Here is a 288,358-nt window from a genome sequence, read left to right as displayed (position 1 = left end):
GTACTGTATTTTAGATGCACCCAGTGCTGTTTTGAATAGTTTGTTATAGACTTTTAAAAACATTTAGCACACTACTGCATAAACACTAGTTAAATTTAGCTGATATAAGTATGACCAGACGAGGTTTGTTTTAAATCAACACAATCAAGATCAAGCTGATATAACGTCTTAGCTGGCAGACTGGGGTGTTCAGTTGACAGTTCATTTGGTGAATGTGACCCGTGTTTAGACATATGCATGTAAAACAGGGTCCCTCCCTCTCTAAATACTAAGTAATGATACTGAACGAGATCCATGGTTCACTAAGTTATCCATATTAATCAGAGGCAACAAATGAGGTTCTGTGAAGCACCTTGCATCCACCTCCTCATTTCCATGCCATAGGTTTTTGGTTACAAGGGATAAAAAAGAAAGAAAAGGGAAAAAAGAGCCAAGACAGAAGTGTAAGCGATAAGATCAAATGAGGAGGAGTCTTCTGATCCCTCATTACCAGGCTAGGCGCTGCTTTCTCTTCAGGCACATTATAGCAATGAGATTTAGGCCTGAGTGTCCTCCCTGACAAAAACCCACAAAGGGAATAAACCCCACAAGCAGACCCAGTCAGCTCATCTCCACTCAAATTAATTAGACCCTTCTGTGAAGCCGTACATTCTGGAGAGCAGGAGCCTGATGTCTGTCTGATGGCTGTACCTGACACAAGCACTGCGATGGCTGGACAGAGCATCTACACAGACACTGACGAGAGTACATTAGGAACAGTGTATTGAAAATACTTGTGTGACATTGGATCGACACTTTTAATTCTCTTTTATTCACTGTTTGTATCTAAATCATGATGTTGTTTATGAGCCTTGTTTAGCCTTGTTTTTCAGTGTTCAGAATACAGTAGGAGTTGAATGTATTTGTTGTTTTATACATATTATCAAAATTTCTTTAATATATACATATATATGCGTGTATATGTATATATTATCGCAAATTATCGGAAAATGTAATAAACTGATATCACTGTATCACATTAAATACAACTACAATTACAACTACAACTAACTGCATGAAGATATTAAGACATTATAAACATTAACATCGTGATTTTCTATAAAGCTGCTTTGAAACAATGTGTATTATGAAGAACACTATAAAAAATAAATTTGACTCAACATGAAACGTATTCTGAGATTATTTATTTATTTTTACAAATCAACATTAATTCAATCACATCTTCTGCAGAGTTTAAAGAGTTCACCCACAATTACTCATGCAACAGAGATTGTGAAAATATGGCAATGAAGGCTAAAATTTGGATTAGCTAAACTTCAGCAACATGAGGCACACAGTAAGAATTTGTGAAAAACTACTCGATTAAATAAGTCATTTTCTCTGTGAAGAAAAACAAAAAGCTAATTTAGCCTGCTGCAAGGATACTTTTCAAGAAAATACATAAATTCCACAAAAAACTAAAACAATGCTGCATCAGTTTAATATCATTTCATTTTTTATTTATTTAATTTAAATTACTGATTGATTGATTGAATGCTGTGATATGTATGTGAAACCCACCTGAACACATCAGCCTAACTGTATAAGCTCATTTGTTCAGGAAAACACACACAGCATGCACAACAATTAATTAATTAATTAGACTAATGGACTTCACTGGATCAGCTGATAGTGTTGGATTAGATGTAGCTCTTCAATGTGTATTCATAGATGAGGGTTAGAATTAGGAATTGGGTTAAGGTAAGAAAGTAGGGTGGCAATGGTTCCAGATCTGTTGCCACATACTGTAGTGTAATTATGAGCTCTGAGGACCACCAGTTTTCTTAAAACTGGACATGCAGAATTTAAATTCATGTATACAGATGGAATAACTTTAACCAGCAAATTATGCTTACTTGGTTCTTCAGAGATTATAATTACCTTAAAGGCATGCTCAACCTTTCAAACCTTCTTCTGACAGAAATTTTAATAATTTCAAGACAACCAATCAGCACAATGAAAAGTAATGTCTCAATATGGAAATATATTTTATATATTCATTAATTTTACAGATGCATGGATTCAATTACAAGTGCGATTTATAAACAAAGATGACAAATGATAACAAGTGAATCCACTTTTTATTAGGTCTTATTCCCCCACATACAGTAAATGGCTAATGGAGCAGGATTACTAAGAAAGTGGAATTTTCACTTGGGAATGGCAAATACAATCAGGTGCTGTGAAAACAAGAAAAGGAGAATTCAATCGAGTTTGTTGTCACAGCATTCCTCTTGAGTTCATTTCGATAAGTGAATGTTTTCGGAGCGGTGCCTCGACTTTCAATGCAAGGATTTTCAAGAAGAAAACACTGCCTCATTTGTTGAAGGGGGGCGAGGGGGCGCTGGCTTGAATTTCATGGTTAGAAAACAGTTACTCTCAGAGCTATTTAGATCTGCGATTACTGCCTACAAAGTAGTTGTAATGAAAATGCAACAAATCACCATGGACTATCCCCCTCCTTTTGTCTGCATTTGTATCGTGAAAGACCTCCTCTGACATTCAGCATCCAAGCGCAGAATAAAGGCAGTTTGTAATGTGTGCAGAATTGCCTTTTCTCTTTCCTTGTAGTAGTACTTAAGTGTCATGTTAAGCCCAAGGCAAGGGAGACTCTCAATGACCTGCGCTGGCTGGATTGTTGTGTTTACTGTATTCTCCTCAATAAGCGCTGCCCAATCCCATCTCTTATCAGTGCATAAAGTCTAACAGATTGCTGACTCAAATTTCCCCTGCCAGCCATGCTGGTTTTTGTCTATTGTTTAGCCTGACAATAGATTCCACATACCCTACAGCTTGAGTTTCTGTCTTCTTTATTTGTGGGGTATCACCCTCTATGCAAGTAACAGCTATTTGCACAACGCAGGCTCAGCCCAGAAGAGGCTCTTTATAGGGGAGAGGGTGCAGAGATGCCAAAATTCGCAGATGCTTTTAGCCGTTTGCCACGAGAGTTGTCATAATAGAGCCGTTCAGGTAATCTTTTTGGGTTAAGAGATGGAGGAGACACAAGTAGATGTGTCTACTGGGAAGCACAGCCCCATCCTTGAGAAAAAAGGGAGGAAAATGTGTGCCCTGTCTTTTGTGCAAAGCAAAAGCCCTGACGGCTCGTAAAAGCAGCTAGTATAATTTGGTACATAGTGTGTTTCTGTTTAGTACTTTAAAGGACACATGCATAACAAAAAAAAAAACAGAACAAACCGTTCCGAAGGCAAATATTTGTAATTTACTGTAGATAATGAATAACGGAATTGGACAATGTCAAGCTTTTTATGAAGTCTTCCATTTTAGCAAATAGTTTCTGCTACAAGATTCTATCTAAACTGTTGCCCGTACTCCATTTAAACATAAGAAAAGGCTTCTCTGTGGAGATCTCACAGAAGCAAGGCAAGTCATCAGAGTCATCCGTAATGCTGCCGGCGAGCAGAGTGAGGCGCTGCGATGTTGCATTGCTGTTAAAATGCACCAGGGTGATATTTGAAAGTGCGTCCACGACCTTAAGGACAGTCGTTACTCGTCAGATAGCAAACTCTAAATGGATTTTATAGTCTGGATGAGCATACAAATGTGCTGACGTCACAGAATGACAGGACGCACGTCTTTATTCGCCAAAGTTCCATTATGTATATTCCTGTTATAAAGGGAATAATCAAAAGAATTCCCATTTTAAAGCTGTCTTGAAATGATAGCAGATTGTTTACTATGTTAAGGTAATTCTGAGTCGCTAAAGAACCAGAACTTGAGCTTCATTATTGTTAAGAGTAGACACAATTTGCTGGGTAAAGTTATTCCATTTTTGTATTCATGAAGAGCAAAGCTTGAATCCTTAACCTAAACAAAAGCAGTTGTAAAATGTTGCAATTTTCACCTGAAAGCACCAGCATGTTCAGCCTGGAGAACAAATCACAAATCAGATTGGGGGGTTAAAGCTTTGTGTTAAATGCAGTGTAATGCATCCTTTTATTTGAATAGCTGAATATATTTCTAGTGCTGTATGAATAGTTTCGCTTAGAAGTTTTATTTTCAAGAGAATCTGACTAAATTATTATGTTTCATCTAACTCTCAGGGTGAGATGCTCATGCTTACTATGATAAGGAAATTGGTCAAATGTCACAGAAGCATATCCTTTCTCAAAGGTGCCAACAAGAACTTCAAGATGACCTCGGGCTAGTTCTGATCTCTTGTCTGAGGTCAAAGAGTCAAAGTGAGCTATTCTAAGAGTTAAAAGACCCCAGAAAAAGACACAGCTTTTGAGAGAGCAGAAGAGGATGTCTTTAACCACAAAAAGAACCACTAGCAAACTATTTTTAAAAGATACAGGTCGGAATGCACCAGTATAAAATTTCTGTCCGATACAGTTAAGCAAATTATTATCAGGCCAATAAGTCATAAATTTCCAATATTACAATTAAAAGTAAAACCATAAAAAATTTAATATTTTAAAAAAGGCGAATCAAATAAACGATATGGTTATATCATGCATTGCAGGGCATCAAATCATGAAAAAAACTGTAGTTAGAGGACAGTTGTCGTAGAGAAAAATAAATAAATAAATAAATAAATGCTGCACACATATCAGTCAAGTTTGTCATGCAATTTACAGTGTTTCTTACACGTTTAAAGTGCACAAGCATTCTCAATGTCTATACTATACTGTATAACACTATAGTATAAGAATTTGTTAAAAGCCTTGATAATTAAAATAATATTAATGAGTAGCGGCACAGCCATCTGGTGCTGTCATGTCTTCAATGAAACTGCTATTTTCTCCTGCACTGTATTTTCTAAACTGTGGTTTAGAAAATACAGAACAAAACAGATGAATTCTCAAGTGTGGTATCAGGAAGGAACAAAGAAATTGATAATTGGCACCACAGGGGTGTTCATATGTGAGCAGCTTGGCGTGGGAATTTTGAGATTTGCTCAGACAATATAGTACAGGTCTAATGACCATATCTAAGAAAAGTTGTTCTAAATTCAGTGCAACCTTTGCAGAATTGAACATGTCAAATATCGGACACAATTTAAACAGTTACCTTCTTATCACAGTCAGAACATTACCTTATAAAGGTAATTACCTGGAAGTATCAGTCATCTAGATCATTACAAACTGAGGAAGTCAAGTCTTGCCATTGAAAATATGGGGCCGAGTTTTTCCACGGTGGAAGGCGAAAACATGGTGGTCATGCATTCAAAGCTGTTCATGCCATCCACGTAAAAAGCAAAATATCTCTGTAAAATAACAAGCAATTCCACTTGATTAAATCAGTTAAGTTTGCTTATGGTAAACAGAATCCAACATAATGCATTGTGTTTTTATTGGTTTAATTTATCATTTCTGGATTGAAAGGATGCACAGTTTAAGTGAATTTAACTGTGCATATCAAACTTAGTGCAAGCTAATGTTTAACGCAGAAAGAAGAAGGAAAACAGATTGAGCTCCAAGTGGATGAGCAAACTCCATCCCTGGAGTTAATTGCATTGGCCCAGGTACCTCTTGTTCACAAGTCTTTAAGCTCAGCTGCACACCAACAATTGAGTATGGAGGAGCTGCAATCAAAACAAAGACATCCATCATGTTGTTCAAACCTCCTGTGCGATTCATCCCAACATCTCACTGAGATAATGAGGACCCTGTATTTTCCTTTTGAGCTTAATAAATCACACACTAGTTAATCCTATGGTACTTCTGAACACCTTAAGATACAAAGGTATTAAATACGTGCATTTATTAAATTAAGTAATTATATATAAGGATAATTAAGGTAATATATAATCTTAAATATGATAATTACATTTATACATATCGCTATGATAGCTATTCCTGTGTTTTTGGCCATTATTCTTTATTTGTAATAAAATCGTATCTCTATCTGGGATATTTGGTTCTTCATTTCGGTCTCTGGGGTATTTTAAATGTCTGTTTGCATCTCTGGCATCCAAACGTGAGATATTATTTGCTTGGAACGAGAGCAAATCAATGAAAAGTCAAATACAAAGAGGAAGTTAAAGCCTCTTTTGAGATTGGAGATGCTTGTCTAACTCCATGGGCACCAGTTTTAAAAAAATTGATCAGGTATCAAAAATCTTGAAGTTGTATTGAAAATCCAAGGCTAATAGTGGTTGCAATTCTACAACATTTACAAGATTTCTTTATAGTTTTTGTTTATAGATGCAAAAAGAAAAAAGAAAATTGTCAATTATCCATTGAAATGATCACACAGATATCTGTAGTAGAGTATCAGCTGTTCCCTTTCTTATTCTTATTGTAATCGTTCTACATATAACATATGAAACATAATGATTTAAGTTTTAGAAAACCAAATTCAGCAGCTAAAAAAAAAAGCAGCTATATTACTTTAGACAACAGCACATATTAATATTTGACATCTAAAATCCATATTTTTTCTTTGTCCACATACAGTACACACCACTAATGCAGAGTGTTAACATTTAGCACAAATATTTTGATACATTTGTACATTTTTATACTATATTATCAACTTGTGCCAGACTTCACTGGGTAATTTGTTTCCTGTGTTTTGTCTTAATCTGAAAAATAATACAGAGGGAAATAAGCAGTGATGTTATGAGCTAAGGCTGGACGTCTATGCCTCCATGTCATTGTGAAAGACAATGCGAATTTTGCCTTTAATCACCTTAGTGTTAAAACAACTAATTAGCTTCTGTGGTTCACTAACGATGTGTTGACAAACACATAGGATAAGGCATTGGAGTAAATTGAAGGCGGGAGTTAACTGTTTCTCCTCTCCCTTCTCTCGTATCAAAGGACAAAGAGTAATTTGAAACTGTTGTGTGTGTTAAACAATATCTTGTAAAAAGGAAAACATGCCTTGACAGAGGGATTTGTCTCAGAAAATATTCCTTTTCAGCAGTTTGGGGTTCTTGACATTCTTCAGATAATTGATGAACCAGTTCAGGTTTTCATTAATCTATTGACCTGCATTATTCTAACAACAGTAAAATACAAATTAAAATTTAAAAGCAACAGATAGACATAATGAAATATTTGTCCATACTGTTCCTTAAAAGTATCCAGCAAACAATTATTTGGCATCAATAGTCATGCAATACATTTCACTGTTAGTTTACATCGTCAGATTATTTTAAAACAAATATAAACAGTCAAATTGCAGCATGAACTGATAAATAATGTATATTATAATATGACAACGTAATATAATTATTTTAATATTATTATTGCTATTTAACAACATCACAGTCACAACAAAAAAGCATTTGACTATACATGTACTGGACATGTAGCTTGTTGACTAAAACAATAAATTGTAACAATGATATGAAATAGAAAATTGTAAAATAGTATAATTTATAGGACTTTGCTCCCATTAAATAGGATTCAAATGTGCTTTGTCATTTCAGCCAAATGCATCACAAAGGACTTACATGCGCAGAATATGCACCTGGAGTCAAGTCATGTCATCAAGACAAGGTTATTCTTTAAGGAAACAACTAATTTACATAGGAAGTTCTTAAAACTGAACAATCATGTCATTGATATCCCCTTGATAAAACAGGAAGCTGAACCATTTTCAGGAAAATCGGCATGAAAATGCAGGCTTCCTGTAGCATCAATATAGGTCATAGGTCATCTTTGTGCATTGTCTGCGATCTTCATCCACCAAGCTGCATTGCAAAAATGACTTGTGGTGAATGGCAAAGATATAGCAAAATGGAAAATGACTGTAATTTGCTCAGAAGCCCCACAGGCTGAGAAATGAAGTGAAAGAGGCATGGAAAGCTGCTTGCACTAGAAGAATTATACGTCCTGGTGATCCTAGTTCAATTATGATGATTTTTTTGAGAGTGTTTGCACAGTGGAGGGATCAGCAGAGAGAAATGCATAAGAACTCAAAGGTTGGCCTATATAGCTCCAGTCTACCTTTGACTCAAAGTGACATGCACTAATTCTTGGTGCTTATCTATCAGTGGCTAAATAACTGTTTCCCTTCCCTGCCTTGGTCACACCAACCAGAACTCGCCCTCAAAGGTATGGGAAGTGCTTTATCCCACTGGAGGCACCATTAAGACTTAAGTGGAGCTCCCTACATTTTATTGGCTTTTTAGCCTTTTACAGAGAAGCCTCCATTAACACTGATGGCACTCCAGAGTCTGTCTCCAAACTCCCTGGTAAGAGTATGGCACAGCGTCATCAACCTATTGGGTTTAAAATGAGTCCTGAGCAATATCAAGCACAGTACACAAGCTATAGGAAATGTGCAGAGGAAGGAAACACAGTCACACAAAGTGGAAGCTCTAGGTTGGAGTTAATGTCTTCCATTGTACTTTTTGCCAATACACTGAAGTCAATGGGAACCAAAACTGTTTAGCTACCAGCATTCTTCTTCATTTTTCTTTCCCTTTAAGGTTACTGCTATCCAACTAAACAAGGAAAAGGGATTCGGATATTTAAAACGTGTTTCCTGAATTAGACAGCATTGCATAAAATGACACACTGAAACACCTGGTTTGAGAAAGGCTCCCAAAATGAAACATTACTGCAACTGGCAATGCCAGGCCATGACAGAAGGAAACAAGAAAACTCACTTCTGCCTTTCTGAATTGTCAGTTGGCTACTGGTGTTGATTTATACAATCAATAATTCAAAAAGTTGCTTATTCATTCTTGCGTTGGCCAGCAGCCTCATCGGCTCCTGCCAGAGAATGTCAGCTGCAGACTGGGTCTGACATGTCGCACATGCAGAAATGTGACACAAATATTTCAGAAATATCTAGCACTAGCCAATGGCACCTTGGAAAATGGGCCACCGCTGGACAAGCCATTGCTTTTATTGGCCATCTTCTTGCCTATTATGGAGAGGAAGGCATATATCCCAAGCTCCCTGATTGTTATCTGCTAATAAGCATGGCCGACTGAAATCTTTTCAGAGCAAATTGTTGAGGACATCTGGAAACGCTTTCTCTGTGATGCACAGACCGCTGAATGTCCCTCTCGAAAAGGTTGGCATGGCAACATCTGACTGCTATTCAACAGCAGTACAGTTTGAAAGGTTTAGGGCCTAGTTGAAAATCCATTTGGGCCACTACCTGAGTATTTTCCCCCAGCATTCTCATGTTGAAAGTGTAGTAAATCTTACCTTCCCAAAACCCCTTGATATGAATCAATGACAGCTTTGTTCATTCAAACTCAATAATTATTTTTCCCTCTGCTTCCCAAATTGCATGACCTTTGGGCTTTCCATGGACTATTTTAAGGCCCATTTTACTGGCCCGCCTGTACCAAATGTTTTAAAACACGATTTCAAATCAACACCATGAAAAGATGAGCAGTAAATCAATAAACGTCCAAAAATGTAGCAGCTGGTGGACACACGACACAATAGTGCCCAAAGCAAAGCCAAGGACAGAGCTACTGTGAGGTCTGAATCTACATAATAGGGTACAATGAAAAATAACAACACACACAAGAAAATTAAGTGAAAAAGGATATTCATTTTTTGTTAATCTTATTTTTATAATATTTCCATTTCTAATCACCAGCTTAGGTCCATGAGTCAAAATCACTTGAAAAGGTAGTAGTAGTTCATGTGAATGTATCTGACAAATACTTGACAAATATATATATTGGTGGTATTAAAAACAATTTTTTTATCCAATACTTACATGAGCACACAGCCCAGTAAATGCGGTTTCTTGAGTTGCAAAAAAAATAAAATAAATAACGAGGCATTAATTGATGCTACAGTGTTTCAATATTTAAACACTGAATTTGTTTTCACTAATTTGAGGCTATTTTATCATTCCAATAACGTGAGAAGGGCTGATTTATTTGAGAGACAGCATCGCCTCAGTGCTCAGGTCAGCACTACACATGTAAATGACCCCTGACACTTCAAATGGGAAATGAGACACTCCACTTACAGAATTATCTGAAGTGCAATGCATTTCAAGATATCATCTCTACACTAGCCGGAAGGCACCTAGAGCTCACACCCTACACAAAGCTTTGATCACACATATCAAAGGTTCACCAATACTGTATAGACAGTATATAATTCTGTACAAAGATGAGGCAGAACTGATCACTGGCATTTTGTTTGCTTTTTACACCATGTATCTCATATAAATACATAAGCTATACATTTTAAAAATGTATTGCACACTTTATACTTTCAGTGGGTTTACCTGATCATGCACTTCAATGAATTAGAATCCATATGACTTTTCTTCACTTTCTTGTTCTTCCTGATTTTACTCTGGAGATTCTGACCCTCTGAACCACTAATTTACTCTGATGTTGCCACTTCAGAGCCATAATGATCCTATAATGCTCAGATCAATATGAGAGAAGCACTACCTTTTTCATCCGGTCTAAAACAGAAAGTGTAAAGCAGTCTCAATTCTTGCTTTGGCTCATCATTTCTCCCCACTCATCATCTCCTCTCAGGCATTTCTCAGATCTCGAAAGCATGGAGTATTTAGCATGTTAGCAGGGATGACAGAAAATTTGCTGTTAATTTATGTTAAGTTAAATGACCTCTAGTACATTTATTTGAAAATCAGAAGCAAATTACTGTTGAAATCAGTTTCAAAATAAAAACTAAAACAAATATTGGTTAACCTACTTCTCTCGGCTATCTCTTATAATGTTCTAAACCTTGTGTCTTCATGTTGCATTCTTCCACTCTGAATCCCATCACGATCCATTAGTCCATTCAAAATTACCGCAATTAATACTTCTGCATTAAACCCTGACAGGAATTATTCTCCTCTAATGAGTTACCAATGTGCAAAGTGTCTCACCATATTATGTGAGTAGCAATTATATTTTCAAGACCCCAATTGCCGTCAATGAAAAGATATTCTGACTTTTTCTGACAAATGATGTTCAGACTGAAACACGCAACTCTGACTTGAAATGCCACAGGATGAATCTTAATGCACACTTTAAAATATTAAAAACAAGGAGCAAGCATGTATATGTACTATGAGATTTTAAACACTGATACATTCTAATGTCACATTTAGTCTGATTTATGTAAATAAATGTTACTATCAATGTTACCAAAATGTCTTTCAATCCCCCCAAGCTCTTTTTTCAGTTCAGTTGCCATGGTAACCTCCATTCAGCCTGTTTATTAAGGAGGAGTCATGTTTAATTGATCCACTAATGCACTGCCGCGCAGTCACTGGCTTGCAATGTTTTGTTTCCAGGTCATATTCTAGGTCCAGACATTTACATAAAAGCATTACATTTGCTGAAACCAGTCATTATTAGTAATTTTCCTCCTTATCCGCTGGTGATGACTGCAGTATAAACACAGATTTATGAACAGTAAATATTATGTTGTTGAGGAAATATTATATTGTTTTGAGCTTCTTTTTTTCTCTCAGTATGTTTAGTCACAGTGGAAACTGAAATCACAACACTGACTGGGAAGTTTGTATGACAGCCAGATCTCTGCTAGTCAGTTCTTTTGGAACGTGCCTTTGTGCATCAAACACTATGTAGGATACAAATTACCAGATACATTTCAGTTTCACCAAATCCCCAGGCATGAGTAGACTAAACAATATCACAGCATCATTATGCTAATTATGCAGTTCTCAACATGTGAAATGTTCTGTGAGAGTTGTTTGGAACATGAAATGCTGTTTACACACAGCACTGAAATCCTTTTAATAATAATACACCAATTACTTTCTGAGTTTACTGGCAATATTCTCAAATTTCACTTCTACCTGATTCTGTTCTTACAATAATAATTCAGAGATTTGTTATCAGAAAACAATTTTTTAAAGCTTGAATTTAGTACATGTGCTACAGTAAACAAATAATACAAATATTGATTTCAATAGTGTCATGCTCTGCCTTACCAAATACTGGAAGTGTTTGCAATATTGATATTCTTGGTATGAATTCTTTTCTAGCCAAATAATCTGGCCTCATGAGATAAATAAAGAAAAAAATGTAACAAGTAAAAACTGTCAAAAATAAATAAATAAATTGCATTTGGTAAATGTGAATTAGTGTTCCAGGCAACATCAATTCAGCACGAATCGTTGAGGAATCAAACTAAATCATCCTTGCTGCTGGCAGGTGGTGGTGCATTTAATTCAAGAAGCAAGAAGTTCAAGAAGTTAGAATGTGATTAGACAATGTGTCTGAATTATATATCAAACTCAAGCTTCGAATATCTGATCTGCATAAATCCAGTAATGTAATTTCACATATCAGAGAATCAGAAATGATGGCAGGTGAAGTGTCAGTGTTTATCAATTTCACTTCAGCCCTCCAGCGCAGGACAGTTGTTTATGGCCACACTGGACCAAAGCAACAGATGTGCTTTACACACTGCCAGTCCACATAAGATTCCACTGCTTGAGCCCAGGTGTGCAAATACACAGCAGCTGGGGACAAGACAATCTGTCTCCAAAGTTAGTGGGCACTGGTTAAGCAAGCTTGTTTCGTGATAAGAGTAATTCAAATTGCTGTCACTGCTATATCTTCTTTGGAAGTGTAATAGCGCTTCCAAAGTCAGTTCTGACACATCTGGATATTTTTTTTTTCCCCCTAAAGAATGAAATAGGAACTTAAAATAAGTTCAAGCTTATGCTTTAGTTTCAACATAATACAAAATGCAAACATGTCAACATCCTAAATTTCAAACTTTCTAATTGGTTTCCTCTTCTGTAGACTGACATAATCAAGAGGATTTGCAGCCTAATTCGCCTGAAAAGAAGTGACACTGACATAAACTTCCATGCCTGCCTGCAACAGCCCATATTCATGCAAAGCATTACAGACAATCATAAAATTGTGTCTTGAAGAGCATGATCCCGGCTGAATTATTAATAACAGAACTCAGGGGTACGTGAGTGGCTAATTATAGTTGACAGATTGTAATAAATGTCTTGTAAGTAAATGTTAGGTTTAATGTCGTCATTTCCAGAAACCACAATTACACGCGGTTAATTTACATCTGTGCATAATAACCACGCAAAAGATGAAACAATATTAACATTATTAGTGTTTCATTATATATTTATACAATGCATTATATATTTATACAATGTCTACACAGAAGAACGCACGATATACAGGTTTAGAACAAATTTTCATTTTTGGGTAGACTATCCCCCACAAAATTTTAAATCGCAATAAAAATCAAAAACAAATTAAAACTGAAAATAATTTTTCATATTTAGAAACATTTTGCACAATGAAGGTAACACTATGTTTGAAGTCTGAAATTGTCAGGTGCGGATGAAGGGATGAGAGCGAGGACTCAACTGCAGGACATTAAGGGCTTTTTATTAACAGTAAAACAAAACAAAAACAAACAAACAAAACTACCCCCGTACAGAAAACAGACTGGCAAGGCAGGGCAGGACACAAGGCACACACAACATTCGACAATGAACTGGCACAGGACTGCAAATACAAGGAGAATAAATAGGGAGCAAATGAGAAAGGTAACAAGGGAAGACAGGTGGGGCAAATGAACCAATAATCAGGTAACAAGATGGGTGGGGTCAAGACAATAGACATGAGAGCACATGGCACATAAAACAAGACAAGCCCTGTGCTCACTCAAAACAAAAACAAGCACATGGCCAGCAAAACAAAACACAAGCCATGTGCAAAACAGGACATGAACACGCAGCTAATGAGGAGACTTTTAAACCAATTGTTCACACGAGGACTCGTTCACACAAAACATGACAAACATGAAAGAATGAAGCCAGTGAAAAAAATAAAAACACAAGCTGCGTGCAACACAGCACTGGACAAAAACATAGCGCGCAGCCGATAAAAAGGAGCTGTGTGCAACAAAACAAGACCAAGAAAAAGCATGCGGCGAACACTAACCGTGTGCAAAACAAAACGCAAAGCACGCAGACAGAGGAGCACGCAGGCCGAGCGAACTCGAGACCGCACGCTCCCACACCAAGACCGAACATGGAGCGTGAGTGTCCGAACCCCAACCTGGAACCAAAACTTGAACAAGACATGAGTGGCGGTGTTGTGCCAAATTCTGACCCCCGCCAGATTATTACCCACCTAGCATTGGTAGGTTTAGGGTTAGGTGTGGGGGAGGGTTAGGGGTGGGGTTAAGATTAGGCAGTCTGGTAGCGATTTCAACGAGGGGGGTAATAATTTGGCAGGGAGTCGAAAATGGGCACAACAGCAGGATCCGAACACTACGCTCCAACATAAAACAAAGCACGCAGACGAGAGATGGCACGGCTCGAGCACACTCGAAGCTACGTGCTCACAAAAAAACAAGACAAAAGGGGAGTGTCAGGGCTCTGTCACAAAACCACAAATAAACTAGACCGAAGTGACAGAACCCTGACAGAAATATTTGTAACAATAAATAAATTTTTCTTTGTGACTAAAATAATCTGTTTTTAAAAAACATCTGATCACAAAGTCTACACATATTTTCCACCGACATTTTTGGTGTTCTCTCTTTCCCGAATAATCAGTAATTGTCTATTGTCTCAATAGTTCTTTTTTCTTTCTGTAAATTATATTAATATATTATATATAAATTAAAATTGTATTAATTATCACCAAAAAAATTTTAAAAACTGTGTTATTTTAACTGTTTGTTGCTGTCAGATGGCACTTGAGCTGAAGGCTTTTCTTCGTTGATTTTGTCTTCCTTATACCCTTCTTTCCAGCCCAGCGCTGTTAGTGAAGCTCTATACAGGTACATGATTACTTTTGTGTCTATGGAGGTTTGAGTGACAGAAAGATAAAAGCCATATAGATGTTGCTTTTTAAATCTTTAAAAACAAACTATTGGACTCAGAGTCCAGACATCTCACAGGCCTTTAATAGGTGCAATTATTGCTTAACAGCCCATGGTTATACCCATCATATGTCCTCCTATGTTGAAATGTCAGCACTTTATGACAATCTATTGCCAAGCTAAGCAATCAATAAAAAATGGTACATTTAGAGAACAGGGGTATCAGCTGTAAAATCTATACATTTCAGCGTTTATGGAATGAATCCGAGTCATTTATATTCTAGAAGCTTAACTTTTAGCAAAGTCCCACAAGTATTTCAAAGACAATCGCCAGAACAAAGTCCTGATTAAAACGGAAAGACCGAACCATTTAACACGCTTCAAATGGACCATTGATTGTACTTTGGTGAGAAAGTGATAGATGAGAGTGAAAGATGTGAACGGCACATTTCTGATAACTGGACATGACTGTTTTTTGAGGCCGTTTGAACAATAGGTTAGTCTCAGAGACGCTGATTTACAGAGGATGGTGAATTGAAGAGGGACCCATGGGGACACTGGATGTCCCAAAAAAGAATCTCGGGCTGATTGCAAGAAAGACTGGCCTGATTGTACGAGATTTTTGGGGCCTATGCAGCACTTGTCCATGATGCTTCTACAATAGGCAGTAAATACATGGGATAAGGTGGAGATCCTTGACCTAATGTGATGACATTTTCTGCACTGTCCTTCAGGACACTGGCTAAAAGCAACAAGGCATCTCTTCAGACTGAGGGCAATCATTTTGCTCCACTAAGTTCTTTGTAATCATATTTCCGTAAAACTATACCGTATATCCTACAAATTAAATTGAAAGACAATTTCTCAATTTGTAATTCAGTATATGTATTTTATGCTCATGATGTACTTAAAATCTGTAGAGAACACTCCCTTGTGAAAAAGAAGTGCACTAAAGTATACTTTTATAAAGTGTACTTATTGCAGAAATAATATACTTTAAAAGAACACACATAAGTGCAAACTAAATGTTATTTTCAAAGCTTAAATACATTGTAATTGTAATTAACTTCAAATGTATCACATTTTAAAGTGATATTAATTGCAATAAGTTGAAGTTTTGAGTGATTTTTTTAAACCACTTAAGTGGTACTTTTTAGTACATATTTATATGTACTTTCATAATTGTTTCCAGTGTCTTTAAAATATGGTTAAAGTGTACTACTAATATAGTAACAAGCAATTAATGTTAACTAAAATATACTTTAATGTCAGTTAACAATACACTTAAGCATGAATTAAATGTAATATTTTCAACCACCTAAATGCATGTTATTTGTAATTGATTGCAAATATATTAGTTTAAAATTACATTAAATGCAATTAGTTGAACTTTTGAGTGATATTTTTGAACCAAGTAGGACTTTAGTATATTTTATATGTACTTTGAAATATGATAAATATGTACTTCTCAATACTCAATTAATGTGAACTAAAATATACTTAAATGTCATTTCAATGTACTTCAATGTTATATACCTCTGGCAATGAAGTTGAAATTTAGTATAGGCTATTTGAAATTTTGGTAACAATTTAATTTACAGATACATCTATTAGTTGCCTATTAGCATGCATATTATTAGAATATTAGCCATGTATTAGTGCTAATTAAGCACATATTAATGCCTTATTCAACATGACTTTATTCTTATCCCTAAACACCTAGACTTAACAACTACCATACTAACTATTAATAAGCAGCAAAGTAGAAATTTATTGAGGGAAAAGTCGTAATTAATAGTTAACAAGTGTTACAATCAAAAACACAAAATGAAAACCCACAACATTTGATAAAATAATCTCTAAAACAAACAAAAAAATGATTTTTGCTTATGCACCAGAAAAACCCAACACTTTATCACTTTAACTCACTTATTAGAAAGAGTCTGGAGAACAATGCAAAATCACTTGCATACAAAAGTACCTAATCTCGCCATCATAGAAAACATCATTCTGTATGATGTATAAGCCCGTTTCCTCATTGGGGACCTAAAAATGTCCACAAGGTCAAAATTTGCTGTTATTACTATCCTTGTGGAGTCATTTGGTCTCCATAACGTATAGGATTACTAACACACAACTTAATACACACAAAAAAAAAAATTCAAGAAAATTATCATTCGTACAACAAATGAACAAATGAGACCTTATTGTAAAACATTACCAAACTGTGTTAATGGTACCCTCAGTTTCACAGACAAGGCTTAAGACCAGCCCCAGACTAAAATGTAATTCTGAGCTGTTTCAACTGAAAGAAACTTGCACTGACTGATCTTTAAAAATATCAGTGCCTTTGTTTTGTCTCAAGATGCACACCAGTAATGTTTTTTCTAAGGCATGTTAATGAAAATGAAATGTCATGAAGTTGCACAATATCTCTCCACAGTCTCTGTGAACGGAAATGTTCCAAAGAGGCAGGAAAATCAGAAAAAAATTCCTTGAGGTAAGAAAGAAGAACAATTGTTATAAAACATAACCAGTCATTATAAATGGTTCATTTGAGTGAAAGCAATAGACACAGTTGCAGTCCAAAGTTCATATACACCTTGCAGTATCTGCAAAATGTTAATAATTTAAGCAGTAAGAAGGTAGAGTAAATGCACAGGTGGGAATATATAACTTGCAAATGGAAAAGATTCAAAGCATTTAAAATCCATAGGGATAGTGACTTAATATAGCACTTTTAGCTTGACATGCGTGATCTGTATGTCACTGTATGTCCTGTAACAAATCTGTACTGATCCTGTAAAATGAATAACTCCAGATTAGTACAAAAATATTACATATTACAAACGCAACCAGTAATGGAACATATCACTCTTCAAAATGCAAAAAACCCCCCCAAAAAATCCCCAACATTATTTCTAGAGGTGGCTGATATACTGAATATTACTGGTGGTTATAATATCAATTATATACATTAAATATTGCAATATCGGATCTTTGAATTTTGTTTAGTGAAGTTACATTGAATTTTAAATCATTTAGTTTAAAATACCATATTGTATTTTCAGCAGTCAAATTTCTTGGTCCACACAAGCGATAACATTTCAATATCACAATGCATTCATAGACAAATTATAGGACATGATTAATTCACCTCAGTACAAAAAGTCTCATCTGTAATCATCCAAACGCGCTGCTCCTCTGTTCTTGTTTGATCAGCGAAGCTCCTTCACGTGTCGCGATTACAGGAACATGGCGCTCAGCGCATTTTTCAAACTCTGCTGAAGTAGCGCGCTATCATGACGTAGTATTTTGGCGCATGCAAACAAAAGAGATACTTCGTGCATGGTTACATGTTATCTCAGGCTTTTCATTTTTGTTCAAGTTGTCCTAATTCATTGTGTAGTTAGACCAAAGACGATGGTTAGAAAACCATAATGTCGAAAATTAAACTTCATAAAGTTAATAGCGCAAGAGCTGGTGATGAAAATTTCAACAACACGTTTTATTGGAGTATACTGTATAGGAAAGTGTATTTAAGATTAGAAGAAAAATACATTTCAAGTGAATTAATGCACATAGTATATATTATGGACTAAATGCATTTAAAATACATTAACAAATGTATTTTGAAGAACACAAAGTTGAAATTAAAATCAATTATTTTACATGTGCAATATTGATAAATATATCAAAATAAGTGTACTTACATTACACTTAGACATTATTATAAAGTGCATTTTTAAAAAGTGCACTTAAGTATGTTAAGACCTATTGTCATTAAAGTGAATTCTTTAAGTACATTTAAGATGGCCTTTAATTTAGATAGTATTATCTGCAAGTGCATTTTAAAAAAAGTATACTTTCAATAATAGAAGTACACAAAAAGTACACTTTTACTGCAATTAAGCACACTTCTTATTCACAAGGGCTTTCTTAAACCAATGCTGAATTAACTTATTAGACAAACGCTTCAGTCTTCTGAATTCAGATCAAAGTATTGAGAAAAAAGGTGATTAACAAGAGATTTAGTTATAAAGAATATCTTAAAGGTGGACTCCCTAAAGTAATGAATAGCACATCTGAAAATATGTTTTAAATTATATACACTCACTCCAATTTATAGCAAAAAAACAAAGCAAAAAAACAAAAACAAAACACAACAACAAAAAAATTGTACACGGAGCAGGTCTCCTCACAGAAGCCAGCATGTTGAAATCACAATGACCAGCTGAATACTACTTATTTAATCTCAGTGACCACAACTGGACACAACCTTAATTAGGGTTGGGCATCGAGAACCGGTTCCAACTTGGAACCGTTAAAAAAATAACGATGCCATTGGAATTGTTTCTAAAATTTGTTTTCGATTCCGATCATCGGTTCCAAACGCGCAAGTTTTGGTTTCCATTGTGGCCACCGTATTTCCGGAAGTGCTTGCCGCGCGCTTGTTCAGTTGCAGCTATGGAGCACGGTAAGCGGCGCTCAAAAGTGTGGCTTTATTTCACACTAAAAAAGCCTGGGTCGGCACAGTGCAACACATGTGACAAAATGATATCTTGCACGGGAGGATGCACTACGAATATGACGAAACACCTACGCCTGCATGATGTACAAATTAAGGAGTGTAGCGTGTTTGACGTGCTGCGCAGGTCCACTGTCTCGTCCTCCTTGGGCAACCTTGCGCTAACCAACGTTAGTAACGTTACCTCGTCACAACAATCAGGTAAGTGACAACAATAAAGCGCTTGACCAAATTTGGTGAACAACAACGTTACTGAAATATTTTTTTTTCCCTCGTAGATGAATGTAGCGTTATGCAAATTGCCCACGCTAGTAGCAGTCCTAATATTACTGCTGCTAATGCTAAACCGGTGGAGACTCGTTGTGAAACTCCATTCACATTGGCAGCAAAGCAGGGGAAAATGCCAGCGGAGAAAGTGGAAGAGTGCCACAGAAAAGTTACCGCATATGTGGTAATTTTCTCCTACATGGGCTGCAGCTCCTAAAACTAAAACTCATATTGAATCAAAATAAAATTATCCTCTGTGAAATCAAATGAGCCTGTGACATGTTTTGACTCCAGCCCACAAAGAATCGGAATTGAGAATCGAAAAGAACCGAAATCGAAAGGAAGAATCGGAATCGGAATCAGAATCGTTCAAATCAAAACGATGCCCAACCCTAACCTTAATGGAATAAATTAATCATGGCTGACAACAGCACTTCTTTCAAATTAATCATGGCTGACAAGAGCATATTTCTACAATGGCATCAGTAGCCAAACACTTGCATCCACACTGCTATTGTGTCAGTCATTTTTTTATTTTTCCCCATTTACTCAACCTCGTCAGTTCAAACCTGTAAGACCTTTTTCTTTTTTGTGTCCATTCAAAGCTCTCTGGCTTCCAACATTAGCCAAAATATTTTATTTTTTTCTGCAGAAGAAATCCATTTTCACATAATTACACAACAAACCTGAAACTAAGTAACCTAAACTCATAGTCAAAGTCATGTTGCTACCTAAGCCAGTACGTAGGAGAACGTCTCGGTTACGTATGTAACCCTCGTTCCCTGAAGGAGGGAACGGGGACGTCACGTCGGTTGACCGAAGAAATTGGGATCTCGCCAGAGAGACCAATCCACTTAGAGTGTAACTAAACGAGCCAATGGACATTGGCATGCGAACATTGCATCCAGCTGCCGCTGATTACAGCGTGAGTATAAGAGGCAGCAGGTGCACCGCATTAATTCATGCTTTCGCTGAGGAGCCGAGCCGGTGACCCGGCAGCTCAGCGGTGGTACAGCGACGGGACATGACGTCTCCGTTCCCTCCTTCAGGGAACAAGGGTTACATACGTAACCGAGACATTCCCATTCAGTTGGTCACTCCGAGTCACGTCGGATGACCGACGAAATTGGGATCCCTACCAAAGCGCCACAGGAGCTGCCCCTTCCAGTGCCCTGTGTAGGCCTCCTGATCCTTAGACGATAGGACCGGGCTCTACACAGAGGAGGTCAACTACTGTTGTTCCTTGAGCAACCCAAACAGTAGGACTTGAATAACACAGGGAAGCGTGCCCTTCCGCTTGGAAGAGGCACATTGCGGAGTCACCTTCTCCCAGAGGGGGTTACGTGACATGTAGACATGTGAAATAACCCTGTAGGGCCCTATTTCACATGGAAGTCTCTGAGATGGCTTAGGCTGCATCATTAGAGATGGCAGAACGTGGTCTGCCAGGGGAAACTCGGCTCTAATAAGCATACCGTAGAAGACACCTATGGGATCCCGATAGGGTCTCTCATATGGGCACTAGCCTCACACCAGATTTCAAGAATTCATTGGCTGAAAGGCCTGGTGCCGGACGCTCCACCACGTCCGGACGCCGGAGTGCTGGAGGACTCGACAGGTTTTGCCTGGTTAAGGAACTCTCTGGAGAATAAGGCGTAAGGACGCCGCAAGCCGATACACCCATAGTGGAGTGAGCACGCAACCTGAGCGGGCAGGGCACACCTTGTGCTTCATAGGCCAAGGTGATGGCATCCACTATCCAGTGGGCCATCCTCTGCTTGGAGACAGCCTTCCCCTTCTGCTGTCCTCCGTAACAGACAAAGAGCTGTTCTGAGGTCCTGAAGCTCTGAGTTCTATCCACGTATTGTCACAGTGCACGTACAGGACAGAGCAAAGCTAGTGCTGGGTCTGCCTCCTCCAGGGGCAGCGCTTGCAAGTTCACTACTTGGTCCCTGAAGGGAGTGGTAGGAACCTTGGCCACATAGCCGGGCCGGGGCCTCAGTGTTGCACTGGAGTCAGCCGGCCCAAACTCAAGGCACGATTCGTCGACCAAAAATACATGCAGGTCCCCCACCCTCTTGATCGAGGCCAACGCAGTCAGGAGTAGGGTTTTCATAGAGAAAAACTTCAACTCGATTGACTGCAAATGCACAAAAGGGGCAGTTTGTAGGGCTCTTAGCACCAATGCCAAATCCCAAGAGGGTAGGGAGGGAGGCCTAGGAGGATTTAACCTCCTGGCCCCCCTAAGAAACCTGACAACCAGATCGTGCTTCCCCACCGACCTCCCCTCTACGGGGTCGTGGTGAGCGGAAATAGCAGCAACATAAACCTTAAGGGTGGAGGGGGACAGCCTACGCTCCAACCCTTGCTGCAAAAAGGAAAGCACGGCTCTGATTGAACATCTCCGGGGGTCCTCATGGTGAGAGGAACACCATTCAATGAACAGGTTCCACTTCAGAGCATAGGCCCGTCTTGTGGACGGTGCACGTGCTGAAGCGATAGTGAGTGCTACCTCCTGGGGTAGGTCGCCTAGAACCTCCGCGTCCCATCCAGGGACAGCACGTGGAGTTTCCACAGGTCCGGACGCAGGTGCCAGAGGGTGCCCCGTCTCTGAGAAAGCAGATTCTTCCTCAGAGGAATCGGTCAGGGAGGGGCTGTCGCGAGGAGCATGAGTTCCGGGAACCAGGTCCTGTTGGGCCAATATGGAGCCACTAAGAAGACCTGCTCCTCGTCCTCCCTGATCTTGCACCAGTGTCTGTGCTAGTAGGCTCACTGGGGGGAACGCATATTTGCGCAGGCCCTGGGGCCAGCTGTGTGCCAGTGCATCCGTGCCGAGCATTGCCTCGGTTAGGGAGTAGAACCACTGGCAGTGGGTGGTTTCCGGAGATGCAAACAGGTCTACCTAAGCAACTCCGAACAGACTCCAAATCAGCTGGACCGCCTGGGGATGGAGTCTCCACTCCCCTGGAAGTGCTGCTCGAGACAGCTTGTCGGCTGCCCGATTGAACACTCCTGGGATGTGGACGGCACGAAGGGACCTCAAATGCTTCTGACTCCAGAGGAGGTGGTGGCGGGCGAGTTGCGACATGCGACGGGAGCGTAACTCGCCTTGCCGGTTGATATACGCAACGGTCGCAGTATTGTCCGTACGGACCAGAACGTCCTTTCCCTGGAGGCACCCTCTGAGGCAGATCAAGGCAAGGCGTACTGCCAGCAGCTCGAGGCAATTGATATGCCAACGCAGTTGGGGACCCATCCATACCCCTGACACTGCGTGCCCATTGTACGTGGCTCCCCAGCTGGTGGCCGAGGCATCTGTGAATACCACAGCATGCCTGGATACCTGCTGCAGGGGCACTCCTGCCCAAAGGAACGAGGGATTTGACCACGGGCTGAAGGTTTTGCGGCAGGCTGGTGTAATCTGAACCCGGTGAGTACTAGGGCTGGGTGATATGACGATATTATCGTATATCGACGATGTCTTGTAAGTATCGCGATGTCGATGTCAACAGTCAGGTAAAAGGCGATTATCGAGAAAAAAAAAAAGACGAATGATAAACCTAGTAAATTGCAAACACAAAAAATTATAATTTTACATGACCCCATTGTCACCATACAGGTCTTTTTGCATGCAAGAATTAAATAATTTAGTAGGAGGGTTGGGAATCGAAAAGCTATTCCAATTTATGAAATCAGATCAGATGGAAGGTCAGGAACCGAATTACCTGTTATAAAATTAAATTTCGATTCTGCTTCTCGATTTCTGTATGCGCATTTATTGTGATTTCAAAAGATTCAACTACAAGAAGACAAAGAAATAGAACTCGCTTCTGCACTCGGGCGCTGTTTTCCGTGCTGCACGCACGCGCACACACACACACACATACACATACACATACACACACACACACACACACGCCGCCTCTTATATACAGGAACACTGGACTCAGCTCTCTTTCGCGCATTCATGACGTTATAATTAAAATACGCAAATTCCTTCACAACGCACATTTTTACAGATTTTTTTAAACGGTGTATACAGTATAATTAAGCTGAGATATAGCACTTTAAATTCTTAATTCATTTGCAACAAAACTATAAAGTTTTGTTGCAAACAGATTAAGGCATTATAGTTCTAGCCTAGGCCTATCTCAGCATGCAGGCGTTCAGAGTTTCGGCAGCCCAACACTGAAAATTATATTGTGGGCATTGTATTTTGAATAATAAAACAAAAATTATAAAAATTAAAATACAAAAATGAAATTTAAAAATTATCCCGCTTCTAAATAAAAAGTAGTTATTTTTATTTCGTTAAAAACGGGCCAAAAGAGACCTCTGAACTAGGCTACCGGAAAAGAAAAAAAACCCTCAACGTTTTTGCTCAGAATTCGTTTTTAATCCCTGCATGATTTTAGTCATACATGATAAATATCAAACAGCCTACGTTATAGCTTGACTACAAGTTTGAAAACAACGCAACAATTGTTGTATTAAAGGACATTATACTTACCATCATGAAATGTCTACACAGTGCCAAAAAGAAAGAGAGACATCGGAAAATAGGCATATTTTATTCAAGATATTAAATTAATGAATGAATGGAGGCATTTATTAATGACATCAACATATCATGTCCAACTTCACCATGATGAACTTAAAATTGGGTTCTATTATTTTTCCTCAACAGTTCTCCTCAAAAAACAAAATTCTTTTCAAACTTGATAAGAACAGAATGGAAATTATTAGCAACACCAATATAACAGTAAAGCTAATGTTTTCTGTTAGTTTAAACACAAACTATGAAAAAGTAAAAACGAAACTTTAATGTGGCAATAATTAAGACCAAACTGAACTGAACTGTGTTTATGGTGCATGTCGGCAATGTTGTCTTGGCTGGGGCGGGGCGTGGTGGAGGTGGAGCTTGGGTAGACGATATTATCGGATATCACAATATTTTTTACGGCGATTATGGATAATATATTTTTGACATATCGCCCAGCCCTAGTGAGTACCGCATTTCCACGCCCACCTCGGGATTCGGCCATGGAGCCAGTGCTGAAGTGGTCTCATATGGAGCAGAAAAAGCGGAACTATGGCCGCAGCTGCAGCCATATGCCCCAGGAGCCTCTGAAAGAGTTTCAGTGGGCCTGCCGTCCTGCCTGATAAAGTCTTGAGGCAGTTCAGCACCGACTGAGCACGTTCCTGGGTGAGGCGTGCTGTCTGGTTGACCGAATCCAAATCCATGTGCTGCGTTGGCACGAGTTTGCTCTTTACCCAGTTGACCCGAAGGCCCAACTGGCTGAGGTGCCTGAGCACCAGGTCCCTGTGTGCGCACAACTGCTCTCGAGACTGTGCAAGTATGAGCCAGTCGTCGAGATAGTTGAGGATGCCCACACCCCGTTCTCTCAGGGGAACAAGGGCCGCCTCTGCGACTTTGGTGAAGACACAAGGAGAAAGGGACAGTAACCAAGATCGGTCGTAACCCATATTCTATATTCTATATGGGTGTGTAGTGTAACACTCACCTGATTCCTCCTCGTGTGAGAGGAAACACAGGAACCTGGCTTGAGGCTTGTGACAGCCCGCCAGCGGGGACTCGAGTGCTACCGCCCTTACCTGGTTCCACGAATGGGCAGGAGGGGTGCTCTTGGGAAACCACCCGCTGCCTGTTGAGAGAGGAGGGAAGTGATCCTGTGATGCACGGTTCACCTCTCTCCTCCTCTTGAGACCCAGAGATTGAGGAAACCACTCTTTTATTGATGTTTTGGGTACCCTCGAAGGATCGGGACGCGGTGGAGGATTCCACATGAGCCCGACATTCTCGGCGGCCCGGGAAAGCATAGCCGTCATCTCTGGGTCTGGCTCGGTCAAAGCTACCACACCCGAAGGGGGCAACTCAGCCGAGTCGTCATCCCCGGAGAGAGAGCGCTCACCCTCCGATGCAGCGATCGATATCTGGTCGTCAGAGGGGACACCGAAGGAAATGCCTGGTGCACCCCGTCCAGCAGAGAGCCCAGAATGCTCCTTCGGCAGCTCCACTGGCTGCGGAGTGCTTGAGGGGTGAGGAGCTCCACTTGGGGAAGCCCTCACCGTGATCCTCAAATCACCTCTGACTCCACCGGATGTAGCGCCACCCCGGGTGCCGGGACGAACGCTGGATCGCGGCAGAGGCAGAGGGACTCCACCATGTTTGACATAACGGCGTCTATTACGCAACTCCGAGATGGTCATGTCCCCACAAGAAGAACATGAATCATCCACGAAAGCTTCCTCAGCGTGCTGAATGCCCAGACACGTGAGGCAGCAATCATGACCATCCTGAGGGGCCAGGAAACGACCACACCCAGAAACGCACGGGTGATAAGACATCTTTAAAATGACGCGATCACCTGTGTTACTCATTGCTCTTTCAGAGAAATGCTCTTTTAGTGCTGAAGCACGCAGGGGAGCTGGCCACCGCACACTCCTAGTGTGGCTGTCAGCCAGAAGACGATCTTTCTCTCCCGTTCGACGTGACCACCGCTGCTGCGCCGTAACGCCCGCACTCGCTCGCAGAAACACTCTCTGGAAGGGGAGAGCAGTAGCTTCACCACTACCGCTCGGCTCCGAAGCGAAGCGATGAATTAATGCGGTGCACCTGCTACCTCTTATACACACGCTGTGATCAGCGGCAGCTGGATGCAATGTTCGCATGCCAATGTCCATTGGCTTGTTTAGTTACACTCAAAGTGGATTGGTCTCTCTGGTGAGATCCCAATTTCGTCGGTCATCCGACGTGACTCGGAGTGACCGACTGAATGGGAACAACATAATTTCATGATTCCTGTTGCTTTTCTCAGCTCTGAAAGAAACACTTTTCACAGTTGATTGTGGTTACAGGATGGGCTGCATATTAAGACAGTTTGAACAGATTTCAGTTTGTGCACCAGTGTCCAGTAATTAAACATTTAAACAATGATACCATTTAAAACACTAATATAAAAGTAAATACAAGAAAAAATTAGCTTCTGTTTTCAGTTCACTGATTCCCCTCAAAACAAATGCAAGCTGCATGTGACATGTTTTACACAGAGTCTATTTCTGAGCAAACCACAATTTAGAGCGCTAGGCCAAATTACTGTTATTGAAATGACCCGAGATGAATGATAGCTGCCTCCCTGCTTTCCAAAACACAAGTTAATTAATTTGTCCAGAAGACTCTGTGGCATCTGTACAATTGCTCGGGCCTGATTTCCTCTAGTGCAGCGTCCTGGCTTTGAGAGCACTATTAAACATTCTCATATGGAGAGAAGGGAGGAGAATATAATTACAACCAATGTGTTAGTATCAAGTGGGACCTGAGGAATGTCATTTAGGTCAGACAGCCATTCCTTAATCAGATTTGCTCTTTTCTTTTTTAATCAAGGCATACAATCATTGGCCAACGTGTTGGGTTATAATGCAGAACTGTGGTCTAATCTTTCACACTCACATTTTACTGCCTTTTGTGTGTTTAATCTTCAGTGCTGTCAATCACAGCCAGGGTTGATTACTGCAGTATTCGACAGTGTGTTCCTGAGGAATTAAATAGGGACATGACGTGAGAGTGACATTGGAGGTCTGGCAACCGATATGCAGATTTGCGTAGATACAGTGTTTCCGGACCCACCCACAGGTTCAAATCATAATTTCATGCTAAGCCGTGAACTTGTTACCGTGCAACCTACAAGCATCCTTGGTTATCCGACGACACTTGATCTAACTGTTAAATGACAAAGACAAGGGCATTGTGAGAACGCATCAAACATCACAATCAAAATCTTTGATTTCTTATATTCTTAGGTAGCGCTTCTGATTACACGTATGTTTTGGAAAATATAAAGATAGTGTCAGCTATATACATTTTCATTGGTTCTTCAAATGCAAAATTACCTAAAAAGCAACTAAAATGGTCAAAATGAGAAAAATAATACAAACATCTTAGTTCTTATCAATTAAATTGCCATGGACTCTATACAAAAGCATCCCTTCATCATAGCAGTGACTGTTGTTTAAAAGCCAAAGAAAGACGCTATCAAGCACTTCAGAAAAATGTCTTCTCTAGCGATTGAGGAGTTTATCAACTAAAAAAAAGTTACATAGCTCCTAAATGCTTCATTTTAGAAGTACTGTAGTAATGTTTACCAATTTCAAGAAAACATGTTTTTTTCCATTTAATGAGCAGTAATCAGATAATATGGTGAATCTCTGTAACATACTGATTATCATGCTATGCTCCATTTGCTATACAGTAATTGATTTACCATTCGCTATGATCTGTATATACACTTCGCAGCCCTGTGTATGCGTATCCAGGAAATATATATTGGATGAAAGAAACAGTGATACATTTATCTAATTGTCCCCAGAACACCCCATCATGCTGTGTAATCAATAAACTTGTTTTAGGCAAAGCACCTTTTCTAGTGACTCAGACATTAACCCTCCATTAACTATTTCAGAGGCTGTTAAATGCACCTCAGTCAATAATGCTAATTTGAAAAGCTATTGTATAAGCTGTTAAGAAATGTGTATTCATATTATGGTAAAGTGGCAATCTTTATTATGGGCTATAACAAATTGCAAAAAAGTCAATATGGTGAGGGGAGATATTTCACACCGGGTGAATTATGGTGGCGGAGTGGAGTTCTAAGCGCTAATTTTAGTGGAAGGACAGCTTTTCTCCTCCTGGTCAATGCATTTTAGGACACTGATATTGAAGTGATGGGGAGACCCTCTGCCAGGCTTTAACCTCAGCCTGTAATTAAGCCAGATGGAAGATAATAAATGTTCTGCATAATTGAACATTACTTTACTGATGGTTTCAAGCACTCATAAGGGGAACCTGCACAGGTCAACATTAATTTCCATCATGTACAAAGTGTAATCCGTTTTACACATTGATATTCTATAAGGCAAAGGGGGGAAATGAAATACATTTTTTTTTACAGTACACTGTAAAACATACATGTTCCAATTAGAATTAAAAGAATATTATTACGCATATTTACAGTTCTGCTCATGGTCAATAGTGTTCCAATTATGCTAAAGAAAAACACAATATAACATTGATGACGCAAAACACCAGTTTACCGAAACTTCAGAGGAACCTTTTTTATTAATTAATTTATTTATTTTGTAGTGGTGCTTTCCCTAGTGAAACATATATATACTTAAATGTATTTGAAATACATTTCATACTAAGTATACTACAAATACATGTTCATATTTATGTACTTCAAAAAATGCCGTGCAATTGTACTTTTAGTATACTAAACTGGTATACTGAAAGTCTGCTAAATTGGAACAACAAATTTTGTATTTAATGCACTTTAATTGTGCGCAAGTAGTGCTGAAGTCCAACTAAAGATATACTTAGTATATTTGTTTATGCTAAAGTGGAGCTATTGCCAGTATACTTTAGGTACACATTTTCTTAAAGACCGATCTTATTCAAAGATCCTACAATCCTCATCAAAATTGACATTAAAACACTTTTTAATTTAATAAATATATTTTAAAAATGTAATATTAAGAAATAAACTAAGTAGCACGCCAAATAAAGTTTAATTATAATTTTTATATCAGTCTCGAGTTATCTGTCAGTAAATATGTTAATAGATTTTAACTATACTTAGTATGAAATAATTGTATTTTAAATATATTACTTTTTTACCAGGGTTATACAACCCAGAAATACACTACAGAGCCTATAAGCCCTTTCTCAATCTCCTAAAACCATACAGCAAGCTCAAAAACCTTACTGAGGGAAAAATTATTCTGTGAAGGTGCTTTAAAAAACATTGAAAAAAGATTATGTTTAAAATGACACAATAGGTCACCTAGCTTGGATGTTGTAACAACTACACATGTCTGAGATGATCACAAATACAGAATCTATGGAGTATTCCATATACAGAAATGAGAAAACAATATGCCCTCCATTGGTGTATTCATAATTCTGCAGGTTGATCTCTGTACCATGAAAAATCTAGAACTTCTAGAACCATAAACATAATATTATCCACAAAATAGCATTTTATAATGTGAGAATGACTTGAAGGGAGGGAAAGTCTTTTGCGTGAACAGGCATGACAACATTTTGAGGTAACAACAAGCCAATGTTACGATATCACAGAACAATTTTAAAGTGCGTTTTAGAAAAGCTGTTTGAAAAGTCTTCAAAAAGTCTTCAAATAAGTTTTTCAATGGGCCATTTTGTGTCACAAAAACTGCTACATTCCCAAAAGACATGATTAGTTCATCAAAACTACTACTGTCCATGTCTCTGTACCAATGCAGCTTTAAAATGTTCTCAGTTTTACAAGCAGTGAAGTTTTAATTAAGATAAAATAGCTCATTTTAGCCTGTCTGCTGCTCATTGTAAGTTTGAGATTTTCATTACGGTTCAAAGAAGTGCTTGTAAAATGGTCACTAAAAAATTCAAGCCCAATTACAGTGTCAGTCTGTGGGACAAATTGCCCTCACTGAAGGCTCTGTGACAGGTGCATTGTGGAAGAATTGATTCTCACCGAGGGATAAGTGAATTGTCATTACGTGTCTGTTTCTTATGACATCTAGCTGGATGTCCTCTGATTCGTACCAATAGATTTGAATCACTGAACTGTGCGAATGAAAACTCACGCTAGCGCCGGCATTAGCGAAGGGAGAGATAAAAGGCATCCACTTCACAGGTCAAGAGCTAAAGCCTTTGAAAGGTTACAGATCAGAAGAGAGGGTTAAAAGATTTGTAAAGTAGACCACAAAGGGAAATCAGAAGGAGTGGAGGAAAGAAACAAACACACCGAAAAGGCAAATCTCAGTGATCGCAGTAGTAGGGGGAGGCGACCCTAAACCCCGACTCCTGACCTGTTCGAAATCCGGCCATCGGAAGCCACATGTCGAGGGAGATCAATAGAATACCTGCAGGCTCCATTAGCTTGATTAGAGAGAGGGCTGAGCTCCAGCACAGGCTCCTCTGAATGCAGACAACTTTATTCTCTGGATTATATGGGATAAAGCTGCTTGGCTTTCTAGACGGAGGAGAGAAAAGGAGCAGGTGGCAGTAAAGAGAGACTTGGGCCACTGCTGCAGTGGAGAGAGGTAATCCGGGGGACTCTTGGCCAGCAGCTCTTTCAGCATAAGGTGTCTCTAACTGAGGTATCAGCAACACGGGTCTTGGCAGAGACCACTAATCAAAGACCACAGATTGAAGCATTTGCTGGCAACTACTACAGAGGAGAGGAGAGACAATATGACAAATGAAAGATGCAGAAAGAGAAATTAAAGCTCAAACTTTCTGTAAAGGATTTAATAGTTAGTCTCCCTGTGAAAAAAGGTTTAAAAAATACTGTTGGATTGCCGAGTCGCTGAAAGGTTCACTATGAGGCTGAGTTATGTCAGTCTGATTAAAAATTATGAGATGAAAACAAAAATTTAAAAAAGAAACAAATGCATGGATGAATTGGAATTGGTCAAGTCGAATAACATGCATTTAGAAAACAGACAGGATGAATTTTCATTTCATGCCAACTCTAACTCATAGCCAGAAGACTACTGGCATGATGTAGTTTTTTTCTCAGAATTCCCCGCCGGTAGTGACTGCGGGCCTGAAAAACTCGCCTCAGTTGCCAGAGACCGCGTCTCCCTCCGAAGCTCCGCAGCGAGACAGCGGTCTGGCCATTTCTCTGACACCAGAGGTCAGTTTCGAGAGCCTGATTCCCTTAGTAGATCATTGGGCAGTGAGCTGCCGAATGCGTCTCTTTGGGCCCTGCCTGGCAGGGTCTGGTTCGTTCAGAGGTCCTGACGGGCGAGCCCCAGGACTGCGGAGGACGACCCCTACTGGGGTGGAGCGGCTTACACCGCGGCACACGGTGACCGTCTCCCCTCGGTGTCCTCCGGGGATCTGTCTGTCAACCCTGCAGTTCCAGGGCACAGTAGGTCCCAGTGAGTGCTGTTCTCAGAGTCCCCCGCCGGTTGTGACTGCGGGTCTGAGAAACTCGCCTCAAGTGCCAGAGACCGCGTCTTCCTCCGGAGAGCCGCAGCAAGACAGTGGTCTGGCCATATCTCTGACACCAGAGGTTCTGGAGTTCCTGCAGGCCCGTTTCTCCGCAGGGTTAACCCACTCCACTGTTAAGGTCTACGTGGCAGCTATCTCTTCGTACCACGTCCTTATCGGTGGCCAGCCAGTGGGCAGACACCCCCTAGTTACACGTTTCCTCCGGTGCGCTGAGGCTGAGGCCTCCTGTACGATCACGTCCCCACGTGGGACCTGGCTGCGGTTCTGAGGTTCGGTGCAGAGCACCTTGAGCCTATCGAGGAGATAACCGATGGACTCCTCACCATCAAGATCGTCTTCTTGCTGGCCATCACTTCTCTGAGGAGGGTGTGTGGCCTTCAGGCCCTGTCTGCGGCCCCTTCGATGTTGACTGTGCGCCTGGTTTGGCGAAAGTCTTTCTCTACCCCTGTGCGGGGTACGTTCCGAAGGTTCCAACGGTCATACCACAGCCGGTCGTACTCCAGGCCTCTGTCCTCCTCCCTTCGGGGAGCCCGGCCAGGAGAGGCACAACTGTATGTGTCCAGTGTGAGCACTGGACACGTACATCCACAGGGCTGCCCTGTGGTAGGTGGATGATGGATGCTGTCAATCTTGCCTACGAGGCCTCTGGGCTTGCCCATCCGTTGGGAGTCAGAGAACACTCAACCAGAGGTATGGCGGCCTTCAAGGCCTTTTTGGACCGATGTACCGATCAGGGCATCTGCGAAGCTGCTGGGTAGTCCACGCCCCTGACTTCGCCAGGTTACGACCTCGACATCCGAGCCACTACAGGCTCTTCTGTCCTCTTGGCCTGACATCAGGCAGGGACTTGGCGTTGGTATAGCGTTCCCATAGCGTCTTCCGACGCAGTTCGACGTTCCTGGAAGGGAACGACCCAGGTTACGTATGTAACCCAGGTTCCCTGAAGGGAAGGAGAGCTGCGTCTCGCAGCCATACTTCCGGCATCCCTGCCAGCGCTTGCTTCATGACATGAAGCTGACGCGGGCTCTGCCTCACGTGCTTATATGCCTCCTGGTCGTGACCTCACCCCGCCCGTGACGCCTCGCCCTTCTATCGGACTAGGTGTAGACGATATTCAGAGCGTCGGTTACGCTGATGGCGTTCCCATAGCATCTTCCGACGCAGCTCTCGTTCCCTTCAGGGAACCTGGGTTACATACGTAACCTGGGTCGATTTCACTCAATGCCACTGGAAAAACACCTACCTGTCTTCATCTTATAATGAAATTTTTTCAATTACATTACAATTAAATACATGGGTACTTTTAACTGGCTGTCAATAATGGAGAATGATTTTTGTGTAGTTACGGCATCTACCAGCAGGATCTAAATGGAGCCACGCTGGCAAGACCTGGTCTAGGGGAAACAAAAATATGTTGTTCAAGGCTGCTTCATTGATTTTATGTGAGTATGAGACAATCAATGAATTCGCAGGTTTGTAACCCTGCAGGAGTTTAACAATAGAGAAAAAAAGAAATGAAAAAAAAAAAGCAAACATGTACTTTGGATAATGATTCACAAAAGGCATTTAATGATTTATGAGCAGATAAACCTAATTCATGGATTGAATTCAAATGTAAAAGAATCTTGTTCTGCTCATGATAACCTTCCATCAAAAACACTGAGATGTTGTGAATTGCCTAGAGCTTACATCAGGCAGAAACTCAAGACATTCAAGTCAAATTACATATTATTTGTAGAAGGGTGAAGGACATTAAACCATTATCTGAGGGAATGAACAATGAACAAACAGCTACACTGCGTCTCTGTCCAAACAAAAGCAAAAGATGCTACTTTATCTATTTTATGCATTTAACACCACAGTGGTTCTGATTTTGAGTGGTTCTCAGAATTTCTACATTTATCTTTGAAGAAATGATCAGAAAACACTCAGCTAGGATTTTTTTTCTTCTGTTTATCCAGGTTAATCACGTATCCCTAACTTAAGTCTCTCGTAAAGAGAATTTACACCTCAACATGTAAATTCTGTCATCATTTGCTCACTCTCTTTGCAAACCTGTATGACTTTCTTTTGTAAAATGGGTAGAAATGGGGAGAAGTGTCTCAGAGTTTTAGTTCATATAATGAATGTCAGTTTGGTTACCAACATTCTTCAAAATAACTTGTTTTGTGTTCCACAGAAGAAAGAGAATCATACAGGTTTGGAACAACCAAAGAATTTTCTATTTTGGGTGAACTATCCCAACTGTCAGGATTTTCAAAGTAAAAGAAAAATCCAATCATGGTTTATGCTATTACTCTTCTTTCCACTGCACCAAGACTAATAATGTGTCATTGGAGCTGTTGAAACATGTCATCAGTATACTTACCTTGTATTGAAAAATGGATTTTCGCAATGAATATAACAAGCCATAAGTGAGCAGGTTTCTCTACACCTATTTCGAATAGACTTATTTAGCATCCTGTACCAGCATAGTTGATTAAGTGAGCAAACCATTCATTTAGTTTATCAGTAGTATTTTTAATATAATGCTTCCGAAGAACGCATGTCAGTTTTTCCCAAAGCAGCATCGTATTTTATGTGTCACATGTTACATGATGACATTACGGTTTTACCTCAGACAAACAATTACCAGCATAAGTGAGTAATCTGAGGCTATGAAATCATAGCTTTTCTTCCTGGGGGGATATGTTAAGGGGAACCTTCAATGTTTTACACTGGCCCTCTGCTAAAACTCTGCATCGGATCACTTTTTTGACGTCGCAGAAGGATAAGAACTGGTGTGTGCTATCACTCAGCAAATGTTACAATATTAAGAATCATCCAGCCTGCTATTCTGTATACAAAAGACAAAGCTGATTTGATGTTATTTGTTTTAAGTTTGCAGATTTAAAGTATAAGAAATAGAGTGCTACTGTAAATTAAAAGGGCAAGCAAAAACATTTAAAAATATAAGTCCAAAAACATATGCTCTAAATGTAAAGTGCACTTGAACTGTTTTAACATAATTTGCATCATTGTGATAATTTTAAAAGCCTGTATCCCAACCGAGGCCCCTGATGCTCAGGAGCACTCAGGCTCTTTGCCGGCCAAACATTTAGACATCAATTGTTACATCATTTAAATAGGTCAGAAGTAGCACCGGCCCTCTGCCACATAATAAGCCGAAGAGAGATGTGGTTCTTTCAGTCCCTCCACAAAAGTGTTCTGGCTCTTTATTCTGCCCTGAAACCCGATCGGACAGAGGACAGAAGACTCGTACAATCAAGGATGGTACTGAAGGAAATGCACCTCTGAATACAGACAGTAACTCACAATTAATGAAGAACAGCACATGTGTCAACTAGTAAGAGCCACTATATTCTTTAATCATACGCATTAGCTTGTCATAGATCATTTCACACCAATAATAGTATACATCTACTGATATTTAGAGATTTTATTTCAGAATCCCTTACGGTATCTAATACTAAACAACTTTGTATTTATCCCTCAAAATGTACTTGATTCGTAAATAATGAAATTTGAGCAGAAATATTATTCTATGAAAAAAAGACTTAATTTTCATTATTTGTAGCATGTCCTCAATCATTTTAATTAAGCTGTGACAGCTTTGTTATAGACCTTGTTCAGAGGAAATGAATAAATAAATAAATTATAGATCAAATGTGAATGAGTTCAAAAATGAAAGGCTACGAGAATCACTTGAAATTAAAATAATCAATTGCTTTTTTTCCAGATAATATCTGACACCTAATAAACGTCAGTTACACCAGAGCCGCATGGCTACATGGCTAACCTAAGCAACGGAAATGAGGTCCACTTCATTAGAAATACAATAACCTGCCAGTGACAAAAGTCCAAGGTCTCCTGCCAAGGGGGTTTAGAGCAGGTGATGATGGGGAAAGAGTTGATCCACGTTGGTTGGAGACGCTAGCGATGACCATGAGGCCAAGGCAATCTCATGGGTAATGCCAGTGCTCAAAGGAAGCCAACTGTTCAGTGAGCTTGAGAGTGTGTTACTTGTTTCTTAATTAACCATCTTGCGTCATGTACTGCCAAAGTCTTGTCAAGTGACAGACACAATGCAGCTCTTTTCAACCAAGCCCCAGGGATTCCCTCTCAGTGTTTATGAACTTCAGGCGTCAGGGTTATTTTATCCAAACGGCATGACAAATCCAAGCCGGGATGTCTTTTATGGTTGGGAACCGGCAGTGAGAGACTGCTTAACTTAAAAAAAATATCTTCTGACAGCAAAGACAACAATGACAGCACACAGATCACTACAAGATGTGTTTTGTGACTTTCTCCAATGCAGGACACTAGCCGTCTTTCATATCTGAGATGAACGGGGTAAGTGGCCCTGTTCAGCTGCTCTGACGGAAACAAACAGATGAAGAAATGAAAGCATAAATTCATCTCATTTTCAGTGCGATTCCAGGTGGCTAAAAAGACACAATGAGCTCCAGAGCCCTCACAGGAGGCACCACTAAATAGTCTGCTGACACAAAAGACCAGCACTTCACGAATAAACCCAAGAAAGCTGCTGCAAAACAAAAACAATCTACAAAGTGCTGATGAACAGGTGGAAATATACTTGGGGTTAAATAAAACGTCTATGGAGCCCAGTGTATAAAAGCAACGGAAAAGAAGGGGTACAATTGCAAACACATAATCGTAACGTGCCATCCTGATCTAATTTCACCTCGGACAAGACTGATGAAAAGTACTAATCAGCAAGCACAATGTGGCACCCTTTGACCGAATACATCTGCACTTTTGAAAAAGGCTTTAAACAGGGGCAGAAACAAAGAGCTATTGCTGACCTGTGCTTATAGGCCACTCTTCATCGTGTCCTTTGACTATGTGTTCTGTTTAAGATTTTAATAATAAGTAATGTGCTACTGTAGTTTAAACATGATACTAATAACACCACAGGTTTGATTTGCTGACTGAACGCTTGTTATTCAGGGTTGTATATATTTAATTTTTAATATTTTGCACATTTCTAAAATCTGCTTTTTTATCTCCCTTCTAAAAATAGTACAGCTGATATCCCCTGCATAACACCATAACCACATAGCACATGCTTTTTAATGAAGCTTGAAAGACTCAAAAAACAATATAGTTTCTTGTTTATTGACACTGAGGGTGGAGATTTGATCAGAAAATATGCAAATTACTTTCCCCCCTACATTTAATCTGCTACTAATTTATGATCTACTTATTGGTTGGGAGAACAGGAAAAGGTACTAATTTTCTTTAGGGCAGTATGTCTTAATCAGGGGGGCTGGGCTCTCAGCAAACTTCTAGGGCTCAAGAAGAATTCAAATGATTCAAAGTACGAGAAAAGTATTAAAACAACAAAAATCTAAATATTACTTATTTTAACCAATTCATCCCCTTTTTTTCCATTTGAAGAACCAGCGTTCCACAAGTCTTGGAAAACCTGGATATATGAGAAAATATATAAATATATATTATATATAATTAAAATATAGAAATTGTGAGTGACACATTTAAAAAAAAACCTCATCCTTAATTCTTATTCATTAATTAACGAATGACTGGAAAAATCAAGGACCTTCAAATATTGTTGGAGCCAAAAAGGCTGAGAACGTTATGGGTGTATTAGGCTCAAAGGTGCACCTCTCAGTGACAAGTTAGAGGTACAATTTTTGCATTTTTTTGTTCTAAAAGTTTATAAACTGATAATATACTTTGGTATACTTTGAATACAATGTAAGTTGATTTGGATAAAAGTGTCTTAACAACAAACAGTAACAAAAGAGTGTGGCGTTGATGTGTTTAGAGGCCATGACACATTATACCTTGCCAAAAATAAAAACTCCAGTGAAAAGATGAGCTTCTATATCAGCGTGCTTAAAGACAGAACAACCAGTAATCATCGCTCAATGTGAGGCATGACTCTGCGTTTGTCCTATGCAACAAAAGCCAATCTCCTCATGAGGACCGTCCATTGACGCTAAATAGTCAACCTACTTAATTCTCTCCTCTCCCAGCCAAACAGTGTGGCAACGGCAACAGACAGCACTCATTTAAACAACAAAGCACATAGACTTCCATTCAGACTAAAGCTGTCCTCTTTCAAGCGTGTATTCTAAAGCCACTTTCTGTTGCCCCCATCTCAGTTACCCCCTCAGTGGACAGAAACTGAGTCCACACAAAGTTGAGCAGTTCGTGTGAGGGAGTGAATGGGGTGGCCTCTCTTCCAGTAAAAAAAAAAAAAAAAAAAAAAAAAGGAAGAAGCAATCATTGAGCCCAGCACACCTGAGGGGTGCACCTTTCGTATTGTCTATGGTGGGCTGGGTGGAAAAATAGTCAGGCGAAGGAGGAGAAACATCAAACAGGTGCGAAATGGGCATTGTGGTGTTTATGAAAGATTCTTTGATAAGGATAAAGGTGCCGCTTGAACTAAAGTGATTTCAGATGAGCTCATTGTTACAACTCTTCTAAGGTTCACTTTTAGCACCTTGCGGGCAAAGACTTGTGTTTCTTGAGCTGCTCCATTGACAAAACCGTACATGTGTTTGTTGTTAAAGGTAAGCCAAGCTGATTTACTTCTCTGGCTCGAGTGGTGTGCTTGACTTTGCCGTAGGATGATGTGACAGACGCGTTGGGCTAGTCACAGACGATATCGCGTTAGGCAGATTTCTTGACGTGATTTCTATAGTAGAGGATGCCAGTTTGATTATGACAGCTTGGACACATGAGAGACAGATCAAACATAAGCTAATTTATCCACTAGAATGTGTTATGTTCTAGATTGTGTCTAAATCTAAAATAGGGTTGTCAAGTTGGGCTAGAAGTCACTTACCAAATGTCTCAGGGAATCATGACATGCTTCTTCTATAATCTTGCTTCACATGCAGTTTTAAAGATGCAGCATTTTTTTATTTTATATATTACTAATTCAAAAATAAATGTGGATTGTGCATGGTGGTTATTAAGGAACAATGTGCACAAAGCTTTGAGGTAAGACAGTGATTCTGTCAGGCACAGATATTGATATCTGAAATCCAAAATTTGAAAATACAGATCACCTATGAATGCATTGTACATGCCCTCTGATGTTGCTGGTTTTGGCGGAAGAGCCAAACACCAAACCAAAGCAATCTTCTGTTTTAAACCTTTTAGGAGGTTTTCATGGAAACCGTAAGGGATATATGCATTTACTATGTAAATTTAAATAAATATTTTCATCATTTTTAATAGATCAATGTTGAAACAGGCCCAATGAATGATTACAATACACAAACTAGCAGACATAAACATTGATCATCAGCTTCAGTCTGAAACATTTACAAAAAACCTTCTTGAATGCTGTCATACTTGTACATCAGTATACATGGAAATCATCTGTTTTCTTTCCACTTTCAAAAATTCCTTTTTCCAGTTGATGCTTACATTTGTATTTAAATAATTAAATGCAGCAAATAGGTGGAAAGAAACTGATTCTGGAGAAAGGGTTTGCCTGACTGAGTCAGTTCTTTTATTGAACATTTAGCAAATGAATATGCTGGTATTGTAATTTAAGGATGCCTTAATGTTTATATCACATTTAGGCACTTTAACTTAATTATACTTTGATTATTCACACAGTGGAAAGAAAATGATCAATATCAAAATGAAAAGCTAAATGTCCCATTGCTCATTGAAGGACTGGAAGTTAGCTTACAGCATATGACAGTATTTTTAAAAATGTATCATTTTAGAGACAAGCCAAACAATTTCACAAAATTTTTCATAAAAGACTTGCTCATGTTTATGCTGTTGTTGTCCCATCAAAAACGATGTCACTTCCTAGAGGATGCTGCCATTATTGAACCAGCTTTTATTTGATAAAACAATCCACAGAAAACATGTTTAACTTACATTGCGGTTATAGAAATGAAAAAAAAAAGCATCTTGGCAATATCTGGTTAGGATTAGGGTTAGGGATAACTGATTTTGTAATAAACACAAACTAATATACTTGTGAGTTTAATATTGTATTCAATATATTACGAAAACATGTAATAAAATACATAATAAAAATGTCAAAATCAAGACCATAAAAATGATTCAGATTTAAACACCTTAAATTATTTAGATGCAAACAACACTGTATATATTTGTATTTTTTAACATATCCCATCTTAGTAAAGACAGAGTCAGAGACAGAGATGATTATTTTTTATCTATTACAATCCTAATGAGAAATTTACAGACATATAAACTGATCGGCTACTGGATGCCAACTGTAATATACTGTATATATTCAGTTTACTGTATTTCAAACCTCCTTAAACTATACTCTTTATTTAGGACCTCTCTGTTATATCATGGATAGCTATATCACTGTCCTGGAATATTCACTCTTGATTCCACCCTCTACAGTATCCAGCATCTACAGATGCTCTATTTTCTACTACTGTCCTTCATTCCCAGACTGGGCAGTAGTCAGTTTTATCACCTGTTTGGAGATAGAGGTGGAGTGATAACCAGTGAGTGGCAGATGATCAGCAGAAGCAGACATTAACCAGATGGCCATAGGTCAACTGGCCACTATGGGAAAACAGCAAAGGTGATACCGCTCAGACAATACATGTGGGTCTGATTAAGAAAGGTGAAAGTCGCTGGAGGCGAAACATTTTTCATTCTCACATTGGGGCTATTCTCCTTCTTTCCGCAGTGTATCAGAATACAGGATGTTCCATGGATTGCGTTATTCTCACAACTGTCTCATCCCCAATTCAAACCTCCTGTGGGTTATGAGGCCGATATACGGTTTCTCCCTCAGCCACCTGACCATGAAAAGAGTGTCTGACTATGGAGAGGAGGAGGAGGAGGAGGGGGGGGGGGGGGGGTCACTGACACCAGCCAGGGGCACTAGCTAACAAACTTTTACCAGTGAACCAAAGGCAGGGGGGGGGGGGCATTAGGAAACAGTGGAAGACAAGAAAAATGACAGCAGGGGATGGACTTTTACCTGTAAAACCTTCTCCTGTTGACTTTAACAGATTACAAGGATATCGTTTCTTGTAGGCTAATAGCTTTTTGTGCGGCCTGTCTGTGCAAAAATACTTGAATTGGTGTACAGTACAATGGAATGATGAATGGTAACTCAGTGTATTTCGCAACATTTATCAAACACAGTCCATGTCAAGGCTGTATTATTGGCTCAGAGGAATTCTCTGTATCCAGTTACATTCACCATTGTTATGACTTTATGAGCCAGGTTTTACAGATGGGCACAAAGGGAATCTCATTGGAAATTATTGTCTATTTACCACAAACAGTAATTTGCGCAACAATGTAATGCCATTCATGCTATGACTAGCCCAGTATTGTGTATCCATGCTCATAATTAGCACTACAATTGTCAAATTGTCGTAGTGGGAACCTTTTGTGCAGTTTTTAGTCATTCTATACCTTGATATTTTAATATTGCTAAATAAATTTCATTAAACTACCAAATGTCTTCCAAATAATAATTATATTTTAATTTTACTGTTGTAAAATTTTCTTTGAAGGAACTTAATTTTAGCCATTCTGAAGTATATTTCTTGAAAATTAATATAAAAAAATATAATATCCACATTATATTTGATAAATATTACCACAAGTCCAAAATTACCTACCTTGAATTAATGGGTACTCAAATTTATCTTATTGAAATATATATATATATATATATATATATATATATATATATACACACATATACACATATACACACATACATACATATATATATATATATATTAGTGCTGTCAAACGATTAATTGTGATTAATCACATCCAAAATACAAGTTTTTGTTTACATAATGTGTACTGTGTGTATTTATTATGTATATATAAATACACATACATACAGTATATATTTAGAAAATATTTACATGTATATATTTATATTCCTATAATTTATATTACACAAATATATTTAATATATAAACAGAACATATTTTTCTTAAATATATACATGCATGTGTGTCTATTTATATATGGAATAAATGTAGACAGTACACACCCATATATTATGTAAATAAAAACTTTTATTTTTGGATGCGATTAATCGCGATTAATCTTTTGACAGCACTAAATTATATATATTTTAAATGATCAAAGCGTATTAAAGTCAATAGAAATCAATCTGCTCTTTTTTCCCACACATCAAGGCTTTCCGGTGTTATTTGAGGGGTATTTAAAGATGCGCATCTGCCTGAATCATGAGATAAATGGAAATGATTTAATACACTGCAAGTCTAAGCCTTGTAAGCTAATATGCTTGTAGTATTAAAGCGATATGACGATCATTACACTATGAATTCATCACTCAAGCTCTTCTTTCCCACAGAAAAAAAAAAACCTTTGTGCTCCACCCAACCCTATACTGTACATTGCTTTAAACTTGATATGTTGGAGGTGAACAGAGAGAAATGCACCCATAAGAACAGATATCTAACAAAAGGCCAGGTCCTCTGAGGCTGATACTCCAATGCAAGACAAAGAGTCCTGCATCGAATGCTTTTTTTAAGAAAGGGCCTCTAAAAAAATTAGTACAGCTTGGCCCATATACAGTAAAGTCGGCTTCTGAAGCACATCAATATAGGTTGCAGAGGACACTGGCACTGAAATTTTATTTCACCTCTCCGTGCTGTCATTAATTGCTTGAGGAGACACACAGAGGTTTCCCTTACAAATTGGTTACAGATCTTATACTTCTATCCTCTCCATTTTTTATGATGAAGTTTAAGCAGGGTAAACTGCTGGACACTTCTCTTTTTTCTTTTGAATTATTTGCCCCATTCTGTGTACTCCATTATATTGATTTACTGTATATGTCTAAAGGCACTTACGCACCTCTCTTGTACAGCTGCATTTAGATTTCAGTATGAAGACAGTCTGTATTTCCTAAACAGAATAAACCACAAAATATACAGTGTTGAAATACTCAAGAATTATATTTATTGCAGTTAAGGTCATCATGTAACATTTTCTGGTATCTGTATTTCAAATGACAAATTTTTAGATACAAATAATATTTTTTTTCTTTTGATGTTTGTGATAGAGATTAGAGAAATTACAATAAACCATCAGAAACTCAAACTGTGGCGCAAGCTAGTGATTAATCTAGATTTTGCCTTTTTTAATTTCTGTAAGCGGTTTATGTGAACATTAATCATGTTTCACACATTCATCTGTTTGATCTGTTGGCAGCGGGTACTATTCCTCACTGTGATTAACCTGAGTAAAAAAAAAAAAAAAAAACACTGGCCTAGATTTCCTTATGACCTGAAATCTACTACTGGGCGACTCATAAATTAAGAGATATATTTCTGTAGCTGATAAGGTCAGTCTACATTACATACAGCTGAGTACTCATTATTTTTCAAAAATATCTTATTTTGTGTTATGCAGAAAAAAAGAATGTAAATTTGGTTTGGAAAAGCATAAAGATGAACTATCCCTGTAAAGAAGGTTTTACTTGACAAGGAAAGGCAAAGTTGGCATAGGATCCCCAAAATTATAACTGTTATTGACTGTATAGTGAATTTATTTGATCAGCGTAAATGTGCTGAATTAAAATATTTTACATAATTTTTTTCACATTTCTTCCCAATTTTTTGTCAATAACTTTATCATCTAAATAAGTATAAAATGGAATAAAAAAAAATCTAATCTCAATACATTTGAATCAACTTCAACAACTGTAAAATAATGCAAAAATGTTAATGTCAACATTGATGACATAACAGTCTTATTAGCAATAAGATCCCAGTAATTTTGACTATTTGACACACATGCACACGCACATGCTACTGCCCTCATGTGCATGGAACAACATGAGCTTACCTTTACAAACACTGCACAAAAAACTAAGACATTATAGTGTTTTATACTTTTGACTACAGTCATATAAAGCAAATGCAGATTGGAAAACACAAAACTCTTAAGAAAATACTTAAAGTAGAAAATCATCACCTTTTGTAAAGACTATTATATAAATTACTTCTGTATCACGTTACATCACTCAAATTAAAGAATCAATATGCCAACACTATGCGTTTCCATAAGGTATGATCACTAAAGGCAGATCACATCACACTGGATCTGGTTTAAAGTGCCCAGTCCCTCTCCGACCTCAGTGACGCCCAGACCCCATCTAAGGGGCGAACAACTGCTGTCATGCATGGTCACTATTAACCAAGATTATCCTAAGAAGATTCTTCATATAGACTGATTCCCTATGCACATCAAGAATTTTGCAAGAAAATGTTTCTTATAAAATATACATATACAGCACACCTAACCCTGTCATAAAGTAATTGACCTGCAACTTCTGCAAAGTACATGTGCTTTACATTAGCGGCTACACTTGGTGCCTGTGGGGTATAAATCCCATTCAATTTTAATTGTTTGTTGATTAAACACGATGCTGTCAATGAGATGAGATAGCATTCTCTCCCCTGCCATTGTATGCAGATGTGTGACAGGGTTTCATCTGCCTAGAAGTCGATCCCATGCCCCCGGCTTATGTGTCTCATCACGGCTGCGAGTATCTCTTTCTTTTATCTGTCACTTTGAGTTGAAGAACGACTGATATCATTGAGCACTGTGGCTATACTTGCTTCCTTGCGGTCTTGACACACTTTCTCTGGCTTTACAGCATCAGTGAAATCAGTGTGTGGCATCTTCTGGTGGTAGACTGCATAAAACACATTTAAAGCCTTTTTTCACATTGCCATACGTAGAATTATACAAAATTTAAGAACCAAATGCAGAACTTTTTTCAGTTTACCCCAAAGTAAACTGACTGAAGTTCACGGAAGATCCCAGTTCTCGTTACATTTTTACTGTACGTTTTATTGACATAAATTGACTAGCATTAAATTTCGTCAAAAAGTCAACAAGACAGTTTCATGCTTTTAGCACTATGCTCTGTAAATAGAAAAAAAATGTCAGGGGGGTGGTTGGCACTCTTTGTTTTGAATGTTCGGCATTGCTGAGATCAAGTTTACTGACATGTCTTAGGAGGATGAAAAGAAATGTGTGGCTTAAGTAGATATAACGGCGGTCTAATTCAAGTGCAGTGTGTGTGGAAAAGTTTATCAAAATAGGTCAAGGGCATATTGCAATTTCTGTTTGAATCTGATTAAATGTGTCCTATATGCATTCACATATGTGCAATTAAATATGGACATTAATCTGTAATAGTGTGATTGAAGTTTCTAAAAAATGCATAAAGGAATATGTAAACTTGTAAGATGTAAAAGTGTGCCCATTTCATCCTACAACTTACAAACAAACTAATTAATAAACAAACAAACTTCTTCTGATCCCCCTTAATAAACAATCCAGCATGTCAACCCATTACTACGACTAAAAGTTCCTAATATTCCTCTCTACCAGCTGCACAGAAAACTATTTGTAAACCAGTGCTTGAGTCTGGTAATATTTCATATACCATTTTCAACAGACATGTTTCAAGTGTCGTCAGAATATATTAGATTAACTTTTTGTGCTTCGCTGAACTCACTCTCTATTCATACAATAAATTGTTGCTTCAATAAAAGCTCCTATCTATTTCCATTAAAAAGTAGGCAGTCAAATTTCAGGCAATACACAGTGTAATTGACAGCTATAATAACAAGAATTATTTCAGACCCAAGGGCACGGTGTTGAGGCTGTCTAAGTGAATGCCTACAGTATATGTTAAAAATACAAGTAGCTTAATTTTGTGGCGAGCAGAGGTAAGCGGAGTGGCCACCTGTAAATGCGCCTGGAACAAAGCATTTTGTTCAAGGAGAGATGCAATAAACATGGGGAACACATTGAGTATGTGCATGATTTTTATCACTGCAGGTACACTTTATAAAAACGATGTCATGACAATTTTCTCTGGAAAACACTGGTGCACCTATAGGATTTTTTAAATTCGCCTTCTAAACCCTATGTCGAGTTTTTACGAACTGTCATTTATTGCAGTTCTTCACCCTTAAATACTATGGAGCTATTTTAGTTTTTTTCCACTTGTTACATGAATTAAGTACAGTGTGTGCTTTATACATATACATATACATATATAAACTTTCAAGAAATTTAGCTTTGTAAATAGATGTAATGTAAATGTACAAAATAAATATAGTTTTTAGCATAATTATTTTACATAGGAATTACATATTTGCACTATACACACATAAGTGATGTTTTACACACGTTCATGCTACTCATCTGATTCAATGATAATGTCATTCACATTCAAAAGAGGGGTTTCATCTTATATGACCAGGGACAATGGGAATGGGAAAGCGTCATTCTTTCTTACAGACTTACAGGTCATGTGCACCCTTGGGTCCACACTTAGGCATCAAACCTAAAGATTTTTATCAACACCCTGGCTGTGCTGAAAGACATGGCTTTTGTGCGCTGTTGTCTATTCAAATGTGTCCCTCCCTTCCTGCATAAAACTGTTGAGAGTTTCATGAAAGCAAATAACGAAAAAAAGAGAGAGAAAGAAAGAAAGAAAATGCCGCTTGTGCTAAAATCTGCCAGAAGGTTAATGAGAATATGTGAATAAATGTCTTGGTGAACTTTTTGAATAGTAAAAATGTTGTTTACGGTAGCATTTGAACTATTATGATGCAGAGTATTTATTAGTGTTAAACTGATAAAGTCCTCAACCGGTCATATAGACAGTCAAGATGCATTGGATTCAATAGAAAGGGCCTGGGCCTGGCCCGAGCTCGCTGCATCAATAGAGGAATACAAAAAGAGAAAGAAAGGATTACCTCAAGAAGAGACAGACGCGAACAAACACAGGATTTTCTGTGGTCTTCTAACAAGAATGCCACAGTGAAAAAGCAGAGGCTGAAAATAGCATGTTAACAGCTCATGTCAGTCAGTTGTTGACAAGAGGCCTGTAATCTCTCAGTGTAGTGCCTATCAATATTCTAAACACAGCTCCTTCAGTAGAGCAGCTCAAGACAAGACCCTAACATATGTACCCTCTCCACAGTAAGTAGACCACCGGCTGTCTACTTCTGAGTGCATGACCTTTAAAACTTTGACAAAGTTAAGGGGATAGTTCACCCAAAAATGAAAATCACCCCATTATTTACTCAACCTCAAGCTATCATAAAAGTACTCTGCACGGCTCCCGGGGGTTAATAAAGCCCCACTGAAGCAAAGCGATGTCTTTGTGTAAGAAAAATATCCATATTTAAAACTTCACAATCCATAATCTATAGCTTCCACTAACTGTGTGGGTGTGGATGACGTAGGACGGAGGCGTAGCGTTAGCTCTGGTGAGAATATGCTGGTCTCGTGAGAATCAAGTTTTGTTTACAGCAAAGGAAAAGAAATATCCTCTTGACTTATGACAAAAACCTTTTTCTTTACAAATCCTCATTTTGGACTTCTAATTGATGACCAGTGTTTTGTTTTGCGCTCTCTTCTGTGCTTCTGCGTTTTTCCTTCTCATCAGAGAAGTGAGAAGGCCTCTTCAGAATGCCTTTATTAACCCCCGGAGCTGTGTGGAGTACTATGGATGCACTTTTTTGGGCTCCAAAATCTCAACCCCCATTCAGTGCCATTATAAAGCTTGGAAGAGCCAGGACATTTTTAAATATAACTCTGGTTGTATTCACCTGAAAGAAGAATCATTAAAAAAAAAAGTCATATACAACTAGGATGCCTGGAGGGTGAGTAAACCATGGGGTAATTTTAATTTTTGAGTAAACTTTCCCTTTAACAGACTTCAGTCTACTAGTTGAGATGCAAAAAGTCAATACTCTGACAAAAACACAACAAAATGATGAAACTTGCTTGCTTGCAAAACCAACCCAGATTATGTTTTTTTTTTTAAGTTGCAATCATAATAATCAAACAAACTCTAAATCTTCTTATCCATAAGCATGCTCTCAAATCCAATGCTTTGTTTTTAGCTTTAGACATTTTTAATGAAAACTGTAGTTGTGTGCTGGCAATTACTGACTGCATCTTTAAATACAGTCTACACATTTTATGACCAGAGAGAGCCATGGTATCCAATTTTACCTCAATTTGAGTCACTGTGCTCCTTAATGTCAGACCAATGAAGGACGGCATTTATGTCTCAGCAGGCCAGTCTTTATCTCTATTAACACCGCTGCAATTTTTGTCCATTTTGACAGAGCACCGAGAATGTCTGTTGTTGCCCAGTGTCTTGGTAGCCAGTTTACTTTTTGACATTTAGCCTAAATGAAAATCTGCCTCAAATGTTACAGCCGTTTCCCTGGTTACACATGAGGCATTTAGATGTTATTGCTTCAAAATAATCATGCCAAAATAAGATTCGTTGAATGTCATGTTGACAGTGACTGACGTAAGCACAATATGTAAATGAGGAGTCTGATCAGGATTTACCAGTTGTCGTCAATCAGAATAGAGCATGTGTCTTTAAAATGACAGTGCTCATTACCTTGTTCAAACAAAGCCTAAGTTGTTGGGTTTTCTATTACGAACTTGTTATTTAGTGCCGGTTCTCTGTCTTTTTAGCTTTGAGTGATGAGAAACTCTTCAACATTTCATTATCTCTGACAAGGTACATCCAATATCTACCTATTTAGGTGATATCATCTCTACTACTGTCTCCTCAACACCATAATTATCTCAAAGAAGATGGAGGGCTGTCTTCAGTGAAAACTGAGTCTAATTGTAAACGCACATGTACTTTCATGTCAAAAACCTTCGCTCGTAAAATTCCATCTCAAATCATTTCTACTAACAATGACAAGAGGCACACCATTTTATTGAAATCACTTCATATTTATCGCAAGCAAAGTTCAGGAACAAGCTCATCTGAATTGCTCTGACAATGCATGTGATACCCAGGAAAAAACTGAACTCTTATCTGCTGAGTACAGTTTATATAGTTTAAGTAAACTACTTGAAAATGCAAATGAACAGGTCACAGAATATTTTAAGCTATTCACAAACAATAATGAGCAAAGGTGACTAGGTGAGTGACTGAATAACACTTAACTAACACTATGTGACACTGAGCCTAATGCAAAAAGTGGGACACCTTCAAATGTAGTACTGCCATGTCATATTTCATCAAAAATCTAATAGCTAATAAATAAATGTTTCTTGTAGACCATTATTTATGCCAGTAAGATAACTGTAGACCATATTGTGACTTTTTATAGAAAGTGAGTCAAGCACAAATCTTTAGTTAAAACAGTGAGTTTGTATCATTTATATTCAAAATTTATAACCATATGCCATCTTAGGCTATGACTGTGACTGACTGTAAATGATATTTGCATGCTCACACTAGTATGTTATTAAAACATTATTAGGCTATAGTATAACACTATTAAAAAAAAAAAACCCCGCATCCTAACCTGCCCAAACACTGCAGCATTTTCTTCACCGAAATGAGATGGGGGAGTGTGGGAAACCAGTTTGAAAAAGTTATACACCATATCATTATACACCATCAGAATCTCACAGCCTATAATATAATATAATATAATATATGACTCATCCTGCACCACACAGATTTGTATACAATCAAATGCTCCCCAGAGTGAGAATGTCCTGTCCCTAATGCAACTGACTAAAAATACGTTTTGACTTTGCTGACTAGCAAGTCATGGCCGATCAAGCAAAAACTTTATATTACATGTAGGCTATTATTTAATAACACTCCATATATTCAATGTCTTAATAAAATATCTCATGATTAAATAATTCTACATGGCACCACAACAACCAAAACAAAACATTGACCTATCCTAGCAAACTTTCTTTTTTGCTTAATGCATAAGGCAGATTATAAACACATTGTTAAATACATTCATCATAGCTAACCAGTTAAGAAAGGTAGGCCTACAACATCCAAAAATGTTATATAGCCTAAATGTTTATATCAAATATATACAGTAAAGCTGTCTTTGTAACAACTCGACTAGGAGAAACCAAAAATAATTATAACTCCTTGCTTTTTCGTACTCTTACCTTTTTATCAAGAGATATCACCATGAAGCTCTTCACTCGACGCGAAAAAAATGGCGGCTGCGCGGTTACGTAGTGACGCTGCTTCTGCGTAGTTTGATGCGACTGTTGTTAAATCTCTGTATTCGGAAAATGTTCATTTCTGTTGTGTTGCTCACGTAGTGCGATATCTTTCTTCAGTTCGTGATACAAGTTTATTAAAAATCATTAATCCCTAATGCAGCGCAAACACAACAGTTTAACAGTGAACATGCGTCATGCCGCAAAGGCATCTATCTGTTCCAGGACTACAAGTATTAGATAACGATAACAATCATCGATTTTTAAATACATCTTACTGTATTTCTGTGTTTTATCATAAACAAAATATGTAGCTGCTACAGTAAACCTACAACTGATGATGGTGCGTTAATGTAATTATAAGTTTCTTCCATTAAATAAGAAAAACAAGTCATTGAAAAAGTAATAAAACCTGGACCTTATTGGAATAATCACACAAACACAGGCATATATGTTCATGCTTGCATGGTGCAGCATTTTTGTGAATCTGTATGGTGTGGATAGTTTAAAAAAGTAATAAAACAATAATGTAAGAATATATTTGCTGGAATTACCCCAAAATTGGGGCGTAATGAAATGTAAACAATTAAGCACATTTTTTCTTAATTATCCTTCACATTGTGTCATATTGGATGACCTGACCTTTATTTTTATTTTATTTTATTTTTTTAGCATGAAGTGTGGTACACATTGCAGATTCTGTCCAAGATCCACTAGAGTTCTACTTGTTGATACCTTACTACTTAATGGATCAAGCATTTGACCACTACTCTGCAGTGTTTAGTTTTTCCAAGCAATTGCTTTATCAGCACAGTTTCTTGTAAACACATCTTCGTTTCCAGGTGCACTGGTCACTTGAGAACCCTTGCTGCCGGAAATTGCTTTATAGCCAGCCAATCAGAATGAGATGGCCAATTTTTGGAGGTTGTGAGACTAGTTACAACATACTAAAGAGCTAAAAGGTTTGAAACATATCCACAGTCATTCTATTATTTTGTTAAGCAAAATGTCAAGTCAAGTCACCTTTATTTATATAACGCTTTTAACAATACAGATTGTGTCAAAGCACTTAACAATATCAAATTGAAGGATAGAGTGTCAGTAATGTATAATAATAAGATTAAACACTCAATTTTCAGTTAAAGGCATTTCATTATTGAATTCAGATATGTCATTGTCCAGCTCAGTTTAGTATAAATAGTATCTGTGAAATCAAATTGATGATAAACGCCCCAAAAACTCACCAAATTTTCTATAAAGTCTATGTTATTCTGCGGGCACTACTTAGACATCCAGCCATTGAGTGACGACAGTCTGCTATGTATCTCATCACCCCGGTAAGCAGGGAGCGGGCCAGAGCATATAACAGTGTCTGACATCATACTTGCAAGTTCACACACCTCTTTAACATTATTTTTAGTGATCTCTGACTGGCAAAGTCGAACATCATTAGTGCCGACGTGGATAACAATCTTACTGAATTTACGTTTAGCATTAGCCAGCACTTTTAAATTTGCCAAGATGTCAGGCGCTCTGGCTCCCGGTAAACATTGGACTATGGTGGCTGTTGTCTCTATTTTCACATTCCGTACAATAGAATCGCCAATAACTAGAGCACTTACATCAGGTTTCCCAGTGGGTGCGTCACTGAGTGGGGAGAACCTGTTTGATGTTCTGATCGGAACAGAAGAACGGTGTTTTGACCCGCGACTAGGCCGCCTCACAGTCACCCAGTTGCCCTGCTGCATGGGCTCTAATGCCGGACAATGTACAGGACTCCCTGAGTTAGTCGCATCCAAGGCCATATCTACAGCCCTCACATTCTTACTATCCTCAACTAAAGTTTGGATGCGTGTCTCTAGTTCTAAAGTCTTCTCTGTCAACTTAACTATTTCCCTGCATTTATCACATGTGAATCCCTCGTCACCGACAGAGATAGATAAACTGTACATGTGGCAAGCAGTGCAAACAACAATAGCAGGAGAAGAAGCCATTACTCACCATGATTGATGAATTATACCAACTTAACTTACCAATTACCACTGTTGTTTGATGAACTCATGAAAAACGGAGCGAGAGAGAAATGAAAACGGAGCGAGAAAAAAGAAAACAATAATAGGCGTGAATAGAAACGCAAATGGAACCGCAAATAACAAGCTAACCGGCTAATGAATGCTAACGCGCTGCACTCGCGGTTTTAAAAGCGAACGATCAAATTAGTTAGATTAGTTTGATAGATAATACCAGAAATATGGTGGGAATTAAGTTATTTATTATCACTTTAAACAACAGAGAGTGAAAGTAAGATAGAGATTCAATGAAAAAGCGGAGCTACAATTGCAAACCTCTCAGCAGCACAACAGACCAAAATGAGAAAATGTTTTGCTACTGTATGTTTTTGTAAGTAAATAATTATATGTAAGAGAAGCCATTTGCATTTATGTGGATAATATATATTTTTTTAAGTTCTATACCACATAAACATAGCATAACATAACCATGTTTGTTGTAGCACAGGAGCTTGGCTTGATTATATGCGTCATACTCTGATTAGTGCTCCAGTACTACGGCTCGGACCGACAGCACTTCAGTATCCCAGGAGAGCCTCACCTAGTTAAGGATGCTTATTAGATTTGTCCTATGAGAGGAACGGAGAGTAGCTGAAGAGAAACACGGCATATGGACATAGACTTGTGTCCCGCCTAATTACAGGCATTATCTCATTTGCTATTGTAAGGTACTGTTGTGCCATCTTCCATTTATTTAATTATGCTTTTCACATATTGGCATAGGGGCCATTTGGACAAAATTTCCACATGGAGGGGGTTTTACACGGTTTTAAAAAAATCTGCCTTTTCAGGAGTGTGCTGCAATTTGTCAAGCAATTAGCCACACTAATTAAATTTCTGTACCTCTAATCAAACGAATATGCTAAAACATTCTTGCTGCTGCCAGTCCGATGTCTGTTCACATTTAACTTGATGGTTTAAAAGAGGCTCCTACTCTGCCTCCCCTCTCCACTTAATCACCTCATTTGCATTTTATATTGGTAAATCAAATTAAGCACCCGTAGCTTTTAACTTGATTGACTGTGGCCAGGTCCACTCAGATGGGACTTTTTGCAGAAAATTAGACCAATTTTAATGTGTGCAGAGCCTAGTTCCCCGCATTCAGCAAATCACATTCACTCAGCTAATTAAAATGATTTTGTCCCCTTTATGTGCGTACCCTCGCATTTGTATTTGCCGGGGGTTTTGATAGATTTGCCCACCTGGTGTTGTCCATATCCTTTTCATGATTTTATAACAGAGAGTTTTCGTTTCATCTCCCAGAGGAGTGGGCCCAGGCATCAAACGCAAAAAGAGAAATAATAAGTCGTGGCACTCCAGCCGCTTGCTTTGACTGCATTTCTGTTTTACTCTTTTAGGAATCAACAGGGAACGATCTGATCACCGTTGGGAATTTTTATTCAGATAGAACATGATGTTGCTTTAGAATATCAATCTATTGAAAGGCACAAAACAGATGATAATGTAGTCCATTTTACATTAAATGAAATTGTATTGAATTAAAAGCTTTTTTTATGCATATAATAATGCATATCGTTTCTTTAAAAACATAACATTAAGTAAAAAAAAAAAACACCACATATATGTGCATGGCCACTACAAAAATCTAGATGAAGGGTGTAATAAAAGAACAGGGAAAGCGAGGAGAAAATGAGAGGGGGTTGGAAAAATGATGTGTTGAGGGAATAATCCTGGGCAGGCGCAATGGATGCAGCTCTCGAGGACAAGGCCTTGTGCTGCTGCCCGCGTGCTCCCCGGGATGTGACAGTCAGCTTAATTGCAGCTTTTAGGATCATTACTGCTAGAATGTGAATGTCAAAATGGACAAGGCTCTCAGCCCCTTTGACAAACAAGTGCCTTCCATTTTGCAGCATGAGCAACCAAAGATATGGAATAAGAAAAACTTAAAAAAAAATCAGAATTCAATAATATTTCTAGGCTGAGCAATCTAAAAATGAATATTTTGTTCAAGCACAAAAACACATTGACCAGACTGATGGAAGTAATCATTTTCATTGGATGGATGGAGACAAAAAAAAAATAGACTGGATGTTTAGGCTAGTCCACAAGCCTTTTGTTTGTGCATTTTTGTTTTATTTTGTTGATGAATGAGATTTTTCTTCATAAATAGGTCAAATAGGAATATTTCACCCATATGCAGTTTTCTACCAAAATCATCTTGAATTGCTTTTTAATAGTTTTTAAAAATATTTATTTAGATTTTATTTTTTTATTGCCAGTATACTATTACAATAACAGAGGAATCATTTGCTCTGATTATTATTGCTTTAGAAGCACAAAACTAGTCCTGTCAAACTAAAACCTCTGAAATCATTTATAGCCCATGTATGCGCAACATTTAGGTTGCAGTGTATATATATATATATATATATATATATATATATATATATATATATATATATATATATATATATATATATATATGCTTGGTTTATTTAAATTCAGATGTTGCAAACAAATATCTCTGAACAAATATGAGTGAGTGATTCTGTGTTTAGTCCATGCTTATCAGAGAACCCACTGCCCTCTACCCATCACATAAACATGAAGAGGACCGGAATCAGTGTCTCTGGGTAATATGCATAATCGCTGAGGTGCCTATTCAGTGGTTTTCAGTCAAGCTTGTTTTTGTTTTTTGCATGTTTGCAGAGTGTTTTGACAGCAACTCTGACCGAAAACTCGCTGATCGCACATGACAAAGGTCAATGTTCTCTAGATTTCTACAAGCAGGAGAGCACCGAGGCCAAGTGTGTTTTTGTATTGTTGTATGAGAGCAACCATGATAGTCATAAACAAATCAAAAACGAATGTGTGGATGAGTTGGCACATTGTTTTGTGTGTGCGTGTGTTTGTATGAAGTTGGACTGTTCAGAAGTAGATATTGCACTCTAAAAAGATACATTATCATCAATAGCTTCTTTTTTATTCAGTTTTTTACTTAACGCTAGAATACACTACATGGCTTTTAAAAAGGGAACAGATTTTAGAACACTATGCATCACACACTTCCCAAAGTTATTCCGAACCCAACAAACTTGCACAGAAATATATGTCTTATTGCTTGGAGACACAACAAAAGATATTTGTTGTAAAATATCAAGCTTATTTTATATCCTCCAAGTTGATGGATTCGTGGTCTGAAGTTAAAATATCAAAGTTTTTGCCCATCATACAGCATGCCATTATCTGTGAAATATGTCAACTCCACATACCCAAAGTCTGCAGACTGGCTCTGACTTTCAGCAACTAGCACTGACAAATCCAGATTGCAAATCGGGGCAAAAATCTGTACAAATGTATAGTGGTGTATTGCAGCCTTTAGAATTGTCAGACTATGTATTGCTATAGAGGCCCTTCAGCCCTTCATATCAAGAGCATTTTCCAACCTTTCACAACACTTTCTTAGTCGGATCACGGAAATATACTACTCCCCAGGAAGTAGCCTTATAAAATGTGGCTAATCTTTTTTAGTGTGCTATCAAGGAACTGAACTGCTCAATTCCCCAAGCAGGGCTTCTGGAGTGCAACGGTGCAATGATTCAGAGGCAATGTGCAGCTGAAGGGGTGCAGGTTAAAAGGAGGTGCCTTACGGTTTTGTCTAAATGGTCCATATGTAAAGCTGTTTGCGATGTTAAGTTGCCCTTTGTGTGGGTGTCTGCAAAGCAAATAAATAACATCCCATAATTTGCAGCATGGCAACACATCGCGCTGGGAATGCGCAGGTGAATCATTTGCATTCTAGATGCCCGTCCAACATAGTCGTTAATCTCTTTCATGTGCACTCGTAAAAGTGTCAGTGTGATGGAGTCAAGGCAAAGCGGCTTATTGGTGGACAGGTTAAATACTAGGACACCCATGACATGCCTGCTTTCCCACATGGGACCTTGAACCAGGCCGTCTTGCAGATTCCCCACATCATTAGAAGGTAGCACATAATCATGTCACAGGGAAAGCGCTTAGTCCCATTAGTGCCTTAATTAGTTGTGGCATCTCTGTTTAGATGTCTGAAATTAGTAGCTCTAAATTAGTTAGTTTCACCCGCAATGGTCTGAGTTTACTGATTAAATTAACCCCCGCTGTGTTAAACAAGCAGGACTGCTATTCATTATGATGGTCCTGTTGACTGGTCAAATCATTTTGTGATTATTGTTATTGGTAAACAATGATGTTTTTTGAAATAATGCCTCTTTTGTGTCTTGACACAGTAACACTTTTTTGGCACATCCTCTGGCATTGTTTAGCCCTAAATGCTTCTCTTGTGACATTGTCCTTGTTGTCTAACAGAAATATTGATGGGATGATTATTTCAGATGATTTATATGGATCCTCCAGGAAGATGAGGGGTTGTATTCTGTTATCGAGTCACATTTTCTGTATCATTGGACAATTATCCTTCACTGAAAAATCTGCCTCTGCACTTTTGCTTGTGGCCTAATATTTTGGTCCTTTTCCTCCTGGGAGAATCAGTATTAGATTCAATATAAACACTCATAATGGGGCTAGGATAGAGACAACCATGCTAGGTGTGATTGTTCTGCCTGCAATCTCCAACATAATGCCGGTGTGCAAGACCCCTCACAATCTGACAGCCTGAGCAGCCTCATGGAAATATTTCTTTTGAAGATAAATTACGGCATAGGTCAAACGCCTCCAGAATATTTCACATCTGAACCACATGGTCTTTACAACCTCATACTTCTCTCATTCTCTTAAAGATATTGGAAAATGTAGTGTATCAGGTCAGTTTGCACACAAAAATTGATTTATAAAATGTTGCTCTATTGTCTTGGGTTTCAATTTCAGTTTTATGGAATAGAGATGTGACACTCATGGGAATCAGATTAGAAGAAACATTCCATATTTAACACAGACACAGCAGAAACCAACTATTCATACCTGAAGGTTTGTAAGTTGATAAAAGCTAACAATTAATTGATTAAAAAGTAAATGTACAAAATGTTAAAAAAGTAAATATCAAGTAAATATTTTGACTGACAAAAAAAGTTTTGGAATCCTTGGAATGGGTGTTGGAATGGGTCTATGAGGTTAGACAAATTTAACCCATGCATCTCTAAAACAATGCTTAAAATGTTGATACATATAGACAGATGATTGATTGATGATTGATGGATTGAGGGTGTACATTATAGTTTGATCTCCCAGATGAGAAATGATGCATCAGTGCTTATGAAAGCAAAAGGCAGCAAATTATATATGCAGTATTTTAATTAGTTGTCTTAAAAGAAAGACAACAATGCTGCTTTTGTAAGGAAGTGAGTCATTAAATATACATTGCGTCTGTATATAAATTATGCTCTCGCTGGAAAGACTGTAAGGTTAGAAGACACGGTTATTTCAGTTTTAAAACGGCACCCTCCAGGCGGCCGCACCGACTGTTCCTCCACGAGACATTGTCGTCCTGAATCATATTCTGATTATTCTCAAGCAAGTGATACAGGATAGCAATTGACGGAACTGATAGTAAAAGAAGGCATCAGACAGCATGTGAAGAGATACTGATTGTGTGTTCAGACATCCTCACCTGTGAGACTCAGGGGCCCCTCTCTTCTATTGAGAGTCACTCATAGACCTCTATCTTCTCTTCGGGCCTCCTGATCTGTATAAGCATAATAATCAGACTCAAATTGGCTGTGAGGGGAAAAAAGGTAGACTATTGAGTCACAAAGCATTAGTGCATGGCTGTCCCAGTCGACTGCTTCCATGAACAAATGATTAAGGTGTACTCTTTATACATTTTTTATAAGTGCTATCTCTGTTGGATATCAGCCAAGCAGGTCCAAGTAGAATTGGGTCTTTCCACTGCTTTTAAAACAGACGTTATATAGTCGACTTATGGGCCTTCAATTACTCATGTGATTTTTTTTCCCGAAAAGCCATCCCATTGGATTTCTAAGGAAGCATAGTGTTTTGTCTCCTGTTAAAGAGACTGACACCGGAGCAACGTGACTCTCGTCATTGTGGGCTTTATCAGTGATCTTTCTCTGGATGTGAAGGGCTTTGCCCTGCCACCTGTTCAGGCCTTCGACTTCTACCGAGATGCATATCATGATTTCTCATCAAAACTGCTTCCAGACGTGAGATTTATAATGACGTGGTATAATTTCACCTTGTGATGAATATGACTTGTATGTAGAATTCAAGTAAAATATTAAGATAGATTAAGTTCCTGTTCCTGTTGTTCTTCCTGTAAGTTTCTGTTTTTTGTGCAGTTTATTGAAAGTTAATGTACTATGTGTCATTTTTTTTTTCTACAAATAATCCCTCTTAATTTTTCTTAGCTTCAGATAAAGTATAAATATTGTCAATAAATTCTGAAAACTACATAGAAACCCATGTTGCTGCCATTCAAGAGGAGCCCCCAGACTGAATTAAAGAGATGGTTCACCCAGAAATGAAAATTCTGTCATCATTTCCTCACCTCATGTTGTTCCAAACCCGTATGACTTTCTTTCTTCTGTGGAACACAAAAGAAGATATTTTGAATATTGTTTTAACCACACAACGTTGGAGCCCGTTGATGTCTAAATTGCACAGTATAAAAAAAAAAATTCTGTTCTGCAGATAAAAGTCAGTCGTACAGTTTTGGAATGGCATGAGAGTGAGTAAATGATGTCAGAATTTTCCTTTTTGGGGGAACTATCCCTTTAATGTTCCAGCACACTAAATGAAAAATAAATGAATGTAAACATAGAATGAGTAATCAGGGTAGTATTTATTGTCACGATTTTGCAATTCTATGCTATTCATTAGTAGCACACGAAACACAGGTCATTTAGTCTGAAAACTGATCTAAATGAGAGGCGGGTGTTTTTTACAGCTATTTGATAATTTAGTTGATGCCTAGAGAGGATTTGTGTGGCCTTGGTTTCCAAGATGGTATCATAGGGTGGCTTGTGGGCTGGTTAATACATGTCGTAAGCTAACCGGTCACCCACCTTAATCAGCATATGAGTTGCCATGACAAGAGTTACATGTACGTAAATTTATACAAGGATTTAAGTCTGTGTAATCTCCTTTCTGATAAGAAGTGTATAATGGTTACTCTGCACTGCAGAAACTAATATGTTGTTTGAATAAAGTCACATTAAGTGTAAAATGATAACTATACATATATAGTTTCATATGAAATTGATTTTGATTTGAGTATATGACACTTGCACATAATGTATCTTACATTAATATATTAATGTAATATATAGACAGTAGTAGTGCATTGCTTTTTAAATATTTGTTCATTCTTTGACTATTCATTATATATTTAGTGATTAAAATATAATCAAACATCAGAACAGCAATGATATATTGTTTTGTCTCTTAACCACTTGTATGACATTTTAAGTTGTTGCTATGCATAAAAGATACCTATCAATCACTGACATAAATGCACACATGAACAAAAAACAATATGAGAATTCACAACAGTAGAATTTTTATTTTCAGTTTGTGATAACAGCAAAAATAAACACTCTGTTTTTATTATTATGTGACCTGGCATAATAATATGCCAGGTCACATAATAATAAAATAATAATATGCCAGGACCCCCCCCCCCCCCCCTCCCCCTCCCCCGTTAGTCACACTGTAAACCCAGCATCGATTAGTTCCCATCCAGGCAAGACAATTACAGTGGTCCTGTAAAGTTGTTATAAGCAGGAACATATAAAACTCTCAAGGTGTCCTTTTAAACTGTAGCTGTGGAGCTTGTAGATCTTTGTCTTTGTAGATTAATCATGTGCTCCTTGACCTATGATAGACAATTCTACTTCCTCTAAGTCTTTTATTATTTTAAATAGTCTTAGTAAAAATCAGGGAACCTGTCTCGCTGATATGTTTGCTACATTGTTTTCCTGTCGTCACTCTTGCCTATGCCTCCAGTACTACTGTAAAAAGCCTACTTCCTAGTGTGTGTCATATCCCTATATAAATTTTGATATACCATGAGCAAATGTAGAGCTGAAAACAGGAGTGGGGAATTTTAATTTATATTTGAGTACAAATTAAAATTTCAGACCTGAAATTCATGTTATTTGTTTACAAAAAAAAACAACCTGTGATGATCGGGGTTACAAATGGACTGAGCTGGATTAATCAGAAGTCATTTAACCCTGTACACTCAGTAAAGCCTGACATATAAAATAATAGTCAAATATTCAGTTTAGTCATTTGATTAGTCATTTGAAGTTGTGTATGCAAGTGTTGTATTTGATGCATCAGGGTTTGTGGCTCATATATTATGTTATAGGAGAATATGGAAAAGGAAAAACACATTGAAACAGACAATTTCGATGCCTTAAAATTTCACTTATCAAATATGATACAGTAGACTTGTAGGGTTAAAGGTTGATAGGATTAAGATTTTCCTAAATTATTCGTTTGTGAGGTTTAGTTTAGTTCATATTGCCAGCTGACTTGCTGTATTGAATGCTCAAAAATGTTAACTATATTAATCAGAAGAATTTTGTTTTGGTTACCAAATACCCTGCATGAACACTGCACCACACTTGGCCTGAAAGCTTTTGCTGTTCTCACAAAACGCAAACCAAGCTTGTCACCCACAAGTCCCCTTCTCTGTATGACCGTGTTAGTTTATGCCATCATACTCCCAATGAGACAGTTTTGATGGCATTGACCCCTGGAAAAGAATGAAGAGTCGGCCCAGGGGGCTGTTGTGAAGAGACCAGGCTTTTCTGGGGCTGAGAAGTTGGAGTGTGCTCTTTTCTTGATTCCCCCGTGGATCCGTTAGGCTCGACTCGCAGGACGCCGTAGCTCTTAGCATTCTTTTTTCACACGTGTTGTGCTGACAACTAACACTTGGAGTGTCCTCTTCATTGACACATTCCAAAGAGGATCAGGCTTGACCAGCACCTCTCTCTCTAGATCTGCTGACAGACTCTGAAAGTCTCCAGAAGAGCCGATGTTGAAAATGTCAGCTTTCCTCAGACATTTTGTCCATCCAAACTCTTTTCACCCAAATATGCAAACTCTCTCATTATTCATTCAACATTATTTTGTTCCAAAACTACTGGCCGACTTTCTTCTATGAAACATAAAGCTGTTTTAAGTCTCATGGTTATGTTTCTTTGTTTTTTTCTTCAATACAATGGAAGTCAATGTTAACTAAAACTGTTTGGCTATCGACATTCTTCAAAATGTTTTCTTATGTGTTTGTACAGGCTGAGGGTGAGTAAACAATGACAGAATTTGCATTTTGGGGTGGACTATCAATTTAAACACAAACTCAAGTCGATGGTGCAGCTCTTCAAAAAACTGATTAATGGTTTGTTCATAGATAATTTTCCAATCTGTTGTTTCAGGTTAGGAATTCATAAATGTTATCATCTCTTAAACTATTCTGGTATGGAATTGTAAATGTTCACAATACTGTTGGCAAGTAGCACACTTGATCAACACTTGAGCAAGAGATAAAAAAGACTGACCTCATGCAGGATTTGAAACATGAAACTATTAAAGCAGTTAAAAGGATAGTTTACTCAAAAATAAAAATACTGAATTCTGTCATAATTTACATGACTCTGTGAAACACAAAAGAAGATTTTTTTTAAGGTCAAGTGTTGTTTGTACCTCAATTTTCTTCATAATATCTTCCTTTGTGCGTCGGAAAAGAAATAAAGTCATACAGGTTTGGAACGACATAAAGGTGAGTGAATGGATTTTCATTTTTGGTTCTCTTTAATGTTACGTCTCATTCTTTTAAATATACAGTAATATTCTTATAAAATTACAGATGCACAGTAAAGTTCCGTCAACCATCTGCCATTGGTTGCCACCGCTGAACAATTGTGGGTTGAGCTCACCAGCCTCCCTGGTGTTGTGACTCTGTGGTCAGGCTTTGGACCTTGGGGAGGGATTGCTTGCTCGGTTCACAATGCAATCGGGTCTCATCCAGGAGACTGTGATTGTTCCATGGAGCCTCCTCCAGGTACAGTGCTGCTTTTGTTCCAGTAAGTCAGCAAAGCTGAATGCAGTCCGGGAGGCTCAACCAGCTTTGGGAACTATTCTATCAGGAGGCTTTGTGCTACCCAACGGTCTTCTTCTTGCTGTTGAGGACTAGAGAAAAAAGCTGACATTTTAAACAGGGGATCCCTACTTCATAGAAGTTTGATGCCTCTAAATGCATTGCGCAACAAATGCCCTAAAAGTGAAGAATTACAAGTTTGGGTTCTTTTTTTGTTTGTTTTGTTTTGATTTTGCTAAATATTAATATTTCATATTTGCTAAATATTAATATTTCAGATTGCAAGTGTTATTCTTCAGTCATGGTCAAATTCACAGCTCTTCTGACTCACCAACATGTGACTCAACGAATCCAAATGTGCAGTGAGGCACAGGTCCAGCTGAATGGACCTGGCTGTCATAGGTGTTGTGCTGTAAAAGAAAGACTATAAAATTCATTGCCAACAACTAACACACTGTTAAAAAAAAGAAAAGTTTAGCCAACTTCAGATTTTTTAGTTCTCTCAACTTATTTTTGTGGGAGATTCTCAACTTTTTGTTGTATAAACTTAAAACAGCAAGTTGAGAAAACTCAAAAATCTGCTGAAGCTGGTTGCCTTAAAATTTTAAGTTAATAACTTATATATATAATAATAATAATAATAACTTTTTTTTTTTTTTTTTACAGTGCAGTAACATGAAATAATATTGAGTAAATAATCAAAATAATAAATTAGAAATTTGTTTGTTTGTGTTTTTGTGTGCGTGTGTGTGTGCATGTGTGTGTGTGTGTGAAAGAGAAGTGTCAAGATTTTTTTTTTTTTTTTTGAAAACCAGTTAACAAGTCAATTTAAATTAAAAGGCTCCTTGCATAATGTACAAATGGTAACCTTTCTTGTTTCAAATTGAGAAGCAGACAAAATTATTTGTTGATATGTATTAAATCTACATCAATTTTAGTGAGTGGAACCCCTAGTACAATAAAAACAGTTTGATTGCTTACATAAACAACTTTTGTAAAGTGACGTAATATTAAAAACCTTAGACATTAACAAAAGAGTAAAGCTTTGTGGTTCAATTGTGTCCTATAAGTATCATCTTGTGGCTGGTAATCTGATGTTGACATGTTGTCATAGTCTTGTGCATTTTGTTCTTAATTCAGTTTAATTCAGTTTGCCTTAATTTACTTTTAATTGGAATGCAAATAGAAAATGCAAAAATAGCTACAGCTTTATATATACTTTACCTGCCCCTCTTTACTGTGTTTTTAACTTTAAGCACATCTCTCTTTTTTTCCTGTGGTAGGTAGAGTATACAAAGATTCTAATATTTTCAAAGATTTCTAATATTTTTCTATAAATTTCTTATATTCATGATGAGTATCTAAATTATCTCAATTTGCGACACATGTTTGCACAAAGGAAGCATGAAAGCTGAGAAGAATAAGGCCCATAGTGATCGGTCATGTAAAGAGGAATAGTCGAGATCATTGTACCAGCACCTGCCATGATTTCCTGAAAGTCTGGAGTGTTTGAGATATGAGATTGAGTTTAATTCTGTTACTTAACTGTTTGTACTATAGCAAGCTCATTGTGTCACTGCTGTCAGCTAAAGTTCATTTTGAAATTCTTGATTTTCTCCTCTTTCTCAATCACACAGTGGTCTTTCAATACTTAGTATATAAAAAAGTAGCCTAAATATCTTAATGACGGAATTGTCATTTTTGGGCGAACCGTCCCTTTAATGGTGCATCGGCCTGCAGTGCCATTAACCACATTGTTTGATCAAACGAGAACTGATTTCTTGTCTCTTGCCTAATCTCCTTTCATTTTTTTTTTTTTTTTGCGTGATATATTACAATCACCAATCCTCAAATTGTCATTCGAGAAACATATAGGCTACAAAAATGGCAACATTTAAGAAAGCCCCACGTGTCCGACCGTTTACTTTCAGTACACGTCAAATTTTTATTGATCAAATATTCCTGAAGATAAGTCTACATATGGCGTTGTTCTTACATCAGTCTTTGATCAAACGACAGGACACGTCTATTATGATAGATCATTCGGAGTCGACAATATTCTTTTCCTCCTTTTTACTTCTTCAGCAAGTAAAAGTACACAAAAGTGGCATGTCTTTCGACAATAAATAATAAAATATTTTGTAATACATTAACAAAACGAAACCTCCAGAGCTAATCAGTCATATTAACTTAACTTAAACCTATACACATCTTTGGGAAAGAAAAAAGTTATTGGACGGACACGAACACATGAAATTCCCACACAGCTTGTGGCAAAATAGAGGTATACCTTGTTGCAATGCTTTAGTACTTGGGCTTGATGTTTGAAAAGAAACCATATGATATAACAAAACAGTAATCGTAGTAGACCTCGGCTGCCATACCCTCTTTCAGTTAACTAGTCCATTTCGATCTTTTATAGAAACAGAATAAACAGTCATGGTTTCATTATAGGCTACTCACGTTGCGCACAAAAGTAGGCTATATGAATGTATATTAGATTAAGTTCTGTTGCGACTTATATCCGTAGAGGTCCAATGATTTGTCATAAAAGTGGAAAAAAACGTGGAGGGTTATTTGGCAAAAGTGTCGCCGACCAGGTCCACTCGGCCGCGGAGCACTGCAATCATCATGTCAGGTTCGGTGTGTGAATATGTGCGCCGGCTGGGTCCACTTTCGCAGGAGTTTGCAACTTGAAATGGTCTTTTCGCAACACTCGTTGGACTTGCTCGGTTAGAGTGTGTTTAAATCCCATGATTGTCATCACAGTGTATAAATACAACCAAGGGTTGTTTCGATATAGAGGCCTCGTGCAGTTGGAGGATGGGTTATTATTCAGTAGCGGCCCTAAACGAAATAGGGATGGAAGAAACTTCACGGGCCTTTCTCTGAGATTGGTTCCCGGACACCGTCCTTCGCCAAACTTCAGGTGCAGGAGATAATCCACTCGCCTAGGCCTCTATAGGACTCGCTACCATGCTGTTTGGTGTATCTGGCAGTTGCGAGGACATTGAGGCGACCTCGCTCCCCGTGGAGTTCGAGCCTGGTCCTCCTTCAGAAAAATTCACCTGAAACATGCAAAATATATGCTATTACTATTTAGAATTGTTATTATTATTATTATTAATTATATCATTATTAATAATAGTATTAGAAGTGTTTTTAATGCGGCGGTCGCTGGTATTATGTCGTTTACGCACAGTTGTGCGCACTCACCAGTTGCTGGAAAGCAGGCTGGTCGATGTCACTCTGCAGTGCGAAGTCACTCAGGACTTTCCAAGGCGGTTGGTAACTCTGCACCTCCACTTGGTTTGCCTGCAAACCACCGTCGTGTCTCTCTGGACTGGTCGCCACCATTGGAGTCCCTGTCATCCCCTGGATGTTCTGCAGATGACCACAAATAATTTATTTGTAATATAACTGAAATATATATATATATATTTTTTAAGTTCTGAATATACATACAAACTTTATTTTTTAGAAAGCCTACGTGCTTTAACATATTGGCAATGCGTCTACGTGATTTTAAGTTAGAGTAGCCCTTTAAAATACAAACGCGTAAAGCTTATGACTACAGAGTGGAAGTTTTTTTTTTTTTGGTTTTGGTTTATTGACTGAAGCTCCACTAGTCTTACCGTTTTGTCGTTGGGTTGCTGTTGCTGAAGTTGTTTCATCAGTATGCTCCTCTTTTTGTCCTTGCAGCGCTTGTTTTGAAACCAAACCCTGATGACTCTCGGGCTGAGACCAGTCATCTCAACGAGCTGCTCTTTCATGAGGGCGTCGGGTCGAGGGTTGGCATTGTAACAAGTCCTCAAGGTATGGAGCTGTTTTTCGTTGAGGACTGTCCGGACGCGGGTTGTTTTCTCAGGTTGCTTGTGCACATGAGGTCGAAGCGCAGGTTGGCGTGCCGAAATGGGCTCTGCTGCAAGAAAAACGAAACAGAAAAAAAAAAAATTGTTAAATGCAAAGAGATCTTATATAATGCTCGGAATGCGTGAAGACTACGAATATATCCAGTGATCAAACTGTCACATAATTTAATTGGATAAGTCGGAGGTAGCCGAGGCCCGTCTAAGGTGGAGGTAGCCTACTTAGCAATGATAAAAGTATTACATTAAAAATAATAACTTATGAGAACGGAGTATTAGTTTTCTCATACTCTCTGAATATATTTGATGGTCTGCTTACGAAACCGGGGTCGAGAGGAAATCTCTCCTTATGCCTTCAGATATTTCTTTCCATGGAAATCTGCTGCTTCACAGATGAAAGTCTTAATTCTGTGTTATGGCGAAGAGAGTAGCCTATCCTTTTAATAAACTTGAAATGCAGCCATGGTTGCAATCCCTTTTCTGGCAATTATATGTTCCTGCTGGATGCAGTAAATTTGGAGGGCGAGTATGACCCAGATAGGTTTACGACACTTAATTAAAGCAATCTGTGCATACCTCTGAATTTTAAATAATAAGGTGCGCGCGGTGTGCTGCCCATGACATTGCTTAAAAGCAGCTGGTTATTAATGAACCTACATTAACAACTGCTTTTGTAATGGTTTATATAATTGAATTTATTATTTTATAAGAAAATAAGACACCAATATAAATGCAGAATAGCATTTTGGGAGATTTCTAAATTGAACACTCCAAGCTTATTTTACTTAAAGGGCCTTTAAATGTAGAGTATCAACACGTGCTTCAATGTGGTATTTTAATTTAATTAAAACGCATTTAAAAAAAAAAATCTGTCAAATGATGGTACCGTAATCGCACACAAACAGCAAATACATTATCGCGTATTTCGAATTCATTCATATATATAAACATTCAAAATGGCATTTTCTTTGTATTTATTTATGAAAGGATCTCATTTCTTTCTTAAGTACATGTACAAGCTGACATTGTCGCGTGGTTGGCCTCTAATCAGGAGAGAATATCTGTTTCATGCACGAATAGCTGAATTCAATACCAGACAAACAGGGGAAAAAACGAGTTATGCTGTCAAAGCACCACAAACTGGTTAGCTTGTTAATAACATAATTCACGCCTTGTTATCACACAACATTTATTCATCATAAATCTGAGTCTTGTAATGTATGATGTCACCATAAAGCTCTTTTTTCATCTTGAACAAAAAAAAAAAAGCCTAAATGTTTAGAGGAGCTTTGTGTCTTTTGAAATCCCCCAAGACAAATAATCCCCGAGTCCTTGAGCAAACAGCGCTTTGTAAATTGTGGTAGAATGCTATGCCTACCTGCCATTTGTAAAGGTCTCGCCGGATGTAATGGGCTTAATGGGTCACCAGCACCCATTGTTGCCCGCTCCACCACGTCATGGTCGGCCCTGCAGAAGAGCCCGTCTTCCCGCAGAGCGAACTCATCTCCTGGGATGAGCTGCCGACTACACGCCACACATCTGAAGCACTCAATGTGATAAACCTTCGAGCGTGCTCTCATCACGAAGTCATTCCTGCTGAAACCGATGTTGCATTTAGCACATTTGATCCCGTATAACCTGAAACACAAAAAGTACATTATAATGTTCATGTTTGAGTTAATATATATATGGCATAGATAATAAGTTTTAGCAGCTACTCGATATGTCAACAATATAAAAATAGGCTATTAAATAAAAATATCATAATAATGATAATATATGTATATAATATAAAATATATGAAATCTATGGCGAAATGAAATGCACATAATTGTAAGAACAACAAATGCCATGTTAAAATAAAAATATTAAAATAAAACATATTTAAAGACAACCATAATATAATTTATTTACAAAATAATTAACCGACTTTATAATTATCAAAATTCGTTAGCTTTATTATTATATAATAACGACATTTTAACGTATTATGGATATTATTTTTTTCACAGTGGTGTTTGTCTTTCACAAAAACGTGTCCTATTAAAATAATGCTACATTACTGTCAAAAATATTTAAATATCGCGATGAAATTTTGTACAGCTACATGCGGCAATGCCATACATATGAACAAAGCTCCACAATAATTGTCGAGTAATTGCGCTGCAGACTCATTTAAGACTGGAGATTAGCATATAGGTGCTGTCCAGTACAAAAACAAAACAAAACATGAATGACAGCATGCTGCCGTAATGCACCAATGAATAATGAGAGGTTACTGTCATTCAGTCATCCACACTCGAAAACTAAAACATGACCTAATTGATCTGCGTTACCTGATGTAGTCCCGTTTACAGTAAGTTTTTCCGTCTCGCACAAAACACGTACAGGACTCGTCCAGATACTGGTTACATTCTGCACATTTCAAACACGCCGCGTGCCACTCCAGGTCCGGAGACACGCGCAGAATATACTGGTCATGGATTTGATTCCCACAGCCGACACACAACGAGATTAGACGCTTTTCTGATTGAAAGAGAAAGCATAGGATGTTTCAAATTATGTAAATATTTTGTATTATTATTATTATTATTTAATTATGACACTATACAACCTAAACGTCTTGCAATGCCGTAATTTCCAAATTTTATACTATAACTTTTGTGTAGGATTAAACATATATTTAAACACACGTTTGACATGTCTAAAAACAATATGCTGATAATAACGGTGTATAACTGAAAAATAGAATAGAATTAGAATCGACATAGACTAATTATTATTATTATTGTTATTAATAGCCTATAATAATACCAATATCATAAAATAATAATAATTAATAATTAACTAACAAAAATTAAATGGTCAGGAATGGGCCCTATTTGTAGTGATTTAAGAGGAAGAGCAGTATCAGCCCATAACACCGGCTTGTCACGATCCCTCTGGTCTCTTAAGAACTTTTTAACTTTTGCAGAACGCGAAACAAACTACTAAAGTCATATAAAATGATCGTCATACAGGCATATGGTTGAAATGAATCGCCAATACTAGCAGTAAGTGTCATTAGACACATATAGACATTAAAGCATAACTTACTTTTTGGTGGATCCCCCATGTCTCCCATGTCAATAAAGTAAGGCGGTGTTAGGTCCACTTTAAAACCGGACAGAAGGCCCTTAGTGCCCGTGTTTTGATCTGAGAAGGTGGGAAAGTGGCCGAGGGTTCGAGGTGTTGCAGGACTTCCCGGAATCGAGATGCTTGCGATTAGAGTTAGGGGTGTGTGTTGAGCTCCTGTGCTTGGTCACAGTATTGATGGGCCACTCTTGTCTCTATCTCTCTCTGTCTCTCTCTCTCTCTCCTTCTCTCAAACTCCGTCGGCTTCAGCTCTTCTCTCTCTCTATTGGTCTGACGTAGGACACTCATACGTCACCTTTATGAGAAGCTGATTGGTTATGGAAAGAAGACCAGCTGTTCGGAGCCCAGGCCGAAGAATTGTTGCGTTTACTTTCATTCATACATTTTTTTTCTCTCTAATTTCGGCAGCTTCGAATTAAATAGACTACATCCGAAATATGTTCAAATTAAAAGTAATAATAATGATGACGATTAAACAGAAGGGGGAAAAACAGGAACAAACTATATTATTGCTTATTTAATATCTACGCGTTAATGTTTATTTTAAAAGGAATCGGTCTCAATTTTGATTGCATTTTTAGTCAGGATATTCTATGGAATTTTAAAACGTTTTAAAATAACACAATTATAACAGGCTACCTGTTATTTCAATAATAGACTATAAATATTAGCTCGAGCAAACTAAAATTGCTGTAGGATATTTAATAGGCTATCAAGTCGCTATGATAAAATCTTGCTTTATATGAAGTAAAAGTGGTAAAATAATCCCTGTTCATGCCGATGGGCATGTGAAGTGAATCTGACCAGTGCACAGATTTTTACAGGGAAAGGCGCAAATCCCTATTTAGGCAGCTGCACACAGGGGTGCATAACACGATTGAAATCGATGGTACATTTCAGGGTTGTCGCTATTCAAACTAAAACGCAATTACAGCACATAATTGCAGATAATGACCGTTTTAAACTGCGCAAGGCACGTGGTAATATAATCTCAATGTAAGGGATGGATTGGTTGAACAAACAGGCAGAGCATAGCACAGAGTTGCTGAATTTCCTAACTCTTTTACAGCGACACGGCAAATTTTGCTGATAATGAGATTTTTTTTTTTACTGAAGTTAAACTCTGCGCTGTCACTTCAACCCAAATCATTGAGATTATCAATGTATTCCAACACTCTCTGATGAATTATTATTTTTTTTAAATAAAAACTGAATCTCAATAGATGCCTTTTAAATTGGCGAAGTAACAAAATGCAAAATACATTTTTAACGAATTTGTAAGTCTCTTATTGACAGTGATGGACAAGACAAAACAAGTGTCAGAAATATGACAGCAGGTTTGCAGGCAGCAGAGCGTCGCTATAACAGACTCAAACACGCCCTCTTGTGTTAGCAGCACGACCCAAAGCACAACCACCAAACAAAGACAAGGAAACATGGGCGAGAGCTGGCATTGTTAACTCTTCATTCTGCTCAAATGTTCAATAACACGTTGATGGCCGGTGATTATTAATTATTTGAGAATTTAAAAGCCATTTAATAAATAATAAACATGTCAAATAAGGCATTGTTTCTGCTCCAACTGGTCCATCATGTTTCTTTTTTGTGTTTCTCAGATTGTTTGTGTGTCTGTGTGTGCATGTTTATGTGGTTAATGAGGACACAAATTTGTATAATGACATGGGTATGACAGAGGTATTATAATATGAAGGTGGTTTATGAGGACACTGCCTATGTCCCCGTAATTCAAAAGGCTTAAAAAACATACTAAATGGTGTTTTTTTGAAAATCTAAAAATGCACAAAGTCTCCTGTGAGGGCTAAGTGTAGGTGTAGGGTTGGTGTAGGGCAATAGCACACACAGTTTGTTCAGTATAAAAACCATTACGCCTATGGAGAGTCCCCATAAACCACAAAAACCAACATGTGTGTGTGTGTGTGTTTAATAGTGATAGATTGATAGATGATTGATAGCAGCTTGTGTAGGTGCATTTGTATGGGCGTACAATACAATGTGACCATAATTCATGAAATCCATAAAACATTGTTTTGAAATCCAGCAGGATACTAAAGAGATATTTGGAAAGAATGATGCCTGATATGCACAGTGCATTCAATTCAACATGTTCATCAAAAATAATTACATAGCAAGAGAATAAAATAGATTGTGGATGTATATTCTTCAACAACATTCATTCATGTTGTTGACAATTAAACATTTTCAGTGTGCAATAATTGTAGTATTCTGCTACAAACTGTGGTGTGCAAATTATTATTATTATTTTTTTAAGTTATATGCTTCATCAACAGTAATGAGTACTCTGTATAATGCTTTTCATCCCCAATTGTTTGGCAGTAGAAATTAATCATTATTCAGGATAAGTAAGATTTCCAAAATGCTGGACATTTTGCAAATGCATGTATGTATATGTGTGTATGTCTGTATATAAATATTGGATTTTTTCCACCTTTATGATCAGTTATTATATAAATGTTGTTATAAGAAACAATGGATTCATTATATCTGTAAAAACATAATAAATATATCCTCATAAGAGAGATTTAATGTTTCACTTTATTCACACATTTCATACATTCTTACAGTGCTGCATATCTGAAAGCATTGTTCTTGATTTGCTAACATTTGTTCAATTTTATTATCATTGATTTTCTGTTTTCCTGTATGCAATGCTTCACCCAAATCATCATATTTCAAATGCATAAACACAAAAATAGTCACATCCCAACCTAAACCTAGATTGTTCAGTTTTATTTTGTTAAAACAAATGCTCAGATGAAGTGCTCAGGACATAAAATCCAACAATGTAATGCCTCAGATCATAATATGACAACTTTACTTGCGCATGTAAATCCTACAAAGATCGATCACTCATCTTAGAACAATGATTGTTTGCTGTTAGGCTTAAAGAAGACATCTTACTCTGTGTTATACTCTTAACAAGAATACCTGCAAACCTTACTGTATGAAAATCACTGGATAACAGCTCAGAGATGAGCCAAACAAGGAAACAAGACACACATTAACAGTATAGCCTTAACCCTTTGTGTAATTTCTCTTTAAGTTTATAAGTATGCTAATAATATAAATAAGATAAATTATAATAATGTTAGAGATAGCTTAAATATAATCATTCCGGATTTTAGAATCCTTTTGTTTGCTGTCTGAATATAAGTACGACCCTCATCCTGACCTCTCATTAACCTCTGGTTTCATTGATCACCTTCACCAGCCTGACTGAATTTAGAAATGCCTCTGAGAGGTAATGGAGGATAAAGCACAACCTGAAGAATGTGTGCTATTGACAAAGTACGGTTTATGTAATGTCATTCAGTTCAATAGCATGCATTAGTTCCCTCGGTAAGGAGAGAGAAAGATAGAGAAGGAGCAAATCTACTTTGTGATATGTTGCTTTGAGCAACCTCTCGACCTCACAAACTGAAGACCTTGGATGCATGTTTACACTTGTGCCTGTGTATGTCTATACGTGTGGCGTGACTATATAGGATACCAGTTATACATTGATTTCTTTAATGAATTGTTTATATGGTTCCAGCATAATGTTCTCAAAGACCACAGCAGTATGTGCTCTCTTAGCCATTTTCAGGATCAGAAGTCTCAATGTGCTTGTAAATTTAGGTTGTTAGATTCGATGCGAAAGTCTACTGTCAGCCACAGTAGCCGGTTCTTACAGCTCAGCAGGAGTCCTTCAAGATGAATGGCAGGAGCAGCGTTTCAGCTGCTTTGCGTGTGTTTTTGCAAGTGTGTGTGTGTGTGTATGTGCGTGTGTCATCATTTCTTTAGACCTAATGCTTTCTTTTCTAGCTGAGATCTCTTCACACTAAGCCACTGTGTTTGTGTTTCGGTGTGTGCGTGTGTCCACGCTAGATTTTCTCCGCCTTTAAAAATGACTCGTTATGATTACAGTTAACATGTCCTGAGTAACAGTGCTAAAAACACACACATTTCAGCTGGAATATCAGAACTTTAAAAAGAGGCTTCTCACAATGACAGAGTAGTGACAGAGAATCAGTGATTTTGTCATTGTTAGGTGCCATATCCAGTGTCTTCGGATCAGATTTTCTTTCCATTTATGGAATTTTTCAGAGGAACACCATGAAGACAGCTGCTGGATTATACATCCTTTCAAAAGCATGTTGAATTGGCTTGCAGTGGAACATTGTGTTTTGTATTTTTATTATTAAAATAATTATACTACTACATGCGGATACAATAAGATCTAACAAGGAAAAATCTAAGGATCTAATAACATTTCCATCCTTTTCAGACCTATCTAGCTGATAAATATCACAAAACTTGAATCATTTTTAGGCTTCTGCTTCTGTTGATGTGTTGATTTTATATATCATGCATCAGAAAAAAATTATAGACTTTTGTTCTCTAATTAACCTCCTCAGCCAGATGAGACATGCGGGTATCAGATTGTTCAGGATCTTTGGCTGATACTAATCATTTTGCTTTAATTAACTCAAACAGCTACAGGCTAGAGTCTGTTACTGGTTTGTTTATAATATTCAATCAAATGCATGAGACGTTATTTTTTTCTTCTTAAAAATTAAAGGTCCTTTTTTGTCTTGTATTGTAACATTTAATATAACTTCCATGGTGATTTATAGTGTAAAAAAGGTTCTTTAGTTCATTAAAATGTTCTTTAAACTAAGAAAAAAAAGAACTCTTTAGGAAAAAGTTCTTTGGGAAACCCAAAATGGTTCTTCTATGGCAGGGGTGTCAAACTCAGTTCCTGGAAGGCTGGAGCGCTACAGAGTTTAGATGCAACCCTAATTAAACACACCTGGTCTAGCTAATTAAGTCATTCAGGCTAGATGGTTTGTGTGTTGGAACAGGGTTGGAACAAAACTCTGCAGGGCTGCGGCCCTCCAGGAACTGAGTTTGACACCTCTGTTATATGGCATCACTGCAAAACCTCATTTTGGAAATTTTATTTTTCGGTCTGTTCCTGTTGAAGCAGCAGTTTTTATTTTACATATGCGTCAGAAGCTTCTGCTCTTTGTGGATAGCACTAATAATCCCACAATGTCAGAGTATTTTATATTGTTGCTTTCAGCTGTAATGTACTGGCTGGCAGCCATATTAATGTCTGAGCCAGAATGAAACGAAAGCTGTATCACTCACTACCCACCATGAAGACCTTGGCTTTAGGTCATTTTTATTTGTAACTCAAGGCAATAATGTTTTCATGAATGTATTTAGGATCAGGCTAACTCATTAGGCAGAAATGTGTTTATTGTCCTGCAATTTGGCCATTTGACAGAAATTATTATTATTTGAGATTAACAGAAGTGCTATTGATGCACTTTTTGTACCACTAAAAACCTCTCAGCAATGAATACAGTGTCAGTGATACTTTTCTTGAAGTCAAGGACTTGATCTCCTCCTCTTTTGCTAAAGACGTCTCCAGAAGGCCTTATCAAGGTCTTTCGTTTCCATTTAATCTTGCCTGAATTTTCGTTAGCCGTCAGAATTAACTCCACACACATGAGTCTGTCCACTCCGTGTCATCATTGAGACGCCAGAGGGGTGAAGATCTCATCTGGGTCACTGTGGTCACACAGAGCCACAGACCATATGGTTGCCTTAGTCGAGGCCTACCTGAAGCAGCAATGCTAATCACTGAAGACAAGTGCCACTTGACACCAGAGTGACAGATGGTGTTCCTGGGTCTGTGTACAGGACTACTGCCTAAACTCGGCACCAGCACCGCAAACCTTTTCGCCTCGGCTTCGGTCGGACTGAGAGGCACAATGAAGGTGATGATGTGTCAGGGACCATTATATGAGATGCTTCCCACCTCCTCTTGTTTTGTCCCTTGGGTGGATCCTTGCCCACGGCTATGGCTGATGGCAAATTTCAACACTCTTAAAGGCATTTCATACACAACAGCATGGAAGAGCAAGATGCACCAACAACAGATAGGATGTTCGAATGGCTGTAAAGTTCATTGTTTGAACAATGTAAATTGTGATTCATACATCTAAGGATTAAAATTAGATTTAAGTCATTGATATACCAATGCTTTTCTTTGGCCAAGTGGTTTTGGATTTTGTACTGACACCATACTGGTGTTGTTTATCTTTGTTTTGTTTCTTTTTGTCTTTTTTTGTTTTTGTTTTGTATCCATGAGCACTGCAGAAGCACTATATGTGACTCTGGACCACAAAACCAGTCATAAGGGTCAATAAAAATGAAAAAAAAAAAAGATTTATACATCATCTGAAAGCTGAATAAATAAGCTTTCCATTGATAGGATAGGACAAGATTTGTATGAGATACAAGAATCAAATCCTTATGCACAATGCACATTACAAATCAAAAATGAAGTTTTGATATATTTACAGCTGGAAATGTACAAAATATCTTCATGGAACATGATCTTTACTTAATATCCTAATGATTTTTGACATAAAAGAAAAATTTATAATTTTGATGCATTTGTAATGTTGGCTATTGTTGGCTATTGTTACAAATATACCCCAGCAACTTATGACTTTGTGCTCCAGGGTCACGTATAAAGTAAAGCATGTAATGAGTAGTTGAGTAGTAGTGAGCATGAGCAATGACATTAGTGTTGTTAGTAACACTTTGGAGTTACAAGACAAGGCTAGTCATGTGATCTTAACATGGCAGATCCCATGAGGGATATAGATTAAAATATTTTTTTATTATAGAATAATTACATAGAATGAAACTGCCTTTTCTAGTCTGCTGAGTCTCATGTTTTTGTTATATTTTAGTTAAATTACTAGGTAAACCAATAACATGATATATAAAAAGAACATAGGATAATGGGCTCCAGAAGGAATTCCTTCTTATGGGTGCATAAGTACATATACAATCAATTCTGATGTAAAGAATTTATTAATTTAGCCCTTGAACATTACAGCACTGATATTGTCACATCATGCATGCAGAAAAATGAAACATGAGACATTCCATTAGTGAACATTTGTAACATATTTACAATGCAAATTTCAGCTGTAGTAATAAAATCATATAAATTATGTCCTTAATACATATTCATATCTCAATTTAATGACTTCTGAATATTCAGTTATCATACAGACCACTGGTTTGTCTGTCACTTTCTTGTTTTTTCATTGACATAAACATGACACATTCATCTAACTTTCTCAGGGCCATCTCTAACTGTGTACTGAATGCTGAATCGAACTGATATGTTACATCAAATGGAAAGCAAATCTGCTTTCTTCATCAGATTAGCGGGGATTTGTGGGTGTAGTAAATGGGGGTTTTGCTGTCCTCTGACAGACAGGGAGGAGCAGTAAGAGCGCAGCCGGCTGATGCATCAGGCTGAGGGAGTGGTTTGTTTGTCAAATGGCGCCGAGAGCTTCTCAGAAGCTCTCTCAGTTTGAGTGGCTGTCTAGGCATTACAGGATGATCCTTCCAGCATCATGATCATTCTCCTCTAAATGCTGAGGAGACCGCCCCTCATTGTCCAGTGTGTACTTTGGGATGCACTGATATTTTTAAATGTAATAATTGGTATCAGCCAATAATGGATATATATACTGGATTATATAACTGTATCCATCTTGTCAACCTTGTCCCCTAATTGCCCACAAAGGCCTCTTGACTTTTACAGTTGTTTTACTGTATATTCATTTGTCAAAATATTTTTACTCCCAGTTTCAACCTGACACAATATATATTTTAAAACTTGGCAAAAGTATAAAAATGTGTTGCATAAAATGTATGAAAAATGCCCATGGATTGATAGGATAGCAAATTATGACTTGTCCATGTCTAGAAATCCCAATTTAAACTTAGTTGTTGTTTCAGCTTATTTTAGTGCTTGTTTTGTCTTTATTTTAATGATTTTATGTCATCTTGATACCCCCAAAATTTGTTGAAGCCACATAGTGGACCCCGGGCCCCTTAAAAACCACTTACTGAGGGGTGATATTTATCAAATTAGCGGAAATTAGATTGAAATCATAAAAAAAGAACTAAAAGACATCAGAATTAGATAAAATAGTAGTTACATTTGCCTTCTTATGAAGTCTTATTTTTTGTTCGACTTTCATGTGACTTACCGCAGTCCCTGTTAAGGTCTGTAAATAAGTCTTTTTTTTTCTTATCTCTCTCTCTTTTTTTTTCATTTTTTAGGAAAAATTCCACCTTTAAGAGGCCCTTAAAGTAACAACAGTGAAAAAGATTTTTCCAGGGCATTTTCCCCTTCTCATTGCCTTACCTACCGCAGAGTGCATACCTGCAGGTGATCTGAAGGCCTGTAGAGTGGCAGGGCATCAAGGAGGAACTACAAGCTGAGAAATGGAAACGTTTTGCTACGTGACAGCCTGGAGCAGTACATTAACAAGACAGGCCATCTCTTGTCACGTGTCAGGAAAATCAGGCTGGCATCCCTGTCTCCTATGGAGGAGAGCAAGTGAGTGTAAGAAGGAGCTGGAGAAGAATTAGAAAAAGCTAATCCCTTCCAGCATTTCTCCCAGTCAACAACAAGCCTCTTTCATGCTCCATGTAACCTTGGTGAAACGCACACCTCTTTTTGTCCTACCTGCCCCAGGCAGTAGCTATCTTGTCTTCTTTCCTTTTATGTAGCCAAAGCAAAATATACTGGCAGAGGGTTTGTGCTAAAGTAATAGTTCAACCAAAAAATTACAATTTTGTCATGATTTGTTCACCCTCGTGTCGTTTAACACCTGCTGGACTGAACACAAAAGAAGATATTCTAAAGAATGTTGGTAGTCAAGCCATTGGCTTCCATAGTATTTTTAAATAAAATAAAATAATTTTAATTACATTTTTTTGTATACTATAGAAGACAGTGTCAACCAGCAACTGTTTGGTTACCAACATTCTTCATAATATATTATTTTGTGCTCAACAGAAACTCATGAAACATTATGGGGGAGAGTAAATGATGACAGAATTTTCTAAATTACTTTAAATCCACATGGCTTAAAGAGTTCAATTTCACAGTGTGAATAAGACTGAAACCTCATTGACTGGTTTTCATAACCCACACAGAGAACAATTCTGTAATGAGTGTCATGTTTCGTGCTAAATTCACATCAGACAAAACTGTAACCCAATAGTTAGATTTGGGCTTTCTCCTTGGCGACAGCAGGCCTATAGCAAACAACAAAAAAGACATACCTGGCATTCCAGCCTTGTCTCCACTCTTCCTAAGTGGATTGGAGTGTATCCTATCCCAACATTCTGCCAATGTAACCAGTGAGGGAAACCTCATCAACTAGCAATCCAAGTGTGAAGTTGGCCCTGCAATGCCAAATTACATCCATGCGAGTCCTCTATGAAGTTTTGCCGTAACCTTCGTCATGGTACAGTGGTGGTACAAAGGAAATCTTAAAGAAGGATCTAACCATGCTGGAGATGTGAGCAGCATGAGAGATGATATCTATGAGAACTCTTCCACCACCTCCTCAGGAGTGGTTACCTACCCTTATTTGAACAACACAAGAGGCCAAAGATCAAGCAAAGGTATTGAAAAGCACAAAGTGATGCAAAACATCCATACCCTCTTAGAAGAGCAGTGAACCTTGAAAGCATGTTCTGTACTAGTACAACTACCGTTCAAAAGTTTGGGGTCGGTAAGGTTTTTTAAATGTTTTTGAAAGAAGTCTTTTATGCTCACCAAGGCTGCATTTGTTCGGTCAAAAATACGGTAAAAACCGTATCATTGTGAAATATAACTGAAATCTAAAATAACTCTTTTCTACAAATTCATTTTTAAATGTAATTAATTCATGTGATGGGAAAGCTGAATTTACCCCAGTTGTCAATGTTACATGATTCTTCAGAAATCACTCTAATATACTGATTTGGTGCTCAAGAATAATTTCTTAATATCAATGTTGAAAACAGTTGTGCTGCTTATTTTTTTAACATTTAAACTTTTTTATTTAGGATTTTTTGATCAAAAGAACATTCAAAAGAACAGCATTTCTTTGAAAGTAAAAAATATATATTTACTGTCACAAAAGTATTCATTTCTTATATAAAAAATGTAAAACATTTTTACTGACCCACAACTTTTACTCTAGAAGAAAAGCTAACTCAAAAATAAATATCTGTCATCATTTATTTACCTTTTTGTTGTTTCTAAATTCAAACATTTTTCTTCCATGGAAAACCAAAAATCATTTTCAAAGAATATTATGCCAAGTAAATGAGGGCTAAGCTGACAAAAAAAAGACTACATGTGACTCATGCAGTCTATTTCAAGTATAGTCAGCAGTTATTTGATAGTCTTTTTATGAGAAATGGACCATCGTTGGTGTAATTATTCACTGATAATTGATGTGAGTAAACGGTAACAGAATTGGGGATGAACTATTTACTTTAATGAAATGTAATGGTTCTGGTTATTTGTGAAACCATTTTTTATTTATTTTTGGAAAAATTCTTTCCATGTCATAGCACAAAAATAGCATAAAATTCTTTCCATGCCATGTTGTGTCATAAGTTTGCCATATATGCATCAGACATATAGTTGTAAAGCCACTGTAAATTGCCTTTTAAATAAAGTGTTCGTGACAATTATGAAGAATCAAGCAGTGGAAATTACTCTTATGAGTGGAAAGGTAGATGTGAGCACTGCAGTACTCCATAGGGAGGCAGGCAGAATGATCCTGTTTTCATATGCCGGAGTCATTCCCCTGCAATTATCTTAGTGAATGGGGCCCACGGAAGGTAATTGCTTTGTTTTTCAATTATTTGCTGAGGCTCTGGTAATTTACTTCATTCTATGAAATATGCCAATTAGACATTTTAATTACAGTTTTCACTGTATCACTTCTCCCTGTCTCTGAAAGGATGTAATACTGCTATTAGCTAGACAGAGGAGAAAAAATGACTCACATTTCTCAAGCAGATTCAAATTGGAGAGATTAGCTTTTTGCAGAGCTTTTTGCCCACATCTTCTCAGCTCAGACAGACAACAGAATTCTAGACAAAAGAATTCTAATTGACCTTTTATTTTTAATAGAACACGGCAGTATTAATGGTTTCGTGCATCCGCAGAGCTGCAGACTATAATGATAACAAGCACAATGCCGGTTTGTTTTAGATGTATGTGCATTTTATCTATGTATTTTATAAAACGTTGAAGTATATGGATGCTGAAGGGTGTTATATACAGGTTAGCTGTATATTTATTGATCTTTATTGAAAATAATATTATTTATGTGTTCACAGAATACAGGAAGCATTTTCCATTATTTTGCCTGACTGGCTCAACAAAAGAAAACTAAATGAGAAAAGGTCATAAGGTGTGTCCGTAAACCCTTCACGTTTCTCCCTCTTCCTTTGAGTACATGAAATCTTCCACTCATTACTGTGTCTTCATTTGTCCTTGGGACTGCAATTTGATTTAATTTCAAAGATAAGTCCACAATTCTGTTCCCCATCACTCCCTCCCACTTACTCTCCCAACATGGATTGTGTGTGGGGTTTTTTTTGTTTGTTTTTTTGTCGTCCTTAGGAGCACTTAGGCGTCTAAGAAACAGGCATCTGTCTTGAATATGGCCATCTCTGCCAACCCGCAAGGGCAGTAGAGAGCATCATATGTCTTGAGGAAGATCTACAGAACCCTTTGTCTATAGCTTTGGTAACGCGGACTGATGAATGATTCTGAGCGCTGGCTCTGAGTAATATATAAAGTCATCCTACAATGTACCTTTGCACTAAATTACGCTCACTCAATAAGGTTTGACAGGTGCGGGTACTTCACCAGGCTCTTTTATATCTCTCAAGCATCAGATGGCCTCCATTTATCAGTAGCCAACCAGCCAGAGATTTCTTTCTCTCTTATTTCCTCCCTTTGTTTATCCTTCGTCTACACAAAATGCTGGTGTCAAGGAATTGTGAGTCGTAGATGTCTTTGCCAATGTAAATATAAAGACTGTTCCAGCCTTGTAATAAAAAAAGGATATTTGAATGAACACTGATTTTCTGCTAGCATGGCAAGCTAACGGGGAAGGATGTAATTGTGTGTCCATTTGTAGCTGTTTGGCACAAAGCTGAAGGGCTTTGCTGGTGGGGGTGTAATGTTATTGTCAGTGATCCATTAGCGGGAATTCAGGATTAATGAACATGTAAACATTTTAGTAATCTTTGGACTGAGGTGATAGGCTGGATAAATGTAGACCTTGCGAGGAGCCTTTTAGAGCCCCACTTTCTGATAACATCTCTGAGAGGAGTATGAAAACCAGTTGAGTTAAGACAATTTGACTTACTTACAGCTACAAGTGTTACAGTATGGAAACACTTCTAAGCATGCAATGCATTTTCTTTTGTTTGATAGATGTAGCTAATCTTCTAAAGAGACATTTTGGGCAAGTAAATATAATTTGTCTTCCACACAAATTCCAAACTTTTTTTCCCATTAAACTATGGTATTTCATGTTGATGCAACTACATAAACAACAGGTTTCCATTTCAATCAGTCAAAATAAAAGCAAGGAACTCCTTTCTTCCTTTTTTTTTACTTGTATGTGATTGCATGCACACCCTAACCCACACACATTCTTTATTAATATTCTTCCTCTAAATATCTGTAAGATACTCGGAAATATAAAAAAAAATCTGTAAGGTCTTTTTTAATGTTTTAAAGGAAGTCTCTGCAAAGCTGCATTTATTAGATCAAAAATATAGCAGCCATTTCTCCAGTCTTCAGTGTCAAATGATCCCTCAGAAATCATTCTAATATGCTGATACAGTATGGTGCTCAAGAAACATTTCTTATTATTATCAACGATGACAACATTTGTGCTATTTAATATTTTTGTGGAAACCATGATATATTTTTTAATGCTTCAAGAGAACAGCATAACCATATCTCTAACCATATGTTTATATCAGCAGTAGTCCCTTAATCATAATTGTGACCACAAAGTCTGTTTACATGTTTACATCTGCTAATTTTTGTATACAGTGTGTATATATATATATATATATATATATATATATATATATATATATATATATATATATGCTGAATTATATCTAACTATCAAACAAGTATTGATATTTTTGTCTTATATTTCTCAATTCTAGAATTCTATAAAAACTATCAACAGTGCCTTTAAGAAAAAAATTACAGTCCATGGACTTGCTTCTGGTTATGTGACGGGTGAGAATCTGTGGGTTAGACTCATGGGCCCCTTCTTGAAAAAACTGTCCTTAGGGCTTCAATTAATCATCACAGTCATTAGACTTGCCTGTCAAGCTGTGAGGCCTTGTGTGCTCAGTCAAAGGGATTTGCTTTTAAGCTAAACAAATGTTAGCATTATGTATGTTGAGCTAACAACCTGTCTAAAAAAATAAATGTAGCTACAGCTTTTAAATTTTAGTCCAGATATCACACTTAAGGTGAGCAGACAAATTGTGTAAGATTATGATATATGTCAGTGCAGCTGTGAACAAAGCTAAATAGATTTGCTGCTTTTCATTCTCTGTATATTAGTTACAGAATGCCAAACGTACACCGCAAATACTATGATGTCATCTTGAAAAGATGACATAATTTACAGCACTTAATTTCTAATAGTATTCTTTCATTCATTTACTCATTCATCCATTCATTCATATGTACATTCATGTGAAAGACAAACATCATATGGGTCCTGGGACAATGTTCCTGCTCTAGATGAAGGTACAGTAGTTGTTGTGTAAAAGCCACTCACAGCCCTTTGGGGAGATTCACTACAGGAGGTTGTAAAGGTCTTAACACACATTCTGCCCTTTACTTTTCCCTTGGCCTTGCACTAATGTCTCGTAGTAACCAGGCCAAATGGCCAAGAAAGATCTTTTTTGTACCTCTGCTGACACCTTAGCTTGTTGTTGCTGTGATGAGAATTATTTGTCTAATGAAGAGGTTTTGATACAACACAGAGCTGTGCTTGTGTTGCTGCATACTGTGCCTCTCAGCCACTACAGGGATAGTCTTAAAAGTCTTTATTTCTATTCCTAAATATGATATTATTCATATATTAAGTTTTATTTTATTTCCTATAATAATTATTATATTATTATTATTATTATTATATGATCTGTATCTCATTGATGTTGGTAAATTTTAAACTCATCAACCCATTACAGAAGTAAAAGTTATGTCTGCTTGATTTAGACATTTTAATTCTATGATTAAATTGTACAATTTCCCAGAATGTATCTTTGAATATGAATATAAATGTCTGTGAATGAGGGTAAATGGTTTGGCCTGGAATTTAATTTTCAGGTGGCTTTTGATATTAATTTTTGAATATGGGTCAGCAGATGTTAATCAGCTTACATCACTTGGTATTAAAATAACAATGAACAAAGAAAACAAAGAAAACATTCCTTAATGAATATCTACCTTCAACACGCAGTCTGGCCACCTCTTCTCTAGTAATGAATACACAGATAGCATAAACAGTCTGTTTCTCATTTCCCCTCACTGCTGCTCTCTGCATTTGTTTATATTCCAAATCTGATACAGCAGGCAAAAGTCTACATGGTTGTGGGTTCTTGCCCTTCCACAAATTTCTTTGAATGGCAACATGTTCATTTACATACACACATATAACACCATTTCAATTTGGGGTCAGTAAGAGTTTTTTTGTGTGTTTTTAAAAAATGGCTCTTATGCTTACCAAAGCTGCATTAATGCAGATACAGTAATTTACTTTTATATTTATTATTTTATTTTTATTTTTTTGCATTTAATGCGATAAATTGAAAAATGACAGCAGACACATACAGAAAGATGAACAAACAACACCAACAACAACAAAAAAGGAATGTACCGAAACCAAAGAGAGATATATGAATAAACATGGAATGTGTAGTGTAAACATATTCCACAGCCTTTCAATACCCTATATGATAGAGAGAGAAAAAAGAAACAATATTATTAACAAACAGTTGTGATGTATACTAATAATGATAATACTAATATACAGTTGTGTATACAATGCATTTGGATATAATGTAGACACATTTCTTGTAACACTGATGATTAGATGATTAGAGAGTGACAAATTATAGAAGGTGAGGCATTATTGTTAATAAAATTTAGAATTTTTTACTTTTTTATTTTTAAGCAGCCATTACTCCAGTCTTCAGTGTTACATGATCCTTTAGAAATCATTCTGATATGAAATCATTCTGTGCTCAAGAAATAGTTCTTATTTCACAATGTTGAAAACAGTTGTGCTGCTTAATAGTCTTGGGGAAGCACGTTTTCATGATTATTTGATGAATAAAAGAACAGCATTTAAAAAAGAAGCAACATTATGTTATCAACTTGAAGTGTAGTTTTTAACAGTAGCTTTAAATGTATTTGTAGTTGACAAAAATGCAAATTTTCAGTGCAAATTATGCCACTAAACACCTCATCCATTCCGATATGTGTACAAAGACAGGATGTATGAGGATAAAACAGACAACAAGCCACTAAGTATCTTAAATTAAGTCAGGGGTTATGCCCCATATCTAATTGAATGTTGTAAAACATAGTCCAGGCTGGCAGAGTGGTAGAGTGCTGTAGGCCGCAGGCGGACATTTGCAGCAGTGTATGTAGCCGAGGTGCAGCCCTATAACTTACTGACTGGGAGGTACTTACTATATAATGCAATATTCCTTCGCTGCAGTGTGCCATTTGTCATTTGAAGCGGGACACAGATTATGGCTTAGGGCAGTGCATCTGTGCTGCAAGTAGCTAAAAGCCTCCCCAGCTGAGCCTGCTGATTTAGCCGCTGGAGCAGAGGTCAACGCCCCCCCATTACTCCTCTCCACCTACTTTCTCTCTCTCTCCCTTTATCTCCCACCTACTTCCACTGCTAGTCTGTATCTACTTTCAAAGTGCTGCTCTGTTTGCTAATGCACACTCCCTAGCTTAGCACCCACTTAGCAGTGTCCCCTGATTTCCTGTGACAGTCCCTGCTAGCTAAGCCTTGCGTCTTAGCGGGTGACTAAATGAAACATATTGACTTCCCACTGGGCTCAGCCCTTGTTGTTTTGACAAATCCTCCTTTGGTGCTGATCAATCAGGGCTTCTCACTGGAGAGTGGAACGCTCCCAATATTTCATTCCCTAGTGGGGCTGCGGGGCAAGCGGGCGTATTCAATTTTGGCTCGTAAAAGCAGCCCGTTCAGTCCGTCCGCGTAATTTACCCGCCGTGCACGCACGACTCGGATGAAAAGGAAAGGGAAGATCACCCCCCCACACAATGCTGACATAAGTTACAAGCGAAAATTTTAATTAGTGGGGCGGTGCAGTGCGATAATTCACTCTCTTCTGTCTGTTTGCTTGTTTGTCATTGTGAGCTTCTATTCATTGCATCTGGCATCTGCATGCCCTGGGAGGAGAGAGAGATGGCAACAAAACCAGCATTTAAACTCTGGGGAAAAGAGGAACTTATCTTAATGTTGTTTAGTGATTCAGGATTACAGACCTGCAGCAATACACAGCAGACTAATAATGCAGACACTTCTTTTTGTAGTTAATATTTTACAGTGTTTATTTGCTTCTGCTTTCTTTTTTTGTGTGTCATCAAACCTATTGTCAGTTTTTAAGAGGGTTTAACGATAATTGTACAGACAAAAATAAACATATACTGTAAGGACAATGATAAAAAAGTTTTATTTGGTGTTTGTTTAAAGGGATACTTCACCCAAAATTTTTTTTTTTATTATTAATTACTCATTCTCATGCCATCCTAAATGTATTTGACTTGGTATGGTAAACGATGGTAAATGAAGTCGACGGGACTCCCATCGTTGCAGCTTCAAAAACCATGAAAAACGAACATGAAGGGAATCCATACATGTTGATGAATCAATGTCTTCTAAAGCATTTTAACATTTTGTTGTCTGTGTAACACAAATACTAATATTTCAAAAAATTTTAACTATAAATAATTTGTTCCCGGCTTGAAACTTGAAAGTCCACGCTTGAAATTCACATTTCTTATCGCACAAGCTTCAGAATTGACTTACATCACGCTTCACAACGTTCTAATTTTTATATCAGGCGTGAATACATGAACCCACTTATGACCATTGGCCCAAAGTGATGGTTTATAGTTAACACTTGTTTTTGAATATTATTATTTCATAGCAATTTTATAAAAAAAAAAAAAAAATTGTGTTTTTTGAAGCATCAGTTTTGGTGGTCCACTACACTTGCATTATATGGACTCGATGAATGGATTAGATGGATTCGATTTCTGAAAATCTTTGCTTTTGTTCATCCAACGAAAGAAAATAATAAACATCTGGGACAGCATGAGGCATGAATTTTCATTTTTGGGTGAACTATTCCTTTAAGCCTTTCAGGTGCTTGCTTTCTATCCAAGCTAACATGACTGAATTTGATGCAAATTCATAGTGGAATTGAATTAAGTGTAATCAGACAAACAGCAGCAAATAAAAAGACGTGGTTCACATTTACTTGTTTTTAGTCAAATCCTTTGTTATGAGACAAAAAAAATGAGAGACATTTCCAGAGAACTGTTTCTCATTGTTCAGCAAAATTTCATGTTTTATATCTTATTACCAAGTTAGCCCTGAGACGATTGTGAAAAATTTGCAGGAGCTGGTGTCATGTCGACAGGAAGTGATCAAGACATAAATATTTCACCTGGAAGAGTGTGTAATCACTGTGTTGCCTGAACTAGAGTACTGTTCTGTGCATCCCCTGCTACTCTTCATCATTTATTTACCTCACAGTCTGTTTGCAAGAGCCTCATAGTTCTGCAGCACTTGAAAGCACGGGACTTGGAAACAGTTGCAGGGGGCTGTAATCAAAGACGTTCACCCACCCACTCAAGACCACCCCTATCGTTCCCTCCCAGAATGTTAATAATGTCAGTCTCCACCTCCCAATCTGGTCTATATACCACCAGAGTCTGAGCAATGGCTTGCGCCTTGTCCCAGACCACCTCAGGCCCCTTTCTGGCCTTTGCTGTCTCTCATTGTCCTCCTCCATGTCAGGTGGGTATGCAGTGACATGCCGTCTAGCTTGTTAGCGACCCATGAGTTCAAACTGTTGCCATCTGGTCTGCTGGCTTTTACTCTGAGTGCCCTATCTTGTGTTAGCCTCTGCTGGATGTTCAGATTTTTCAAAAGACTGCGGGTGGGGCTCACACAGAGAGATGCTTGGAAAGGATTTGGTTTGGTGGGACTCTCAAAACTTTTTGTTACTATTGTTATTTCCATAAAACCTATTTACATAATGTTCTGAATAGTCAGTGAGTGACAACACTGTGTTTTTGCAGTTTTTAAATATGCATTAAGCATTGGGCAAGCAATTTTACCTGTTACTGTTGCTTTACTAAACAGTTTTCTCTGCGGTTTAGCACATGTGCTCTGACACATTGATGTCACATGGGCGTCCTTCTTTGGTCGTAATTTTGCGGCTAATATTTGCAGCATATGCAAGTTCAGTCCAAACCATTGCATCGACAGTATTTCCATAAATTTGCGTAATGCAACAATTTTCCGTTAACAAAAGATAATTTAGAAGTCATATTGTTGTGTTTCTAGCTTTCATCATGCTCTGCTGATTTTCATATAAATGTCTTTTCTAAGGCACTCAGGTTTGTGCCGAGCATTATGTTAGCACAGAGAGAGAGAGAGAGAGAGAGAGAAGAGCTTTAGTGGATATTCATTTATGGCTTGCATTTTAGGGGGGGCTTGGAAAACAATGAAATATTTATCATGGAAAGATGAATGGCACAGACAGGGAGAGGGCACTAAATTATAAAGGAAAGGTTAGGATCTAATTGAATTAGGATGTGTGGAGAGCACGAGCTAGCCAACTGCTGGGGTTCACAGTGGCTGCCACAAGTCTCCCCATCACTCTTGGTTTCACTCATCTGCCTCGCTGACTCTCCTCTCTAATAAGGGTTAATGCATAGTAATAAATCACATTACAAATTATTAAACATTTATTTGTTACAAATGGAAAGATATTAGCAGGGATCTTTTGTGCTGCTTACATTAATTTACAAGGTGCTGCAATTAAAAAATGAATGATTTGATGCTGAGATTATGTATATTTAGTTATATTTGTGTAGAGAGAGAGAGAGTAAAACATTTTAACAGTTAACATAAAAAAAATCCTACAAATAATTTTCTTGGGAATTTGGTATACCTGGTGTGAGCTCAAGTCAATAAGATTTAGTCGAATGTAATTACATTTTAGCATTTTCAGGGGGAAAAAACAGTAACATTTTAGAATAGGGAACACTCATTCACTATTAACTCTGACTTTTACCTCAATAAATTCCTAATTTGCTGCTTATTAATAGCATGAATGATGCAGAATAAAGGAAGAGAGAAAAAAGAATAGAAATAAAATCTGTTGTAATTTGTCTCTTTTTTTAAAATCTATTTTAATCTATTGTAAAATGCACTTTAAAAATAAAAAAGAAGCAAGTTTAGACCTTGAGGTAGATGCCATATTAAACTGTACAAATAAGGCTGTGAGGAATAGACTTATACACTTTATAAAGGTCCCAGATCAGGTGGAATTTTTCACCACTCATAAATCAAACTGGAAGTTTTTGTCTGGAAAGTTTTGTAGAAAGCCGTTTCATCAGCTGAACAACTTCAACAGCTGGCAATCTATTTAACACATTGTCCTTCTATTCCTCAAAGCCTTGTTTTCACTCCTGTCAAAAATGAAATGTGTCTGCCCTGACTAAGGTCTATCGGCATTCGTTTTGGCCGATAACTGATCATTCCAAAAAGCAACTATTGGAGCAGATTAATCGGTAAAACTCTCAAATCAGCAAGTATCCAAGTTATTTTTTCACTTTTTTTCCCCAAAAATAAACCACCAGAGGATAATCTGCTTGCAAATTTGCATGCATTTTTTTCTTCAAAAAGGATTATAAAATTGGGAAAAAGAGACATTATTCATAGTTAGTTATTTTAATACATCAACATATTTTAATTTATAGATTTATCAGTACAAAGTACCTGCTTAGGGGCCCCCGGGGGTCCTTGTTCTCCTGATCGGGAATCAGTGATTTAGAATATTACATTTTCCAATAGAATGTTCAGGCTCTGTGAACAGAGGCAGAGAAAACAAGATGGCGCCACTTTGTACTTTTTAAAAGAACATATTTTCATTTCTGTCCATCCCTCCCTCCCTTCCTCAGGAATAACCTCATTAGAATTGAGGGAATCTGATTGTGTATTCCCGTGAGATTAACATTTTACTACTTAATTTAATTTGAGGGGCTGGCAGAGCAGGGTAGTGTTCAGAGGGGAAAGAAAGAAAGAGAAGCGTGTATCCATCTAACAGGTGGCTAAATCGACCTCAGCTGGTGCCACCTCGGCCTCTGACACTGACCTTGCTCAACAAGAACAAGCTTAGCTTAGTCTCTCTCTCTCCTCCTCCTCCTCCTCCTCCTCTCCTTTCCTGTCTTTCTCTCACTCCACTCTTCTCTCTCTAAACAAATAACACTTCTGCTTTCAAGGGGGAGAAGATAGAAAGACACTAAAGGGGAAATATGGTACAGTACTTGCGGTGGCGGAAAGCATTTGAGGATGAATAATTTCTCCCTGTCTCTGGAGAGACGTCGCTGTATTTCTTTCTCTTTTTTTCTTTTAAGGAGAGGGTGGATTTACATAAAAGGAGCAGCGACCGCAACGGCCTGAAAGAGCCTCTAACTGGTGGGAGGATTAAGTGTATCACTGAATGGAATTATGTTGTAAATGACAGGGAGGGGTAAGGACCCCCCTGGTCCCTTTGCTCCCCTCCTCAGTGTCGTGGTCCCATCTGGTCCTTTAAAGAATACCTAGTGGTAATTACCCCCAGATGGCTTAGGGGCTTTGCACAGGCCGCCCGACCAGGTGCCAGCAAGTCCTGCTGGGTCGCAGTATTCGCTGCCAGCCCCCAACAGCACCACAAAGTGGACCGAAGCTCACCGAGTCAAGTTTTTAATATATATATATATATATATACACTGCCCTGGAAATGCCATAGAAAAGTGGGGTTTTGGACAATATTGGCATGAATCCTTTTTAATTTGTGATAATTTTGCATAGTTTATACATAGAAAAAACTTAAATTTTTGATTGATCAAAATATCCACCATTAGTAGCTATTACAGCTCTGCATAATCTGGGCATCCGAGCTGTCAGTTTATTCAAACATTGACTTTGAATTGGCAATCAATTGTTGAAGCTACAGTATTAAGGTGTGCTGACCCCAAAAATCTTTTAAAAACCTGGGCCAAGTTTAAACCAGTAACCAGGCATCACAGCTGGCAAAGGGGCATGTCTGACTTTGACATGTATATATTGCCATTATTATGTTTTATTGCTGGTCTTCAATGATAATGTCAAGTTACTTTAATGTATTTGCACCAAAAAATGATAAGGATTTATGCTGTTATCGTCCAAAACCACACTTTGCCAGGGGTGTTTCCAAACTTCTGGAGGGCAGTGTATATATATAATTTTTATTATTATTAGGGATTTTTATTTTTTATTTTTGAGCAGCAGAAGTGTATGAATTTTATCAGTTCACTGCAGATACAGTCATTTGTAAAGCAAAGTGGGTTTTTTAATACTGAAAAGCAGCCATATTGCATTGATTTGTTTTGACTGACCAAAAACTAAGATAAATAGAGGTAAGCAAACTGAAACCTGTATTGATCACTCTGCTATTTTCTCTCAGGCCTCAATAATGTACCTGAAGGCATCTGTGTTTGGCAACATGTCTGTTTGGATGGTCTCAAGTCACTGTAACACAACTCTACAAAAAAAAGTACAACGTAAGTGGCTTTTATGCCTATGCTGAAACAGGAGCTTCACTTCTTTTATTATTTGTATTATTTTACAGTATTCACACACTTTTAGTAAAGCAATAAGTCTCAAGACGCCTTGCGATATAGTGATTTTCCCATAAATAAGGGGTGTTATTAGGCTCTGCTTTGCATTAAACCTTTAAAATCACTGTAACATGGTGGTGTATTGTATTTTTATATATATATAAAATGAAGACACTAAGATAATAAAAACAAAAGCGTTTAATGAAGAATTATAAAATTATATCAAATTTATTGTAATAATATATCAAATATATTATATAAATATAATAAATATGCTTAATTTCATTATTTAAGCCATTTATTCATCATATTTATCTGCATAAACAATTTCCATGTAGTAATATAGTTCTTTATACTAACACAAGATTTTTTTACAGTTGCCAGGCAACAAAGTAACTTGGTGCATTAGTATAGAGAATGTGCCATCACAGGTATGTGTTTATAATCAAAGACTTTAAATGCAGCTCATCTGATCAGAGTTTTCGAGTCAAAATCAGTGGCTCACTTGTGTTCAGATGAGAGTAATAGTGACTCTGAGTAGAATTGATTTAGTCTTTTTTTGCCATTAAGTTGACTCTGACCTTTGAGCCAATTTAGTCATCTATCCAAAGCAAAATGATTTTCCTCCTTTCTTGTCAACATTGAACCTTCAGAGGAAATCAAAGTCTGTAATCACTGTCTCACAGTTAACAGCCTACGAATTACAAAACTGCACTGTTGTTAAAGACCTATAGAGAATGTTCCGACAATGCAAAAATCATAATAGTTTCGGCAGGCAAATATAAATGCTGAACAAGCATCAACAGTTAAAAGTGTAATATAGTGGTAAATTGTTTGTTATTTAGCTTGGGGTTGAGTATCCACAAGATTACATGGAATAATGTTATTTCACAATGTAATATTCCTCCTATTTTAATTCACATTAACAGTGGGAGCGTTTAAACACTTATTGTGTTTAACATTCCCATCTCTCAATAGACATAACGAGCCTGTAAAATCATCATGATTCTTCAGATAAAATACACGCACAGACTTTATTAATATAATCTGACCTACTTTATTATCGGATCTCTCAATGATTCTAAATTGGCTGCTCTGCTTTTGTGTGCAGCCGTGTGTGCTGGAGTATATTTTATGCAGGGTCCCTCCTCTAACAGCAAATGCTATTCAGCCTGCTGGTCGCAAGTGAATGCTTCTCCTCTTTCTGTAAACAATAGACGCTTGACCCCTGCCACAGGCTCACATAAAACTCCAGTGCCTCTCTTCAGCAGACTGCTGCCTTTAACGTTATTCATAGAGAGAGGGCCGTTACAAAGGTATGATTTGAAGACCTTGTTCTGCATTACTTTCACTCACGCAGGACAGTCATGTTGCTAACGGATACAGTTTCACATTTGTTCCTGTGTCATTTTGTTTGCAGTAGCCTAGCATGTGGCAAATATGGCAGCTACTGATTTTTGTGGTAACACTTTTTACAGGTTACACTTTATTTAAAGGTGTCCTTGTTATAGTGCAATTATACATATAAGTACTAAGTAATATTACTTAACTACATGTGCTTACTTACTTAGGTTAGGTTTAGGATGAGGGTTTGGTTTAGGGTTATGTAATTATGCATATTTTATTGTTATTATAATAGTAAGTACATGTAACTTGTAATGAGGACACCTTAAAAAAAGTGTTACCTTTTACATAACAGTAAACAAGCCAGAAGAAGTACCATTAGCAGATCACAGTTTTTGACACTTTTTTATGTCCCAGGGATTATTATTATTATTATTACTAGATAAATTAAGTGAACTTTCAGTGTAAAATAATGTTTTTTAAAGGGGTGTAATAAGTCCACATAAGTCCAAAGGACCAAAATTACCAAGAGTTGAATTTTAACCAGCATTTAAAATAAACCGCATACTGTGTTTATTTCTGCTCTCTACAGATATTTCTCAGAGGGCATTTTGTCACTGTACCTGACATGGAGCAACTACCATGTGGAATAGACATTCAGTCATTAAGCCATTTGCTCAAGATGCATGCAGCACGTTTTTACTGCAGGTCAACAGAAATGATACCAAGGCACCTTTTATGCTAGCACTCTGCTGTATGGCTGCAGCAAGGCCGGAGGGGGATTTAAAGGAGGCAGACTCCATCATTGCTCTAGAGTGCTATTGATTCTTTATTAAGCCAGTGAGCAGTTCATAAGGGGATCTTTGGGTCCCCTTCACGCAGTCATCCTTGAGAGGAGAGTGCCGTTTATCTGTTGTGACAAAGTGCTGGTTGGACAAGGAGGATTTCTCTTCAAACGTACCCCTTAGAAAACCTCAAGCACCATTCTAATTGCAGGGTATTCCAAAAAGAATCAACTCTACATTTTTAAGATCATAATTTAAAACATGTTACATTTAATATGTAAATAGGCATATTTTTATGTAAATATTAATGTGTGTGTGTGCGTGCATATGTACACACACACACAAAGTAATAAAGTAATACTGTCCCTTTAAAGGAAAAGAGTGCAATGCTTTTTTTGCCTCTAATCTATGAAAGATGCCCTAATCCCATAATACCTTGGCATGCTGTTGTTATTTTTCTAAATATTTTGCAGCACCAGAGGTAGATGGAGGTAATCTCATGTTAGAAACAAGGGATTGCAGGAATTAAAAGCCAATCAAAATAAAAAATACACATGTATTTTTACTAGCACTCTATCACTCAAGCAAATACTCAACCTTATTGTATAATACATGAAGGAACTGAACAATTCATGGCCTTGCTGCTGTATTACACATTTGAGAAAATGTCAAGAGAAAACTCTTTTTGTGTTGTGCCTCATAGCTTCTGGAATTGTAATGGTTTCTAAATTTATTCAACCAAACTGATTAACTTAGATTGCAGAGTGTGGTGTCATCTGGAACAGCGCAGTCAAGACTCACCCACCCTCACACTCAGAGGCTGCTGAACCTCTGACTGGTCCTGTGGTGTCTGACATATGCTAGACCAGACACCAGCAGATGTCTCCAATGGCCTTGCCCTGATTATTGAATATTGGAGGATGTTTCTCCCTGCTTTGAAATAGTAGATGACAGTATGGGAGGAGAGACATGTCATAAAGCATGTGTGTCCTCTGTGTACATGTTATTGTGCTTCTGAAACAAGCCCTCAGTGTTAATTTCTTGATTTTTGTTTTCTCTTTTGCTTATATACAGAAAAAAAATGGTGTTAAAACCTTCACTCAGAAATTGCTAATAAATTTAACTAATTACAATTACAGGCTGAAATAATTTTCTTGTATGCCTATGACATTAAATAATTTAATACAGTTACATTTAATACATTCTGTGCACACATATAGTACAGAGTGTATTTTTAATTACGCATTGTATAGTGTTTTAGGGTTGAAGAAAATGTCTGTAAATTTAACAGAAAATGTAATGTAATTTTCTGCTAGGACATTATCTGCTTTTCTTCTGATTTGATATATATATATATATATCACATAATATATATATATATATACACATAATTAAAATATATATATATATAACATTCTTAAGATCTGCAGTGGAAACTTTGCTGTTGTCAGAGTGATGGGGGCATTTTAAAAATGTGGGTTAATTAGTCTTGAAACGTTTTCCCTGCTGCAACAGCTGTGGCATAATTGATAGAGTGCTATTTACTTCACAGAGTAAAATTATGCATGCAACACGCTTAAAAATATACAATTATAGCTGTGTAGTAATGTTGAAAAGGTTGTGTCAGTTACATTTGCGTGATGTAATTAGTGCTACCTAGATTTGGGAGGGGTTCAGCTTGGCATGACCATGGCACAATAGATAGGAGTGGAGAAAAGAGGATAAGCAGACACACAATTAACGGTGGAAATGGACAGCTATGATTTTGGAGGGTTATTCTGGCCATAAAAAATGTAAATGCTTTGGATGTGTGCTTGTTTCAGGTGAAGCATTTTCAGCGAGGTTTTGTTTTGTTTTGGATGTGCTAGTCATCTCTACTGCAATGAGTGCCACTGATATCTTTTTTTTTTTGGGGGGGGGGGGGGGGGGGGGTTGTTATCTCACCATTTCACTGCTAATGAATTGTGCCACTGGCAATCGGTGTTATAAAATAAAGATCTATGCTTCATTTGAGTTTATTTGGCACAAGTTACCATTATACAGTTCTAAAATAGAAATGGCAGTTCTCGAAAATATTTTCTTTGCATTTAAAGAGCATTTAAGAGTAAACATTCTTCAACTGGGTGTTCTAATATATAAATACATAAATAAATAAAAGAGACATGCTTTCATTTTAAGAGTTCATTTGAGTTTATTTGGTACAAGTTGTTATTCTACAGTTCTAGAAACAGAAATGCCCGGTTTCGAAAACATTTTCTTGCATTTAAGAGTAGACATTTACAGCAGTTATCAGATATATATTAGGCTGCAAAAAAACATACACACAAATAATGTGCAAAGATAATGTTTTCTTTTTTCTGTTTTTGAGTGATCAAAACATAATCCTAGATTTAGTATCGCATTCCCTGTTTTTTTTTTATCCTGTGTCGATCCATTAACAAACCTCTCACATCCTTAACATCTGAAGCACAGAAGAACTGTTTTTCCCCCACAGTTTCAATTTTGCTTTAATTTGAACTTCATGCCTGAGCTTCGGGAAGGTGAAAGCAAGGTGGGAGTTTTGTAAATGCAAGGTGCAAGCGAGAAAAAAGGGAAGAAGAAAAAGAAAACCACACACGCCATCCATTGGTCTTTGTATTGATTCACAGGGGTGTTGAAAAGGTCTTTGGTCATGCCCTTACCAAAGCATACTAATTTGCTCGATCAAGTCTGTCAGAATATCGACTGGGAGGAGGTACAGCACCTGCCATTGTGTTTTCTTCAGCGGGGAGCCGGTCTGTGAAACAGGATTACCAGAGGTCACGCAGGCAGTGAAAGGATGTCCATCACTTTCTGTCTGCTAATACAAAGGGGCGGGAACTGGGACGTGATTGAGATGTTGAAGACAAGAGGAATGGCAGTTTAAAAAAAAAAACATCTCTTGCATGCAAATGTCTCACTGTTAATGTATTCGTAGCCACCTCACAGAGTTTTAATCACAGTAGGTGACTAGCTTACAGTTTCCTGTTGTATTTTAGGCTCAGGTTGAATTGTAACTGTAACACAGTTACAGCTTTTCCTGTATAGTAGTAGATCCACAAAGACAGAAAAAGCTTTATTTCATCAATTTGACAATGAGTCAGTTTTACAAAATGATTCATTTCTTAAAATCATCAACTGCTGCAAAATGCAATTTAATTTATTAGGAAAACAGAATAACCTCACATTAACACTGTGAAATGTTCATGAACATGTCTATTAAGAGCAACAACATTAAGAACTTTTTATAATTTTGTAATTATAACTTTTTATAAAAATTTGATGCATCAAAATTCTTAATTTTGACAACAAAAAAATAATCAAATGAATTTAATTTTCTTTTCATTTCATTTGATTTCTACTGCATTGGTTTGTGCAGTTGTACAAGTGATGGTTGGGAAAAACTATCAGAACTGTGAAGAAGCTCCTTCAAAAACACCTTCAGGTGCTGGGTTTTAATGTTGTCAATTTTATGTCAATGTTTGTCTTGCTGTAAAAATGCAGTCTTTCTTCTTAATTTAAAATAATAAGAAGGAATGAATTCTCCCTATATGTGAGAGGTCCAGATTTGATGTTTATATTATAGATAAATGTTTCACGTTCAGAGTCACGCTGTACGTTCCCCATGGCTCTATAAATAACCCATTGTGTCTGGACTCCTAATGTTTCCTAATCTCTGCACACTGCTGAAATTCTACGCCACATCATCCAACAAACCTCTTTGCTCAACAATAGCTTTTATTATACCCATTATTATAACAAATATCCAATTATCTATTATCTTGTAGATCTGATTGTATACCTCTTTGTGGCGGTAAGGTCAAATACTATTACCTCTATACGTGGAACATCTGCCTGTGCTTCCTGTCTCATCTGCAGCCCTCGTGGCCAGCAGCCCCTTTAACCTGATCACATAGGTATTTTGCTTTCATTCCCCCTTGCGTTTTGTTTGTTTGATTGGCTGAGCAGGTGTTTTATAACCATTAGAGACTCCATTGCGACCCTGTCTCTGAGTAGTAAGCAAATAGAACAAGCAGACAGCCAAGTCATGCAAGTGATTTTTTTTTCTTTCAATGGAACCATCTGGTGACTGAGCGAAAGAAAAAAAGGAAACATAGGGTTGGTGTGGTTGTTTACCTATGGCTACATAATTGTGTTTCGAGGAAAGCATCAGGTCATGGGGGAGGCTGCCTGTCGGTTCGGCAGGTTTTAAGGGCTTCATTGGTGTCCTTGTTTGGGGTCAGGAATATATAATATAATATATATTTCTATATTATTTTTATGCATTTTTCCAAGTATCTGAAAATTATGTCTTTCTGTGCTTTGTTTATTTATTAATGTGCTCTCTTCTTTCCTTTGTTTTTCGAACGACCATCAGTTAATTAATGTTGTCCCCCAAGAGTCATCACAGCTTATTTTTGTAACTAAAGCAACTGTGACTCCAGCTTCCTGCTCTCAGTGCTGATAGTGGAAAGATTGTTTGTTTTGTGTTTTTACAGTGGTGCCAATAAACATTCAGAGTAGACATTCATCCCTCCTCATACTGGGCAGACCATTAAGCCACACTACTACATGTAATTATGAAATTGATGATAATTACTGAGTGACTCATTAATCTCTCATTAGACCATTGTGTATAAACTCAGTGACATGCAAATCAGTAAAATGGGAATAGAAGAAGAGGATAAATGCTTGAAAAAGAACCGTGAAGAGCAAGTTATTAGCTGTGCTAAGACATCCAATATTAGCCGGAGTAAGAGCAAGAGAAAAGCATATATATAGTATGTGCTGACGTCAAATGTTAGTTAAATTAAAGTTTTAGGAATTACAGTTATTAGTTTAGTATTATTTGCATGTTAATTTCAAATAGCTTGGAATGTTAATTTAAAATTCAAACCTTTTTTCTATATACAGTGACTTCTTTGACACTTAAGTGACACTTAAGCCAGATTTAAATTAAATAGCAAAATACCAAAGCAAATGGAATTTGCAAACAAATGATGCTAGAGATGTTCTCAGAACTTACTTCACTTTTCTTTTCATTATTTTTTCTTTTTATTTGTAACTGGTGTCAAAGGTGTTTTTTAGGAGATGTATGAAACCAGATCCCCTCGAGTGGAATGTTCAAGTCAAGTTCAAGTTCAAGTTCAAGTCAGCTTTATTGTCAATTCTTCCACATGTACAGTACATACATACAGAGAATTGAAATTGCATTACTCTCAGACCCTTGGTGCATACAGTTAACATTAAACACGTTCAGATACAGATAAATACAGTTTAAACATATGTACATACAACTAAACAATTATACAAATGAGGATATTGTAGAAAAAAATAATTAGATCGATAAAGTGGCATAAGGCGCATGGCAGATAGAGTGCAAAACCAGTTAAATAAACAACACTGTGTAGATATATTTGTAGTGCAAAAGAGCTTATCAGTCTGAGGACATTGTAGAAAATAAAAACAAGAGAGATAGATAAAGTGCATAAGGCACATGGCAGAATAGATGGAGTGCAAACCAGTTGAATGTACAAAAAACAAAAACAAAACTGTGCAGATGTTTTGTTTTGTTATGAGTGTAGTGCAAGAAGAGCTTATCAGTCTGTTAAAGTGACAAGTCGAAGTGACTGTTCGGATAGTTTTTGTCAGACTATCCGAAGAGGTAATTTGCAGTCAATGTTGGATGGGTAGTGATCAGCCAATGCTGCACAAGTGACAGGTGCCGGTCACAGTTTGTTGGTCGGTGGGGGGGTTGTCACAGAGTCAGAGTTCCTAGTGTGTTGCTGTGTTAAATGGGGGTGAAAGAGGGGAGGGGGGGCAAGGACGGGAGGGAGTTCAGCTTCCTGACAGCCTGATGTATGAAGCTGTCCTTCAGTCTGCTGGTCCTCGCCTGGAGACTCCGCAGTCTCCTCCCTGATGGCAGCAGACTGAAGAAGCTGTGTGTCGGGTGGGTGGGATCACCTGCAATGCGGAGGGCTTTGCGGGTGAGACGGGTGCTGTAGATGTCCTGGAGGGAGGGGAGAGAGACACCAACGATCTTCTCAGCTGCTCTCACTATGCGCTGAAGCGACTTGCGGCAGGATGCGTTGCAAGCGCCATACCACACAGTGATGCAGCTAGTCAGGATGCTCTCGATGGTGCCTCTGTAGAAGGTGCACATGGTGGGGGCCGGGGCTCTGGCTCTTCTGAGTTTGCGGAGGAAGTAGAGACGCTGCTGTGCTTTCTAGTCATGTAGTCATCACATGGGCATGACCCACTAACCTTTGACAATCACAAACTATTTAAACATGTCATTTGAAAGAGTATGTATGTTGTTTTATCAATTAAAACCCAACAAACTGTGAAATGTTTTGCTTGAAAAGTCTGCTCAAGGGACAAAATCTCATACCTGTTACTGTACAGTACTAGTACACACTAACATATGTAGGGTAAACGTACCTATTAAGCTCACCAAAATCTACATTGAGACATTTTTAGTGCACAAGATATTGGTTTCAGCACAAATAGTTGTTAAAATGAAATATTTATAAATAAATAAATACATTTATTTATAAATAAAATATCTCTCACACAAAAATATAGTATTTTATTTTAAATGACATAAGCATTTCAATTAAGATATACATCATTAAATTCAAAAAGTCTGGCTGTGCTTAATGGGTACATTTTTGTAGCCTTTAAGCACACCCCTGTTCCCATTAAGCTCACATCATGTTTTATTAAAAATTATTGTTTATTTTAAGGAAATGTTTTTAAGAATAATAACAAAAACAAAAAACAGAACACTAAAATCAAGCAACAAGGCATTCAAGTCGATCAGTTATAAATTCATAGTGAAGTGTCATCAAATAAAACAAACCAATAAAACATTTCATTCATGGGGATGAACACAGAAACTAGCCTCATTATGAAACCTCTTTTTAAATGGATGTCAACTTCACACTTCAAGATTTTTGCCCCGATTTTTCACAGATTTACAGTCTGGAGAAGTTGATGCTAGTTGCCAAAGATCAGAGCCAGTCTGTAGATTTGAGTCTACAGAATCCATAAAAATCGATTAACTTAACTTAAAGGTGACAACCATCAATTAATATTTAAAGTCTGTTTATGAAGTATTTACATAGATGTTCAATGTGGAAGAGCTTAAAGAGAGCACACTGAGCTTAAATGGAGCAGCAACAATTTTTTTATAAATTTCATGTAATATTTATTAAAATGACAGGATTTTTGCTAAATAAATAGTCTAGGTCATGTATTAAGTTCATACATATTTTAATATGAGCAACTATTATTAACAATATCTATGAAATTATACTTATTCTTAATGTCACACTGAAGCTGTGTGATTTTCATAGTAGTGCACCCTTTAAGCTCACTTTAAAATAGTATGAAATCTTTAAAAAATTACAACACTGTAAAACGACAGACCAGCAATAAACTGTCAATTTATAATATTATGGATATAAAAGTACAAGCCAGTAATGCCTGTGAAGTAATATGTTAGCGTAGCACACAATCGTATACAGCTAGTCAGCTAACTGTGTTCTGTAGCATCTGCGCTATGTTGCTAAAACTATCTTTTGGATCTAATAATTATTTCCCATATCCAAGTTCCAAGTTATAATATGCAAAAGTCTGAACATCAATCTCTTAAATTTATAAAAAGTAATGAAACTTACCCAAAATAGAGGCTTAAACATCTAAAGGACTCCTCTTTTGGTGAAAGTTTTTAGACAGCTTTCAAAATGGCCGCCAGACAGTCAACACATGGAGACTCATATCTCAGTGTGCAATGATCTGATTGACTTGAAATTATAGGAGTACACATCAATTGGTTAAGACATCAAGTAGGATAATAAATTATTTTTTCTTTTTATAATCTGATCCAAAAATGGAAGTGTGCTTAATTGGCACGTGACTTTAAGTGAAGTGACATACTGCCAAGTATGGTGACCCATACTCGGAATTCGTGCTCTGCATTTAACCCATCCAACGTGCACACACACAGCAGTGAACACACACACACCGTGAACACACACCCGGAGCAGTGGGCAGCCATTTTATGCTGCAGCGCCTGGGGAGCAGTTGGGGGTTCGGTGCCTTGCTCAAGGGCACCTCAGTCGTGGTATTGAGGGTGGAGAGAGCGCTGGACATTCACTCCCCCCACCTACAATTCCTGCCGGCCGGAGACTCGAACCCGCAACCTTTGGATCACGAGTCCAACTCTCTAACCATTAGGCCACGACTTTAATAGTACTTTTACCCTAGAATACCATCTTAATAGTGAAGCACATTTTTTTCATGCATGCATGTGGTCTCATTTGATGACTGAAACATTGAGCAATGAACTCAGCTTTATGCTTTTTCAGATGTATTATACGTGTTGAATTGCAGCCGAGCAGGAATGTTTACCTGAACGCTGCTAGCCTGAATCTATAAGCCCTAAAATGTGTGTGTGACAACATTTCTGATAAAAGCTTGACTCTCATGGCCTAATTGATTTATTTACAGTGATCCGGTCTTAGTGGGAAGCCCCTTTCATGTTGATTGATCACCGCAACATGCTGCAGATTTAACAGCACAACAAACCTTTTTGTACTAATGACCCAGGAGCATTAAAGCTCTGGGGCAATGTCTCCATTCATGCAAAAAGTGTGGATTTGCAGCTCAAGTGAGAGAGGGGACTTGGTTTATGTGTTCCTAAGAAGCTGCCCATAATGAACAATTTTTCCTAATGGCAAATTATCCCTGTTTCTCTTTCCTGAAGCCGAGGCCCCTGTAAATTGATGTATCTGTCCTCTGAGGGTTTCACCGTCACATTACGGCATTTTAAAATATTAATATGAGAGTGCATTTAGCCAGGAGTAGCGAGGCACGGCTACGCTCCCGTTGCTTTCATGTAGGTCACAAGAGACTGACTCCCTCTCCCTCTGTCTGTTTTCGTCTGTCTGTTTCATTTAGTCTCTCTCTCCATTCCTCACATGCTTTCTCTTTTTTCATCCAGATAATTCAAATGTCTAAATGTATAAACTAAATGTCTAAATGTAACATATACATATAGGCCTATATATTTTTGCATTATTATTTAGATTTTCTTTAAGTGCAGATTTCTTCCACTGGCATTCAGTAAGCAATGGCGGAGGTGCCCTTTTCCCAGCCGTGGCCATCTTGCCAGCTCAAACGCTGATTAAAGCAGACTACGTGTCACATCCTGTTACAATATGAGCCAGAATGTGGAATCCTGGGAGATTTGAATAAAGAATACACTCCGTTTCTTTTCTCTCCACTGGAGTCTGAGTGGATAAATGTTTTACATGCTAGTGTTGACCGTCGCCATTGTAATGAGACCTGTGAAGGACACAGGGATTCACATATAATGTTACAATTAATGATGTAATGCTTAAGAAGTGTTGTCATTTTAATTGTTATCTAATGCTCTATTGCCAGTGTTTATTATTTTATGAACTGGGGTTTTCAATGTAAAACTGCAACATACACTGCAAAAAAGTGACAATGCGAGTAGCTGCTTAAACCTACAGAATGTTTGTTTGTCTAGCCTCAAGTAGTTAGATGAAATATTTCACAGTTTTCATTTTTTACACGCAACTTTTTTCAAGTATGCTTTAAGAATTTGTATGAACGTTAAAAAAAGAAATATTTCATGCATAGAGATATTTTGACATGTTTGATATTTATGTCAAGGTCAAGAAACTACATATACTAGGAAACAGATCAGAGATGTCATAAAGAGAGCATGTGCCAGAGGTTTTAGTTTGTTGTGAATCACTGTTGACAGATTTGCTGGGGCAGCGTGATTAAAAATTGATAAGGAAACATCCATGTGCTGTGATCTTCCCTCACCATTTTAAGGGGGTTAGAAATACAGCACATATGGTGCTTTATCTCTCGATATCTTAAGCACAAGTGAAATGAAACTATGATTTTGATAAACACATGTAACGTTTGCCAGCTTTGAAACTAACTTAAACTTGCTAAAAAGTGCAGAACTATGGTAGATCTTAGAGAAGGCAGAGGAGGCTTTTTACCCTCTTGAGCTCAACTGGGGCACAAACACATCAGTGGTGTCATGATCATAAGTATATCCTGTGAAAGCTACCATTCAGTAAATTTATAATGTATAAATATACAATAAACACCAACAAGGTTAACACACTCACTGAACAAAACCCAACAACTGTTGTGAGTTTGTGTGTGTTGGGCCAGTTTGAACTAGCCTTACAACAAAAACCACATATATAAACAATGAAATAAATCACGCTTTGTATTACTTTTGCTTTCTATTCTGATTCAATACTACTAGTAGTTCATTGTGTACAATGCTGTGTTGTTTGTCTGTCATGTAAAGGCAGTTTAGTGTTTGCTTTTATGAGGTACACACGGCAAAGTGCATGCAAACAGAAGAGTGTAATATGGTAATCAAATTAGCACAACACATCAAAGGTCCTGGCTTTTTACAGTGCCAATCTCAGATCACAATTCAGAACGGCAAGAGCCAATACAATAAAGGGCTTGGCAGCGTGAGCGATGATCCTGGCAGAGCAGTGTTCAGTGAAAAACATCATATCACTCTAAATTCACTTTCACATTAAGAACATCTTCTGAATATTTATTTGGGAATGCTGATGAGATGTCAAAAGCAACCATAACACCTTTGCTGATGATGTGGGTTTTATATTAAGATGCAAATTCAACTTGATCGTATGACAGTGATATTCATAAAGGTTCAAAGGTTTGGAAGGATTGTTAGTGAACAATGAGATCATTTAAAATTGCTACAGATGTCTGTAACACATCAGTAACTTTTAATAATAATATTTACAAAAAGCAGATTTGAATATACTGATATTTCATATATTCATATTGGTAAAATATGTACATAAACAGCATGTACAGAGCATTGTATAATGCTTTCTAACTTATAAATGAAAGTTATTTATTAATCATTATATTTATAATAAAGCTTGTAAAAAGTGTTTTACAGCTACATTACTTTTACATTTTTCAAAACTGACAGTACATATGTTTTTAATGTTTCAAATAAAGACTGTTCTTTTGAACTTTCTATTCATCAGAGAATTATGAAAAAAAGTATGTTTCCACAAAACTGCTATCACACGAATAACAGTGGAAGCTACATTAAAATGTAAAAAACATTATTTCAAGTTGTAATAATATTACACAATATTATTTACATATTTATATATTCATATTTGCATGCATCTGAACTACTCAGCGTGTGTATAATGTTGTTAAAGTTGTTAATGGATTATAAAATGTAACTGTCTTTGCAGCTCATCTAAGATATGAAAGGTAAAAGATGGATGGAGACAATCAGTAAGTTCTACTGAACAGTCAAATGACTTGAGGATGGGAGATTTTATTGGTGTTTTATTATTTGCTTATGATTTCATGTGTTGTAGCTATGACATCTCCTGAATATTAAATAATATATGATACAACAGTCCCCTATTACAAACAGAATGAGAGACCGTAAGAGAAATGTTTCATTTTTGTTGTTTAAATGTACATTTTATCTATATCGATCACTGAATTGCATAGACGATACTTTACCATGTACTATATTTCCTCAGAATTTACAACAGTTCATAGTTCAATTCATACAATTCGTAATTTATAAATCATGAATATTTTGGATCCATTTGGTGGAGTCCAATATGTTCATTTTTGTAACGTAAACAGTGTGAAAATCATCCTTTTTCATCCAAGTTCTTGCAAGCACTTATGGTGAGATGGAGATGGACATGGAAGCGTGGATGTGGATCTGACAGCGGCCCCGCCACACTAAATAATTGATTGGGCACTCAGCTGGCTGGGAAAACTTATTAACAGGGGAAAGGAAGCAGATGGTATGAAACTTGTCATCTGGCAAAACAATCCTCAAAAAAGTAAGAGAAATTAACTCAAGCAGTCATCGCTCCCTACGTTCTGCCACGCATCCCTGCTAACGCATGCACACATACTCCAGCGCTCCTGAGTGTCTCGTACAACACTCATAGGAGGTGGGATTGCTGTCCGTATCACGGAGGTATTCCCTGTTCACATCTGGACAACTCATTCCTCGTGTCACCATTAAAGTTTCAGGCGGCGCGTGGCTTAAGATTCTGGGCGGTTGTTCCAGCTCCTGTTCTACATGCTCGGATCCCTGAAGAAGCACTGCTGGAAGGCAGCCATGGGCAACAGCGTGTCACAAACGCTGGATACGGAGTCTCCAGGTGCTGCCCTGGAAAAGACTCGTGTTCAGTTAGCACCTTGAGGGACTCGGAGCGTGTTCACTTTCTTCCTGCATGAAACAAATTGATTGTGTTACAAGTAGATTCAAGTTCCTGTGAAGCACTTCTAATAGTCGAGGGAACTTCATAATACATTTTACGCATAATAGCACAACAATTGCATAGCTTTTGTGCCAGCGGAGGAATTAAAACACTGTACCACTGGTGCATTGTGATTTAAGGCCTTCCTTTTAATTACAGTTCGGATCATGGCAACAGTTCATCTAAAGTGCTGATCTGAAAAGAAAGCCAGCCATGATGCTGACCCCCCTGTGCTACACCTAACCTTCACAGTAATCGCAATGCGCTCGCTCAAGCACAGTTTGGTTTACACCCATCTACAATGGTGCTTATGGAACTATCTCAATGTGTGGCACACATGATATCTCTTAATTAAAGAATAATTTCTAATGTCCACAATGCTGCTTTTCATGCAGACATGAAATGGCTCTTCTTGTCCCGAGAGACTTCAAGTGGTGTTTTTATCTGACTCTGGCAAAAGTGAGCGTGTGTTTTCATTATGTAGTGGGCCACGAGGTTGCTAATGGATTTAGAATTTTTGATTGGCATGAGTGTTTGCTGCGTGTGTATGGGTTTTGTTCGAGTTGCTTTGAAAGCATGATGTTGTTCTCCTGCTTCGGGTATGCTGCTGTTAATTATGAATTCAAATATTATAAATGAAAAACAATGATCTTTCGTGAGGTTATTCTATTATATGCTCTGGTGAGTTTTTTAAAAATTCATCTTCATGTAAAATATAACCTAAAAAGGCATGATTTATCATTCTTTCTGTTAATATGAATTTAACAAGGTTGGTTTCTAATCACCGATATAAGGCGACCTCATCAATCCATATATACATCTTCCTGGAAATGAACACAAAAACGCTATAATTTTTTGGTATTTATTGAGCTGTATGAGTGGTCAGGGACATGTCAGTCTCTGAGTTTGTGTTGACGTAACAAACAAACGAGGGTCTCCGCATGGCAGGAAGCCTTTTAGCCCACTTATAAAAAACAAAACAAAAAAACATCAGCTGCAGTATTAGTAACTCTCTTCGGCTGCACCATGAAGCTTCTGGCATTTTGACAGAACTAAGTTTTTTTTTTCCAAGGTTATATATTCATCCATGCATTTGTACAGTAAATGTGCGAGTTTTTTTTTTTTTTTAATACCAGCAATTGTTAGAAAGTATTAACATGCATACAGCATCCCTGATTTAATGTCTCATGCATCATATGCAGAAGACCTCTTCCTCTTACAGTAGTAATAGACTATAAGTTAACTTATGAATCATATAGCATACCCGTTTTGAAGCAGGAAAGATTTGATATATGTTGTTAGGCCTACTTTAAAATGCTCTTTCTCATCAAACGCAAATGTGAGCAGCAAACATGTGCGTTACTTTCAAGAAATGTTTAATCTGCAACAAAAAAGGAAAATAACTACTGTATGTCAGATATTAGATCTAATATTGTTTAGTATCGTTCAGGTCACCCACAAAAGACAAAACCATGAAATATAAACAAGCATAGAAAGTTATCTTTTTATGCCACTTGCCATAGTTCCATATTGTTCAGTTCATGTGATTCAGTCCTGCACGCAATGGCATCCCACATGGTCTCATAAACCATTTTATAAACCACTGCAGAGAGAATGGGAAAAGTTTCCCAAGTTTCTGTGCAGGCTGTCATTAATTTAATTCACTTTAGAGGCAGAAATTGAGGAAGAGGCCACAGTAATCTTTCTCTATTTTCAGGTGTTTCATTTGTGGAAATCACTATGGAGACTATCTGCAGTCTTACTGATGTAGCCTTTACTTAAAAGCTGTCATCAGGGGAAAGTCCATTTGTAAATTTGTCTCCAGCATACTCAGAGGGACATGCACAGCTCCCCTTACAGACTGTCTTAACTATTAGTCTAAACATAACATTTGTCAGCATGTCATTTCAGCACCTTAAAGCAATTGCTTCAAGTTTTTCTAATATGGCGTTAGAAGCCAAGGCTGAAGAGCAAGTCCTTTTTTCCTAACAGGAGGATGTCTGTTCTTTATCAGCCTGCACTCTGACAAAACCTTTTTACCAGGCACCAAGTTACTGGACATAGATAAAACTTTGACTAATATATCAGGATTTCATTGTCTATTAAAGAGGTAGTTTAGCCAAAAATGAAGATGTGATTATTTCCTCACCCTTACCTTCACTCATATCCTGGTCATTTTTAATGTTTTTACACAAAACATATTTCTTTAGAAGATGCTTCAAATTATTTATTTTTATTTACAGAAATAAATAAAACGCGTGGAACAGCATGAGGGTAAGTAAATAATGACAGAATTTCAGTTGCAGTTTTTTAACTATTCTAAAAGAGTCTGAAGTAAGCTGAATGAATTTAAGGTGCTGTTAAAAAAAACATTACAACTGTAATTATTTCAACAGGGATTTTGCTTTTTCTGAAAATAAATGCAGTAAAATGTATTTAAAAGTTTCTAAATCAAGAAGGTCTGTCCAGCCGTAGACCACCTCCAAACCCTCACACAAGTCTTATGAGAGGATCAAGACCATGTTCATTCCCATCACTCCTCTTATAGCCAGTTGTTATGTCTCACATCCAGCTGTTGCTTTCATCTTGACATGGCTTTGAGACTAGACAGCACAGCAGCATACTCGCCTGACTTAATCTATTGCCATCCATTAGTCTAATATAACCTTAATACAGTTGTTTGTTATGGATATGTAAGACATATAAAGCATACTGTACATATGTTATTTACTAAATAAATTGCCTTTGCCATTTCTGTAATGCAGTCCACCTCAAAGAAACATTTGTCTTTATTTCTAAAAGAGCAATGCAAAATGTAATAAAATTTCATGTAGTTTATATATAAAATAACATAATAATGTAAAATATTCCATATAAATTGTGCATTTAGCTTAAGAAACAGTCACTTTTATTGATGTGATGATATAGATATAAAAGACAGATGTCCACAGTTGTGAGTACTAGAAGTGTAAGATATTAAGAAGCTATCAGTAAAAGCCCAGCACTATCATTCAGTGTTCCATTTGACATTTCAGATTCAACAGTCCTGTGCACATATACATAATTACCCAGGCAGTAATAGCGGTTCTACATTAACCAAACCATTTCCAACTGCATCAGCCATTTTCACTTTGAATTTTCTACTTAGTCTGATGGTGTGATTTTGAAACAAATGGGAGTAACACTCGAGACGAATGCAGATGCATAAGATTAAGGCACACCGGACACTCAAGGACCACAACCTTTTAGTGTTATTCTCATATTTTGAGTTTTGAATGAGCTCATTTGAACTAAATTTAAAAGAAACTGCACAACTTTGCTGAACTTTGAAGTTTGCATTTCAGATCATTTCCATTTAACGCATATTTGAATTGCAGATTTGTTCTGTGTACCTATCTGTTTATATATATTTAATAAAGATTAATAACAACATTTAACTCTCTGTTGCATAATCAGAGAACTATAATCACTAACACAGAGCTTTCATAAAAGTATAAACATTCTGCCCTAAATCATTTAGCCTAGTCAACTAAACAATAAGTTACAAAGTCTAATGTTTATTTATCCTCAGCCTCAAGTGCAATCAATTAATCTGCATGAATAATAATCAAGTCAACTAATTATCCAGAGGAGAAGGATTAGCCTTTCTCTTACACTTAAGCCTATAATACATAAATCGATTTTTCCCACGTTTGATATTTTCAGCTGATTTTAAACACATATTGTTTTCATTTGTTGTGCGTCTCCTAGCAACAAGGCGCATGTTTCTGCTTGAGTTTGTTGTGATCGGAACAGGTAGTGTATGACCTCGGTCGTGTAGTGTATGATGCCCAGTTTTCCTTTGTCACTATTTACAAAGTCGGTAAGTGTATGATACCTAGTGTTTTAAAAATCTGTTCAGATTTTAAAAGTCGTGTAGTGTATTCCAGCCTTTAGGAGACATGTTCGCTCAAATCTGCTTTGTCAGCCATAATCATTATCCAAATTTCCAGAGATGAATTGTTCATCAAGCAATGTCTCCCTTTTAAAAATAATGGAGGTAAAAGGGTAAAAAGGTAAAAATGTTTCTATATCCTCCCTTTCACAATATAATTCAATGTGCTATGTCTCATCCAGTTTCTTTTTTATTATTAACAATAATATTTTTGTCCTGTTTTGGAGGGAGGAGATATTTTGTGTGTGTGTGTGTGTGTGTGTGTGTGACTGCATCATTCAGTGATGACTTCACTGGCATTCATATTTTGTTAAGGCCCATTGTGTGAGATGCTTTTCTGTATAGATGGAAGCAAGAAACCACATGTAAGGTTCTCTGAAGACCAAGTGCTCTGAGAGGTGTAGAGATATTGTACACAAAACAGACTCAGGGGTCATTCTCAGGTTATCAGCATTCAAACCCACTGCAATTTTTTCTCTCTTTTCCAGGCACACGCATCTTCTATTCATCTTATCGGCTTTAAGAAACTGTCACTATTTGCATTGTATTTGACACATAAAGGAGGTGGTTGAAAATGTAAGATTCTTATACAAGGCGTTTCAAGTATGGAAATCATGGGAATCTACCGTATTTCATCTTTGGGAATCAAATTATATAGACACTCTAAGATAGAGAGATAGCAATGCTAAGCCTGACAGTCACATTACAGGCTGACAGTGAAAATGGTTCCTACATGGTACGTCTCCTGTCACTGAACAATGTTTCAGACCATTCCCAAGGTAACAATATAGATGGATTCACCTAAACTCAAGGCTACTTCTCTTAAATTTAATAGGCTTTGGATCCCTTCTTAAGTTTACTAAAGTATCCGTCTCAGTTTAATATATGGGATTCAGATGAGTCTCGGATGTTTGCCTTTACATTAAGCAGCTCTTAAAGTGCACACAATATTTGGAGTCCTCATCGGCTTAAAAATGTACAGCATAATCTATAAATTCCTCACAGCTGTGATCTGAATCTGAACATGTAGAATGTTTGGACAAATGACACGTTCAAATTTAAAGAGCAAAATGCATATCTCAGATGCTAATGACAAGTGATGGTAATTATTCTGTAGTTATTCTGTAATACAAACTAGTGGGTGGTATATTATGATTTCTTAAGAAAAAAGGAAAACAAATATTATGTTGTTTCATGCTATGCTAGCAGGAATCTGATGCTTCAAAAACAGTTTTCTTTACATTACTGAATTGTTAAGTGTTTGTGACCATTAAGAATGTTCAAAAGATGCCCATTGACAAAAACACTCCCCAAGCAAGCCCTTGTAGCTTATAACATTGTCCAAAAGATGACAATTAATGCATTTTTGGTCAAAGTAGGAGCAACATAGCATCTTTAATAATAGAGCGTGTGCATGGGGTGTATTTGGCTGACTTCAGAAAGAAAACCCAAAACACATAAATATTTATAATTATCTCCATTATTCTCATGGACCTCTTTTTCATATAAAGGGGTTTCAATAAAAAAAAAAAAGCAAGGCAAAACAACAACATAATTAAGCCCCCTACACCCCCACCCAACCCCATCCCAAACTCCCCACTGCCCCTGTCATATTTAGATCAGATTAGCTGTCCCTTTTTGCTGTCTGTTGTCTATCCTGCTTATAGTGTCCATTGTCTAACACCAATATTTAGTCTGCTTTGAGGTCTATGGCATCAGGAGGTCACTGTGAAATTTCTGTAGAGCGATATTGTTACACATTTGCAAATATTTAAAAATTATTTCAAACAGCAATTCTGCTGCAATAAATACAATAGGCCTACATAAGTAATAAATAAATCAGAAACTTACTAAATAACACAAATCTTCATTTTCCAATGAAATGTTCTTTTGAAAAGAGCATCTCACTATGCATGCATTAAAAGCAACATTTATTTTATGTAATTTCCGAAGAGAAAATGGTTGAAGGACAGTCCGTGATAGCATTTAGGTTGGGTTGTGAATCTAACGCAGAAGGGCATCTTGATCTGTGCCCCTTTTGTCATACGCATTGTGGCCGCCTGGATGCTTTCAAGCAGCCGATTTTTCGTGATCAGATTATGAATTGTACTTAATCCTCCCCGATCTGCCGACGTCTTTCTTGGTTCAATATTACTAATGTACATTCTATTGGCTGCTTTTGACAGATGTCTAGATCTCCCTCAATCCGATTCCACATAATACTTTCACTGCCATTAAATCCACACTGGTGGCCTCTTTGGGATCCGTGCTGTCCGAGGACTGGCACTGATACTTGTTCTGTCCGGGCTAGATGTGCTTGGAACGGGGCATTGCTTGATATTTTCCGCTGTGATGCATGCGTTTGCAGACTCAGCGTCTTGCTTTTAGTAACGCAGTGATTTCCAACATTTTGCGCAAATCGATAAATCTTCCAGCATGTCAAGACGAATGTAAATAATGGTTCAAATGGAACAGAACATGTACACGTTCCTTTTCTTATGCGGTCGTAGAAATATAGCCTACAAAAACAATTCTGAATATTCTAAAGAATATTCTAAACCTGCTAAACATATATAGGCTACTTTATTATTGGTGTTGTTGTTAACTTATTAACAACAGCTAATATTATTCCTTAATATTATGAATAAGCTACTATTATTTATTAAGTTTATTATTTAATATTATTTAGGCTAACTAACAAAAGTTATTAGTTTAGTTACTATATTATTAATAGGCCTATTAGTAGCTTACTTAAAAATCCTGAGCGAAAATACTAGCACACTTTACATGTTATTCATTTAATAGCCATTCTGACAGCATCAACCTTAATTTTAATTGTTCTTTAAGTGTCCTGCATATTTATACAAATATTATAATTTATCCCTCACAAGTTATACTATTCCACCCTGTTATAGTATATAGATATTAGTCTACGCGCGCTCAATAAAGCCGTGCCTGCTTTAATAATATATCTAGCCTAATATTCAAAAAATGACTGAATTAAATATGTTCAAAAAATGATTACAAACGATTTTCTTTTGTGTGGAAATTCTTAAGGAAAAAAGACTCCTATTATCAAATATTGATATCTGTTATGTTTAAATACCCGTGCCCTGTCAAACTATATCTATTTAGCCTACAGTTGCTATTTCAAAATGCAGGGAAAATACACAACATGATCCATCCCTTTTTTCACAACATAGCCTATTCAAACATTTTTGCAATAATATCAAAACAAATTAAGCACTCTGGTAAAAAAAAGTATTAAGTCATTGTATGCCATTTTCATTTAAAAAGTTCCGTGCGTAACCTATAACACGAATTGAATAAGAAAAAAAAAAACTAAAAGCGCGTCTTAACTTAAAAAAAGCGAACAAAATCTGGAATAATAGCCTATGCAAGATGAAGAAACGAAGAGCTCTACTTTCTCTAGAGGCAGGCATACATACTGTGATAAACGGGAGTCGGTTTGGTTGGCTGTCCTCCTGTTTTCACAAATGTCCCAAAGAGTCGTTGACAAGTCGTCTTGTACGGAGACATAATTTGTGTCATGTGCAGGTGGCCGATTGTGTGATATCCGACAGGAGCATCTCAATGGTGAAGTCTCGCTCCAATTAGGGTCCCCTTTAAGAATTTCATGTTAGCCAGACGTGAAAAGCCACCAACCACCAACATAAAAACAAAACATGTAAGGCATAGAAATATCTTTTTTTTCCGCCCATTTACAGCCTTAAGTTTAATGTAAATGAACGCAAACAGCAGTGACTCAGTGCAGAAGAAATGTGGGTTATGGGTGACAGTTGTGTCTGTGTGTGAGCAGCCTGTGTCATGTAGTAAGTGCTATATTTCCCCCTGGTCAGAAAGGCAGAACATTAAGAGAAGGTGTTGTAACAATCGATTTTGGCATGAATTTGCTTGATGTGTGTTGTCGAAATGAAAGTCTAACTGCAACCTTATTACTAAAACGCAGATTGGGTGTGATTAGTTTGTCACAAGCGTGAACTCTTCTGCCATCTAGCGAACAAGCAAGCAGAGAATGCCTTGTTAAGTTATTATAAACTACTCTACTGCCATCTAGTGTGCTTCTGTAGAACATGTGTGAAAATGTGCATTAGTCTGCTAGTATGAACAAGTCAGCTCTCTAGACTTTATCATCTATCGCCCTCGAGAAAGTGTACATTTACTAGCTGATTTGGACAAGAAGATACTAAAACTCATGGATTCAAAAGTGGAGTTTTGTAGCTTTTATCATATTCTTGGAAACATTACAATTGTGGAGATAATTTTGTCATTTGGATTTTTTTTAACATCGGTTTAATGCTGGGTTTTAGTCTTTATATTTAAAAGGACTGATAATTTAGGTTTGGGGGTCTTTGGTGGCATTCTTGTGCATGCAAATGTCACAACATATTGTTCATTGATAGAACTGATCATCAAATTCAGCAGGTTCTCTTTTTTAATTTTTTGCTTCTGCCCAAGAAAGGGTATTTACAGCATCAAATAATAAATTATATGTGAGGTATTTTGAGCTTAAACTTCATATACACATTCTGGCGACACCTGAGACTTATTTTACATCTTGTCAAAAGGGGAATAACAAAATCAAATGTGAATGGGCTTAGGGTGGAAGTGATGATGGATGGTGGTGATCCATCCATTTATCTATTCTCCAGACTGCTTGTCCTCCATAGGGTCGCAGGACACCCCAGACAGATGGCCAGTCCATCACAGGTGAGCTAAATTTGACAGGGATAAGTATTCTCAGCTGAGCATACAGCAATCTCTTTTGTCAGAAAAAATAATAATAATAATAATAATAATTAGCTAAATTTTACTCAGGCACAGCAGAGTCTAGTGATTCCCTAGTTCACACGAGAGGTAGAGCACTTGATCATTGGGAAGGAGAGCAGGACATATTATTCCTGTTGGAATAAGGTCTTTGTACCTGAATGGATCTCTACCTCCCTCTTGTGGTGTAAATGTTTTTCTTTATTATTAGTGAGTGCGCCATCTACTCGGAATGCATACATTTTCACTGCAACTATTTACTTTATTCAAAGTTGGCTACACTGCTTTTGATATTATTACAATCTTAATGGACTAAATGGATCTCGTTTGCAGCATTTTGTTCAACTACTTCAGTAAACTCGGGAAAATGTAAACTACTTCTAGCGCTCGATTCAGTCATTGCAGATTTTGATTCTAAATTCCTGGCACGTGCAGTTTACTCCACTGATCTTGCCTATATATTGTTGTTTCAATACAGATACAGGCCAGTGTAGCCGATAAATTATTGTGTTAAGTGGGAAGAATTACCTATTTTATTTTTTTTATATATTTGAAAACTGTGTCTTTGCTATTTTAAACCATAACTGCAAAATGTTTTTTTGACAACCGCATCTGTTAACTGTGGACGGAGGTAGTTTTTATTCCTTTTGGGCGGGTTTTGAGGCTGTTTTTTTATAGGACCTGGCAACCCGATAGTGATGACTTCCTGCTTGAAAAGTGAAACAAACTGCATCGTGTGTACACTCAAAAAGTGTTAAGTGTTCTGAGTGACACTGTGATGACCAAACAAAAAGCGCTTCAACTTGTGCTACTCTTATGAAAACAATGCATAACGTTACCTTTTTACTGAAAGAAACTTCTTGACGGTTACGGTTGGTCTTATCTCGTTTTGTTCCCGCTTGATATTGTTTTGATTTCCCTGACAACTGAACGGCGCCATCGGTGGAGATAGAAATGAGCCTGCCACAGGTGAGTTTGTTAACAGTCATGCTAAAAAACGCTGTCAACGATATTATTTATCATTTATGGATTTAATGTCAGGACTCCATCTAGTTAGTTAAATGACTTACTTGCTATTACTACTGTTTATTAGTGTCTTTACAAATAAGCGTGACGTCAGTTCTTTAATAAGTCCTGATTTAAAAACAAATGTTAATAAATCAGCTATGATTATTATTTTCAAATTCATTGCAGATATTCACTGCAGTGAGACTAACGTTACACCTGCCAACTTCAGCTGGTGTTGCCAGCGGGTCGTTTCGAGAGGCTGAAGATATATATAGGAGTACAATTGTGCAGACAACAGGTAATGGAAGTATGGATCTAAGACAAGAGGAGGGACCAGCTCAAAGTAACTCCTTAGTAGTTCAACCAGTTAACGTTGATGGCATTGTTATGGATTACATTGAAAAAATTAAATCCAAGGAACTTGACTTAATTAAAAAAAGGAATGCAGTTATTATGAAGCGAGACGAGAGCTATGTGACCTTTAGGCCTATGTCGCCGTCTGGTAAGAGCGTTCACGCTCAGTTTGCACGAGAACAGTTTATAACATTATATCAAAAGATTGCAACAGGGCTGCAAACCAGGACATACGATTACAGTCGAGGAATTATTGCGCTTTGCCAAGCAGAATTTCCAGAACTCCTAATCACTCGTAAAGATGAAAGGCAATTGCAGCTGACTGGCAACTTCATTAGCCTTGAAAGATTTGAGACATTGCGGAATGGGAGTACACGGACATATTCACACTACCAAACCCCAAATAAAACAAAAGTCAATGACACACCTTACAAACAAACAGTGAAGCAACAGAAATCAATAGACATAGCCAAAGAGGAGGCGTGTCCAATTTGTTTGGAAACACTCAAGATATCTGAATCCACAGTCTTGTCTAAATGTAAACACAGATTTTGTAAAGACTGTTTGGAGAGAGCTTTCCAAGTGAAGCCAACTTGTCCGATATGCGGAGAGATATACGGCAATCTTACAGGGACGCAACCAAAGGGAGCGAGCATGACTGTCTCATCGGACAGCTCCTCTCTACCTGGATATGAAAACTATGGTACAATCATAATTAGTTACCATATACCAAGTGGACGTCAAGGGGTGAGTATAAATGCAATGAAATGTTAGACATTCTTCTGCTTTAAGTTGTTCGTTATGACAACAATCACACAGTTGAAAAGTTGTCTTTTGATTACCTCATACTCTGCAGGATGAACACCCAAACCCAGGCATGCCATACCAGGGTGCGTCCCGCATAGCTTACCTCCCTAACTCAAAAGAGGGTAATAAGGTACTGAAGCTTCTGCAGAGGGCATTTGACCAGCGACTCACTTTCACCATTGGACGCTCATCAACCACTGGACAGAACAATGTGGTGACCTGGAATGACATTCACCATAAGACGTCTCCTTATGGAGGGCCAACCAGGTGAGTACCTAGTTTGGGTGTTGTCATGATTTTTGGGCGGTTGCCTTCTCTGAGACAAGCCCTTTTATTGTTAGCACTGTTTAATTTACAAGTTATCATAAGTGTTGTAATGATGTTTTCTTCTTTGTAGTTATGGTTACCCAGATCCAGACTACCTGAAACGAGTACAAGATGAACTGAAAGCAAAAGGAATTGATTAATTGTACAGTCTGAACCTTGTAATCGGTTCAGACACTATTATTACGAGCAGTAGTCATATATAAAGTAATATTGCAGTCTTGTGATCACTAATCAAGGTACAGCACTTTTCTTTTTTTCAGGCATTAATGTTTAACAGTTTTGAATATATGAATCTCAAGAAGCAGTATAAGAGAGACAGAGTTAAGGGCCATTCAGTGCATTTTTGCATTCCACTGCACTACCTTTTCATTGTTTTTACACGGAGATGTTTGACCATTGCTTTAATGTCTTTCGCAGCATCACATGTGTAACAGCATTTTCAAAATGCCCATAAGAAAATCTACTATTATGATATGTATGCAGTATACCTTGTTTGTGCTTTTAAATGTAAACCTTATAGTTTCATGTCAGTATCATAGAGGATCACATCAACAGAAATCAGTTTTACTTTAAAAATAATCATTGCTATTTTATATTGTGATTAGATTTTTAAATGGATGAACATGCAGTAAAATTAAGTGTCATATAAGTGTATAGAAAGTTACCATAGAGCCTCAGCAGCAAAAAAACTCAGCAATGACTGGTGTTCACGAGGAACTTTAATCAAACCAAGAGCAAGTCATTTTAGTAACACTAAACCATTCCCATCCGTATAGGGCTTTTTAATATTGATTTTTTTTTTCTCTGGATCATTTGTTTACCTTTGTTTTGATTTTGGTGGGTTGCAGTATTAAAACTTGAGTGAAAGATGCAAAAGTGTACATGAACTTCATTAATTCAAGTTCTTCTTTAAAAAATATTGTTTTCCCCCCTCTCAGAACGATGCTACATTGCAGAAAGATTTACTGGTATTTAGGCATCATATACAAATTATAATAATCGATGGACTAACCTGGCCCAAGTGTCCCGGCTTTTGGCCAACTTGAGTCAGTGATTAGCCAGTTCTAGCACTGATTTACAGAGGTACAACTAAATTAGTAACATATAACATCTTATAAGAAAAACAGCAATAGGAACACTGGTATAATTTGTATTTTTGCTTTAGAGGACAGACACTTGAAAGGAAATGGCTGATCTATTCTACAACTTTATACAAAATCGCCATGCACTGCTTCTCCCCTCATAAACATATTTTGACTACACAATGCTGTCAGCAGCCATTTTGAAGTTGTTTGTTGGAAGTTGTAGACTGAGCCAGGTGTTTCATGGTTGTAACAAAAAGGAACTGCTCCGGATCAAAGGTCAGTAAGGCTGCAGACTTCTGTGCATGAACTGGTATTCTGCAGTATTTAGGGTTTTACATGTGATTTCAGTTTGAAAGAAAAAAGACAAATGTCTGAATTATTGACAAATCTGAATTTAATGAACATAAACAGATACATAAGCTACTATTTCCATAACTTGTAAAAAGCCAAAAAGCTTGATCTGTTCGCAAAATAAGGAAAAAGTAAAAACGTACTACTGAAAATATTTGGCCTCCATGTTGCTCCATGTGGCATTATTTACACTATATACAGTATTTTCATATATGACAGTACTGTCATGTTTGCCATTAAATCCTTATCAATAAGGCACCAAATGCTAAGTAGCATGATCCTTTTTTTTACCAAATTGTGTGGAAAATGTAGAAAACGATACAAATAGACCTATCACATATGAACATGGTCCATCACAATGAAAAAAAAATATATAAACAAACAAAAATAAGTTGCTGTTAAATGTTTTGCAACAGTTATGAGTGTACATGCATGTAAGAACTACCCCCATCTTAATCCTTGAAAGATATTTTAACAATATTTATTAACTTATTAGACTGGATTTGAAAGAAGAATCAATATAATTAATCTGATTTACATCGTTTTTTAGTAATGACAAACTTGACAATGCGTAATGATTGCGTAAACTTTCACTTTAGATTTAATGTAATATTAAGCTGTTGCCATTCAATTGAAACTATAATGGAGTCAATGGAATATATTGCAAGTGAACATCATGTGAATTTACCAGTATTTCAGAATCCCATGGAAAAATACAAAATACTTTTCTGCACACAAAATAATCAATACCACATATTTAATGTGCCCATATTTTAATAAAACCCATAATTCTGCCCATAAGTGAGAAAAAAAACGTTGTGGTGCTACATCTCGACTTTATGTAAAAGTTGCATTTCCTCATATAGTATTTAAAATACAATTTAATTAATTTTAACCAAACGCGTCACCTTTATGCACATATTCCTAATACCTATATTGGGTGATCATTCTCAAAAAAAGATTTAGTGATTTCAATGATCAAACTATTTAATGTTTCGAAAGTAAAGTTAACAACCACACAGGTGTCTAAACATCACTATAAAGAATTGCAAAAATTGAACAGAATACTCACACATTTGAACCTTCTGTTAATACATTACAATGTATAAACAACAAGCAGCAAACACTTATTCTGCCTTAAAATCACCTTACAAAAAAGATTTATATTGAAATATTCAAAGACATTTTACAATTGGGTGCCGATTTTTGTCCATTATCAAAAAATCTGAAAACGTAAGGAAAGCAGCATGCATCTTATGTTTAGTTGTCGCTGCCGAATATATAAAGTCTTTTCTTTTTTGTTGTATTTTTAATCTAACTTTTTTCATACTTGGTATAGTCGCTCATAAATGAAAACGTTACAGCAATACTGTACGTTTAAAATGACGATGTTAATGAAGTGACAGGTTCAGTACATCTGGGCAAATTCTAAACGGATGCCTTTAGAAATTGTAAACCGACAGCTACTTTTAAGTAGCAGGGATTTTGTTTTTAAACTACACTCGTCAAAGCTCTCCATCAGCTGTAAATGCAGTCAACATCAGGAGTTGCTCGCTTGTGTTCAGTACTGTCAAACAATAAATACGTCTGTCTTTCAAAGGCATTTAAGATTATATGGAAGTTTGAAACAACTATCATACATTAAGAAAAATAAAGTGCATATACAGTAGACACCTTTTGTATACACAAATTAATGTACTTTAACAAGTACAACTCTTAGTAAACAAGGTCAGATGGCGCATATCCTCACAGGACTATTGTATTTTCTCCAGGAAAGTCTCAAAATACTGAATTCTTCAAAGTGTTTCATTTTTTGTATTTACAAAAAATAAGTAGTCTATCAGTTGAACTGAGAGACACACCATGCTCTTTCAAAATTTACCTTGTATTTATAAACTTAGCAAAATGGTAATAGTTTTGAATAGCCAGTGTAAATATGCATGTATCCCAGGGGAACAGTAGAAATAGTGTATTCTGAAGACTGCGAATATGCTTCGTGTTTTTTTGTGTGTGTATTTGTGGTTACCAAAAATACATGTGGTATTGGCCTCCTACGCTCAAATGTCCAGCTTTGGGAAAGAGGTCAAGGCAGCGGTATTGTGTTCCAACTTTTTCATCCAGTAGCCGTTTGATTGCCGATGACTCGCAGGATCTCCCTATGAATGCCAGGGTCCTGTGTGTTTATACTTGTGTCACCTACCTGTCCGTCCTCATAACTAGTTCGCAAAAAAAAAAAAACAGTGCTTCTGCTATTAACAAATTCTGCTTCTTTCAATTCTGATGGAATGAATGCATTCGGTATGTGAGATACACAGTCAATATGTGCTGAGATAGACATAAATGTACTTACACAAAGAAAAATCGTGTGCAGACATGATCTGTATTTGGAACTACCCAGATGTCCCCATGCTTGTGCAGGTCTGGAGATGTAATAACTGTTATATATATATATATAAAAAAGAAGTGATTATTAACATGATAAAGATTGCAGATGATGGTATAAATCTTTGTTAAATGTGTACCTTCACATAAGGCTATGCATTTCAGGTTGCGACTCTGCAGAAACTGCGGGTTCTGGCCTTTCTTCTGTGACTGAAAGCAAAAACAGAAAAACGTGGATGATGTCCTACTGGTTTCAGGATGCCAAGCATTTTTCATTTTTTTTAAGAAAGGGATTCTAATAATGACTGTGTCAGGTGATTGGGGGAAAAAGTAGTAATACTAAAAAAAAACTAAATACCTGCAAATGAATATTGGACTTGTTGGCAGCAGTTTCATCTTTTGAAGCAACTTTCTGCTGTTTTTTATTCATCCCTGTTCCACAAAAAGCCACAGTTATGTCAAGCAATTATACATGTTACATGTTTTGACATTTTTTGCATATATTTATGTAGAAAGTACAGGAGTTTTGCTCGTAAAGGTTTTAAGACCTGAGTAGCCAAAGGATATGCTTGATAATGGACTGAGATAGATTCCAATCCCATAGATAGCGCCATGTAGCTGCAAACAAAGCAATGATTCAGTCTGGCATTGAGTTAAAATCACTGCAAAGTGATTTACTTCTCAAAAGGTGAAATATGTTTGCAGAAATACCCAGTAACCTCATACAGTACACAACTGGATTTAAAGACATTTAAGTTTTATATTTTGTTGTAAGAAACATCCAGTGAATAAATCCAAGTTCCTTCTTACATAAATTTAGAGATGTGGTGTAAAAATGTCAGTGTACATCAGTCTGCTCAGATGTTTAAGAGGTTTAAATAATGCATTATGCATGTATGTATACACTATTAAATCTTACTACATCTATTTCCACTATTTAAAAAAAAACAGCTTCATCCACACTTCATCTCAACTTGTTTTCTTTAAAAAACATCTTTCACCTCAACCCTTTTTATGATCGGCCTCTTTAAAGAACCAGGCACCATGGGTAATGCATCTGCATCATAATTAGATGCAAGTACCTGAAGCCTTGTGTTTGATGCCACGACCAAACCATTCCTCAAAATGGAGTGCCAGTTTTCTATGTGTGATCCACTGAAAGAGAGAGGGAGAAAGAGCCAGTCAGTTTGTCTTTTTAAAACTGGAAATTCAACAACCAGTGTTCTCAAGTCAGCAAGAGACTTCACGCGTGTACAGCTGTGGCTTTAATTAGATTTGTGCAAAAGACAGATTTGAATTCTATGACTCCTTCAAAATACAACTTGCTGCACAGTTGAATAACAACTGAACTAGTTAAGACAGCTGGAACTGGTTTCCTTTTATTGTGACAATGAAATGTACTTCCAAATTGAGAATATTTCTTATTAGTGGACATAATCACAATGCCATAAAGCATTTGAAGTAAGAAATTATTGCTTTTCTGTTATGTCTTGCAGCACAAACCAGGCTTGTGGCATCTACAACATTTGTTCAGCACACCCACAGACCATTCACAGACTGCCTGATTCACAACGCACACAAAACTGCCAAGACCTTGCCAAAAATGGCAGGAATGCACAGAAACTATAATATAATTGGAGACCAGATAAAACACATTTTCCTTGTTGTACCCCAATGAGTAATTTGTAATGATGTGGGTCAGATTTGCAGTTTCTTAGGTAAATGCTGTACTGGGTGTTTAAAATGGAACTCACTGGAAAGCAAAGGTACTCCCAAAGAGGCCTTTGGCAGCTCTAAAGTTGGATTCTTTGGCTGGCGGACTGCTGAGCAGGAGGAACTGATGGGGTGTGTGCATGAACTTCAGTTGCTGTTGTGAGAAAAACAAGATGTAAGAGCATACACTTGAGACGTTAAGCCTTAATCGTTTTCTCTGCTATTGAAAAGTTCCTCTGAATTTAAAACTTTTCAGGAATACAGAACAACTGAAAGATGTTTCTAAAGGAGTCATGTTTCTCTTCTAAAGGGAGGTGATGCCAGTTAGTCTAACCTAGGGATGAGCGAACATCCCAAAATACCATATTGCGTTCTTATCGCACAAAACCACTATCTTCCCAATTTTGAGATGTACTATTGAGAATATTCAGACTGGAAAAAGACAATGGCTTATCTGTTTGAACAACACAGTATCGCATTAAACAAACAAAATGGACATTAAAGCCCGAGTTAAACTTTAAAGCACTGCATCACTGTATGAAACAAATTTACACTGATTCTTTTTAAAATTATACAGTGATTTAGTCAAGAGCATTGAGTGATTTTCTCCATCTTTTGTTTTTTGATTAACATTAATGACACAGACAGGAGAAGGTTAATTAGGATGCTGTCTCTTTAAAGGTGCCATAGAATGAAAAACTGTCTTTACCCTGGCATATTTAAATAATAACAGTTCTGTACATGGAAATGACATACAGTGAGCCTCAAACACCATAGTTTTCTCCTTCATATGTAAATCTCGTGATTAAAAAAGACCACTGAAAAACAGGCGAATCAGAACATAACACCGACTGTGACGCAACAGTCGGGATCACTACGCCCCCAACATTTGCATAAACCCGCCCTTGTTCTAAGCCGGCCGAACCATCAGAAGCTCTGCAGGTATTGTAAATAAACAAGCGCGGACAACAGCGAAAATAACAAAATAAATTTTATGTTCCAGGCCGTGCAGGGGGTGTGAAGTGCAGGGATGGGTTGGTGTCTGTATTCAGAAAGGCACAGAAAGCAAATAACGTGAGCCACTAAAGGGACATGGTTAGCTCCTTGCTAGCGGTAGCCTGTTACAGTACATAAGATTTCACTCTCAGTAAGGAGAGATGAGGATGATGGCGAATGACTTACAGATCCTGAGCACCACTGACAAGCATCTGATCTTGTGAAATGTGTGGTAAGTACTGTTGCTCCATAATGTAAACATAGTTTGTGTGATCGCGTCTCTTGGAAGTGAAACTATAACGCGATCGATGGATCGTTCAAAAGCAGTTTCAATGCCTAGCATATTAATAACGGCTCCCTGATGCCCGCATTTTATATACAGTATAATTACCCGACGATATAACTGCGAGAGAAAGTATTTAAATATATATTTTCCTCCCTGTGCTTCCTTCTTGCTGATGAGCCGTACTGTGAAACAGCCAATCAGAGCAGAGCTCATTATTATTCATGACCCTGCCAAATAAGCCAATAACAGACCGTTTCATTCTAGGGAGAAATCCTAGGGTTGTAAATGGACATGTAAAATCGTTTCTGGAGATTTTTTGCCCTTACCTAAACCTTCTGTGTAGATATCAGAGAACAATTTAAAATACTGTATCAATGCATTCTATGGCACCTTTAAGGTAGAATGTACAGATCTAAAGAACAGGCTCTTTCCCAATGTGCTTTTAATAACTCTTTTAAAAATAAAGCATGTCCCAAAGTAGACTGCATTTTACAAGTCACATTACATAATTGGACTGATTTGGACGTTGAAAAACCTGACCCTAAAATTTGATTTATTGCACTACTACTGCTAGCTCACTTTCAGTTGTTTTTTTTAAATAAGTCACCACGCATAAAAGACACATGATAGAGACGTGTGATATAATTTGACCCGCCACAGTCATCTACTAGTAGGCAGTCATTGTTGTAGTTTTAACATTATTATGGGGACATAAAAGTTCATGATCTCTATGATTTGCTTGAGAAGTAGATCGTAGACATCTTCAAGATCAATCACCCCAAGCATCTTAATCTAGATCTCAGAAATGTGCACATTCTTGTCGCATTTGATAGCAGAAATATTCAGGGACATCATTACAAATGCTTAATAAGATAGATACAAGAAGACTTACTCTAGTAACAGGAAGCTTCACTATGTGTGATCTGTTACTGGAAATCACCCTGTAAAGAAAATGGATTTATGAATCACGTCATATTCCCCATTAAATGTGCAACCCTCCACTGCAGGACTATAGATGTATTTCAATATACGAGTAATAGCTCATCACATGATCAAAGATGGATGTACACACTCTCCAAGACTATGTAATCGGAGCTGTTAGGAGAGCTCACCATCACATTTACACATCGTTAAAATGCAGAAGTGGAGTAGATAATGACTGAAATGTCGTTCTGTCATACCACTGCAGCAGTGGGTGAGCCAGGGGATCATGCTTGTCCATTTGTTTCTTTATCTCCAGGTATGGAGCCTGTGCAGAGGACATGTCAACGGTCAACATGTTAATGCATTCTGTCAAGGCTTATAAATGAGGTATAAAGCATTGGATGATTTCTCTGAAGTCGTATGCTACACATGACATAGGGATTGTAAACAACTAGAGCTGTCCATTTAATGCATTAATTTATTATTATACTTTTATACATGATTCATTTATGAAATATTACATTAGTTTAAACCGTATAATAAATTATTATAAAAATGCATTGTGATATTTCTAAATCATTTATATCATATTTTTATTTTATCAAAACCCCTCTATTTTAATTGACTGATGGCCTTCAAAACAATATAACACTCACAGAAAAAAACATGCTCTTGTAAAATTCTACTTGATACCTGGGTCATTTCTCTGATAGATGCGATACTGTCAAGTGCTCTCATCACTCGGTCATAGTCCTTTTTCTGAAGAAGAACTCAAACAATCAATGTAATATTCCTTATATCCTGAATAGCAGGATTACACTAAAGAGACAGGTCAAGCTAAAGTTAAATGCTCTTAGTGTTTTAAGTACCCTGGGGTTGAAGGCAAGTGCTTGTGAGTCATTGGGATCCACCACAGAGGGATATGGCTCAAAAATGACAACTTTCCTCGGAGACTCCAGTGCCGATCGGCACATGGAGACTAGTAGGTCTACTACCTGTAATCACGAACAGAAATTGTAAGCCATTTGGTTAGAAACATCTGTGCAGAATGACTATATGAGTGCTTACAGTCAAGCGTGTCTATTTTGTTTGTTTGTTTGTGTACCTGAGCACCAGTGGCAATCTCATCAGCAGCCTCATTCATGACCCCTAACGTCTGGAAGGCGAATACACATAATTCTCTCTCACACACTGTGGGCTGTAGGACGCACATAAACAAGATAATTAGAAGTAAAAGGTTATTAGTAATCCAGAATTAATGCAAAGAATTCACACCATCTGTCAATCCAAGATTGCTAATAAGAGCAAACAGGCTCACTCTGAGCATTGGTCCATTTTGGAATACGTGAGGTTCATCGCAGACCACACAGAACTCGTTCAGGACAGGGATACGCTGCTCTGCATACTCCATAGTCTGCAATTACAGCATCCATTAAGTAACATTTCTCCCCTCTATAACAGTAATACAACATCAGCAGCTGCTAGAAGAGCTCCACCAAAACCCCAATACAAATGAAAAGGACAGTTCACTAAAAAATTATTTATTTTCATCATGTCTATCATTTGAAAGGAATGTTTCCTGAAATGTTTCTTGCACATTCAGTTTTGGTCATAAGAATACCAATGACTGGAGAATGTCAACTACTGAAACCAAACACATGCCCTCAAGCTCAGTTTGCTTCGGGAAAGGATTTTGCATGTATTTGCAAGTAAAAGAGTTGTATTTACCAGACCCCAAATACAGTTTGATTAATGATTCAAATTTTGATTTTACCTGAACAAGGAAGCCTCTGTCTCTGACTGGAATGGTTTTGGCTCCGAAGTTTGGCTACTCGAGAAAACAGAAAAAATATATATATTAGAACTCCCTCTAAATTCCAAACCAAATTCACAAGCCAAATACACAAAGTTGTTTTCAATGCCTCAAGCCAAAATTATTACATTACACTTGTGGGAAAAAAATATTTAAACTACTGAATTCATTTAATTTATTTAATAAATCGCCCTGTCCTCAACCTGTTAAACTCTATCATCTCTGCCTGTTGGAGGAATTAACTGAAATTGTTCACTTTTATTTTGCAGTAAATAAATTCTGCACCTATTATGCAAAATTCACTTTTACATGCTGTCTGAACATAAATCTGTGTTGGCAAGTGTGTGTACACAACCATCCTATAATGATAAAAATCCACCCGCTCCTATTTTTTAATCCCTATAAATCATAAGCAGTGTCTCAGATCAAGCCGTTCACAGAATGCGTGCTCAGAAAACCATATATCAGTAGTTTAGACTGAAATGGCTTTAAAATGCATGATTTCAGCATGATAGACAATCAAAACCAAACAGATATTTTTTGGCAGAGTATCCGAGATAGAAGCTGTAAAGGCCCTCTATTCTGTAAAAGGGGGCGGGGAGTAGCAGTTAATTTGCCTTTAATGATACATGCACAAAAACAGCGTGTTTCTGCTTCCACTCAAAATGGGCATTTTCAAAATGATATAAATGATCTGTGGGGTATTTTTAGCTAAAACGTCACAAACACATTCTGGGGACACCTGAGACTTATATTACATCTGTTATGAAAAAGGGGTCTAATAGGTGCCCCTTTAAATAATACTTTGATATCCAAAACACACAATCAAGTGTCTAATTTATTATGTAATCTCAAGGAACTATTTTCATACGACAAAATCCCAAGCAGCCTCTGGGAAACATCCTTACCTGAGGTGTGGAAGAGAGTGATGGGGCCAGGATGCCGATTAGCCCTGAGGTAAGGGAGAGGCGTCTGCTCTCCGTGACAGGCTCTTTAAAGATGTCGCTTTTGCCCATCTTGGTGGTGCTGGAGTAGGACCTGCTGAGCAGACGGTGGTGGTGCTTCAGGCCATCCAGCTCTTCAGTCCGCACGCTGCCTGAGCAGGAGCGGCCCAGGAGCCGGTGGGGCTTCAAAGCACCGCCATCGCTACTGCCAGCAGCATGTTCACAGCGAGGATCTGCTGCACTCGACCGTGGCGACAGTTTATGAGGCCGCAGCGGTGTGCAGTCCTCCGGTTTAACTGCGGTCGAGCAGGGCCTCGGCAGCAGCCGGTGGGGCTGCTTGAGGGGCTGATGTTGCTCCATCCGCGGGTCACTGGAGAGGGAATGGCCCAGGAGCTTGTGCGACTTGCCAACGCAGCCGTCCATTTCTGGCTTCACCGTGCTTGAGCATGTTCGCCGTAACAGACGGTGGGATTTCGACATGCCATCCTGCTCAGGTTTGAGCTTCTTTTTGCTCTTCACACAGCCAGGAGGAGGGTAGCTGGGGGATCTGAGTTTGCACAAGCACAGCACATTAATCAAACAACATGACTTAAGGAACACAGAAAGATGTTGTGCAATTACGCTTGTGCAAATTCTGCACATTTCACAATACTTCATTGGCTGATTTACACCATTTCATTTTTCATGTTGAGGTCTGCATAGTTCGCATTAGAAATGCGCGTTTCTTGCACTAATGAATTACAGTAGGCTGTGCCGCAATTTAAAGCTTTAAGCATTGTTGACAAATTGCTTCATTTTTTTCTGCATCTTAAATTTCATTTCTGGATCATTTTATTATTTATTTAAAAAGAACACACACACACACAGGTAAGACATTCGGGTAAGATTTAATCTTTATGGTTTTAAAATGCCAAACCCATGGCTACAAAGTCAATTTCATCAGGAAGTCTTGGAGTCTTTCCAATTCAGTGAAACATTAGATTTGTGTCAGCAGTTCCAACAGTTTGATAACCAACTACTGACTCATCATAGGGTCATTCATTAGAATATTTCAGCTCTTACATCTCCAGCTGGTCTAATAAATTTAGACCAGACTATGAAGCTGGCACACTTGTTAGCATAGAAGTAAATGCTGTTCTTGAAGACATAAGTTTAGTCTAAATCACACCAAATGTGAAATGTCTGGAAAAAATTATCACTAAATTTACTGTTTATGCTGCTGATTGGCAAACAAATTTATTCCAGTAAAACAGAGGACAGAAAACACCCTTCTCTATAGATGGTTATTCAAAAGAAGCCTTATATTGGCATTACAATTCCTTCTTGCAAGACACATTTTTCTAATATTTCTTAATTGTAAAAACCTAGTCAAACAGATGAATCACAGAAGAGCACACAAACAAGTTTAAGAGTAAGGCTAAGACTGGTTAAAACGTATTCAGAGAATAATGATTCAATGTTTGAAAAACTGTTCTGTAATAGCATGTACTAAGCAATAATAACAATAAGTAAGTAATTAACAAGTAAAAAATTCTGGTAACACTAACGTTTAGGTATTAGGTAGGGTTAGGGATGTAGAGTATGGTAATGCAGAATATGTACTTTATTAATAATCAGCCAATATGTTAATAATAGGCATGCTAATAAGCAACTAGTTAATATTGAGAATTGGTCCCTATACTCGAAGTGTTACCAAATTTCTAGAAAGAGTTTAACCATTTTAATGTGTGAGGTTACTTAAATCTGTTGACATTCACCAGAAGCAACCAATTTTCTTGGAGAAGAGTTCTTTAATCCTGGGTATAAAGAGCTACAAAGGGGGATATAAAACTAAGGACTAAGATTGGCCTGTATCTGATAAACTGTCCAGTATTGGTGTAGCTGAGTGATTTTTTTCTTACCTGCGTAGAGTTGAAAAAATGTGCAGGGGAGACTTCACCTTCTTCTCATTTTGCTTTTTGCTGTGTGGGCTGAGTTTATCTTTGCTCTGACACTTCCACTGCTGTGTCACAAAGGTTTGCATTACCCTGCCAAGAGACAACACACTCATGAAGTTCAATGACACTAGAAAACCCTACATAAGACTAGAAAACATTTTCCAGTAGTTTCTTACTTTTTCAACTGATGTCCAAGTCCAAATCTGTCTTTTGAAGACACTTGGAACACATCAACAGTGGGAACTGGAAACAGGACGTGACATTTTCCATGAGAAAGGTATTGCAAAACAAAGTACCACATAATGTAACCATTTGCTACAGATGTTTGGCCATCAAAGCGTATCAGAGGTTTTTAAAACACTAGAACAGAAGGTCATTCTGAAATGAGCCACTTATGATGAGCAATATCTTGGAAAAAGAACAAGAGCAGGCATTATGGCCATGTCCAAGTAACTTCTCTCACTTTCTCCTGCAATCTGAATTGAAGTGGCCATGTTCTTGAGGCAAGTAATTCTGAACAAATCTACAATCAACAGAGAGAGCTCAGTGCAAGGACACTCAGGCGACTCTCACTGACAAGTCACATTGTATTTATGCAAAAGGAACACAGAATAAAAACATCTAAGAAGGCAAGTTGGCCAAACGAGTCTAATATTGTTGACAAGAAAATGATTTGCAGGATTTTCTTAAAGAGCTGTTAACTGTTTTATACATTTAACAAAGTACCCCTGACTGGGAATCATGGCAATAGACTGACGTTTTGACAGGAATGAAAATGAAGCTGTGAAGGATAGAATTACAGTGCGCTCAATGGACTGTACTGCTGTCTAACAACAAATTTTTTACAAAAGACTTTTTTGTAGACAAAATCTCTGAAAACTGTGAGTTGTGAAAATTACACTATTTAGGATCGTTATACAGTGTGTGCCATTGTTAAGACTGTAAGTCTATACCTCACAGCCTCGTTTTCATCTGTGTTCAATTCAATACGGCATCCAACCTTACTAAGGGATACAGATGTTAATAAGATTAATGTTCTATTACAGAAAGTTTATTTTTGTGTGTGTGAGAAAGAGAGTGAGAGAGAACTAACCTGGTCCATTCAGATATTGTGTGAGGGAGCAGTGAAGCCGCACAATAACAGGTTCACTCCGGATCACATCCCAGGCAAGTGCAATCTCCTCCTATGAACAAAAACATCATTTCAGTTTCACACACTACAACTTACACACAAAAAATTATAATAATTAAAAAAAATAATAATTGGTCATCATCATTCATCTTGACACTGACCAATAACACTTACATCTAGGAAAGTGACATCAATGTGTAGGTCGATGTCCACATCATCAATTGCACCATATTCCCTGTATTTGGGGGGGGGGGGGGGGGGGGGGGGGGGGGGGGGTAGACACAATTTCAGGCTTGGTGATTATGATATTCCATCTTTGACACAATAAATCCTGCTAGTGTGATTATTCTTTATCCACAGCAGCTTTAAAATATATACTCGTTAAAGAATAAAAAATGACTAGAATATATTACTCAGAACATGTTGTTGACAGTCAAGCACATAGCTTTTAGAATTTCGAAGGGGAATTCACAACAAATTTAGACATGATGAAGCAGTTCACTTTGTTTATACAGCCGGCTTACAAAACATTCTCCTTTAAAGTTGAAAGGAAAAAATAAGACAGGACTGTTTTTTTAATTGATCAGTAAATAACAGAGAAATTAGACTGAATTTGGCTTCTGGTTAGCGTGTGGCCCTAAATGACGTAGGAAAGATGCAGTTTGATGCTCCAGCTCTGTTGCTGTGCTTCACTCAAAGCATTTATTTCTCATAAAGCCATTGTAATGATGAGTTTGTTGCGTTGCTCTGGGCTAACGGTTACCATGGTTACACCTCACTCCCAAATGCAGTCGCTGTGTCTCAAAAGCAAAAGGTTTGAGGAAATAATAATCCCCTTTGATCTGTCAAGAGGAAACAGCTTACATACAGCCGGATAAACACATGTTCACACATAAACACAGATGTTCAGACACATGTAAACACACAAATTTTACATATTTACTACGGTAAAAGAAAATCAGAGCAACTACAAGGAATCATTTAAGATGTGTTATGCTGTTTTCCGAAAATGCTGTGCAATGACCTAAAAACAGTTTTGCTTTTTCATTGGGACATGTCCTGGAATTATTAAAGGGGGCCTCAGTGACCCCACTCATAGAGACTACTACAGCAAAAGCAGCCCAGGTCATTTTTCTAGCAGAACGTTGAATAAATACTCAAAATAGTTTTCCATCCATGACTCAGAGCAACGCATCACACAGATCACACACTAGACCGAATATAAAACATTTCTGCTGCTATGAATAGAGTCTTTTATTATGCTGTTCTTTCATTTGGCTGTCTGCTGTTATCAAAAGCAGCTTGACAAGATAAACTTAAGGACAAAGCTTTTAATAGCTGTCGTCGCATGAAACACTATTCAGATTGCCAGATTTTGCAGGGTGAATCACGTTCTTGTTGACAATCTGTCATGAGTTCTTTTTATCTGAGTTAAGCACTAACAAGAGCATGTGCATTTTTCGCTGTTGTCCACAGCATTCTTGAAAGCAGCAGTTTCAAATTTGTTATTTCTTGCTATAAATTTGCTCCAACATTGATTGCAGTGCAGATTAGCTAAAAGACAGCCTCTGTGTCAGGATAAAAACACAGCAATCATTACACCATTACAGGCCTGTAATCACACTGAAACCGCTCAGACTCTCACAGACTGTCCTTCAGTTGATCACAGAGCATTTCCCCAAATGACAGATTGGAGAACTGGCCACCTTGAGGGTTATGGGACCTGGCTCAGGCAGAGAACGTCCTTGAGTTGGTTAACAGCGCCAGAACACTAAAGAATGATTGTTCATGATGTCGTTTCCCATAAAACACTTCTCTGGTGGTGGGGTATTTCAGAAGGAAGTCACAATTTCAACACTTTTTCTGAGCTGATCAAATGTTTGCACTTTTACTACTGAATGTTTTTCTTTTTTTTTCATTTGCAAAAGTTTCAGAAGGTTCTCACATCAACATCAAGAAAAAAAATGGTCCGATACCTGAGAGATACTGCATGATGGCCATATAGGTCCCTAACGGCTGCCAAATCAGCCTCCAGCTGGGGGTGTTTGTGAAGCTCTCCATCATAATTTACCTGCCCGCATAAACACACAGGTCAAAGGGTTGATAAACAGGAGCACCATTTCCAAAATCATTCAAAAATCAAGAAACTGATCAATAATTCCTCTGTTCATGATTGTTCCTACCTTGAGGCTTCAGAGGTGCATTTTTATTGGCTACACAATGGCCCTGTCCCAAATGGCAGACTTCACACGCATTTGCGGTCTTGCGGACGTACAATGGTCGTGGCATAAGCAAAGCCATTAAGTCCATGAGACCGTAAGGTGTCCCATTCATCATTTTAGCTTTCAGGAAGGTGCTCGCGAGCGGCCCTTTTGCGCCCACTATATGCACTTCTGCTGAGCCCACACTGGGGCGAGCTCCATGGCAGACTTCGACCCGACAGTCGAAGCAGCATTACGCCACCGAAGTGTGGACTCAGAGGAAGACTGCGAGGGTTTAGGGTGTGATTTGGGATGGGGCCATTGAGCTTTTAATCAGTATAAGATCCAGAGCAATTCAAACAAGCTTCCAGACATTAATCATGTTCTTTTTAACCTGTTGATGGCTCTGCACTCTTTTAACAATTAATGTGTGTCATACACTATCAGGGCTGGACAATAAGGACTGCCCAGTGACCCATCGTCAGTGTAAAAAAGGCTAAGGATCAGGCCAATGCTGCATCATCACAAAAGTTTATAATTTGTACTTGCTTTAAATCCTAGCCAATTTAAAGATGCAAGCGATTTCAAAGGAGAACTGGAATACTGGAATACTGTGTCCAGAAACTGTATTACAGAAACTGGTTTTTCTGTGCGTTTTCTTTCACTTGAACAGACAAATACATACAAAATGATGTCAAGTTTACTTATTACCTTCTTGGCTTGTATCCTCGAAAACACAGTTAGCTGTCTTAAGTGAAAGCCAACAGTCAAAAAATAAATAGGATGTGTATCATTATATTGATTCTGTGCTTGATTCCTAACCTGCTGCTGTGTGTCATCAATGTTAGTCAAACAACAGACAGAGCTTAACTGCACTCACTGCTCTTAACTGAATAACTTTAGTAGCTTTAACTAGGATTAATCTATATTCAATATATAAAGTGAGAACTATGCAATGTTATTTTACATTTGATTATTGATTTTCTATACCTGAATACTACTGTTAGACCTACCTGAAAACATTTTAATTAATGTTTTTTTTGTATCTATTTATGTTGTTGCTTCTAATTTGTTTAGGCTAGCAGTTTTTGAAATTGGAATTACGAATGGTAAAATTTTGTATTTATTAGAATACAATCAAAGAAAAAATCCTTACTCGAGCTTTGACTTTAGATTACTGTATTATAAGATCAGTCTCTTTCAATCAAGATTTCGATTAAACATCCTTAACTACTGAGTAACTTAAAAGTGAGGTATTTTTTTATTTGTTTTATTTTAAAGTATGTTTTAGATATTCAAATACTTTCTTCTAATCCAGCGTAATATACTAAAATAACCCATCAGACAAGTCATTTGTATTTCCATGAAAAGTGTAAACCCTATCAAAAAACACTGATGTTTGTTTGAGCCTCTAGACCCGCCCATCACCACTGGCTCAACCAGTCTGAACATTCATTTGGGACAGGACTATCTGTTTAATTAAAAGACATGTGCAAGGAAACTTGTGATCATTTAATCATCATCAGTCATTTTGACAGTTCCATTTGGTGACACTAGTGGCATGGAAGTTACAAACTATTTCTTAATTTGCTATGAAAAACTATATATACATACAGGTCGTTACATAAAAAGGAAATAAATATGGCCTATTACATACACTGATCATGCTTTCGTCGATGTCAATTATAGATGTAGTTTGGTCTTTTTAGATATTTAGTACAACGGAGATCAAGAAAATTTGCCAGCTGTTCTAAAGTTCAGAGAGAATCTGCCAGCATGTGGCATGGAAGAGTCTCCCGAAGGCTTTGAGACCATCAAAACAGCAAAGGATTGCAAAACTGCCACATTACAGTCAGCAAGAGCCAGTGAGCTTTCACAGCATGGCACAGGCATTATGGTATGAATCTTCATCGCCTTTGGACTGGTCCTCACAGGGCACACAAAGCTCACTCACTCACTCTAGCTTTATGGATTTGCTCCAGTGGATGGTCACATGATTAATTTAAACACAATCCATGTGTGCAAACATTCATTTAAAACTAATCATTAAAAGTTAAGAGAGTTATAAAGCTCTTTTATATGAGCTGCAAACTACTTTAAGTAAATTTACCATGAAATGAAAAGTCTGAAGCCCCAGGTGCTGTGGGTTTGAAGCTGGTTTTATACCTGTAAGACTTTAGGAAGTTTAGTTGCAGTGACCATGTGAGGCAGGACCTTGTTTAGCAATCTCCAAATCTGAAACTTTCACTATTATCCCTATTACTAAAGGTCACATTTGCACATGCTTCTAAATTTCACTCTGCGCCAATAAGTGTCATAAAATAGCAATTTTATATTTTTCATTCTCATTGTTTTGAGAGAATTCAATAAGAATGATTTGTGTCTGTTGATAGCACATTACAAAAATTGTAATACCAATTTTATGCATCTTTGCTGTAAAAGTATTCATTTCTTTCCTCCACAACATTGAGCAGTAATATAAAAAGGAGGCATGTTTGCACTGACAATTATGACAACAATTTATAATAAGACAGACTGAAATGTTATGTACATAAATGTAGAGTTTACTCATCTGAACTTACCTGTCCAACATAGTAGAACTCCTCTGAATCATTGTCACCCTCTGAATCCTCCTCTATAGCATAATGGCACTGGAGAGGTTTCAAAATCAAGGCAAAACTTTAGGTCACAGTAAAGTGATTCATTTCCATACCTGACATTTGTAAATAAAAGACATTTTATGATAAAAGTAAAAAAACATCTAATTTCTTACTGCGTTTTTGTCAGTTTGAAGTTTTGATTTAATGGACAGACAGCTGGTGGCATCGTTATTTATGCGTATTTCTAAAGACAGAGTAGAGTGAAAGCACAGATGTGTGAGGATGGCATGATACTGCAAACTGAAATTACTGCAAAATTTCAGATTAAGATCATAACTGGCATAATTCCTTTGACAGACCTGGTCATGTCCTGAATATCCAAACTTTCCTAACCACTCTTTTTTTGTAGACCTTATGTGTGTAAAATGCTGTAGGTCTTACTACAAGACTAGTTTTTATTGTTAACTCCACTACAATTCCAAACCACAAAATGTACAAATCACTGCTCAGAATTTCAAATCTGTAAAATCTGGGATAACACACTGCCACATTAAAGTGCTAAGAGAACAGTGAGGTCTTGACCAAATAAGTGGTACTTTCATTTCTCAACACCTCAGAGTAAAAATAGATTATTTATGCAGAGGTCTGAGTCAGAAAACATTTACAACTGAAAAAGTGCGCACATCCAAGATCCATCAGCAGAATGTACACAGGATCATTAGTTGTAACGTACTGTGCTGGAGGATGTCAAGGTTTTTTATTAAATGTGTGGATTGGAAAAATATTAGGTGTGCAAGACAAGCATCTATTAAGCATTTAACTAACTGCTGGGGGAAATTAGAGAAGATCTCTTCTGTTTTGCCACTTTGTTTTGGCACATATGTCTTGGTCGGTTCTAAAAAAGGAGCAGAAGAAATGCAGTACGATTCCAGGATAATTTATTTCCAGGATTACTGCCAGTGTAATCAAAGAGCTCCAGAAACAGAGAAACACTGGCTAACACTATGTGAATACTGCAATAATAGAATATTTAGATGATTATCCTACACAAAAAGGAACTAACATGTACACTGCATTACCATGTTCTTTATTTTGGGCATACAGGACGTTATCATTTAACAGGCTGGGGACAATACGATTTATTTTTTTTTTTTAAATGTATTCAGCATTAAAGCATATTTAAAATAAGAAATATTAAAATATAAAACAGAGGTAAATTAAAATAGAAAACGCACACATTTGCAGTAATATTTTACATTATTACTGTTTGACTGTATTTTGATATAATAAATGTAGCAAAAGAAACATTTTCAGAAAAATATTGACACCAAAGTTTGGAAAAGTAGTGTTTGTGTATATCAAGGTTATATTTAAGGTACCTTTGAGTATAATCTAAAAGCTGTATTTACATGAACATGGCATGCATTCATCAGCATGTTCTTCCACCACAGTCATTTTTTTATGGCAGATCTGAAGAATTATTGTTGAACCACTGAGTCAGCCAAATGAAATTCGATCGTGTAGGTGTTGGACTCATGGTAGTTTAGGGTTGGAGCAGAAATATTCAGCTGACAGGGCCTTGACCAAATTTTTAAATAACTGAAATACTCCTGAAGTACACTTTGGATCTGGAAGGCTGCTGGTTCCCTTTTCCCTTAGGTGTGACTTTAAAATATCTGATCATTCAACTGATTCATTGGTTTTCTTCAGCTGCAGCTCTTTTATGATTTATTATTAGATGGTAATGATTCTTACCTGTTGCAATTCTGTGGAAAATCACTGGTATTGGATCCCTGGTGACTAACACTTCATCATTGTTTTCAGAGTTAGACACATATGTGTTATCTGAAAAGACAAAGACAAGCAGGTGCTATTAAAACACCTAGAAAAGTAAGCCTGAAGAAGATCTAACAGTGTAATCAAGCCTGGCAAGCCAAATGGTTATCAGAACCAGTAACTTGAAACTTATACATAATAAATAGAAACACTGCAAATGAGAGTGAAGAGACATTCTGTCACGTGTATGTGTTTCCCTACTTCTCGTGCCCATGTTTGGTCTGTTTCCTGTTCTCGTTTAGTTCTGTTTTGCCCTTATTTGGTTTTTCCTGTCATTAGTTTATTAGTCCCCAGCCTTGTGTCATTTATTATCTAGTTTATCCTCATTTAGTCTCCCCTTCTTAAGCCCCGTGTTTCCTGTATGTGATGTCCGGTCTTGAATGTCTATTGTCATTCTGTCATTGTCGTTCTGTGTGTCTCCAGCATTCCTAGTGTTTGGATAATAAAGTCTATGTTGGAAGAAGTTCCTTGCCTCCTCGTTTCCCTTGCTCCAACGTAGTGTGACACATATGCGCCAATTCTACAGTTTCTGGACAATCCACTATTTTCAGGTTAACACATCCCATGTTGTCTAAATCTGTGCTAAGCAAATTCCTCATTCTGCCACTATGCTGTGATTCAGGCTACACTAAGTCCTGCAAAACGAAGGTCTGCATCTTCTAGATTTAGATTTAAGGGACAGCTCTTGTGTGTTGAATCAAATCATTAAAGTAAATTTTAGGCTTCGAGCAACACCACAGCTTCACAACAAAATGCAATATTAATGTGTGTATGTTTTGAGGGGGATAAATGTTGAACTTCTGTGTACTATTTAAAAAAATCTAACTAAGCAAAGACAAACTGAGTGCACTTGGCAACTACTGAAAACCAGCTACCTATAAGCAAAAATCCAGCGTTATCACTACACCCATAAAACCCACTGAGCTTCAATATTGTGTTGTCATTTCATGGACCAAAAGAGAATGAAAACAAACACTGTCATTCACTTTAATGTATTGCGCCGTTATAATTACGTAACCAAAATGACACAATTGGAAAGATTTAAGGGTATGAAGCAACTGTGGTACAGCTGAGAATGATGCAGCTTAGCCGTATTTTTGTACTGGTTTATAAGCATGGTTATAAACCAGTAAACTGGTTTATACACTACACTGTAGACTAGAGTGTTCTGAATGGTTCCTCCCTGGTCCATATAAAGTCCACACTCAACTCTATATGATATTCTAGTCCCAAAATATGGCCTGTGTCCTGTCGTCAATAAAAGTCATATAGCATTTTTTGCTGGTTTTATCACTGATTAGCTGAATCCAATTGTTTTAAACCTTAACATTACCCCCAATTTGAATAATCATTCGTGTCCTTAGCACAAACTTAGAGTTGAGGCTTTTTCAAAACTAAAAATTAAGTAGTAGGACTAGTGTTAAAAGACTATTGTAACATGCAGAGGAGTAGTGAGAGTTTGGGTGTATGATCTATCCATTTGTGTGTGCAATACCTGGATAATCATCAGAGACATGAACAGAGTAGGACACCCTAAAAAACAAAAAAAAAACAAAAAAATTAATATTAACAGTAGTAGGGATACATGTAACACTGCAGTCCATTACACTGCTTCTCAGACACATATGGTACCTGACACAAATGTCTCATTTCATCACACCAAATCAAAGCAGAAACCGTATGAATTATCATATCAAATATAGTGACAGCGCACTGCTGGAGCTGTTTATTTTTTTTCCTTTTTGCACCTGTTTCAATCTTACTGTAATAAACTTTTCATTTATTCTACCTGACTCAGTACGGTCACAGACGCTGCAAATAAATGAAAAATTAAGTCAAAAATCCGGTGCCCACCAGTAAAAATACTGCTTTTTAGCATTTTCTTTATTATTCTTTTTTTTCTCTTTTGATTTTTTAAGATAAAATTGTCAAAGATGTTGGGATCCCACCAGTCCATCACTCACTGAATAGTTCATCACTCATTCTATATTGTTCGCATAAAGGCTTATGAATAAATTAAAACAAATGATCAGTTCCAACAAACAAACAAAATGTAATCTTTTCATTATATGTTTTGGTGCAGTGCAGAAGCGCTAGGGCGTAATATGTGGTCTATAAAGAATTGATATTATGGGGGAGGGGTCAAGCAACTCAAGAACAGTGAACGTCAATTCACTATAGAGAAAGTGAAAGAAAGAAAAAAAACTGACGGCTAACGCTGCATTAATGGCGCATATTCTCTCTGAGACAACGAGAGGCAAATCTACTTTAACATATGCTGATAACGGTATATAACCGTCTTAAATTATTCCCTTAATATTTCTCTATTGGCTCGTACAGTGACAAACTTTGAGAGAAACTTTCTCTCTTTTCTATATTTGTTCATAAATTATATTACTTTGTAAGTGTCGTATTTGGCAGTTGGCATTAGTATAATAAATGAGAAGTTTAATACCACAAAAAAAAGTAAAATGTGACTTTTTCTAAACTGCTGTATATAAAAAACGTATAGGTAAAGTTTAGGCGTTCATTACTTTCAATTTAATTTGTTTTTTTAGCTCCCCCTCTGAACTGTTAAACCCCCCGTTAGCACCCCCACCCCCAACCAAAAAATCTTTAAAAAACCATCTAGCGTTGACACGACAACTTAATATAGCAGCAAAACTCCAATAAATAGCAAAACTGAAATAAATAAAGGCTCAATTAAATTTGATGGAAATAAAGAGATGTTATATATAAATTCCAAGTGACGCTTCACAGAAAATACCATCAGGTCCCCGAAGGGTGCTGCCCTCAAGTCCTGAAAACAGCTAGTCTAAACACTTAAATAAGAAGTAATTAAGGAAAGTGTGGTATCCATTTCACACAATCCAGTAAATAAGGTTGCAACGAACAGTGTTGACAACAGGACACCGTCTCCTGTGAAGTGCCTTGAATTAATGTGGAGATTAAGTGGTTTGCTAAAAAGCCCTATAGTGATCAGCATGAAACTGCCAAAATCATATTAATTACCTTGATATAGGCTGCTCTGATCTAGTCAAAATAAAATATCATGCAGGTGACCTTTATGTGCTTTTGTTTTTTGCTCCATTGCACAAAATGAGAGAATGTATTCAGGAATTAATGGAGCCAATAACCTTATACATACCATTAAAAATCATGGCAAATAACATCTTGAAAATAAACACAAGCAATTCTCTATGTAGACTCAGTGATTCAGTGAAAGTGAAACCCCTCCTGTGATCTCACACGGAATGGTGCCACTCACAGAAAGCATTATTCACAATGACTCGTGGCTTTATTAAAAAATGACTTGGGTTGTGTGCATGATACAGGGTTTTACATGAATACACTTTTCTCAAGTGCTTCAAACATCTGTTAAATGCCAATAACTGCAAAAATGCATTAAGTTCAGGTGTATAAGGTTTAGCAGGTAGGGTTTACGCTTATGTTCCATCACACAAAGTCTTCTTAATATTCACAGGCTCAAAATTGCATCTTTGTCACAATAGCTAATTAACTTTTTTCTGCCCAACATCAATTTCTGTTGCTGAAAAGAAAAAATGTAAATGTTTTGTCAATTAACCAAAAAAAGTTTTAAAAAAAATCAGTTTTATCCAAAAAAACATGAACATGAATCTGGCAACGTTCTATTATGTTCACTTTTGTATGCATCATCGCAGTTCAGAAATAAAATTCAGTAAGGGGCGCTAAAGGTTAATGTTCTATTGAGTTCGAAAATAAATATACCACCTACACTAAACCTTACCCTAAATCTACCTGATGGTGTTAACAAAAGCAAACACATTGAGTAGTAGTATTTATTTACTTTTATTGCCATGCCAGCATCTAAAGGCTACCTTCATGGCAAAAACTGGGTTGGAATTATACAAGAGTTACATAAACACAAAATAAGAACCAAAACAACAAAAAAAGCAGTTAAAAATGTAAGATTTCTTTAATTAACATGATAACAAATCTAAAATCTTTTCAGGTAAAATCTTACTAAACAATTCCCTGAGTGACCGTACTTCATAAAAATGTTTTCTACCTGCATTAAAACCAAGGCAGTCCAACACATTTACTGAAACTGCCATGCCATCTTTGCTTGCTTTTACAAACCTCTGAGCTCTTTTATCATGACTTGTGTTTTCACAGGACACAAGCTTGTGCGCTCTGCGTCACAAGTGCCATGCTCTACCAGGTGAGCTACCAAGTACGTTTACCATGTCAGAAAAGCCACACATATGGAGCTATAATGTAATACAAACATCAAAATGTATCAGTTTATAAATCATGCACTATGGTAAAAGTGTTTTGAAGTCATAACATAGTACTGTGCACAAATATGTGCCTGCAATCAAATTTTTTGTGAAAGGAAACAAAAAGTTGTTTTCATTTTTACTGCACTGGTGTAGGCTGGGCAATATACCTAAATTTGATCTCTCAAACGTTTTCCAAATTTTGACAATGATACATCTCAATATTTTTGCATTTGCTATAGAATAATTAAAAGTTTATTTCTTCTGACACAATTAAAATAAATGGACAAAATTACCACTTGCTTCTTTTTATTCAATTAACACATGGAAATGTAGCAATATGAATATTAATACATAAATAAATAGTGTAATAAATGCATTGTTCATGTTACTTAATACATAACTAATGTTAATAAATTACACCTCATTGTAAAGTGTTATCGAAATTACTTTTCAGGGTCCGGATAGTGCAATAAAGTCATATAAGTATCCATTTCTGATGTCAAATGTACAGATTTTCAGGGAATAAACCAACAATTACCCAAATCCAAAATGACAAGGTAATTACAGCTATTGCTTCTGGTATCTCCTGCCCTGGTTGGCTTGATTCTGGGATAAAAATGAAAGAACAGCATTATAAATTGCTGACAAACGGAGTCACATGCCAAGACAGGAGCTTCTACACCTGAAACTTGCTCTCCAAGACAGAAACAAAGCATTACTGTGTATATGGAATGAAGAATGCATGGATCTCATTGAAAACAAATAACCTCTACATGCGGATGATCCAACACAGGAGAACGAAACCCTCCGGGCAGGTCTCAGGAGTGCATCTACAGTCATTTTTCAACTGCCTGTCACACTGAGAGAATCCTTCCATTATGGTTTGCATAGGTCATGGGCAAGTAGTACTGCCACAAGATAATAACTGTAATGTGATGAAATCAGGGCTCAACATGTTGCTATAGTATAAATGTACTGCTGATATACAGTTCAAATGTCACTAGTAGCCCCACAAACAACAACAGAAAAAAGCCAAAAGTTGGGCAGATAATATTAAAGCAGAATGTAAGCTTCTCTGCATCACTTGCATAAATTATTATTCTATTCTATTCTGGCATATTAAATATTCAAATATTCCTCACATTATATAATCTATATGGTTTACTTGGTACACAATGATAAACACTTAAATACACACATTTTAAGCAAATATTTATGTATCTCAGTTTGTAACCGTGAAGTCTGCACTCTGACAGATGTTGTGCTTTATATACCTTAAACTGATATAAAACAGTTACAAAAACCCAATGTGGTGTGAGCGTGGTAAACTACTTCTGCTTGTGATACTTTCACTTTCTGCACTGTACAACACCTACAACGTTGATAGGATCTTATATTATTATGGCACTTACTCATCCACTCCCTGAATTAATAGTTTACATCCTTTTGATATAGTATACCAAATGACCCAAAGTTTATTTCCAGCGGTCTGCCAGTATCCACATCTAACGCAACAACATTTGTTTGAATTAGAGCTTGTCACAATTTAGCACTCATAGTAATTATGCAAATTCAGTTATACCAAGATGATGAAACTCAAACATAATTTGTGTTGATCTCGGCCATGATGGATTATTCATGAGAAACTACTGCATCTCTGGGATTATGGGCTTGTCTGTTCTTTTCACTGCTTGAATTCTTATACCTACTTTCGTAACATCTAACAAAAGTGATCTCCATGTGAATATTAATCTTTGAATGGTTTGCTGCATCAAATATCAGGGTTATCTGGCATATCAGACACTAGAGCTACCCTGTTTTTTGTTAAGAAAAGACAAAAACACAAAAATTACAAAGGGTGCAAAAAAAACCAGGCCATGTCTATATTACATAGAGATGTTGATCCTTCAGTGAAAGATGTTGAGTGCAGGTTGCAGCTCCACAAACAGGAAATGTGCTACTTCCTCTATATGGCAAGGTGCAATGATTTTTCATAGAGAGCCTGCCAGCTCATTTCCTGCTTATAATACAAGGCACCTCCTCTAAGAACAAGAGTGACATTTGCAAACCAGTTCAAACAAAAGATGACAAGGAACTGCCCCATTTTTAATTCAGAACACCTAAATGGATTACGTTTTTGCTGTGGCACATGGAAATAAACAAAACATAAAATTTGTTACAAAACTAATGAAAGTGCAAATTTTAGAATTGCCAAATACATGTACATGAATTAAGAGTTTGTGTTTGGTGTTGTAATTACTATAAAGACATGAAAACAAATCAATAATACCAACCAACAGTAATTGAAACTCAAAGACCTTATTTAAAAGCAACTATTGGGAAGACAAGATCCTCCATTCTGCTTCCACAAATCTTTCCAGGACCTTCTTATCAGTACTGGTACTGCTTCAGTGAGCTTAAAGTGCTTTCCTGGACAACTAATTTTTAATTAGCATATTTATCATATAATTTGCATGACTATAGGGAGCAAATTTTATATGGAGGGCTTGTTTTAACCAAGGTCTAGTAGCTTTGCAGGTATTACTCATCTAAATGGCTGAGCTAAAATTTCAGTTTATCACATCTGACTTCATTGTGAAATGCGGTTGCAAGTCCCATTTTGCCAAAGAAAAAGCTGTCTGTCTCTCATTTAAATCTGGTGGAGAAGTCTTAAATATGTTGGCAGAGTTAAGGGTTTGTATAGTAAGCAGGTCAATAGATTGAAAAAAACTGCCCTTTCAAGAATTAGAGCAATGGTGTTCTTCTCATGTTTCCTTTCAGACAATATTGTGCATTAGACTCAAGACTTGAGTAAGACGAGACATGCCCACTTGACGTCAAGCTTTCACAGACTAACCCAAATCCACTCCTAACTGAAAGTACCATGAATTTCCGCTAGCAGAACGTAGTGTAGAGACAAACATTCATTCAGTAAACAAAAACCGTCAGCTTTACTTGTCCCGTCTTGTAATGTCAAGACCAGCAAGCAAATGACATTCTACAACAAATAAATAAAAAATATTTCAACTTGACATCAAAGCTCATCAAATATTCACAGCTTTCAAGCAAATCATTACCCAAATATGCCCCGAAAGTTTGACCCCTGGAGAATGACATGTAAATAAAACAACCACACTTGAACACACTGGCATTCATGATCAACAGAGCGATGAGAACATATTTCATTTCCATCAGTTGGATTCAGATTCACAGGGTTAAAAACAGCATTGTGAGCGAGAGAAATAAAGAATGAAAAGTAGATTACTTGATCTTCTCCAGAAGGCAGTTTCTTAGTGCTCCGGGTTGTTTACTAGCATACAATAATAAGTTTATTCATTTTTATGTGAGGAACACAGCAGCTAAAAATGGCTGCCTATTCATGACTGTAAAAGCGATTAGTCAATGTCTAATGTGTCAATGACAGAGTACAAGGTAATTAATTATATGTAAATACAATCTATTGTTAATCACAGTGCAGCTACAAGACTGCTTATGCTTAAGGTGGTACATATTTATCAATGCAAAGGAATTCATAATCACTGCTGACCACAGCAGAAGTGAGAAATGACAATGAAGATGAGGTTATTGTCCTCATTGATGGGGTATAATGTAAAGAGCGAACACACATGAACCTCAATCCAATTACAGCCTCTCGCATCATGACCAAAACACCTATTACACGGTCATTGTTTTATAGTATAGGTCATAGTTTTGTCACTGATTGCGCATCCTCATGTTGTTCTAAACCTCTATAACTTTCTTCAGTGGAGCGCAAATGAGATGTTAGTCAGGATGACAGCTCCACTGTCCTTTCACTTTCATTCCATCTTTTTCCAAAAATAAAAGTGAATAGATAGAGTCATTCCACCTGGCAGCATCTTTTGTTTTCCACAGAAGCAAGAAAGGTCTTTTGAACAACATGAGGCTGATAAAATGGTGGTGAAATGTTCATTTTTGTAAACCAAACACTTACAAATATAGTTAATAACTCGAAGCATAAACACAGCAGGAGTGTGGGTGTACAGCAGTTGTTTACATTCAGAGCATAGCTGGCTCGATGATATTTACCTTTTAGGTCCTTTTGAGTAGGTGAAGGTGAACGTGGAGTCGGAGAATCGAAAGTCTGAAACAAATAGACAATCAAACTTGGGGTTTTTGAACAATATAACACACTGGAGCACAAAAAAGTCCCTTTCAACAAGTGTAGTCTCCATGGCAACATCAACAGGGAATGTCCACCAACAATGAATATGGGAGAATTAAACTGATAGCTGATAAATGTGTGACGCCCAACAAGGCGTGGGCTAATTGAAAAATCATTCACATCACAAAACAACACCTGAGAGGAATGTTAATGCCTTTATTAGGATGATAAAAGCAGAATATGTGGGAGTAATAATAAAGGCAGTTTACGTTTTGCTAGGCCCTCGGTTGCAGTTGATTACTGCATAATTTATAATGTCCAGGAAAGATTCAATTGCGTACGCTGGAGCACATTAGCCACATACGTGTTTTGTGTGAAGGAGGAAATAAAGGCATCAGCAGTGAGACTGACAGCCTGGCAATTGTGTTGATTAAATCCATGGCAATTGTTAAAGGAAGACAGCTCTCTTAATAAGAAGAGACAATGGAAACTCACCAGAAAACAGGCAGTCTTTCTCTGCCTTACACCTTTGAATTACGATGTCGGCGTCTTTTTGAATCCTCTCTTGCCTTGAACACATCCCCATGAAATAACACACACTAGAATGGCTTCTCTAACTAATATTCGGCGAAACAAACGAATCCCTTCCGCTTGCAGGCACGATGGATGTGGGGAACAGTAGAAATACGTGCTTGGAGGTCTGCTGTAACAATCCCAGGTGTGTCACGCCAACCGACACCGTTTCATCTCCTCTAACAATAGCCGCGATCGCATGAGCACAGCGGAAAGCTCTTCCTCGCGACAGCTTTCATGAAGATATCACTTTTACACCGGAAGCGTCTCTCAGTCGTCCACATAACTCTTCTGCTGAACTCAACAATGGCGATATCGAAAGCTAAACCACGGAGCGAAAAAAAGACACCGCAAGGCAAGTAAAAACCAACGCGGACGTGAGCTTCAGACCGTAACGGAGGAGCTGAAGTTGCACACGGGGGAAATCAGTGTGGGAATCCTGTGATAGCATCCACGAGACGAACCCGGTGGGAATGGGAATCACAACAAGGCGGATGATGTCATGGACGTGTGTTTCTCCCCACGCGCCCTGGACCTGCCCTGTAGCCTATCACTGGCTTCTGTTTGCCATGGAATAAAAAGCCAATTATTCACTAAAACATATGTTTAATTTATCATTGTTGATTTGTAACTAAGCAGTATCACATGAACATTGTCATTTTGAGCGCCTAAGGACAAAGCACAGGAATATTTAGAACAACAGCGAGTGTGGTGTTACTTTTATACAAGCTAAATAAAAAACTAATAAAATCAAGTAACTTGTGCTTCAGACTTTGTCACCCATCAAACCACAGACTGAAAGCCGGTCTGGACTGTTGTAATCAATCAGCTGAAGCTCCACTCCAGGTTTTGCAATTCACACTCTCCTCACACTAATGAGAGAAATCCTACTCAGAGAGACTTGTGCTTGTACTGAATTTTGAATCCAGCAGATGAATTCAATGTAGCTAGTGTTGTGTTGTAATGCTATATTTGAAACAGCATCCTACAAATTCATTAAACATCATACTTTTGGGGATTTAAGTCAAAGTGAGGATATCCTAACTCTGGTAAATACAAAATATTCACAAATTTGTTCTTAAAATTTTAAAATAAGGAGAAAATGGCAGTTAAGAAAATGTGTTTAGTGTTTCGTGCATCTGTTCCCTGATTTTTCAAAAAGTTTGCACGCTTCCACTCTGCACTGCATAAACACTGACAGGTGGTGTCATACTAGGGACATGACAACCTTGGCATGTGTATCATTGGAGAAAGCCTTGAGATGTCAACTTGAATCACAATCATATAATGGCCTTGTATTTCATTGAATGCTTTCAGAGCTTAACAGTTAGCCTTGTTTGCAGATTCCATATCTGATCAGAAATTAAGCCTACCAGTTGCAAAAACATCGTGACCCCTTTATATAATAACAAATCACTCCAAAATAGATGCCTTGTTGAATATTAGCAGACAAGCAGTCACTGTATTATGTGACAAGCTGTGATGAATTTGGAATATACACTGTCACCTCAACCAAAACACATTGTTTTAACATTGCATTTTGTCTGCAGAGCGACAAAGCTTTTACCCACTAAACTGTATGTGGAATGGGTCATGCAATCAAGGGTCATGCAATCAATAGAAACACATCACAACACACTTCATCACCCTTCCCTCACTGTGCTTGCACCCATCATTCTTCTCACATTGACATTATGAACGCTGAACAGTTTCATTCCAGTCTACAATTTTCACGTCTTCTCTCACAAGGATAACTGTTTATGATAACAACAAAATGGTTTTTGATTTTGCATATTTTTTGCACATATATACTTGATGTATTGTAGAAATAGCCTAACGAGGTACATGAATATGATAATGCTGTTAGAATCACTGTACCATATTACTTCTTGTGTAAAGGCAGATTAACATGGATTTATTTTTTTTATTCATCATTGATCACATTTGATTGGTGATAAATAATAAACATAATGATATTTTTATTTGGTTGTTCTAAATTAGCATCAACCATTTGCATGAATGAACCTGAGATTGTGTTCACACCAGAGAGGAAAAGCTGTAGAGGGGCACGGTTTAGGCCACAGTAGCCCATCCAGCCTGAAGATGGATGGCTGTGTTAGTGGCACTTTGATTAACAGCTCCATCCGGACTGGCTCACCAGTCTGGAGCTGCTCCAAGGAGACCCCACTAGCCCAGCTGTGCTGAAGCAGGCAAGGCCTCAGCTGATGACTGCAGTGGCATGAAAATCCATCTTCCTGCACTGAACCTCCAATGTATTTTCCTGTGTGATTGAGGATTTAGTGCATGTTCTGATGAATACACACACAAACACACTCATCATTTTCTCTTTCACCTAAATGGCACCTCATCTCAATGCAATGTTGATGGAATCAACGCTGCTGATGTGCAATACAGAACTCCGCTAATGATTCTTCTCCGCGCCACCATCAACACATCATTCAGTGCTCCTTTCGATGATTTCACCATTATGAGGGTGATAAAAGAGCCCTGGTGAATTTCAATGCAGCATATTTTGGAGGGGAATTCTACTGATAGACCCCTCCATGAAATAAACACATACAAGATAAGTGTATGTATTTACTGCCAGCTGGCTAAAGATAAGAGGAGAATTTGTCAAAAGAGAGTGAAAACGAGCAATGTAAGCAGGTAGATAGAGAGGGGAGCAGCATTTCCTGTTTTTGTGGGACATCCCACATCATTTGAGTTGACTCCATGCTGAACTCTATTCATTAATCCTAATTTCACAGTGAGTCAAACAGTTGATCACTGTGAGTGTACATATGCACTCTGGCGCTCTTTATTATCAGGTCTGCATGCATGTTTAAGAGGCTGGATACATCCAATTTACCAGTAATCCTCTTTCTTCATCACTTTTAAAGGTTTTGCATTGGATATGTTGAGACAAGTTTGTCTTCAGCACTTAATCATTCAGCAGAATTTGCAGCAGGTCCGTTTTGGGAGTCACTCCTGCTTCAAAACTGCTTGCCTTTGAAATTTATATTTGACACATCTTTAATGTATTTGCCCTTATCAACTGCACCCACGAAATTGGCTTTTTATATGAAATACTGTAATCTTTTCATTTAATAACCTTTTTGTTTTTTTCAGGAAACTTTATTGCCCTGGTACGTAATGGGAATTATGATCAGTTATGAGTATCCTCACATTTCTGCAGGAAAGGTGTGTGTGTGTGAGGGACCTCTTTTATTCGGGTCACTTCTGCAATATTTCTGTCATGAACAACATTAGCAATCTGGAACTTGATGCCTCACAAAATTAAAAGTCTAAGGATGAAGCGATCTATGGAAAATTGTCACTTTCTAGCTTCCTTTCTTCTAAACCAATATGTTGAATGAGTGTTTAGATCCCAGATGTGCAATGAGGTCACAGTTCGATGGGCAAAGAGCCCGTCCTTAACCAGTAGGCATGTGTGTGTAATGTGTTAGCCAATTTGGGAATCATTAATTCGCGAGATGGTCTCATTTCCCTTCCCTCCCTCTCTGTAGACTGACTCTGGAATGAGACCAGCATTCCAAATACCCATGACTGTGAGTGATGTAATCCATTAGCTTAGCTTGCAGGAATCACTGTTCTGTGACACACGGTGAGGAGACAGATCTGGATGGTTCCTGATGGAGCAATACTATACAAAATGCAAGCCCAAATTGTAAAAGACTCCTGAATGACTTTTCTCATTATTTTAATAGGTTTAAGACTTTGCCTGCAATACAAATCTTTATATCAACCTCAAGAAGTCTTGATTCACATTTAAAGTTCATGGTCATCTATAAATCAGCGTGACCTTTTAGAGAGAGTCTTCATTGCTTTGTTTTAGTGAAAGCTATATTGATGTTTCTGTTCATTTCCAAGTTGAAATAAGAACAATCAGACAGCTTCAGACATGTTATTTTGTGCTACAGTATGTATAATTTTGTGTTACAGTATGTTAATATTTTGCATAATGTTGGGCATACCCTGTTGAAAAAAACAGCATACTTTATGCTGGTTAGGTATGTTTTGAAGCATTGGTTTGAGCTGGTTTAAGATGGTCGTGTACTAGTCCATAGCTGGTTAGCTCCTGCTCAGGACCAGCTTATAACCAGCTCATGACCAACTAAGGACCAGCTTAAACCAGCTGCCATGCTTCAAAACATACCTAACCAGCATATGCTGTTTTAGGGTATGCATTCTGAGGTAATAGTTTATTCCAGTGTTTGATTTATGGTCTTGTATACTAAACAATTTCACTATAACAATTTGGGTCATCACTTGATGTTAACTGGTCATGAATTCAACTGAAAACCACTGGCCTAGAAACATACATAGCCTGTGTGCTTACATATCAAAACCTTATAATTCTCACCATGTAATTCCATTTGGAATGCACAAATTACAGAAATGTAATTAAAAATACTTCAAAAAGTGTCAGCACTGCATTGTTTTTTGTTTGTTTTTTTTGTCTAAAAAATAGTCCTTGACTTTCATCGTGTAACCAAAAGGTCAAAATCTGAATAGAAAAACTGGCTTTATATGAGGTTCTGAGGACCAAAGAAAGCACATCAAGAAAAAAATAAGAGATTTTATAGAAAGTTAATTTGCAGAATGACAGAAAAGTCTTTCTTTGAAAAAGGAACAAAGAAGATTGAGTGGGGGCACAGGACTCCCAAGGGGGAGGCATAAAGTCAACTTCACATGTTAGATTACTTCAAAGCGTGAGACAGTGGAATGGAAAATTTCAAGTGCTGTTTCTATCTAGAGTATTTTGAGCTTAGCAGTGGAAAAAAAAAACAAGTTACTTTTTGAAGTTTGTTAGTTTAAATGATTAACGTACTCATTTACTGGTGGTGGTAAAATCACGCCATGCTAAAAACAAGCCTTTAACAAAAACAAAGATGTTAACAAACTAGTTTTTCTTTCTTTCTTTTTTATGTCATTATCGACAACATTCAGTTTTCAAACACTTTTATATGTGGAATAATAAAGAAATACTTTTTACATTTACTGTAACATTAGTTCCTAATAAGTGAATTTGTGACATAATAATGCAAAAAAAATTGTATTAAAATTAAAAGCAAAATAGAAGAATTTTGTCTAATGGTCTTTTGGACCCCCTTAATGAGCCTACTCACTTTTTCCATTCTAACTGTCCGGTTAAAGAGTTTGAACTCACCCACACAGTTACCATTTCTTCTCTTTGTTTGACGTGTAAACGTCACATCCAAAAACAAGGTTATCTATCAGAGGTTTCGCTGCAGTCCTTACAAAAAAATGCATAAATCTAAAACCACACACACACACACACACACACAAAATAATGTATATTTTTAGAGTTTGAAGCCCAGGTGTGATATGTCACGCTTTCTTCTGCTGACTGGTATTTCACACTGTTTTTGTGGCTTTTGATCACATGAACGCTAAATGGAGAACAGGGAATGGTTGAGAACTGAAACTGTGACATTTTAACAAGTGTCAGCTCATTTTTAATTGACAGTTGAACTCATGTAGCCTCAGGCTATGCAAATCTGCAATAGTTTTTCTCCTTACATTTTTAAATGACAAAAGTGCCATCATTATCATTGTTCCAGAGAACAAACTGAACATACAGGTTAGGGATTTCTCTCAGCTGACAGAATTTGATGAAAATGTTTTGTCAGTTATCTGTAGGCTAGGTAACTAGCAAGGCCTATTGTGTTTCATAAATGTAGAGCTCTTGTATCAGTTTTTCTCATACCGTCATCGATACCTGGGAGGATCCAGTATTTGTAATATTTATGTTTTTGTTTACTAACTGTTGTTACGATGGTTACGTCAACCTGTGTATTGTGATAGCCCTGCAGATTCTGTCTGCTGGCAAAGAGAAACCAGCTACAACTCTGACAGTCACAACAGCTGCAGTTTCCATGTTTAGATCATTTTGCAATGGCTGAATCCTAGAAAGACATTCACAGAGAACAGAGGCGTATTATGAGGAGATTGATGTCTGCCAGCCATTACTGAACTCTTGGCAGGTAGAGTGAGGTGGTGGCGGTTCCCAGGAGACTGTGGCCACCATCTGGACTGGAAAGAGATGCAAACAATTCCCCCTTCACGAAGCCTGTGTGCCGTTGTGCTCTTGCATTAATATGTAGAAAAAAAGTGAAACTGGAAAATTATATTGTGGTAAATGTTCTAACCAGTCTGATTTAGAGGCATAAATATAACCAGCATTTTGTTTTGTCTGTGTAAATGTGTCCTTAATCTGATGAAAAGGATGAACTGCTCTCCACAAAAATAACATGTCCATTACATTCTCTTTATCATCCATTATAAGAGGATGCTAACTATGTCCAAAATTGCAGCAACAATCTGGAGAAAATCTCTATCTACTCAAATAAATGCTGTTCTTCTGAACTGTTCTGAACTTCATCATAGAATCCTCAAAGTGTCAGTTTCCACAGAAATATTACTGTTTTCAATTGATAATAATAATAGTTTCTTGAGCACCAAATTTGCATATTACAATGATTTCTGAAGGATCATGCGACACTGAAGACTGGAGTAATGGCATCTGAAAATAAACAAATTCTATTTTAAAATATATTAAACTAAAAAACAGATTTTTTTTTAAATTGTAATAACTTTTCACAATATTACGGTTTTTACTGTATTTTTTGATTGAAAAAAAATGGAGCTTTGCTGAGCATTAGAGACCTAAAAAGCTTAAATTCCCCAAACATTTGAAAATAGTGTAAATTTAATAATTTTATAATGATTAAATATGTTGAATATTATAAGGAATTGCATGACACAAATGCTATATTCAAGTCAGAGCCAGGTATGAAAAAAATTACGGTCAAAGAGGCAAAACAATTATTTGTGATATTTGCAGTGTATCAAACTTTTACAAAAACATCCTCAAACTTTTATGGATTTATACTCTAAATGAGCATTTGCATTGACTAATTGAGCCGTTGATGTCTATGAAAGTGTGTTGAGCACCAAACACCACTTCAGTCCATTGTGCCTCTCATTAAGAGCAAGTGGTATTCATTAATATGGATATAAGAAATGAACAACAAACAATAACAACACAGTTACCAAGGCAGCTAGAACAACTAAAATCAAACAAAGATTTGCAAGGACTTGCATATTAAATGGATGACTCATCCCAAAAAATGAGCTCTGACAGGCAATATCGGTGCATGATTAAAATGAATAGCACATTTAAAAAATATCTGATGTCTTTATTCACAAGGGCAGAACAAAAAGTCAGATAGACATAAGAAATATTCATGATTGCTTTTTTCATATAAGCTATAGTTAATACACTTGTGCTTAATACTCAGCAAATTTAAATTACAATAAAATGAGTGGGAGCCTCAATATTTACCCAAAGACAATTCAAGTAAAACAAACATCACTGATATATTTTTATCAGGGAGACAACTCTACTGAAAGTCTCAGATGGTAAACATGACAATATTCACAGCTGAAAGAATATGATCGAACGTAACCAAAAGACCTGAAATGTCATGATTCTAATTAAAGTGTGCTAAGGTGACTTTTTCAATCTATGATTGTATTTTAAATGTTAATAACCAGATTGAATTCAAGTATTTAAAAGTGAAGCATGTGTAAACACTGTGGCTCTGTCACAGCCTTTTTTTTTTCTTTTTTTTGTCGTTGTCGTCATCTTCCCGTTTTTCTGTACAAGGGCCTGACAGATGGGGGAGATAGGAGTGTTTGGGAAATGTTTTACAAACCTATTTGCTACACACACTTTAGCTTTAAGATAAAATAAGTCAATACCAAAACCCCACAAAAATTGCAATCATCAAAATCAACAATAAAAATACCGGTAAATTACTGTGATAACAGGGAAAAAAAATCAATTCCACAAATCTATTTTAAAGTCATAAACCAGTTCAAAACAAAAGCTCATTTTATGATTCACAGAGTTTGATATCCATGTTGATATACTGTAATCCATTCGATTAAGCAGAGTGAACACACTCTTTAGTGGTCTGCATCGTCACCATCTAATCATAGCTATAAGTATAAACCAATTTTCACAATATTGTAATTAAATTATATTATACAAGGGAAACAGTTATTACCATATAATTTAGAATTCTTACAATTAGGCTTAAATGTCTTCAAAAAGTCATAAAGCACAAAGTCTGTGAGATACAAAGTTCAAAGATACTAAAAATACCTCGAGCCCGCATATGTGAGTCTACCACAAATCTGCAGAAGCATCGGTTTGTATAAAAATCAATGTGCAACAAATTCTTCATCATAGAGATCCTGTAACAAAAATATAAAAAGAATGCAAGGTCTATGTACAATGAGAGTCCACCACAGTTTGGCATCTCACAAACGTGCAACACGTGCAGATAGATCAGAGGTCATACTGAAGTCCTGGGTTTTCTAATGACTAACTGGACGGGACCCTCAGACACTGTTTTAATGATGTTCCAGGCATCGTAGTGCATAAGACCCTGCAAAGACCTGCCATTGACGGCTAGAAGTTCATCTCCGACATCAATGACCCGGGACTGTTCAGCGGCTCCTCCTGAGTGGTGACAAAGAACACATAATCACAAAACTTCGCATTCTTATTGTGCTCGGAGACAAGCTAAGCTTTCTCTTGATACACAGGTTACACACTAGTCTTCCCCCTAGTGGACATCTTTAAATGTTCGAGTAGAGCACTCACCACAGAAAACGCGTTTGATGTAAAGTGGTCGATCTCCATGGGCAGATGCTTTGCCTCCGTCTAAACTGAACCCTAAACCGGCTGTAGTCTTCTGTAACTCTACACTTAAAGCCCCGTCTGGCCCCACTTCCACACCTACAACACACGAGAAGCCAATTAGGAACAGAAAACGGTATGTACTCCATTGTAAAAATCCAAGCTAATAAATTAAAGACTGATAGCAGGTGACAATGACTCCAGATACACACTTGTTGTATGTTCTCTGATGCTGTCTCTATGCCCTGGAGTTGGACAAATTCCAGTCTGAAGGGGAAGTTCTTGTCTAGGTGATGTTGGCTCAGTGTTCTTGCCCTTCTGGATGATCACTAATGCCTGCTTTGGCAGTCTGGTCTGATGAAGGCAGGACAGCGCCTCTGCGTGTGTGATACCACTCAAGCTGGTGCCGTTTATTGACAAAACTCTGTCTCCTCTGTGAATGGTACCTTCAACGCCTGCCACTCCTCGAGTGAACACCCGATGGACCTATGACAAAGAAATATGGATTAAACTTAGTTTTAGAGGGTAACTGAATTTAATCTTATTTGACTCTATATGAAGAGTTTATTTGCATAAACAAATAACTTTATTGTGTTAGCTGTATTTTTTTTTTGTTATTTTTTCTTAATCAAAATAACCTGCAGTTGACTGAGATGAAGTTTGATTGAGTTATCTGTTTTGCAAATGAACTCTTCATATGTTACTACTGGTTCCTTTGAAAACCACAAGGGGGAGATAATGTGTAATTAGAAATGTTACTGAAAATAGCTACTGATTTTTCATTTATTTATTATTTTATTTCAAAAAGGTTTCAGTTTTGCTTGAACAAACGCACTTACAGTAATAGATTTCTGCTCCAGATCTACTCCTCCGGCGATGCTGAAACCCAGTCCAGATCCTTGCTCTTTGGTTAAGATCACAAAGTAAATGTCATCTTTAACCTAAATAAAAAGATTTGTGCAAGACTGGTTAACTTTTTTGAAATCAAAAGAAAAATATATACAGCTATAAATAGGGTCCATAAAAGCTATGACTGTTCTGTTAGAAAAACAGTGATAAAAAGAACAAAAAAGTGACAGTTAAAAAATGTGAAGCTTTATAAATATTAATAAGCCAAAACAAAAGCATTTCTTTAACTGCTATCTGAAGGCATATCTTCACCATTCTTTAAAAAGAAACATCAGAAAATACCAGATCATCTTTATACTTAAAATATTAGCTTTCTAAATAGACTTTAAAACAATATGATATGTAAACAAATCATTTTGAATACCATTTTTGGAACATGAAAAATACTGTGAAGCCTGAGACATGATAAATTACCTCTGAAAGAGTGCTTGTTTCCTGTATGAGACTTGTCACATCCAATTTGATTGTGAGGGAACACAGAACATCTTGCACTTTATTTTGGTCCAAATGAGAAGATTCAAGATCTTTCAAACTGTTGGAGAAAAACAACACCAATATCAGTTGTAACACTGTTTTTTTCCTAGTCAGCAATGTGAAAATATTAACAACTAATGGTTGCTAAATATACTGGATGAAGCTTTCATCAGTAACATTTGTGCAGTGTCACACAACACAACTTAAATAAAAATATCATATGTGCTGATATGTGACCCTAAAGCACCACTAAAATATAAAAACCATAATAAAACTTAAAAAAATTAAATGCTAAAATAAAAAAGGCAAACTCAATCAAGTAGTCTGCTGTTGTAGGACTAGTAAACTGTTGAAATCTTTTTTCATTGCACATTATAAACTGGTCTTCCCTCACCTTATAGACCAGCATGAGAGCCCTGTGATCTGGCCTTCATATTGGTCCCCATTGGTTGAACCAAGAACCCCAGCATCAACACTTCTCATTCTGGTCACCACGGTGCACTGCAGGTTGTGTGATGCTGGGTCTATAGACCTGCAAGGGTAGATTTCCAGCTCTGTCTTAAAGATCACATTTCCAGGGTTACTGGTGAAATCCTCAGTACACAGCTTGTCCAGTTCAGGCATGCTCAGTGCCTTTATCTCTCTCAGTTTGGAGCGCGACAGGCCTCCATGTGCGCGGGCATTGCGGGAGCGCAGTACTGGTGGTGTGTGTACAGCAGGCTGGTTCACAGAGGCCTCATTTCTCACCTTCTTCATAACAGCTTCTGTGGTTTGGTTTTGAGGAGTTGATTCAGAGATGGTGACAACTGAAGTGGAAGATGAATTCTGTGGATACGGTGGAGATGGGGTTGAGCTCAAATTACCTACACAAGAGCTGAAACTCCTCCTTAAAGAACGGCTGTCACTGGACTGACTGCTAACAGATCCAGCATACCCAGATAACCTCCGGTTCAGAGGTGGCTTTGAGATATTAGCGTAAAATGGTATGTCTATACACTTTATGACAGATCGATCAAAGCTGGCCAGATTCTCAAAGGACTGGATTCTTTGACGAACTGAGAAGGGGTTTGGGTCAAGTGACCCACTAATGTCTGTAGAGCAGCTCCTGCGGTCTAGTCCCCTCAGGTACAGTTTGGATATGCTTGTTTTGAGACTAGAAGCAGCATCTTTATTATTTGAGTTCCTGAGGAGATTTTGTTCTTGGCCATTGCAAGAAGTTTCATTTGATTTATTAGTACCGTTATGGTGAGAACAAACAGATGAAAAATTAGTTGATTCTAATGGGACAGCGTGTCTTCCGAGAGAGGAGTCTGAATTCGATTCCTCCCACTGGACTCGATCAACCGACATCGAGGCCAAGTTTAAATGGCTTGCATTCCCAACTTCCTTGCGTGCCAGCACAGGTGTAGATGATGAAGAGGATGAAAGTCGTACCTCAATGAAAGTTCTTTGAGTGTTGACGACAGTGACCTCTGATTTTGAGACTTGCTCCTTTAGGTCCGAGACTTTTTCCTTCTTGGAAGGCTTGAGTTCTTCTTTGGTGGTGTTGATGGAATTTGTCTTTAAGAAACTGGACACAGTTGGTTGGTCAGTTTTACAAGAAGTAACCCTGATCTTCTCAGATGTTCTGGTGGATTTAGGGCTACCAGTTGGTGTGGTTCTTTTAGAGAGAAGTTTAGGAGACTGAGTTGGGGAGCTGAGAGCTTTTTTCTGTCCTGGACTTTCCACCCTTGGCGTTCTAGAGACGGACTGTTCTTGGTCTTTGGATTTACTCTTAATACTAAGACCCTTAAGTTTAGAAGAGGTATTTGACTTTTTATCATCAAATTTGAGTCTACTTCTCTGCTGGGGAGAGATAGGGGTATCATTAGAGGATTTAGTTCCCAAAGATTTGACACAATAAGAGGTGGATTTACTCTGGGTTTGGGAAAGTGAGGATTTCAAGTCAAGTATAGGATGAACTTTCTCTCTCTCCTTGTCTTTTGGAGCAATTGTAGAGGAGGCCTGCCCACTAGTTTTGCCATTTAATGCCTTGGGCTGTGATACAGTTGACCCCAGTGGCACTTGCCCAGTATTGAGTTTCTCTACAGACAGAGATGCATCTGAGAGCAACTTAGTTGTCCTCTCTTGACTTCCTGGGGTGACGTGACTAATGCCCCGAGTAACAGCGGGGTAAGGGACACCTGTTGGTGTCTGGCAGACTTGAACAGATTTTGAAATGGTTTCACATTTTTCATCAGTGTTGCAGTTTGATGGTGTTCTCTGAGATGCACACAATGCCTCATGTTGTGTGGGAGTGTGTCCACTCTCCCCATTTAGGAGATCATCATCTGAAACTTGAGGGCAAAGTGGATCTGGTAACTTAAAGACAGAATGATTCTCTTTCAAATCCTTGTCTTGCATTGTGAGTGACAGAGGGTTGTGGAGATCCATACTAGCAAGTATGCCTCCACTAGCAAGACTGTCAACAGTATGGCAATTGGCCATGCTTTTTCTATCTGGTAGAGAGCTGCCCTCTGATTGGCTGAATGCAGGCTGACTGACAGTGCTGTAACAGAGCTCAACCTCTTCCTCATCTGAGTCAGTGTCCTGAGGACCCTCACAGTGACCTTGAGACGACTCTACTTTGAGAGTACTGTCTGCAGAGTCACTCTCAGAGTCACTATCTTCCACCAGACTGTACATACCTGGTTTCTCTCCATGTCCTTTCTCTAGAGGGACAATGTCCTCTCCCAGATTACAAAAATTCCTTGAGTAACTATTTAAAAACGTCTTTCCTACAGGAAGATGGCAAGTGTTGTTCCCCACATCTAGAGCAGAGAAATCCAGAAGGTTAGGTTGCGATTGCGCTGCAGTCCCTCTGTCGTCTACTTGACTGCACTCTTCTGTTCTTGCTCTTGCTTCTGTGGAATCCAAGACACTTCTGTCATTTTCTTTGCTTTCTGCTGAGTTCAGTTCAGTTATGACATCATCAATATTAGTGACGGGAATGCTGTTGCTGTGGATTTCTAATGCCTGTTTCGCAGTTGTTTCTGATGGAAGCCTTCCTTGGGCTGCAACAATAGTTTTGTCCATATTATTCCTTTCTTCTGGAGGTCTAGGTGTCTCCATTTTAGACGAGTCCTCACAGCCAGAAGACATAATCAGGCTAGAAAGTCGATCTACAGCTGCAAATATGGACAAAATACACTATGGTTACACATTATATCATATTCAGTTGATCAACACGATTCATCACATCAGTTTGCACTTCAAATCAATAATAGGCAGTTAAAACATGTCAAACAGAATCGCTGGATATGACGACGTTCAAGATAAATCCTACCATACAAATGCACCACTGAAGCCTGCGAGACAAGATACAAATTGCCTGTATTATAAATCAACGTACCGTTGGAAACCTATTTCATCTAATCCTTTCCATTCTCCTACAAATATGTGTAGCAAATTATACTAAAAGAAACCCAGATCATTACCATTGCAGTTCATTTCATAGTCTGATATTTCACTGATTCTGTTATTCATTAATGTTGTTCAAAGAGAAAAAGGTGAGCATACCCAGGGATTGATGGGACACAAAGTGAAAGGCACAAAGAGAAAGGATGTTTGTATTGTTTCCAATGATGTACAACTGGCATCCTGGAGGCATATTTTCTAAGACTTTGCTCAGTTTTATCTGAAGCTGACACCTCTGAATATTCCATTCACGATACAACAGACAAATGTAAAATATGTAACATTTCCTGAAATACTGAATGCATTCAAAGGGTATTTTACAGGGCATGACTGAAAATGGTAGACCTGGTGGTACATTCAACATGATGGAGTGCATGTTATTCTAAACATCATGCACACAGCTGATAAATGCTCATATTTACATAAATGCATATGAGCATATGCTCTAATGTAACATACAGTATAAACATCAGATGACGGCAGGTATAGACAGACAGACACATATTAATACAATATATAACAGTTGTTTCTTGAGGTTATTGCTCTGCATAATGAGATTCAAAAGATCTCCTAGTAACAAATGTTTTGACCAAAGTTTTATGAATGTGGCAATCAGAGCAATAACACCAAATCTAGATTCTAATGTACTAACGGCCTCTAGGAAGCATTAGCGCTGTTACTCTACACATCTACGGTGGCTACGGTAGTAAAGTAATCAATAATCACCATTGACAAATAGCCAGGAGCCTGCAGTTCCCTTTGAGCTGGTGAAGGGTACTGCCAGAAAGGGGAAGCCTGTAATACTCTTTTCTCTTTAAGGCAGCATGGGAAAAGACAGACTGATCTCTTTATTGCAGCGGCAATTCTACCCGTGCTTACAATATATTGTGAAGGATATATTATAAAAGACCTGTTTATCCTGTTATATTCTGATATATTGTTTATACAATTAGGAAACAGCTTTAAATCAGCTGGAGCACTACAGCCTGCGGGAAGGGAGGAGGGAATGTGGATAATACTTTAACAAGCCTTCTAGAGCAATATGACACTATACGTAACACAACATTGACTACTATTCTTGATCATAGCAAATTCATATGTTGATTATTAGATTGTCCATGATTGGGACCAGTATCAGTACAGTTACTATTGTAGTGTAGTGTAGAGAAGATATTTAATTAAATAAGGGAAAATATCTTGTGAGGTTATACAATTGTTAAACCAAAAATGAAATCCTTTATGTTGTTCCAAACCCATTATGATTTTATTTCTTCCACAGAGCAATGAACAGAGACAACAAGGATGCAAAAGCACCACAAAATCAGTCCATACGAAATGAGTACTATTAGAAGTTATTTCTTTTGTGAGAGAAATCATATTCAACTAGTTTTATGATAATGTTATGGTGAATTTCTCTTTTTTTTAAGCTTGAAATGTCTGAAGCTTGAAACGAGTGAGACTGCAAAAATTTCTCCTTGTGTGTTCCACCGAAAAAAGAAAATCATACGGGTTTGGGACAATATAAGTGTGGGTAAATGATGAGAGTTTTCATTTTGGGGTGAACATTCTTCTTTTGGAACATTTAAATGAGCAGACACGCATGGGAAAAACTCATCAGCAAAGCTAATATCGACTTCTCATTGGTTAACTCCAGAAAGCAATCGATACAGTATGCCGGCTGCAACTCACCTGAGACTGGCTTCTTTATCTCTAAGGTCAATGTGATTGGCAGGTTGTGCATGAGGTCACAGATCTCCTGATAGGTGGATGTACACACAGGGGTGTCACCAATTGTTACAATCTCATCACCAACGCTCATCTTCCCTGAGGCTTCCTGAAGGAACAGACATGAAAGAAATGGGTGAAATTAATTCCTCAGATTTATTCTGGAGATATCTCATCCATGCCTCCAAGCACAACCAGCTGTCCGACACAAAGTGTTATATAATAAACAGTGAGGATGGGAATCGTGAAGAATTTAACAATTCTGGTACCTTAACAGTTCCATTAACAATTCTTTCAGTCTTTTAGGGAAAGAAAGATATAAATAAATAGAAAATAAATACATAGGGGTGCCATAAATGCAATTCAGTAATTTGTCTTAACTATAAATCAAACATCAATAATAAAAAAACAAAATGCGGGGTCACACTTTATTTTAAGGTCCAATTCTTGCTATTAACAAACCATTAACTATGACTTTTGCCTCAATAAACTCCTAATTTGTTGCTTATTAATAGTTAGTAAAGTGGTTGTTCAATTTAGGTATTAGGTAGGATTAGGGATGTAGAATATGGTCATGCAGAATATGTGCTTTATAAGTACTAATAAACAACCAATATGTTAATAATAGGCATACTAATAAGCAACTAGTTAATAGTGAGAATTGGTCCCTATACTAAAGTGTTCCCAAATGTGGTAACATTTTTCATTCATTTTTATGAAATTCTACATATGCATGTGCATATTTAGTTACTCATTGTCATGTGTACAACCAGCCTGTAATTAAACTGAGATCTCACAGTTGTGAACGGTTTCTTTTATTTATTTATTTTTTTTAACAACACAGACTCATTAAACTTGTTTATTTGGGAACCAGACTTTACTGGTTACATTATATAAATTTAATTCACAAAAAAATTCTCATGAAAGTCATTCTTTTGCAGTTTTGCTGTTTTAAGCTATAGATTCAGTAGTCATGTTGTGGCACCACTGAATCAGTAATGCGGGGCTACTCTGTCAAAGTATTTTAGTATAATATTCAGTTTGCATTGGTGAAAGAATGAACATGTGAAAACCATCAACAGAACCAAATGTCTTTTGGTTCTGGTCATTTCTTTTTAAAAGTCTATTTCTCTTTCAGCCCTAGTTGAATGTTTAAAATCATTTTCCAACAATTTCCAACCTACCCTTTCCGCAACACCTCCCGGTCTCAGCCCTGTGATCAGCACCTTGAGTGGAGCAGACTTAATCTCCAGATCCAGACCAAAAGACTCAGTTTTACTACGCTGGAGCACTATTGTCTCAATGGTGCAGACCCCTGCTAACTCGCTGAATTCCCCCTTCTTGCAGTGCAGCATCCTGCAGGGCGGCCGTGTGCTGTTCTGTGTAACCTGGGCAGCTGTTGCCGGAAGTAAAGTTTGTTCTTCACCCTTGGCTCTTTGTGGAGGATTGGGGCACTCAATGCTCATCATGCTCTTGACACGAGTCACGGCTTTGTGCTCCAGCTTGGGTGAGCGTTTGACCTCCTGCCCTTCTCGATGGGGCTCTTTTTTGACGCCCAGGTTGGTTTCTCCGGCTGCCTCTATACAGCGAATGGGCATGAAGGGAGATTCTGCACCAGGCGGGCCACTAGGTCCTTCCTCAGATTCGAGAGAGCTGCCGTAGAGCGGAGTGGCTGGTTCGCTGCCGATCTGTCTATGGCTCTCACTGCTATCCTGGCTTTCATCATCGACCTCGAGAGATGACGTGGCTATTACAATACCAGAGTCTTCCTCTTGGTGGTGGTGGCCGCCATCCGAGATCCCGTGAAGGCGGCGACGGAAAGGGCCACTGTCCTCTTCAAGGACGGTTTCGTCGTCGCTAGGCTCATCCTCATAGCAGATGACCCGACGCTGACGAAGAAGTGGGCTGCGAACAGAACTCGGACTGCTTCCCACGCTGGCCTGTTGGGGTGTGTCTGCGGTGCGACCAGGCCCTCCAGAGGCTTTACAACATTCTGGGGTTGTGGGACTACTGTCTGAACCTCTATAGGAGCAATCCTGATAGACTGTTATAATAAGAGAACAAAAAAAACATACGCTCTGGTGATAAACTGTTTCTTATATTTTTATCAACATGACACTTTAGATTCTGTAATGTTACCATGTGGCTGAGGTGCTGCTGATTCCTCCATAGATGTATTACAGCTCCTGCTACTATGCAGCATGTCGTCATCACTGGATCCCATCGCCATGGTCTCAGAAAGGGAAGAATGGCTGGGTACATCGTGAACTGAGAAATACTGAGAGAGCTCTGCCTCTGAACTCAACGAGCCTTGCTGCAGAGTCAGATGAAGATATAAAATTAAAATCTTTCTGAAGATCAACAACATTAAAGGGATAGTTCAGCCAAAAATGAAAATTCTGTCATTAATTACTTACCCTCATGTTGTTCCAAATGTGTAAGACCTTTGTTTATCTTCGGAACACAAATGAAGATATTTTTGATTAAATCCGAGAGCTTTCGGCATAGACAATAACGGAACTTAAATATTTTATTACAGTTGAACCACTGATGTCAAATTGACTATTTTAAAGATGTCCTTACTACATTTCTTGGCCATAAAACATGGCAGTTATGTTGCTGTCCATGTAGGGTGAGAAAGCTCTCGGATTTCATAAAAAATACCTTAACTTGTGTTCTGAAGATGAACGAAGGTCTTGCGGGTTTGGAACGACATGAGGGTGAGTAATTATTCACAGAATTTTTATTTTTCAGTGAACTAACCCTTTATAGTGTGCATACATTGGTCAAAAAAAGTATTTGGATGCTTAAGTCACACTTAAAAATGTTACTGTCACAAAATACTAAAGCAAGTGGCTTGTGCAAATAAACCATGCTAGATTTTCTGGATTTTATGGAACTAACTCCCTTTCAGACCTTCATTTTTCCTTTTCATTTTTCACTGTTTGCTTGAAAAGTGTGCTCTTACTATATGTCTTTAAGTAAATACTACTTAGTTTGGTATTTTGTTATTTCATGCAAAGACATAATTTTTATCTAATTTTCAGCACTTGTCTCTTTGTACCTAAAATACAATTAAAATGAAGTAAAGTTTTATGGATTTGATCAATTCTAAGCTTATTTTCTCTTGACAAGTTGAGACCTCTGTAGACTAAAGCCTCTAGTTTACCCTGCTGGCTGGCTCAAGGAATCTCTTCATGGTCCAGCTGAGAGCAGGATTACCCTCACCCTGCTTGACTTTAACAGTGGGAGATGGACTCTTCGACGGCAGGCCTGTGAAAGAGAGCACAAAAGAAAATGACAGTAAAAAAAAATTGTTGTATTTCTTGCTGAGGTTCAAACCACTGATCTCCAGTTATCTAATCAGAGAATACAGCTGCATCAGAATTTCAAATCAAATATTTGGAACTTGATATGAACTTAATAAATCATAGCCAAAACAGAGCTTTTCAGAATTTAACTAATATATATTTTTTCAGTAAAACCTATAAACTAAACCCTGTGACTTTTACAGCCCTGAGAAAAGTGGACAGTCAACCCAAAACAGAACAGGCAGTTTACCGAGCATGTGGGAAGAATGACTATCTCTGTGAGTGGAGCGAGTGATCACTTCATCCATCTCCTGTTCAGACACCTGAGGGTGAGAGACCATGATACAAAACACTCAGCCATTGAATCTTACGAACCATGGAAAAATATGGTATATCCTAAGCTTCAGTCTTAATTAAATATCAAATATAAAGTATCATATCTTGATGATTGTTTACCTTAAAATGAGGCAAATGACAAAATATATTTTCTGACCAGCAGGCGGCACTGTGATTTAAGCAGAGTAAGCTGCCAAGAATCTTCTTTATCATTCGGTTTTATTTTACTTTAAATGTAACCTTAAATAACCATTTTTATGTCTTACCTTACAATCAATGAGATGCATTTTTATTAAAATAATAATAAACGAATAACAATAAAAATACAAACAATGAGAATTTCAGACATCAAACTAAAACATTCACTGAGAAAACATTAAGAAATGTGTGATTCTGTTTCTGGTATTTCATATTAAAGAATACTAATTACATTTGAACAATGTGAACCATTTAGCCTAGTTGTTTTGACACCACACTTTGAAGCACTCTGCTACAGGCAGATCCCAGTTTGCCTTTATACAACTCTGCAAGAAAAGGCCTGACTGACTCGAGATGAGATCAGGTTTTGCCAGATCTATTTCAGTTTACTTTTATTGTTGACTTCAATACAGGTCTTTCTCAACTCAAAAGAATCGATCAAATGTAACATAATAAAAGAAACACTCAACATCTGAGTGCAAAAACAGATACTTCACGCCACATGCACCTGTATGGCAAAAACACGCTTAAAAACACTGCTGTCTTTAACAACAAATCCACCCAAGGAAAACTTTTCCAGCTCCTCTGTGTCTGAGCCATGGGCTAAATATGCATTTATGCCCAGACAAAAAGTTGGACTTTAAAGTCTATAGGAACATATATCTAAAAAAATAAATGAATAAATAAATATCTATAAAATTACATGTCAGGTGCTGATTTAAGTAATTAATGACCCTTTAAGAAAAGCTTCTGACCTTGTGTCACATGGTAAGTGTTAAGCTAGTCTTAACATTGCTCTGCACATGGCACATTAGCACTGCCTCTCATTTATCAGGCCGAGAGAACAGTCAGCATATTCTAACCACCAAAATCTCCCGCTGTACCCAACCCCAGCCACATTTCTCAACATCTTGATTCATTAGTTGGATGAAAACCAAGTTGTACCAGCACAAGGGGAAGAGGAATGTTGTTTACTTTTTGTCAGGCTTCAATGATTCATGCTAGGAGCAAATTACAACTTAACAGGTGGATGGTGCTTTTGATTTCCACTTGCAGCAGTCTGGCAGAGGAAGAGGCCCTTGTGACTGAAGGAGTGTGACCACATCACCACACCAATGCTTGGGATTATTTATTCATAAGGGGTGGTTACATTATTAATATTTCTATGGACATTAAAATATTTAGTTTTCATGGAGCATTAACTCTAAAAAAAAGTTGCAACTTCTGAACTAAATTATTTGAACAATGTCCTTAGTACCTTTCTGGATTTTGAACGTGTCAGTTGCATTGCTGTCTATGGAGAGTTAGAAAGCTCTCGGATTTCATCAATTTCATCTTAATTTGTGTTCCTAACATGAACGAAGGTCTTATGGGTTTGGAATGACATGAGGGTGAGGAATTAATGAGAGAATTTTCATTTTTGGGTGAACTTTCTCTTACACTACCATAGATTCTTAGTTGTTAATGAGATGATAGTTTGTAAATACGGTAATTTCTATACTGAGGCTAAATAAGATACCGTGGTGGGGCTCCACATGTGTGTCTGTGTTCGGCTCTTACTTTGGGGTTTGGATGTCGGCTGATGATGAGGCTGACTGGGCCAGGTCCACATTCACTCAGGATAGCATAGGCTTCACTCAACGCTGCGTATCTCAGGCTCGCAGAGTCCACCTCCAGGAGCTGGTCTCCTCGACTAATACACACATACACACATTAGTCATCAATATCATGAACATATAGGCAAGGCAAATTTATTCATGTAGCACAATGTAATTTAAACTGTTTAATAGTGAAAAAGAAATAAAAGCTTCATTTCGCTTTAAAAATTATTTTTAAAGGGAAGAAGTATTTTCAACATTCATAATAAAGGTAAGAAATTTTACTTGAGCAGCATAACAGCATATTAGAATGATTTCTGAAGGATCATGTTACACAGACGACTGGAGTAATGGGCTTTGCAATCATAGGATTAAATTACATTTTAAAATATAATAAAATCTAAAATGGTTATTTTAAATTGTAATAATATTTCACAACATTACTCTGTTTTTACTGCATTTTTGATCAAATAAATTCAGCCTGGGTGAGAATAAGAAGTGAGAAACTTTCAAAAACATTTAAAAAATCTTACCAACCACAAATTTTGAATGATAGTGTAAACTGGCACATTTTACATTCATGCTTTCAGCCTGGACTTAAATGTGGATAACGCTACAGGACATCTGATATTTTCTGGAAACTGGTTCCATCGTGGGTGGCATAATAACTTAAAGCGGTCTCACCATGTTTGGAGTGAACCTTACATATTTTTATCCGACTCAATCCTAATGAATTAAGAGATTTATTAGGTTTATTTTCAACAAGCACATTTGAAATATATTTAGGTCTAGACCATTGAATAATACACATCACATGATGGGAATTACTGTTGATGTATGCAATCCAAGGGTATTTTAAGTGTCAACCCAATTGCATTCGTTGTAAAAATAGACATGCCTGAAAGTGTATTACAGCCTTATCTTTCCCTTCAGACAGCTGCAACCACTTTGACAACTAGATCTAACATTCAGGACCACAATCTCCTGCCATAAAGACCCCATTCATGGCTTTCTGGCTCTTTTTACACATTCTTTTTCAGTCTGAGGTGTTTCATCTAAAAAGCAGCAAGCACACACAAACTCTAGCAAATCACAAACAAAAACGCAGACAACAAAGAACAAATGAGGTTTATTGATGTTTTACACATTCAAAAAAATAATCAGTTTCAAACACGTGTACAGACACACTGTAGGCTCTGTAGGAAAAATGAAGATCTATGTGATTGTTCTCCCTAGTGGGGTCTTATTCCTGCCACTCCCTTCCTTTATTAACTGTAAGTGAAGAATTTAAGAGGATTGCTCAAAGGGGTCCAGTGTCTGCTAAGTCGGACAAACCAGCACCATTCACTCTTAACTACATAAAAAGTTTAGGACATTTCACTACTTGAGCCATGATGAAATCATTCCATAATTAATTTTTTATAGAAACATTTTTATTTTGTTTTATTTTTTCTTGTCATTATTTGCCATAATGTTTTTCTTAGAAGCGCACCTAAACTAAAAAGTCAGATTTGCTTTGAGCCAATTTTTCTAGTGATTAACTACTGTTAAACGTTGAAAAACTGAGACTTGAATAATAATGAATATTAATTTACCACTCAGCTACTGTGTATGAGACATAAGAATCTGTGCGGGATCCACATCATCACTATATAAACAAAAGTCTACCTGAGTCTGCTATCCATTTTGGCAACAGATCCTGGTGCCAAGCTGTGGATGTATATCCCAGGAGCGCTGTTTTCCAGTGTTAGACAACAGGCACCGATACCCAGCCCCACACCTGGCTCTGAAACACATACAGAAACAGCATTGCCAAATTGTTTACTTCACATCAGGCATGATTCCTGAGTCTTATTTCTAAGGTTAAAGGGATTTTAGACATTCTATCGGAACAGGTAGGACATTTTAATGCCTCCTCATACAGATACAACTGCCGAGGTTAAATTACCAACTAAATGTAAAGGAAATCAAGCCTAGAGTCTTGATTTAAAAGACTGACATATTTGTAATTTAAATATGCACACACACTGCAATAACAACCTTCATGTCAAAGAAGTATGTGGTGTCCCTGAAGTGAAGAAGTTAACAGAACTCAAATAATGAGAAGGTCTATTTATTAACATGACGATCCAAGAATAACAGATTTAATTTTGGCAGGACGGTTTATTTGGACACATAATGAGCCTTAAGACTTAAACACACATTCATCCTGACACACAGGTGTGCGTCTATGTTAATAAAAATAACTTTAAAGCTCATTTCCTTGGAATAAAAAAAAATATAATGTATTAATTTCAAATGGAAAGGAGTCTTGCAATAACTTTGAAGCTGATTACTAAACTAATACAGGGTTAATATTTACTTCTCAAGACCGTTTTCTTCCCAGAACAATAAAATTTGGAAGAGCAATTTACAAAAAGCAAACAAAGTACACGTGAACAAGCAAAACTATTACTGTGGTGGTACAGCTGGCTTTTGTTAATTGTTTTATACACTACTGTTCAAATGTTTAGATTCAGTAAGATTATTTATGTTTTTGAAGATATCTCTAATGCACACTAAGGCTGCATTTATTTGATAAAAATTACAAATATTTAACAAATGTTATAATATTATATATTACAAATATTCTTTATTTAAATATATTTTAAAATGTAATTTAATTAACAGTGGATTTTTTTCAGAATTCTTTGATGAATACAAAGGTCAAAAGAACAGCCTTCATTGGAAATAACAATCTTTTGTAACATTATGAGACCAATCTTACTGAGACCAAACTTTTGCATGTTAGTGTACCTCTCTGCAACTCACTGTTTGTTTTATCAGAAAGCCATGATCGTACCTTTGTTCAGTGTAACCTCCATGATAATGCGATCTTTGGGACCAGGCCCCTTACGAGAGTCCCCATCTTCAAAGCTAGGAGGGACTGGAGTCCCACCACTGGCATTTGAGTTTGGAGAGCTAGATCTGCTGAGCAGGGTGGGCGTGGGACAGGGTGTAAGACTTGGGCTTCTCAGACGTGTCCTCACAGTTAGGGTAACTACTCCCTTTTTTAGTTGCTGAAAAGGAGAAGAATGTTATCCGTTAGATGCTGAATGGGATGAACACCTAAGAATTCCTAGTAATTTCCTTTTTACAATGACAAATATTGGCCTGAGATTAACAGTCCGGAGTTAATTCTTTTCTGAGGTTTTATGCACCGCTGCAGGTGTTTCTGAGTAGACTGAGTAGTTTACCTTGAAGGTCTGAATGGCCTGCTGGTGCGTGAGGCCTTGGAGAGACTCTCCATTCACTTCCAATATCTCATCACCTGAACAGTGGAAAAAGAAATGTTCACCAGCGAAAAAGCTCAAGATAAAAGCCAAAGACAGTGAAAATCCTCTTGCCATGTGGTTGAGGTCCAGCTGCTTTGATGACAATTGCTCAAAGTGAATTACAGCTACTGTATCATGATCAAGAGTGTCCATCTACCTTCTTTCAGTCTCCCGTCTGCTGCAGCTGCTCCATTGGGGAAAATTGTCTTGACGAATATACCCATCCTCCCCCGGGCTGAATCCTGCCCACCGACAATGCTGAAGCCGAGACCCTACACATTCAAAGACACATCTGTATGAGCAATAGTACAGGTGGTGATGTATCTGGTATATGAAATGTTTTCTGCATAAAGGTTTCATTGTCAACCTCTGTATTCCTTTCGTTACAATATGAATCAGAGAGTGAATCACCCTCAAATAAATAAAAAAACAACAAGATCAAAGCATTTTATATCTGAAACGCCATATATGTGAGTCCGCATAGTGACCGCGTGTATTGTCCTGGATGCAGGGCCTCCCTCACCTTGCCCTGTCCTTTCATTAAGACAATGTTGGAGATTATGGATGGCTGTGCCAGTCGCCATGGAGATTCCACTTGAACAGTGCTCAGGGAACGAGCCGTTTTCTTCACAATTTGATATTCCTGAAGAGGATGATAAAAGAGGTTATGGATAAACAAACAGATGATAAAATAAGCATTATTTTTATTGTGTTGAATTGTGAGGAAAACAAGTAGCTACCTTTAGTAATTCATACCTATGAAATGCAAAATTATATTTTTTGCAAGAAGAAAAAAAGAAACCTGTACATTATCTCTTACTTGTGTAAAGGCTAAGACTACAAATATAAAAAAATATAAAAAAATGAAGGTCTGAGGTAAGGATTAAATTATTCACAAATCTTTCAATTAAAGGGGTCGTGAACTGAGAAATCAAAATTCCCTTGATCTTTTTATATACAAGAGGTCATTGTGCCATAAAAATATTCTGTAAGTTTCAGAGGTCAAAACATTCTCGTTATTAGGGGGAAGGGGGAAGTCGTGGCCTAATGGTTAGAGAGTTGGACTCGTGATCCAAAGGTTGCGGGTTCGAGTCTCCGGCCGGCAGGAATTGTAGGTGGGGGGAGTGAATGTCCAGCGCTCTCTCCACCCTCAATACCACGACTGAGGTGCCCTTGAGCAAGGCACCGAACCCCCAACTGCTCCCCGGGCGCTGCAGCATAAAATGGCTGCCCACTGCTCCAGGTATGTGTTCACGGTGTGTGTGTGTTCACTGCTGTGTGTGTGCACGCGTGATGGGTTAAATGCAGAGCACGAATTCCGAGTATGGGTCACCATACTTGGCTGAATGTCACTTCACTTATTCTATAAACAGCTTTGTTGAAGCCAATCTTTTAAAATGACAGGTTGTGGAATGTACCACTCTATGATGTAATAGTGTGGCTAAACACCACCTCCACAGAAGATGATCAACGCCTGTTTCTACATCACTGCCTGTTTATGTACATGTAGTTTAAATAAGAGGTATAGAAAAAAAACGATAAACTTTATTTGATGAACTTTATTTTTAATGAACTTGGACCTTTGTTCATTTCATTTTACTGCAGATTCGTTTACAAACAAGGCACAATTAGATGCAGGATTTTCAGAAAGACTGAAACTAAAAGATGATGCTGCGCAGAATATATTGGATCAGACAGTGATGTCACACCACACAAGTGTGAGTAACTGATTGTTTTTATTACGTGATCACTATTACTTTGTCTTTTATTACAGATTGTTTGATATGTACTGAGTATTTATGCGTTTTTAACCTAAATCAGCAGCAGTATCGATCTGTGTAGGACGTAGGCTGTCAAACATTCATAACTAGCCCATGATAGCAGTGGGCATTTACCTCTGAATCTACAATCTGCCACGGCTATTCAAACAGAGCGTATTGATGAGGGGGGGTCAAAACAGGACAGAAAATAGCCTATTACTTCTAAATTATGATGTTTTGGATTGAAAAATCTTGATCACATTATAAATGGACCTCAGCAAACAGTACAAAATAAAAAACAAAAGGCAGTTCATGAACCATTTAACTTTTGACGAGCACTGTAATCAGCACAGCTAAGAGAAACCTTCTACCCGCATGTATGGATGGATGTATGGGTGAGTTATCTTTAAAGTGGGCATGCCACATAGTAATTTTTGTTTTGAGCCATCACAACACATGGAACTGGTACCAGACACCCACGATATCAAGAATGATAGCTTGAAGAAGACAAAAAATTAAAATAAGTGAGCTGAATTATGCAGCAACCTGTCGAATCCCAACTGTATCCAGCTGCTGCGGGAGGGAATGTTTGCGTCCTCCTCGCGCTGGCTTTTCTGCCACGTCACTTCCTGTATCGCCGTTTTCCACGATAAGCTCATCGTCTTCACCAACTGACTCCAGGCGGCTTCCTCCACCTGATCATAATGACATCAAGACATTAACTTGATATGTAAACACACTTAATTCAGTCATTTATATTGACAGTGGAGAGAAACTGATCTCTGTTTGTCTAAATGTCTCTGCTGATTAACAAGTATAATCATAAAAAATTTAAACAATTTCAGTACACCCTGATCTGGTGCAAGAATCTATCATAAAGAAATTAGAATTGGTGGATCCACCCTTGGCCATAATCCAACACAGTTTAATATCATTACAGTTTTCATGCTCAGCAGTGTTGTGACTTGATACAACTGGACGTGTTTAACCTTGAGATCTGCTACGAAACTTCATTGGTGTGGGGCTTCGGCAACATCCCTTGGGACCCTCAATCCTGCCAGGTTCCTCAAGTCTGTCAAAATCTGTAAACTGGAAGACAAGAGACAGAAGGATTTAGGGAACATGCCTTGGCTCCAAATGAGAATCAAAGCAAATGGAGTAAACATTCCTCTGTTTCCTGTGACACTTCCTCTTAAAATGTAAGCCATAAACATTTGTTTGCCATTCACTGTGCAGGACTGAAGGGAATGTTGCACACTCATGCTGGTGAACGCTTTCATATTTTCACACAGGGAGATCAAATTTCATGTGTAATCGAAAGCCAATGTTTTCTTGGAGACTTCTTGGAGGTGTGGAATGGAAATGTGTCATGTGCTCTTGCTTTATGCCCTATGATTTAACCAATATTTTTTTGTGCTGTAAATTATATAGCTTTACAAAACTAATTTCAATAAATAAAACAATTATTAGATTATTCATTATTATTTTATTATTAGAATATTATAACTGATTTTTGCTTTTAGTTTCTTCAAAGTTTAATAGAAAAAAAACAAATAATTAAATTCTAAAATGTAAAAACTTATCCTACACTACCGTTCAAAATTTTGGAGTCAGTACGGTTTTAAAAAAGAAATGTTAAAGTATTTCTATTTTTAAAAAAAATCAACACAACTGTTTTCAACATGGATAATAATAAGAAATGTTAATTGAGTACAAAATTAGCATATTAGAATGATTTCTGAAGGATCATGTGACACTCAAGACTGATGTAATTGCTGCTGAAATTTCAGCTTTGTCATCACATGAATAAATTACATTTTAAAATATAATAAAGTAGTTATTTTATGTTGTAAAATATTTTACAATTACTGTTTTACTGTATTTGTAATCAAATAAATTCAGCCATGGTGAGTGTAAGATCCTTGCAAAAACATCAAAAAATCTTAGCAACCATAAACTTTCAAAATGGTAGAGTACACTGATGTTTTTGGTGGCCCAAAATGTGCAGTGTAATCTTCTTTTTTCAAAGATTACTCAATTGTGATCACTGCTTTTATATGGTAACCACTAAACATGCTAAATAACGTGTTAAGTTAGCTTGACTTATCACAGCATTTTCAAGCAGAATATTCTGGGTCAAATTTAAAAGGCAGCACATGCTTAAATGATCACTAATAACTAAGTTCAAGTTCAAGTTTTAAGTTGATTTAAAGGTGGCAATGGTAGTAGTAATTTACTTTTGTAATAATTTTCAGTGGCATTTTGAAGTCAGAAAACCACCTGCTTCATGGCACCACATTAATACTGCTCTTTCTTGGCTGCTGTGAAAAAAAAATACCAGTGTTTTCCCCTTCTAACCGCCTCAGCTTTAAGAATGAGCTTCGGTTTATCGCACAGCTCATGTATCCTGAAACAAGTTCAAACAGCAGCATGTAAGGGAAGATCCACTGCTCTCTTTTCAGGCATGCAGACAGGAAGCCCTTCCCTCCGTTGTCAGAAATGAGCTCTGTCTCCTGCATGAACAAGCTACGCTACACTGTTGCAGGTGAGCCCGTGGGCTTCCTCAAACCCCATACCTACGTGCCTCACAGGACTCAACGTGACAGTCACTGCGTCCTTCTTCCAGATCCTTCCCTTACATTTTTTTTTTTTTTTTTGAAAATGTGCTCTCATGTTTTTTTCCCTCCCTCCCTTTGTCTCATCAAAACCACTGAGCCTAACACTTCAGAACAGATCTGGAGACACACCCAACTCTGTCAGCACTGGACAACTACATAATAGCAACCGCTCATAGCCCTCTTCTGCTGTGGCAGGGCGCTGAAAGGGAGTGTAAGAACAGTCTGGACAGGTGTTTGGATTTGGAATGGAAGAGTGAAAGGGGAAAACAAACATATGGCAAACTGAAAAATCTATTGGCCCAGTTACACTCTCCATTTCATTTTCTACTTAATAGAAAATGAAATGAAAAGAGAGCAATGGATCTTCCCTTACATGCTGCTGTTTGAACTTGTTTCAGGATGCATGAGCTGTGCGATAAACCGAAGCTCATTCTTAAAGCTGAGGCGGTTAGAATGGGAAAACACTGTGGTATTTTTTTTTCACAGCAGCCAAGGAAGAGCAGTATTAATGTGGTGCCATGAAGCAGGTGGTTTTCTGACTTCAAAATGCCACTGAAAATTATTGTAGGTGGGGGGAGTGAATGTATAGCGCTCTCTTCCATACCACGACTGAGGTGAGACCCTTGAGCAAGGCACCGAACCCCCAACTGCTCCCCGGGCAGCCACAGCATAAATGGCTGCCCACTGCTCCATGTGTGTGTTTACTACTGTGTGTGTGCACTTAGGATGGGTTAAATGCAGAGCACTAAATCCGAGTATGGGTTACGATACTTGGCCACATGTCACTTTCACTCAAATTATAGAGGGGCAGTCATGGCCTAATGGACAGAGAGTCGGACTTGTAACCCAAAGGTCACTAGTTTGAGTCTCAGGTCCGGCAGGAATTGTCGGTGGGGGGAGTGAGTAACCAGCGCTCTCTCCACCTTCATTACCACGACTGAGGTGAGACCCGTTCACGGTGTGTGTGTTCACTACTGTGTGTGTGCACTTGGATGGGTTAAATGCAGAGCACAAATTCTGAGTATGGGTCACCATACTTGGCCACACGTCACTTCACTTCACAAATTAATGATAGGCTTCTCACACTTCTCACACAGACCAAAGAACTTTCATGACTTTTACAGACATTCATGATTACTGGAGAAGGAAAGAATTTTAAAAATCTGCTTATAGAGACTGCACTCCCAAAAAACATTTCTAGCTGGTGAAATATTTGAACGCAGACCATAGTAAAGGGGGAAAAAATTATTTGCTGATGGACCGTGATTCTTGCATACCTACATAAAAAAAAATATTGCATAAAAACATCTGCAAAGAAATTTTGAATAAAAACAAAAACAACATGCGACCAGGACAGTAAATCATGGGAAATCAGAATGAGAGCAGACTATATTGTTTAATCCTCTTTCAGTCCCCATCACCCTGTAAGAGCTCCCACTCTTGTCATTCATTAGAGACTGAAGCCTGGAGGGAGAGAACAGCTCACTGGAGACTAGAGAACACAGGATGAGAGGAAGCTCCACAGGCTCCTCAAACCTCATCGTGTCTCATAAGCCTTAACTTACACGTGTTCAGCCATGTAGTGACAAAGTGAATCCAACAGATGTTTAACTAGGTTAAGATGGTCTGTTTTCAGCAATGCAAAGATTCTCAGAAACAACTTTATTAATTATATATAAAGAATCTAAAATCTTTATTTATAATTATAAGAATCAATCTATCAATAAATCAATCAATCAATATATCTATCTATCTAATAAAAAAAGGTTAAAGCTTACACTGAGGCAGTACTCTTTTGAAAGGTACCAATATGTACCATTAAGGAACTAATATGCACCCTTTAGATACAAATATGTACTTTTAAGGGACCGATATGCACCCTTTGCACCTTTGTAAATGAATATATATATATATATATATATATATATATATATGTGGTGCGATCAGCTGAGCGCATCATCCGCACCGAACTCCCTGACCTGCACTCAATCTACAGCAAGCGGTGCTGGACCAAGGCCAGGAAGATCGTAAAGGACCTCAGCCATCCCAACAATGGACTGTTCTCTCTGTTGCGGTCTGGGAAGCGATTCCGCTCCCTGAAGACCAACACAGAGAGACTGAGGAGGAGCTTCTTCCCGCAGGCGATAAGGTCTCTCAATCACACCACCACACAGGAGTAATATCTTTGAAACATTGACATTGACTGGACAATCATGGACACATTCATGCAATACATATTTATATATCTGAACCATTGCACATGACACTTCATAAGTCACCTTAACGTTTCATAAGTCACTTTTGCATTGCCACTTTAAAATTTTTATATATATATATATATATATATATATATTTTTTTTTTTTTTTTTTTTTTTTTTTTATTATGCCCTTATTTGTACAGTTTATTTACTAGTTACATTTATTTTCTTTTGTATTTCTTCTTATTAATATTTTTTAAGGTCACTGGCTGCCGTACAAGCATTTCACTGCATATCGTACTGTGTATGACTGTGTATGTGACAAATAAAATTTGAATTTGAATTTGAATTTGAATATATATATATATACATATATATGCAACTATATACCGTACAGTATCTTTTACTGTCTTGTTTGCTATTTTTAAGCTTGAACAGTGTCACTACAAGTAAATTATTGATAAGGACTAGAGGATCGCATCTGTCAAAATGTTTCTGCTGTACAGTGAGAAAAACCCAAGCTTAACTGCCCAAAATTCACAACTACGACCAGCAGGAGCCATGGAATGCTAATGTAATTAAACAGCAGGCGGGACGGTTGCTCTTTTCCATTTTTTAGTCCTGAATGCAATAATGTGTGCGCAGTATAGACACTGTGTGTGTGGGGGGGTGGGGGGTGGGGGGTGGAATGACCCACTTTACTCCGCACCGCAGAACATCTCAAGTAAAGCTTCATGGGCGCTGTTCTCTGAAAGAGCAACGCAAGAGTTTAATTCTAATATGTTGAGTTGTGTGGTCCTGTCAGTGTGCCACTGACTTGCATTAGCTATGTTGTCATTACAGATCACCAAACTAGTGCAACATCTCATTTTGTGTGATTAAACATTAACGCTGTGTGGCATTAGTGATTTGATGTACGCCTGCTTGCGCAGAGCAAATGAATAATTTGTTATCTGTGATGAAACGAACAAATGCTGAGCCAATGGGTGCTTGGTAAACAGTGGCACTAATATTTTTCTGACAAAACAACAGATAAAAACCTCAAGAATATAAATGGGGCCCTGGAACACAGATCAAACGAGGCAAACAGATAAAGCAACTGTGCTGTCCTTAAAAGGAAATGCTATATTTTAATCACAACACGCTGCAGGTATTTAGATTTTGCTGAAAAATATCAGGAAAGTCTTGTTTGTTCTTATCAGACAAACCATGGAAGTACGTTTGCTTTTTATCAAACACCTCAGTTAGGCGCCTTTGAATGTTTAAGGGAAGACAACTACACATACTCACACACACAAAAAAACAGATTATGATCATAAAAGCATTGAACATTTCTCTTCGAAGCAAACTTTTAATCATAAATGCTACCAAAAACAGAAAACAGTCTGTTCTAGCTTGATCTGAGGGCAGCTGAGGCAGCACCAGATGAAAGCGGCAGATAATCAGGCAGATAGGCGATAGCAAACGTACGTACCAAGTCCTGGGTGGGCAGTGAAAGGCTGCTGGCACTCACGTCCTTCACATCCGGCTCCATGTTCTCCTTCTCCTCCCCAGGTGAGAGAGAGGCGTCCGGACCAGAGCACGTGCTCACTAGGTCGGGCAAGCTGGTGGACGGGTACTTGTGGAAGTCCACTTCAGATTCATCCTGGGAAAGGAAGAAAGAGCAGCTGGAGAAAGCATGTTGTGTACCGTTGAGCAGCCTGCAAGTATATTTAACTTTAGTTCAGAATGCCGAGCGGCGAGCCCATCAGTGCTTCACTGTTCAATTTTTTAGCTGCTACAAGCATCTGCTTATGACATCTTTATGTGCTTGAACGGCTGACACACTTTATACAAGGACCACAGCAAGAACTGTTCAGCATTTGAACACACAATTACTGATATAGTATGAAGCTAATTTGCTCGCAAACTCAAACTCACCCTGCTGGCCACTACCAGCTGCACAAGTCCAGCAGTGGACCGCAGGACGGCTACAGCCTCCTGGTGTGAGAGTCCTACCAGGGAGTGTCCGTTTATCATCAGTAACTCATCACCTGCTTTCAGACGGCCATCTCTGAAATAAAAAAACAACCACAGAAAGCATGATCAGGTCATCTCCTTGTGTAAAAACAAGCAGCAGACACTCCTAAAGTCATGTTGCAGCTATTAAAGTAAAATGGTAATGGGATGTTAATGAATGTTAATCAAGAATTGATTGGATTATGACAAGTGGTCTCTACATGAAAGTTTCATGTAAGTAATGTCAACCAGGGACAACAACCTGGGATGAATCCTTTATGGCAGGGGTTTTAAAACTTAAACATAATTTTATCAATATATGCATTATAAACACACACACACACACACATATACACATATAATATAAATATAATATAAAAATATTATAGACACACACACCCACGTATATACACTTGATGAAAATCTGAAATGTTGAAACAGGTTTAAGTTGAAGAAATAAAACATTTTAAAATACTGAAATATAATATATGTCATAATAAAATATGTATGTACACCGTGATTCTTGTGAGAGGGGATTTTTTTAATTTGAAAATTTAGACAATTTTCAAAAACATATATTAATCTCACCTAATGTTTGATCATGCAGTGCATTTTTGTTTTTACAAACATGCAATAGTTTACACAGCACAAGCCTGATTTTGTGAGCTGTATATGAGGTGGCCTTTTATGACAGGTTCACACATAGGCCTACTCCGTTTGCATCGTGTATGCAGTCCATGTGCTGTACGCAATCGTTGCAGAAGCAGCACTGACTGTGCTTTCACACAGGAGTCTGCAACTGATCTGTGGCTGTTTACCACAAACACAACATTTATCCATTATTTTGATTTCAAATCCAAACATTTTCACTGAAAATGCTTTTTCAGCATTGGGATTTTTTTACACAGTACAGTAATACAATCTTTCCTAGACGTATAAAGTTGCTCAAGTGGCAAAACATTTAAATTACTTTTCTTACATTATCACAAACTTACCATTGACAGAAACACTCAGCTCTGCCTTTCCTTTTGCATTTAAATCTTTATTACAAGCAATCCTGCGTTCATAAAGAACTTTATACCTCCATGAGTACCATTTATTATTGCCTTGTTTATCTAAAAGTGCTATTTTCCTTTAAACCTAGCCAAAAAGCCATGTGTGTTGACTATGAAACACAGTATACTTTAATTATATGCATTTATGGTGTTATTACTACATATTCGTGTCAATCCATGTTCATATTTACTGCAAACAATGCGCTGTTACTTTAATTCAGCGCGTGCAGTGGAAACGATCTCTGCACTGCTGCAGTCGCACCGCTCCTGGAACTAAGTAGGGCTCGCTGCAGTCCACAACATCCAGGGGGCGTGGTTGGATCCACAACTAGGGGGTGGAGATTGGTAGGTTTAGGGGTGGAGATGGGTAGATTTATGGGTGGAGATGGGGTGGGTTTAGGGATCAGGGGGTGGAGATGGGTAGGTTTAGGTATATGTAAGGTGGGAGGAGTTGGATCTGGATCCAACAACGCCCCCTGGATCTTGTAGGCTGCAGCGAGACGCTTTTCCCTGGAACGCACCACCGGACTGCAGCCGTGCGCAGTGTGAACGCTTTAATCCGTTATGATGAGCGCAGAACAAATACGCACCGCATATGCACTGAAAACGTTTGTGAACCTGGCGTTGTGTGTGTGTGTGTGAATGGTTTAAACACTGGCAATAATTAAAAAGAAATGCAATTTATAAACTATAGTGACGACACGACCCTGCCTCGATTGTGCAAGTGACAGTTCCTGTCAGGAACAGTGACCGTTTGCGCATTTTGAGAAAGACAGAGTGAGCGCGCGAGATGATTCACTCACGCTGTTTGTGAAATTACGTCTCACATAAGGTTTTCAAATTACTTTATAAGTTATTTAATGAAGAAATGTGAATTGTACCTCACCTTCAGCATTATAATTATTTCACCCGCGCCGGACAAAGACTGAGATGGTGCCGCTGCACGTTGCCAAGTCTTTCACAGCAGGCTTGAGATTGTTTTCTTTGAGATCGGCCTTTTTAGAGACCAACATCAAACATTCCCAAGCGATTATTGGTAGCCAATCAATCGGAGCACCCCTAATATATATATATATATATATATATATATATTCTGTTAGTATAAAATATGACAAAAGTGAAGTGAAGTGACATTCAGCCAAGTATGGTGACCCATACTCGGAATTCGTGCTCTGCATTTAACCCATCCAACGTGCACACACACACACACACACACACACAGCAGTGCACACACACAGCAGTGAACACACACACACCGTGAACACACACCCGGAGCAGTGGGCAGCCATTTATGCTGCGGCGCCCGGGGAGCAGTTGGGGGTTTGGTGCCTTGCTCAAGGGCACCTCAGTCGTGGTATTGAGGGTGGAGAGAGCGCTGGACATTCACTCCCCCCACCTACAATCCCTGCCAGCCCGAGACTCGAACCCGCAACCTTCGGATTACAAGTCCGACTCTCTAACCATTAGGCCACGACTTCCCAAAGCACATAAAGTGGCAAAATTAATAAAACAGTAAATATTACAACTAAATTTGACTACTGTCAAAATGTTTGGGAAAAAATCCTCTGCTCAATTGTTCTGCCTATTCACAAGCCTTTTTCGAAAGGCAGTGATGTCCCTGATTATGTGGACCAATGAATCATTCACAATTATACCAGGAATGTTAATTAAGAAAATAAATAAAATTAATAAAATGTATTTGAACAGAGAATAAAGAACACATTTCAAACTATTTTTAAATTCTATTTTTGCCCTTGATGACCGTATGTCATGGAACAAGAGAAGGAATTATCTACATTTGGAGCTTCAAAAATTATTTCTGGGTCATCCACATTCATTTTAACTATTTATCCATCTAGAAGGTGCAAATGATGCAATAACCATTGAGCTCAAAGCAAAAGGAGAACAGTTTCATTATGCTTAATAATCTATATAAAGATTATAAATGATAAAGATATAACTCTTATCAAGAAAAAGATTTTAATTACAGTCATAATATCCGACAAAGACAAAGTCTGTCTCTGTTACATCGTTCTATTTCCAAATGTCCTAAGACAGTCTGGATCGTTCCAGCCTGACCACTCAACTGAAGCTTCATCACGATGAACAGTGTGCAGTGAAGTGAGAAAGATTCTAAATCTTAAAGCCTCTCACTGGTCAAAATCCTCAGGGCTTTAGTCACAGATGAAGGAATCTGAGGTTATTTCAGTGTTAGTCGTTATATAAGAGGAGGAAACTTCATAACTACCCACATCATGCTGTATTGATGGCCCTGATCTGACCACCAGGCCACCACTTGCACCATACTAGAAAGAAAGATTTGGAAAGCAGCCAGTTTGACCAATACACATGATTCATGTCTACAGGTTTCTCAGAAATGGCCCCCCATTAAAACTGTGTGGGAGAAAATGTTGTACTGCTAAATTATAACAATAAACCCTAGTGCCGGTCAAAGCAAAAAATAGCCTGCTCTGACTGTAGGCGATGTGGGGAAGCTGCGTATTTATTTTCCAACAGATGTGCAAGATCTCATGAATTTGTATATCTGAAATAAGTTAATTTTTTGGGTCCCAAGGCAAAGCCACAAGGGCTTATTTTCCCTGAACACATCCATTTAACTTAGCACATAACCTGGAGGGAGTAATTCAAATTTGTTGAGGCAACGAGGGTTCATTTCAGCTTTTGGCTAATTACCATCAGGTTGTTGCGCTTCCTCCAAACTTTGTCAAAGTGTGTATTAATGAATCATGGATCGCTGCATTTCTTACAGATTTCTGCTCATTCGAAATCGGATACAGATGAAGTTCCACGTAAGATTACATTTGTTTAAATGCATTATTGAGAGAGTGATTGCGTGTGAATAAGTGTTGTACCTTTCACCTGAAAATATTCAGTATCTAGAAGGACAAACAAATTAGTTTGTAATTTAGTTGCAGATCCCTTGCGCACAATCACAGCAGTGAGTCTGTGACCCATAGACATCACCAGACTCTTGGTCTCAGCCTTTGAAATACTTTTCCCAGCCTTTAATGCAGCCAATTCCAATTGTTGCTTATTTTGGGCAGTTTCTGCCTTTACTCTCCTCTTCAGCTGGTGAAATTAATTTTAAATCGGATTTAAATTGACTTGGACAATCTAGGACTTTCCATTTCTTTGCCCTTATAAATTCCTTGACTGAACTGGCAGGGTGTTTTGGGTCATTGTTCTGATGCAATATGAAGCACTTCCCAATGAATCTGGTGGCATTTTCTTGAATATTGGTAGGCAAGATGGTTTTATACCCTTCTAAATTCATTCTGCTACTTTCATCATACATTAAGTAATCAGTAAAGTTGAGAGGGCCTGTTCCAGAGGCAGCCATGCATGTCCATGCCATGACACCACCTCCACCATGCTTTACAGATGAGGCTGTATGCTTGGGATCATTTGCAGTTCCCTTTTTTTCTGCACATTTTTGCTTTCTCATCACTTAGATAAAGGTTCATCTTTGTCTTATCGGTCCATAAACACAGTTCCAAAACTCTTCTGGCTCACCTTTGTGCTTTTTTGCAAACTCTAATCTTGCCTTTCTATTTTTGGTGCTGGTCAGAGGTTTGCATCTTGCTGTGTAGCATCTGTAATTCTGTGTCAAAGTCTCCTGAGGACAGTAGATTGTCAGAGCATCACCCCAGCTTTCTGGAAGTTGTTGGTGATTTTACAGACACGTCTTTTAGGGTTCATTTTCACAGCTTTTATGATTTGTCTGTCATCAACTACTGTTGTTTTCTCAGCTGATCAGGTCATTGTTGGTTGCTAGTGTCGCTGGTGGTTTCCAAACTCTTGATTTCTCCATGCCCTTTGTTTTTGCTATAGCTCTAATTGACTTCCTCTTCCTCAATTTAGCATCCAAATTGCTTGCTTTTCTCTCAGAGTCAGCTCCCTCATCTTCATCCTGGTTTGTGTGCATTATCATCGATTGCAAGATTCAGAATGCAGAAGTAATGGATATAACTGATACGACACATTCCCTGCTTTTAATATCTGAAGAATTAATGCAACAGGACACAGCTGATCACTTAGAAAGACCTGTGAGGCAACTGTTCCAATACTTATGCTCACATCAGATAGGGGGATGAAACTCTAAAAGTGCTGATCTTCCTAGCTGGTAAAACATCTATGTGTTGAATCACCCAATAATAAAACGTGACATTCTGTAGTTTTGTCTCATATTCATCTTTTAATCATATTTGTAAATGTCTTGACTCCACAGTCAACAGAGCAATTTTGACTTTACTGTTCCAATATGGGCCGTTGACATTAATTGTACTCATGATGGAGCAGCAGTGGAGCGCTCTTGGAGTGAGTGAAATCCACGACACTCCAACTTTTTAAAAATCCGCTCCAGGGTCATTGACGTATAAGGATTTTAGACAGGCCAATTTTAAAATACAAAAAAATAATATCTATTGTAACTGTTCAAACATTAAGAATGTTGTGCACACATAAATTCATATTAAAATTTAAAATTAAGTGATTTTACTGTTTTTTTTATCTAAATGAACTGGCAGTAGCCTTAAAAAATATCATGTGGTGCGACCATGATTTATATTTAAAATGAAATAAACATGTTCTCAGTAATTAAAGTGTTTTGAAAAAGTATTTGCATTTAATTTGAGTTTTTGTAAATAATGAACTCTTATTTTTGTTCTATAATTTCAGAGTTGCCTTCTTAAATGTAGTTAACGGACTTATTTTTCCTGTAAATTGCATAAAACTGATAAAAAATGTTTTAAAAATACCATTCACTTAAGCATACTGTAGCAGCGATTTATAGTTCAACCACAGAAATTAGTTATTTTATTTTTAATTTAATACAGTTATTGCTATTATTTGTTACACCACATGACGAGTGGTTGCTCCAAATGACACAAAGACCTTATATCATTAAAAATCTATTTAAAGGGACATGTGTGAAAAGTGCAGCATGTGGCATTAACTGCAGGCATTTCTTTAGCCCCAGTTATTTCTGTACTTTGCCCAATATTGGCTGCTCAGTTGAACCTTCGCCGGGAGTTTGATTAACAGGCAATCTGACATATTATAACGCAGAATCCAGCATTTTTGTCCAACAAACAAGCCAGACAGGAGAGTAGATTAACGTCGGTGGACTTGAACTTGAAAAATAGTGTGTATTGACATCTTTTCATGGGTTGAAACAAGTTACCTTCTGATGTTCATTCATGTTTATCTTGTGCTATAAGATAAAGAGATGAATGGTTCATGCGGTGCTTGACCTGAGGTGCTACAGCAATCTGTCACGACACGTTAAAGTGCCACAAAATAGTATTTGTTGTTTGAATTTCTTAAAAAAAAAAAAAAAAAAAGACAATTTGAACACTGAGACTTTGTTTCATACCAAAAGTAACTAGCTCTGTCTTGTCTGTCAGTGTCCTCTTTGTTCCATGATGTATTTTTCACAGCGTGAGAATATGATGCGTGGCATAAAAGTGCCATGGTTTGTTGGACGTAGCAACAGTAACTAAGGGGGGGCGGGTCTTTGCGAAGGGTCAATTTATAGTAGGGGGAGGTTGCTGGCTCAGGTTCTGAGATGACAACATGAACATCTTTCTTATAGTAGAAAATGACATCTGGAGTTTGTGCTAGAATGCAGGGTCAGAATTAACATGCTGCTTATGGTGAGAATTTATTTTACTTTGCTTGGCAGTGTAATCTGGTAGAGTAGATTAAAATAGTTATTAATAAATAAATAATAAATTACTAATAAATGCATAATTACCAAAAAACTAAAATGACATGCTCTGCATTTTTTTCTCATATTGTACAAATATTAAACAAACTGAAAAGTCTGAAATGACCCAAATTGCATAAAAATATATTCCAAATTATACTAAAATAAAGTATTTTATGTATATGAACCATAAATTGAATATAAAAGCACAAAAACTGCCAATCTGGGACATATATCTACAATGGAAAACACTCTGCAGTGGTCTCACCACATGATATTTGGTCGCACCACATGATATTTTCAAATTCAGTCAAAATTTACAAGCACAGAATTGGTCACCTAAACAAAACAAGCTAGCTTCCCACAAAAGGTCACTATGAAATTTATAATGAAATAAATACTTGCAGAAATAACTTCAACATATTTCAACATAAAAGTCCCAAAATGGTAGTTTCTTGATGGTCACACCAAATGATATTTCATAAAATGGAAATCATCGGAGACAAAGTTTGTTTGTATATTATGATGGAAATATAAATACAAATGCTTTGCAATTTTATACAGGATTACAAAATACTCAGCAAATCATGCCAAATAGTGCAGAAAATTAATCTGAATAAATTTAGGGTAATTTTAAAGATGATTACGAAAAACAAAAGTTATGGCCAGACGGTCACACCACATGATATTTTGACACTTTGAATAACAGAAAAATTACACATAACTAATGCTTTTTGAAAAGTTAAAGCGAGTTCATACAGAGGAGAGGTCATTCATATATATGGCATCTTTTTTATGCATTTAAACCAATTTTTAACTGAAAAAATGCAATCGGACAGAAAATTTAGGTCCCCCCTCCCTCCATTTAAAATCACACCGCTCCACTCCGTGCTCCGCTGGGCTCACATACTCTGGTTGTGAGTATTTTTGTGCATTTCTGTATTTGGTTGTGTTGTGAATATTTGCAGCACTTTTCTGTATTTTGAATATTTGCAGCACATATGTTGTCAAAGAGATTAAGATGTTTTCTAAATTTGCACGTGTTTTCTTAAGTTGCAGTGCATTGAGCTCTCTCGGCTACCGTACGCATGTGAACGAGGATGAAAAGATTTCTCCAGTATTAAAAAAATACAAAGTTGTTATCCCTTATTCAGTGTTTGTATAAGTTAAGGAATATTTCATGTTAGAATCGTACAATAGATCTGTCCAGCATTGCAAATGACTGCTATTTGCTAACATACCACAGTTCTGCAGATTGCTAGAGGTGGAAATTGCCAGGAAGCCAGATATATAGTTCACTGATATCTGGATATGGTATTTCATCATTTGACAATATTGTGATTTTCTTTTTTTTTTATATTTATTCAAAATTATATCATTCATCTGTACTGGATATCACTGCTTTGCATGTTTATTTTATGAAATATTGTGCATGTATGATAAAAGAAATAATAATAAATGTAAAACAGTTCAATGAAATATTTAGTATTCACAAATCAGTGAATATTTAATTATGCATGCTCATTTTCCTTGTTTTTGCATTTAGATTACCTATGATTACCTATACCATATTAAGATAATAATTAACAAGCTTCTGATACCTCATGGTCATTACTGTATATATGGCAGCATGACTGGATATATTCTGTGCACCCATGTGAGGTTGTTACAATGGCTTTGAAGATTAATGAGTATCGTGGAGAGCACTCAAGACTCCCTGACACTTGCATTTGCATGAGATGCTGACTGAGCAGTGTCACCACAGCACCTACTGTTGCCACGGCAGCAAATCAAAACCTTGCAAATGAAAGCCATTTACCTCTGTGTGGCTCCTCCCTCCTCCACGTGGGCCACGATGATACCGTGAGTAGAGCGCTTGGACCCTCGCCCGCCCGTGATCTGGATACCCAGTCCATCCTGACCCTTCACCATGTGCATCCTCCAGATCCGGCTGCCCTCACGAGGCTGCAGAGAAGAGGGGGATATTTATCCGTATGGTGGAACAATCAGGAATGTTCTTCTTTATATAACACTAAATAAACTGCAAGTCCTGCAGCAGCTGTTTTTGTGGTTTTAACTTACATTACAGTCCTCAAAATGGTTCCCATTTTATGCTGCATTTCTTGCAAGAATAACTACTCACCATCTCTGAAGTTTCAGCAAATTAGGAAACATTATTGTTTATACAATTTCAAAGTACATTTGGGCAAAAAAGTATTTAGTCAGCCACCAATTGTGCAAGTTCTCCCACTTAAAAAGATGAGAGAGGCCTGTAATTTTCATCATAGGTACACTTCAACTATGAGAGACAGAATGGGGGGGAAAGAATCCAGGAAATCACATTGTAGGATTTTTAATGAATTAATTGGTAAATTCCTCGGTAAAATAAGTATTTGGTCACCTACAAACAAGCAAGATTTCTGGCTCTCACAGACCTGTAACTTCTTCTTTAAGAGGCTCCTCTGTCCTCCACTCGTTACCTGTATTAATGGCACCTGTTTGAACTCGTTATCAGTATAAAAGACACTGGTCCACAACCTCAAACAGTCACACTCCAAACTCCACTATGGCCAAGACCAAAGACCTGTCGAAGGACACCAGAAACAAAATTGTAGACCTGCACCAGGCTGGGAAGACTGAATCTGCAATAGGCAAGCAGCTTGGTGTGAAGAAATCAACTGTGGGAGCAATTATTAGAAAATGGAAGACATACAAGACCACTGATAATCTCCCTCGATCTGGGGCTCCACGCAAGATCTCACCCCGTGGGTTCAAAATGATCACAAGAACGGTGAGCAAAAATCTCAGAACCACACGGGGGGATCTAGTGAATGACCTTCAGAGAGCTGGGACCAAAGTCTCAAATCCTGCAGTGCCAGACGTGTCCCCCTGCTTAAGCCAGTACATGTCCGGCCCGTCTGAAGTTTGCTAGAGAGCATTTGGATGATCCAGAAGAGGATTGGGAGAATGTCATATGGTCAGATGAAACCAAAATAGAACTTTTTGGTAAAAACTCAACTCGTCGTGTTTGGAGGAGAAAGAATGCTGAGTTGCATCCAAAGAACACCATACCTACTGTGAAGCATGGGGGTGGAAACATCATGCTTTGGGGCTGGTTTTCTGCAAAGGGACCAGGACGACTGATCCGTGTAAAGGAAAGAAAGAATGGGGCCATGTATCGTGAAATTTTGAGTGAAAACCTCCTTCCATCAGCAAGGGCATTGAAGATGAAACGTGGCTGGGTCTTTCAGCATGACAATGATCCTAAATACACCGCCCGGGCAACGAAGCAGTGGCTTCGTAAGAAGCATTTCAAGGTCCTGGAGTGGCCTAGCCAGTCTCCAGATCTCAACGCCATAGAAAATCTTTGGAGGGAGTTGCAAGTCCGTGTTGCCCAGCGACAGCCCCAAAACATCACTGCTATAGAGGAGATCTGCATGGAGGAATGGGCCAAAATACCAGCAACAGTGTATGAAAACCTTGTGAAGACTTACAGAAAACGTTTGACCTCTGTCATTGCCAACAAAGGGTATATAACAAAGTACTGAGATGAACTTTTGTTATTGACCAAATACTTATTTTACACCATAATAGCAAATAAATTCTTTAAAAATCCGACAATGTGATTTCCTGGATTCTCCCCCCCCCCATTCTGTCTCTCATAGTTGAAATGTACCTATGATGAAAATTACAGGCCTCTCTCATCTTTTTAAGTGGGAGAACTTGCACAATTGGTGGCTGACTAAATACTTTTTTGCCCAACTGTATTTACAGATTTTTTTTTTTACCTCCAAATAAGGAAAACGGTTTTTGTAATGTTACTTGGAAGAACTGAACTTTCTTGAACGTGGAAGATGTATTTTCCATGTTTTGTTTTTTTTAACTCAGACTGACTTCCTTCTTTGGAGAGTTCATAAATCAGATGAAGGGAAACTTTAGGAGCACCCATTTCTGACAGATTCAACAGCCACTTCTATAACTGTCTGAGCTGGACATCATCAATCTTATTATGTTCACTGCCATTGCTGTTAATTAACGCTCTTGTCCTTCGATAAAAGATTAAATTCGGCCTCGAATATGAATTCAGGTTCATCAAGTGACATTTAATGTCCCTTCTCTCTGTCTCCTCTGGCAATAACTGAAAGAAAAACAATGAGGTGAACTTAGTGATTTTTTTTGTCTGTCATGATGGCTAAATAGCTTTTAACAATAAATAAAATGTTATTATTCTCTGTTTTGAATGAATAACACAACAACAAAATAACTGACAGATTCATAATGAGGTTAAATGCACGTAATCTTGTTTCTCAACTCCTGTTATAGGAAAAACAGACATCTTCCTAACTGAACTTAATATATACAGTAATATATACAATAAGCCCATAACATTATAAAGTCATGATATTCAGTGTGTGTTTTTTTGTTGTTGTTTATTTCAGACAGGCTTTACATAACACTCAACTTTGGCAATGTAAAAAGTGATTTAATAAGAATATTTTAAATAAGAAGACTAGACACAAATTGCAGTTAAATTTGAGAGAAATAGAAGTAGCAATTAATTATGCATACTGTTTTCGTCATCTGTAAACTGATTTTGGTAGCACTGCAGGACTTCTGTAGCAGTCTTACTCGAAAGGCAGCGTTCAAATGCATGAATTCATTTCAGCCACCGAGCCATTTATAGCTATTGTGCCGGACATCAAAGCTTTTCTAACAGTAACACTAACAGAGAAGCCCATGAATTTTCAAAAACCATGTCATCACATTAGCCTAAAAATATATTTTAATCAATATTCTGACAATTACTCCTTTATAACCTTTCACATTGTTAATTCTGTCATCAGTTACCATTTTGTCTCTCAAAGCTCTGTTTTATGTCTGTATGTAAAAAATTGGGATTTGAATGTTAAAATGGCTAACATTATAGGGCTTGCCAAAGCCTAAACATATTGCAACACAAATAAACAATGGCAGGATGTTAACATGGTGGAAGATTTAAAAAAAGAAAAGAAAAACAATGGGATTTTTAAAAAAATTTTTTTACATATTAGCTAAATATTATACTATATAAAAGCTCAGTATTTTTTCTCCAAGAAATGCTTACTTTTATTCAGTAAGAATGCATTCATTTGATTAAACGTGATTTTTTGTAACAATGTTTATCAAGTTTTTACTATTTACTATGGATCTTTTCAACTTTTGATTCATCAAAGGATCATGGAAAAAAGGTATCAAGGTTTTCACAAACATTAAGCAGCACACTGTATTCCAAATTTACAATATGCAATGTATGCACCACATCAGCATATTGGAATGATTCCTAAAGGATCATGTGACACTGAAGAGATTGAAGAGTTATGGCTGCTCAGCCTTGCTATCACAGACATAAATCACAGTTTTACTGTATTTTCACATCTAATAAATGCAGCCTTGGTGAGCATAAGTGATAAAAGAATCTTACTGACCACAAACTATTGAATGGTAGCATAAATCTGACTATTCAGCCTAGACAGAGGGTACTTGAGGTTTCTGAGTAACCTGCTTAGAGACAAGCTCATTATTTTTGAAAATTTCGCTTGGTGCCTCTTGTGGCGCAGAAACACACTTTACCTTTATCACTCCTTCCCAACATGACAGTTGAGATAGAGCACACCTCAAAACTACAAACATGCTGCCACTTGTTCATGTTTCCTTTGAAATCTGTCTAGGATAGAGGCATGTTCTCAAGGAAAGCCTGTCGGCAGGGTGAATCACCGACACGAGATATCTGACTGAGATGGTCTGCTGCCTCTCTTCTCACGTTCTCATGCTTTTCCTGCTCACTGTCAGATTAAGCTTGACATGTTCCTACCCAACGCTTGCACAGACACATTAATGCTACTAATTACTTGTATGGTAATCTCTGTAGGACTGTATAGAAAATGGATAAGTGTTTTTAAAAGAGCGAGCACATCATTAATGTTAGAAATAGATGATGTTTTCTGTCATCTGGATTGTGAAGTCATAACTGATTAGTCATCAGTGTGTTGGCACAAGTAAATACATTTTTAAGATGAATACACAATGAATTGTTCTTTGATATTGTGGTTGGTGAGATACAACATAATGGAGATAATACACATTCTGGTTAAGTTATTACACTGCTTCAAGGTGGTGGTTGAGGAGAGACCCCCACATGATTGTAAAGCGCTTTGGGTGTACGGCAATACACAATAAATGCACTATATAAATGCATCATTCATTCATTCATTCATGGTAATATGATTAATTTCAGTGGCTCAATGAGATAATGTTGATTTTAAAATTATTTTTATTTGCTTGTAAAAGATAATCCACTGAAACGAGTGAAAACATGCTATTTTTTTAAAGACTATTTCCTTGACCTTTAAAAACAACTTTTATTTGTGTAACCTAATAGCCAAGTTGATTCAGTCATATAAAATAATATTTTTGACTTTTAAATATGCATGTCTATTATTAATTTAGCAAATACCAATAAATGGACAAGGAATACAATTCTTGTTTAAAATAAATGAAGAAAAAAAAAAAAACAAAGAACTAAAATCCATCAGCATGAATTTAGAAATCATAATATAATAAAGTACAGTAAGAAAAAAGGATATTAATTTTGAAATTTGATAAAGATTACATTTAATTTTAAGATAAGGCAACATTTAATTTAAATTTATTTAAAATTATGTTTTAATTTAAAAAAATAACTAAAGCAGTCTAAATGTAATAACAGAAATTAAATTGCAAAATTAAATATCTAAAAATAAATAAATAAAACAAACAAACTCCAATATGGAACAAATATATTGTGCATCCCTATTAAAAATATAACCCATCTCAAACCCTTCAAAGAGTGTGTATTTGCTAAATCTGTGTGGAAAAACTTTTTTTTACATTTTATTTTAAATGTTAGTTAAGGACACAGTTATACAATTAAGCATATGGATTCAGTCTGTCGTCCTCTCATGTGGCTTTCCGAAAATGGCTTGTTGCAGAATCTCATGGAAGCCGCACCTTGTCGGTCTTTGAAATCCCATGTGATTGTTCAAAATCAGACCCATGCAGCTTTTTGGGATGACCCCTCCAAGCAGTTCTTCCAACCACTGACACATGGACACATCTAGAAGAACCCTTATGGTTATTTTGAGTGAACCGCTCAGTTTAATGTCACAAGGCTTACATGCTCCAAGGAACACTAGCGGTCCCAATGGAGCATCAAATCGGAAACATATGCAGTTAGCCGCACTGTGGGGTCCAAACTTCTAATTAGATGATGAGCATCAACCAACCACTCATTCAACCTCAAAGCAAAGTTAACGGCATAGTGAGCAAATGTTCAAATACGTGCACTTAAAGGGCGTTTCCAAAGACTTTAAAGTGCCCTCTTTTCTGTTTGTTTGCTTAGTTTTTTGTTACGGAGACACTTCAGGCCACAATCTGTGCAACTATTCCCCAGACACAACAGACTTCAAACTATTTGGCTTTATAATATAGAATATATCATAATGTTTTAGAATTTAGGCTATTTTACAATATATATTATATACCTTAATATATTTAATCTAATAATTTTTTACTGTTATATTTCTTACCTGACTGGAAGGTTCACTGCTTATTGACTCAGTTTTGTAGCTTTCAGACAGGCGTGAGTGGGATCGGCTGGGTAGGGTGGCTGTGCTTCCCACCTTCATGTGATTGAACATCAGCCCTGAGGAGCCAATGACTGGACTATCATCGGTTGGTGTGTCCTGAGGGGTGCTGCTTTCTGGGGACGTGACCTCTGCCTCCATAGAGCTGTATCCATTCTCATGCTCAAAGTCCCGGCTATCTTTACTGTCTTTGCTGTCGCGAGTGAAGGAGGAGCGGGAAATGACGCCAAATTTGCGGGTTCGTTTGCCGTTCTGTTTATTCTGTGTGGGGCTGCCAGCAAGCTCAGAGGAGACATTGCGCCGGTGCTCATTAGAGACATCCATGGAGTTGCCCCCATTGCATGGAGGGAGAGAAGCCTTGCGTTTAATTCTTCGCAACATGATCAGGTAGATGCAGCCTCCATTCCAGCACTGGTCTGCCAAGTAACTGAAGAAAAATAAGAAAAAAACAGTTATCCAACTGCTAATACATGATCACAATGTAAATCAACCAGTTTGATACCAAAATAAACACGTTTTCTCCCTCAATACTGAGGATTATGGAGCTGTCCATCAAATCAAAGATTTACAATCACACTGAATACACTGCCCTACAGTCAAATGCATATTTACAGATCACACCCGAGTGACCCATTTTCTCTGTGGAACAGCAAAGATGATTTTCTTAATATCTTGTCCACTCTTTTACATGTAAAAGCTAATATATATAAAGTTTCATATAAGTAAATTAAATGACATACACACTATATTCAAAGTCTTACAAAGCCTTTATTTACAAATTTTGACATCCACTGTAGCTCTGCTTTGTGCATTCAAGAGAGTTCATGAGAGAGGCATTGGGGTTCTATCATATACATCTTTTCATGCAGTCCACAAAAATCCAAATTCTTGTTTAACAAACAATGACTCAATGATCTGGCTATAATGACCCACTGGAAGATTAAAAGTTACTAACAACTTAAATTGTGTTCTGGTTCTCAGATAAGGTTATTGTATGACTTTAGAAGACATAGAATATAACACACGTGTCACTTGGTCCACTTTAATTACATATTTATGGTGCTTTATTGTCATTTTAGAGTTTGACAGCCCCAGTCTTTATACTAAGCAGCATACACGGGATATTAATTTATTTAAAAAATTCAGCAGCAAAACTGTTATTACTAATAATAATACATGTTTATTTAAAGAATCAATTCAGCATATTAGAATGATTTCTGAAAGATCATGTGACACTGAAGCCTGAGGTAATGGCTATAAATTACATTTTAATATCTAATAAATTTATATTAATATTTATTAGTGTTAATATTTTACAACATTACTGTTTTATTGTATTTTTGATCAAATAAATACAACCCTGGTGAGACTTCTTTCAAAAACATTAAAACTTTGACCCTTTTTAACCACAGTGTATATTGCACCTTCTGTGTTTTATGGAGGATCATCCAATAAAATCATACAAGAACAATGCAAGGAAGAGACAAATGACAAAATGTTAATTTTGTGTGAACTATGCCTGTATAATTCATAGAGCAAACAAAGGAGTTTCTAAATCTGTCATAACGAATGGTTTTGGAATTGTCTGGGAGTTTTTGAAATAAGGAAGGGCACTGATACAAAAAAAAGTGCAGAGCATGTTTTACACCATGTCTAGACAAGTGCAAAGACAGAAGAAACTGATATACTGATATGGTAATATATGGTACCTCATGGACATGTCTCAGGACACTCAGCCACTGCAACACTGCTAGCAGCAGAAAACACTTTCACAGACTTGTCTTATATGACCACAATTTTAACTCTTCTCCCATGTGATTCTCATAAAGAGAGCTTAGACTGACATATTTAGCTGTATACTGAACATGTCTGACTCTCTCAACTGGTTGAGACCCGAAACATTATTATACAATAACAAGTTAAAATGATGATCATAGTTAATCATTTATGTTGCTTGTTTTGCTAAGTTTGGTTTTAATGGTGCCATATAAAACGTGACCTCAAACCACAAAGCATAAAGGATTTATGTATCTTAAATAAAGTTTTTAAATGCTTGATCGCATCTACGTATCCTTAAAGGGACAGTTTACCCATAGATTAAAATTCTGTCATAATTTTCTCACCCTCACGTCTTTCCAAACCTGTATGTCTATAGAACATACAAGAAGATATTTGTGAAATGTCTTGGTGTTTTTGTCCATGCAATGGAAATCTTTTGTGTTCCGCAGAAGAAAGTAGAGGTTTGAAATGACATGGCAATGAATAAATAACAACAGAGCTTCATTTTTGGGTGAACAAGCCTTTTAAACAGACGAAATAAAGACAGAGACAAACTGCTGAATAACCATCTAGCCTTAAGAAATGTTATATTAAGTCAAAAGAGCACACACACACCTTGAGTTTAACTGATGTCAGGGTCCCAGGGTCAAATGAATGTCCTTATATTATGGAATATTATGGAAACACTACATCCAGTGCTGCACACAGATCTAACTGTGGCTGAGTGTTTTGTTTCCCTAGTTTTCCAAGCTTTCAGCTGTACAATAGCATGGGGGAGTGGACTTTCTATGACAATGACTAGCCATACTGTCAGTGCAAAACAAAGCATTTGCTTACATCCCCTAAACAGCGAGCCAGACAATAGAGGAGATGAAAGAAACAAGAGAGATTAGGTGTTTTAAAGAGAAAGAGTGTAATTAAATGTGTCATGAACGGAATATCATAAGTAGATGCTAATGTTGTAAGTTTGGTCATCAAAGAAGTTCTCTACACACTCATACTTAGACACAGAGCAATTACAAAATAAGCCTAATGACACAGTCTTTGTTGTTTTTTGCTTGTTGACATCTTTACAGTGCATCCAATTTTATCAGTATATGTTGCTATTATTCACCTCTTAATGTATGTTTCATGACATGCCTCACTTAAAGTAGTAGTCCTGTATATGACAACCTCTGAGTTTCAGCTCAAATCATCTTTCAAAAATGATGCATTCTGCACTCTGGCCAGCTGCTAATGACAGAGCGAGGTCAACATGTTGTTTAGATGATTACAGAGCCTGGGCATGCAAACATACCACATGAATTCATCCTCAAAATTAGCAAGAGCTGTTTTTAAATAAACGACATGCATGCTAGCTTCAGGTCTGATCCTCTCTGGAGATCAGGATCAATGAGCTATGCAAATGCAGTCGTATTAGATCTCCTGGAACTAAAACATGCAAGGACTGAAAGTACCGGCAAGTTAAAAATACAACAAAGTGAGGCATGTTCAGGAAATGTCGATGAAGATCACAATTCCCTGAAGAAGAAGGAGGCAGCAGTTTTATGCAGTTTCTGACAGTATGCTTGCTTGGATGTTTCAGACATTTTCAGGTAAAAAAGCACATCTCTGGAATTTGTTGGTTTGACACACTGTCTGAAGCTTTAAAGCAGCTGTGGTCTCATTTTCATTCAATTGGAGACAACGGACTTTGGGCCTATTGTGGTGTTTCTTTCCCTCTGTCATCTAGCTGATAATGAAAAGTGTCTGACCCATTTCTGTCGTGATCTGTTTTCCATGAGCTTTCCTTTTCGATAAGAACAAAGTTTGTAATGTTGTGGGACTCGAGACAAAAATCATCCCACATGAAAATCAATGGAAAAAGGAGAAAATATCTCAACATAACTCAACCGAATCTATCTTGGCACAAATCTGCCACACGTAAAATCCAAATCTGCTTTCCTGGATTCTTATGACAGTCACAATCTCAAGGCAGACTGGAAAAGTTACACTGCATTCCAAATGATTCAGATAGATGACACTTCGTCTGGCTCGGCTGTGTAAAAAAAACTTATTGCATGCTGCAACACTATTATCTTACTTTTAGCTCTTAAAACCTTCATAATGCTACTGATGACATAACATATATAACGTGGACAATTGGTGTGCATGTCCCAACAACTGCACCCTGTGCAACTGCAATTACATTGTGCCAAAACAGGAAAAACAAGATGAAAATATTTGAGTATAAGTTGTTTGTTTTCTTTAGAATATTAGAAGTTCCAGTGAAATGGAAATAACGGCAGTAACGGATTTGGAAAAGAAAAAAATGTTGGGCAGGGACTTAGTTCTTTCCATCAGTTTTTGAATGTGAGCGATGCACTCAAAAATGGAGGCTGATCTCAATGTGTGTTTGTTTTTGACTGCAGAGGGTTTAAGAGGACTAAAAGTTCAACTAAAAGTACATAACCAGAGAGAAGTTTGCTGTTTTACCAGAAGATCCAGTTATGACATTTTGATTCAAAAAGAAAAAGAAAAAAGAAACATAAGCATGGATAAACTGTTAACAACAAGAATTAGGTAATTTTTTTATTTCATGCCTGTTCACCCAAAAATTAAAATCCCAGACCAGACGGAAAAATAAGTGTGGAGAAACAAACTGAAATAAAATCTGACATATAATATTTGATTTGTGAGATACAGCTGAGGTATTTTGGGTACTGTACGTTTGAGCCTCTAAAGGTGCTTGTTCATCATTTTTAAATTTGACATTTATTATATAGAAAACTAAATCCTAAATTTCACAGTTTGTGTTCCACAGAAGAATGTCAAGAGGGTTTGGAACAACATGAGGGTAAATAATGACAATTTTAACTCTAGAGTGAACTGCCTCTTTAATAAAAGGGAAGGAGTGTCTCAAGTCTGCAGCTCCAAATGCGATTTATGTACATGATGTCATGATGCAAGTTCAGTCCGTGGCATTACTTACTATTGCTAGACCATTTAACTCGAGCTTTGCCAACCCACACATGCTGGATCATAAGCAGAGGGCAACATAAACATTACATTACCACACAATAAAGTGATATTACAAGACACTGTAATGGCGCTCATCAACCTCATATCAATCAAAAACCATAAACTCCTTTCATTTAGGTCACTGATCAAACATTCGGCCAACTACCATCTGCGTCTCAGAAACAGAATGATGGATGAAAACCACAGCACAAAATGCAGGGGACGAAAAAAGCATATCAGTGGAGGTATTGAAGGAAAGAAGGAACGTGGATGCAGATGAATGCTTAAACTCATTCAGCTCTGCAGCCGTGGTTTTTCTCAGCAGGTGTGTGCCATGCACTGATGGAGCGCTTTCAAGCAATCGCCCACATCAGTGTCCCACCGAAGCAGACACGTGTACATTATTATACTCGAGAGAAACAACCGAAGTGAAAAATGAGATTTAAATCTGCCGTTCTAAAGACCTGTCATGCAAATCAGCGTCTGATAAAGACCAAACAAGAAGAAAAACAAGCCATGATCTCAGCTCTGGCACACCAACAAGGAATTTAAGCTGCTGTAAAACCTAATGGGTCTCAGAGAAACCCAGCAAGCCTGCATTGCCTCTCTCAGACTAAACCACAGCTGCAGTAGGGAAACCCATCTATTCCAGCCAAACACAATTTAAGCAGAACGGCGACTAACACAGACTGGCTGAAATTGTCTCAAAAGTCCTCAAAGTCTTTCTGAGCTACGTGGAATGATTTGTTGTCGTGGATTGGAGGACGCCAAATACATTTCCCATAGTGTTGGCTAAATAATACAGAACTACGTCTTCCTTCAAAGCACTATGTTTGCTATTCTGCAATCTTGGATTTGGCAAACGTCTCAAAGTGGCGCCTACGTGTGAATCGTATCGAAGGTGCAGACGCCCATTTATATCCACTGCTGAAACCTCCTAAAAAGTCTTTTCCCATGGCTATGAGCCAAGCGACTGCAGATGTGCCTAAAATTGTGCACCTGGATATCATATGTTGCAACGGATCCTGCATACTCACAAGAATAAACTGATACTGTGACAGGCCAAGTAAGGAAATCCCATTTCTTGGGTTGGATTTAGATACTTTTCCACCTTATTCGCCATAACCATAACGATTCGCACGGAAATACCATTGAGGGTTAGGCGCAAGCTGTTTTGTCACATTACGACATTGGATTACAGGGGGCATGAGCGGAATGCAAAGGACCCTGATCATGGTCATCATCAGGACAGGAGTAAAGCAATGGCTCCATGACAGGATAATGCTTTTAGTCTTTAAACAGATGCACTTAGGAATTCCTGCCAAACGGGGTGAATTCCAACAGTCTGGTGGAGAGAAGAAAAGAGAAAATTGTTCTACCACTTGACGCCCACAGTCTAGTGTTTGTCATGATTTGTGTAATGAAAGCTAAAGATGAGATATGGCAATACAATAAATAGATTGGTGGCTACATAAAAGAGAAGAAGAGTCGAGCTAGGAGCCAGTTTATATAAACCGATTTCTGGTTTATGGACATCTGATATCAATGATTAGTATGCAATGATTGAAAGTATTATTATATAAGTGCTTCAACTCCACATTTTCATGTGTTTGTAGGGTCTGATGAAGATTGCTCAGGCTCCTAGCAAAAACTCTGATTCATGTAGTTCTATGTCCAAGCTGCGATCTATATAATGCTCCGAAACTCTTTTGAAATCGAAACTTTGCACAGACCACTGCTCAGTGCAAATGACACATCAAAAACAATCAAAGATCAGAAAGGTCTGACTCAGCACATTCTCAAAACCAAAACACTGACATTTCTTCAAAAGTACCCGTCTAACTGCATCTACTGTTAGTGGTTCTTGGCTGGTTTTGCTTCAGGATCCAGATTTTACATTGGACAAAGTGGTGACCAACACAAGAAACTGTCAGAGTATCATGTGACTAATTTGAAGGGAACAACATGTGAATGAGCAGTCACATTAATAACAAGCACTAGAAAAACAGGATTAAGATTAGGCTCAGTGCCTAAAAATTACTGCAAGAAACAGACGTCACAATAAGATGATGATATTGAAAAAACTATTAGATTAACAAACAATCTTATGACAAAAGCTTATTTGTGAAGACACAAGGAAGACATTGTGCAGGATCATTTGATTCGTGTAATGAATCACATTAGGTCATACACTGGCCCTAAAATTATTTGAACACTTAAACCACTCTTGAAAATGTCTGAATGCATTATATAACCAAACTGTAAAAAAATAAAAATAAAAAAAAAGTCATAAGGGTCAATTTTTTTAAATTGAGATTTATACATAATCTGAAAGCTGAATAAATAAGCTTTCCATTGATGTATGGATAGGACAATATTTGGCCGAGATACAACTATTTGAAAATCTGGAATCTGAGGGTTCAAAAAAATCTAAATAATGAGAAAATCGCCTTTAAAGTTGTCCAAATTAAGTTCTTAGCAATGCATATTACTAATCAAAAATTAAGTTTTGACATATTTACAGTAGGAAATTTACAAAATATCTTCATGGAACATGATCTTTACTTAAAGGGGTCATATGATGCGATTTCAAGTTTTCCTTTCTCTTTGGAGGGTTACAAGCCGTTTGTGCATAGATAAGATCCCTGAAGTTGCAAAGACTAAAGTCTCAAAACCAAAGAGATATTCTTTATCAAAAGTTAAGACTCTGCCACGCCCCCCCTTAAAACGGCTCGTTCAAACACGCCCCCACATCTTGACGTCAAGATGTGGAAATATTTGCATAATGCAGCCCAACTGTTCACGCAAAGAAAGAAGGCGTAGTTTCAGTAACTGCAGTAGTGTTGATGAAGCCATGACAGGGAGACACTGTGTGTTTCTAGGTAAAAGCAAAAGCACTTTATTTGGCCTTCCGAAAGTAGATGCATTTAGGAATCAGTAAGATTACTTACAAAAGAACAGCAACGCATTTTATGGACAACTGTTTCGTGAACCTAGGAGAGGAGATAATTTTGACTTTGAATTTTTGGTATGACAATCTGGCACTTCTGAATCAGCGACTGCATGTTTTGTTATTCATTTAAAATAAGAGAGAAAATAAGTGTAAGAGAGAGAGAGAGTCACAGAGCAGCGTCATTTTAGTGTGTGTTTGTGTATGTGTGTGTGTGTGTGTGTGTGAGAGAGAGAGGGAGAAATGGTCACACAATCGCGGCTTCATCACTGTGTCTGTCACGCGACTCTGTTCCCCTCTCAGGCTTGAACTGATGGTAAAACTAAGGACATTATTTACCGTCTTTCTTTACTAGGGCTGCATGATTACTTGCATGCTATTGTCATGAGCATCTCGTTAATAAAGCTGGTTCTTTGATTAGCGGTAAATCTCCACCACCTGCTTTCAGATCGAGCGACATTTAATACACGGAAAATAAATAATTTTGACCCATACAGTGCATTTTCGGCTATTACTACAAATATACCCCAGAGACTTAAGACTGGTTCTGTGGTCCAGGGTCACATATTGTTTCAAACAGAAAACCTAACAAGCAAGTTTTTTGTGACATTTGTCTGAAAAGTCTGAAATTTGTCTTAGATATTTTGTTAGCATAGTCATTTAGCAGTCACTGTATAAAAAAACTTAATAGTTAAATGCAACTACAGAGTGTTTGATGGAACACAGTAGAGCACGAACATTTTACATAATCTGAATTTCAAGAGTGTTGATATAACAGTTGTGTCAACAAGAAATCCCACAAATATTAAATATATTCATGTCATTCATGAACAAAGCCTGAATGAACTCTGGCTTAGACACTGTAAACCACTCTCTTTACGCACAACCCCAAAGTTTCCTATATTCACAATAATCTTTTAAATACTGTGTGAAATTCCTTCCCTCTTGCTTCATCCGGGGCAACTGAAAAAAGGTCTTTACTAAGAATCTAAGAGCCAATACTGGCCAGAAAATTAAGAAAATCATGCTCTCGCTGGGCTGATTAGCTAATGATGTGGATTAGAAGAGTTCAATATGTGACCAACTTCTGAGGGAAAAAACACAGATATAGAAACATTATAAACAGACTGAAGGGTTAAGAAAGACAAAAAATATAATCTAAGCTAAACTCTCTAAAATATGCAATATTCTTTCACAGTACAACAAACTGGATGCTAAACAGTCAGGTTTCAGGAGTGGCCATTCAACAGAGACTGCGCTACTCTCAGTTACTGAAGCCCTGCGAATTGCAAAGGCCGATTCCAAATCATCAGTCCTCATTCTGCTGGATCTTTCTGCTGCTTTTGACACTGTCAATCATCAGATTCTCCTGTCTACCCTCTCATCACTGGGATTCCACTTCGCTGGTTTGAATCCTATCTCACCGGTAGATCTTTCAGGGTGGCCTGGGGAGGGGAGGTATCCAAACCACATCAACTGGTCACTGGAGTTCCTCAGGGATCGGTTCTTAGACCCCTCCTCTTCTCCACATACACTACATCGCTGGGTGCCATCATACATCCACATGGCTTCTCCGATCACTGCTACGCAGATGACACACAGCTCTATCTCTCTTTTCAACCAGATGACCCAACGGTAGCTGCACGGATCTCAGGCTGCCTGGCAGACATCTCGGCATGGATGAAAGAACATCATCTACAGCTCAACCTGGCAAAGACAGAGCTTCTTGTCTTCCCTGCCACTCCGACTCTACAGCATGACTTCACGATTCAGTTAGGCTCATCAATGATTACCCCATCAACTTCGGTCAGAAATCTTGGTATAATCTTTGATGACCAGCTGACCTTCAAAGAGCACATTGCAAAGACTGCTCGATCCTGCAGGTTTGTACTACACAACATCAGAAAGATCAGGCCCTTTCTGACAAAGCATGCTGCACAACTTCTTGTCCAGGCCCTTGTCGTTTCTAGGCTGAACTACTGCAATGCTCTTCTGGCTGGTCTGCCATCTAACACAATCAAACCTCTACAAATGATTCAGAATGCAGCGGCAAGACTGATCTTCAACGAGCCCAAAAGAGCGCATGTTACACCTCTCTTCATCTCCTTGCATTGGCTACCAATGGCAGCTCGCATCAAGTTCAAGACACTGATGCTTGCATACAGAACTACCACAGGCTCAGCACCCTCCTACTTCCACTCACTATTACGAACCTACATCCCCTCCAGAAGTTTGAGATCTGCTAGTGAGCGACACCTTGTGGTACCATCACAGAGAGGCTCAAAATCACTCTCCAGAACATTCTCGTTCACCATTCCTGGCCGGTGGAATAATCTTCCCACCCCTATGCAGAACGCTGGATCCCTGTCAATCTTCAAGCAACAACTGAAAACTCATCTCTTTCGGCAGTACTTGACTCCATCCTAAACTCAAAAAAAAAAAAACTTAATCTTTCCCTCTATCCTTCTCTCCCTCCCTTACTAGCTTGTACTTATTTGAACAATGACTGAGACTTGGTGTTACGAGCACTTCCTCTGTCTGATTGCCTCTTCAAGATGTATCGCTTTTTGTATTCCCCAATTGTAAGTCGCTTTGGATAAAAGCATCTGCCAAATTACTAAATGTAAATGTAAATATATATGCACCATATATTCTCATGATATACTGAAAAGGCAAATCAAACAAGTGTGAGCACAGTCATCCAGCTTTTCACAATCGGTTCAAATATGTCCAGCCACAGATATTTACACTTATATTTTCACCAGCCCCAAGACAATGGAAACAGCTATGCTTTTTAGGGTCTGTAATATTTCTAAAGGTCAAAAGGACAAACTATTGTCAATATTCAACTAAAACTTATACTAAAGCAAAAAATCCTATGCAATGATTACTAGGGATGTGCTAATCTGACACTCGGTATCGGTATCAGATCCGATACTGCCATTATTTGCTGGATCGGTTATCGGTCAGAGAAAACTGTCCCAACACCAATATTGTGCATACTATTCTGTGTTATTCTTAAGCCCCACAAAAAGGCAAACTCAGCATTCGGTTAGTCGGGCTGATATCAGGATTGGATCGATTCTGGAAAAAAATGGTTATCGGTGCATCCCTAATGTTTACAAAGGAATCCTGATTTGAGCATCCACCTGTTGCTGTCATATTTTATGCTTCTACATTAAAATAACTCCAAATCCTGATTTAATTTTAAACAAGTTAAGCTTCCCAAGTTACAAAAGGAGACAAGACAGAAGCCATACACACATACTGTAGTAAAGACATTCCTCAGTGTGGTGGAGAGCTGAAGTAATAACCTCAGTAAGCAATCTCCCCGAACAAGCCTGCAGAGGGGAAATAGAGCCCACCATTAGCGGCTCTGTATTTGAATGCTCTCAGATGGAGAGACAGATGTCAGCTTCTCATTTCTTCTATGTGTGCACTTTTTCTTGCATATTGTGTAATTGGGAGTGTGTGATTTAGTTTGTTGGGACACTGGTTTTTAATATGGTTTACTATACTGGTAGCTCTGAAATATACAGTTTCGGTTATATTTATTTGAAATAGGAACTCCCGTTTTCAATGCTGATCTGTTATCAAACTCTCAAATCACCATTATGTAAGGTCAGATGTATACTACCGTTTAAAAGTTTGAGGTCGGTAAGATTTTTTTATACATGTTTTTGAAAGAAATCCCTTATTTTGGAACAGTAGTGTATACAAAATAATGAAATGGGGAACCATATCCCTTCACTCAGATTATCATATAGTGACTGATGGTCATCCATCTCTAAACCATGATCATAGAAGGCAAAACAAAATTGTTTGTTTTGGACAGTCAAACAACCCAAACATGACCCGTTGCTTTAAATAGATCTTAGTTACCACAAAACCTGTTCCAATTGGTTGCTCAAATCTATTATTCCCTTTGGGGGCTCAAAGGAATTCAGGGATACACACATCGCCAAATCCTGACAGTGTGCACTAAAACAGCATGGGGATTCTGACTTTCAAAGCAGTGCAAAAATAATTAATACAGAACATCAACAAAGAAGAAAAGTGCCGGATTATTCCACAGAATATGGCACGTAACAACCCCATTCCCTTCTGTGAACATTACTCAAGTCTCAAGATGCAGAACTGCAGCAGTAGATTTTGTGGAGGGAATATTCAGTGCAATAAGTTGACCAAAGCACTTTTTGTTCATTCACAAATTCGAACCTGTCAAATGAGTTTCAGAAAGCAGTTTGCGACCAGACATGCGAGGACATAGAGTATCCCTCTTTGTGCAGTGCTGCTGGGGAGCTTATGTGACTCAGAGATAAGTAGATTTATAGGCTCTATTTACACAGTGCTTCCTCAGAAATAGAACACTTCCATTCACAAAGCAGCATTTGCAGTAGCTGATGGTCTCCTTTTGATTTCATCCACTATGTGTTCCGATAAGACCACAAGGCTACATGAAGATAATAGAATGTTGAAAAAAATAACAAACGGGATTAGGAAACACATTAAACACATAACAACTGTGGTAGAGTGCCATTTTAGGAGTAAGCCAAATTCTAAACATAACTTTATTTCTTATTTTTGCCAATAAAGAGCAATACATGATTTATTACATGAATTAATGCTATTGAACCAGATTTATGGGTTAAGGTAGAGGTAAGCATACTTATTTTTCTGCAACAAACATGCTGTCAGACCAGGGATTCCCAGATTTTTGTCAAAATAAGAAGCATGAATAGCTGTTGAATATTGTAGAAACTGACATTTACCCTTTAGATATCATTAGCCATTATTATCTGATACCTATTAGACAATGCAACAAAAGTGTATAACTGAATATTATCTGTAAGATTTGTATTTATTACTCCTCCAAAACGCTGTAAATATCAAGTCAAGCTCTTAAAACACTTGTTTACAATTCTTCACATAAACATAATACATACATTTAAGTAGCTTAATAGGCATAGACTAATACAGGTATAATGCAGCAATTTTAACTTGCAAATTCGTGTTTTGTACCTGAAACGTTCACTTGCACTCCTTCTTCATCATCATCATCATAATTCTTGCAGTAAGGTCAGTTCCAGACAGCAGGCACGCGCTGCTTGGGCTCGCGTGAGTTCAATAATCATTGCAATCATCCGTATAAAGTCCCTGAGCGACTTCACTGTACGTTCATGAAAATGTTTCTAACAGCTCCAGCGACTCGGCCCTTTCATGTGATCTACTCAGCACTTGATTAAAGTCCATGGCTGCTCTTTTCCACAGGACAGCAGTGTCCGTGGCTCTGAGCTTGTGAGATGAAAATATGTCTCGGCTCGGCGCTCGCTAATTTTGCACGCGCGTCTGGGATCCATTATACACCATCCAGCGCCTCGTACCTCAGAGGTTGTGAGATTATTTAGATCGTCCCGCCCCTTCTTCAAACTCCCAATTGAAGAGAGACGCTCAGTCAGTCTCGGATGCATTGACACAAGAAGGAATAGGCTACCACCACAGTGGCGGTGTTTCAAATTCTAGTCAACTTATTAGGCAGCATTTGAATGGCGCTATGATTAGGGATGGTTTCGATTCATGTTAAGCTTTTCGGTTTGGCTTCCATCAAATACTTTTTTTTTAGCAGAAAACATTTGATGTAGAAATATCGGAAGTGCAATTCACACAATGAGCTGTTGCCAAATAATGGGATTTACACACTGATTCCAAAACAACTAATTAGATCTCTCACCTGGTCTGTGCAATGCTGTATTGTTTACCAATACAGAAAGTTCTTAAACAAAGAATTCAGGTTTTGTGTAGGAGTTAAATGATAATCCATATTGAAACGTTGAAGGAAATTACTGTAAACATCTTTTTCTGGTTTGGTGACAGATTTGACTGACCTTGAGCAGTGTCAGTCATTCTGAAGGAGGTGAGTATTTACCTCGAGCCTGAAGCTACTTCATGATTAAGTCAGACAGTTCAGACAGATTTGGAAAAGCTACCACATTTTACTGTCCTCCCTCCTGGCAGAATCATAATATTCCAACAAAACCGATGGAAAAATCACTTCAGTTACTGCTGAGGGGAAAGGTGTCTCCACCAGGTTATGAATAAATACCATAAATCGTAACGGACTGCACCTGAGTCTGCACTGGCTGGGCGTTTCCTCCTGAAGCCTGTTGTCATTATGAAAGACATCCGGTTGCGGGCAGCAGTCTGGCACACATTCTTTACATAACTCTGAGGGGTTTGTGGGGAAACGTCCCAAAGACAGTAGCATCATTCACAGCACTCTATAGCCTTCCACAATATTCAGAGACTTGAACCATCATATATTTTGCTGCTGCTGCTCTGACTATATTTATCTAGAAAATACAGAAATATGACCATTTTATCTCTAACAGTCATATACATACAAATGTCAAAAACGTAGTTCCTCCAAAATGCAAAAATTTATTTTACACATTAAAAACTGATTTTTATTTCCAAAGAGGTGAGAAAAAGTAACAGTAAAATGCAAAGCCATGGCTGGAAAATGGTTCAAATCAATGCTTTTCTATTAAACAATTGCACACTACAGAGACCTGCATTAAAGGACAGTACAGCTACATGCTTATATAAATAACAGCAGACCTTAAGGCACAGTTTAGTGCAAGTAAAAAGATTCTCATTTGGAATAACTAGAAAGTTTTCTTCTACTGCCCTCTAGTGGACAACGCAACAACTGTACAGCCTGTTTTTCACCACACATAAAATCACTGCTATGTGTTCTGAGAAATTGTTAAACTTGAAATCAAAACGGGTTTAAAATAAAATTAAAGCATGAACGTATTTGAAAAACAGAAACCTTGTATTATAGTATCTTAAATAGGACATGTGTGACCCGCATATATATTCACTTACTTTCAATTCAATTTTGTAATTCCTCACACTGAGCTAAGATATTATGTGTATGCGCATGGGCCTGTGTTTTCACAAATCAACCACCACTTTCCACAAAAAAAGCCACAATGTGCATGACTGAAAATCACAGAGCCAGACATGGTGGAATGTAATTTGTGGGGCTTCAAAATGGTATATTCCACAAACCAGACAGTATTACCTGAATATCCGGATTGCACAGAGCTAATCCTCAGGCCCATCTGTGACCACAGAAATCTGGGGGCTCCATGAGTGTTATTCTCATGGCACAGGGTTTATGCCTGGCAGATGAATGATTTGGACATTAATTTTTCCAGTGAAGCAAGTGCATTTAAGAATTTGAGACAGATAGACATGATATCTGAGTAACATGTGACCCTGGACCACAAAACCAGTCATAATTGTCAATATTTGGAAATTGGGATTTATACATCACAGCCTGAAAGCTGAATAAATAAGCTTTCCATTGATGTATGGTTGTTAAGATAGGACAATATTTGGCCGAGAAACAACTATTTGAAAATCTGGAATCTGAGGGTGCAAAAAAATCTAAACATTGAGAAAATTGCCTTTAAAGTTGTCCAAATGAAGTCCTTAGCAATGCATATTACAAATCAGAAATTAAGTTTTAAGAAATTTACAAAATATATTCATGGAACATGATCTTTACTTCATATCATAATGATTTTTGGCATAAAAGAAATATGTATAATTTTGACCCAAACTATTTTGGCTATTGCTACAAATATACCCCAGCGATTTAAGACTGGTTTTGTGCTCCAGGGTCACATATCATCTTCCATCTCAAGATCTGTTTAACAATTGTACACTGTACTTTTTTAACAGAAAAAACTGATTAAAAAAAATGCTACAGTTAAAACTAAAGTTACCTTATCTGAAAATTGAACATCACATTATATGGTACCTGATGGTGTTTTGTCTTTGTCTGATCCTGTCCACGATCTATATACAAGTATTGGTCAAGTTTTGTAGACAGAAAACCTTGGTGAACATCATGTGGCTTTCTATCGTGCCACCAATGTTATGATGGTGGCTATCAGTATATAAAAAGAGATAATAATTTTATTACATTTAATAAAAAATAAATGTAATTTATTTCTATGACACAGTGCTGAATTTTCATCAGCCATTACTCCAGTCTTCAGCATCACATGATCCTTCAGAAATCATTCTAATATGCTGATTTATTATCAGTAATTTTTTTTTGGAACCTGTAATATGTTTTTCTTTGAACCTTTGATGAATAAAAAGTTCAAAAGAACAGCATTTATTCAAAATAGGAGCATGAGAAGCATGATGAGCGTAAGAAACTTCTTTAAATAAAATGTTACAAATCTTACTGATCCCAAACTATATAAATATAAATGTGTACGGCAACCAGAGCTGCCAGTTTTTATGCTATTTGACTCATCCAAATGTCTGGCTAAATTCTTGTCCTTGGCATTTTAAACAGTTATAATGCATATTTTATTCACACGCTCACCATCTTGGAAGTCCTCCGGTCATAATTAAGAAACAACTGAGAACAAAACATTTGATCTGATGATTACAAGCTACTTTCAATCAAGGAACATTCTTGTACTGTGTGTTTTAACTAGACCACAGTGCCTGATTCAAGAGGCTCATATCCATTACTGTGGGAACATGGCACCAATCTCTTTGCTAAAAACGAAACGGCCAATGCTTTCTTTTGCCTATGAGAAAAGTGCAAACTCAGACATTGTTAATGCCAGGGAAAAGATGGCAGTCTTTTTCTCATTCATCCAAGTTAACCAACCACAAAGAGCTGGCTTGCCAATTCAGGACTCTGAGAATCAATTCAAACAAACATAGACTAAAAAGCTTTGATCTTTATACTGACAGCAACTAGGCAGACTCATAAACTGAAATGCATAATGTTTCATTGTGGTTTTGATAGGACAGATGGAGAGTCTAATACAGTTAATCACTTTGACACAGTATATGTCTGTAAAAACAGTTGTGGAGGGAAAATGTTCATTCTGTGCAATCCTTTATTTCTTCACACCTCAGTTCTAGACTCCCAGATACTTGTGGCTTCTGGATCCCAAAAGCTCTGGAAAAATCCTTTAAATGAATTTATACAATTAATACTAAAACGGATCAGCTGATTTTAGCTTTCAGGATGAACAGCTATCTCTGTTGCACTGAATCCAAGTAAAGTGTATCGTTCTTAACCTTGTTTTCTTTCGATACGCTCTCATTGACCACGTGGAGAACACTTTGCATGGGCCGGTTGGAGCAGTGCCACAGCTATTTTCCATGCTTCCCACAGACAGATGCTGGGCCAGGCTGTTAAAGGAAAAAAAATACAGCGGGACCAAAATTACAAGAAGACACATTAAACCGACAAGGCTTTTTGTGGTGAGCTGCATTCGGGCCCAGAAATTTTACACTGAAATCATTAACATGAAAAGCACTTGATGAAAAATAAAGTTTCCATCGTGTGTCTCTTTTTTTGGTGTTTGAAAGCTTCGGTCCATTGCTTTTTGAACCGTGTCCAACCCTTTTCTCTCCACTCACACCAGATCTTCCACTAAAACCGTTCTCAGTGTTTGCACTGTTGCAGATTCAGGCCTTATACCTGAGAGAGGAAACAAGAGTAATGCAGTAATGAGCAAACCTAACCCTGAGGCACACTCATAAAACTCCCTTAAACTGATATTTAACCAAAAGTTTGTGTGAGGAGAGGAAGGAAACAACTAATGCAAGGCTAGACCGCTACAAAAACTGTCTGTGGTGTCTTCAGGGAAGATCTGATAGCGTTCTGAAGCAGATTTGACTAGCATGAATTTCTAGACTGTTTTATGCTTGATGCTGAAGCAGATTAGAATCACACTATCATTCAGTAAGGTTTTCATTCTGTAAGGTTTTTGTGGCTGTTGTTAAAAAAATACTTTTTTTAAACAAGGATGCATTCAATTTATCAGAATAGCATTACGACATTTATAATGTGACAAAAGGTTTCTAATAAATGCTGTTCTTTTGAACTTTCCTGAAAAAAATGTATCACAGTTTCCACAAAAATATTAAGCAGTAAACCTGTTTTTAACACTGATAATAAGAAGAAATGTTTCTTGCAAAGCAAATCCGCATATTACAATTATTTCTGAAGACTGGAGATTTGAAACTGAAGCTTGAAACACTGTCTACAAAACTTTGTCAACATACAGGATATAAACATGCAAAGACAAAAAAAACTACTCAGAAATTTCCTGCTAAATTCAACCCGACTGTTATAAATATCAGTCACGAATCACTGTAGCTTTACTGAGGTTGGGGTTAGAATAATAACGATTTCTTATGTCCTCTCTTAATAAAGACATTTTGTCTATTTTAACTGAAAAAATCTTTGTTAGTTTAGCTTTAAAGGTACAGTTCACCCAAACATTCTCTCATCATTTATTCACCCTCATGTTGTTCCAAACCTGTATGAATTTCCTTCTTTTGTGGAACATAAAAGAAGATATTTTGAAGAGTGTCGTTGGTAGCAAAACAGATTTAGTGTCCAGTGACAAAAATATTTTCTTTTACATTTCACTGAAGAAAGAAAGGCTTATGGGTTTGGAACAACATGCATAAGTAAATAATGACAGAATTATTTCCACCAAGTATTGCCACAAATCTTACAAAGACACACTTTTCTCAGAGATTTGCTCTCTGATACTAAGTTTTAAACTTAAAGCCTGTGTGTCTGCAAGGACAGAGTTCAGTTTTAAAAAACAAGACTTGAAATTAGCCCAAACGCAAGCTATTCTGTCCACATATAGGCAGACCAGCTTACATTATTCTTTCCTGCCAGTTTTTCCTCAGTAATTAGTAGCAAAGTTATCCTGATCTCAAATCATCCCAGACAGATATATTAGCATAACAAAAAACTATAAATAAAGAACCACAAGCATTCATTTGTTTTGCAGGTCTTACACAGGGTAAGCTCATACTAACAGGAAACAGACTGAGTGAGCTCCCATATCAGAACAACAAGAAGAAATGCAGCCGTTGTTTCCCGAGACGTCTTGACATCAACAGCTTTTCTTTAGCTTGAGAAAATGATATGTCTGAAGACAACTTCAGTTCTTGGTCAAAACCACGTGCCACTCCCAGAAACCTCCTCCCTGTCTGTATCCTGCCGTCCATCCTTATGGGAATCAGTTGTCCCAAAGCAGATTCTGTATGAACACTGCAAAACTTCCTATCATTTATCAGTCACACAATACCGCTCCTAATTATAGAGCTCAAGTTACAGCGATAGATTCAACCAACTCTTACAGACAACAACATTCACAGAACATTCAAAGGAAGTATAGGATATGTGTCTTCTACTCTAGAAATCTGAAGAATATTCTAATTGCACTTGATGCTTTATTATACATGTAGTAGCCAAATGGATAAATATGTGCACTATATTAGTTTAACCAGTTTATATTTATATTTACGCCAGTTCTTTTGGTCTCAATTTTTTTGAATCACTAAAATTTGTTCACAGAGCTTTAAAAGGATAGTTCACCCAAAATTGAAAATTCTTTCTCACTCCCCACACATTGCACCAAAGCTATATGACTTTCTTTCTTTCTTCTGTGAATACAAAAGAAGATATTTAGAGAAATAGTCTTAGTGTCACCAAAACAGCTTGGTTACCAACATTCATCAAAATATCTCCTTTTATGTTCCACAGAAGAAGGAAAGTCACACAGATTTGGAATGACATCAGGCCAAATGACATCAGGCCAATAGTAAATGATGCCAAAACCTTATTTTTGGGCGAATTATCCCTTTTAAAAATCTGCATTGCACCATACAGTTGTTTGCATGCACATTTATATCTGTCAATGGTGCCAGTGGCTGATTTTCAGGATAACCAAAGATGTACAAGATTTAATAAGGGTTGTACAGAAAACAGAATTTAGTTGTAATGTTATTATACTCTCATTCTGAATCAAAAAGGCTTGCTAACTGAATTAGAAGTCTGGAAATAACAACAAGCAGCTAAAATAGTTCTTTTTAGAGAGCCAGAGAGTATTTTAAAATTAAGAAAAATGGTCCAAAAAACATTCCAACGTGTTTTTTAAACTTACTGAAGACATGGGACACAGAAGTACTGGTAATGCCACACATTTTTCCAAGGTTCTGTTTGCCAAGAAAGGAAAAGGCAAAAAAGGCATGGCACTGCAGCATGGTGAACTTCAGAGTGCAGGTCCATCCTTTGTTTTGGTTAGACACAGAAATTTGGCGGTCTCAGTGAAAGCTGTCCAGATGGAGGCCAAACACGGACAGACACGAGACTGTCCACACCACTGACATATGCAGCCGTCTGTCAGAGCTGTCAACATGAGGAAACAAACAAGGAAAGACCCGCTGGCCCCAATCCAAGCACCATGCTCTGGGGCAGAAAACAGTCAACCGCGGGACACATGCTGACACGCTGTACATGGACACGGGAAAACTAACACACAGGAGATTCTGTTCTTGCTGACCAGCTGTGAATCACCCTGATACTTAAACAAGAAACTGCCACCTAGTCAGATGAGGACCTGTTCAAAAATGGGTTTTGTAAACTATACATTCATCCCACTGATTGAACTTGTACAATGTAGATAAATGTAGATAAATGTTTACTCATTTCACTCACTTTTCTAAACTTCCTAGAATTAAAAAAAAAAAAGTTTGTTTGATGTTTCTTCCTCTGTTTGCAGAACAGTGAGATCATTAATAAGTGTGCCTAATAATTTGGAAAATTTTGATGGCCAAAACCAGATTCCCAAACATTTTTTTTTTTTGTCAGCAGAACCCTTTTCTTGAAGTATGACCTGAAGTCTGATTTTCTGAAACTTGACGTCAACTTTTTGAAAACTAAAACTTTGACATCCTCGACAGATGTGATCTCAATATGGTAATGTACAATATTGTAACTGTCACCATGTCTTTCACACAAGTTCAGCACAAACAGGCTATCTCATCTGGCGTAAATTTCAGTTACCACCAACAATTATGCCTTTTGTAGACACATTTTCAGTAATACTTTTGCAATGGAAGCTTAGCAGGCTCATTTCATATCGGTGTTTACAAATTGAGGGAAAATCTTCATATACAGTACTGTAGATATACCACATAAAATGTCAATAGATGTTAAGTTGTAAATAACCTGGAGTACTCATTTATTATGTCCAAGCACACTCACATCACATGATGAAAGAGGGATGCTTTCAGTGCACATTTTTTCACAATTTAGAAAAAAAGAGAGATTCAACGATAGGAAAAACTGAATAAATCAATAGAATGAAAAAGCTATATGCTTAGGCTACTAATTTAATAAACCAAACCAATTGTTAAAGGTACAGCTCACCCAAAAATGAAATGATTCTGCCACTAATTACTCACCCTCATATCGTTCCAAACAAGTAAGTCCGTCATTCATCTTCTGAACACAAATTAAAATATATTTGAGGAATTGTAGAATAAAGTCATTATTTTTGTTTTCTTTGCACACCAAAAGTATTCTTGTAGCTTCATAAAATTATGGTTGATCCACTGATGTCACTTGGACTATTTTAATGATCTCCTTACTACCTTTCTGGGCCTTGTATGTGGTAATTGTGTTGCTGTCTATGCCGGGTCAGAAAGCTCTCAGATTTCATCAAAAATATCTTAATTTGTGTTCCGAAGATGAATGAAGGTCTTGCAGGTTTGGAACAACATGAGGATGAGTAATTACTGACAGAATTTAAATTTTTGAGTAAAATATCCCTTTAAAAGCCAGAATATGACATATAGCTCACGTCATTATATGGTGATTGTAAACTAATCCAGACATCTTACCTGGCTCCGGTGACATCGACCCCAACCATCAACTGTCCGTTCAGTGACAGAAGCTCATCTCGCAGTTTGATATCTCCACAGCGGGCCGCTGGGCTGTTCTTTTTCACTTCAGTCACCCAAATGCATCCGACGTCCAAGACAGGGCCCTTATCGCCCTTCCTGCGCCTCCTCCTGACCCCTTTCTTCTTCCCCTCGGGGTCTCCAAAAATGGGAATATTTCCAAAGCTGAGCCCAAACTCCGGTCCATCTTCCTCAGACTTGTTCAGGTAGACTGCCCTCACCTCAGCATCGATTTCCTCTCGGAATTGGCTGCCACTGTACACAGGACTCTCAATTTCAGCAAAGTTTAGCTGGATGTATTCCACAAGCTTGCGAATGGCAGCCTTGCAAACACCGCCTGTGCTCATCTGAGACTCATTGCCCTCATCTCTGTCCTTTTCTCGTGCCCAGAGCCAGTTCTCCAGCAGAGGTAGATGGCTCAGGGCATTTTCTTGGGTGATAGGCATCCTAGCTGCTGCTGCTGGGCCTGCCTGGGCCGCCCCTGCATGTTGAGTCAAGGCTCTCCAGTGGTTGCTGTAATCAGACACATTAAAATGGCTTCACATTCTTCTCAAAATGACACGTTGACCTCACACACTTCAGATCCAGAGCGCTGCCATCCATCGATAATACACTTAGACCACAGAGCTCCATGATGTCATCCACAGAAACAAAAGGAAAGCTCAGAGATTGGGGAAGTAGGGCACGTTTATGCTTCGAGGGGTAACAAGAGAACGTGTGCCATTAGCGTGTCATCTTGGTGTGTGCCAAATCTGATTTCCAATCCCATTAAAGTGGAAAATAGTGGATCGCTGGGAGTCGAGATCTATCCTGACTCACAGGCGCCACAGACGTCCACCTAATCAGAAAGAAAATAAATAGAAATGCCATTACAAAGCAAGTCAGCAGGCATGAACTCATGTTAAAGCGCTGCAGTCATGGCTCATTTGCTACTCAACCACAGTACAGACAGGAACAGAAATTGGCGTTAAGTATGACAACAAAGAAAACTTCCTATATACCAGCCGTTTTATTTGACAGAATTCATGAACTGGAAAAGGTTCCAATAATAGTCATGTTGGGCTTTTACAGATGTGTCATTTGGCTGTTTATACAGACATTCAGTTGGAGCAGAATCAATGCAGTTGAGATTATTCAAAGCAAACTTCCTTTCAGTTCTTATTCACCTTAACCTTGTGGAATTTAACCTGACAATAAACGTTGGAGCTCCCAGCCAGATGTTGTGATGGTGTAGCTCAAACTCTTGGACTTTCAGACCATATTTCTGGCATATTTAAGTACATGCTGTAGACAAAGACCACAAGCAAATTGCTACTCTGGGGTTTTGCTCAAAATAACACGATTTTGGCCTCTGTAAGCATCACACAAACTACTAGGACTCCCATATGTGATCAAAATCTTTCAGAGAGATAATTTACGTGTAACAATGTATCAACTTTACATTAATGTCCATTACGAGGAAAAAATACATTCAACTGTGAGAAGATTACCTAGCACAACTACATAAACAAGAGGAGGATATAACCAACTGTCAGATGAAGTCATATGGATCAGACTAGAGGAGTAAAATGAAAGCCAATACCAGAAGACAGAAGCCACCCACCCCTTTCAAGAGTTTAACCTCAATAAGTCACATGTCATTTATAAATGGCAATTCTAATACATTTCTATCAACAACCAGACATGCAATATGCAATCATGTCAGTGACAATATGAGTAACGAAAGCAAGATTACAATATTGCATATGAAAACATGCTTACAGTGAAGGAAAGTGACACACTTATTTGTCTGTTAAGAGATGTCCTTACATACACTACAACAGTTTGCTACAATGTACTAATTACTTTAAAATTAAAAATTAAAAAATATCACACATTTATCAACATCTTCCTCCTACCTTTGCCCATTTTATGAGATTTATTCCTTACTCCGTGTAAGTACATAGAGGCTATGCCTGTGGTGTGCTGTCACAGTGACACAGAAGGTCTGCCGACCCCAGACTTACCCTCTGAAAAGACCCACATGTAATAGGATTAGTCTCACCCCTCCCTTGGGCCACTTACAAACACAATGACCTCCCATTTTCTCTTTGGTTGAGTCGCTGAATGGCCAGTTCAAGTGTTTATATTTCTGCCATCATGTCATTCATGATTATTGATGTTTTTGTTCCTCACATAAGAACAACTTCTTTAACAAAGCAAATGCAGATATAAAAAACTCTGGCACACATTAAATAAGATGTTCGCTCCAGTCTTCAGTGTCACATTATTCATCAGAAATCATTCTAATATGCTGATTTTGGTGCTAATTTGCATCCTTGACCCCAAATTTTGAGGGTGAGGAAATTTCATTTTGGGGGGAAATGTTTCTTTAAAATGAATATTAATCATCAGGAGCTACTTCTCCCAGTCCAGTGACAGAAAAGTGTCTGCAAACATTCTTAAGCAACTGACACTGAGAAGAGCTTCTGCCAACGACAACATCCCCATGAACAGCCTCACGATAAAGAAAGAAAGCTGTTGTGTTCTCCATTGAATTGACTCAAAAATGCGATCAATACTGGATTATTATCGCTGTAAAACCATGAGTTCCAGATGGTTAGAATAAAACACCCTTTCATATTAAAACAAACAAAGATTTAGCATCATCAAAATCAGGCCTGTCAGGCATAGGTTTTAAAAAGAACAATAAAAAAAGATTAAAGATGTCTTATATGGCTAATATTGACCATTAAAGTCTGCGCTTGGGTCTCTTAGATCAATTAAAACAGTAATTTTGTTTCGATTATACTAGAACAAAACACTTCTTCATAGCCAAACAATGACATAATGGAAGCTAAACTGCCTGAGCTCAGAGCTCTGTAAATACATTAAAAATAAAAAAGAAAGAAATGAGAGAATATTGCAAAGAGAAACATTCCAACTCCAGAGTCCAACAGAATTTGTCACTCTGTGAGGGTGGTCTTTCAGCTCCTCTTTGTTTTAACCATTAGGATCACTTTACTGAGGTCTCTCGTCATTTAATAGAAGCATTTATCATGGATGAGGATGTTTTCATCCAGAAACTTTCCTTCGCTTAATTCGCATACGCACACTTGACATACAAATCAAGCAAGCACACACCATGAAGTGATTCCTGAAAAAAAATGAATATCTCAAGAAATGAACGCTGCGGTCGGAGAACACTGACTGACAAATAATAAAGTTGGATGCCAATTGTGGAAACGTGAATTAACTTGAGTTTTCTAAAGAAGCGCCAAACTGCCACTAATCACAGAGGGCTTGCTGAGAGCAGCCGTAAACGGGTTCACTTCAGCATGAGGTTCTGCCCTCAGGCCCATGACAGTGCTTTATAATCTACAGCCATCGATTATGTGGTGGACTTCATCTCTTCTTTGATCTGACAAATGTGATTCCTTACGACTTGTAATGGGTATCACTATTGGCAAAAATATTTGAGTTGCCAAATTAAATAGATCTTGATCAACAACATGCATCTATTCATGGGACTGAGGTATTTGTAATGCTAAAAAAGTATGTTTTGTTAGTTAATGAGGCACTGGAAGTACAAGATAGTGTGGTTGTGTGATTGTACCCTAGTTCACACACGCTACTGTCAGATCGCCTACAACGACTGGTTAATAGAGCAACAAATTGTAGCTTTAAAGTATCTACAAGAAACTGGGTCAGCGACTACGGAGACTACATTTAAACAACTCGTTTTAAAAATCCTTATTTGAGAAGATGTAGCACATTGAAAGGGAAGCAGGTTGAGTCTAGAAGAAATCTGCCCATAATGTGAATGCAGATGGACAACATAGAGAGCAATCTGCTCAGGTCATGGAGCTCTAATCCTGGACAGTGGGTGGAGGGGTTACCCACAACTGACCAAAATGTAGGGGGAGGGCTGCAGGTGAAGAGGAGGAATATGGTGGAGGGAAAAAAAATGGTGTAGGATTTACTTTTACAATTGTCACTCAGCAATTGCTGGTAAATACATAAATAATTACAAAGAAATGGCAAGCAACACACTAAATGAAGCATCCAATTTTAATGCAGAAAGACTAAAATAGCATTTTCTTGTAAAACTTATCCAATAATTTTTTTGTTTTATTTAAAAAATATTTTAAACTGGTGCAGGGGAAGACAAGATGTCTCCGATTAAGCGATTGAGGTGTTTTGTTATTGGATGTAATAATGAATATAGCAGTCGTCATTAACTCCCGACATCTGAGCCGTTGAAGACGCAGAGGATTAACATTACTTTCATTTTTGAAAGGAATGCGATGATCTCCGATCTGCCTAAATGCATTTATGTTCACGCGAATCATTCGTAATCCAGCTTCATCTACAGAAGAAGTGAGTATAAGGGTTTTTTGTGAATCTTTGCAAATTGCCTTTCCTAATGTGTGCAAGTTTCACGGCTGAAGTTTACAGTCTGCTCATCACCCCACGGAAGAGAGGGGCAGGGTCAGCAGAGCTCATTAGCATTTAAAGCAACATGGACTAGAATGGCTTGCTGAAAACAGAGCACATTTTGACAGGTTAAAAAGTTTTTTACACTACCATTGAGAAATTTTAACCAAAGTATGTTATAGACTTTTCCTTAAGACCCTAAAGAATCATATCAACTTGTGGAAAATGGGCATCCAATGACCCCTTTAAGTCTATTCTGTTGCATTTTCAAATTGAATGTAACAGTTGCAGCAAATATCATCTTATTTATTTATTCTCATTAAATCGGTAATAGAAAGCATTTGTGGTACTCCAGACAGATTATTGCCTATCAAATTTGACCAGGAAACAAAAACAAATGATTAAACGATTTAATAAACACTATGGCCCAAAATAGTAGCCATGGGGCCCCAAAATAGTAAGAATAGGCACAAAACACACTCTAGGAGTTCAGATGAGGACGGTTTAACCAACAGACAGCTGTCAGCTGACAAGAGTATGACACTCCTCAGCAACAACAGATGAGAGAATGACATTAAAGCCCATCCCTGTTTCCAGACACAACATGTGTTTTATCAGTCTCATTAAATTAGGTACCATTAAAGTTCTGGACTTGGGTTTGTCACACCGTAACCACCTCAGTACACTTGCCAGATTTGTGTGACCTTTCTCTAAGGTCTTCAGAAAAGTCAGCCTGGAATTCAGTAAGCTTAAAAGTGCATTTGATTTATGTTTAGCAGAAAACAACAACAGGGCAAACAAAATATTTGAACAGGGCTAATGTCACTGTCTGATGAGTGCTGGAAGTATTTGTTTACCAGCCTTTGTTTCCCTTTCCCAACTATCCAACACATGCCTCCTTCCTCCAAGCCATATGGCCACAGATTACTAAACCCCCATTTTAACTCATCCTAAAGCCTTGTGGCTACAATCATACTGTTTGTATATTGCTTGATTGAGAAAAGAAATGGTTGCTAATATCCATTTTAAAAACTATCGGTTGATTAATCGGTATCAGTCGACTTCTAGATGCTATTTGTGACCCTGGACCACAAAACCCGAATAAATAAGCCATTACATCAATTATTTCCATTGATGTATGGTTTGTTAGGATAGCACAATATTTGAAAATCTGGAATTTGAGGGTGCAAAAAAAAAATCAAAAATTGAGAAAATCTCCTTTAAAATTGTCCAAATGGAGTCCTTAGCAATGCATATTACTAATCAAAAATTAAGTTTTGATATATTTACAGTAGGAAATTTAATATCTTCATGGAACATGATCTTTACTTATGATTTTTGGCATAAAATAAATTTTAGGCTATTGCTACAAATATACCCGTGCAACTTTTTGTGGTCCAGGGTCACATTTAATTTCATATACTAATGTAAAAAAAATTAAAATAAAGATTTTTTTTTAAAAATTTGAAAGGACCGAACACTTTTATTCAACAAAGACACATTAAATTTATCAAAAGTGACAGTAAAGATAATGTTAAAAAAAATATGAATAATGTTATGTTATATTTCAATTAAATAGTGTTCTTTTGTACTTTTTATTCCTCAGATTCCCGGGAAAAAAAGTATTATGGTTTCAATTAAAATATTTAGCAGCACAACTGATTTCACCATTGATAATAATAAAAAATATTTCTTATTATAGAACTAAATCAGCATATCAAAATGGTTTCTTTAAAAAGGATCATGTGACACTGAAGTAAGGCTGATGAAAATTCAGCTTTGCCATCACAGGAATAAATTACATTTTAAAATATATTAAAATTAGGGCTGTGCAAATAATCGAATGTGATGATCATGCACATCTCGTCAGTAAAGCTGGTTCTGTGATTAGTAGTAAATCTCCATCACCTGCTTTCAGATGGAGCGCCATTTACTACACAGAGCCATAGTTCACTGACAAGCTACGCAATATCGCGTTCATAAACACTTTAACATTTTTGCTTTAAAAAAAAAAAGATAAAAATTCAGCATGATAACTAAGCATGGTATAATGATTGCTTTAAATATCAATAATGATGACTTTTAATTGCTTTTGGATTAAAGTCCTCTTTCATAATGTAACTAAACAAGACTATCAATTAAAACAAGTAAGGGGTTATAAGAATAAACACTAACCCACTCCAACTGGTAGCCCACTATTTGCCTTTTTAATGACTACTGTAATAAAACGAATACTGCTGCATCAGAATAATGTTATGCATGAGGCACCATGTGCTGTGCTACTGTCTGTGTTCATTGGTTTTACTCAGTTTCACATGAGGCAGCAGTATCTGGAGTCATACAGACTGGAACCTTCCACACACCTGCCAGTTCATTCAGTCCTGTCAGCGAACACATGGAGAACGCCTGTCTGACTTTCAGCTACAAAACAGTGTAAGAAATGTTCTTCACATCTCACGAGTCAACAAGCACTTTGTGGTTTACAGCCCAAAATAGCAATTCAGTCTCACTAACACAAACATCTTTGGATTTTTCCAGAAAGATTTGACAGGTGTTTTCAAAACATGTCTTTGTCAGTCGTTCAGAAGGGTATGCTTACACTAACCTATAGAAAATCTGAGCCGTTCAAGGAAAGAGTTTGACTTCAAGATCATAATATCCTACTGAAATGCTTTGATAACTGCTTTTTTACCTAAACATACAGAAACTTTTATCTGTTTGCCAACATACTAGTATTAGTTGCTTAAAAAAAAAAGCCAAAACTGTATAGCAGAGCCATATTTGTAGTCTAGCTGAGCATATGGTTGTCAGTGAGGTCACCTCTAGGGAATAATTCTCCAAACAAACGGCATTCAAAGGCTTGACTTAAAGCATTCACACAAACAAACTTGCCACTTAAAACATTCAAATGTTGTGAAACACTTAGGGTGCAAAAGAAGTGAAAGAACTAAAACAGGAGGGAGCACTTCCCAGCCGAATGTGAGAGAAGGCCGTGGGGGGTGGGCACAGTGGCAGTGCAATTTATGCAGATGTCAGAGGTGAGCCACTGTAGGAGTGAGACCCCCTCATTCAGATTCATTCATGCACTCTCCGTTCTCATTGAGGACAATGAAATACACTTACAGGGGGCTCTAATATGTAAATTAAACCCTAGACAGGGTACAATTCATCTTGCCATGAAGACCAATATAGTGATGGCCATCCACAAATGAATGGCTGTTTTCAATGTGAGTTGCAATGATGCTAATACGGACTGAAATAGGGCGGTAATGAATGGAAGGATTTTCAATGGAAGCTCTAAATCTGATTATTTTTGGGCCATTTATTGGTAATACATCTGGTTTTAAGAGTTTTTTATTTTATTTTAATGTTGTTTTTAGTCTTTGATCAGTTCTAAAAATAAAAAAAAAAACATATATGACTGGATATTGGTAGTGTTAGTTTTATGTTTTTCACTTAGGATGAAACAGTCAAACATACAGAAAAAGAAAAGGCAATTCACTTGCTTGCCAGTTTAACACAAGGTAACACTGGAAACCAGGGGCGTTTCGAACCTTTCATACTGGGGTACAAACGGCCCAATTAAACAATGTGTCCCCATATTTTGAAACTCTAATGTAATATTAAACGATACATGTAGATCCGAATTATGTTGTTAACAATGGATTGTAGGTAAACACCACAAATGATTCTGTGCATGAATAAACTTTCCAAATGAATCACACAATCACTTTCAGACCTTCCTGCAAACTTGTTTGGATCGGTAGTGATCTGGCATCGCTGAAGTTCTGATCCTAAAAAATCATGGAAAAACACCACAACATGATTGTTGAAATGCTAGGAATTTACAGTGTAAATACATTAACCACAACACATCACAGCATTTGAATGCTACATCTATTTATACTCATAAACAAGCTCTGTTAGGTCTGTAAAAGCTCTGTAAAGGTCTTTTCACAAGTCTAGAGCTTAATGAAGTCTAGACTAGACAAAGTAAGGGTCATCTCCTTTCTTATCAGTGGGGTTAGGGAAGCCACATTAAAAAAAAAGACAAAGGTATTAGTAGGTGCACAAGATGTGACATAATAGGTTAAGAAGATAAACCTTTCAGATCTGGCCAGGTTTATATTAATCCATCTGACACTGTCTGGCAAAAATGGCTAACTATTTTAAATGTTCTTGGATTTTATGCCTGTTTATTATAATGTTAAACTTGACAATAAACCTTGAATAACAAATGAGACTAAGGTTATTAGTGCATAGGAACTAAGAAGGACGTGTAGAAGACAAATACACATACACACAAAACTAAATTGTGGAATTTTATGATATCTGTACATATATCCGCTTATTTGTTCAGTCTACAACTTCATTCAAAATTACATTAGACTCAGGCAAGGTCATGCACTTGAGATGACCCAAAGAAAACAACTAGCTTCCTCAGTTCCAACTGCAGTTGTGCTGACTGAGTGAGGTTTGCTTTAAGTGGCACTACCACGCTTGGTTGATGGGAACAAATCAATTAAACATAAATCAAATAAACAGGACATAGAATGAGAAACAGTTCTCCTGACAGGAAGAGAGAAACAGAGAACAACATGCACTTGCACAAAGGTGAAATAAAAGTATGGTTTAGTAAATGTTCAAACTTGAAATTAATAAAAATGCAGAAAAAATGACTTTAGCATTTCCAACACTGCTTTAAATGTTCAAACTCTGTGCACATCCCTGGAAATGTTAATAGTTTCTATTTTTCTAAGAGAAAGAAATACTTAAACTGTTCATTCATTATACCAGCAGAGATCCATTCAAATGTGTCTCCATTCATCTCTGAACTTTGACCATCCTTTGTTAAACAGATAAAAACACAGGCAACATTTATGTAAACCACCTAATGTCAACCATACAAAGACAAATATCACATCCAGAAGCTGCAATCTTTTCTATGAGAGGGGCTGTCCTTCCTTATTCTTTGTTTAACGGTGCAGCATGAGAAGTAAAGATGTAATCCTCCAAAAGAGAATTTGATCTAGAGGGGGCGGGTTGGTTCAGTCGTGTGGTCTCCCCACTGGATGTGCCATGCATTGCTGTTGGGATGCCAGATGCTGTGCCAGATGCTGTCCAGCTTAAGCCAAAAACAACAACTGTACCACAACCCACTGACACTCCCCTGCTCCCAGTCTCCCCATTCTCTCTGAGACGCACCATTACTGTCTTTTTTTTAGACTACACACACTGCTGTTCACTTTTTCCAGGACGACCACTCTGCTTCAGTGCACTAGGCTGCTGCTGAGGGTTCATGTATGCTAAGATATTTAATGTATGAAGCATTGAGAAGACAAAAACGGTGTTTAGTCTTAGTCTTTTCATGATCTATAGCTACCATGAAGTGACTAAATGGAGAAACCAAGCAGGTCAGCAGCATTCTAATGCATTGTAGACTTTAACTATATTTAGCGTGTACACAGGGCACAAAATAATTACAGTAATATGAATTTGAAACTTTGCAAATGAAAAGGGATCTCATGATAGCCAATAACCTTTAAGATGGATGATGAATAAAAGAATCAATATGGAATCCTATTCAGATGTTTGATCATCATGATCAGCTTACTTCTTGTTTCTTACCTTATATGGTACCTCTGAAAGTGCATATTGCATTTAATGTGCACAATAAGAAACAGGTCATTGTGTACATTAGATCACTGGATATTTTTGCTTTTCCCAGAGGTATGGGAACAATGGTAATGTGAGGGCTAAACGCTGACTGACAACAGTGTGTAATTCTCCCACCTCAGCAAAAACAGACACAAACAAAGGGAGGAGACTCACACAAGTGAATGCTTCAGACATATCTGTCAGCCAAACAGTAGCCTATGTACAGAGATGCATTAAAACACAGGTAATGCATGCTCACACTTCAGGTGAATGGGTGAGAACTATGTGTACACAACACAGACAGCCATATCACAACATATCACATCATAAGTTGCTGCCAAAATTGTGCAACAATTTATTCGATTTTTACATAATTTTTAAATCGCTATTTGAATTTACAGTATGCCAAGGACAATAAGACTAATCTCTTCAATGGCACTCTTCCACATGCTTTATTCCTTTAGTTATTCCATTTGCTTTATTTTATAACATGTATTATTATTATTACTAGTGGCAGTAATAGTAGTTAATTGCATGATATGACTAGTCATGAGATGTCAACCAGGCGGCATCCATGGGGTTGACCCACTCCAAACAGAATTATTTATTTTTTCTATGAATATCATCTCATCTCATGTAAATGTACACCATTTTAACCATATTTCGTTTTGGTTTTTAATACATAAATAAATACCGAGTGCACATAACTATAACCAGTGCTGATAACTATGACTGTTAACTGACTCTTTTTAAAAGTCCCCCCCCCCCCGTTATAATAACAGATACAGTAACACTGTTGTTTAGTAGTAATAACTCATTGTGTATAAATCAGCATACTGTCCATGAATGTCTTGGCACAGCCAGACACAAGGGAAAAATGCGATAGGAATTCAGTCAAGGGAGACTCAGGGAGCTCAGTGAAACTATAAACTATATAAACTAAAACTTACCATCCGTACAACTGCATTAAACCGTGTTAACAGACTGCATTACATCACCAGGAGAAATTTTAATCCAAATCAATGAAATCCGATTCACAAGTCGAGTCTTTCAGAAACGCATGCAGTGATCTGGGAAAGAGTAGCCTACCACATGCACACCGAACAGCTGAACTTTTTTCGTCTGAATGTTGTTGTGAAAAATCGCCTCCCTTTTGGTCAACTTTGACAACTCTTTCACAAAGGATGCAGCAGTAAGAGTAAAGGCTCATTTTTAACACATGCACGCGATTCGCCGTGGGGAATGACGCAGGGAGTGGGCGGAGCAACACTGCTGCTGCTGCTGCTGCTGTTTAATTAGCTGCTGCTGGATCTGTCTATAAACACAGAGCAGTTGTTAAGTGCCTGCTGGTAAATTAATCTTTTAGTGCCATATTTGGCAGTATTATGCTTTAAAATGATTTCAAGAGGAATTACAATTTTATATTCAAACTGAGAGCCCATTGTGTGATGTTAAGAGGTAATGACTTTTGAACATCTGATAGGCCTTTATTTGATTATATTATGTTGTGATGTTAATCTGTTATATTTTGGTTTTATCATAACAGCAGTAATTAGCTACGGAGATTTATTTTTCCAATTAATTGCTCCAGTTAATTCGATTCAAGTACTTTATATAAGTAAATAAACTTAAATGTAAGTACATTTCTGTCACTATAATCTATAATTAGGCTACTAAAAGTATGAATCATAACCTCTGGGAATCCCCAGCTGAGTTGTGTCTGGGCATGGCAATTCAGATCATAAAAACCAAGACTTAAGACTCTCAACTCCTTTTCAGACCTGACTTGCCCTGCCTTTAGTCTCATTCAGTGTCCTCACAAACAGAATCACATGCATCAATAATGAAATGCATTTAACTGAAAATTGAGTGTTTAATCTTATTTTTATACATTACTGACACTCTATCCTCCAATTTGATATTGTTAAGTGCTTTGACACAATCTGTATTGTTAAAAGCGCTATATAAATTAAGGTGACTTGACTTGACATGCCTTGAAGCTTAAGTAAACAAAATGCCTTGTTAAAAGCAGCAACTCTTTTGTCAGGAACTGTATGTTCCTCACAGAAAATGTATGAAGTGAATTCTTTTTCAGGGCTGGCAGGAAATTTCATGACTTTGTATCAAACAGGAACATGAAAAATGTCTCGGAACAAAAAACTGCTGTGATATTTTTGTTTGCTCTCAAACACAATTGCATGTGAACATCTCTGTTTATGATTGAAATGCTGATTAGAAATGTTATTATTAACACAGGGGCTGTTGATTTGTTAGCCTTAATTTTACTTGATTATAGTTATGTCTTATATTATATATAGGGGAAGTCGTGGCCTAATGGTTAGCGAGTCGGACTCGTCGTAATCCAAAGGTTGCGGGTTCGAGTCTCGGTCTGGCAGGGATTGTAGGTGGGGGGAGTGAATGTCCAGCGCTCTCTCCACCCTCAATACCACGACTGAGGTGCCCTTGAGCAAGGCACCGAACCCCCAACTGCTCCCCGGGCGCCGCAGCATAAATGGCTGCCCACTGCTCCGGGTGTGTGTTCACGGTGTGTGTGTGTGTGTTCACTGCTGTGTGTGTGCACGTTGGATGGGTTAAACGCAGAGCACAAATTCCGAGTATGGTTCACCATACTTGGCTGTATGTCACTTCACTTCACTTTTCACTTTATATCAGCATGTAATATTTATTCACCCTCATTTTTCAATTTTATGTAATACAACTGATTGGAGATGGAGAATCATAAAATCTTGGATTTTTTTATGTAATATTCAGAAGGCTGTTCTGCAGATGAAGTATTGTACTCTTCAACTGCAGCAATCCATGAGGTACACAGGCATTCTTGGGCCCAGGTGGTTTTGATTTGGGAGGCGCTTATGTGCCTTTAGGTCATTTATTATTTCAAGTGAAGTGACATTAACTATGAAGACAATGTTGCACTTTCAGACTGCTGGACACCCACAGATTGACGACTGGTCACGCCAAGCTGAGAAGAGACATTTTGGCATTTTTGGAAGAAGTGGTAATCAGAAAATAAAATTATATAAATGAAATAGACATTAATGCAATAGAAAACTGACATCGCCTACAGCGCCTTGAGAGAGTACTCACTCCTCTCCCCTTGATTTTATCTCTGCATATTGTTTTACTTCCAGATTTGATTGAAATAGCAATTAATTTGTCAAAGCAATCACCCCCAACGAGTTCATGCTGTGGACCTGCTCCTCAAGTAGCAACTAAAGTATGAGTCTTCTTGGTTATGTCTGCATAAACTTTCCACATTTCAATTCTTTAAAAAAAAAAATCACTGCCAAATTAGAAAGTGTTGGCTTGCAGCAGTGTTCAGGTCATACCAGGTCATATTCAATTGGATTAATGTCTCAGCATAGACTGAACAATTCCAGAATTATAAGCTTATTTAAACTATTCCATCATACTTTTTTTTGTGTGTGTGTGTACCTACTTAACCATATTTTGGGGACGAATTTGTACCCAAATGTGAGGTAAACCTGACAAAATCTCCAAAAACCTCCCTTTGGGGACGTCCTCATTTGTAAAACGGGTTTAAAAATAAACTAAACAAAGTTTTTTTGAAATTGTAAAAATGCAGAAAGTCTCCTGTGAGGGCTAAGTTTAGGTGTAGGGCAATAGCACATACAGTTTGTACAGTATAAAAACCATTACGCCTATGGAATGTCCCCATTTAGATAGCTAAGTAAATGTGTGTGTGTGTATGTGTGTGTGTTTGCTTTTTATCATACTGGTGGAACACAAATAATCAATCAAATCCAGAGTATGCTGCTGCCACTATCAATCTGATTATAGGGATGTATGGTTTTATCAGGGTGTTTGTGATAAGTTCCTCCTAAACTTTTTTCTTTAAGGATTTTGTCACAACAGGCTGCACACAAGGTTTACCATTCTACTTTATATACACATATATATATAGAGAGAGAGAGATTATTTTTGTATTTTTTTAACAAAATCATCGCTATCGAGTTTCAGTGGTAAAATTAAGTAATTACTTTATTTATAGCAATGGAAATACTCATGTTCAGTGTCTTTTTAGCATCATGCCATTTTAAATCTAATGTTGTCACTTGATATAATAAGTTTCAGAGGTAAAAATGTATTGATTGATTGATTGCATGAATGATTGTAAATATTTATGATTGTGCTTTTTATTTATGTTCATGCTTTTTTAAATCAAATTTCTGTAAAGGGGACTACAAAAGTGTATTCTGAGCTGTTATGAAACCAACATTGATATTTATTTTCCAATCAAGCAGTTGAATACAAGACTGTAAGGTCTCCATAGGAGCTTTGCCAAAACAGATAAGCAAATGATAAATATTTCCAGTTTTGGTAGGCTACAGCAAATAAGAGGTTACTGTGTATCGAATCCTCACAACACATATTTCACAACATTGCCTAGATTCTTATCTGTGATGCAAACAGGAGCCAGTATCACATTTGCAGCTCACTTTATTATAAGCCGTTCTTGCTAATCTATAAATCATATCGACCACATTTTTATGAAGTTGCGGGTTAATATTCTGAGAAAGTCACCAAGTATAACAGAATCCTGTCAGCTAACAGGGTGGACTGTGTTTTAAATCAGCAAAGATGCTGGATAAGTCAACATAATCACAAGCTTCCAAGCCTCAACATTTCCCAGCGGGAATATGCACGTCAAACACTTTCCCTTTAAGGAAAAGACATAATTTTACATAACTATGAGTCATCATTGACAATGCCAGAGCAACATGTTTCAACCATTTTGAAGGATGAAGGTGTTTTGCTTGCTTCTGACCCTTTGGCTGAGCATTTTCTTTCAGTGTTAAGAGATGAGCTAAGCTGAAATATTAATGCAGTCAGGCAATTGCGCAGGCAGACACCATAGCTGGCCAGATGTCCAAACGTCTGCAGAAACCAGACAGCACACCAGGCCAGGCACAAGAATAGACCGGAGACTCAACACTATATATTGTTTGTAAACAAGCACACACTGCTATGGGAGAAGACTGAATGAAAAATTACCAAAAAAGAAAAGCGGGTAAATACAAGAACCCTGACAGAGAAACTCTGTTCACTAACTAATGTGGAATAAAACAGTTTACACTCTCAACAGGGTAAACACAAACTTATTCTCAATGAGTGTTTCGGTTCTTGGGGTTTTCATCTAGAATTATAGCAATGATTTATACATACAAAAGGATAGTCAGCAATCTAGAAGCCAACATACATTCATTTACATAGCTGAAATGCTCATTAGTGGTTGTATAAGTTTGCTAGTCTGGGAGTTTATAATGACTCAGTGGTATAACTGACAAACTCCAAAGGCTTAACTTTAGAAGTAAATACCTCTGTGCTTCGGAAAATGCACACTACGGTGAGGCCAAATCCAACATTCTGGATGAAGATGAGCTGCGATCGCTTTGTCTGTTAGTTTATTTTTTTGAGAAATTAATATTTTTAGTCAGCAAGTACACGTCATCACATTAGTTGCACCAAATCAGCACATTAGAGTGATTTCTGAAGGCTCATGTGACACTTAAATAGAAAGGTAAATTGTACTATTTCACAATGCTACTGTTTTTACTGTACTTTTCAACAAATAAATGCAGCCTTGGTAAAAATATTTTCAAAAATTTCACCAATTTGAACAGTATTATATATCTGTTAAGGTCCTTGCACGCCGAGCATGAAATTTCCATATGCGTTTTTTTATTTGTAAAAATTTAGTCTCCCATATGTGAAAAATGGAAAGTAATTTAACAAATCTGATGCATTAAAAGCAGCACTTGGCTCTTCACAAAATAAATAACAGATGATGTTTGAGGCACTTTCAAGACCGTAGTTTATTTCATGGTAATAAGAAAGTATATACATTGGGGTCCCTTTATAGTGAGTCCTAAAGCTACACACGATTTAAATTTTCTTTCACTCTGAGATACTTTTCGGACACTTCAAAAATCCCCCATGTCTTACGTCGACTCTTCCAAACAATTGGTGGATTTCCCAGACCATCGCTACATACAATTAACTATTGTGAAGCAAGCATTTACCATCATTCTGAAAGAAAGAAACTGCAAAACAGAAGCATGTTGATTTTTAAATTATTGCTATAAAAAGGAATAAAAATCAACAGAATGACAATAACTAAGCATTGAAATATGATGATTGAACAAAGGCTTTTTCAACACATCTTCATAGTGTGAAAAACAAAATTAAGACATGCTTGTGCTAGCTTTTACATGCCAGGCAAAATGAAGATTGATACAGTGATTGCTCATATGGTATGCAGTATGAATACATAAGAAACTATACAGATTAAACTAGATTGTGACAGAATGCCAATCCATCCTACCATACTACCTCCAATCAGCTAATTATAATAACATACTATCAAAAATATACTGACTTGAGAAAATGGAGGAATCTGCTCTTACATATAAAAGTCACATTTTTGAAGGTTATGATTTCTTTTTAAAATCCCATGTTTGTTTAGAAGTGAGAGTACATGACATGAAAAACGTATGACATTCAAAACTCCACCATAAAACTTCCCTTAAAACCTTGAGGACTTTTATATATCAGTGGAAAAATATCTAAAGAAAATGAAGCTGTATGCCATACATATCTTTATTTTCAGGGAGCACAGACTTCTTAGAATTAAACTAATGTGGTCCTCAAATTTAGTGTTTGGTAGCATATACAAAGGGTATGAGGCCTCCGAGGAAATGAGTTCCTACCAATTTCTGAATCTAGCTCCATTAATGCCACGTCACAAAGAGCTACAGTACATACTGCACCTTGAGAGCTACGCATCCTGTAACCAATCTCAGGCACATAAAAGTACATTTAAATCAAATAGAATTCTCATGAGGAATCACCACAATAAATGTGTGAAGAGGTAGAGTTTGAAGTTATGGACAGAACGGTAAGAATCGGAGGGAATGGTAGTAAAAAAAAAAAAAAAAAAAACACGCTCATAATACATCCAGTAAATACTGGACAGGTCCTCAAACAGCCTGAACTTTTTCCCCTTCCCTAAATTTGCATTTACTAGCAATCAAAATGCCGTTTGATGTTTTTTTCAGTAGTGTGAATGTAACACTATTAGCACTAAAACTGCTATCATAACAGGATTTTGTCCTTTTTGGTTTCTTTTCAGGCTTCATTATTAGTATGAAGACAAATTGAATTAAAAAATGATGATTCATTGCAGTTCACTTTATTTCTTGAGCATCTGTCGAGTCGTACCATACACAGATTAATCAATTCTATATCCTTGCTTAATTCTCTAATTGTAAAATCTGTTAGGCACCCAACACAGATGTCCAGACAAGAAAATAATTTTTAAAAAGCCATTTTGCGTGGCAATGCAAATGGTAAACGTTCCAACAGTCCACAGTGGGAAAGTACCCAACTGCATTCAACTGAACAAACGATTCAATGAGGACAAAATAAAGTGGTCCCCTTATCAAACAAAAGAGAAACCCAATCATAGATCTTGCAGAGAGAGTAGCGAGGAAGAAATATCTACAAGGAAAGAAAACTGAGACTTGACACACCAGGTCAACCAATTCATAAAGCTGATTTTACCAGTCCAACCATTTTACATTTCTCATCGCACGTCCATCAGAACTGAACCTGCTTCATTTGGTGAAGGCGGCCACCACAGCCCACAGCAGGTCATTGGTGTTGTTCTTCATGCTCTCGCCCTCAGGCTCCAGGTCAAGCAGCTGCCGTACTCTCTTCATGGCCAGATCATACTGGTCATCCAGCAGTGGGGCGAATGCGTTCTCTAGTACGTCAGAGGAATGGGCGAGGAATATAAGGGCCAGAAGACGCTTGTCCATTCGGTGAGGGTCGTTCACCCACTTGTCCAGTACGGCCTCCTGCACCTTCTTAATAAGGCGCTGCTTAATATTATTATTGGTAAGGGGGTGTGTAGTCATGTCGAACAGAAGAAAGTTTTGTTTCTCGGTGGTGAGGACGCCCTTCTCTACGAGGTTCTTAGCCAGGCGCTCTCGGACGTTACGCAGCTGATAGTGAAGCTTCAATGGGTTCCATGTCTCACCTGCAAAAGACCAAACAAACTTTCATTCACTTTATTTGACCACTAAAATACTCAATTTGTGACCGGAGACTGCATAATAGAGGTTTTCTTTCCCAAAGAGGTGATATTGTTTCCTGATAAATTGCTATGGCTATAACTTACAATTCTAGAATGTGTCAAGAAAATAATTAAAATCAACAGAAAAAACATAAAAATAGCTGTTTAAAAAAAAATCGGGCATAAGATGTACAATTCCCATAAGGGCCATATTTTTGTGACATTTCACTATTAAGGAAAGAGATTAAATCGAACTGGACTTATAATAAATGTATTTTTATTATAAAAATAAATAAAATAATTAGAATGATTAAGGATTGTACCATTATTACATTTCCAGTTGATATCAATAAGCTTGCATATTTAAATGATGGCAGATAACTGATAATTGGCCAATATATTAATTCTACACTACTATGCCTAAATAAATAAAATACCAAAAAAAAAAAAAATCCTTCTATTTTTAAATGCAAGTGAATTTAGGCATAACAACATTATAATGTACAGTACGTCCATTCATTTTAAGATTTGCTAAAGACTGCATGTAACACCGGCATTACATAATGCTTTTTATGATTTTAATGACTTAATTTTAAATGAGCATTAGATGATGGCAAAGGTAATCTAAATGTAAAAACAAATAAATGATCAAAAATAAATATCCAATATCAAGCAATATCCATCAATTTAAAAACTATTTTTTTCCAAGTAGTGTAGTCCCAATTTATTGCTAGCGGCTCCTACAGGATTATTACATTATTAATAGTTTTAGATTTAGATTAGATTTCAGCAGCTTGCAATCATTCACAAGTTGCTGCCATTCATTTTGAATGCAGAAGTCACGCAACAGTCCCTTGAGCGAGTACCACCAGCTCAGTTGGTCGGCCCCTGTGGTGAAGCAGAGAAGCACAGACATCTCAGGATCAAAGCAGACTGTGGTAGAGCATTTGCTACTCATCATCCTGCAGTAATTTATGGCTCTGATCTAATTCTGAGCACATTTTTATACACTTTCTAAACGAGGACGGCAGCTCCTTCTCTCAGATGCTTTGATCTCACCCTTTGCTGAGACATTTCCAAATGAGCTCATAGACACAGTAGGTAACAGAGATCTCTCTCAAAATCTGCACTCTGGACCAAAGCGAGTCTGGATCCAGCATGTTTATGTGCACCAGGCACAGTACATTTGGAAGGTAGCAATGGTTGAAATTATTACATTCGATACAATTTCATATAATCTAATTACACTACCATTCAAAAGTTTGGGGCCAGTAAGATTTTTTCTTGGATAGAAATTAATGCTTTTATTCAGCAAGGATACTTGGAATTGATCAAAAGTGACAGCAAAGAATTTTATAATGTTACAAAAGATTATAAATACAAATAAATGCTGTTCATCTCAACATTCTGTTTATCAAAGAATCCTGAAAACAGTATCATAGTTCCCACAAAATTATTAAAGGCACAGTTCACCCAAAAATGAAAATTACCCCATTATTTACTAGGTGTATCCAAGGTGTATATGACTTTCTTCTTTCAGACGAATACAATCAGATTTAAATTAAAAAAGTACTTTTATGATGGATGGATGCGCTTTTTTGGCCTTCAAAATCTCAACCCCCTAACTGCCATTATAAAGCTTGGAAGAGCCAGGACATTTTTGAATATAACTTCGATTGTATTTGTCTGAAAGAAGAAAGTCATATACACCTAAGATGGCTTGATGGCGAGTAAATCATGAGGTGATTTTCATTTTTGGGTGAACTATCCCTTTAAGCAGCACAACTGTTTTTTAACATAACAATAAAGTCATTTGACACTGAAGACTGGAGCAATGGCTGCTGAAAATATATTAAAATAGAAATCAATTATTTTCAATTACTGTTTTGTAATTGGAGAGAACAAGTGACTTCTTTCATTAACATTAAAAAAACTTAACACCCACAACATCTGTATGCAGTAGTATATAATAAGTATATAATATAATAAATATGAATCTTGTTTACAACCACTACAATAAATAATAATTAATGAGTTTAAAGAGAAATGTTTGTTTTACTCTAAAGCCAAAGTAAGGCATCGAGGTAATCAGAATAAATAATTGAAAATATTGGTAAACTCAAATGATCTGTGCAAAACTCACCACTGAGTAACTCTATCCAGCTCTGCACGGTTTCGGGTGGTTGAGTGTCTTTTATGTGTTTCAAAGCCTCATCTAACAGCACATCCCCTGTAGGAGCATCAGACTTACATATAACCTAAAAAAAAACGACAAGAAACACGTCACTGAACACATTAAAACACCCCAATGCACAAAGCACCACTTACATCAAGGCAGTGAACTCAAGAGGATAAAATCATGTGAAGGAGATAAACTACTTCAACTGAAGACCAAAGAGTTTTACTTCATATATTAAATGTAATGCATTTTCCAGGGATACGTCTGAGCATGGTTTAATAATAAAAGTTCTCACTTGCAACAGCCAACACCAACCGCAAAAAAAGGCCTCCTAACACACAATTAATATCAAAGAGCTCCCTCTTGTGGGAGGAAGTGACCTACGCAATTGTAAATGTACTGACACCAGAGTGCTGAATTTTACAAGCACATAAAGAACATATCTTCTAAATTTGTTCAGTCTAGTTATGCGATTGTAGAAATATTCACCATCAGTACAGCCAAATGTTGGTCTTACATTATATTTGCCCATACAACGAATGTAAATGGGAACCACTGTTGTTTGAACTCCAGCATTTTTCAGTATTTTTTACATCCCACAGAAGAAACGAAGGTTGGGAATGAGGGTGAGTAAATGATGACAACATTTTCATTTTTGGGTGAACCATCCCTTTAAATGCTTGTAGAACTGAGGGAGGGATACAAAACAGAAGCCTCTCCCTATCATATGATCATTTCCAGAGAACTGAACAGTGCGTCTTACCTTCCGGGCAAGCAGGCTTTTCCTCCTCATGCCACAGGCCTCCAGCTGCAGTCTGCCTCGTAAGGCCAGCTCAATGAGCATGCAGCCCCGCAGGCCTGATGAAATACAGTCATTCCAGAAGGAGGTGTAGCCCTTGCACAAAAACAAAATAAAGTCAATATACATGCCCCATCGAAGTTCAGAGCTCCAGAGTAACTAAAACTTCCAACTAAATGTTTTGTGAACAAAGATAAATGTTCAAACACAATTTACAGATGACTCAAAATGATAAACACTGCTAATATGGACTCCAGTTGTTTTGTGTAAAGAGCAAAGGATCACACAAGGATCTTAAGTCGGCACAAATAAGAAACAAACCCCACTCCAAAAAAGTAAAAATAAAAATGTATGCGTGTTTATATATATATATATATATATATATATATATATATATATATATATATATATATATAAACAGGCAAACAATAAATATAATTTGTTTCGTCACAATTTGTGTTGTACTAATACAATTCTGTGGGACTATTGCATTTTGTAATTCAGTAAATTTCACCTTCTGCTATTATTCCACTTCAGCTTCCCGTGAAGTGTAGCCTGAACTGAATTCATCGATTAAAATTGTGAATTTCTCCCAACACTCTAGTTTGTGCAGTGTCATGGTTAGCAGTGGATGAAGTGAGCAATGGATCTCTCCAGGATTAACAAGGCCTGCTTTGTGAGGTCCAGTCTCCTGTCCCAGAGGCCACTACTGGGAAACAACAGGCCTCTTTCAAGGCAATGGCAACACAGGCAATGCTCTACACGTGAAGTGAAGCGCATGCAAAACACTCAGAGTGATAAAAGCACAATGCTATATCTTTCTGTGTTCTCAATGACCTGTATCATGGCAGTTCATCTTGCACTGCCAAGGTCATTCAAATACAGGAAGCATGTGGATTTTGAATGGAAGAAAAAAAAAGTAAACCAGAAATCATATCTAACCAAATCAAAGCACATCAAACACTGCCAAATCAAAGCACAAAATCCTGGGACAAATGAGAAAAACTGAAAAAGATGTCATCATTTACCCAACCCTATTCAGGCAAACCTGAATGACTTCAGTATCTTGTCTTTTAAAAAATAAGTAATTAAAATGAATGCATTGGACAATTAAATTATTGATTCTTTGAAGAACACAACAGTCAGGCTCACAAAAGTCTGTCATAGTTGTCTTGTTGACACTGTATGTAAATTCTCTGTCATGGGAGTAAGCTAGATACTTGAGCTCTTACGCTGTTATCAGAGCTCACAATCATGATAATGGCTCAGTAGGCAAATGCAGCTGTATTTAAACATGGCACAGTCAGAACTGTTGGAGGAGATTAACCATATGCTAAATAGATGCTCTTATTTACTTCACAGTAGATCAATGCTTAATGGCATCTTATGATATATCATCTTTTCTTGTTGGTTTAATGTGGTTAGACATATCAAGTCAAGTCTGCTTTATTGTCAATTCTTTCACATGTACGGCACATACATACAGAGAATTGGAATTGCGTTACTCTCAGACCCTTGGTGCATACAGTTAACATTTAAGACACTGACAGTAGACATTCAAATACGGATAAGTACAGTTTAAACATATGTACATACAACTATACAGATATACAAATGAGAACATTTGTAGAAAAATAAAGAAAGAGATAGACAAAGTGGCATAAGGCACATGGCAGAATAGATAGAGCGCAAACCAGTTAAATAAAACAAAACTGTGCAGATATATGTGTATATGTATAGAGTGTATATATATATATATATATATACAGTGCAAGAGGAGCTTATCAGTCTGAGGACATTGTAGAAAAATAAAAAAAGAGATAAATAAAGTGGCATAAGGCACATGGCAGAATAGATAGAGTGCAAACCAGTTAAATAAAACAAAACTGTGCAGATATGTGTGTAGTGCAAGAAGAGCTGAATATGCAATCAGGGTTAAAAATGTCAAGGTGTCAACACGACCCGGTCTGTGTCCTTGCTGACATATTGCGAAATATTATTACAATTTTTTTACACGTTACAGATTTAAGATTATAGTTTGGTGTTTGCTGCTCATAATTATTCACATTACCAAAATGCATTATTGTGATGTAATAGGGTAACATGGCATTACTTGCATCACAATATTTTTTCTTTTGATTTTGAAGTAAAATATGACCTACACATGTTTCTGACAGGTTCTGTGAGATTCTCCCAATCAAACAACAGAACCAATAGCCAGACTCTAAAGTGTTTGTTTGCTGACAATGTTTCTGTACATTTTGTGCCACCCATAAGCATGAGCAAACTGTAGTACTGGGACATGTTAATTTAAGCCATTTATCCTTTCTGCTGCTTTCCATGCAGATAAGCAAATCTTAAGTGAGGCCTCTGTATAGGGCTCTACATGATATTCAAAAACTGAAAATGGCAGGGACATAAAACCCAGGATTAAAAACTTTCTGTAATAATGTTCTTGTATAAGGCCAAGGAAAAGCAAAATGTTTCACTTAAAATGTAGAGCATTCTATAAATATATTGACAAATAGTGCCTCTTGAAACGGTCAAACCTGATATTTGACATGTACAACAACCAAAGACCCGCTGTTTGAGGTCTGTGGGCAAAGAAATACTGCCCAAATAAAACATTTTGAATGATACTGAAAAGCCGTTGTTGAGCGTATAACTGAAAGCAGACAGTAATTTGACATGAATGGGCTATAAAGAGAGGTGTCTTCAGTAACACTGCACTGCTGAATGCCTGCTTGTCCAAAATGTAACCACAGAAGCCAGACAATGAGGTAGGTGCAATTCACTACTATAAACCTTAATTAAGGTTCAGTCAACACAATTACAGCAGGCATCTCACAGCCAAACTGTATTCTATTTTTAAAACAGATCCTCCATATTGGTGACGTCCCTCCTAATGAATGGCTATAATCACAATGGAATACTAGCTTACTACTTACTGAATACTGTGCATTAAAAAACGGTAGTATGGCTACCGTTATCACATGACCGGATCACATCGCAAGTGATGTCATTATCAGGAAAAAAAACAATAAAAACTTTGGTTACACTTTATTTTAAGGTGTCCTAGTTACAGTGTAATTATACATGCAAGTAGTGAGTAATATTAATTAAATACATGTACTTACTATAGAGTTGAGGTTAGGGTTAGGATTAGGGTTTGGCTTTGAGTTACTTGCATGTAATTATGCATCATTTATTGTTATTATAATAGTAAGTACATGTAACGTGTAACAAGAACACCTTAAAGTGTTACCAAAACTTCTTAGTAGAGTTCTCAAGACCTATGTTTCAGATAAGACAGACATGGAGAAGCACCACAACAAACAAAAAGTCATCTTTGGATTTGTTCCAAAATGCTTCTGGGTATGACTATGTTAAGCATGTCTGGATGCTTCTTAAGAATGTGTACATGTGGGCTTCTAGTGATAAGGACAGGGGTCCCAGTGGGGGATGAGTGCATTTTATTTACAAACATGCATTTTTTTAAACGTCGAATATACCAACTGCTTCAAATTCATACTCTTATCAGTTATATATTGTATAAAAAAACTATAATAATATATTTAATGTGAATATGGCATAAAAATGTCAGAACATCAAAATGTCACACTGCTTAGGCTATCTTATGCTACACGAAACAGTCTATATTTGTATATTAGAGAGTTGGTCTGTTTTTAACTGATGTAGTTCACTTAACTATTATTTGTTATGGCAGTCTGGTGGGCCTGAGAGATAACTTATAAAGCAGTTCAAAGCAAGCTAAAAGCTACATTGCATCACAACAATCATGTGGCTGACTTTAACAAACAAACGGGCTAAAATAAAAAATAAAAAACTTTATTGTTTTCAGCTCCTTCTTTCTTTAAAGAGCTCAATTATCAACTGGGAGCGATCATGGTGAGTGAGGTAACGTAACTTAAAGGGCTAAACATCGACTACAGTCAACTAACGTTACTAATCAAAATAAAGCAACAACCTCGCGGTCTTTCAAGCCCAACAGCAGTACTTCCTCCATCAGGGTCAGTCTGGTTTCCTTGGAATCACCGCTGTCATCGTCGTCCTGCTCGTCTCCACGGCGGTGCTCGTAGTCCTCGTCGCCGGATCCGCGGTCTCTGTCTGCGGCCGCAGCGCTGCGCGAAGCCTCGGTGCGTCTTTGCACCAGGCCGGAGCTCCGCTGGGTGAAAGTACTCATCTCTCAAACACTAAAAACTAAATCTCCTTCCCAGACGACAACTGTCTGAGAAAAGACTCGATGAAAGTCCGATGCATAAATGATTCCCGGGGTGAATTAGGGGAATGAAGGTGTAAATCGGGATTTGTTTTGGAGGGGCCCCTCGCGATCCCTACCGCGGAGCGTCGCCGATTCCGACAGGTTTAATATGGCGACCGGCCGTGACGAGAACAGCAGTGGATGTGGCATCTCGACACTCAGGTTTGATCTCGAAACCTGGGGGGGCTACATACCGAGACAGCATTTTTTTTGAGCATCGTTGTGCGTTAGGGTAATATAGTTAACTACAACCAAAATAATTAAAACATTTTGGTTACTTGGAAAAAATATATAAAAAAATAAAAAAAACACCCCCCCCCACCAGCTAGGTGCCAAAGCAACATTTCTCATTTTTATTTTAACTTGTAGTAAAATAAATTAAACAAATAAAATTAAATAAAAACTATATACACAAAAAATAATACAAATAACAAAAACACGGAGCAATGAGAATAATTACTACTAAACATAAAAAAACTAAACACTAATAAATTCTAAGAATGTCTCAGTGATACTAATAGCTGGGTAGCACACTAGGTTTTGTGACAGACAATAATAAAGATTTTGCATTTAAGTTGTACTGTACATTTCATTTTAGTCTATTTTGTTTTTCTAAGACTGTGCACTTTCAAGAGAATCAGAGGACAAAGAATAATAATCATAAAATACCTAAAATATTATAAAGAAAGATAAATCTTAAAAAATGTCAGAACTATAACCTTTAAAAGTTATGGTGTTTAGTCTAAAATTATTGCTTGTTAGATTACTTGTAATAAGAATTGAACATGATTGCAAAGAAGTCTTTTATTTCAATCATATTCTGTGGACAAAAAGATTGAGTGACATATTTCTCAAGTGCGTATATAAAAGTATTTAATGCTTCTTTTACATGAAAATTATCATTTTGAAATCAATGGTCCAAAATAAAGCAATCTGACATACTTCATATATTTCAAGGCCAAACTGTGATCATGTGAACATTAAAAGTTGGTTATAGAAAAATACAAAACAATTGTACAGTAATAAGTTTCAAATCCAGCTTGCAATCACTTGCCATACACAAGAGAAGTGCTGAACTGAAGTGAAGTGAACAGAATCAGATTTACAGCTGACTGTTCAAGTAACAGTGATCGACTGGCAAGGAGCAGTAGTGCAAAACAAGGGTGGAAAAGGTGTAAACAAAAACAAAATGCTCAGGAAACTGCTTTCTCCACACTTTTGCCAGCAAATAACAGTTCAGAGCTTGCATCAGTTTCATTACATTTCAAATGCTGAAAAACAATTTGAACAACACATTTTTTGAATGAAGTGCCTGTTGATTTGTGGCAGTAGTCCTACATGCACCTCAGAAAGGAAAATAAGAAAATGTGCACAATTGCAGATACAGTATTACATTAGCTTATGTTTAAATAATTATATTTGCAGAGGCTTTCAGTTTACAATGATTTTCTATTGTGTGTGTGTGTATATATATATATATATATATATATATATATGGGGCAGTTGAATCTTGTTGTGGTAAGAATTAATAAATTGTGATATTAATAATCAGCTTTGTGTACTTTTTTTAAATCATTGTGCCTCAATGTACTACTAAAATAACAGCCAGCCTATCACTGGATGGCTAAGAGCCACACAGTGTACATTATGCAACAAAGCACTGAAATTCTGAGACAGCTGATCTCATGTATTGTTCCATACTTCCTGTTTTCTTTCATATTCTTTAAAAAAAAAAAAAAAAAAAACTAACATTTATTAACCCGAAGGTTGACTAGGCATCAAGGGAAAAAAAATGAGCAGTCACATCGGACCACAGTGAGTATAATCTAATCTTCAATACATTTTAAATGCAGCAGTAACAATAATATACCTGTAGATGACTCAATATTTTCCTTGGCTAACCTTCTTTAGATACAGAAAGCATGCTTTAAGAACTGCAGCAGCCTTTTTCCAACCCTCTGAGTACAGTAATATGTGAGGAGTCAGAGAAGTGTGGAAGTCAGATGTATTTGTAACTCTTATAATGGTTGTTATTATTCAGGATAATTTCATCCATTCATTGACCACTGGAATGGAATACTGTTTGGAATGTTACTTGGTAATGATTTTATGTAGCACTGGAAGGCTGGAAGCTCAGGGCTATATCCTGTTCCTGTTTTGTGATGAGCAAGAGAACAATTCTAGTTATTGTTCTGTTAAGATCAACAAAAATAAAAGAGCTTACATCCTGCCTGAAGGCTCATATTATGTTTTCGATACAGTAGGGCACATGTGGTTTGACAAAAGCCTGTTTTACTTTCCAAAAGGACCCGCTTTAGCACCAAAGGCACTTTAAGCACCTAATTTGAACTATAATCCTGTATACCTCATAATATTATAATAAATGGACAAATATTTTATATAAGGGTGAAAAAAGACTCTGTTAAACAAAACTCACAACCGAACTGGCCTCATCCTCCTGACTGGCTAGGCTGTCAGTTACCATAAGGCTTTGCATCAGACCTGTAGGAATGATGGGCTTGAAAGATCGGTTGTGGGTGTAAGCAAAGGGAAAAGAGGATGACAATCGCCCCGAGGAGCCGAACGAGAGCAGCCGGTGCTGAAGGTATGGATGGTGATCAAGTTTAGCAGCTTGTGACGAGTCTCTTTGCTCCAGCACACGCTTCAGGTCCTGCACCTGACTTAGAAGTTCCATAAGCTTGGTCATGACGGCCACGGAGCCTCCGCCCAGGATATACACCTCAGGTATCCAGCGCAGGTAGCGCTGCATCCAGACACGGACAGCCGGTCCGTCCAGACAGGGGAGCAGGAGGCCGTGATAGTCCAGAGGACGGTGCTGCCAGGACTCGTAGAACTCTCGGGAGGTGGCAGCGGGGGAGTCAGGAGAGCCCATCCAGCGACTGAGACGCTTCACTCGTAGCATCTTTTTAAGGCTGTCGGTCTCATCCTTAAAGAAACCTTTCCTCAGTGGGGTTTTGAAAGCTGTGCTGGGTAAGGATAACTGTCTTTGGTGCTAGAGATTTTAAATAAAAACAATGTAATTATTACTCTGCAAAAAATGAATGCACAGAATGAACTCAACTTAGATATTGCTCAATATAAACAGTGCAAGCCAGACAAACATGAAGCAAAAATAGGGCAAGATTGGGTACGGTGTTTTAATTTATTTCGTTTGCAGCAAGAGGTTAATATGGAAGCCCGTTTCCACCACTGACTTAAAGTAGTTTTTATCTCATAATTCTGATTTTTTTTAATTATGAGTTTACATCTCACAGTTCAAATTTGTTTTCAAATTGCATAATACAAACTTCGCAGTTCTGACTTGTTTTTCTCAGAATTGCATGATATAAACTTTGTGAGCAATTGTCAGTTATAAAGTCATAATAGTGGGATAGAAACTCAAACAAGTACAAGAAAATTACAAGAAAAAAAGTCACAATTACCTTTTTAATTTTTTATTCAGTGGCACAAACGGGCTTCCATAGGTTAAATAAGAATTACGCATTTTATTATTTAATTTAAATTCAGCATGAAATAGAAATTGCAAAAACATTTATCCCTATTGTGACATATTCAAGTTATCAAACAATAAAAATTGGGTGTCCAGATTTTGTCCATCAGTAATGACTGGATCATAGAAAATGGGCATTGCAAAATAAATGGGTTGACATGATAAAATGATAAAAGTAATGATAAAATAAAATTAATGATGATAAAAAGCTTTTTTTATATTTAAAAAATATAATCTAAAATTGTGAATATTTACATACATATTTTTTTTATTTTACAATGCATGTGTCTGCAAATAATTCAGATTACATAGTGTAATTAAGATGTGTCTTTGACTGGGATTCTGTCATTGATTTATTGGTCATTATTCAGGTAAATGTAAACATGCATGCATTTATTGATTTGATGACACCTTATTGAAACATCAATCATTAAATTTCACATGATATCAGATATATCTGCATTTTAAAAACCTAAATGTGCAAATTTATTTCCATTAATAATTTACTGCATGCTAATTTCTAAATATGATACAATATAGCAGTAAATGAACACAGATCTTAAGGCATTTTTCCACATCTTGCCCTAAATGATTAAATATAGGGGCATTCCACTCTCTCACCTTAGGCTTGTGAGGTCTGCGTACAGCTTTCTCATGCTTCACCTTTTCTGAATACAGGGGGTTAAAGAAGAAATGCTGGGCCTTGCTGTCAAACTGCACAGACCAGTCCCACACTGTAGGGCAGCTCAATGGGCCGCTTTGTGTAAGCGGTGACTCTGCCTGCCAAGACAATCATGCACAGGCAGTTAGCAGGAGGCGTGCCGACTGTGTCAGGGAGGCAACGGCTACCATCTCTCATGTAGACTAATAACAGCATTACAGAGGGCTGACTGTTTTCTTGTTAGCCACTGTACTTCTATAAAGGCCTCTAATACTGTTCAACATGCAGAATGGTGAATGCAGTACTCAAAAAGCAATCTTCAAAACAGTGTAGCAAACTAACTCTAAGGTGCAATCACAATGACACCAACCTCAACAAGTTTTAAATGAAATGTATAAGATCTACCTTCATAACACTTTCTCTGTGATGAGCAGAGTTAAACAGAAAGGTGCTAAAGATTGGCACGTGAACACTGTCGGACAGCACAGTCAGGTAAGTCTCGGAGAACTGGAAGGCTGGGCTGTGCTGCTGAACAAGCTGCCACACGCACTCCAGGAACAGGAGGAAGACTGGAGAATGACACTACATTGAGAAACAAGAATCAAATCAAAAAAGAAAACGAGGATGAGAATGGCTTGTCTGTCGGACATCGTTAACTCAGACAATAAGATGGTCAGTATCATGCTGATGGGTTTTATTTTTGCAATAATTCTCCATTTTACCACACGCAAAGAGGTAAATAAATGGACATTGCTTTTAGGTGGAATTATTTTATTACATGAAAAGAAAGAAAGAGCGTGCGATGAAAAACATGATAGTACTGCAGAAGATTATCTGACCTGAATAGTCAGTTCACTAATCTAAAAATCAAAATATCTGAATGCCACGAATGACCAATCAGAATCAATTATTCCAGACAAACATGTTCCAGGATATGATTTTACAACCTGATAAAAGACAGGTTTGCAGGTTGCTTTTTTGGCTGCAGAATAGCCTGTAATTCTCAGAGGTTAAGAATAATGAAAATGGAAAAATATAAAACATTTCCACTAAGCCTCTGAAGAAACAACAGGCAAGAACGAGCATGCGATAATTACCTCCTTGTCTCTCTGATGGAGGAGATTACATCGATCCAGGAAGGCATGGCAACCGGCCACCCACTCCTTCTGCACTAGACTCTGGAAACCTATCAGTGTTCTGTAATAAGGGTCCAGCATTATCTGAGCCAGACTGGAGATCACACAGCATAGATCTGTTCCCTCTTCCTCTGCAATCAATCAATATTAAGACAAAACATCAGGGGATACGATCTGAAAGTCAAAGGGATAGATCTGTCAAGGTTTAAAAGTACTTCATTTTTAAAAGGTAAGGAGTGCAATTTATGCACCAAGTATAATTGCAGCTCTCTCAGACATTCCTACCACCCCTGGACAAACAGGTGTGGTCCCATCCCAAACACACTATTGGTTAACCCAGAAACTAATATGTTAGATCACTCAAACAAACAAAAAAAGTGTTCTGAAACGGACCAGAATCTTTGGAAAGTTGAATTTAGTTGAAACATGCTTGGCCTACCTGTTATAAGAAGATTTGTGTTGTCCTTTTCAAGACATTCAACCACCTCTACTGCTTTTTGGAGGCACTGTCTGTTGAGGACATTAAATGCAGCTTGATAATAGTTTCATGGAATCTAATGAATGATTATGAACAGGAATGCAAATAGTAGTATTTTATTAATGCAAGCTGACCTAATAATGTCTAGCCATCCTGAATTTTCAAGGGAAGAGAACCATTTCACATCTGACAACCAAAAATCGGTTGAATTTTCTAAGAGAAAAATAAAAAAAAACGTTAAACAGTGATTGCAAACAATTTTTTTTCACTTTTTCCTGTGAAAGAGATTTTTATATACTGTGACTCACCAATAAGGAAGAATTGTTTGAACTTGTTATATGACTGCTGGATGTCTTGGGTATTAGGAAGTGATTCTGAGAGGTCCTCTGTTTTTACAGAGTAAAGGTAATTATGTGCAACTGCATTTATCATTCTGAAAAGAAAAAAAAAAACAGAATTTGTCAATGTGAAGGTACTATTGACAGTTTGTGCTGTGGACACCATATTACACATCCATTTTGGCCCTTCAGCTGATCAGAGAGCAGAAAAACACAAAGAAAGTGTATTGGTTCATGCTAATGGTGTCTAGCACACTACTAGATCTGTTCTACTAGACTACGGTTCTTTGATAAAAAAAAAAAAAAAAAACAGTGCCCTTGAGTGTCAGAACATAAAAACACAGAAATCCAGTGCACAAATAACCATGAGGGTATCGCAGCAGATTGGCTGATCTCATGGGATAAATAAACGGTTTAATAAACAGAGTCAGTATATTCCTTTACATGTCCAAGTGCTTTGGGAAATCCCCATCTTCCTGTGTCACAGGCGGGAAAGACACTTTGAAGAGAGCACAACCGCTGTGATGAGACCAACACCAAATCTAAAAAGAAAAATAACAGACATCCAACTTCAGTAACGATCGAAACAAATTCCAACATTATAATAACAGACATTATGACAATATTCATAAAAATGATATAAATGCTTAGATCTTAGATAATATTCTTAACTCACTGGTAAGCCCTTTCCTTGGTAGCTGAATATATCCCCTAGTGCTAATGGGATGACAAAGTACTTCGGTAACCTAAAATGTCAGAGCAATGTTTTTGTTAGATACATTTCTTTCACAATGTAAGACATGCTACAGAAAAACATTTTGTAACCATTTTATAATTGTTATGCATGCATCAATTTTACCTTATAATAATTGAGAGACTACATTAAATATTTGTTCTTTTAAAAATGCATATATATCAGGACTATTTAACTGCTAAAATGTGATTAAAGTGTAATAGTGAGTACACTTCCAGCACCTAAAATAATTAGTTTTTTTTTGGATTGGGGGAAGAATTACCCAAATGTAAACAGTGTAGACAGGATGTAAACAGGATTAAAGTCCAAAACCTGACTTGAAATAACCTAACAAATCAATCAGGACTAAAGCGGTTTCATAAACGACAATTTAAGTTCACGCAATCTCACTAATTCGATCCAGGTTCGATGAGTCAGGATAATTTTATATGCACGCTTATTCTTAAGCAGCCCTTGACGTCGATCATGCATCAAATCGATCCACCATTGCAAACAGCGAATATTTGTGCCGTTTAATGCATTTGAGACATTGAGACAATGTAAGAAAGTCATGCAGATATATCCATTTTGCTGTCAGGAGTGAACGAGCGCTGCTGCACGCATGTGCACTAAACAGACAGTATAGTAGTGCAATAAATCTGAGTAAAATATACATTCTGCTAAAATATTTGTTGTTAGACATTAAATGCGACTCATGTAGAATTATAATCCTACATATGTGTATTTTTATGATAGCAGTAACTGTAAATCAAATGTAAGCTTAATATAGCCATACTAGCTCAAATTAATTAAATGTGTGTTCCTCTAATCGGTTAAAATGTAGTCTGATTTCTATTATTTATTTTCATTTTTAATTCAGTGATTTTAACTTTTGATTTAGTGTTTTTAATGCTTTAGAGCAATTTTAGATTGTAATGTTTTAATGTAACCATAAAAGGTACAGCTGTCATAAAACCCGAGAGAAAGGCTGCATGGCTAGAAACTGACTGCGCAAGTAGCAACTATGTTAAGTATATATATATATATATATCTTTAAAAAAAAAAGTCATTACATTTTGGGCACGATTAAATACATTAAATACTGTTGGTTGTAGCCTATTTTTTATTTATGTGATTATTTACTTTTATTTTTGGACTAATAATAATAACGTCAACTAGCCTAACTGTATGTGGCACAGTCAGTGGTAATACTGATGCATTGCGTTTCTATTGGTCAGTGTTAGAGGAGCTCATCTTATCCTGACAGTTAGCCTGCTCCTGACCAGATTAGTTTCCCAGCATAAATTGCCACAGTGACTGAGTTTGAGCAATGGTAATTTTGCTTTCGGAAACCAAATCAGGTGAAAAGAAGTCAGCGCTACTAAAATAAGACTGGCTTATTTGGTAAACTAGCCCCCAGGTCAGGAACACATATAAACATAGATTAGAGATTACATCCTGTTACTGAACATGTACCTAGTAATTCAAACAATAGTAACATTTTATCAGACACTTCACAGCCAAACAGCTGCAAAAAATACCTTTGTGAGAGTTCAAAGTTCTCGTTTTCAGTGACTAATCTACAGTTCGCTTTTGTCCGTTTCATTTCCTGGGTCCAGTCCTCTGGTGAGTCAAACATAATGGTCTCCTGTTTCCGCTGCATTTCTGCAGATACAAAATACATCTTTTATTGCTATTCCAAAGTTGACTAATGAGGCTCAACAAACCCTGGCTGATAATAATAATAAAAATTATTTCTTAAAAAAGCATATTGGCATATTACAATGATTTCTGAAGGATCTTGTGACACTGAAGCCTGGAGTAACGGCTGCTGAACATTCAGCTTTGCATCGCAGGAATAAATTACATTATAATGTCTATAAAGAAAAAGTGACTGTTGTTCTTTCAGCCATCTGTTGAATACCAGTTACACAGACTACGATCAGAATTTAGCAGCTGGTGCTACAAGACCAGAGCTGCATTTCAGATGTTCTGCACAAGTGTGACTTCATGAACTTTTCAAGGTGATGTTTTTCCTCATGTTGTACAAGCAGTTACATGTGTTTGGAAAATGACTGTTTCCGGCTGCTACTGTATTTGGAGGCATGTTGTTTCAAAAGCAGTTAAATGTTAATGTACATATCAAAAACATAAGAATGAAGTTTTTAAATCAACAAGTGAAACTGAAGAATATCAACGGCAACACAATGAAAGCCTCTACGAAAAGATAAATCTGTACCTGGGCTTGGTGTCCCCGTATAGGAAAAGGCAAAGACACACTTCAGAGATTTCTCTTCCAAACAATGATGAGCAATACCATGAAAGATCTAAAAAAAAAAACAGAAAAATAAATGCACAATGAGATGTGAAATCCTCTTTAAAATGTACATATACATTTCAGTCCTGATGTCAAACAAATTACCTTTTTGGCATCTTCCTCCTTGGTGTATGTTAGACAGAACTGAAAGACTCGTAGGTCTTTACAGTGAATGATCATTTTGGATGGATATTTGTTCTTCACAAGGCCTCCAGTTATCAGTTTTCTCTTTTCATCATAAACTTTGAAAGAAATTAAATGTTTCTCAGAACTCAGTTCAAACCAATTCAAATTACATTCAAACCTAAAAGCTTGACCAAGAAAAATGGTTTAATTGTTCATTTTGAAAAATGTTCAGATCTATATTCATTAATAATGCTAAAAAGTAAAAACAATTATTACCACCATAGATGTGATCCACACACATTAATGGAATGTCATTTTCTCCATAGAGTTTGTTCTTAAAGGTCTTGGCCTGGAACAGAAGTAAGTGACACAACAGCCTCTTATTGTGCACTCTCAATGCAGATAATACCAAAGTAAGCAAAGATTATGAAAGACGGTGATTAACAAATACCAAGTCATCTATGAAAGGTGCGTTATTACACGGCACACCATAACTAACAGGAAAGCCAGATGCTGTGGCCTTGTTCAGTGTGCTGTATCAAACTTTCACACAATATTTTGTTTGTGAAATCAAGTGTGAAACACACTTCAGTTCCTGTCAACCACCCTCAAATACAAGTCTGAAAGCAGCCTATGAAACCTCTTGATACCAACTAACACTAACATATGACCAAATATAGATTTCAGCAACAACACGTCCGCAGCTTTTTAAGATCACTGATTAGATTAGTAACATTTATATACTGATCTTAGTCGGTATACTGGTCTTAACAAGCCAAAAAAAAAAAAAAAAAATAGATCTGAAACCAAGAGTACCTGGCACTTCATGAATACCTGACCATTTGAGGCTGCTCTAAGTTTCCCACCAGAATTTCACTGCCAGTGAGTCAGGCACTCAAGTTCCTGAAATGGCAGCTAAAGTGAGAGCACTCACAGCGCAGTTCCTCTTGTAAGGTAACTGAGCATGCAGTCTGGCAAATGCTTTTTTTTTTTTAGTTAAGACAACCCAATGTTTCAAGGCCAACAAAAATGGACTGTATTCACACTTTTTCTAATTACTCTACTTATTTTTTTTTTATTAGCTGAAATGTTTATCCAAACCTGACTGATAAACAAGAAATTAATATTTATTATACAGGAGCAAACAAAATTAGCTCTGCAGTATTTATTTATCAAATTTATTTGAACAAACTCTTCCTGTACACTGTCATTTACCCAAATATGCTGATTTTCAATGCACTAACTCAACTTCAAAATAATTCAACTCAGTAATTTAAGGGTTAGGTTTAGGATTCATAGCAGGGCTGTCAATTTAACGTGCTCATTTAACACAATTAATAATAAAACCAACAAGTTTAAAAAATATTAGCACATTCAGTCATGCCCGCAGAATAAGAAACGAGCTTTTCAAGCAGGACACATTTAATAAAAATAATAAATAAAAAATGTAATTGATAAACAACCCCAATTAATAGCATTCATATCATTAATATAGACAATTGTATGAACATCTAGCTCACGTTATCTTCTCTTCAACCACACTACATGTACAAGAATGCTACAGTACAGGAAGTACATGATGCTTTAAAAAAAACACTGTGGTTCTTTGGTCGCTTGAATTACAAACTATAGATGGCTTCTTAGGTGACAGTACTGTAGATGTAACATAGATGCCATTTTTATGGAATACAGTGTTCATATGATGATTATTTTGGTCTACTGTAAGCAATTCGTATGATGTCACTGGTATGTATTTGTATAACAGTCCACTGAGGGTTAGGTTTAGGGGTGAACCTGCATGCTTTCTTCTAAAAATCATGCATTTTCATATGAATCAAATTCGTACGAAATAGTAAAATACTGTAGAACTGATTCTCATGCGATTGTGTCAGGACAGAAGGGTTTGTTGAGTCCTTACCGTCTCCTCCTGTGGTGTCTCATCACTAATGAACGTAACACGAAAATTGGTGCAGAACAATGTGCCAAAGACGCCACGCTGGGAGAGATCATCTTGAGTGTATTTCAGAATGGGGCTGGCGCTACAGAACTCCACTTCACCTAAGGAGCAACAGAATAACAGTCAAGTTAGTTTGAATAAACACAATGTCAACACCGGACGCGACAAAATGACCACTGCAAATCATTTTAACTTTGTTTCAGTATATCATAAATAGAACGAGGCATCAGTTTACATTCAGGGATTTGTTGTGTTGTGTCATTTGGCGCATGTAGTGTAGAAAGCATCACTGACTACATTGGGTTTTATTGTATTTTGTTGTGTCGTGCCGCACCATTCGCGTCTGGTGTAGACACGGTGTTAGTTTTGCGGTGTGCAGAGCTTTAAAGAAATGCAGTCTGTATTTTAGTATATTACCCACTTTTCTGTACCTGCAAAACCACTCTGATTACATCAGAAGAGATCTCTGGAAGCTACCCTCTGAATTAGAGAACAATTATTATAGTCTGAATTGAAAATTACTCTGAGGGGACCAGTGACGCAAAAAATATTTTAGATTTACTTACAATAATACAAAGAAAATCCTGAGAGAGCAAAATATTGTGTAAGGGATTTCCTATTTACCTGGTAGCAAATCAGGATGTTTCTCTTTCTTTGGTTGGTCTTTCTCCAATTTTATTTCCTTAAGACAGAAGCAATACAATTACAGTATAAACGGTAAATGTGATTGATTATCTAATAAAGTATATTAATAAATGACATTTTCACAAGTACTATATAGCGTATATAAATGTCAAAAACATCATGCCACATTTCACACACTGAGTGGCTGCTGCTGAGTAAGCCAATATTTGAAGTCTAGATGCCTCCACCGGACATCTGCTCTGTAATGAAAACTCCAACCGCTGCTGTTGTACATATGAGAATATAGTAGGTATGAGAAATCATTTATTAAATTAAAGGAAGAGTTCAAAACCTGTATGACTATACAGGTTTTGAACTTTTGAACAAGTTCAAAACCTGTATGACTGACTTTATTATTTTTAGAACACAAAAGAAGATATTTTAAAGAATTAGTAACTAAAGTAACTAAACAGTTTTGGTGACCAGTGACATCCAGTGTATGGACAAAAAAAATAACTCTTTTATATTCTACAGATGAGAAAAAAGCCATACAGGTTTGGAATGAAAAATGACTTTTTTCACTTTTTGGTAGACAATCCGTGTATATTACACTAAAACATTTTGTTTTAGTGTAATATACAAGTAATATAATGAGAACTGAAACAAAATTGAACAAAATCAGCCGACTAAGATACTCAATTTTGTCTAATTTTGTCTCTGGCCCCATGAATTTTAGAATAAGCTCTGTAAAATCCATGCTTTGCAACTTAAAATTTAAATTTAAATCAAGTTACTTCTCTTGTTACTGGTTAAAACAGATAAAAGAGGTTTTAGAAAACAGCAAAATCGCTAAACTAATGGCAATGTGTAAAAATTGTAGAAGTTCATTTGAAACAAACAGGATAAATAAAGGAAAGGAAGTCACCAAGCATCCTGGCTACCATGAGGCCAGCTGCAAAACACAACAGCCAAAACTTCACAAACAGACCCAAGTATTTGGGACACTCCTTTTCCCTAATGACTTCCTGGGGGTGAAAACATTCTCTTAAAATTTGCTTTTGAAACCTGAGACATTAAAAACACATGGTCTTTCTGTTTATGTAAATTTTGCCAGACATAAATATGGATCACAGTGGGTCTTTACTAATATCAAGCCAACAAAAATGAGGGGAGAATGCTGTGAGATCCGACCAAGCCCCCTGGTTTGGATCTTCAGAGAAGGAATCAGCTGAACTCTTCACATAAGACCAGTGGCCAGTTGCATAAACATACGCACAAAGTTAAGATTGAGTCTTAAAGGGGTCATCGGATGCCCATTTTACACAAGTTGATATGACTCTTTAGGGTCTTAATGAAAGGTCTGTAACATAGGGTGGTTAAAATTTCTCAATGGTAGTGTAAAAATAACACCTTCTTTACACTGTCAAAATCAGCTCACGCTGATCTAGTCCTTGTTTCTTTAAATCCTAGTGAGCTCTGCTGACTCCACCCCTCTCTTCCGTGGAGTGACGAGCAGACCATAGATATGTATAGAAACCCTATTCGACCGCTCCAGATACGTTGACGCGTTCACCATAATAATCAATGAATATTCAAAGATATTCAAGCGTATAACTTGCTGTTGTAGACGCACACAGTCAATGACCGTTCCAAAAATGGCGGATGGCTTATATATCGCGGCCCATAGAAAGAGTCCATAATGAGGCATCTAGGTATATACATCTATGGAGCATACTTAGCACATTATCAGGATAGGCGATTTGCAAAGATTCATAAAAACCCTTATACTCACTTCTTCTGTAGATAAACCTGGAGCACAAATGATTCGGGCAAACATACATGCATTTATGTAGATCGGGGATGGGCGCATTCCCTTCAAAGGGAAAGTAACGTTTATCCTCTGCGTCTTCAGCGGCTTAGATGTCGGGAGTTAATGACGACTACTATGTTCATTATTACATCCAACAACTAAACACTTCAGTTGCTTAATCTGAGACATCTTGTCTTCCCCTGCACCAGTTGACACAATGGTGGACAGCTCTCAGCTCACTCAGGGCGGGTCTAAGGTAAGACGGACTTGTCAATCAACTCTCGTGGGAGCGGCCTGCACAGAACTACATCATTCTGACAGGAGCCTCAGAACAGCCTGATTTGAGAAAGGGGATTTTAAAATAGGGATTAAAAAAAAAAAAACACTGGATGGATTTTTATCATTATAGGATGGATGTGTACACACACTTCCAACACACATTTATGTTCAAACAACTTATAAAGTGAATTTTACATCCAATGACCCCTTTAAGAATTGGTATGACCAATTTATACAAATTGACTAGAAAAAGTTCTGACAAGTCCTGAATAAAAAATTAGACTATATTTTTTGACTAGTCCAAGTAGTTTATGCAACCGGCCACAGATCTTCCTGCATTTATTCAACAGGACAGCTCATCAGAATTTACTCACCCTCATGTTGTTCCAAACCGGTATAACTTCCTTTCTTGGCAGCCTCAATCATCATTCATTTTCAATGTATTTTTTTTTTAATACAGTGAAACTGAACAGAAACTGTCATTCTGCCTAAACACTTACATTACACATTTGCAGATGCTTTTTTTTTTTTTTTTTTTTTTTTTTTATCTCAGAGTGACTTCTATTGCATTCAAGCTTTGGTTGAATTTTTTTATTATTGCATTTTATTTTGGTCTTGTAATGTTTTTATGCATTAATCTCTTGAATAAAATGAAAAACAGTGCTTTACATGTTCATGTTGCTTCTATATTGAGTACAACCATTCTTTCCATCATGCTTTCTTTAATGAACAATAAGAACATGAACTGTCCATCAGTGGGTCATGCCACAACCCATGACATCTATGCGCGCGCTGCATACATCAACACTAGATGTAAGTTTAATGATGAATGGACTTCAAACACATCACATGTCAGAAGCAAGCGAAGACACTCGTGACACGTGTCAATAAACATACAATCATTCAATAACCTGGATTGCAACCTTCAAGAAGACTACATTGTAAAGTTGAGGACTTCTGTCAAGTCTAGAAAACTATATTTCAGTCGTCAAACCGAAGGCTTTCAACTTCGAGGTGTAAGTGAATGAAACATCACTGTTGCTCTTTGAATGCATTTCCCCATGTGAACGAAACACACAAAACTGAAATTTCCCTGTTTGTCTAAACTTGAACTAGTCGACAATGTCAACATCAGCAACAACGACACTTACTAACCCCGCCTAGTGCATGACTATCCGCGGTTTCAACTCGTCTTTTAGTTAAATTCAGCGTCTCCGGGTTGTTATGAAAACAACGCAAGTATAACGCTGCACGAAAGCTTTCGCTTACCTCGGGTGTAACATAAGACACAAATGACGGTTTAGAAGACTTCGCTCCTCCGCTCCCCAAACTCAACATTTTGCCTGTCCCAATGTCCCGCTTCCCGAGCAGTCAGGTGGAAATCCGGGAGTGCTCGAGCTGCCCAACTTTCCTCCCCTCTCACTCTCTCTCTCTCTCTCCACCTCTCCTTTCTCCAGCGTGATTTCCTTTGGTTGGAACACAACCCTGCTCCGACAGCAAACCGCGCCCATTCTACGTCATTGGTTCTTTATGGACAAACTGTCCATTTTCTGAGCTGGTCAGCGCAAGTCGCTTATCGCTCATTGGATGTCGCGGCTGTCAATCACAAGCGCTTCCTCATTGCCGAACCCATAAGCAATACGCCCTGAAGTGAGATGGGGCTTGTGTTTATATGGCTACGGACGGACTACAACTGCATTATTTTAAGTTTTTTATTTTGCTATGGTTGCACGTATTGCGATTTTCCTTATTTGTGCACAGACTAAAGTACTTCCTTATTAGCATAAACAGGAAAGACAATCAAGCACCTCCTATGAGAGAATCTAGAAGTAACATACACTTGAATTCTTAAAGCGAGACACTGCTGGTGAATGGGAGTGGGTATGGGGAACTGATAATCACCTTACTTACCCACTTGATTAATTACATTGATAATTTTAAAAAATGTTAGGTTTAAATATGCAAATGAGGCATTTAATTAAATTAGAGCAGTTTCAAAATTCTTATTTTGAGTCAAATGTTTTTGCAGAGGAAATTTTGGGCATCTCATTTGTCACTCCATAATTCAGAAAATACTTAGAAAACAATATTTTTTTCACAATTTTGGGGGGAAATGTAAATACTCAAATTATATATGAACATATATATCCCTTTGTAAATACCTTCAGGATATAGACAGGAATAAAAATGTAAAGCTTGGTGTGTGTAAGTGCTACTGAAGTGGATATTTATGGCTCAGTTTAGGAAAACAAAAAAAACACTAATTTTGAAGAAAAAAAAAAAAAAGCCCTTTAAAAATATTTGTTCTAATTGAAAACTATAGATACAAATAGATACAGGATGTTTTCTTTCCACTAGCCTGAAAAAACACTATGAAAAACCAGAAAGCCCAAAATACATGAAGCAGTGTTTTTGCCTTTCTTCCTTTAATCAGAAAGCTCTTTGATGACATTAAACAAAACTAAATCGCCAGGTTAAATATGACTCTACATTTATTTCAGTTATGCCCAATATAAAGTAGTTAAAAAAAACTAAAAACAATTCTGGAAATGTCTTTATTATATGCATTGTAATGCAGTAGTACCTCGACATTGAATGACAAGCATCAAAGGGTAAGTCTACATCAATCTGCAGTTACAACACTTCACTTGTGTCCTCCAATCTTCTTCAACAGATATTCAACAAACTCGAATCAGAAACCAAAATTAGGGCAAGCAACTATGCATCTATAAACCAGTAAAACAAAATCCATTAAAACAAAGAACAAACAACATTCCTGTGCTTTAAAACCATACAGGCATTCGTTTCTGAAGATCTATTGCAAGATTAGATACAGGCTTAGTAAATTATCATATATTAGAGATCATACAGTTATATGATCACATTTAAAAGATACATTTAGGGTTTACAATATTATGAACACAAAACACAGGCAGACCTGGGTCAATTACAGTTGCTAAAAAAAAAAAAAAAAAATGCATTTGACCTTAAAATACAAATGTTTACCGCTTTGAATACTTCCTTGTGTGAACTGATCTGGGGCCTGTTTCCTAAGACAAGTTTACCAAATAAGCCAGGCTTATTTCAGTTAGTCTGACTTATTGTCAGTTGATTTGGTTCAAAATAAGTCAGACTAACTGAAATAAGCCTGGCTTATTTAGTAAACCTTTTGAATGAAACAGGCCCCTGAAATGGACTGGCAACTCAAGATTTCTATTAAACTTACAGAGACAACTGATAGATATTTATGGTATATAGCCCAGGTCTGATTTAAGTGGTCAGTGTCTTCAGAAACGTGATACAGCTAAAACACAGAGGCCTGTGAATATCAGAGCACACTTACAGCCTAGCTTTGGGACAAGTGCAGCCTTAAATCACTTGCATTAAGCATATAGAAGAAAGAAGGTTCTAAAGAGGTTTCATTGACGTAAATTTACAAATGGTTAAAAGCCATCCCAGCCTTCAGAATGCACTAGCAATGGAAAATACATGCTTGTATACATCCACGTCCAGTCAACATCACATTCATCACAACAGGACTGATGCGTCGCATAAATCATTCATTTTATCTTCGATCTTGTGGTTTTAAGAGGAATGTCTCTAAACATAAGTTACAAAAACAAACAATTTATTGCAAAGCCAAGGAAGCCATTGTCAAAGTTACTTTACATGCGTGACTGGAAGGATAGGATTAAGAATCTGTTCTACACTGACACAAGTACGTAGCTCAGACTTCTACAAATGCCTAGCCTGAAACTCGCAAGAGAGCTGAAGATGGTGAAAGATTACATCCAATGTACTGAATGGAGCATGAACCTTAGGCTTAACTTCTCAGGTTTGTGCGCATCTCATATCTTTAAACCAAGACATCAGACTAAACAGAGATGGACTACAGTCTATGCGTCAAGGAAATGAAACCTGGCATTTCCTCAAGTGGCCATCATTAGGCCTTTGCCAGAACTTAAAAACAAAACATTAGTAATCAGCATGCACAGAGGTCAACAGAAACAACATTTCGTATTCCTGGAATGAACAGGATTTATAACTGGTGTGAGGAGAGCAGGGCTAGTTGTACTGTAGTGCACTTCAGAACCCCTCGTAGTCCTTCTTGTCTTTCTTCCCTTCAGCTTCAAATCCATCGGTCCCGTCGCTGTTGTCACGTCGCCTCTTGCGGTTATTCCGTACGTTGAAGCGCGAGTTCATCTGGGGCAAGGGGTCCATACCCAGAACCTTGTGAATCTGACGGAACGCCAGCAGCCTCAAGGCAAACTGTGGAGAAAGTGGCCGGTCAATACACAAAGAAATAAAAAATAAAAATACTCTTTCGATTAACATGTGGCCATAAAAACGGCATGCATATATACACAATTATCGAAAAGAGTTTGAAATAATTTTAAATGCAGACACTGTCACTTAATATACATTAAGTATATAAATGCACACATTCTTAAGGCGCCTGAGCACTGTACCTGAGCACTTGACGTTATGTCCTCTCTCTGCTGCTCTTCCATGGTAGCCAGAGTATCTGTTGGATTCTTCTCACAGGGGTCTATCAATCCTGGAGCACCTGCATTACAAAGAGAAGAAAAAAAAAAAAAAAAAAAAATCACAAAAGCCAGTGTTAAATTGAGCATCTAGATTCCCAAGATTATTTTTTTATGCAAGTATTTAGTAAATTAAACTCTTAGTAATTAACACCAGTATAAAAGCTAGATTACTAATGTACATTACTACGTGCCTACATAGACCTAAAATTCAATGCAATTCCCATAAAATGTGTCTTACGACGTCATCAGAGTGCTGCATCTTACCAGACAGCAGAATGCCTGAGGAAATACATTCAAAGACTCTTCGCAGAGCATCTCCAGGGCTCATTGGTCCAGAGGCGCTGCTGATGGCCTTCTCCACCAGCAGCTCCATAGCCTTAAATTAAGCACAGTAAATTTACCATAATAAATGGCATTTTGAGCAGTTTCCTCATAAGATCAAGAGTGAAGGATGATGAAATTGTTTAAACAGGACTGAAATTGATTTAGCTTTAAAACCTTTATTGCAAAAGCGTTAAGGAAGCTATGTTAAATTAACTGTAAATGAGCTACACCAAGGACAGTATAAAGATGAAAAATTAATTGGGGGAGGGAATAAAAAAATCCTTAAAATAATTGAAACAACTGTAGGAAAGGCCTCATTTTTTGTCAGATTGTATAGGCTATTTGACATGTTATTAAAAACCAAGCTTAACAGGCTATCCTGAGTAATATAGACAGAAGCTCTTGTAATGCCGGCTAATGGGACTTAACAGCAACTAAGCATTTTTAATATAATCCGTTATAAAAGCTACAGCATGTATATATATAAAAAAAAAAAGCAGAGCTACGGTCATGTTAAAATGCATTCATGTTTTACCGTTGTTCTGTGAATTTGAGGGCAAAAACTGCAGATCTCATGAAGGGTATGGTTGGTCATGCGAATTTGCCATGCTGACCAACAGTAAGCTGCTTGGTTTGAAAGTAACAGTGTTCGCTGTGCTTCATGCGTTGCTACTGACAATCAAACTGGTTGATGTGACTGCACTTAAGTGTCTGCTCCCCATCACTGTATATCTATGTATCAGAGAAAACTCAAACATGTGCTAATGTTTAATGACCAGATATTTTTACTCACCCAGCTAGGGAAGGCAGACCAGGTGGGTACTCGCTGACAAAGGTCACGCAGTATTCGAATGACAATCACACATGACTGGAGTCCATTAGCCCTAGCCTTCAGTGCAGTGAAGTCAAGATTAGTTAATGCACAAGAACAAAAACATACAGTCATACAACATGGCGGAGCTTAGAGAGAGGTGCAACACTACTGTTCACAATGGAAGCTTATAGGATTAAAAATAGCTAGGCCAATTGGCTTTCTTAAGCTGCCATTTCCAGCAGTATTTTACCTCATCATTAGTACAAGTACGAGTTCAAAGTTTGCAAGATTCACTTGGAATGGCTCCCTGGTAATCTTGTAAACCCTGACCTCAGTTGTCAGATACTTCACAAACATATACTTTCATTTTACAAAAGATCAGTTTGCAAGAGTAGTTGCATAGGAACTGAAGCAGTCAAGGAAATCTGCTTTACTTTGCCTGTGTATTTGCAGAGATGGCAACAACACAGTAAACTAATCAGATATTCCTTTCCTCTCAATCCCTATTCCCAAGAAAACAAAATCATTAACAAAATAAAGAAAAAAAAATAAAAATCACAAAAAAGAAAGAAAGAAACGCTCAACATGAAAGCTCTTATCGATGACACTTTTATGCAAAGGTATTCTGCAGCCTTATGGAATCATTTTACATGCCATGTATTTAATCTAAGACTTATGAATAAATGACATATGCAAGGATGTTTAATTTTGTAGGATCAGATCAGCTCATATATACAAAAACAGAATGCAAAACAAATTAAATAAAAATAAAAAAATAAATAGTACCATAATCTCCAAATTATATACAATGCATCCTTGTACCACTTTTACCTCCCAAAAATCAACTTTGAGGTTTAAAATTTAAAAACAAAAAGACTAAACAACTTAAATGAACAAATAAAAAGGAATACATCTCATAAGGCTACAAGAAGAAAGTAAAATGATGTTCCGAACCTGGAACCACTTAGCGTGGCGTAGGGCAGCCAGAGCGTCAAGGCATTTTTGCCTGTCCAAGACGTCCGCTGGGTCTTTCACCATACTCGAGGTTACATCTAAAAATGGATCGAATTGTCAAATGGTGGTGAGGAACGGGTGTTTGACCAGGTCAGAGAGACTGCCAAGAACACATTGCCACACATACCAGTCAGTTCCTTATCACTGTTCTTTCAAAATGCATCTCACATTTCACCCCATATGCAGAATCTTTCAGATCTTTTCAACAACATTAAGGATCAGCTACACCTGCCATTTGGTGCACTTCTATTTAGTCTGTGGTGTGGTGCTGAGAGAAATAGGATAGGGACGGGGAGTTAAAAATAAAGGCCTTTGTCAAAGATAATTAAAAAAAACACTGAGAATGTGGCATAGTGATGTAGGATTTCTTCATTGGAGTTGGAAATGCACTCATGATTTTTTTGTTCTCTGCATATAGTGAGCATGACGCTAATTACTCTTGATAAAGTCTATTTCAGTTACAGCAATACTGCTCTGCAATCCACCATTTGAAATTGCTGGGAATACGACAATATACGATAAGCTAGCGGACTAACTTAGAAGTCATATGGTCACAATCCGTAACTGCTACTACTGGCAGATTCACACAATTACAACAGCCATCTTTCGTAAATCCACATCGTATCACAGGTATTCAAACATTACTTCAGAAAACTCTTTTAAATTGTGCCATTTTGCCAATTACGGATGATCTTGTTGTCTTACAGTGGAAAAGAAACTCAGGATACATTAATCATTTGCATTTTTAAAAGCTAATAGAAAAAGTTTCTCTAGAATCAGATATTTTGAAAGTGTACATTTCCTGAATTTCTTGCTTAACCAGTTGACTTAGCATTTGAGGCTAAAGTTCTTTTCTTTTGCTTAGGGCAAAAACAAATTGTGGATTCCAGTGTCGACCTAAGTGAAGATTGAGGTAATAAAAGTTATGAAAAATATTTGAGGATTTCTTTGAAACACAAAGTAGTAACTGTACTGATCCAGAAACATTAGAAAGATAATGATGGGCTTCAAATGGTACCCGATATATAAATCATGATGATGTAAAACAGAGATATAAAGGGAGATGTGCAATGTTTACAGCTGAATGAGTATTTGTAGTGACCCACTACATATGCATGGCAATGGTAGGTGTGGCAAAGTGTTTGAAGGTATTCAGGAGGGGGACCTTGGTCAAAAATCCTTCCGGAGCTGGTAGACGTAGCCTCAGATGGGAGACAATTTGCTGAAAATGCAAGGAGGCTTTGGGCTGGACTTGAAAAGCTTTGGATACATGAAGGCAGCAATGCGTGCTGGCAAGAAAATATGAAGCTCCCAGCAAGAGGATTAGGACATCACTGCATGCATACCTGTCATGATCGGGTTTGGAGAACCCCCATATCTCAATGTATACTGAAGGCTGTAAACCCCAGGTCCAACCAAAGATTCCTCTATCAAAGCCTTCCTCCCAAAAGCTGACTGATACTCCCCTAAGGAGCCAAACAAGAAATGGTGGCATGGCCACAGAGCCTGCGTTTAAGATTCCACCATTTCAGTGGCATCTTACCAACTAAAACTCTCCGTTGTAAAGATATAAAAAGACAAACTGGTTAATTCTATGGTTTCTCTATTATTTGGGGAAATGTTATAGCTTAATGCATTTTAACATCTTAAGAAATTAAAAGTAACATTGTTTGAATGCCAAATTTTACAATTTGTCAATCTCTACTCGATTGCTTCTCTCAGGGGAGCACTTTCATTTTGGAACAGGGGACCTCAGAATGGTGAACCTTCTCACTGCCAGACAAAATAAAATATTTGTTTCCTGTGGGGACATAGTAGGCATTCCAACTGCTCCTAATGTTTCAGGCCCAACTCAACCATTGCTCTTCAGGAACTAAATAAGGAATGGAGTTCTTTCCTTCAACAGAATAATACCCCTGACCAAACTCTATGACCCCTTGGGAAAGGATAAAATCATTTGGTTCTGCATAGGACACAATCCCTTGAACACAGGAAACAAAAATGAATCTTACCCAGGACTAACTAGACTTACACAATGCAAACACTTATCATGCTTGTTTTGGGGAGAGCTTCAAGAGCACTGGAGAAGTGTTACAAAGAGAAGACCCAGAGCACCACTGCTGGTATTGGAGATGGTTGGATAAAACCTGGTAGTGTTGAACTCTGCTCTAAAGCAACTTGAAGCCACTTGAACCGGCTTCAACCCTTTTACAGTGTGGACATTACAGACTTCATGAGATAATTATTGTAAATGAAGATAGAAAGAGGCACTTTACCTCAGTGGTGTAACTTTCAAAAGGAAAACGGTGTAGGTCATTTCTTATGTTTGGCCAAGCTCAAGCACAAACCAGGTTTAATTTGTACCATTTTTCAATCGTATTTTCTCCAATTCAAAAAGGTGCAAACATTATTCTACCAGCATTAACATCTAGCACCATCTCCACAGTGCCAACAGATGGGCTCTTTAGGTTGTCAAAATCAGCATGAAATATTAATCTGATAGGTAGTCGGTTAATGTGAGCAACGTTTTTTCCAACCTCCATCCCGGGTGTTTTCCTCACGGATGACAGGCGAGGTGAGGGTGATGGTCACCTGCATCTTGGGCTCAGCGGAGGAGGTAAGGATAATGGCAGCCTCTTGAACGGAGCCTTTTACCTCATATTTCTCTGGAGTTACCATCTGACAAATACATGGGTTAGCAGAAAACTAAGTTACGACCACCTAACTAAGATCTGGCAAACCCTGACCCAGTCCTGTTCCTGGAGGGCCAATGTCTTGGAGAGTTTAGCTCCAACACACAAGTCTGGAAGTTTCCCATTATCATGAATATATTGACTAGCTGATTCTGGTGTATTTTATTAGAGTTGGATCTAAACTCTGCATGACAGTGGTACTACAGGAGCAGGATATGACACCACTGCTGTAAAGCATTTGAAAAACAAGTAAATTTAAAAGGAAAAATGGGACAATCATCTAATATTATTGCAGTTAGCACTGCAATGAACCGGTACCGTGAGCTGTTTGGGAAGATGTTCCACAATGCGTGTTAGCAGATTCTTTGTCGGCTTCTCAGAACAAAGGAGGACCAGGTTGACATTTGTGTCTCCACGCAGAAGCAGCCCTTTGGCGAGAACGCCTACCCGCATCACTCCCTTCAGCACCCTGCAATGCACAAGAGGTCATGTATTGATTTGCCCGTTTCTTTCTCTGCTTTGAGAAACATTAGAGCACTCTTCTCCCACCTGTCTTTGGGAGGCTCTTTCTTTTCTTTGTCCTCTTCTTTGCCCTTTGCACTTGCATCTTGGTCTGTGATGATGTCAGAGACAAGCTTAAGTGCTCGTTCAGTGATTGATACGATCTTCTGGATGGCCTGGAGCTCATCCTCAGATGGGTAAATAGCTGCATGTTTGGTCATCACATAACGATCATCTGAGGAATCAGGGCGACGTGGAGGCTGCAACAAAAACTATGCGTTATGAACCAGTTGCGATAAATGCATTTCAGTGGTAGATATGTAGTGAAATATGAATTGATATTCCAATAAACACTCCTATTGTGTAATGCAGGTATTATTCAGCAATTTTTCAGTGATATAATGGAGCTATGATTATTATTCTAATCAACAATATCTACTTGAGACAGGAAAGGTCTGTCTGAACAGCATGTAAAGCAACCAACCCTCCTGTTCAAGTCTCTGTCACTTGCTGAATGAATGCACTTTTCAATAAATCAAAGATCTTGCAGACTCCAAACTTTTTAAACAGTACTGTACCTCAAACACAAACCACATATTTTAGAAAATTCATCAGTGATTTCCTCAGTAGTAGTAGTTCTCAGGACTTACCACTGGTCCTTGTGGTTGAGGAATGGGCATCCCAGGCCTCACTCCAAGAAGACCAGGAGGTCCAGGTGGACCCGGTGCATAACTGCCATCAGGCATTCTGCGCCTTTCCTCCCAGTGGTGCTGCTCTTCCTCCATACGTCGCCAATACATGTCCTCTTCATATCGCCTGAGAACAACTACAATATTTGAGACCTCAAAATGCTCATGTGTAGATACTGACATATTGGAGGAGGAAAAAAAGCATCACACCTCATCTCCATCCTCCAGCGCTCCTCCTCTTCACGTCTTCTCCAGTACTCTTCCTTTTGCATCTGCTTCCTCATCTTTTCCTCTTGGATCTTCCTGGCTCGGATGCTAGGCTTCACTTCCACTTGGAGATCTGGGTTCACCTTTTTCTACAGTGGTGGAAAACACAATCAGCTATACTGACAAAATTTCACATCGATTTCGATTGTTCTGCATTTATAATAAAAGAACCACAGCAAACAAATCACTTACTAACCTTATACTGCAGTCGATGTCTCCTTCCTTTCAAATGCATTTCTTTGGCATTCGGGTCATTGAAACTGCATTCACACAGTTTGCAGTGGAACCGGATAACCTTTCCTTCATCATTCCTTACCTGAAAACGAAAAACACGTTTCATATTTTGCACTTGGCTTAACAGCTTTAAAGTTACTATAATTTCCCTATTGGAACTTTTTTCTGATACCTCTTCAACATAGTCGTGTCCGACGGGCTGAACATCGCTCTGCAGGGCTGCAAGTGCTGACTGAGGTGACAGAGGGTCAGATATTTCATTCTTTAGGTCCGGTGGTGGCGCAGACACAGCGGACTGTGCCATTTTAGCTGCCACCATCTTGGATTCTTCATTTATAACAGCAGTGGTCTGTAACTTGTTTCCACCTGTTTTGTTAATGCATCAAAGCAAATATTCTATTGTGTTAGGTTATATTATATAATAAATTAAAACATTTTAAAAAGGTAAAACCTAAAATAAATGTGATATGTTCTGTAAGAACAAATAACAGTGATTCAGCAAGACACACCAACAAAGTTGATCTTGGGTGTGTTGACCTTCTTGACAGAGGTGCTGTTGACCGAGACACTGTTGGGCACTGGGCTCTTGCCCTGTGCAGCTGAAGCTGCCATGTTGTTGACCATGCTGCCAGATTTTAAGTAAGAGGCAGAAACTGAGGAAGCAGAGAGATTGGATGATGTGCTTGTGGAGCTGCTGATGTTGGAGCTGGTAGTTTTATTCGGAGCAGCTGTACTGGAGGTGGAGGATTGAGAAACAACACTGGGCTCTGTGGATGGTATTGGCTTTCCTAGTTTGGTATGCAATTTCACAACCTATAGAAAAATAATTAAATTAGATACTAGGCACATATAATCAATATCCCACCCACATGCACCCATGAACATCACATTTTGACTTATTACATCTTGGCATTATATAATAGAGTATGCTTGTACTAATGCAGCATCCATTCCCCTTCAAACAACTTTCCACTGCATATTGTAACAGATAGAGTCCCTAAGAGGCCCTCTCTACAACGGAGAGCCAGATTCATACGCATTCAAAAATAGCGCTGCCAAAAAACATGCTGAAAGCAGATTATTATGTGCCGAGATCAGAGAGTGAGTCATGTACCTTCTGGTGTTTGGCTCCTCTGATGTGCGCGGCGTAGGCATCAGCTCCAGTACAGGAGACGTCACAGAGCTCACAGCGTAGCTGATTCTGTGTGCCGCGGGCGGAGCTCCCGCCTCCGCTGCTGCTACTGCTGCTCTGTGACAGCTTCAATGCGGCTTCCTTCTTTTTGTGCTTCTGACCCTCCAGATGCTCCTTATAGGTCTGAAAGCAGGTAATAAGATGTACAAGTCGGGCCATAATTAATGCAAACCATTTATTATGAGTAGTAGGAAAACACTAGTGTCTGGGCACATAATACACAAACAGCAATAAATACATTATAATAAAATACCTGGGGTCCAGCACAGCTGATCTTGCAGACATCACAGTAGTGTATCTGTGGTGGTTTAGGGGGCTGTTTAGGTTTGAGTGTTTTGTTCTGCAAGGGCGTTTTCTTTGTGAAAGTGCTGCCTGTCCACGCGGCAGTGGCTGCTGCGGCGACGGCCGCCTGTTTCTGCTGCTGTTGCTGTTGTTGCTGCTGATAGTAGGAGGAGGCAGCTGAATACACTGCAGCTTCATAGCCAGAGTATGAGGTTCCTGAATATTCAGAGAGAAGCTATTATTGGCCACAGTACAGACTGAGATTGACAGGATTGCACTGTAAATCTATAAGCCTAGTTCATGCAGATCAATTGGTAGAGCATGACCCTAGCCATACCAAGCTCATTGGGTTTTTTTCAGTATTAGTACTAGAAAAAACATTTCACTTGCATTCTGTTCAGCTTAGTGTCTCCAGGCCAGGGCACAGTGTGCATTTCATTATTTCAGATCAGAGTTTTGATAATTCAACTGAAAAAAATCTGCAAACATTTTGGGTGTAGAACAATGATGTTCTTACCAGAGTATGTGACTGCATTGGTGCTGTAGGTGGGACTCTGAGAATATGATGGGACTACAGAGGCAGCCGCCGCAGCTGCGACCGGTTGTACAGCAGAGGACACTGGGTAAATGGAGAAGGTTGAGGTGGCAGGTCTAGGGGTGGCTGGCTTTATGGCTGTAACCTGACGCGTTTGCTGGGTCTGGGTGTACGGAGTGGCGCCTTGGCTGTATCCAGTTTTAGGGGCTAATGGGACGAGTAAAAAAGTTGTACAGAACATTTTACAATACAGATCATTTAAAGGGTGACCTGGAGAGGATTACGGATTTAATTCTGTGCCCCTCAGATGGCATTTCTTCAAAATAATGGAATAAGGATAAAAGGAAAAATACAACTCGAATTCCATTTTAATTTAAATTAACTAAAATCTAAAATAAATTATATCATATGTTACCGTTTTTATGGAATACTTGGGCCTTTAACATTTGGTAATAAAAAGCAACACAAGATCATTGTACAGAAAAACAGAAGCATGACAATTTAGTGTTTATTGCAGAACATTTCTTCCCATTTAAATGCCAAGACATGTCAAGCATACCTGTCTGATAGTAGGATTCGGCCACAGTGGGTTGTGGCTGGGCTGCTGCAGCGGCCACAGCCGGTGTAGCTGCAGGTTGCTGGTAGTACTGTTTACTGTCATACGCTACAGCCGGAGCTGTAGACCGCACATAGGAATAGGAGTCCTGCAAGAGTAAACAAAAGCCTTGTATTTTCTTAGCCATTGGACATTGATCTGACTCTCTTGAAATTGAGAATGCATTTCAGAAACAAAGATACACCTAGATACAAAAGTTTGGGGTCAATAAGATTTTGACAGAAGCTTTTCATGCTTACCAAAGCTGCATTTATTTTATCAAAAATACATAAAAACAGCAACATTGTGAAATATTACAATTTGAAAAAAATTAGTTTATTCCTGTGATGGTAAAGCTGAATTTTCAGCAGCCAGTACTTGAGTATCCCATGTTCCTTCAGAAATCAAATATGGTAATTTTAAAATAAAAATGTATTATTGTTAAAAACTTTTTGCTTAAATTGTTTTTTTTTTTTTTTTGAAAATGTGATAAATTTTTTCTATGATTCTTTGATAAACAAGAACAGCTTTTTTTCCAGAAAATAACTTGTAACATTATAAAATGTCATTTATTTTGATCAATTTAATACATTTCTTGCTGAATAGAAGTAATTTTTTTTTAAACAAATCTTGCTGACCCCAAGCTTTTGAAGAGTAGTGTATGGGAAAGACTCAAGGCGACAAATGACAAGTTTCCCCTTTCTTTTACCTGGTAGTTTTGTGAGGTAACAGGAGGCGGTGGTGGGGGTACTTCTGGCTGTCTCTGTGCATACCCATAATCCGTGGCAGCATGGGCTGGCTGGTATCCTCCATAAGCGCCGGCAGTAGCTGCTGCTGCTACTGCAACTGGTGCAGGCCTGGCAACAGCAACTGTGGCGGCTGTAGGGGCGTAGGCTGCTGCCACCGTGTGTGCCGCCACAGGTGCTTGATGCACAGTATAGCTGGCCACTGTAGTGGGGTGGGTGTATGCTACCCCAGGGGCCGGCTGCTGACTGCAGAGGAGAGGACGAGAGGCTTAGATGACAACACTGACAGCTACGCTTACTCACAGTGCTGACCTGGAGCAATTGCATTTATTTAGAAAAACAAAATAAACACACACACGTTGGTTTTTGTGGTTTATGGGGACTCTCCATAGGCGTAATGGTTTTTTCATTACCTGATGGGACACACTTACAGTGTTGTAAAAATGCAAGTGATTAAATAGCTTTATTTTAATTTTAAATATGCTACTTTGCATTTTAAAAATCAACTTCTAAATGTCTGTCCAGTAGTCCCTATAGCATGACAATTTAATTTGTGGTGCTTCTAATTAAGTGATGAAAAGCAGTTGCAAATGTTGTACAAAATAAATAAATCACCACTTCTCTTCTCACCAATAAAAATTGCAACACTTTGTTTTTCTACCAAATTATATGTAATAACTAATCAGAGGCGTCATGCCCATTGAAAGTGATTTTCTCAGATTTTTGAGCCAAGTGGATTTTGAATGCAGCTTCTAAAAGACAAAAAAATAGCCGAATAATATTTTCTATATTTGATACAATCACACCAGCGTGATTAAATCGTTCAGCGTGTCATATCATCAGCTGCTAAATTCAAATCTGTTTTCGCTGGCTGGCGCTGAGCCAGAGACAGATGCGCTTTTACAGCGCTGCATTATAACCAATCACACACGATGCTGTTGAGCTTATGAATGCAATGACCAATCAGAGGCGTTCAGATGAGACCACTAAAATGCCTCTTCACTCGCTGACTGAATACCTCTTTCTGGCGAATTCTCTCGTTATAAACAATAAAGTGCAGATGCGTGTATGAATCTGAAAGATATTTCTGTGTAAACAGCTTCAGTGATTTTAATGGGAGTTTTTGAGAGTGCTTCAACTCTAGACTGTCAGTGAAAATGTTCTTTGATAAATGTAAATTTTCTTTGCTCTCTTTCTGTACAAAGAAAGTGTTATGATAAGTAACCTAACTTACAATAGTCACATTAAATATATGCATTAAAAATGTCAATGCATGACACCCAAATCTGTTACTTAGGTAAACAGATAGGTTTTTATGCATAGTTAATAGACTACATTATTAGGCTACTTTGACCATCATAATAGAGATATTTCATGATATAGTTAATGCGTTTGGGAATGTATTGAATAACAGACCCCCCGTCCCCCCTTAAAAATAATGAGTGCATGATTCCCCTGTAACTAATTATTATATCAATATTTAACTTCTATTGGAAAGGTTTCCGTGACCTCTCACAATATCTCAGCAAATGTCTCACGATTTCTTTCCAGAACATGATGCATGATGGGATACACCAAGCCTCAAGTAGCACTCCAGAGTGGTATTCGAGATTTGTTTTTAAGACCTGGGACAGTCTTTCACACCTAAGCCCCTTTCACACAGAGATTCCAGAAAAGACACGGGTAATGTGTTCCGGCAATTGTTCCCGGGTCGTTAGATTTGCTGCATTCACACTGCCAGTGATTTCCCGGAATCTGTGCGTGCGTTCACACACAACCCGTAAAAGTCCCGGAATGACACATGACGTCATCATGTGATGTATAATGTACGAGTCGAAAACGCTAGACAGCCAAGAAACAGGACGAACGTCAAGAAGCAAAGCGGAAGTGTTTGTACTGCTTTAGAAACATTTTGTTATTCACCGATCTCCGAGTTTAAAACACAGACTAGTCCCTCCGGCACTGCAGGGCTGTATTATTGAAAACACCCGCTCAAAGAGTCGCATGATAACTACGTCATCACTACGACACATCCGTTACGGCATTGGCTCCGGCTTTTGTTCACACAGCGCTCGTTCCGGGACTGAACCCGGCAATGCTACTAGGTCCCCAACCCGCAATTGATCCCGGAATCAATCCCGGGTCGTGGTTGCGTTCACACAGAAGGCACTCCGTCAATTTTCCGGGATGAACGTGCAGTGTGAAAGGGGCTCTAGGTTTACTTTCTGTCGCGCGCACGCGCTCTCAAGTGGCCAAGACTGTAAGTGCAGGTATTTGGACAAGACATCTGTGGGCAAGTGCACGACATATAATGGCGTTTCATTACGGGCATCCCAAGTTCGAATCCTGGTATTGTACCCATTTTCGACACCCTGCCAAATTACCCCTCTCGTTGAAATCGCTAAACCTATGAGTTTGGGGTCTCTGCAGAGTGATATAGCGCTAAATCTCCATCACCTGCTTTCAAATGGAGCGGCATTTAATACACAGAACCGTAGTTCACTGACAAGCTACACAATATCGGTTCATTATCGAAGGCGATTCATCTTGTCAGTGATCTATGGCTCTCTGCATTAAATGTCGCTCCATTTGAAAGCAGGTGATGGAGATTTAGCACTAATCACGGAACCAGCTTTACTGACAAGATGTGCATGATCATCGCGTTCGATATATCGCCCACCCCTACTGCAGAGCAAATGTGCGCATTTCTGACTTTGTACCGGTAGGTGTTTTCAAACTGCTGGGTGTTTCTAAATCATGCAAGGAAAATGATACCAATTACCTGACCCCACCCCTAAACCTTCCATCACTATGACGTAAGCCAATCAAGTAACATGGTCTAAAAACACCCCAATCTGGTAACTCGTTACATTCTTAAACTATGTGGCCTGTTGAAGGTGTTTTTTGATGATTACGCCCCTTGTATTATATTACTTATTTATTTTTCTGTATTTATTTGTTTTTTTTCTTTCTTGGTTTTCCTGTTATGTTTATTTTGTTTATCTGTATTTTTGTTATGCTGCTATTTGGACTTTTTTTGAATTGTATTAAGAATTTTCTGACTGTTGTTATTTGGTGTTTTTGTATGTTTAAGCAATAAAAAAAGATCTATACTTGAAACATGCCGATACTACGGGGTTAATAATTTGGCACGGATCAGAATTCGGCACAACACTGGCTCGAGGACATTTCCCGATCCTACCAACCCCCCAAATTAGGATTACTTAAAAAGGCAACTTAAACTGAAAAACGTCAACCTAGGCCAAATAAACCCTCGAACAAGCGGATCAGTGACATTCAAGGAGTCCTTGTAGGCGTCCGTGAAGACATCGCCCTTCCCCAACACACACGCACACATTTTGTCAAGTATTCAGCTAAAATGAAAATCAGTGATTTTAAAAGAACGATGAAGTGTCAAAACGAGTTTTTAAATGGTGTTGGGCGACCATGTGCATTCGCCTTTTTGCGTTTCCGTGGAGATGGACGGTCATGCGCAGAACCGGAGGAGATGACAGCTGCAGTCTGCTAGCTTTACTTTGGCTGCACTGGCTACATTCAAACTGCTCGATACAAGAATATGTTCACAACAGTGTTAATATATTTTAAATGATACGTCCCGTGTCGCGGATAAAAGCAGATAAACATGTCAGTTATACATTTAACAAGTATTTATTTTAAACTATGACTACACGGGTTTAAACTGCGCACATGCGCTTGGTTATGACGCCGGATGTTTATATAAACAGTAATTGAATCAAACTGTATAGCGGTACAATAACGCCTTGTTTCTAGTTTATCCAGTTATTTCAATTTCTTCGCAAATTGCCCGCCCAAAACACTAATAAAAACTCAAATGTCAATCTCTCTCCCTACCAAAAAAAATTAAATATAAATAAATAAAATAAAAAGACACAAATACATAAACAATGCATTACTGACTTTATAAAAACTATATGTATTTAAAATAGCATGTAATAATGCTTCATTTCCTGCCCAGCTGTTCATTTGAAGGTTTAAAGCATGGTCAGTCGCCTCCCTCCCCAACCCCCACCCGGATCCAGCAACAAAGGCCAAATCCCACCATTACTGTATCACCGCAGTCCCCATTAAACATCTCGGCCCTTACCTGTACTGGGCCGCAGCACCATGGGTAAATCCAAAGTAGTTGCCGGTGGCCATTTTGACATCTTCACCTAGCCGGCTGGGCACTGAAAAAAAGAAAGATTCGTGGAGGGTAAGCGACTGTGTGCAATGGCAACCATGATGAAGAGCCGTTTCATGCAGAGGAAGAAAACACGCAGGAGACTACGACGAAATAAACCCTAACGATCCCCACACACCATAACATGATCTTAATCACGTCCTCTCTTATTGATATCGCGTCTAATGTCTCAATGTGTTTTTAAAAACCCAATTTTACTCACCATAGGTGAAGGAGACTACTGGGCATATGGGAATCATTGGTTTCCTATTCTTTTACGAACTCCGACTCGTAACCCTGCCTTTTTATATGAGAAGGTCGAACCAGGATATAGCGCTTACCGCGCATGCGCGTTTGAACGTCGCGAGAGATTGGAAGTGTAGTTTTTCTTACAAGCCATTTCAAGGTCGACGAGTACGGTTTTTAATCCAAAAACACACAATAGGTAACTTTGTGTATGATTGTGATTAGGAAGTGATATAGGACTGACTATGTGACCATGTAACATAACTTGAAACAAACTGTGAAATAATTAAAACACTGAGTAAATTTAAAGATTTTATTTCAGTTGTGGCTGTGATTTTTAATTTTACATTTGTGACCATTTTGTTCACTATATGCAGTGGTCGAATTGTTAAAAAATATTCAGGGGGGATGGTGTAGTCGGGGGTGGGGGGGGGTATTGTTCTGGTGGCAAATTTTACACGATTACAAAATTGGTCTCATTTTTAAAAAGGTTTATATTTAATGAAAAATTTGCCTTTAAATTTCCCTGAAATAGAGGAATTTTGGTCAATACTGATAATTATACAATATTTTGCAAAATCTATTTTTGTGCTGGCACCTTTGCTGGTTTAGGTCTGTCATGGATTAAGAAATATGACAATAAAACCGCCAGCAGGTGGCAGGAAGTCCCTGTTTTAATAAATGACTTACTGAATCATTCATATCAAATGATTCCTTCAAAACGGCTGATTCAATAGAAACGAAAGGAGACCACTGAATTGACCATTGAATGACTGGCTCACTCCATTCCTTCAAAAACTGATTAATTCACGGAATGAATGTGTTAAAACTGTTAAAACTAATAGCACATTTGTGCTTGCGATCTCATGTGCTGATATACAGAAAAGTACATTGCTGCAATGAATATAAAAACGTAAAAACTCATACATGGGTATTTTTTTGTTTCATTGCTGGAATTATAAGGCCATTCTAACTGTATTCTAATGGGCTTCATCGCACATTTGGACTCTCAAGACATGTTTTTTGTTGTTTTATTTCTTTCTTTCTCAAAGTTGGATTATGTCAGCTCTCCTGTCGTCTCTCAGTCCCTCACAGTCACACATACATTATGTCAGGAGAATGGCTTTAAATTATAATAAAGGAAAAATTATTTTCTTCTTTTAAAAGAACTTCAAAAGTTGCGCTTGAACTAGTCTCAGCCTCAGATGTCACGCCCACGGACCGCTGGCTAAACATCTGATGCATATGGCACACTTTTCCGGAAACACTTCAGGAATGTCGAAGTTGTAATCTGACTGGTTGAATTAAACCGGATTTCCGGGAGACGCGAGTGTCGCGTTTATTTTCGGTCCGCCGGGAAACAAAGATGCCGTGACGCCAAACCCCCTCACGAAAGAAGAAAGGCGTCGTGTTTACAAATGTGACGACAAACGCTTATCAGGGTCAACTAAACGCTGGATTTTCAAAAGTATGTGAAATATTTAAAGTTCGCAGCATAGAATCTTTAAAATACATCCGAGAGTTTCACTCCGTGAGTTTGTTATTGTGGCGACATTTCCACGCCCTGAAACGTGACGCTAAACGAAACAAACTATGATTGGTTGTTTGACATGTCGGTCAAACAGCCTCATGGGCGGGCCTTGGCCAATGAAAGCGGCCATCTATTCCAGACCTTCAGACCCAGACCCAGTCTGAAGGTCTGGCTACGCGAGACTACGCTTGAACCATTTTGCGCAAAAAATGACAAAATTGCTGCTGCTTGTGCGCAGCTTGTTACAGTAGCCTACCAAGTTCTGATTGGCCAATCGCCGTTATTTAGTTCGTAAATCATAAGTAGAGAATTTTAACATTTTATGTGCATGATAAGTTTTACATAATACACAAAATTAATAATCCAAAGGGGATGAAGGTTTTACAGAGGGGATGGTTTTTGTCATTTTTTTTCGCCATCCCCCCTCAATTCAAGCCCTGACTATTTGTGAGTGAATTTAATCATTCACTCAACCAATTCTTTAGTCAAGTCGTGACGTATTGTCAAGTATGGTGACCCATACTCGAAATTGGTGCTCTGCGTTTAACCCATCCAAGTGCACACACACAGCAGTGAGTAGTGAACAAATGCACACACACACACACACACACACACACCGTGAACACACACCCGGAGCAGTGGGCAGCCATGCTGCAGCGCCCGGGGAGCAATTGGGGGTTCGGTGTCTTGCTCAAGGGCACCTCAGTCGTGGTATTGAGGGTGGAGAGAGCGCTGGACATTCCCTCCCCCCACCTACAATTCCTGTCGGCCGGGGGCTCGAACTCGCAACCTTTCGATTACGAGTCCGACTCTCTAACCGTTAGGCCACGACTTCCCCCTATTTTTAAAAATAGGCCTATTTTTTAAGAATAGGCCTACAAGGTTGATACAATGTCTATTTATGACTAAAAAAAATCTTCCTCCGCATGCAGAATATGCAGGTAGCCAACAAAAGTATTCATGCCTACACGCCCCAGAAATAGTACTAACGAGATATTAAAATATATATTTATATGCGTTTTATCAACGTCATTGCGTTAATTCTCCTCCACTTTTGCTCTTTTATGTGAACAATTTTGACGAACATTCAGTCGGTCTGAACACAGAAAGAGAAGCATTGGTTCACTTTAAAGATTTGTTGTTACTGTGGTGGTTTGCTTTGAAGAAAAAACTACATTTCCCACAATGCCCTCTGAGACGTTATTAGCCATATGGTTGGTTCTCGATTCCTCTTCTCTCCGCTGAGTGTGACTGACTGTTGTAGCCTACTGAACAACGTTAAATGTAAGTCCTGTTCAATTCATACTAAAGCTAATAGTAAACTGTCTATTATAGACACGCACTTGTTAAATAAATTATCAACAATGAAGAATCATATAAAGACCAGTCATACAAAACCGCTTTTAATGTGAATGTGTTATCCAGGGCCTATCTTTCCAGTCCCGCTATACTCGCCGGTGTTGATGTACACGAGTTAATTTTGGTTGAACAAATAAATTAAGCAGTTTCATCTCGTCCATTCCCGTATATGGAGGCAAATCGGTGAAGCGAAGTCATCATTGATCGAGAAGCCTTAAGTCTTTCTCTTGCTTGATGGCTCTTTCGACCAAGATAACAATCCTTTCTCTCGTGCTCAGCGATCGTCGGAGGAGATGCTGCAAAAATCAATGCAAAATTAATAGAGTCTGCATTTAAAAAAGCAAAAACATTGCAAAGTATATGTAGCAAGGCTATACAAAGTAGCTAGCTCTACAGTTTAAAGCTAGGAAATATGTGTAGCAGGTTTTTACAAGATTTAATTTAGTACTTTTTGAAATCCAATCGGTCTTCTTAATAAACTAGTATTTTCGCAATTATGATGGCAATTATGGGAATGCCAGGGAATCTCACAATTGGATTCTAGGTCAGAGAAAGTTTGTGAAATTAATAAAATATTAAAATAACAATCACTGTGTCTGTGTGTGCTCATGTTGTTGTTTTTTCACCCATAAGAATATGGTTCATAATTGTTAGTAAATAAACTGTTACTATTGATAAGTAAACCTTTTAAATAATTTGGGGTCATTGAAATGATTTGTTCTGAGGAATCAGTTTTTGCCTAGAAACAATATTGTGTTACTCCTGTGCATTGATGACACATGTAGTTAATATAGATATGGCATTTGTTATTTATAGGATTTTTCTATTATTAAAGTATCTGCATTTTATAGTATTCATGTATTTAACATTTACATTGTTTCAAAAACTACAAGACGATTTAATTCAATTCTGTAAGTTAGCATAAAGCATCAAGGGTCCCTTGCTAAATAGAGATTGAGCAGCAGCCTGCTGAACATACAAAATAAAGCTGAACATACCTGGAAAAAAAGAAATTCCATAAGTGACCCTGAGGTGGCAGTGTTGAATCATATTTTACATGGAAATTGTACTTGTGTTCAGCAGCATGCCTAAGTCAAAAGAAGCGCTGTCTTCCACTTCAGGAAGTGGTTCGGACAGTGATACAGAACCAAAGGTATGAACACAGATTTTACATGAATGCAACAAAATTAATATAGCCTATCCAACTGGAAAACTAAGTTTATGCTTCCTGACTTGAATTTAACTTGAAACCAGCAGTGGATATTTTATCTGAAAATGTGCTGCAGGCCTGAAAGGTCATGTGTTTTTGTCTCCTTATTTTTACCAAAGGCCAAAAGAAAGAAGGCAAGTGCTCCTGAGAAGCCTGCTAAAAAACAGAAAAGTGGAGAGACCTCCAAGCCCAGCGGCTCTGCGAAGAGTGACAGAAACAGTGATGATAACATGTTCCAGGTTTAGCTTTTCAACATTTTTGTCCTGAATGCCCTATCAGGGTTTATTAATGAGCAAATGATTTTACATTATCCCATATACAGTGGAACTGCTTACTCAATAACTAAATGCATGGACATGTAATATTGATCTGACATTAACTTATCTTGTAGATTAGTTTAAAGTGCTCTACTAATAGCCATAGTGCATTGAAACATAAAAAACAATCTTGCTGGCAACAAGATTAACATCGGTTTTAAAATGTATTATTATTATTATTACTGATCTGTAATGCAATTTTACTTTTCCCTTGGATTAGTTGCATTTAGCTGTAACACCTCTCTTATCGGGTTCTTTTTATTCCGGTTTATGTAAATTCTCAATAGAACTCCTACAGAATACCAGTAACCAGCAATTTCTTCTGTTTTAATTTATTTTTGAATGTTTTGCGTGTAATAATGTAAGTTTAGTATGATTTCGATTTTAGAGCTAATATTACTACTGTCCCAGGTGGCTCATTCATGTTTTGATATGTGACAGATTGGAAAACTGAGATACGTCAGTGTCAGAGATTTCAAAGGCAAGGTTTTGATTGACATTCGAGAGTACTGGATGGACCAAGCTGGTGAGATGAAGCCTGGAAAAAAAGGTAATTATGGGGCCATTTTATTTGATGTATTTTTGTGTTATTCTACTTTGACCTCTTAATCAATCAAATATCTTTCAGTGCAGGTAAAATGTTACATTTTATTATTGAGCAATAGTAGTTTTGTTCCATCGATTGTATTGAATTACCCTCAGGCATTTCATTGAATCCTGAGCAATGGAATCAGCTGAAGGAACAAATGTCGGACATCGATGATGCAATTAGAAGATTGTAAGAGCTCTTTGTGCAGTGAATGGTTGTCTGGTTCTTTTTTTAGAGTTCCATACTTTGGTACACGGGGACTTTAACAAAATGTTTCCTATTTCAACTTGTGCTATATGTATGCTGTTCAATTTGAAGAGACTTTTTTTTTATGTTATTGTTAATTTCCAGTTGTCTGTTAAATGTTGATGTGTGTGAATAGTAAGTCTTGACTGGGTGATTATTTTAATAGTACAATAGCTGCATTGTTCTCATACTCTGCCTACATAATAAAGGCTTTTTTGGTTTGGAGTCTTTAGTCTTTTTTTTTTCTTTTTTTGATTGAGTATAAAAATTTGAACCATGTTATGTTTTGTTCCCTATAGCGTAGTAAAGTGCACATTTTTAAACTGGAAGTTGTTGTGATCCTGTCAATAAACAGCAGTAATGGATGACCTAAAATGAAGGCGTTTGGCACTTTATGATGCTTGTTGTGTCCAGTCCTGAGTGCTTGTGTGTAATTTGCTCGCCTTCGCGTGGGAACAGGAATTATAATGGTCCGTACACCCACTCAAACATAGACCAGACTTCAGAATAAAAACAGCCCTTTCACTCGACTGTCCAGAAGAGCCATCTTGCATCAATTGCATTTGCTGTCTAAATTAAATCACTCTTAAATCATGGTAGCCACTGTATTGCCAGCATGTCTTTGAGACAATATGGTTTATGGTGTTGCGTGCAAAGTAAGCATTATTGGGGTAGTTTCTGTAAGAGGTAACCACAGTGCAAGCACATTTTTTTGAGATGCAGAGGTTCATACTGTGAATAAACATTGATCAAATGAATCTACTTTTATATTGTTTATATATATAATTAGTATAAACTATATTTCAGAATTGGTTAACTGAACAGCATTTCTACATTGACATTTTGTGCAATAATGGTACATAAACTATAAGCATTTCAAAATGTGCATTGATTCATAGTATGACTGTTTTGTAAGTGTCAAATGCGTCATAAGGTTTGAACAAAGCTGTGGCTCAGAAAAGAATATTTATTTTTCTGTTTCACTACTTGCACTTCAGGTGGTGGTTACTATGGAGATTACTTGCAACCACAGAGGTTCATTTTAGTTCCTGAGAGGTAATAATTTCATGTTCTGATTGAACCAGCTTTTCACTCCAACTTCAATTCTGTGATCAAACACCGAGACATGAACTATGAAACATCAAAAAATGTCAGTCTCTAAAGAGTATGTTATGTACACCTGTTAGTGTAAAGCTAATGTTAGTGTTGAAAAATGATCAAAAGAAAATGTAACATTTTATTGGTGTAGGCCTGAGTTTTGTGTGGTGTGTATGATTTCATTCTAGATTTTACATTTACACATTTACATTTAGTCATTTGGCAGACGCTTTTATCCAAAGCGACTTACAATTGGGGAATACAAAAAGCGATTAATCTTGAAGAGGCAATCAGACAGAGGAAGTGCTCGTAACACCAAGTCTCAGTCATTGTTCAAATAAGTACAAGCTAGTAAGCGTAGAGAAAGATAGAGGGAAAGAGTTTTTTCTTTTTTTTTTTTTGAGTTTAGGATGAAGTCAAGTACTGCCGAAAGAGATGAGTTTTCAGTTGTTGCTTGAAGATTGCCAGGGATCCGGCGTTCCGGATAGGGGTGGGAAGATTATTCCACCAGCCAGGATATTCATATCAGTTAATATTATTCAAATGTTCTGTATTTAATGCAGTAAAGTTCTTTAGATTAAAATGGACCATGCACATTCGTATTTGTCAAAATTTGACAAATATAAGTAGCCAAATGCCCAATAGAAATGTGTCACTAGGTGGCACCAATGCTCTATTTTATTTCTTCTGCTAGTTTTTGGAGAAGAAAACCATACTCAACTTGTCAATGTTTTTAAGAATGACACAAAGATCTCCTTAAAATTGACAGACCATTGTACAATACAAATTTCCATTCCATGTTCCATTTAAGGTCTTTAGTTCTTTTTTATACCCTTTCTATCAATATGACAATACCAGACAGCGTGTTTGTGGCTTACTAATGTGAATTTTTTTCCATCACATGTTAGTTGTTGATAGGAAAGGAATTTGTTTCACAAGTCTTGGCAGTGCATCAAACACTGTTAATGCATGAGAATTTCCATTCCTATCAGTGTGTGATAGATATTCCATCTGAACACACTGAACTGAGTGATGTGAAGGAATCAAATTAATTTGTTCAATTAGAATGTGCTGCAAGTTGTGCTTTGGTCTGCAATCATTTTAATGAAAGCACAAACACAGTGCGACCATCTGTCCACAAAACAGGAATTGGCGGAATGTCCCCGATAACTGGAGGCGGTTTGAATCGTCCATGCAGCCTCCATCTTCTTGAGATTTCCTGTACACTTTGATCACTTTGATGCTTTTATGATGATGGAGGAATATGCAGAACATCCTGGAAGAGAGAAGCTGAGCGGGCGTGTTGCACTAGTTTACTAGTTTTGGAGCACTTTAGGTCACCGATGCATCAAAAGTCCAACATCTGCTTCCATTTGAAGGGTCTGCTGTGAGCCTGGCGATTGAACATTGGTGTCTGTGGTTCTTGGACTGGTTCTCGTGTCATTGAGGGTTGCATTGCATATTTCAGCGCTTGAGTTTCAGGTTATGTTTACATCTGGACATGGGAATATGCCGGGGCGTGTAGCTCATCTTTGGGCTAATATCAAACCGGCGTGGGTTTTACAGGAGAGAATAACTCAGGAGGAAACCCTTTCAGCCCAGTTTTGATGAATGTCTGTGCCTCTGTTGTTTTACTCCATGGTGGCTAATATAACGGATACAGTTTCATGGAAGGAATTTGTTCTTCCATTGAGATGTGAAATGCATATTGATTACGGGGCGCCTTGAGTTTCCTGTCCGTGACAGGGATGGTATTGGCTGGAACCCGCTTTGGCTGTGAACTAAGGCACGATCTTGCCAATTTGTCTACAGCTGAATTATCTTTACAATGGACAAATGATATTAAGAAGTTTATAGGCCAGAATCCCTCCTCTTCACCCTCTGAGAAGGATAAAATCATTCATCTCAAACACGTCAGAAGAAAAACAAATCCACTTAGACTTCACCCTGGCGAAAGTGTTCTCGCTGTGATGCACTTCTGCCAAAATGTACTGTCATTCTGTGGGTAGTGCTAAGCGTACAATTAAAAATCTGAAGGAGAAAACAGAAAATGTGGTGGTATCCTGGCTGGCTCCATGGAATGTCCAGTGAGTGTCAGTTTAATAATGGTTGCAGTTGTCTTTGGCATGGATATGTTCTGCTTACATGTGAGGTCAGTTTGGTGAAGCTGCCACAGAAGTGAAGATAGATCAAAACAGGACCTCATTGATGATTAATGAGTATAATCCCAAAGGTGGTCAAGGAATCAAGCATGGGGATGAGATGAAATGTTGCTTTGCTGACTGTAATGATAAAACACGTCCAGACGTTCCAGCTTATGGAAGATTCTGTTTGATCACACTTTCCTCTTCGGTGTTCGGATTCTAAGAAAAATTATACACACAGAACTCTTCTCACAAATCCTATCTTAGTTCATCACATGAAAATCTGACTCATGCAACACCAAATTTATTTCTTAGTAAATATTTTTGTAGATTACTCATGAAAATACTTACAGATATGTTATTACTCATGGCTTTGAATGGCAAATCCATTAGAGAAATATAAAACGCCTGTAGTTCAAGAAAAATAAGCTTTTAGTGTAGTATTGTTAAATGTAAAACTGAAAAACCTGACTCTAGTGTCTTTTATTGTGTCCTGATCAAAGTGCTGTTGGCAGTATTTTGAGTGGAACACATGCTGAAGTGTATTTCATATCGGCTGTTTCATTGTTAGCACAAAGCTTAGATGCAGTCATGGCTGCTCATGTTGGCTGGAGAACACAGGAATGTTGTGGGCTTGTTGATAACTTCTCCCCTCTCAGCTTGGGCTTATACAGCCCCTCTCGCTGGCTGCGGGACCCTGCTGAGCAGAACGTCCCTGAGGTTAGCTGAAGGTGCCCTTGACCTGACTGTCCACGAACCTCATAAATCTGCCCGGCCTGGACCAACGCTTATTGTTCACAAGGAGTCTTGTTTGCCAGGATTTTATTTTACCCTCAGATGAGTTGTTTGGGTAGTCAGTAGTGTTTAAATGTGCCTAAGGGCATCGGAATATTTGATTCTGATTGGTCAATCGCATCATGCAGCGGACAGATAGTCCCAGTATTTGCTGTCCCCTATGGCAATGCCACAGTCCGTGTTCACAGCAGTGAGACAGCACTGCTAGAATGACTTTGGTTGTTTTCAGTTTTAAACCAATATAATCATTATATATATATATATTTCTCGGAGAGAAATCCGAGAGGATTCAAAGCACGTTCACAACAACTTTGTGGTGCTCTCATGAACGCGTGTCAAAGTCTGACACGGAAGAGAAGAAATTGTTGAATAAAGAATACATTTTTGTTTTCTTTGTGTACAAAAAGTATTCTTGAAGCTTCATAACATTAAGGTTGAACCACTGATGTCACATGGACTATTTTCACAATGTCTTTACTACCTTTCTGGGCCTTGAATATGGTAGTTCTGTTGCTGGCTTTGCAGGGTCAGAAAGCTCTGAAATATCTTAATTTGTGTTTTGAAGATGAACGAATGTCTTACGTGTTTGGAACGACATGAAGGTGAGTAATTAATGACAGAATTTTTATTTGAACAATTAAATTTTTTGAGAATAGAATTTTAGAGTTGATTAAATTGACACCTTATATTTACCATGAACTTTCAGAAACAAAGCTTGCATGTTTCCAACTGTAATATGATCATTATATTGGCCATGTGCTGAAAAAATATACTCAATACATACATACCCCAAAGCAGAGGTGCTGTAGCGTTTTGTGGCATTGAGGGAGCTTTTGCAGTGTACACAAGTTGTCAGTCCCACATCCCCCACGGCGAGCACATACAGTAGCTTGGCTGCTATAAGAATAAATTGAAGATGTCAGCTCTGGTTTACTCACTCTACGCCAGTGGACAGATACACATCATGAAAAAAACAGCCCTACTTTCACATCTCTTGTATTGCACAGTGGACTTGATTTCTGTGTGACTGGCACCAACTTGTGTCTCAGTTATCCACTGTCGTGAAAATTACTTCAGAGGAATACAATTTTAAAAGCAGTGTAATTGTTGCAGTGTGTACCTTGTTACTACATTGTATTGGACTATTTTTCATTGTGAAAGCTTTAAGATAAAACACAGGTAAACTCAAATAAGTAATTCATGTGCAAGTATATATTTATTCGGTGTGTAATTATATAAATAAGTGGTACATTATCACTTACATAAGCCAGATTTCCCTCACCTGCATGCTACACAGCAGAACAGAAAGTAACATTTCCGGCAGCCTGTGAGGACTGAATCTGCCTGGGCGCCGACATGATCCCTCGGTGTGCTGCTGCAAATGGCTGTGGTGAAGCATTATGCAATGCCATAACTTGAGCCATACTTTAATTCCTTTGATTCCCCACGGATACAGTTAAGATAGTCATGGTTGTAATTTTGACGCAGTGGTCCAAATGTGCTATCTCGCTCACAGGCGGAGAAATGTCTTGCCAAAGAGGGAAAATATAAGGAGTCATGTCTCATTTATCTAGTGTAAACAACACGGCCTCTGTGGCAAATCATCTTGTTATTTGCCTGGGTGTATCCACAGTGGAGTTTCTTATCGTGGATCAGTTCAGATAGTATTATTAATAAACAAACTGTGCAGAATTTAGATGATGATATCACACATCTCTCACTTAGTTTGAATTAATAGTGGAAAATACAATCAACTGAAAGACTCCAGGTACTTCAGATTTTTTTTTTCTGTGATTAATGGGGGAAAGAAAGTTTTTGGAATAGTGCAGTCATTAAATATTCATGGTTGTGCTTTCCGTGTTTGCGCTGGGTTATGTTAAATCACTTCGGGGATGAGGGTTTTCCACTTGACCTGTTCATATCCTGTTTTTCCTCCTTTTTCCAGTTTAAAGACTCTAAGGACACTAAAAATTCCTTAATACACTGAGGTACTCCCAGCTGTATTGTTTCATTACATAGCAGACGACGTGAAAAAAAGTATCTGTGCCATAGTCTGATTTTCTTAGGCAATATCAGACAAAAAATCATGCTGTAGTATTGAATCAGTGCTGCTGAGATTCAACTGCAAATATTCAGCATTATGGCATATGTGATATTGCTTTTATATATTTTATATATATATTTAATATATTTCTTAATAACTAAATCCCACAGCTTCACTACTAGTAGAGAGACTCTGCCAGGTAGAATTAATTCACACACGCAATTGTTCTCACTAATGAATTCATCCATATGAATGTAATCTTTACTGTGCTACTTATCTGTATCTGATTTAGAACGATCTGTGAGAAATATAACGACTCAAAGACGAAAGAACTGATAAAAAATAAGCTGTTATAGGAGCAATAGCCATGTGGGCAGCGTTGTGTCATATGCCAAAGCTGTGCACAAGGTGTTTGTCACAGCTCCAGACTTATTTGTTCATTAATATCAGCGACTAGTCGACTTCGACTTTCATCACATAAAGTCGACTTTAAAAAAAATCAGAAGTCGTTCAACCCCTAGACCATTCATGGACAGCAACACAACTACCACGTTTAAGGAAGGACATTCTTAAAATAGTCCATGTGACATCAGTGGTTCAACCTTAATTTTATGAAGCTACTAGAATACTTTTTGTGCGCAAATAAAACAAAAATAACAACTTTATTCAACAATTTTTTCTCTTCCGTGTCAGTCTTTGATGCACATTCAAAAGAGTACCACAATACCCTTTCTGGACCCTAACTGACCCTTTAAGCCAGACAAAATTTGACTTCTCAACAGAAATTATTTCATGGTCTTTTCTATAATAATTGCACTCAAATAATGTCAAATCTTAACCAAATCTGAACCAAAACAGATACATTTCTAATTTATTTCCATATAGCAAAGTGTAAATTTTTTTTATTTTTTTTTAAATCAGAGTAAATGCACTTTGTGGCTGTTCACACTAGTTCACACATCCAATAAACAGATTCGTATCAAATGGGCCTACCATTCCCTTTACAGATAATTAGAAATTTGGAAGCTGATTATTTGAGACAGGACAAATACTTTGTATTGTATGCTTAGTAAGAACAGTTGGTAGTGTTTTATTTTTTTATCAGACCTCACACCACTCTGTCTACCCACCGTCTCTCTACTAAGGACAGAATGTAGACAGGACCAGACAATGGGAAGCAGTAATAGACCATTCAAACAAACAAAGATTTGCAGAAGAGGCGAAAAAAAGAAGTAGAGAATCTCTGACGTAAAAACATCTACCGCACACACAGTGTCAACATGTAGTGTTTCTCTTCGGCCGTGGGACATCAGAGCATGCCATTTGGAGGATGTTTAAACAGAGATCTACTCGTCTCTTTGCTTTAGCCTATCTGCCGTACAGACCACAGGAATTCCAGGACAAACCCTGCTTGGACCGGTCTCCTCATTATATTGGAGAACCTTAACTCTCAATCCTTTTTTTGGATGGTTTTATTCTCAAAAGTGTCATTAGAAACATAGAACAAGGCTAACACATATACGTATCATTGTGTTACTGCTCCAAAATATAGCTGTGCAATGAATGTGTTCTAAGAATATTTTCTTAACTCAACTAAATAAGGCAGCAGTTTGCATTGAAAGTGCAAAAACTTTTCTAATTAGGTTATGAAAAACTTGCCGTTCTTAATGGTAACATTTGGAAAACATTCTTAGTACATATAAGCTATATGTGGAGAGGGCTTCATGAATAATGATTCATTTAGCTGATTCATTAACTCATAGATTTAAAACTAGAATGGCCAATCCATCTCATAGTAATTTTTAAGTTTCAGTATAACAGTTAAATGAACAGTGGTTTCATGGTTATATTTTGAGAATGTTTCCCGAGCCTGATACCTTAAAAAATACCATTAACGTTTCTGCAAGAACATACCTTTAAAAGAAAGTTCTGGGAATGTTCCTTGTTAGCCTGGACTGTGAGATGGCCTAATCCACTAATACTAATTGCTGACTAATTCAGTTAGCAGTGAGAAGAAATGTAGGCAGTCAGTCACACACTCATACCGAGCCATTAAGCCATTCACTGCCCAGAGGCAAGCCTCACTACACTTAATTAAGTCACAAGCCCCATTTATAACATTATTCTACACTTCACATTTCCATCTCTTTTAAAAGCTTTAATAAATGGAATATTTTGGATTTCAACAAACCCCTAATGACTTGGAGGGATTTTTAATATGTCCTCCAGGGGAAAGGAGGCTGCGTCTGCTCTTCGGAGGTGAAAGGAAGTTTAGTGGAATGTCTGCAGCACAATTTGAAGTAATGGACTTGGATTGTGTTATTATTTTGTTCCGAAAATCATTACTTTTACAATGTCACATTCTTCATTTTATTTGGACTCAAGTGGACTTACATTTTTCTTTACTCCTGGTTGGGGCCTATTGGGTTACTGATTTGCACGTAGGTGACAGATACGAATGCTGAAGGGAAACAATTTTCTTTGCTTTGTATAAAAATCACCATGTGTTTTACATGTCTATTATGATTAAGTTTTATAGAGTCTCGTTCAACTGCTTTAAAAACATCTCTTGTGCTTACTAGGTGTCCGTATCTCGGGATTGGTTACTAAAATCAAATGCCTGCCGGTATGGGCTATTATTGAACGTTGGACTGTGGACTACTTGACTTCCAGACGTGAGGGCATGGTGCCTCTTCTAATCCCTATGAGGACTGTGGGTCCTATTAACCTGTCCCTGAGAGTTTGTTTTTACATGCGTATGTGTTCGCTGCCATGGCCTCTTTTAAAAGGAAACAGGAATGTTGCCAAATGTGTTACCCCATACTGTAGATTGCTCTGAGAGGAAGAGGAACGAAACAACAGGGGGTGTCTGCTGTGCAACAAGGCCAAACATCCAGCGCTGTCAGGGGGCGGATTGAAAAATGCACTCTGTATGCGTTAAATATTTTCAAAACATGAAACTCAACTCTTTAAAACATAGCTCACGCAGTCTCCTAGTACCTGTCTTTGGATATTTGCATTCCAGTCACATCAGGGAAAGAGTGTGAAAGTGAAATGTTGCAGTGTTTGTCTTCACATATTTTGATGACACAGAATTGCACCTCTGCTGTGTTCTCATTATTCGCAGGGTTTAATTCAACATATCACTGATGCTGATCTATCTATCTATCTATCTATCTATCTATTGCTTTGTGCTATTGTTTTGTAAGGTTTAAGGCTTAAAGGGATACTCTTCGTGTCTTCACCGTGTGTTCAGGAGAGTAACATGATGCATGTGTGTAGTGCTGCTGACGTTCCAGCATTCTCTCTTCATCATCTGTATATTCTGGTTCAAATAAGTAAGTTTTGCAAGTCATTTTCTCTGGAGAAATCTTCAGACTGTTTTATGTACAGTGTGCATCTTCCTCTGCTTGTAAACAAGGCGCAGCGCATCAGGGTTCGACGTCAGAAAGCTGGCTCTTGAACCCGACTCTCCTGAGCCAGTGGCGAAGACTGACATGAAAGAGAAGAAATTATTGAATAAATTAGTTATTTTTGTTTTCTTTACACACAAAAAGTATTTTCGTAGCTTCATAACATTACAGTTCAACCACTGATATCACATGGACTATTTTAATGATGTCCTTACTACATTTCTGGGCCTTGAATATGGTAGTTGCGTTGCTGTCTGGAGGGTCAGAAAACTCAGATTTCATCAAAAATATAATTTGTATTCCGAAGATGGATGAAGGTTTTACGGGTTTGAAACGAGGGTCAGTTTAGTTGAACTATCCCTTTAAATACTTATATACATTGTCTAACAAAATGTTTGAGAATCAGAGAATTACTCACACCACAAGGAATCAACATCATATTCAAAGTGTATATAAAGTAGTCTACCTAGTTCCGATTATAGAATATCTTTACTGGTGTAATTTGCTTAATAAAGGGATGAATTTCCCACCTAATGTAGCTTAAGACATTTGGATGAACTCAGATAACACAAGCTAAAAAGAGAAGCGGGTCCAATTCAAACAGGTGCTTCTCCCTCTCTTCATCTGCATGTCAGGTTGAGCTGGAAACTCCTAAGAGATTTCTGTCCCATTCATTTTTCGCTACAGAATATGGGTTCATATGGTTCATGAGTACCTGGATAAGTGTTGTTTTTAACACAAAGTCAAACTTTATATGTGCTACAACATGACACAGATCATAGAGTAACATTAAAGAGCAAAATAGTTTGTCAGGGGTGATGTGTTTGCTGATGTCCTAAACAGTCTCCAGCAGTCTCTCATGTAATCTGAATTATTCAAGCTATTCCATATGCGTCCACAACATCTGAATTAGTCATGCAGTGGGACTGAAGCAATCTCAATTCTAACTTTCAAATTCTCATAGTTACATAAAATTTTCGTTATCTGTCAAGTAGATTATGTGGACTAATTATGAGCTACAAGTTAAGTTAGGAATAACATTATAGCAGGACTATACAATATAATTGAATATATTTATTTTCA

General features: G+C 37.6%; 8 protein-coding genes across 12 annotated transcripts; 2 read left to right on the top strand and 6 right to left on the bottom strand.

The window, feature by feature from the left end:
- Positions 1-63,605: 63,605 nt before the first annotated feature.
- LOC306871809 (insulin gene enhancer protein isl-1) lies at positions 63,606-69,014 on the bottom strand. The gene is made up of 6 exons (XM_079419980.1): positions 68,749-69,014; positions 67,989-68,178; positions 67,031-67,290; positions 65,419-65,705; positions 65,000-65,167; positions 63,606-64,851 (listed from the first exon to the last, which is right to left on the bottom strand). The coding sequence occupies exons 1-6, from the start codon at positions 68,774-68,776 to the stop codon at positions 64,735-64,737; spliced, it is 1,050 nt and encodes a 349-aa protein (XP_079276106.1). The 5' UTR covers positions 68,777-69,014; the 3' UTR covers positions 63,606-64,734.
- Positions 69,015-114,086: 45,072 nt separating this feature from the next.
- On the top strand, positions 114,087-117,273 carry LOC306871704 (uncharacterized protein). Its single transcript, XM_079419812.1, has 4 exons — positions 114,087-114,873; positions 115,099-116,013; positions 116,123-116,340; positions 116,471-117,273. The coding sequence occupies exons 1-4, from the start codon at positions 114,859-114,861 to the stop codon at positions 116,538-116,540; spliced, it is 1,218 nt and encodes a 405-aa protein (XP_079275938.1). The 5' UTR covers positions 114,087-114,858; the 3' UTR covers positions 116,541-117,273.
- Positions 117,274-117,858: 585 nt separating this feature from the next.
- On the bottom strand, positions 117,859-146,144 carry parp8 (poly (ADP-ribose) polymerase family, member 8). Its single transcript, XM_079419811.1, has 26 exons — positions 145,505-146,144; positions 144,934-144,988; positions 138,096-138,133; positions 136,520-136,609; positions 134,938-135,008; positions 134,747-134,815; positions 131,940-132,034; positions 130,138-130,198; positions 129,925-130,015; positions 129,008-129,074; positions 128,796-128,921; positions 126,859-127,441; positions 125,912-125,965; positions 125,456-125,551; positions 125,243-125,335; positions 125,007-125,132; positions 124,831-124,896; positions 124,395-124,462; positions 124,106-124,154; positions 121,973-122,085; positions 121,301-121,373; positions 120,767-120,836; positions 120,577-120,650; positions 120,359-120,428; positions 120,187-120,271; positions 117,859-120,052 (listed from the first exon to the last, which is right to left on the bottom strand). The coding sequence occupies exons 1-26, from the start codon at positions 145,593-145,595 to the stop codon at positions 119,950-119,952; spliced, it is 2,577 nt and encodes an 858-aa protein (XP_079275937.1). The 5' UTR covers positions 145,596-146,144; the 3' UTR covers positions 117,859-119,949.
- Positions 146,145-152,808: 6,664 nt separating this feature from the next.
- On the bottom strand, positions 152,809-214,672 carry LOC306871801 (PDZ domain-containing protein 2-like; the record flags this gene model as incomplete). Its single annotated transcript, XM_079419969.1, has 24 exons — positions 152,809-154,157; positions 154,302-154,436; positions 154,550-154,823; positions 155,177-155,278; positions 155,661-155,778; positions 156,115-158,887; positions 160,866-161,010; positions 162,086-162,945; positions 163,041-163,215; positions 164,071-164,174; positions 164,463-164,535; positions 166,307-166,439; positions 168,013-168,130; positions 169,187-169,403; positions 169,581-169,654; positions 169,816-169,930; positions 170,182-170,301; positions 171,965-172,113; positions 172,408-172,507; positions 177,709-177,879; positions 178,155-178,287; positions 186,835-186,980; positions 192,620-193,103; positions 214,167-214,672. The coding sequence occupies 24 exons, from the start codon at positions 214,670-214,672 to the stop codon at positions 153,991-153,993; spliced, it is 7,392 nt and encodes a 2,463-aa protein (XP_079276095.1). The 3' UTR covers positions 152,809-153,990.
- Positions 214,673-230,141: 15,469 nt separating this feature from the next.
- LOC306871992 (Golgi phosphoprotein 3-like) lies at positions 230,142-239,824 on the bottom strand. Its single transcript, XM_079420301.1, has 4 exons — positions 239,386-239,824; positions 235,362-235,493; positions 234,563-234,677; positions 230,142-232,383 (listed from the first exon to the last, which is right to left on the bottom strand). Exons 1-4 carry the CDS (start codon positions 239,599-239,601, stop codon positions 231,959-231,961), a joined length of 888 nt encoding a protein of 295 aa, XP_079276427.1. The 5' UTR covers positions 239,602-239,824; the 3' UTR covers positions 230,142-231,958.
- Positions 239,825-240,505: 681 nt separating this feature from the next.
- LOC306871301 (myotubularin-related protein 12) lies at positions 240,506-255,094 on the bottom strand. The gene is made up of 16 exons (XM_079419116.1): positions 254,919-255,094; positions 251,561-251,618; positions 250,898-251,037; positions 249,256-249,328; positions 248,959-249,095; positions 248,776-248,863; positions 248,078-248,201; positions 246,480-246,549; positions 246,248-246,345; positions 245,774-245,898; positions 245,600-245,678; positions 245,427-245,497; positions 244,949-245,118; positions 244,257-244,433; positions 243,812-243,970; positions 240,506-242,692 (listed from the first exon to the last, which is right to left on the bottom strand). The coding sequence occupies exons 1-16, from the start codon at positions 254,985-254,987 to the stop codon at positions 242,102-242,104; spliced, it is 2,229 nt and encodes a 742-aa protein (XP_079275242.1). The 5' UTR covers positions 254,988-255,094; the 3' UTR covers positions 240,506-242,101.
- A 983-nt stretch (positions 255,095-256,077) lies between these two features.
- On the bottom strand, positions 256,078-272,646 carry LOC306871971 (zinc finger RNA-binding protein). 3 transcript variants are annotated; one of them, XR_013784386.1, is made up of 21 exons: positions 272,507-272,646; positions 272,209-272,290; positions 268,046-268,328; positions 267,301-267,445; positions 266,724-266,948; positions 266,178-266,422; positions 265,847-266,047; positions 265,242-265,545; positions 264,905-265,098; positions 264,695-264,814; positions 264,442-264,587; positions 264,193-264,358; positions 263,591-263,802; positions 263,360-263,510; positions 262,886-263,027; positions 260,289-260,386; positions 259,314-259,409; positions 258,461-258,572; positions 258,119-258,216; positions 256,803-257,918; positions 256,193-256,727 (listed from the first exon to the last, which is right to left on the bottom strand). XR_013784386.1 is itself a non-coding variant. In XM_079420268.1 (20 exons), exons 1-20 carry the CDS (start codon positions 272,541-272,543, stop codon positions 257,736-257,738), a joined length of 3,240 nt encoding a protein of 1,079 aa, XP_079276394.1. In that variant the 5' UTR covers positions 272,544-272,646; the 3' UTR covers positions 256,078-257,735. The 3 variants fall into 3 exon arrangements, 1 of the variants encoding a protein (XP_079276394.1); XM_079420268.1 differs by having other exon boundaries at positions 256,078-257,918; XR_013784387.1 differs by lacking the exon at positions 260,289-260,386 and having other exon boundaries at positions 256,193-257,918.
- A 2,604-nt stretch (positions 272,647-275,250) lies between these two features.
- Positions 275,251-278,175, top strand: LOC306870935 (activated RNA polymerase II transcriptional coactivator p15-like). Of its 3 annotated transcripts, none has more exons than XM_079418536.1 (5): positions 275,251-275,344; positions 276,500-276,572; positions 276,749-276,868; positions 277,388-277,496; positions 277,649-278,152. In XM_079418536.1, the coding sequence occupies exons 2-5, from the start codon at positions 276,504-276,506 to the stop codon at positions 277,726-277,728; spliced, it is 378 nt and encodes a 125-aa protein (XP_079274662.1). In that variant the 5' UTR covers positions 275,251-275,344; positions 276,500-276,503; the 3' UTR covers positions 277,729-278,152. The 3 variants fall into 3 exon arrangements, with proteins under 3 accessions (XP_079274662.1, XP_079274663.1, XP_079274664.1); XM_079418537.1 differs by having other exon boundaries at positions 275,278-275,344; positions 276,503-276,572; positions 277,649-278,175; XM_079418538.1 differs by having other exon boundaries at positions 275,278-276,572.
- The last annotated feature ends 10,183 nt before the right edge of the window (positions 278,176-288,358 follow it).

This window comes from Barbus barbus, assembly GCF_936440315.1.
Source record: "Barbus barbus genome assembly, chromosome: 6".
Classification (NCBI taxonomy): Eukaryota; Metazoa; Chordata; class Actinopteri; order Cypriniformes; family Cyprinidae; genus Barbus; species Barbus barbus.
This window is presented reverse-complemented; position numbering and strand designations above follow the sequence as displayed.

Bases quoted from the DNA above. Each gene is read 5' to 3' on its own strand.
- LOC306871809 (XM_079419980.1), bottom strand. From the start codon at position 68,776: ATGGGAGACATGGGGGATCCACCAAAAA. The intron at 67,291-67,988 runs GTAACGCAGATC...TTTGTGTTTCAG, and splicing joins TGTAAACGGGACTACATCAG to GTTATACGGGATCAAATGTG. The intron at 65,706-67,030 runs GTAGGCATAGCA...TTTTTCTTGCAG, and splicing joins GAGACCTTTACAAATGGCAG to CAGAGCCCATTTCGGCACGC.
- LOC306871704 (XM_079419812.1), top strand. The intron at 116,014-116,122 runs GTGAGTATAAAT...CATACTCTGCAG, and splicing joins TACCAAGTGGACGTCAAGGG to GATGAACACCCAAACCCAGG. The intron at 116,341-116,470 runs GTGAGTACCTAG...TCTTCTTTGTAG, and splicing joins CCTTATGGAGGGCCAACCAG to TTATGGTTACCCAGATCCAG.
- parp8 (XM_079419811.1), bottom strand. From the start codon at position 145,595: ATGGGGATGTGTTCAAGGCAAGAGAGGATTCAAAAAGACGCCGACATC. The intron at 130,016-130,137 runs GTAAGTGTTATT...TTTTGTTCATAG, and splicing joins TTGATGTCACTTTCCTAGAT to GAGGAGATTGCACTTGCCTG. The intron at 127,442-128,795 runs GTAAGAAAAAAA...GTGCAAACTCAG, and splicing joins ATTTTTTCAACTCTACGCAG to ATCCCCCAGCTACCCTCCTC.
- LOC306871992 (XM_079420301.1), bottom strand. From the start codon at position 239,601: ATGAGTACTTTCACCCAGCGGAGCTCCGGCCTGGTGCAAAGACGCACC. The intron at 235,494-239,385 runs GTTGTTGCTTTA...TTTTTGTGCAAG, and splicing joins TGGGCTTGAAAGACCGCGAG to GGCTACACCTCCTTCTGGAA. The intron at 232,384-234,562 runs GTGAGTTTTGCA...GGTCTTTTGCAG, and splicing joins CTGGATAGAGTTACTCAGTG to GTGAGACATGGAACCCATTG.
- LOC306871301 (XM_079419116.1), bottom strand. From the start codon at position 254,987: ATGTTGAGTTTGGGGAGCGGAGGAGCGAAGTCTTCTAAACCGTCATTT. The intron at 248,202-248,775 runs GTACAGATTTAT...TTGTATCTGCAG, and splicing joins TACGGGGACACCAAGCCCAG to AAATGCAGCGGAAACAGGAG. The intron at 245,119-245,426 runs GTAGGCCAAGCA...GATTGATTGCAG, and splicing joins CACAAATCTTCTTATAACAG to AGGAAGAGGGAACAGATCTA.
- LOC306871971 (XM_079420268.1), bottom strand. From the start codon at position 272,543: ATGATTCCCATATGCCCAGTAGTCTCCTTCACCTATG. The intron at 267,446-268,045 runs GTAAAAGAAAGG...TTACTCTTGCAG, and splicing joins TTACCTCACAAAACTACCAG to GACTCCTATTCCTATGTGCG. The intron at 263,028-263,359 runs GTACCGGTTCAT...TGTATTTGTCAG, and splicing joins ATCTTCCCAAACAGCTCACG to ATGGTAACTCCAGAGAAATA.
- LOC306870935 (XM_079418538.1), top strand. From the start codon at position 276,477: ATGGAAATTGTACTTGTGTTCAGCAGCATGCCTAAGTCAAAAGAAGCG. The intron at 276,869-277,387 runs GTTTAGCTTTTC...GATATGTGACAG, and splicing joins GTGATGATAACATGTTCCAG to ATTGGAAAACTGAGATACGT. The intron at 277,497-277,648 runs GTAATTATGGGG...AATTACCCTCAG, and splicing joins GATGAAGCCTGGAAAAAAAG to GCATTTCATTGAATCCTGAG.